General features: G+C 47.6%; 5 protein-coding genes, 1 long non-coding RNA gene and 1 pseudogene across 12 annotated transcripts; 2 read left to right on the forward strand and 5 right to left on the reverse strand.

Annotated features, from left to right (window-relative positions):
- Positions 1–840: 840 nt before the first annotated feature.
- Wnk2 (WNK lysine deficient protein kinase 2) lies at positions 841–116,919 on the reverse strand. Of its 2 annotated transcripts, XM_042686853.1 has the most exons (29): positions 116,206–116,919; positions 76,798–76,970; positions 75,495–75,715; positions 68,367–68,524; positions 65,739–65,827; positions 64,357–64,576; positions 58,031–58,322; positions 53,704–53,903; positions 50,264–50,419; positions 49,599–49,790; positions 47,546–48,133; positions 44,455–44,733; positions 43,943–43,992; positions 42,729–42,897; positions 42,532–42,648; positions 38,995–39,165; positions 38,813–38,858; positions 38,088–38,207; positions 28,007–28,836; positions 27,471–27,552; positions 25,221–25,309; positions 24,449–25,122; positions 21,545–21,759; positions 20,373–20,543; positions 19,441–19,539; positions 13,004–13,048; positions 11,211–11,449; positions 4,012–4,123; positions 841–960 (listed from the first exon to the last, which is right to left on the reverse strand). In XM_042686853.1, exons 1-29 carry the CDS (start codon positions 116,917–116,919, stop codon positions 935–937), a joined length of 6,537 nt encoding a protein of 2,178 aa, XP_042542787.1. In that variant the 3' UTR covers positions 841–934. The 2 variants fall into 2 exon arrangements, with proteins under 2 accessions (XP_042542787.1, XP_042542788.1); XM_042686854.1 differs by lacking the exons at positions 19,441–19,539; positions 20,373–20,543.
- LOC122113636 lies at positions 31,628–32,391 on the reverse strand (annotated as a pseudogene).
- Positions 116,920–156,432: 39,513 nt separating the features above from the next.
- Ninj1 (ninjurin 1) lies at positions 156,433–168,336 on the forward strand. Its single transcript, XM_042686959.1, has 4 exons — positions 156,433–156,599; positions 164,412–164,640; positions 165,410–165,573; positions 167,684–168,336. Exons 1-3 carry the CDS (start codon positions 156,504–156,506, stop codon positions 165,562–165,564), a joined length of 480 nt encoding a protein of 159 aa, XP_042542893.1. The 5' UTR covers positions 156,433–156,503; the 3' UTR covers positions 165,565–165,573; positions 167,684–168,336.
- A 1,619-nt stretch (positions 168,337–169,955) lies between these two features.
- LOC122113763 lies at positions 169,956–170,920 on the forward strand. The gene is made up of 2 exons (XR_006148466.1): positions 169,956–170,320; positions 170,805–170,920. It is a non-coding gene; the product is annotated as an uncharacterized LOC122113763 (long non-coding RNA).
- Positions 170,921–175,721: 4,801 nt separating this feature from the next.
- Card19 (caspase recruitment domain family member 19) lies at positions 175,722–188,013 on the reverse strand. 2 transcript variants are annotated; one of them, XM_042686833.1, is made up of 6 exons: positions 187,892–188,013; positions 180,769–180,911; positions 178,471–178,624; positions 176,963–177,022; positions 176,705–176,776; positions 175,722–176,013 (listed from the first exon to the last, which is right to left on the reverse strand). In XM_042686833.1, the coding sequence occupies exons 1-6, from the start codon at positions 187,896–187,898 to the stop codon at positions 175,898–175,900; spliced, it is 552 nt and encodes a 183-aa protein (XP_042542767.1). In that variant the 5' UTR covers positions 187,899–188,013; the 3' UTR covers positions 175,722–175,897. The 2 variants fall into 2 exon arrangements, with proteins under 2 accessions (XP_042542767.1, XP_042542768.1); XM_042686834.1 differs by lacking the exon at positions 176,963–177,022.
- A 2,815-nt stretch (positions 188,014–190,828) lies between these two features.
- Susd3 (sushi domain containing 3) lies at positions 190,829–210,152 on the reverse strand. Of its 2 annotated transcripts, none has more exons than XM_042686831.1 (5): positions 210,034–210,152; positions 199,508–199,696; positions 196,635–196,782; positions 195,307–195,471; positions 190,829–191,346 (listed from the first exon to the last, which is right to left on the reverse strand). In XM_042686831.1, the coding sequence occupies exons 1-5, from the start codon at positions 210,119–210,121 to the stop codon at positions 191,130–191,132; spliced, it is 807 nt and encodes a 268-aa protein (XP_042542765.1). In that variant the 5' UTR covers positions 210,122–210,152; the 3' UTR covers positions 190,829–191,129. The 2 variants fall into 2 exon arrangements, with proteins under 2 accessions (XP_042542765.1, XP_042542766.1); XM_042686832.1 differs by having other exon boundaries at positions 191,255–191,481.
- Positions 210,153–225,824: 15,672 nt separating this feature from the next.
- Positions 225,825–276,006, reverse strand: Fgd3 (FYVE, RhoGEF and PH domain containing 3). Of its 4 annotated transcripts, none has more exons than XM_042686678.1 (19): positions 275,914–276,006; positions 269,603–269,735; positions 267,001–267,135; positions 265,566–266,029; positions 261,814–261,888; positions 260,000–260,136; positions 257,209–257,365; positions 249,464–249,602; positions 248,400–248,458; positions 246,942–247,088; positions 245,903–245,995; positions 243,997–244,076; positions 243,314–243,344; positions 242,786–242,893; positions 241,478–241,540; positions 234,291–234,413; positions 230,831–230,971; positions 228,338–228,478; positions 225,825–227,745 (listed from the first exon to the last, which is right to left on the reverse strand). In XM_042686678.1, the coding sequence occupies exons 4-19, from the start codon at positions 265,989–265,991 to the stop codon at positions 227,527–227,529; spliced, it is 2,139 nt and encodes a 712-aa protein (XP_042542612.1). In that variant the 5' UTR covers positions 265,992–266,029; positions 267,001–267,135; positions 269,603–269,735; positions 275,914–276,006; the 3' UTR covers positions 225,825–227,526. The 4 variants fall into 4 exon arrangements, with proteins under 4 accessions (XP_042542612.1, XP_042542611.1, XP_042542613.1 ...); XM_042686677.1 differs by lacking the exon at positions 275,914–276,006 and adding an exon at positions 275,696–275,819; XM_042686679.1 differs by lacking the exon at positions 275,914–276,006 and adding an exon at positions 273,808–273,945.
- Between the last annotated feature and the right edge of the window lie 10,714 nt (positions 276,007–286,720).

Raw genomic sequence — 286,720 nt, forward strand, 5'->3', positions numbered from 1 at the left:
TTGCTGGATTTTCCCAGATCCTGGAGCATTGACTAACCCATCAATAAGATGCCCTTTAATTCCTGGAGGCTGGGCACTTTGTCAGAATGACTTTACATGACACTCTGAGGTGCTGGCAACCACCTTAAGTTCATAGTGGTATGTGTGATCTCTATTGGTGACCAAGTCCAAGAGCTGCTAAAACCCACTCCACCCGTCACCGGAGGAAGTGCTATATTGCAGTTAGAGATTAATGAACATGAACTTGTAGCTTTCTCCCATTTTATTATATTGAACCCCAAATTGTACCCCAGGTCCTTTGTTTCTATAGGCTGGGCCAGGCTGTGATGTTCCCATGTGTGGCACATTTTCTCACCAAGGCCATTGCTAGTTTTCCTGCATTTTCAGATGTGTCCTCCATCCCCAGGAGGGCGCAGACTCCAGACTGGATGGTCCCTGTCCTGCTGGTGCCTGTGAAATCTGGAAGGAAGGTTATTTCTGGCCTCCATGAATGCAGGCCCTGTGCTGGGAGGTGGGTGACTTTGGCCTCCAAAGACCAGAGGGCAAGCTGTATATCATGGAATCATGTCAGCAAAGGGAACCTTAAATCTGTGCCTGGGAGGGGGGTGCTTGGAGATGAGCTTCCAGCCTGACAGTCTTTCCTGTGTGTACAGGCTCCTGGGAATGCCCTTACCCCCCCTCCTTCACATTCACATCACCTGGAGGATCAGAGAGGAGAAAGTTTGAAAAAAAAAAACCCAAAAAACCACAGTCCTTTCTCCCCCAAAATATTTTTTTTATTCTTGCATTACATTTGTGTTTCCAATTGTGAATAAAAAATGCTTAGAAAGTGGTTACAAAACAGCGTGAACTGGACTAGAGCAGTGGGCCAGCCCTGAAGGTCTGTCACTTCTCCGCTGGGACGATGTGATGCGGGCCTGGCATCTGGGCCGGGTCAATCAGGTTTCTCACTCTCAGGATCTAGAAAACAAAACTGCCAGAGCTCATTATGGGCCTCTGGAGCACCGATTTCTCACTAGAAGCTGGCCCCTGATGCTCTTACACGTGGCCCTGTCTAAGCATCTGGTCTACTTTCCCAGAAGGTGGAGATCAAGGCTGGAACTTGGCCAGCCTGACCGTCATGACCATGCCCTGTTGCTGAGCCTTGTCCTGAGCAGAGTACATGACATCTATAACCATACAGGCACTCAGAATGGCACTCAGAGAGGGATGCCCAGCTCCTGCTCAGCTAGGATATCTGGGAGGAAGCTACCCTCTGGCTCTTTGAAGCACTGGAGAGAACTTCCCCTGCCTCTGCCCAGGGTCAGTGGTGAGACAAGGCATCAAAATTTAGCTGCAAGGTCAGTGCTGCCTCTGGAACAGGTGACCCTTGTCACCCTGTCACCCCTGAGCAGAGAGGTAGGAAGCCTGGAACTGCAATGAACCAAGACTGTTCTCAAACAAGAGGTGACCAGTCCTAGTTGGAAAGCCCAGAGATGCATCAGACCTCCTGCTGCCCAGGATCAGGGTCAGACCCATGATGCATGTGGATGAGACCATCAGTGTGTGTGTGTGGGGGGGGAGGTCTGACTGGGACCACACAGGCAGGTCCTCTTCCTTCTGACAATCAGAAAGACCAGCGCACTGCATGTGACCCATGGTGCCCCTAGCCACCAATCTTCCTTTCAATAAGCTTAAGAGCTTGAAAGGGGAGCCCCTTTCCTGGCCTGAGCTCAGCCCACCAGGAGGGAAAAGGGAGGCCCAGGAGTCACAGGGAATCCTCTAAGCTAGGCTCTCTCGGAGCCAGTGCCAATAGGGATGCATTGGAGATGCAGTTTACTTGAGCAGGAAACTCACCCCCTCCACCTGCACTTCTAAAAGGAACAAGTGCGGAGTCACTGTCCAAACAACAGCCTAGTCAGAGTTAGGGCCAGCCGCCGGGCTCGGTGTCCTAGGGCCGCAGGCCACAGCTGGTAGGTGGCGTGCTGTGGATCAAGTGGCATCATCAGAGGCCTGGGTCCTGGTCCCACAAGCCCCACAGCTCCAGGATGGAGGCAGCATGGCTTTAGGCTTAATATAGAGCCCAGGACAGGTCTACTGCATCTGCCTTCTACAAGACTCACCAGTGAACACAGGGTAAGAAAAAGATGTTGTTTTACAGTGTTTTGAAGCAAGAAAAATTTAATTTTTTTTCTCCCTCACAAATATAGTCTCTGCGGGATCCCCTGCCACTAGCTTCATCTTAGGCGTGGGGAAAAGGGAGAGAGTGAGCTACACTTCATAAAGACACAGGCCCACATGTTTCTCACAAACACAGAACCTACATCTCTGATTGCAGTATTGTATCCAGGCAATAGATTCTGCAGAGTCCTTCAGAAAATTCAATCTTAACTCAAATGATGGAATAGTATGTTGAAACCAAAATAATTTAGCTGCAGAACTGGGTAATTCCTGCTGGGGCAGCCTCAGGCAGTCTGCCTGCCAGAGGGGATACAGATTATCTGTCCATGGAGCTTTCATTTCTACCTAGGCCATTTTGTGTCCATCTGGGCTGTGTCCATGGACATTTCTGGAAAGATTGTCCCTTCAGGTTAGCCTTAGAGTGGTCTGGAGAGATTTATAAGTTGGGGTAGACAGATCATAGGGTTCTGTAAAAATTGTGGAAAAAGAAGCGAAGTGGGACCCCTGAGCTGAGAAGTGGTGCCCATCTCTGTTATGGCTCACAATCGCTTGCTAGCTACCCAGCATTTGTTTACTTGGCATTTGTGACAGGCTCCAAAAAAGCTGTGGATATTCCTTACTGGGAGACCAACTTCTGCAAATGTCTCCCTTTGGCCTGTCACCTGTCCTTCTTGGTCATAAACAAGCCCAGGGAGACCTTGTTCCATTGAGTATTAAAAGCTGGGCTCATCTAGCTCTTGCATCTCATTAATCAACCAAGGTCTTTGATTTAATCCCTGCTGCTCCTCCCCTCCCCCCACCATGTTTGAATGTAGAGCCTGAGCACTGCCCCTGAGCTCCTTTTACTCAAGGCTAGTACTTTACCACTTGAGCCACAGTGCCACTTCTGGCTCTTTCTGTGATTAGTTAAGAGTTGCATGAACTTTCCTGCCTGGACCAGCTTTGAACTATGATTCTCAGATCTCAGCCTCCTGAGTACCAGTACCCAGCTTTCAATTTTCACTTTTTTTTTTTGGTTGGCCATGGAGCCTGAACTCTGGGCCTGGTGCTGTCCTTCAGCTCTTCAGCTCAAGGCTAGTGCTCTATCACTTGAGCCACAGCGTCACTTCCGGCTTCTGCTTATGTGGTGCTGAGGAATGGAACCTAGGGCCTCATGCATGCAAGGCTAGCACTCTACCACTGAGCCACCTCTGAGCACATCAATTTTCACTTTTAAATAATGTTTACAATAGAAAACTAAAGATCAGGCTTCAGCTTAAGATCTATAAAACATTCAATCTCTTCAACTTCATATGGAGAGACATACATCTCCTCATGAATCCACTGCAAATGAATCAGATCTTTTGGGATAAATGATTTAAAAAAAAACAAAAAACAAAAACATGTCTTTTTTTCCACCAGGGAACAGAATATCTGGAATTCAAGATACTGCACTTCTGCAGAGTGATGTCATTATACTTCTGCACGCTTCTAACCTTCAACTCAAGAACAGGCAGTGGGTGTGAAGGCTGCATGTGTAAACAAATGGAGCAGACCTAAGAGAGAACTCAGGGTCTGAAGCAGCAGGGAAGTGTCTTGCTGCTCAATGCGCCCCCTGGTGGCTGGACCATGTGCCCACATAGGGGAGGGCAGAGGACTAGGCGATGTGCAGCACAGGCCCCACTGTGCTGATGACAGGTGGCCTCATAAACATTGGCAACCTAGGTACCTGTGTGAGGTTGGCTAATCCAACTCCCAGGATATTCCTCTGGGCTGCTCAGGGCCTCTAGGACACTGGAGCTGGAAGCAGACCTCTGAACTGACCTAGAGGCAGTGAAATGGAGGGAGCTGGGAGGCTGGAGTGGACAATACCTGGTGTGGGCACAGGCAGGGCAGGGGTGGCTCCAGGAATGGCTGAGGTGGACAGAGGGCCAGGCACTGGGGTCAGACATGGCATTCCCACTCCTGCTCGAGATGTAGTCATCTATGAGATACAGAGAAGAAGAAAAAGGTACAAGGGGCTGCAATATGCTGCCCTTCGAATCCCCAAAGTTTCTCCACCCTTAGGAAGAAGTGGTCTCTCAACCCACCAGGAGGATAAACATGGGGCTGGAAAGCATCACCTTCATGTAATCCTTCACTAAAGCTACTGTTGGGCCCTTTGAGCCAGAAAACTTGAGATAGCACAATTGAAATGATCAAGTTTGAGGAACAGAAAGAGAATGCAGACAGGTGAACAGTGCCTAAGGGGTCTGAAGTGTGCTCCACTGAGTGGATTGATGAATCTATTATGGAGGTCGTATAAGGAAAAGAGAGAAAGGAGGATTTAGGGAGAAAAATACCGAGCTGCGCACCCACTGGTTCACACCTGTTAATCCTAGCTACTCAGGAGGCCGACATCTAAGGATCAAGGTTTGAAACTAGCCCAGGCATGAAAGTTTGTGAGACTCTTATCTCCAATTAAACACCAAAACACTGCAAGTAGAGGTGTGACTTAAGTGGTAGAGCACTAGTGTGAAAAAGCTAAGGGACAGCACATAGACCTTGAGTTCAAGCCCTAGTACTGGCACCAACACACATATAAAAAATAATATTGGAAGATATAATGGCCAGAAAATTACCAAATTTCAAAAAGACATGATTACATATTCCAGGAATTCAGGTGGACTCCAGGCAGGGAAAAACTATCAAAGGGTTTCAAGATTTGCAAACTGAATTCAGGAGCAGATTAGAAAGATTATGTACAATGACCGGGTGAGATCTATTTCAGGAATGAAAGAGTTTGTATTTCTAGGAATTTTTCCATTTTATCTAAGATACTTAACTTGGTAGTTAAAACTTGGTCAGTTTTATCTTTTCTAAATGCCAACTTGTGTTTTCAATGGTTTTCCTTCACAGTTCAATATGTAAAAACCCATCAGTATAACATACATTAACAGAATGAAAGAAGAAAACAAGTGATCATCTCAATGATGCAGAAAAATAAACATTTAACAAAACCAATAAATTAGGAATGTAAGAAAACTTTACAAAATGATAAATAAAAGTCATGTGTGAAAAATCCATGCCAAGCATCATGGTTAATGGCAAAAGATTTAAATGTTTCCTCTAGGATTGAAAACAGGAGAAGGATACTTATTTTCATCAGTTCTATTCAACACAGTATTGGAGGTACAGCTAGAGTGATTAGGCAAGAAAAAGCAAGAGAAGGAAGGCATCCAAATTGGAAAGGAAAGAGGTACATATCTCTCTGATCAAAGATGATATAGTTAACCTTAAGGAGTGCACAAACCCACTGTGGAAGCTAATCAGGGGAAACTGCAGGATACAGAAATCAACATGAAAACTCAGCTGCCTTTCTGCACGTTAGCAATGTGTTCATTGCTGAAACAGGAAATTAAGGAATCAATTGCATTTAAAATAGCATAAAAAAGTCAAAATGTCTAGGAATAAGTTTAACTAAGGAACTATTTGTATACTGAAAACTATAAAATATTGACAAATCAGGGCTGGGGGCATAGCCCAAGTGATAGATCATTTGCCAAGCAAGTACAGGGTCCCAAATTCAAATCCTAGGATTGCCACAAGCAACAATAATGACATTGCCAAAAGAAATTCAAGACAAGGAAAAACAAGACAATCATCAATATTAACAGACTTGAAGACTTGTTAAAGATTTATTGTTAAAATGTCTATAGCACCCAAAATAATCTTAAGATTAATGTAATCCCTACCAAAATTTCAGTAGCAGTTTTTTCAAGAAATAAATGTAATTTTAAAAAAAAGGTCTGAAAAGTCATTTGGATTCTCAAGGGGCTCCAAATAGGGAAAAAATTTAGAAAAGGAAGAATAGGGTTAGAGGATTCACACTTCCTGATTTTAAAATGTACATGAAAACTACAGGAATCAATGCAGTAAGATACTGGCAAAAGGATATGCATGTAGACAAATGAAACAGTGAATTTCAAGCTTTTTTATTACATGGCCAATTGATTTTTTTTTTTTTTTTGGGTCCAGTCGTGGGGCCTGAACTCTGGGCCTGAGTGCTGTCCCTCAGCTCTTCAGCTCAAGGCTAGCACTCTACCACTTGAGCCACAGCGCCAATTCCGGCTTTTTTCTTTTTGCTTATATGGTGCTGAGGAATCGAACCCAGGGCCTCAGGCATGCAAGGCAAGCGCTCTACCACTGAGCCAACTTCCCAGCCCCTGGCCAATTGATTTTTAACAAAGATGTGAAGGCCTTTCAGTGGGGTAAAGAACAGTCTTTTCAACAAATTCTGCTGAGAAAACTAGAAAAAATTGCTTATGGTCAAGTATGAAGCTGGATCTTTACCTTAAATCATACATAAAGGATAACTCAAGCTAGACAGAAGATCTAAATGTAAGAGACACTACATTTGGAAATGAATTTATGGATGTAACACAAAAAGTATAGGCAAACATGGGAAACAGATAGGACAGATTATATACTTTTTTTGTTCCTGGTTGTGGGGCCTGAACTCTGGGCCTGGGCCCTGTCCCTTAGCTCTTCAGCTCAAGGCTAGCGCTCTACCACTTGAGCCACAGCGCCACTTCTGGCTTTTTCTGCTTATTTAATGCTGAGGAATCGAGCCCAGGACCTCATGCATGCAAGGCAAGCACTCTACCATTGAACCACCTTCCCAGCCCCTACATTTTTATTTTTAAAAACTTTGAGTATCAAAGGGTATAATCAAGAAGTACAAGGGGTGGGGGTTGGAGGCATGGCTCAGGAGGTAGAGCACTGGCCAATGAGTATAGAATGTCAGATACAGAGTTTGAGTCCCGGTTTCAGACAAAAAAAAAAGCAAGAGAGCCTACTAAATGACATCATTTCCAGATCATAGAGGAGTTACTGGCCACTATAAAGAATCCCTATAACTTTCTAATGCAAACTCAGCAAGCTAAATTTTAAAAATGAGCAAAAATCTTGAATGGACATTTCTCCAAAGAAGATAGGTATACGAACAGCCAATAAAATACAACCATTAAGATGAGTTTTTTTTTTTTTATTAAAGGGAGCATTGAGCATTGATGAGGAGGAAGAGAAATTGGCGTCCTTGTGGCAATTGTATTGATTTTTACGTTACTTTGGTTGGTACAATGTTTTGGCAATATTGCCTTCCAGTTCATGAATGTGGATGCCCTTCTGTTTATTTAGTTCTTTAAAAATTTTCTTTTGGGGGGGGGAGGATGGGAAGGGATGGGAAGGGGAAACAAAGGAGGAGGCTACAATGCTTGATAAGAAATGCACTCATTTTTATCTTGCCCATGTAATTGTAACCCCTCTGTACAGTATTTTCACAATAAAAAAATTTTCTTTTGGCAGTGCTGTAATCAGTACATAGGCCTTCAACTTCTACTTAAATTGATTCCTAGGAATTTTTATTCCTTTTGATTCTGTCTCTCTCTCTCTCTGTCTCTCTCTGTTTGTTGTGTTCTGGTCCGGGAGCTTGAACTCAGGCACTGGGCACAGTCCCTGAGCTTTAAGCATTTTTTTTTATATTGTTATTATAATGGTGATGTACTCTGAGCTTTTTTGCTCCAGGCTAGCATGTTAACATTTGAGTCACAGCTCCATTTCTGGCTTTTTGGTGGTTAATTGGAGATAAGAGTTTCACAGGCTTTCCTGCCTAGTCTGGCTTCCAAATGTGATCCTCAGATCCCAGCCTCCTGAGGTAGCTAGGATTACAGGCATAAGCCATAGGTACCTGGCTCTTTTGATGCTTTTGTACACGTTCACTGCCTTTGGTAATGCAAAATTATGTGCCTGCTATTGGAAAACAGAATGGCAATTTCTCAAAAAAGTTGAATGTAGCATTATATGGTCTTGCCTGAAGTTCCACTCCTGTATGTATACCCAAAAGAACTAAAAGCAGGACTACTCAGGAGACTGAGTGGAAAGATAAAGGTATAAGGCTAGCTCAGGCATAATAGTTCACACAACCCTATCTCAAAAATAACCAGCATAAAACAGGGCTGAAATAGTTGATCAAATGGTAGAGCACCACATTGGCAACTCAAGGCCTTGAGTTCAAACTTCAGAGTTGAAAGTAGTAGGGCTTCAAACAGATATTTGTTTACTGATGTTCATAGCAGCATATTTACAATAGCTGGAAGGTGGAACTAAATCAAGTGTCCATCATTTAATGAACAGATGGACATTATGTCCATACAATGAAATATTTTTGACAAAAAAGGAAGTTTAAGAAATTAAAGAGGGGCTGGGAAGGTGGCTCAGTGGTAGAGAGCTTGCCTTGCATGCTCAAGGCCCTGGGTTCGATTCCTCAGCACCACATAAGCAAAAAGAAAAAGCCGGAAGTGGCGCTGTGGCTCAAGTGGTAGAGCGCTAGCCTTGAGCTGAAGAGCTGAGGGACAGCGCCCAGGCCCAGAGTTCAGGCCCCACGACTGAAAAAAAAAAAAAGAAATTAAAGATATAAATAAGTTGAAAGAAGTCTCATGGTCAAGAACTGGAAGATAAGTCAGGTATGGTTAAATCAGTTATGTTGGCTTACACCTGTAATCCCAGTTAGTCAAAAGGTGGAGATCCAAGAGGATTACAGTTTTAGGCTAGCCTGAGCAAGAAGTTCCTTAGACTCCATCTGAACAAAAATAACAGGGCATAATATAGGATGTATCTATCATATTAGCTATGAGGGAGGAATAATTAGGAGGACTGTGATCTAGACTGGCCCAAAATGAGATCCGATGTGAAAAATAACTAAAACAAAAAGGGCTGGAGGCATGGCTGCCTAGCAAGCCTGACATCCTGAACTCAAACCCCAGGACTGCCCAAAACAAAAACATCTATTCTTTTTTTTTTTTTTTGGTCTGTCGTGGGGCTTGAACTCTGGGCTTGGGCGCTGTCCCTGTGCTCTTCAGCTCAAGGCGAGCGCTCCACTGCTTGAGCTACAGTGCCACTTCCAGTTTTTCTAGTGGTTTATTGGAGATAAGAGTCTCACAGACTTTCCTGCATGGGCTGGCTTTGAACTGTGATCCTCAGATCTCAGCCTCCTGAGTATCTAGGATTACAGGTGTGAGCCACTGGCGCCCGGCTAACTATTCTTAAAATATAAAAACACTACATGAAATAAGGTATAGGTTCAATGCAATTCTGTGTCAAAATCTCAATAACCTTTTGGTTCAGAAACAGGAAAAAAAATTATACAAATCAAACATACAAATATCTTCAAGGTGCTTCAAACTTTTAAAAAGGGAAAAAACCCATACTTTCTAACCTCAAAATTTACTACAAAGATACAATAATTGAAATAATGTAGAGCTGGTATAAAAGCAGATGGATGGACCAATGAGAGAGGAGGCAGCCCAGAAGTACCTTTATATGTATGGTCAAATGAATTTTTATTTTCTTCATGGTGTTGAGGATTGAGCCCAGGGCCTTATGCATTCTCTCTACCACTGAGCCACATTCCCCTGTCCCAATCATACTCAATGGAGGAAGGAATGGATTTTTTTTTTTTTAGGGGGGTTGTTGTTTATTTTTGTGCCAGTCCTGTGGCTTGAACTCAGGGTATGGGTGGTAACTTTTGTTTTTTTTGCTCAAGGCTAGCACTCTACTACCTGAGCCACAGCTCCACTTTTGGCTTTCTTTTTTTCCCTTTTGGTGGTTAACTGGAGATGAGATTCTCATGGACTTTCATGACTTGGCTGGATCAAACCTTGATCCTCAGGTATCAGCCTCTTGAATAGCTAGGATTACAGCTTGAGCCATCACTGCCCTGCAGGATCACCTTTTTAACAAGTGGGACTGGGGAACTGGATATCCACATGTGAAGGAATGAAGTTTGATCTTTGTCTAATAATATATATCCAAAAATTAACTCAAAGTCGACTGAAGATACTAATATAAAAGATAAAATGAGCAGGTGCAGGAGCTCATGTCTGTTCAAGAGTCTGAGATCTGAGATCTCAAGGTTCAAAGCCAGCCTGGACAGGAAAGTCCTTAAGACTTGACTCCAATTAACTACCAAAAAGCCAGAAGTGAAGTTGTGGTTCAAGTGGTAGAGTACTATCCATGAGCAAAAGAGTTCAGGGACAGCTCCCAGGTCCTGAGTTCAAGCTCCAGGACTGGTGTACACATATATGCACACATACACAAGTTGAAATTATGAAACTCCTAGAAGAAAACATTAAAGGGAAAAACTTCATAAAATTTGTCTTGGTAGTTATTTCTTGGGTATGCCACCAAAGGTGCAAGCAACAAAAGCTAAAAAGACAAAATTAATACCTTTATTCATTAAAGAGCACTATCAACAAAGTAAAAAGGCAACTGATACAATGTAAGAAATATTTTCAAATCATCTATTTCACAAAGGATTAATGTCCTGAATATACAGAGAATTTCTAAAACTCAGCAACAACAACAAAAACCTGTTGGGCACCAGTGGTTCACACCTGTAATCCTAGCCACTCAGGAAGCTAAAATCTGAGGATCACAGTTCAAAGCCAGGCTGTGCAAGAGTCTGTGAGACATTATCTCCAATTAATCACCAGAAAACAGGAAGTGGTGCTGTGGCTTAAAGTAGTAGAGCACTAGCCTTGAGTGAAAAAGCTCAGGCCCTGAGTTCAAGCTCTATGACTGACAAACAACAACAACAACAACAACAACAACAAATCATCCTGACTCAAAAATGGACAAAGGTCATAAACAGACATTTCTCTAAAGAAAATAGGCAAGTGGACAAATAAGCACCTGAAAAGATACTCCATATCACTAATTATTAAGGGAATGCAAATCAAAACCACAGGATACCACCTCACACTTCACAAGACAGGCCACTGTCCAAAACCCAGAGGATAACTAGTGTTGCTGAAGATTTAGGGAAACTGAGACCTCATGTGCTGCTGGTAGGAATATAAAATGGCACAGCTACTTGAAACAGGAAGGTGGGCTGTGGTAAAGATGAACTCAGACTATGGACACACAGGGCTTAGGACAATCTGCATGTGGCATGCAGGATTCCAACAAGGCTCCATTGCCACCACACCCGCCATCCTGTCCCGGGAGGAGGCTGGTGTCCGCCCTGTACTCACAGCCCGAGTCTCGCCAGGAACCTCCATGTCATGCAGCTTCTGCGTCTGCTTCAGCTGGTTGAGTGTTGGCTTCAGCTGGGCTGCCCCCACCGTCTTGGTTGTCCACTCATCCACCAGCTTATGCAGGTCATCGGTGAAGGTACCTTTCTTGTTGTTGCTGTTGTTCACCTGTGCCTGGACGTGCAGGGTGGACTGGGGACCAGGCTCGGGGCCTGGGGCCAGGCTGCTGGTGGAGGACCCTGGGGAGTCACATAGACCAGGATTGGTGATGCCACACATTCGCTCAGCACCACTGGTGGGCTGGCTGCAGTTATTCTTATGTGATGGCCGAGACAAGGGCCTCACTTTGGCCAGGCAACACCTTGCTTCAAGAGGCGGTCTGGATCGAGGGGCTTTACAGCCCAGTTTTAGACATGGTAGAACACTACATGGGCAGAGAAAGACTGAGCTATGTCAGGTGGCTGTCACCCATGTCATAAGCCAGGCTAGGGGCTATCCCTTGTTAAAAATCCACGTTCCCCACTGCTGCCCATCCCACCAGACTCACGTGTGAGTGTGGGAGACTCCTGACACAGCTGGACACACATGAGAGGAGGCGTCCCAGGGAATAGGGTCAGATTCCTCCATCTTTCTCTGACCTCTGCATCCTCAGCATGTTGCGAAGATGCTAGGATACCTTGCAGAGTATGCAATGTACAGAGGCCACTGACAGCCTGCACCCCCTTTCCTGGACAGGCTGTATTGATATTAACAGTTCTGTGAATTTACTTATCTTGGTTGTTTGGAACTCAAAACCAAGAAATGGCATGTTTTCTTATTGGAGTATTTGGGGAAGGTTATCAATAAAAGGTACCACAATCTAGGGCCCTGGCATGGGTGGGGAGGGAGGAAGGTTTGCTGGGAGCTGCTCTATAACTAGAGTGCTTGGTTCTTCAATCCAATCTCTTTCCTCTTTATTTTTCAATGGCCAACAGACGACTTGTAAATTTTATAACTGAATCCCCATCCCTCCACCCTGTAGACACATAAGTTCTGGCTGACAATTTTGAATAGGCCAATTAAAATTTTTCTTCACTGATAAAAAGAACAGTAATTAAAAATAATCCCAGCTAATGACCATCTCTTCAAACAAGCTGTTCCAAAATGTAGTGAACTTTAGTGGGTAGCAATGACAGAGCACAGACACAAACAATTAAAGATTAGTGATGAGATTTTTACAAACAAAGAGCTATTTCTACATGTAATTTTTAGCTCAGAAAAGAAATTTTAAAAAAAAAAAAAAGAGGAAAGAAAAAGATAGGAGAGAAAGAGGAGTGAAGAGAGAGGAGGGAAAGCGAGAAGAGAAAGAGAGAGAGAAAGAGAGCGAAAGAGAGAGAGAAAGAGAGAGAGGGAGAGAGAGAGGGAGGGAGGGTGAGTGGCCCAGGTAGACTAATACCCATTCGGTCCTGGTATCTCTCCTCGGGGAAAGCACTCATCTTTAGCACTTCAAGGAAATACTGACGCCTATGATTTTGGAAAAGGAGCCAATTAATGAATGGGAATTTGTGGACATTCCAGAGAAGGGCAATCCTGTTAGATGTGAACGGGTGAGACCGCACAAACTCTAGGAGCCATGGAGACACAAAGGGAAGCCAAGGGCAGCTGTCCCACCAGGCAGAAGCAAAGCAGAGCCCGGCAGGGTGGGCACAGAGCAGGCCACGCTGCCCGGCCACAGGAGGCCCTGATGCGCACTAGCCACAATAAAGCCCATGCAATGAGAGGGGGCAAAGGGGGTAAAAAACCCAGATAATTACTACTGCTGTGTTCTTTGCCTAGGCAGAGACGCTTCAGGGCTGACCCTGTAAGGGAAAAACAAACGACACAAGACCACAGGGTTAGGCAGAACAGCACACACCGTTCACACTACCACACTTAAGCAAAAGTCATCAGTGTGCAGGGAGGGACAGACACAGGCAGCAGTTCGGAGAGGAAGGCCGATTTGGCCCGGGGTAACTGGGCAGCGTCCCCAGAGTTAGTGTGCAGGCCCCACGGCTTTGCTGAGGAGGCAGAGGTGCCAGGGTAAGCCCCCCAAGCTTCAGGGAAAAGTGTTTTGTCTCTAGAAGCGTATTACAGAAAAAGAGAAAGAAAAAAGAAAAGCAGGGAAGAAGAAAAAAAAAAAAAAAAGCAAAGCACACTGTGGGGCTTTTGAAAGCCCAGCTTTTGGGAGTTCCACTGGTTGAGGCATGAAAACCCACTAAATGTTAGCCAAGCTTCCCCCTCCCCCTAAATAGAATTGGGTATAACCTGGGCTGGCAGGCCTCTGAGGCCAGGAAGTTCTCCTAGTGCAAAAAGATACATTGTTTTTGTAGGTTTGAGGCCAATTCTGGATCCTAGATGTCTGCCTTAAATGAGGTCAGACAGGCAGCAAATTGGGTAATAGGAGGGTTGATCTCAGGGCTGACTGATTTTGGGAGACCTTGCTGCCTCTCTTGTAATAGTTCCTTTTCCTAGGGGAAGGACAAGCCTTCATCATTGAACTACCATGTCAGTGGACCCATCTTCACTGTCCAGAGATATTTGGGAAAATCAGGCAGGTAACCCATTGAATCTGATATCTGCAGGGCCTAGATGGTAGGGACAGGGGCTGGACTAAGAGCTACGCTAGGATTTGCTACCATTCCAGTTTATCCTTTGTCCTCCCAGAGAACTGGAACTGGCAAGGAGGAGCTCAGATTTCCCCAAGGTCACTCGGCAAAGCCATATTAGTTGGGAGGGACCGAACTGTAGTCCATAGACCCGCATTGGCCCAACACACTACCTCTGCCCCAATACCTGTTCCCCAGGAAGAGGTACTTGTGCAGCACTGATCCATGAGACTCAGAAACCAGAGACCTGGAAAAACCTAACCATTTCTGCTTTCCAATTTGCTTCTTGCTTTGGGGGACAGAGGACAGACACTGGGCTGGCTTTCTGGTCTGAGCTCAGCTTCAGGCTGTGTATCTTGCAACCAGAAACTCTGCTTCAATGGTCTTATTATCAGTTTGCTCAGTGTGAGCTCTAAGCATACAGTGGGGAAAAGTGAGATCTTTGGTTGTAGACACAGAAAGGAGGTGAGCAGGAGAAATTTGACAGATCTCTGTGGAAGGCAGGGCCCTCTCTGATCCATTGTTAGAGTCAAAAGGGTTGTTTTCCATGTGAGGCTGCAGCCTGGGCTTGGAGAGAAGGGACATGGGGAAAGAAGCCATGATTATGCCATTTTGTGTGGGTCTGGAGCTCCATCTGGGCCACAATAACTACATAAAGATGGCACAAAGATGGAAGGACACTGTCAAGCTAGAGTACTCACCTGTAGCAGGTGCTTTATAAAAGGGCCATCATACCTGTCAGTAAACTCTCAGTGTGTCCAGTACTTGTGCTGCATAGCTCTTGCTTGGCTATTGTCATATTAGATAAAATACCAGATGAGCCAGGTGCCACTGCCCTTCCTGAACTCAGGAACCAAGTGTCCATAACACAGTCCTGACCCACATGGTCATGTTAGATGTAGACAGATAGTTCTACTCTCCATGGCCTTCCTGGACTCCAGCCTCAGTTGACCAGAGCCCATACAGTTCCTCTATACCACTCAGAACAGGTCCCTTGACACTAATTTCATGCTGCTTTTGGGTAGCACTGGTGCTACACTTAGAGAGCAGCTGCCTCTTGGCAGGGAGCATGCGCTGGATAGCCCTGTGCATCTTTGATCTCTCCCAATCCACGCCCTACTGCATCTCTGACCTGGCCTGGGTCCTGCTCTTCACATGTCCACCAGGGAGCATCTGTCAGACAAGCTGCCGCCACTTGACACTGTCACGATGGACATCCATGGGCTCCTCTCACCCAGGGAAACAATGGCAGTGGACAAGACCACCCAGAGGAGAAGCTCCTCCTTTGATTTTAAGGAGGCTCATCCTGGTCTCCTGGAGTGCTGGTCTGTCCCTGCAGTGGGGGTGAGGCCCCTACCCTACTCTACCTGGGGTTGACTCTGGCCCAAACCAGATGCTGCTCTTGCATTGGCAGCTTGCTCTATCCACAGCACCAGCACTCACCACCGTTCAAACCCTTCCCTAGTTGCAAGGTGGATGTCTAAAGCCTGATAGATTTGACGTCTCGGATGACTGACAAGGACAGATGGCCTAAAAAGTAGGTCAGGCCTGAAGCAATTCTTCACATTTGCCTTTTATATCTCAGTGTTCAAATATTGATAATGTTCACAAGAACATCAGGCACATCATCATTCACACAGATACGGACCTGCAGGGTCAGCCCCGATGTTAAGCAGCTCAGGCCTAGTCCCCTCTAGCTGGTCCAAGCAGCTCTTCCTCGTTCTCCCCCCCTCCCCCTCCCTCAGAATCTCTGATGGGTCAGCACTGCCCAACAGCAGCACTGGCTCCCTGTTCTGCCATCCAAGGCCAAACATCCTACGGGCTCTCTGTATATTGAGCAACCACCTCCTCAAGCTGAAAAGATAGCCAAGAACTGTCCACAAAGCATTAATGGAGAAATGAGGATGAACCTTGGTTCTGCCCAAGGTGGTATGGAGACATTCTTACTTGGCTCTAGAGCCCACATGTCTGTTCTGGCAGCCCTTGGTGGTGAGTCACACTGGCCCTTGGTGTGGGTAGCATCAAGAGGGTGGGGGCTAGATGGCATTGTGGGTGGAGGCTCCTTTCCTCATGTCCTCTGCTGGGAGCCTTGTTGGACTCCCAGTGTCTCCCAGGGAGAGAGAATATTCCAAGGTAGGAGAAGGCCAAGAGGGACACAAGTCCCTGTTCCAGATCTGATGTAGCTAAGGAACAGTGACAAAGGACAATATAACCTACTGCATCCTGTGTGCACAGCAAGGCCTGGAAGGTGTCCATGCCTTCCTGTTCAGTGGGGAAAACAGAGGCAGCAGCTCAGTGGACTATGGCCATAGCTTTTGGCCAACAGAACCACTAGATTCTGTCTCAGGTTCTGTACCTATACATCCCATCTCTGTGGGCACTGACTTTAGGGTGTCCTCTCTGCCTCCCATAAAGAGAGGCTTGTACATGAGAAGCCAGATGTGAATCTGAGCCAGGGGCCTCACTCAAACTGGAGGTAGGGTTCTAATATATAGAGTCCTCACTCCCTGGGGAGCTATCTATCCCTGGTCCTTCCTCTGGGGCTTAGTCCTACCTCTAGAGCCACTTGCTGCTCTAACTCCAGACAGGGCTACAACCTGCCATGCCTGGGGCCATTTTTCCTTCTCTAACTTCATGGAGGCCCAGATCTTTCTGTACATCAAAACAATGTAAAGTCAGTTGCCAGTTGCTCAAGTCAGTAATCCCAGCCACTCAGGATACTGACATCTGAGGATCGCCCAGTCTGAAGCCAGCCTGGGTAGTAAAGTCTGTGAGACTTATCTCTGGTTAACCACCAAAAAGCCTGAAGTAGAGCTGTGGCTCAAATGATAAAGTACCAGTTTGGAGCACAAATACTCAGGAACAGTGCCTAGGCCCTAAGTTTAAGCCTCAGGCCTGGCACCAAAAAATAAAAATAAAAAAATTAAGGCATCTTTTTTCTCGAGCTGTCTTCCATGAGATGGAGGTGCCGTATACCAAGTGGCTTTGTCCAGTCACTTCCAACCTCACACCCCACAGCTATGCATTAGTGAATATAAGCCAGCATCTTCCCAGGCATCTGGTCAACTGCCACTGAGCCAAGGGCTTTCTCTATTCCTGGTCCCAAGTTTGGCTTAATCTTATCACTTCATGTGCTCATGAAGTTTTGAATTTCCCTCCAGCCCTTGACTCAGTCCTCATAGACCTCTAAGTGCTGGGGGTCTCTCCTGCAGTTTACCCAGGAACCAGAAGATGAAGGGATAGCTCATTAAGAAGCCTAGACCCTAAAGCCCAGACACTAGTGGCATATAGGACAGGAGAGCCTTTCTGGATAAATTCCGTGTGTGTGTGTGTGTGTGTGTGTGTGTGTGTGTGTGTGTGTGTGTGTGTGTGTGTGTGTTGGGACTGGAGAAGTGGCCTGTGTGTGTGTGTGTGTGTGTGTGTGTGTGTGTGTTGGGACTGGAGAAGTGGCCTGGAGCTAACCTGGTAGCTGGGCCATCATTTTCCTATTTATGAACTATACAGCAAGAGGTACCCGGAGCAGATGCCTACCTGAACTTTACGGGAAGAGCCACTGAGAGAACTGGGAAGAGGTGTTACAGTATTACCTGAACACAGCCAACCCTGGCCCAAAAGGGATGGGGCTGTGAAATCACAAATCCACAGAGTTCGCAAGGTCCTGGTAGTGACACACACCACATTCAAAGCCACCCAGCCAAGTCTACATAGATATTCCTTTCTTCTGGATTTTAATTATTTATTTTTTTTGAAATCTTGGACTAATAATTCAGAGTAAAACAACCAAAAACTCTAAAAGCACAACATTGGGTAGAGGAACAGTGCCGATCTCAGAGACATAATTGAGCTATGGTTGGTTGGTGAACTACTTGATCCAGGTGCCTGGGAAAGTCACCATGTATTCTGCTCGGGTTCCCATGACCAGCCTTTCTGAGGATGGAAGACACACCTTGATACCCAGGTGCTCTTATCCCTGGTAACGAACTCCAGCAATGAGCTGCATGCACACCAGGGACAGCAAGAGAGTCATTTGGCAAGCAGAGGCCACAATGAGGCTGGAGGACAGGGATGGGGTTGGCCTGCTGCAAAGATGAGGGATGCACAGAGGCAGTCCTTCTAACCTTTTCCCATCTTCAACTCAGCAACTGGCCAGAAGCCACACAGATGCACCACCAATCAGACATCACTGTGGCCCCAATGAAACAGACTATTAAACAGATTAGAAATCACGGAGAAGTCCTCAGCATTTTCACGTGGCCTTGTGCCCTTGACTGGCCTTGCCTGGAGACTGATGACGCATGTGGGCCTCTGATGAGGAGAGCAGGGAATGGCAATGGTCACCTACTAAAGGCATGGCCTCTGGGTCCCCACAAGGACAATGTATCTTTATTGTACAAGCAAAAAGTCACATGCCCCAAACCAGCATCTCCAATCCAACTGTCAAAAAGCTCTAGTTTTCCTTTAAAAAGACAAAAAATAAAACAACCCCTAAAACTAAAAACCCTCTAAAAATCCACAGCTTTTGATTCATTTGCCAATTGTTGGGAGGGTTAAAAACAAAATGCACAATGGTGGGCGGCCTCAAGCAGGTGTGCACTCCTGGGTACTGGGGCACACAGCCCAGAGTATCTGAGGAAGGCAGGAAGTGGGTGGTTGGGTGGTTGTGATTTGGTAGAGGTTTGAGGAGTTGCTCATTGACTTCATTTCTGAGAGGTCACATGGGGTCAGAGGAAAACACACCAAGCAGGGTGCTCCAGCTGGGTGGGAGAGAACAAGGGACCAGGCAGGATGTAGGTTTCAAAGGAATTGCCGCGGGAGGCAAGTGTTAAGTGTCATCTTTTGGAGTTGGAGTAAGCAAAGGGTGTGAAGAGATCACAGAGGAAGCAGGACCTTCCTGCATGGTGCCAGAAGGGTCTGGGGAGCATGTTCTTGGGTCTGCAGTACTGGGGATATCAGGGCCTTTTGCATGCTTGGCAAGGGCTCTGCCACCAAGCTATATCTTCAGCCCCTGGAACACATTCTTAGCATCTCCGCATGCAGGGAATGGGCTGGGTGTTGGGCCTTGGCCTCCAGCATAGAGGTTACACCCTCTGGGGACCTTTACAGCTGTGTTGACCCACTATATGTGGGTCTTCAGAGTTAGGCATGTGTGCAACACACTGTGCACATAGAGAAGGTTGGGGTCGCCTTTTTGTTGTCACTGGAACTGGGGACGAGCAGACATGTAGAGTGGCCACAGTTGCAACAGAAAAGAAAACTACATTCAACATAAGAAAAACGAAATAAATGAGGTGATGGGAGGGATGCAGAATGCCCTGGCCTGCGGTGGGGGTAGAGGGGCCGTGGCAGAGGCAGGCATGCTGCTGCACATGCTTTTGGTGCCCAGACGCAGCCAAGAGCATACACACAGCTGTCTGGGGCTGGGGTGACTGTGGGCAGTGGTATTCAACAGGAAGGGCTCTGGGGTCCACCTTTCATATGGAGGAAGTGACTTCAAGGAATGGGGGGAGGCATCCTATGAAATGCATGAGAAGTAATGAAGACAGGGGATGGGGAGGGGAGAAACCAAGGGCTGGGAGGTGGGAAAATACAAAAGAACAAATACAGACAGATGGACACAGATACGGGTCCACTGAGGAATCGAGCACGAGGCTTGCTACTAGACTTATAGGCCCCTCTCTCAGACGTTGGGTGGTAAACCGTCCAGCCTGCAAATGAATATAAAGGGAAGAAAACAGAGAGACACTTATCAAGTATAGGTTGCTGCGATTCCTTCTCCACACCAACAGCCATAACAGCCTGTAACTTAACATCCACGGCTCCATCTAGCCCAGCCCGAGCACCAAAGCCACTGACCATGGAATGGGAGGAGGCAACAGTAGGAGCAGAAGAAAAGCGGCTCGGAGGGGAGGGGTGGGTGGGGTGGGGCGGGGCACCTGGATCAGTCACCATGATTTCTCTGGACAGAGATGGTGAGGACAGGAGAACGCCGTATGGAGCAGCTGCTGCCGTCCACAGCAGCGTTGATGAGACAGCATTTCCTCCTCAGGGCCAAACTCCCAGCTTGAGAGCTGAGCCCTTGTCCCCAGCCGTCCCCTGTGGACTTTGGAAGGACCTGGTGGGTGTTTAGCACCATCAGGCTCCACTGCAGGGATGTGGGTGGGGCAGGGCAGCCAGTGCCTAAGGAATGGGCACTATGGAACAGAGCAAGATGCCAGGTCCCATCCCCTTCCCAGTCATCGGGTTGACCCCTCCCAGTCTTGGCCACTTCCTGAGACCCACTCTAGCAAAAGCCACCACCTGCCTCTGAGCCGCTTACTCTAAGACCTGGTGATGGTAGGGCAATTACATTCTTTGTATCCAAAGATTATGTCTTTTTTTCCCTTATCTTCCTCTCTTTTTTTCTTTTTCTTTTAAACAAAGCTGCTTAGCAGCCTTGGCTGTGGCTCTAGCCCCCTCCACACAATCAGGTGAGCTCCTGGGACACCATTGAGCCCTACGTGGCTGGCACATGCTTGGAGACAGGCAAGCTGGAAATCACCTTGGCCACGAGCTCCGCCTCCGTCACTGGCTAAGCCGGAGCAGATGTCTGTGGAAAGGGAGGCTCGGACGGAGCAGGGCTGCTGGGTCTGAACTGCCTTGGCGCACGGGTGCGTGCTGGCGTGGGCAGGGTCCTTAGCGGGAGGGCCTCTGCTGGAGTCAGACAAGTGACCTGGGCGGGGGGGAGAAGAGGGGACAGGCACCATGAGGTGCCGCCAGGCAAGGGAGGGTGAGGGTTGGGGATGCTCCCTGCTCTTTGCTGGGTGACCTTGGGGGAAGCTGAGTCTCCTGCAGTCAACAAATGAATGGCCAATCTCCTGGATGGGAGTGTTGGGAAAGATGAAAGGAAGTGCCCCATCCCTACCAACCCCAATGCCATGCTGGACCTATGCTATCCAAATAAGTGACAAGGAGACACACACATGAGTTTAAAGTAGCCTATGCACTGTAATGAGTCTCCTTTTAGCTCTGTTAAACCTTTACAATTGTGGTCAGGGAGTGCTTAGCGTTAAACACCTTGCCGCCTAGCATGCCTAGGGGTTCATAGGATCTCCACACTGGAATACTAGGACTCAGCCCTGTACACCCTGAGGTGCTGCTTGAGAGGCCTCAAAGGAATCCTCGCCATACAAGGACACTCCCTAGAGCCAGGGTACTACAGCACTAGGGCCTAAGTTCTGGACATCATCATTGTCAGGCCTGAAGGGCATGCTTATCCTATCCTTGCTCCCAAAAGCAGCTGCCTGAAACCCAGTGAGCAGGCCAACTGGCGTATGCCTGAGAAATGAGATCAGAGGAAGCAGCCACCTTCTGTCCTAGTTAGTGTCCTACAGAGAGGAGCAGGAAAGGAGAGTGGCCTTGGGCTTCCTCGGCATACCTGCAGCCCAGAGGTGGCTAAAGGTATGTACCCTTTCATTCAGGGTTGAGGTCTGTCTCCATGCAGGCCCTGCCTACACACAGGCTCTGCATGGAGCATAAAGGCCGAGGGCCTCCTTGGGCCTTCAGTAACTTCTCAGCTCCAATGAAAGGGGATCCAGAAAGAAGAAAACCTCAAACATTCTTCCAGGTCTGGGAGCATTGCACCTACACAGATCCTGCTTCCCAGGCTCACTCAGGGGTTCCCCCAGCCACTCCTGATAAAGCCCCAGTGCAGCCCTCCACCCAGCAGCCGACCTGTGCTGGAAGCCACGACCTTGAGCTGCTGCACCAGGGGGTTCAATAGCTTGCCAGCCTTCAGCTTGCTCTTGCTGGTCTTCCTCCGGCGGCCTGTTGGGGGCGCCGTGTGGAAGAAGCCCACATTGGGTGGAAGTGGCTTGCCCAGGCGTCGGTATAGAGCCTCGATCTCCTCCTTCTGCTGGCTCTGCAGCTCTGAGATCTCCTTCAGGTGCCTGGAGGAGGGGAAGAGAGGGAGCAGGGCGGATGGGCTTCCCCTGCAGGAGGGGCCTGGCTGTGTGAGGAGAGGTAGAAGCCTGAGTCTCTACCTGAGCTATTCAGAAGGGCTTTCAAAGGCACACTTACATTTAAGACAGGGATAACACCCAATGGCAGGGGAGTCAAAGGGTTTTAAATTTTCAATGATGACTTCTGTGTTGTCTCACAGCCGGGGAGGCATGGAAAACCCATGCACAGGCTTATGTCTGCAATTAAAGCCATATGTACTAGCACAAGTAACAAGAAAATGAGCTGGTTCTTGAAGCTGAGAGGCTACCTCATTTTATCAGGATCATGAGTTGTAACTGCTCTGTGCAAATCAATGGAGTGAGTGGGAAAGGTAACTCTGGGGCAGGACATGTTGCTATTTGACCTAGCTGGATATCATCCCATTGGTCTACTGAAGAGGGCTCTGTTTGGGGTTATGACATGGGTGGAATGCAAGTGGATCACTAGTGGTGAGCAAGGGTGATCTCTAGGACAGCCAGAAGACAGTGGTCTCTCAAGGGCCTCCCTGGGGAGGGAGCTGTGCCCTGGGCTTCCTTTCTCACTACTCTCCTCCACCTCACACTGAGCTTCCAGACACTAACACCGGAACCCACAGGGCTCCAGCTGCTCCAACAAGAGGGTCATGGTCCTTTCTGTTCCCCATCCTCAGCCTATATTCACCTTTTAGACTGGGAAAATGGGTAGTTTTCATGGTTAAAAAAAAAAAAAAAGGAGAAAGCAAGTCCTATATTTACCTTCTGTGTCTTCAACAGCTGCGAACTTAAGTTTTATAAATACGACTTTCTTTAGCTAGTAAAGAAAATCAGTAAGTAAAAGGAAAAAAACACCACCAAGTGGTTTTTTTCCCCTACAAATTAAGAAGGGGAGACAGAAAACTTCCATTTGCATCAGATTCTCTTTGGAAAGGGAGTAGGTTTCCAAACCTACTGGGTCAGTCCTCTTCTGCAGGACTTCATGACAGGTTTATGCCAAGGCTTGAAGTTTGCGGCCCCAAACTGTTCTTCCTCATTGGCTTCACTTTGGGGCTGCCCCTGGGTTCAGGCTGTCCTGGCCTGCTCTCCACAGGGCTCAAGAGTCCTGGTGGTACAGAACTCCTAATGTATGTGTTCTAACAAGGTGCCCAGGGGGTTCTGATGCAAGAGCAGTTTGAGAACAGCTGGCTGAGTCCTGTCAGATATCATTAAGTCCCCTCCATTCTGAATTGAGGTTCAAATTCTTCCCTATTCTTTCTAAAAGATCACACCTTTCCATTCTGCTCCCTGCCCCTACCAGGCTCTGTTTCTCCCTTTCTTGGGTTCCCTTCTTTCCTGATGCTTCCTAGACTCCTCCTTCCTTTCCTCTTGGCGATTAGGCACCATACTGTCTCTAGGCTCCACCCGTCTCCAGCCTCACTATATCTAGCCTCCACCCCATCTGTAGGCTCTACTCCTTTTCTAGGTTTCACCCCACTTCTAGGCCCTGTCCCTTATTTCTACATCTTAGTCAGTTCTAGGACCTTCTCATGGAATCTGCCCCTCTCAGATTCTTAATGCCTCCTTCAGTTTCACGCACTGATGTTCTCCTATCCAAACTGACCCTCTCCAAGGATCCCTTGGAGAGGGACAGCCAGACTGTGGCCTAGCTATGCTCCCCAGGGGACAGTCCCACTGAAAGACTATGCCTAGGAGTCCTCATCCCTTTGTGCCCAAAGATTCTTAGTGGTGCCTACAATGGTCCTCTCCACCTTCTTACTGCAGTGCAGGCTTTGCTGATTCTTCCTAGTGGTATAACCACTGGGACTGCATTCTTGAACCCCTCTAGGAACAGCAGCCCTTCATCACCCTGCCCTTCTGCCTTTTTGCCTTTCTTGGCTACAGCTTGCCCCTCTTTGGCCCTGGCTTTGGCTCCTGTGGACACTTACGTGTCTTCCATGTCTTCTACCCTCTGTGCACTAGGACCTGCAAAAATGTCTCCGATACATCTGTGATTTCTGAATCCACTCAGAGAGCACTCAGCAAGCAATCTGCTCTTAGCCACTGGTGTGCTACTGGCTGGTGCATATGCTAGAAGCTGCCCTCTCAGGCTCCTATGCCAACAACCCCAAAGGAAAGGATATCTCAGATGGCAACTAGAGGGACAGAATGAATTGCTGAATGAGTTAGAGAGAAAGAGAAGCAGAGATAAAATGACAGAGACCAGATACAAATGGCAAAGAGACAGAAGTAGAGGGGGTGGCTAGGACGGTCCCTTTGTCATGTCTCATGAACACACTGAGATGTCTTCCCTGAAGGTGACAAAGGAAGAAGCAGACTATGAAGGGGAGGAGTAGCCCTGCCCAGTGACAGGAAAGATGCTGATTGGGAGATGCTCCCACAGGTATCCACAGTGACAGGTCTAAGCAGGCTTTATCACTGACCCGTCTCCCTCAACATTACATGCAAGTGTGTACTGCCTCTCTAGGGTATTAATTCCATCCAATAGTTTGTAGGGCCCAGAGTAGGCAAAGGAAAGCTCACCACCACTACCACCACCACCAGCAACCACCACCACCACGTCCACTAACCACAACCACCAAACCACCACCAAGTCCACTAACCATAACCACCACCTCCACCATCATAACCACCACCTCCACCACACCATGACACCATCACATACTTCTCCCGCAAACTGCGCAGCTCCTTCTTGATGTCTGCATCCTCAAACTCTGAGTCATTGTCGCTGCTGATGTAGGATGACTGGGAGTGGAAGGAGGTGACACTGATGGTGGGGACCTTCACGCCCACCCTACTGGGTGTCTCGGGGCCCAGTGAGCCAGCCCTCGAGGACCTGTGCAGGAAGGCAGTGGCCTTCTTGACGAAGTCACTGGCCACACCTCCACCACCAGGGAGGGAGGACTGCTTCTGCACGGGAGGCCTCCTCCTTGGGCATTCGTCCCCAGAGTCACTGGATGCGGGCTCGCCCACACCAACCTCAATGGAGGAGGCCGTCTGCACCCGTCGCACTGCCAGCTTCATGTCGGGGCTGGAGGGAACCTCATCCAAGTAGACGTCAGGTGGGGCAGAATACCTCAGGCTTTGGGGGGAGGCCAGGGTCCACTCGTCCTGTGTACTAACCACCGAGAAGCGGCCCACGGTTTTGGCTGGTGAGCTGTTGTCCTGCTGCCCTGGCCACTTCCGGGGGGACCCTGCGGCCCGAGCTCCATGAGCCTGGCTGCCCTCTGTGAATGTTCCCAGGCACCTCTTCATGGGCTCTACCAAGGCTTCCCTGGGGACCCTGCCATTCTTGTCTGTGGGATCCGTGTGTGCAGGGCTGGCAGAAATAGGGGCATCCTTGGGAAACAAGTGGAAATAAAGAGATGCCCTGAGAACACAACCTGAAGCAAACCTTCCCAGCCAGCTGAGATTCCTGTCAAAAAAGTCCCCCTTACCTGGGGGGCACTGGGTGCTGCAGGTGAATCTGAAGCCACTTGTCCTCCATCACTGTCACAGCCCAGTGTGTTGCTGGAAGATGACTCTGCTGTAGGGACAGGGACAAGATCACCAGAAGGGGAAGAGACAGATGGTTGCTAGCTGAGAGACCCGTGTTGAATGACCTGGGAACAACGCTGGTTGGCCAGGAAGCGAGAGCTGGTGCTCTAAGGGGCTGAAAATAGTGATGCCCTCATCTCATGGCATCTTGTACATGCCACTTCACAGAAGGCATCTACAAACCTGGCGAAGGGAAGAGGCATTATTAGCCTCTAGTGCTCCAGGCCTCTGCACATCTGATAGAATGGCTAACACCCCATTTCCCTAGCTGCCTCTGGCTTAGGAGGCTCTCCCTGAGCACACAGTAGGGCAAGTTCTACCCTCCTCCTATGGAGTTAGGGACTGTCCACTGTACTACAGCTGCCCCCGTGCTCTCCATGTAGAGGTAGAGAAACCTATGCTCTGCCAAGATCCATTTAGATATTCCTAGCACCATCCACAGGCCATACAAAGTTATCAACACAGGCAGCCAAGCCAAGAAGTATACATGTCTGTCCTGTAAGTAATTTCTTGACCTATGTAGCCTTCAGGCTGAATGTTCTCCACCCTAAAGTAGGGCCAGTATGGTTATACAAAGAGGTTATAATTCCATATATCAGGTTATGAGTACAGTACATCTCAATGTCATCTCTTCTATCATCCTCACCCATTTTCTCCCTTATAGTATGTTTTTGACCATCTTCCTGCTGTTGCCATGAAAAGCCAATGAGATAAGTTCAAATAGCTGATCACACCTTGGGTGGAGACCCTACCTAGGTCAAGACCTCCACATGCAAAAAAAAAAAATCATGAGCAGGCTGGGGCAGGAACTATGTCAACATGCTGTATGGGAAGGATCTAATGCAGAGGAATAGAGATTTCTCCTAGAAATACACACACACAGACACACACACACACACACGCACACATACATCTGCACTACATATTCCATGTAGACATATATTTCCAAGGAGATGAAATCTAGTCTCTATCATGTATCCCCAAACTATGGGCAACACAGGACTGTCCTCACCCCTGTGAGTGATGTCATACACCAATCTTTGAATATCTTGAGGACTGAGGTACTCAAATAACTGCATTTCTTCTATCTGTTTGCCAGAAAAGTTTACCTGTTCATCTGATGTTGAGTCAGCCTGGAGCTCTCTGCTCATGAGTTCTGTATTCTGAGAAGAGTGTGGGTTTTGGAGTGTAAGGTATATCATTTGCAGGCTACCCAAGCTCAGTTTTTTCATCTGTCAAAGGATCCCTGGGATGCCTCTTACACTGTGAAGCCAGCCCCAGATGGAGTGACAGGAGAGCTGATAGGTAGCAAGGCAAAGGCTGATCCTGCTTCTGCCCTGTCCTCCCCAATGCTTTTCTAAGTGTAGTGTCTAGAAACCAACACAGCTCCTGGGTGGGCAGGTAGAGTAGGATGGTTCCTTTCAATCTACAAAAGCAGCCTGGACTCTCAAGGGCTATAAGCTGCCAATACACACTGAGGTTTCCATTTCTAAACTCAGCTACAACCCTGTCCTTATCTTGCCAGGCCCTAAGAAATTCCAGGCTGAGAAAGAAACTTTGCACTTCTGAAGGTAGACAGCTCCCTTAGGATGGAGACTCAGGTGTTGAATCATAAAGCAAGAAATTAGAGCAGAAGAGTCCTTCCCACCTACTCGCCTGAAGTGCATAGCAGCTAGTGCCATGAAGGAACTCAGCAGACCTTGGACCATTTCAATAGCATAGCTCTGGGAGCTGAAGAAACAGCCCTACGCCATGCTTGAGCCAAAATAACTATGATGTAACTTTGCTGAAGCAGCTCAGGGGCCTGGGATATCCTCTGTGTTTAGCCATTTGTCATCTGAGAGCTTGGGAACCAGAGAAATGCTCTGTATAATATCCCAGCACCCTTCCCCTCCTCCTAGTTCTGATCGCAGCTTTCATCTGTTTCTACAGATAGGATTTCTGTCCTTGGAGTGTGAGAGAGGTTCCTTTAAGATTAGTTTTGGCAGACAATGAAGTGTCTAAGTCCCTCCCTCTCTAGAAGCTATATCTTTTTATCTGGAAAAGATCATTTTATCCTGTAATGCATGAAGGGTAAGGGTGTAAATGCAGGAGGTCTGGGCCCAGGAAGACTGGTAGCACAGGGTTAGGTGTGATCTTGAGCCTGTTACCTGTTATTGATGAAGATGCACCCTGTTCCCGCTCTCCATCTGCTGGGGTCCATCCTGCAGGAGCTGTTTCTGACTTTTCCAACTAGAAGAAGAATCAAACAAAAAAGGGAAGAATTGTGAGCTTGGCCAGTCAACATCTCAGTAGCATATTTCTTTCCTTTTTTTTTCCCCCTTAGGTCTAAGATCAGGGCTTGAACTCAGTACCTACATCCCCTTTCAATCACTGAATAGTGCTTTATCAACTGAGCTGCACTTCCAACACCCCCCCCCCCCCCCACTAGCTTAATTGCAAATCTGTTTCCTCCTGTATCTGGAGCCATCCTCAGTCTGCCCTTACCATGAGACAATTGGACTGTGTTGCCTGGAGCCACTCTGCCCCCCTCCCCCTCTTCCCATTTCCCTCCTTACATTGCTAGACAGAGGCCACTTATGCATGAGTGGGTCACCCAGAGGGCCACACGGGCCCTGGGGGAGGGCAGCTCTGCATAGCTAGGATTCCTGCCCACATTAAGTCTAGGGTGAGCCCTGCCACTCACCAAGGGTTGGGGCAGTTGGGTAAGCCCAGGATCTCCTCCAAAGACCTCTCCACGAGGTGGGTCTCCTCTCAGGGGCTCCAAGGTGAAGTCTCTATCACACACCTCCATGGGAGTCCCAGCAGAAGCTGAGGAGGTGGGCACATGCTCCTGGTAGAGCAAGGTCCTCAGTTTCTCATCCAGGCTCTTGATGGTGCTGTCCACAAAGCCCATCCTGGGGGGCGGCCCTTCTCCATCTGACTCCAGGGCTGAGGGTGGTGGTGGAGGAGCAGTGGGCCCCAAGGGGGGGCTGGGAAGCTGGGGGGCAGCCAGGGTGATGGCCCCCACTGTGGAAGGCAGCAGGGATGGTGGCTGACCCACAGCAGGCTGCAGTACCCCGCTTGGTGGGCTGGGCTCCAGTGCTGAAGCAGGAAGGGGATCCTTTGGGGCGCTGACCTCCCTAGATGAAGCAGGCTCCCCCAAAACTGTAGGACAGCAGGAGGTCTCTGTAGCTAGAGTATAAGGTCCTCTGTCTGTGCTGAGGGGCTGTGGAGCGAGTTGAGCATGGTGAGTCTCAGCCAGTGGCTTGGGTGTCTCACGCTCATTGGCTCTCCCCTGAGGGGTCCCTGGGCCCCCTGCCTGAACAGCAGTCCCTGGTGCTGGCTCTGGTGTGGCGCTGGCGGCTGGTGCTGCTGTGTCTTGGAGTGCAGTAGTCGTGGGAGGGGAGGATGGTGCCAAGGAGGCTGATGCCCCGCTGGAAGGGTCACTGGGGCCTGCCTGGCTCAGGAGCTGCTGAGCAGCTGGGAAGCCAGGTTTTTCCTTCAAGGACAGCTGGTCTGTGTAGGGCGCTGTGTCTAGAAGAAACGGGGAAAATGCTTTTGTATCCACCTACTCCAGTCCTACTCACATGAATCCTTCCCTGCCAGGAATGATGTCTTTCTTCTACCATAACCTGGCTGTGGCCCAGCACACTGGTTCCTGTTTCATTGATGTGCTAAGTCTTACTTCCTGTCCATATTTGACTTCTGTCTGGCCATTGCCTTTCTGAAACACCTTCCATGGGTCTCTCAATGGGCAATTCTCACCTCCAGTCTCTGTCAGCATTTGCCCTTTCCTACAGTCCTTCTGCAGCATGTGACTGTCAGGTGTGGCCCATTCTCTATCATCAGTCTGTATACATTCTGGCCTGCAAGATAAGCTCCATAAAGTATGGCTCTTAGCATGCACTGGCCCATTGGACAAAAATCTTCCAAAAGAATTTCTAAAGTTGAGGTGTATTAAGTAGGAAGCTGTGTATCTTTCCAAAACCAGGAATGGAGGAATGAGAACCTTGTAATCCATCAGATACCTAGTCTTTGGTAAGCTCACAGCAAAGGACATCATATGTTGCCAAGTCCAGCAAAGGGTCCTGGTAAAGAAGGAACTTGGGATCCTGACAATAACACTCTAGCATCTACCTGGAGTGCTCAGAGCTTTCTCGGCACTTGCAGCAGTCTGAGACGAATATACTGTGTATAGCCTTGAAGTCCTACTTTAAAAAACAACTCTTTTATCTTTTTAAAAACATAGACAAAATGTATGAAACAAAAATGTAAACCATAACAAAGACGGGAGTAGGGAGTTACATGGACCCTGAGATCTCCCTTAAGCTCCTAGACTCACACCACACCCTCCACTCTGAAAGGTGAGAAATTGAAATAAACATGTTCTCATGTATGTCTATGGTTTTGTCATGTCTCTCTAAATATCATCCTTCTGCTTTGCTGGGTTTAGCATAATCTGTCTGTGGAATGGTACTGTATTTATCTTTGATGTTTGGCTTCTCATTCACCATTGTTCATGTGACATACACCTGTGTGCTGTTCTGTTTGGATACATGCACCCATTCTATATTGGTACATGGAGTTCTGTCAATGCTGGACCTCCATTAACATGAAAGCACACTGTGCCGATGCCCAAGTCTTATCAGGTACACATGGTGGGAGCAAAGGGAATGCAAGTTGAGGACCTTTGGTCTCAGTAGAAGCTGCTAAAAGCCCTTTCAGAGTGTATGTGTGGGAAATGTCCTCTTCCACTGACAGCCTCCGAGTTCCCCTAGGGCTTCCTTCCCTCCTCAAGTCAGCCTGGGAGTATGTGGTAGGGTTTTGCTGGGGTTTGCTTGCACTTTTAACCGTGGTAACAACACTTAACAGGAGATCAGACTTCTTAAATGCTTAAGAACACAATACCATACTGGTAACCATAACCCTGTAGTATACTAGCCTCTAGAATTTACTCAGCTTGTATAACCAAAATTTTATGTCCACCAAATAACAACTCTGTCCCCTACTTTCTCCTCTTTCTGAGTGTGACTACTGATATACCTTCTCTAAGTGGAAAGCATTCAGTATTTATCCTTCTGTGACTGGCTTATTTTATTTAGCATTAGGCCCTCTGGCTCATTCATGTTGTAGCACATAGCAGGATTTCTTTTTTAAGTGGCTAGATGGTATTCCATTGAATAGCCATATAGACTGGGCAGAAAGGCCTGTAGATTGTATTGTGATCCTACAGGTCTTAGTAGCAAGGATTATAGGTGTGAGCCACCAGTACCGAATGGAGTTGAATTTGTTTTTAAAAATTGTTTTTATACTTGACATGTACAGACTTTTTTCCTTGTCATTATTCCCTAAAAAATACAGTACAACAATCATTTACAGAACATTTACATTGAATTAGTTCTTACAAATAATCTAGAGAAGGGCTGAGAATATGGCTTAGTGGTAGAGTGCTTGCCTGGCATTCAAGAAGCCCTGGGTTTGATTCCTCAGTACCATATATACAGAAAAAGCCAGAAGTGGCGCTGTGGCTCAAGTGGTAGAGTGCTAGCCTTGAGCAAAAGAAGCTCAGGGACAGGACCCAGGCCCTGAGTTCAAGCCTCAGGACTGACAAAAAAAATCTAGAGATGATTTTGAGACAATTTAACATATAAAGTGGTTACACATAGGTTATATGAAAATACTGTATCATTTTATGTAAGGGACTTGAGCAGTCTCAGGTATGGGAGGGGAAGAAGTGAGGGATGCTGGAACCAGTTCCCAACAGATTCAGAAAAATGACTGGACTTACATGTAGAATGACTAGACTGGATAACTGGATGACATAGTAATTGCACATTTACTTTTTAAAGTATGTATCACCATTTTCCAAAGTAGTTATACTATTTCATACAATGTATGAGTTCTGGTTCTTCTACATACCCATCAACACTTTTTTTTTTTTTGGTGCTGATACTGGGGCTTGAACTTAGGGCCTGGATGCTGCCCCTGAGCTTTTCCACTCAAGGTTAGTACTCTACCATTTGAACCACAGCTCCACTTCTGGCTTTGAATCATGATCCTCAGATCTAAGTTTCTTGAGTAGCTAGCAATACAGGCATGAGCCACTGGCACCTGGTTGAGGTTAGTTTTTACATTTTATTTTATTTTTGTGCCAGTCCTGGATCTTAAACTTAGAGCTTGGGCACTATCCCTGAGCTTTTTTCTTAATATTTATTGTCTGTCAATTTTCATTTTCCTGAAGTGTCTGCAGACCAACAGCTCAAGACCATTCGGTGGTTGTTCTCATACCCATTTGATGGCCTAGGCAGTAGCCACCTCAGACCCCTCACTGGTGGGGCTGGGTGCTCCAATATTCAGTAGGGAACCACTGGCACCTTACCCCTTCCAACCAGTCTGGGACCTCAGGCTGGGTGGCAGTGAGTGAACTCAGGAGTGGGGGCATTCCATTTGCCATGAAATTCCTCCTGGGTCACTGTCTTTTCAGCTGTACCCTGCTCTTCCTTTTCCATTTGTTCAGAACCTCCAACAGGTGCTTGCGGGAGATGGTGCCATGCATGGGCAAAGCTTCCCAGGCAGCATCTACCACATCGGACCCATGGAGTCAGGCCTCTTGTTGTGTGGGATGGCAATGCCCATGTAGCTCAGAGATCTGTGTTACATAGTACAGTAGTGGGCAGGTTGATGTAGGACACCTCCATGAGAGGCTGGGGATTGGGCCTGGGGATTGGTCACTACCTCAGAAGCCAGGGTTCCCAAAGGCTGCATGGATCTGGTTAGTAAAGGTTCTGGGTGTGAAGTGGCCAGCAGCTATGGGGTGGCCCTGGTGGTAGTGGCAAACTTCAGTACACATGCTGGCCAGTATTCCTGGAGGAAATGACACTGATGGCAGCAGGGTTTTCAATGGTAATAATGGCAGATACTGCCAGTAGAAATTTCTCACAGGTCCTCTTCAGATTGATGATGCAGCCAGGATCACTTCCTTTTGTAGAAGTGCTGTTACATCTGGAAGTCAAGGTTGGTGCCACCTAAGTGGATTGCTGCTGCAATATCCTCCTCCTTCATTTTTAGGATATCAAGGACTCTGGACATTGTGTTAGTTTCCTTTTAAGGAATCAAGAACAAGTCCCTGTATGAAGCCCTCCCTGGGTAGTGCAGAAAAGTACTGAGCATTTTATTGCTCAAGGCTAGCACTCCCCCACTTCAGCCGCAGCTCCACTTCTAACCTCTTGAGTAGCTAGGATTACAGGTATGAGCCACCAGTACCTGGCTGGGGGTTAGTTCTCTCTTTCTCATTTTTTTTTGTCAGTTGTGGGGCTTGAACTCTGGGCCTGGGTGCTGTCCCTCAGTTCTTCAGCTCCAGGCTAGCACTCTGCCACAGCACCACTTCCGGTTTTGTGAGTGGTTTATTGGAGATAAGAGTCTCATGGACTTTTCTGCCTGGGCTGGCTTTGAACTGTAATCCTCAGATCTCAGCCTCCTGAGTAGCTAGGATTACAGGTCTGAGCCACTGGTGCTGGCTTGGGGTTAGTTATTTTTAAGACAGGGTGTTGTGCTTTTTGCACAGGCCTGCTTGAAGATCCTGTGTCTCCCACTATTTTTTAAAAAATATAATCAGTTTGCTATTCTATTTTTTTTCTTTTTGGTTCAAGATCAGGACTTGAAGTCAGTACCTATTGCTTTTGCTTATTAGCTAGCGCTTTACCAACTAAGCTATGCCACCGACCCCTACTATTCCTCTGTGTGTGTGTGTGTGTGTGTGTGTGTGTGTGTGAGAGAGAGAGAGAGAGAGAGAGAGAGAGAGAGTGCTTGAATTCAGGGCTTGAGTACTGTCCTTGAGCATCTGTGTTCAAGGCTAGTACTCTACCATTTGAGCCACTTTCAGCTTTTGGTGGTTCACAGGAGATAAGAGTCTCATGGACTTTCTGCCTAGAAAGGCAGACTTGTTTCAAACAGCAACCTCAGCCTCCTGAGTTGCTAGGATTACAGGCATAAACCACCAAAGCCTGGCATTGTTTGTACATTTTAAAGGTCACTGGTTTCTTCCTTTTAAAAACATTTTTCTTCATTCCACTTTGGGTTTATTTTCACATCAGTTTTACTTGGTTCTTTAGAAGACTGCAATATTGATTTGAGACCTCTGTTCTTGTCTAAGTACTTAGTACAATGTATTTCCTTCTAAGTATTACTGTAGCCATACCTTACAGATGTTAATAGGTTGTATTTTTGTGTTAGTTCAAAAATGTTTTCTAACTTTCCATGGAACTATTTTTTTCAGCAATGATTTAGAAGTGCTATTTGCTTCTTAGTTATAGCAAAGAACACAATTGATATTATTCACTTTGCTTTCATTTGTTAGGTTTGTTTTCCAATTCAGGATGTGGTAATGTTCCATAAAGACTGGAAAAGAAAGTATGTTCTGTACATTTTAGTACTCTGTAAACATCAATGAGGACAAGCTGGTTGAGAGACTCAGATTTGCTGCATCCTTGCTGATTTTTTGTCTGGTTTATCTGCTACTAAGAGAGGAGTACTGAAGTCTCCAACTACAATTATAGAATTATCTCTGTTTTAGTTCTGTTAGGGGTTTTGGTTGTTCATTTCTTTTGTTTGTCTCTTCTCCTCTTTGGACTTCTGAGAAAGGATCTCAGTAGGACTTATGAGAAATAAGACCAGTATATAGACCAGGATGGCCTTGAACTCAAAGATCTTCCTGTCCTAGCCTCACTTCCTTTCACTTCCTCCCCTTCCCTGGGATAACAGGCAAAAATTCTGGGTTTGTTAGTTCAAGATTTTTTTTTTTAGGGCTGGGAAGGTGGCTTAGTGGTAGAGCGCTTGCCTTGCATGCCTGAGGCCCTGGGTTCAATTCCTCAGCACCACATAAGCAAAAAGAAAAAAGCCGGAATGGCGCTGTGGCTCAAGTGGTAGAGCGCTAGCCCTGAGCTGAAGAGGTGAGGAACAGCGCCCAGGCCCAGAGTTCAGGCCCCACGACCAGATCCCCCCCCCCAAAAAAAAGATTTTTTTTTTTTAGTGCCTGTCCTGGGGCTTGAACTCAGGGCCTGGGTACGGTTGCTGAGCTTTTGTGCTCAAGGCTAGCATTCTACCACTTGAGCTACAGCTCCACTTCTGGCTTTTTAGTGGTAATTGGAAATGAGTCTCATGGACTTTTCTGCCTTGTCTAGCATTTAACATTGATCTTCATATCACAGCTTCCAGAGTAGATAGGATTATAGCTATGAGCCACTGGCTCCTGGCTCTCTCCCAAGATTTCTAAAATTTTTACTTCTTTTTAGACATCATGGCTTCTGGAGAGAAACAGGCAGTCATCTGACTTATGGTTCCTTTTTAGGTAATAAATCATTTTTTTCTAATTGCTTTCATGGTTTTTTTCCTTTGTGTTTAGTTTTCAGCAGATTGATACTGTGTATAGGCATGGCAATTCTTAGATTTAACCTGTGGGAGGTGTTCTTAATTTCTTGAATCCCCAGGTTTATGCCATTTCCCAAATCTGAGTTTTCAGAATTACTTTTTACAAATATTTTCTCAGCATTGTACCTTCTCTCCTCTCCTGGAACTCTGACACAAGTATTAAATATTTGATTTTTGTTTCACAGGTCGTTAAAGCTCTTTATTCATCTTATATTTTAGTTAGGTTGCTTTTCTTTCTTTCTTTCTTTTTTTTGTAGTGTGGGGCTTGAAATCAGGGCTTTTCATTCTCTCTTGGCTTTCTTGCTTACATCTACCATTTGAGCCACTCCTCCAGCTTGGCTCCTTGCTAATTGCACATGGAGTACAGGCTTTTCTGCCCTGGCTGGCTTCAAACCTTGATCCTCCAGTTTTCAGCCTTTTGAGTAGCTAGCATTATAGGTGTGAGCCATCATTGTCAGACATAGATATTTTAATTCTCAATGTTAAATTCTCCATTTCTTCACTGTATCTTGTATTTCTTTGCTGATACTTTCTACTTTGCCATTTGTTTCAAAACTGTTTCTGAATTTTCAAACATATTTATAATAGCAGCTTTAGGTTGTCAGATCATTCCAACACCTGTATCACCTTTAAGTTGCATCTGTTGGCTTTTTCCATGGAAGGTGACATTTTGTGGTTTTTCACTTGCCAAGTGATTTTAGATTCTGTTCTCAACATCTTGAATGATACTATGCAATACGTGTTTAAATTCTATGGCAAAGGTTGGTAGTTGTGCTTTAGCAGGCAGTCACAATGGTTAAATACAGACTGGAGTTATGACCTGTCTTCCATGGACTATGGTTATAGTCAGTTCCATTTTCAGTGATTTTTGCAGGTCTAATCTGATCTGAAACTTGTGTCTGTCACGAAGAGGCCAATCTAGAACCTGGGTGCGGTTTTATCCATTAGCTCATTTCTCAGTGCTATTTTTTTTTCTTTCTTCATTATTGGGAACGAAGCCCAATGCCTCATGATTGCTAGGCAGGTGCTCTGAACTATACTTCCAACCCTTTGGCTTTCTTTTGTGTTTCTGAGTTAGGGTCTTATTAACTGCCCAGGCTGACCCCTAATTCAATCCTTTTGCTTCTGCCTCCTAAGTACTTGGGATTACAGATATGTGCCACTGTACCTGCTCTTAAAGTTTTTTGTATACTCATTAGCATCCAGTCCCTGAATACTTACACACAGTTGGGGGTACACCTTGCAGTTCAGCTTGATGCTGCTTTCTGAAGCTCCTCTCTGTGTCCTCCTGGTATTTTCTGGTTCTCTTGGACTTCCTGTTGAACCTCTGGCCCCAAACCGATGTGGTTTATGTTTTTGGTGCCAGTACTTGGCTTGAACTCATGGCCTTGAACTCTTGCTTGGCTTTTCACTCAAGGCTGATACTCTACTATTTGAGTCACACCTCCACTTCTAGCTTTTTGCTACTTAATTGGAGATAAGATTCTCACAGACTTTTCTGCTCAGCCTCTTCTGATATCAGTAACTAGGATTACAAGTGTGGGTCACTAGCACCTAGTTAAACCACCCATTTTTTATGACTGCACTAGGCAGTGGAAGACAGAAAAAAAAAATCAAAGCAACAGGTCTGGAGCCCTGGCTCCACTCCACAAAGAGGAAGGTTCTCCTCGTGATTCTGCCTGTTGTAGGCTACTATTATCTGCTGCTGCCCATAGATTTGTCCAGGAGTTGGAAGTACTCTGAAGGCTTGTTTTTTCCTGTGCCCCTGCCTGCTCTAGGCATACCTTCAGAAGAGCCACTGTGGGGCCAAGATTCCATGCCTCTCTTTAGTGGCCAGGTAGCTGAAGCCAAGTTCAACCTCTCTTACAGGAATAGGAGATAAACCCTGAGGAAAAGGGGCCAAGACCAGGCTTCAACCTCCACTGACCCTGGTCTGATAATTCTTCCTATCTTGAGATTTCCAATTCCTTCAAGAAATAATTTCCATAACTTGTCAAACTCTTTTCAGTCACCCACTGTGGTTGTTTAATGTAAATCAACACATCTGTCCCTCAGTTTCCATTTTTTTTAATGGACAACCTGGCTACGAAAGGTTCCCAGAGGTTATCCAATGTGTACATAAAGGACGAATATTTAACTCTGTTGTCATTATACTTGCCTTCCTTTTTCCTTTCCTTCCTTCCTTCTTTCCCAACCCCTCCCCCCTCACCCCCTTTTCCTTTCCATTCTCCTCCCTCCCTTCTTCCCCTTTTTCTTAGGGACTTGGGCTTACTAGGCAGGTGCTCTATCATTTGAAATATGCTCACCGCCCTTCTTGCTTTATTTTTCAGATAGATCTCATGTTTTGGTCTGGGTCTGGCCTCAGACAGTGATCTTCATGCTTATATCTCCTATGTCGCTAGGCTCATAGGTACATACCACCATAATTGACTTTTGACTGAAGTAGGGCTCTCTTAACATTGGATTATAAGAGCGAGCCACCACACTTGGTTGTAACACTTTGCTCTTACTCTACACCACAATGTCTCTTCAATCTCATGTCACACTAAAGTTTACCATCCCTTTTCAAAGGGATTTTGCTTGTAGCTGGGAAAGTGTACAGTACGAAGAAGAGATAATATGTGAAGACAGTCTCATTTTTAAAAGTTATTTTTCCCTGATTCCCCAGGCTAGGTTAGGCCCATCCCTTTGGCTAGAGTGCATCCTGTCTCTGTGGGTCACTGGGGATTTTATTATAGAGCTGACCTTTTCCTTTTCATAACGATTCTCTAAAAGTATATAGGACATCGAAATTAATTTACAAATATTTTTCATGAATATACATTTATGTTATCTTAGATTACTTAATTAGCAGCTCTTTTCTCCCAAGTGTTAGGGAATTATATTGAAATTTATTCAAATGACTATGTTCTGGTTTCCCAAAAGACCATAAAAGTCAAGATTTAACTAAGAGTACAAAGGGCAAGTTTACAGTTATCTGTACAGACAGGTGACGGCCCAGGTGTGGATCAACAGTACTCACTGATCACTATGCAGGTTGACAACTGAAAATCAGACAGTCTCAGGACTGAGTGCGACTCTCCCTTATCCCATGCAAAGCAGGACTCACAAGGGCAAGGGTCACTAGATAACACTGCACAGAAAGGGCAGAGCTCATTAGCACATGCCTGTGCAGTTATTGCTTCATTTGTGTGGTGGAGATGACAGGACTTAAGGGATGCTGCCTTTACTTAGCTGGTCCAGGGGAAAATGAGGAGAGAGTCCCATTGGCTGCTCCAAGCTTCGGGATGCTGGAAAAGCACTGCACATCAGAGAAGGGTGGCTAAGAGGAAGCCTGGGGGTTCCTTGGCTGCTCCTACCTTGGCTGGCTTCTGGCTGCAGGGAGCTTATCGGAAGTGGAGGGGAAGCTTCAGAAGCATCAGCTGCTGGGTGCTCAGCCACTGGACAGATGATAAACCACCTCTTCCCTGTGTGCAGAACTAAGGAGCAGAACATAAACAGTGCTGAGGGAGAAAGTATCTTTCTTGACCAGGTAACCCCTGGGTATGTATATGTACTGTATGTGCCATGGGGACTCCAGGGAACTTGCCTACACCTGTGGGAAGTGATCCCAATGGTAAGGGGCAAGGAACCCAAGTTCTCTCTCAGAATCCTAAATAGTTTCCTCCATGGTGGTCGATGAAGAGTGTCTAGAGAGTGCTTCCCTCTGCTTTTCCCTCACACAGAGGGACAAGCGGTAGACAGACAGCCCAAGGAACCCCATGGGCAATCTGAGACTCTCAGCAGTACCTGACTGGGGCTTAACTCCTAGACTGCCCAAAGCACCAGCCTTAAAAGCAGTAGTGTTAAATTAGTGTACAACAGCTCTTCGGGGAAGACAGCTGTTCCCAGATGGAGACACTTGTCACCACACACTCCCCCACCCTCCAAGTGCAATGGCCCAAAGCCTCTGCTTCCATGCATACCAGGCACCTTTATGGAACCTGTGATGCAAAGCAGAAGGATCTAGGAAAAAGGTGCTTTTCAGAGGCTTCACTGCTTTGGTAGGTGTGACCTACCAAAGGTGTGGTGGGGGCAGACTCACCGTTCTGTTGGTACACAGGGGCATTTGCTTGGGACTGTCCACTCTCCTGCATAAGAGAGAAGGACTTGACGTCAGTGTGTCCCCATGCTCACAGAGAACTTCCTGCAGAACTTCCCGCCTGGATGATGCATCTACCCTCCCCCACCAATCCGCCTCTGCTCCCTGGGGACCTAAGTTCTCACCTCCCCTGCAGCCAGGCCGCAGGTGCCCAGGTGTGGTGGGCTGGCTCCTGCATCAGAGCCATGGTCAGCATCTGTGTCCTCGCTGAGCATATCCTCTGCCTTGTCCATGACATCCTTCATCTGCTCAATGAATGTTTCACGCTCGGCCGGCAGGATGAAGTCATGCTCCACCTGCAAGGGGCCATGGGACTGCTAGTGACGACATGCCGCATGCCACAGCTGCATGGGGGCTTTATGGGGATGTATGGCTCTCTACCCTAGACTCCAAGGGAAGCATGGCGAAGAGACATGTCTCCATACAGACGCTGCACAGTGCAAGAAGCAGATGGCTCCAGTGACAGAGCAGAGCAGTTATTGAAGAATATACCGCACCCACCATAATGCCCCATGTGGCAACACCCTTCCTGGAGCCCTAAGGTAAGCACTGTCCCCCCTTAAGGGCTCTGTCCATGAGCTTGTGTGTATTTTCCACAACCTGTGGAGATTGGCTTCCTCATTAAAATCTCACCCTATAGCCAAGTGGCCTTTCTCAGTGCTAAGTCCAGAGAGCGTGTTTCTAAAATCAACCAGGCTGCCCTGATATTCGACATGGAAAGGCTGTTCATACAGACCTGTGGGTTCTGGCCTTGCTCCCGTGCCTCTAAACAGCATTGGCAGTGTTATAGACTTTCCACCTGCACCTTGGATCTGGATGTCCAAGCAAGAAGGCTGTCTCTCCACAGTGTGCATCTAGCCATGCTGGTGGATATCCTCCTGATGGCTGGGCCTGAGATCATGTACCCCTTGCTTCCCACTAGGTCCTAATGGCCACACTGCTCACGTGGAAGAATTTTCTATCAGTCACCAGCACCTGGAGTAGGGCTAGGGCTGAGCAGGACACAGTCACTGCCCTCAACTCTCATATAGGTTCATTGTACACCACTGAGTCCTGGGCTGCTCAGGCAAATGGGATATAGTGCATGTCAGAAAAATCATCTGATAGCTCCAGGGTGACTCTAGGGACAGAGGTTAGCTGTTCCCTGCACAGCAAGGTTCAATCTCTGCGTTTTTCAAGTCACAGCACCTATTTTCTACTTATATACTCCCTGATACCTAGTCCCTGCTTGAGATATCCATCCTTTTAGATCCCTTTATGGATGGATTCCAGCCCCGCGCCCCCTCTCCAAAAAAAGCTGCCTGCATAATAGAACTCTCCTGACACCCTGTCCCTCATAGATTCCTTCCCAGGAACAGCACAGTGCCCACATCCCTGAGATGTAGAGCTAACATTGTCTTACATGATGTACCTTTTAACTGAGTATAGTCAGGGAAAATGACATTTTTTGTTGTTATTGTTTGTTGGTCATGGAGCCTGGGCTCTTCTGCTCAAGGTTAGCATTCTACCACTTTAAGGCTCAGTGCCATTTCCGGTTTTCTGGTGGTTAACGGGAGCTAAGAGTCTCATAGACTTTGCTGCCCAGGCTGACTTTGAACCTTGATCCCCAGATGTCAGCTTCCTGAGTAGCTAGGATTACAGGTGTGAGCCACCAGAAACTGAGAGAAAGTGACACTGTTTGAAGGCAGTATGTCATGGTCATTATTGGACCTCCAGTTGTGACACAGTACACTGAGTGCAAGTATACACAGGATGTTCTACTCTGTGAACTAGGGCCTGTTATTGTGTCCTGCAACACATGCACTTAGTAAAAAAAAAATGTAAAGACCTCAAAACAATTAAAAGCAAAATAGTAAATAAAAACCTAAAAAAAACCCACAATCAATGCCAACTTAATCCAAACATCCACATTCCCCGACTTACTGCAGAGCTGGAAGTAGATCTTCATCAGAATAATGAACTCAAGACCTAACAAAATCTACCAGTGACAGAGCAGTTAGGGATATCTGGCACTCCCCAGGGAGAAGCTTGTCTGAATAGTGCACAGCTCCACCAGCCATAGCTCTCCTTCCCATTGGAGTCTCTGTCCCTGGGGCAAGAAGGGACTGTGAGGAAGAGAGTCGATGGAGCCCAACAGAGGCTTCACAGCTGGGGGGATGGGCAAAAATTGTGTATTCATATCGGGTCTCCTTCATAGAGATGTCTTAGATGACTTAGCTTTGAAGTGGCTAACTCATCATTATGCAGGGACTTGTGTGTGTGTGTGTGTGTGTGTGTGTGTGGGCACATAGGCACGTACATAAAACAGCTGCCAAAACCAAGAGGACATTAACATGCAGTTCCTACAATTGTTGTTTGAGTGAAGAACAGTTAGCGAGAAATAGGACTGATGGAATACTGCAGCAGTGAGAGATCAAAGGACTGCTTCACAGACGGTTTGTTATGGTTCAAGATATATGAGCAAGCCAGACACAATGGCTTAATCTTACAATCCTAGCTACTTAGGAGGTGGAGATTGGAGGATCTCAATTTGAGCTACTCTGATGCAAAGGAAGTTTGCAAGATTCCATTTACTCAATAGCTGGACACAGTGGTGCATGCCTGTTATCCAGCTATTGGGGAAGCACAATGGCTGGGTTCAGTGGTCCCTTTCTATCATACCCAGTGACAAGAAGGAATGTAAGTGGGAGGATTGTATTCTAGGCTAGCTCGGGCATAAAATGAGACTCTATTTTGAAAATAACCAAGATCAAAAGGGACTAGAGCGATAGTTCAAGATGGGTAGAGTACCTGCCTAGCAAGTACAACTTTCTGGTGACCTTAACAGTTGAATTGTTGAAGGCAGTAGCCAGTGGCCACATAAGACAATTAACATTGAATTAAATTTCATATGTGCTCACTAATCATGCTAGGCCTGGTCACTGCACTTGATGGCATCTGGAATGAAGGGCCACAGCACCTATCACCAATGTCAACTGTTTTTTTAAGACATGCTTCCTAAACTCCCCTCCTGTGCGAATGACAGTCTAGAAAAGATATTATCCTGTCATGTATTCATCAATGGGCCAGGAAATCTGCTCAACATAAGTGTATCCTTTTTGCCCTTGTCTTTGAGTGTTCTCGGCATGATAGTTTCTGAGGCCCAAGGTTCAACTCATGCCAGGGCTGGGTGCTGGGGACACAGCAGGATGCTCTGGGAGCAGGGGAAATAGGGTGGAGAGAAGCCTGTGAGTGACAAGGTGCTCACAGCAGGGACTGTTAGTGTTGACAGAAATGGGGAAACAGGGGTGGAGTGCAGGGCTAGGATCTGCACTTCCACTGGGGAGGCTGACGGATAGTTCTACACAGGAACATAGGATAACAGACCATGGGCTTGTTGTTTCCCTTTGCTTAATCTCAGGGAGAGGCTAAGGTGTGGTAAAAACACCATTCGTGTGCCATTATGAATACATTCTTCAAGCTGCTCTCTCACACTCAAGAACATGCAGGTACAGAGTGCCATTGTTCCAGCTGCAGACCAACAGCTCTGGGGGCAGCCCCCCAGGCACTGATATTGATGCACAGGGAGCCTAACACTTCTATGCAGGGCTGAGCTTGATATACTTGCTTCTACCTGTGCCCAAGGACTACAAGGAGATGACGTCACCCAGGGCCAGCCTTACCATGTATGTGGCAATCTCATCAGGGGCATCCCCATCCAAGTCAAACTTGAAGGTGACCATTTTGTGGTTATGAGTTTCTAGCTGGCACTCCACCATCTTGTCTCCTGTATTGCACACCTGCAGGAAGCAGACAGTCAGAACGCAGGGACTACGGTACAGAACACATATGTCAGTGTGTTCCATATCCTAACACTCACATTCAGGATAGTTAAACGAGGGCGACTGGCCCTCTCCTGGCGGGAGCGGGCACGTGTGGACCTGCGGTGGTGTTTCCTGGCAGATCTGCCCTCCAGCCTGCCCCCTCCAAAGGCGCCTTCACAGCTATCACTTTGCTCTCGTCCAGAAGTGATATCAGAGCCACCATAGCTGAGTGAAAACCAAGAATGTTAATGGCATCCACAGATGACCAGCATGTCTACTATAGCCAGGATAGTCCAGCCTGGGAACTTTTAAGAGGACATGGGGACTCCTCTTTTCCCTGTAATGCCTATCTTAGATGGCTCAAGGGCCAAGCAGAAACAGATTCCCAGTCACTGGCTGCATGACTATGGCTCTCTAAACCTCCTTAGTTGTGATTCCACCCCTGTGCCTTGCTTTCTCCATTTGAGCAGCCATGACACAGCACTTATTCAGGGCTGTTGTGAGGGCTATGGGGGAATCTAACAGCACCCAGATTTCTAGGACAGTGGAGCTCACAACCACTTCCTAAAACTAAGTAAGGTGACTACTTCACCCCCTCCCCAAAGAACACAAGAAGAAAGGGGCCTGGGAGACCCTAGAGCTGTACTGAACTCTGCCCAGTCCACAGCGTTCCTGCTTGGTTCCCAGCCCCTCCTGGTCTCTAGGTACTTCCAACAATATCCATGGCCTCTTCCTTCTGGAATGTTCTTAACACAGAGATCAGCAATAGGTAATAGGAGCTAGACAACCTCCCCCTCTTCCACCCCAACCACCAGGTTTCATTTGGGCTGATAAAGACCCTGAGAGAATGTTCCCGAGGCTCTACTAGGTCAGATTCGAAAAAGTGGATAGATTTGTGTTAAAATTCTTCTTTTTTTTTTTTGTTGGTTGTAGGGCTTGAACTCAGTGCCTGGGTGCTGTCCCTGAGCTCTTTTGCTCAAGGCTAGCACTCTACCACTTTGAGCCACAGTTCCACTTCCAGTTTTTGGTCTTAATTGGAGATAAGATATCTCACAGACTTTCCTGCCTGGGCTGGCTTTGCACCTGGATTCTCAGATCTCAGCATCCTGAGTTGCTAGGATTATGGGTGTAAGCCACCAGTATCCGGCTTGTATTAAACTTCTTGATGGCATTTAAGCAAAGGGGGCAAAATCCCAGAGACAGTGGTTGGGTTGTACTGAAATGTGGGTCTGTATCCCTTCCTGTCCCCAGGTCAAGGATGGATGGGTACCTCTCACAGCTCTGTGGGAGACCAGGCGGCTTGTCTCGGGAGGCTGGTTCCTGAAATAAAACCAGAGTGAAGAGAATGGGTCACGAGGTTCCTACCTCCTGCGTGTGGCCCTCCCTCCTTCCCATCCTCAGCCTGCAGCTAGAGGGCTATCACACTGGGGCCAGCAGGGAGCTTTTCATCTTATTGAAAAGCCTGGAGCCAAGTGGATTCCTAAAAGCTAAGGATTGCTTCCTTTCCAAAATTGTCATCCTGCTTTGATCATCCCTAAAAAGAGGACACATAGGCTTTGTAAAAAGCTTTCACAAAGTTTACAGTCTCTCCCAGGGAAAGCATCCCCGAGATCATTTATACAACTCATGCTCTTCACCTTCTTTTGGATTTAGGAAAAGTGCGAGGGGAAAGAACAGGATTGTATGGCTGTTCTGGAGCACATTTCACCTTAGAGTACCACTTAGTCTAAGGCTGAGTCTCAAGAAGCTTCAAATGTGTGTGGGGGGGGCACAGGCACACACCTCTTGGGCCGGTTCCACTGTCAACTGGACAGCTGGGCAGGGGCTGGAGATCACAGGCCCAGCCGGCAGCGGTGGGTTTGCTGGTGGCAGGAGTGTAGTGGTCATGGCAGGCACACTCTGAGCTGCTGCCACGACAGTGGGGGCCAGGGAGCTAGGAAACTTAGGCAGGAGCTCAGGGACAGCAGGCGGCAGCACGTCTGGTAGAGGTGGGGAGAGGACAGCAGATGGCAGGGACACGGCAGGGACTGGAGCAGCCACAGGCGGGTGGGCCAGCAGGACCTAGGGCACAGGGATGAAGGTTGGGTGCTGTGGAGGTCATGTCCAGGCACATACATGGGTCACGAGGAGGGCCTGCGAACATCCCTCTCGGATCTACATGCTCCCCAAAGGTGGCAAGTCCATGTCTCCCGGCACATTTGGCACACAAATTCAGCAGAAGCACACAGGTAGACACCATCATTTCTTTCTATGTAAAATCTTTCTATGTAACACCTAGGCTGTACTTCACGTTGGAATTTCTACCTAAGTCCAGGTAAAAAGTCAGTCACTTATGTTACGATTCGGGTATGAAGTATCATGTGCTGAAGTCATGATCCATAGCTGGTGGTACTACTGAGCAGTGATTGAATCCTCAGGGTCCTGATCTAGTAAATGGATTAATATTCACAATATGGCCTTATTGGGAAGTAAAGCCTAGCTCGTAGAAGTAGGTCATTGGGGATATGCCCTGGAAAGATAGACCTTGTAATGGGCTCCTTCCTTTCTCTATGCTTCCTGGCCACCAACTTTTCTTTGCCACATGTTCTCCGCCAGGTCTGCTTCATCAAGGGCTCAGAAACACTAGAGTCATATGACCAGGGTCTGAAACCATGAGCCAAAATAAATCTTTCCTCCTGCAAACTGCTTCTCTCAAGTACATTTACAATGATATAAAAGCAACAGAAAAGCAAAATACTGAAATGTCCAAGCTGGTCTCCTACTCTCTTCTTGGGACCTTCAATCCTGTTCCCATGTGACCTTTTGCTTGAGTGCAGAGCACAGGGTAGACTTTCCTAGTCACAAGTATATCCTAAGAGTGCTCACTAGAATCTTCAGCTTCCTGTAGAATGACTTCAAGTTCAAGCTGGCTTCCCCACTGTATTCTTCTTCTCTCTCTAAAAGCACTTCAGGGGCTGGGAAGGTGGCTCAGTGGTAGAGTACTTGCCTTGTGTACATGAGGGCCTAGGTTCGATTCCTCAGCACCACATAAGCAAAAAAGAAAAAAGCCAGAAGAGGCGCTGTGGCTCAAGTGGTAAAACGCTAGTCTTGAGCTGAAGAGTTGAGGGACAGTGCCCAGGCCCAGAGTTCAGGCCCCACGACTGGACCCCCCCCCCCCCAAAAAAAAAAAAAACTCTTCAGAAGGAAAAAGGTAAGATGACAAGCTATCTTCTGCCATGCTTGGAGTTGAGAAGGCTAAGATGTCTAACTCTTAAGAACAGGAACAGGTACATTCATTGGAGCCTGCTGTCTTAAGACACTCTGTCAACAACCTAAGCCAGGTCAGAGATACCACACTATGGTTGGCAGGTAGACACCTGTCCTGGTTAGATGCTCCAGTTGCTGAAAATAAGCATGACCAGCTCAGCTCCGCAGGATGGACACAAAGCTAATGTGACTTAGGAGGCTCCTGGGATTTAGTACCATACAGCAAGGCCCAAAACATGCAGATAGCATCAACCCCCTACTCACTTGCCCTTGTCTTTCCCCAGAAACAGACCATCTCTAAGAATCATCCATCCAACTGGCCACTAACACCTGCTTAGCCCAGCAGCTCACTAGTAGGAGCATGGCACTGATGTGCTTTTAGAAAATATTATAAAGGTGATGCACAGAGAGGCTATAGTCACATAAGTCATATAATGAGTACATTTTTTTACGACAATGTCACCCATTCTCTCACTCTCTCCTAATTCTGATGTGTTTTTCCCCTGCTGTTTTATAGACAGCTTTATGATGTTTTCCTGATAGCCTGTAAACACTGGCCCTCTTTCTCCAAGCATCAATCTCTCCAGAAATAAGATGGCCTTGCATGTGTGCTGGGGATCCAGCATTCCTGCTCAGCACCTGGCTCTACCTTCAGCCCCTTTATCTGGGATAAATCTTCACAACAAAGTCAAAGTTGGTCCTGAATTAGAGGACCCTGAGGCTCAAAAGGTAGGGGATGTGCCTGAACCACAGAACTGTCAGGGCTTGGGCCAGGGGAAGGATAGATGGGAAGGAAGATGCCCAGGTTGGACCTCTCATAGTAGGTGAGGAAAATGATGCTGCCAGACAGAGAGGAAATTTAGGTGAGGGGGGGTTCCCAAGTAGGGAGTGTCTATCTGGAAGGAACCCAAGTCAGTCTTCCTTTTGTCCACTTGAGTTTGAACAGAACAGCCTGGAAGCTGAGTTAATGCAGAAAGCCACACAACAGGGATCCCACCTGTAGCATGTGTCATTATGGGCCACAGCATTCCTTCATACCAATGTGGAACAATGTATAGGGTCCCTACCTGCTCTCAGGACAATGCCCTGGTCACACCATAATCACCTTCCAGTTGGAAGTCCCTCAGTGCCCAGACCCCTCAGCTCTTTCTGGCTTACTTCCTCTCTGTTATGATGGGGATGTCCACCCTGCCTCACTCTCACAAGGTGCTCTGGGAGAGGCTGACCTAAGACACACGGAAGCTCAGCACCCATAAAGGGGCCTACACAGGTGATGGGTCACTTGCCAGGACCAGCATGGGCTAGGGCAAGGGAACCCCTAGCCATACAAAGGGCAGCTGCTGGCCTCCAGGCATAGTAAGATAACAGAACTCATTAGTCATTTTGATGTTCACACAGCAGAACTGTCCCATCCTGGTTTTAGCCTTGCTCCTGACCAATCTCTTCAAAGAGAGGACAACCAGAGGGAAGAGCTATCTACTTACCAGCTCCAAACTGCCCCTCTGTCCATGTGGTTAGTAGGAGCCAAGGCCCAATGAAGGAAGGAAGCAGCCTAAATGTCCTTTGAACCTGGTCCAGAGGGTTTTTAGGTGCCAGGAGGCAGACCCAGGCCCTGCAGGTGGATTACCTGGCTCCCTGAGGTGACAGCCGGAGCAGCCTGCTCAGGCAGATGGGCGACACCAGGCTGGAGGGGCTGAGGAGGCACAGGCGGCACCGTCTGTGGAGGGGTGGCCCGTAAGCTCTGCACCGTGTGGTGGGGGGAAGGTGGGATGTCTCCAGGTGCCATCTGTGGGAAGGCTGCTGGATACACTGGCTGGGCTGGCAACTGGGTCGGAAGCTGGGTCGGGAGCTGGGCCGGGAGCTGGGCCGGGAGCTGGGCTGGGAGCTGGGCCACTGCAGGGTGGATGGACAGGGCAGCCACACCCTGTGGGGCCACAGCCAGTAGAGGGATGGTGGCTGGTGCATTTGGCACGATGGTCTGGCAGGGCACGGCCAGGGGCGCTCCAGGGGGATGGGGCAGTTTGACTGCCTGTAGAGGCAAGGCCGGGGATGCGGGCAGGGAAGTGGCGAGGCTTGGCAAGATCACAGCGGGAGAGAAATACTGAGGTGGTGGCACAGGAGCCACATTTGCAGGCGGCAGGTCAGTGAGGGCCTGAGGGAGGCCATCAATTCCCGCCAGAGGGGTAATGGGGGGAACCACAGGCATTGGAGGCATCTGAAATAGACACAGCAGCACGTTAGTTGTAACCCTCATAGAGCTCAGGGTACCTGAACAGTCAGGGAGAACAGTGAGATGAGGTGACCATGGCTCTGCCTTCCAGACCCTGATACAAAAAAGCAATCTGACAGTCTGGATATGAACTGCTGGACAGCCCCACTGACAGTAACACAGAGTGGACTCCCTGTGTTCACAGCCTAACAGACTGCATGGGTGACCCTGTGGAAGTCAGGCGTTGCTCAGACAGAAGTCAGAACAACCATTGGGCTCTATAGATAGTCTGGCATCTTCAGAGTAGGCATGTCAAAACTATGAAACTCAAGCACTGAAATCTGACCAGCCTGAAGCTTAAAACGTGTATAAATTCTACCTGAAACCTAAGTCCTTGGAGGGGTCTCAGTGGAGACCCTTTGCTGGCTGAGCTGACACTCCCATGGCATGCAGCCTCAACAGCAGGAGTACCTTTCATCTGCAGCTTTCCAGAGAGCAAGGCCTGGAAAATAGCTGTCTCTGACCTATGCATTTATCACTCACATTTAGGGATATCTCTAAACTACTGCTTTCCCATGCATGCTCATGAATAGCACATCATGTAAACCTTCGTGCAATTAAAAGGCAGCAAAATAAAAGCACAAACCTGCTGCCATCCACTTGAAAAGCAGCTAAACATCACAACCAGCAAACCAGATGATGACTTAATGAGATTACTGAGCTGACCCAAAGTGGCGTCACAAAGACATGGCATGCTCAGCAAGCAACTGATGACATGAAAGAATCTTCCAGGTGGACTTTAATACAGGAACACCCTCTTATCCCACAGGAAACTCCTGTAGAATGAGACCTGTTTCTATCACAATCCATCCTCATCAACCAAAGTCTATCATGGGTACCATGGGCTGAGCAATGATGCCCAACTTATAGACCACATCCCCACATAAAGATATCAGAAGACACTCAAGCGAGCCTTTCCTATAATAAACACTGATACTCAGCTGACTACTAGAACTCCATGGAGCCACCGTGGCCTGGTCTGACATAGCTTCATAGGATGAACAGTCATCTGAAACAAGCCCACCCGTTCTCTGTGCCCCACTCAGTTGCCACATGGTGACTTGCCCCATTCTTGTGTCTGGCCCCATTCTGGACATTAGAGTTGAGAGCTGCTCCCTCCCTCCCTCCTTTTCTAAGGAATTTCTCATATCTGCCATTCATGCCTAGAGGCCTTGCAGCCTGGGAGAAAGGCCTGTCAGGGTGAGAAGGTGAGGCTGGAGGGCAATCCAGATGAGGGAGGCTATCCTTGGCCTCCACATTCTTTGAGCTGCCATGGTTGTCACCAGGCAACACCTGGGTTTGTACCATGCTGCTAGGCCTATCTCCCCAGTCCAGTACTTCCAGGTCACAGGCAGACCTGCCTATGCCCTGGTACCTCCTCCAGGTTAGACAGGCTATAGGCCAGAGATACCTGAGGAGGGACTTGAGCCAGTGGTTGCAGTGGTGGCTGTGGCATCTGGAGGGGCTTCAGCTGAGCAGGGGCCACCACCTGGGAGGTTGAAGCCAGGTACGGAGGCAGATGGGGGGGTACCGGCTGGATGGTGCCCATGGGCTGTGGAGCCAGAACCTGTGGCAAGGTTGGAGGCTGGGCCATGGGAGGCAGCTGGAAAGAGAAGTGGGCCTTAGATCTCTGCCGAGGCAGGGTGTTGCGCTCAGACATGACAGAACCTACATTCACCCTCACACGTGCATGCTCCCAGGCTCACACACATACTTTCATGTCTACACATGCACATCTGCACAACTGTACACTTATAGACACAGCACTCACATCTGCACACAGAAACACAGACTGACACTACCTCATTCACACAAACTCACACAGATCACCAGGCTCCTGGCAGTCTGAAGCCAGGGATATGGCAGAGCTCGCATACATATCCCAGGTAAGCAGAGCTTTCTACACATAAGCTCCTGGTTACAGCTGTGGACTACCCCTACCCCTCACCCAGAGACCCCAGGAACTCCAGGGAGCACAAGCTAAGCCTGCAGAGGTGCTCACAGACCTTGGCCACAGGGATGGCTGAACTGAAGTGAGAGACAATGTAAAGGGCCTTAAGGAGCTGTCACACTTACCTGCTGGGCAGGAGGTGCTGTCTGGCATGGCCCTGTGGGCACAGAGGCGCCGGGTGGTGGCAGCACGGGGGCAAAGCTCAACGTAGGCTCTGGGAAATGCTGCTGGAGAAGTGGAGGGCGGACAGGGGGTGGGACGGAGCCCACAGACAGGCCAGGCTGTGGATACGGCAGGACCGCGTTCAGCAGCTGTCCTCAGCTCCTGTCATCCCTATACCCACTCCCCATTAGGAGCCCTGTTTCCAGGAAGGTGACTCAGCAGAAGCCAAGTGTGGTGGTCCTGTTGTGTCATTAACAATGCTCAAAAGCCAAGGACAGTCAGAGCTAGCCAAAGAATGTTCTAGAACATAAAACCCATGGAGTTATTACACAACGGTGAGAAACCATCACCACAAAGTTTCTACAGAACCATGGAGAAGAGCTCCTTAGGACACAGCCTGGGCTATCGACGATATGACTCATACTAATGACTAATGTAGATGAATTCATATGGGTACTTCACAGAATATGGAAAAATGGAAACGGTGCTCTGGAGAAGCAGCAGGACACACAGGAGTGGGGAGCAAAATTGGCACAGGGAAGCCTTCAGCAAGTCATGTCCTCTGAGACTCCACCACTGGGAAAGAAAAATGGGGCCACAGATAGGACATTTGCCTGCATCACCAGAGGCTGCCTAAATGGGGCAGCAAAAAAGGGAGTTTGAGTGCCTAGATGCTAAAGGAACTGTAGCTATTTTGTTGATTTTATTTTTATGTCAGTACTGGGTCTTGACCTTAGGCTTAAGTACTGTCCCTTAATTTTCTTGCTCAAGACTTGCATTCTAAGCAGGGTGAATTACAGGCTCATGCCTGTAATTCTAGCTACTCAGGAGGCTGAGATCTGAGCATCATGGTTCGAAGACAGCCCAGGCAGAAACGTTCCTGTGAGACTCTTATCTCTAGTTAACCATTCAAAAACTGGAAGTGATGCTGTGGCTCAAAGTGGTAGAGTGCTAGCTTTCAGCAGAAGGGCTCAGGGACAGCACCATGCCCTGAGTTCAAGCCCCACAACTGGAAAAAAAAAAAAAAAAAGATTGGCATTCTACTACTTGAGCCACAGCTCCACTTCTGGCTTTTTGGTGCTACTTGGAAAACTGCCCCAGTTGCCTTCAAACCCCACTCCTTGAATCTCAGCTTCCTGAGGAGCTAAAATTACAGGTGTGAGCCACCCACACTTAGCTCAAAGTCTGTTAATTCTGGGGTGCAATTATGTCCATGATTTTTTGTTTTGTAAGGGTCCCCTTACTGCGCAGTGACACAGACTGCAATTATTTCTGGAGGAAATACTTCTCTGGAATGTGAGAAGGGAGTGGGGCTAACAGGAAACACAACTGAAGACAAGTCCGCGGCTTTGGACCAGGGCGCACAATTCACAGGGAAGGTTCTCTCAGGTCGTCTGGATGGCACAAGAACAAAACCACTCTCCCTCCTTTCACCTTTCACAGCCAATCCTTTTTTGAGACAGAGGCAGTGAGGTAGAAAGATCAGGCATGAGTTGGGATCAAATCTAAAGCCTGGTTGTACTTGAAGCCACAAAGCAGATGAGCTGCCCCCAACCCGGCCAGAGTATTTGTCTGCTGGCCACTATGAGTTCAGGTGGCCTTAGATAAATGAATGGCCTTTCACTTCTGGTGGTTCTCCTTTTCTTCCTCCTTCTCCCCCAGCAAAGGCCAGGAGGGCAGAGAAAGCCCTCAACACACCTGGAGGTCCTTCTAGACCCCCACAAGGTATCCAAAATCTTTATATTAATATGCAGGGAGAAAGGAGAAAGAGCTCTAGCCCTTCTCACCTCTGACCTTCTTACCTTGAGTTATAGATAGGTGATAAATCAGGTGTATTAACAAAGGTTTATAAGCCAAATCCAGACCAGGGAAGACCCAGGAAGCTAGTGCCATGAGGAGCTCTAATCGGGATTGGAAGGTAAAAGATCTGGCAAAATATTCCAGCTTAGCCCTTGCTTGGATAATCCTTACAATAACGACCCTCTGTACCAGCATGTTGCCTTTCCTAAATGAGCTCTTTCAGACATTTAAAATTATATTTCACTTTACTAAGTAAAAGAAACAAAATTGTAAATGTCCTGGGGCTCTGGACAGCAAAGGTAGATACATCCAATAGCTTTAATTGCTTTTCCAGAGACTTCTTCAGGTCCTTTCAAATACCCAGCCCTATGTAGACCAAGGTGGAAGAAAGAGGCCATGTGAGGGCACAGAGACTACAGCATAAAACTCACCCAGTATCAAGAAGATGCTACCTCAGAAAGTATAAGTGACAACCAACACAACAGCTCCCAGGGGAGGAATTTTTTGAAGACAGAGCTGAGACAGGGGGTCTAAATCAGTCTCTGAGGACTCAGCTCCACCACCCAGGTCACAGGCAAATTCTCTGCAGCTAGGAACGTGGGACTGTAAAGTGAGCAATTGCTTCACTTCTTCAATATTTTTTAAGGGAAAAAAATCAACAATAGAGCAAAAATCAAACACCAGGTACCCAGAGTGACCCCTCTTCTACCTTCTTGGATCCTACACATCACTTCACAAGCATCCTCACAGTGTGGGGTTCACTTCTACCTTCTGCAAAACCCTCATTGGAGATGCCCTACTCCCCTCCCTCCCCCCCCCCCCCCCCCCCCCCCGCCCCATGCTTTGACCTAGTTTTTCAGCACAGTCTTTCAATGGCTATCGCTATGTTGGGAAGAAGAGCTAGGCATTCTTCTACATCCCCTCTTGAGGCTGAATGGTGAGGTTGAGTCTAGTGCTTCATTATTACAAAAATGCATTTCTATTATCTCTTAGATGGTATGAAACTATACCTCAAGCCCAGGCCTGGTTGGGCAGGCTCTATGCACATGTGTACTTGGACAGTCATCACCATCTCCTGTCCTGAGATGAGGCTGGGTTGGTTCTATCACAGCTCCCCAAACCCTGGGTGCTCCTGAGGTCCATCTCTTGATGGGTACCCCCCTCCCCCAATCCTGGTGCTTGAACTCTGGGTCTAGGCACGTCCCTGAGCATCTTTTGCTCAAGGCTAGCACTCTACCACTTGAGCCACAGCTCCACCTCTAGCTTTCTGTGATTAATTGGAGATAAGAGCCTCAAGGACTTTCCTGTCTGCATGATCCTCAGATCTCAGCCTCCTGAGTAGTTAGGATTCCAGGTATGAGCCACTGTAGTAACCTGACCCACTTGTACTTCTTGTCTGGTAGATGAGAAGTGTAGCACTTAGCTTCCAGCAAAGTCCTGGTTCTGTGGATCTCCACGGGGAAGTATGATGGAGAACTGACTACAGGTCTATTTTAAACCTGATTACACTCCACAGGCTGGATGGCCCTCATAGACTGAGTCCCCCAGGGCCCTCAGACAAGGAAGCTGAGAGGACAGGGCCAGGGGTAGCTCTCAAACTCACCGTGGCGGCGGGTTGCTGGAAGGCCCCCAGTGAGGGTAGGCTGTGTGTCAGGCCAGGTCCCTCACTCACAGGGGGGCTACACACGCAAGGGGCTGGGCCTGGAGCAGTATCCACGAGGGAGCCCAGGACCATGCTCTGCTGGCTGCTCTGCGAGTCTGAGTACACCGTGGAGCCCTGGCCGCTGTCAAAGGTACTGTCAGCTGGGAAGGACAAAGTCATGACTTAGTGAGTGTGGACATCTAATGCCACCCCTACACACAGCATTGCACATAGGTAAATGGCTTGTTCCTATATTCTCTTCTGCAGAACAAGAATGAGGTTGTTTCTCCAGGTTACATGAATAATACCTGCATGTTGTTTAAACTACTACCTGCTACAGAGCAGTATGAAAGAACCACATCTTTGCCCCTACTCTGTCACAGACTGATGTCAGAGCTGTACAGATGCCAGAGTGGGCATGTCTCACCAACCCTCCCATGAAGTAGACACCACCCTTCCCTGCCCACCCCGGTGCTCAGGGGCAGAACCTGTAATGCTGACACTAAGCAGGCATTCTAGTTCTTAAAGGTGCAAGAGAGCTTAGGAGGCTGTGGAAATATTATAGTAGTTTTTTGGTTGGCTTTTTTTTTTTAAGGCAGTCAGAGCTAATGGCTCACATCTGTAATCCTAGCTACTCGAGAAAGTGAAATCTGAAGTTCTCAATTAGAAGCCATTCTCCAATTACCAGCAAAAAGCCAGAAGTGGAGCTGTGGTTCAAGTGGTAGAAAGCAGCCTTGAGCAAAAAAGCCAAGTGAGAGCTTGAGGCACTGGGTTACAGCCCCAGTCCTGGCTCATATACAAAAGGAAAAAAAAGGGAAATAAAGCTAATGTTTCACCTGTGGAAGAAACAATTATCACCCTGTTTGATAAAGGGGTGAGTCTCTGGACTCAGAGCACCTTCACACATGTGGCAAAGGCCTGTACTGGGAGGACAGAATCACCACCCCCTGGCCTCCTTAAGAGAGAGGCTGTTTCCCCTGTGCATCTAGTCCCTACCCCAGACAGGCTTCCCAGAGGCTAGCCTCGCACAGATGAGGGTAGCATAGCCTCAGCAACCTAGAACTCAGTACAGACCTGTCTGTACATTTGCAGGCAGGAACTGCTTCCTACCACCCACAGGCTTGTCTCACCAAGAATGCCTGTGAAGTCAGCCTGCCTGTGTGATCTCGTCAGTAAGGAGTAAAACTTGGACACCTGTCAGAAATGGTACTTTTTGGTTTACTGCCTCCAGATTCCAAAAGCCACGGGCATTGGGATTTGCCACCTATGAAAACCAAGTTATTTTTATAAGGGGCTACATTTCAAAGTATTGTATTATGTCCATTGATAATTTAAACAAAGTAAAAGGGAAATCTTGTTGGCTTTGCATTAAAACAATTTTCCCAGGGACTGATTAATCAGAACTTATTTGAACCTAGGAAGGCATAAGGAATGCTGAGGTTTAATTGAGCAAAACTGATTAGACAAGCGGCTGTGATTTTTAATGCGCCAACTAGTCATTAACGTGGTCATTTCTACCTAGACAAATAGGAAGGGAGGAGGAGCAGGGGGAAGAATGCATACAGTCTGACAAGCTTCAAGTGGAACAACTCTTAGACATTGGGTGCAGATTTTATAGGTTGGAAGTAATTGTGCTTATTACTTGTACAATTAAAATTGATTTTAGAAGTCATTTTAGGACCCATTGGCAAGCTGTGTTGTTGTAGTCCTCAGTTGCTCAGGTACTGTGCCAGTGAAAGACATTCACTGAGTTTGGTCAGGACTGCTAACAGAAAGACACACAGGAGAAGCATGAAAAGTGAGCCAGTGTTGCATCTTTCAATATAAGAATGTCTGTCTGGGGCTGGGATGTAGTTTACTGGCAAAACACTTGCCTAGCAAGTGCAATGTCCTGAGTTTGATCCCCAGTACCAAAAAATAAATGACAAAAAAAGAGTATGAGCAGGTTCTACTCAGATAATGTGAGTATCTGGCAGCCTCCACAGCTCACCAGCAGGCACAGCATAGCCAGTCATTGCAAAATACCCAGGATGGGAGAACATAGGCAGTAGAAGCCAGCACCAAGTGTAGAAGGCCATGTGAGGGGTGCTATCCACTGCAGAATAGAGAATATGAAAGAATATATGTGTATATGTGTCTACCCAGACATGCATGCAAGAGTGTGCTGATAAATGCACAAACATGTGTGTGTTCCCATGCATGCACATTGGAGGCACATCCATGGCCACATAGATGTGCAGGGAGTGGTTTTGTCCATGTGTGTATGCACATATTGGTGTGTGTGTGTGTGTGTGTGTGTGTGTGTGTGTGTGTGTGTGTGTGTGTAGGGCACATATGTCCGTGTACATGCATATGGTTTGCATGTATATAGCTATGTATATGTTTATCTTACATGCATGTATGTATGTCCACATGTGAAAGATTACATGTCTATTATCTCCGAAAGGACAGTTAAAGGATCTCAACAATTGCCTTAATTGGCCTCTGAAAGAACAGTTAAGTGACACGCTATGCACGCTTGTACTTTTTGATTTTTTTTTCCTGGTGGTAGGACTTGAACTCAGTCTGGGCCCTGTCCCTGAGATTTTTTTGTCCAAGGCTAGTGTTCCAGCAGCTCCATTTCTGGGTTTCTGCTGGTTAATTGGAGATTAAGAGTCTCATGGACTTTCCGGCCCAGGCTGGCTTTGAATTACAATCCTCAGATCTCAGCCTCCTGAGTAGATAGGATTACAGGTATGGCTGGCTAGACTTAGATTTCTGTACTGAATGACTATATTATCTATTTTAAAGAAATTACAATAATTGAGTAAAAGCACTTGGAGAAGGCTGACCCCAGCCTCTATACATGACGCACGGGTATTGTGTCAGACGGGAAGTGTGTTTGTTTGAACTGATTGAACTTCATGGGATTTTTCTCATAGTGAATCATACCTGACCTACATCTGAGCACCAACAGAACATATTTCATGGTGCCAAACTCCCATCATTGAAATTGCTTAAACTATTGTTATTCTAAAGTGTGTAGTTGTCTGTCTGTTATGGAAAATGTTGTCTTACCAAAAAAATTGTGCTATTATTAATTTTTCAGATGTCAGAAAACAGAGCAATGATATAGCAACATTCTCCAAAGCAAGCCCAAGCTGCCTGGAGTGAAGCGGGCAGTGCATCAACACTCTTAGCTGAGGGTTGCTTGCCAATTTACCTAGCTTAAGTTATTTTAATGTAAATGAAAGTCATTCATATAGAATTAACAGTTTGAATCTTTCCACATGAAGAACCTGAAATAGTGACCTGCCCAGGTCACTGGACTCTAAAGTCTACTCCAATAGGAATGGATAAGACCCATGTGACATCCCCCATCCTCTGCTCATTGCTGAAGTGTTAGACATTGAGACCAGATGCAGGGCACTTTTCTGCCTACCAGGTGGAAGACACCAAATCCTCTTAGGTCTTAGATAAAGCCTGCTTCAAAACAACTCCCAGTGCATTGGTTACATGCCCTTGAAAATGTACAGTAGGTCTTCCAGGCTTTCCACTAGAAGGAAGCTATCAGGGATGGAAAATCCTGTGGCAAATACTCCAAGCCAAGTCCTCAGCATTCTTTGTCCATGGCACAGATGTCTCCTCCAAGGAGTGGGCCTCAAATTCCCCACTCCCTCCATCAGACCCAGGATTCTTCCCCTGAGATAGGAAAAAGAACCTGCCTTCACAATGGGGAGCCAGAATGGACCTGGCTGAGTCAACCTCACAAGCTCAGAGCATACTTAATCACATCCGATCTGAGAAGCCAGATACCAAGAGCCTTAAATCCTTTCTGGTCACAGGTTGTTGTGGGAGACACAAAAAAGTTATAATCCCTTCTCTGGAACAACACTCAGCCTACCATGCACACTATGAAAGATAGGCTGTGGGAACAGGCTCCAACCAGCCAAGGAATCAGGATCTATGTGTCCTAGTACTTAGGACCATCTACTGGTCCAAACACCCCAGGACATGATCTCTTCCAACGATCATGATGTGCCCTGGCACCAACGGTGCTACAGGAAGAAAGCCAGGCACAGGGAATGGGAACCCAGACAGAGTTCCTGGGGACCACTTACAGCTGAAAGCCATAATCCAGCTACAGGAGGACCGCTAAAAGCTCACACAGGCTTCACTGAGCTGACCTGCTTCCCCCGCAAAGCATTCTAAAGAAGGGTGAGGACATTTTTCTTTGCCCCATAGCTGATTGCATTGGGTGGCAGAGAGGGGACCCAACTAGTCCTAGTGCTACATTCTATGTACTCACAAGCCAGGGAAGTGGCGCTGGCTGGTAGCGTCGGGGGGAGGAGGTGCTGGTCAGCTTCAGGCTCCTCAGGCTCCGGCTGCCCAGGCTGTCCGGTCTGTGAATGGTATGTCACCTGGACCTGCAGGGGTGCTGGTGGGCCCCTGGCCTTGTCGGGGCTGCCAGAGTCCTTTGGCTCCTGGGATTGCAGTGCAGGCCAAATCCTCTCACGCCGCCACTGTATCAATGCTACTCGGTCACGGATGGACTTGGCCACGATCTTCACATCACTCTCATGGAAGAATCCAGACTCGATCTGCAAAGATGGTCTTATCAGTGTCTCAGGGTCTGAGGGGCCTGCCTATATACCACATTGCCTGGGATTAACTGTGCTATCCATACCATGGGTGCCTGCCTGTGAGTTCCTGCTTATGGGGCCCTTTCCTTGAGAGTCCATTCAGTGCCCCTAAAGTGTTGCCCTTGTTACCAAGGAGTAATCAACCACTTTCCTCCTACCTTTTACCCCCTAGCTTCTATTGAAATCCTCAGGTCGGCCTTCTAGAATATCAGCTGCTGTCCCTACAGGCCCTGATGCTCATTCTAAAGGGAGAAAGGTCTAAACTCTGTCAAGAGAGCAGTGCGGTACACACTGGTGCCCAGCAAAACCCTAAACCTCATTTGTGTTTTGTGTGTGTGTGTGTGTGTGTGTGTGTGTGTGTGTGTGTGTGTGTGTGTGTACATGTGTGGAATTAAGGTTTGATCTCAGGGCCTCATAATTTCTAGGCATGCAGTCTAACACTGAACCACACTTCCAGTCCCTCTGAAGCTCCAATCACCACAGGGAACATTGTCAACGAACACTGTCAAAGACCTCTGGGAAGCCCTGTGAGCTTGCTAAATATTTATGGCTGAACCCCACTTTTTAAAAACAAAGAGGCCTGTGGAAGAAGCTGCTCTGTCTGGACCACAACTGATGACCACAACACATGAAAACTCATCAGAACTAAGATGTCAAATCTACCTGGTTTTCCCTTCCCTTCCTGAGGACCTCAGTCCTGAAGATGTTGTATGGGCTTTCTGAGAGAGTGGGGCAGCACCATTCAGGGAGCCTCCTGTTACAGGAGTCAGGAGATGCACCCAGAACAGCTAAATAGCAGTGCCCATCAGGACTGATCAGACAATAACATACATGAGGAATGGAATGGAGTAGCCAAGCTTCACTCACAGGGAAGGGAAGAGTCTAGATCAGAGACCTGTGGTGATGGTGGGAACTTCATGACATAAAGTCACATGCTTACAGATAGCATTTATTTGTGTGTGTGTGTGTGTGTGTGTGTGTGAGTGTGTATGTATGTGCACACGTACACAGATAGGTGAGTCCTTGTGAACTTTACCCTGAGGGCCCAGGAGCGACAAGAATTCACAGCCCATGTGCTATAATAGGAAACCATAGCCATTGCAAAGATCAGTGACTCCAGGCCAGGAAAGAAAAGAAGGAGGATAAGCCAAACTCAGGAACTGATATGCTCAGGGAATGAGTAGGACGTGCTAAGTGACATGGAGCCAGTGCTAGGGCCATCAGCTGGCAAATCTAGGACATCTGGCATCAAAATAAGCAGCAATATGATGATGGTTTGGAAGGACATTTCCTAAATCTCTAACATGCATTTTGCGTATCAGGGTGCAAATTATCTGTGGAAGCAGAAGGATGTCCCTGTCAACATTAGGTATGGTCTCCTCCCTGCTCTGTTCTTCTTTCTCTCTCTCTTTCCCTCCTTTCTTTTCTCTCAGGCATTATTGCTCCAGGAGAATCCACATTATGAGCTTCTCTCTGTAGATTACTCATCAGGAAACTGGGGCCTTGTGTCAGTCAGGTCTGAGCCCAAAGCCCTGGCCCACACTTCACTTTACCTCATGAGGAACCTTAAGCCATCCCTGATCCCTGACCTGGGGACTATACTGGCCAGAGCATTCCAAACATACAGGTAGAGGTGATGGGTTACAAAGCAATAGACAGTTCATGCATAGAGGGCAACTACTGACTAAAGCAGAAATACTACACTATGCATAGAGAGATAAGAGAAATAAATGAATAGGAAGTTTGGTAAACAATGGATAATTACAGTTTCAAAGCACCTTCCCAGATACATCCATCAGGTACAAAGGTGAGAGTGACCCACATGGAGATGTCTCTCAGAACAAACATCTTGCAAAATGGGACAGACAATACCATGTGCCCCTAGGCAGAACATAGCCCTGCTGTGAGATTCCCACAGATGCATCGCCTGATTCATTATGATCTACTTCAGAGAAAAGCCTGAGTACTTCCCCAGGGCCAGACTACAGGGGTCAAGGACTGAAGGGTCAAGGGGCCGTGTGACCCTGGCCTGATGTTCTTGCCATGGAGGTGTTGCAGGGACACTGGGGACGTAAACAGCTTCAAGATGGGGTGGTGGCCATGTGTAACACTTTCTTTGTGTGTGTGCTGGTCCTAGAGCTTGAATTTAGAATTTGGGCACTATCTATTTGCTTTTTCCCTCAAGGCTAGTACTCTACCACTTAAGCCACATCTCCAATTCTGGCTTTTGGTGTCTAATTGCAGATAAGAGTTTCATGGACTTTCCTGCCAAGGCTGGTTTCAAACCAAGAACCTCAGATCTCAACCTCCTAAGTAATTAGGATTACAGGCATGAACCACTGGCGCTTGGCATGGTTATATTTTTGATGTTGACCATTGTGTGTGATTGTGCAGAAAAAATGTCTCTTTTTCCCCTCTAGTATGGGGGTTTGAACCACGGCTTTACTCTTGCTCAGCTTTCTTGTTTGGCTGGTGTTCTACTATGCCTCTAGCCCAGATTTTTTGTTACTGTTGGTTTTTTTTTTTTTTTTTTTTGTTTTGGGAGATGGAATCTTTCACAGACTTTTCTGCCTAAGCTAGCTTCAAACTGTGATCTTCAGATCTCAGCCTCCTGACTAGCCAGAATTATAGGTGTGAGCCACTGGCATTTACTTGGAAAGATACTTCTACTTGTTGGGATAAAACTCCACATGGAAATGTCCAGGTCAAAGAATTGCTGACTCAGGCAGACAAAGGAGCAGGGCAGGCATGTGGGTAAGAAATGAGGATCCAGAGGTGGACACAACATCCTTGGTGAGATCCACCCACCCTCAAAGCCCAGCCTTCATCCTGGCTAGGAAGAACCTCAGGAACTGGATGATCCGTTCTCCCAGAGAAGAGAATCAGGCCTAATGTTCTCTTCTGGATGTTTCCTTAGAGTTGGAGGTAGACTTGTTCCAGGGACGCCAGACTCCAACCACAGGGGCCTTTGTGCAAAGGCTGAGGCAGGACAGGTCTGACTGATACCAGTTGTGGGCTGGCAAGGGCAACCCCCTAGCCAGGTTTCACCCATTCCCTGCTACCTGTGGGCAGACATGCAAACGCAGCAAGAGCATGTAGCCAAGGCTCTAAAACCCCAGATCATAAGGCTGTAAAGCCCCAGGTAACCTCTGGTCACAGCAAGACTGGCATCCTCAGGCCTCTGCCCACGCATAGGTTGTCTGACTAGAAGTTGTCAGAGAAAGCAGTTTTTCTTTTTTATACCACCATCTCTTCCTATCTGTCTTCATAATCTCTGCCATCTTCCTCACTAAGACCTCTTATTTTTTCCAAATAGGGTAGAATGTAGCCATAATCTGTGCCCTAATTCCTTTATGTGGAGCCCTGAAAGCTGACGGAAGGACAGGCCAGAGAAAGCCTTTCCTGCCCCTCACTGCCCTGGACTCAAGATCTGACTGGCCTAGAGGTCACTTCAGATCAAGAGCAGCCTAGGACACCAAAGAACCTTCCCTTCCCTCAGCCCTGCTCTGGCCAAGTTGACTCATTATATACAACCCTTATCCTGATCTTCCTTATATCCCTCTAGGTGTTTCCAGGAGGCATCTCCAACAGACCTCATACTTGGACATCTCTGTTGTAAGAGACGCCTCAGTCTCCAGGATCTTCCAAGACTCAAAATGTGATACTCAACAGCTAGGGCCCTTGCAACTTAGGCTCACGGAAGGACTGGAGACAGCATTTCAAAGAGTGACAGCCTGGAGTCTCTCATGGGCACGAAGGATAAAAGCACGCATGGCTGGAACCTAGATAGGTTTCCTGGGGCCCAGGGCCCAGGACTCAGCCTGAGGTTCAGGAAGGGCAGAGGCAGGCCCATGTGAAGCTATTAACAAATGGAGCCTCCCTGGCTTTCAGCCAGTCACAGACAGCTGGGCCTGTTCTATTTCTTTAGCAGAGTAGGGGACACACATTGTTTTATTATTATTTTATAACCGGACACAAGTCATGTCCCTTCTGCATGGATGCTCTATTTCATGGATGACATGTCTTATGATGGCAAGAATGTAGTAAGAAATAATGGAGGGGAGGGTAAAGGGAGGGGAGAATGGAAGGAGAAGGAACTGACCCAGGGACAAAGCTGGTGAGTTCAGCCAAGTGTCAGGGACCAGCTGAGGTGATGGGCATGTCATAGGCCTTGTGGATGGCCATGCCACTCTCTACCTTGGTGAGAAGCAAGAATGAGGTGAAGTCTTGGGAGGCGGGAGGCATCCACTGTGGATGGAGCTAAGCCCAGAAAGAAGACCCAGAGCACATCTGAGAGACCAAAGTCCAGGCATTCAGAATCTGCTTATTTGGGATCCTAGGCACCTTTCTGGATGCATAGCCTACAATGGAATCACTCAAGATGAACCTTGACATGCTGTTGTTATGACTCAGCCACCCTGTGGCCTCCTGACCTTGGGGCTTAGTTCCCAAATCCCTCACACCCTGCCCTGCCCAGTACAGAGCAGACATGACTACATTTATAGAAAGAATGTGAGAGCTACATTTCAGCTGTTCTTCCTGAGGTGATTCTGCTACATTCAAACCAGGACTTTCTATCACAGACCCTACTCTTTGGTTAGTACCAAGCCTCAGCTCTCATAGTGTATATATGGTACTATTGAAGGCACAAGTGATTTGTGTCGATGACTATCTGAATGTAGCACAGTACCTCTTGGCTTTTGTAGCACAGTACCTCTTTGTAAACATCTCTGAGCACATCACCCGGTCACCATGGCAGCCACAGAAGGTCCTCCAGGAAGCAAAAAGCTTAAGGATCCCATAAAATCTACTCACAGGAGAAGAGTCTGTGTCAAACCAGAAATGTGACTAGAGGGCAGCCATGCTGTAGTGGGCCAGTCTGGGGATACAGGCGGCCACTTCACACCTCTGGGGTTCAGTCTGGGTTCTCAACCAATGTTGGTATATGCCCGCCCTTACCCTCTTTGTGCAATCACAACCAACACAAGTGCTAATGCCAGAGTTCTGGTTGTGGCATGAGCACCCTTGGAGACCCTGGGTGTTGAGGCTTTGTGTCATGTCTCTATCCTTTAGAAGTCTGGGTAGAGGGAGGCATCAAGAGCACCTTTATCCTGTAGCTGTGGAGAGGTAAGACCTGAACTCACCTGACCCCTCAGTCACATGGTATGGCAAGAGCAGTACCATGCCACTCCAGATCCCTGGGGTTGGTGGCTGCAGGAAGCCTAGCTGAAAGGCTACTTCTTCTTTCCTGACTCACTTCCATGTATAATCTAAACCCACTGCCCCATGCACCCCTCACATACCACATGTCCTGGCTCACAGACGTAGAGGAGGAGGAATCTCCAGAGTGTGGGCCAATGCAAAGTTCAGCGTCCCACAGTCCCAGCCCTAATGGCTCACATCCCTTCTGTGGCATCAGAGAGCCTGAGCAGGGTCTCACAAAGTCATGGTAGGCATAACATCTGGCCTATAGAGTGGTCTCTCCTCCCATCTTCTGTAACCCCATCCAGAAACATGTCCACTTCTCCCAACTAGAGGATTGAAGAACCCAACTAGCCTGTGCACCTGGGCATGGAGCTCATGCAGTTCCAACAGTAAGAAGCTTATTTTAAGATGCAGTTCCAATAGTAAAAAGCTCATCTTAAGACAAATTTAAAAGGACAAACGTCTTTACGGCAATGACATGGCAAAGACATGTAAAGCCACTGGCTTTCTTGCACTGAGCTGATAGTCCATTTCTGCTCAGGCTCCCTTCCAGATATCAGTGGCTCACTTACTTCTATGTCTAGCTCATCATCTTACCTGCAACGTGGAGCATCCCTGCTGACTGCTTCCCCTGGGCAACACCCACCCTGCTAGAGTAACAACCTTGGGACTGCTTTTTCCAATCTTCAGGAACTGTGATCCCTGCAACCTGTATCTCAGACCTCCCAGCAGCCCATGTGAGCCCCTTACTAGGCACATAGGGCTGTGTGGGGTATGTATAAATTACCATTTCCTGGGCTACATCATCAGGCGTCTCCTTCTCCAGGTCAAAGGTGAACTCTATGGCTCCATTATCCTTGGGCTTTCCCTTCAGCTTCTTGGGGTCTTCTACCCATAGCCGCAGGGCAATGGTAGACTTCCGGCCATGGTCCTCCTCTGCGAGTTCCACCCTGACGCCTGTGTCCTCAGCAAAGAAGGCATGGCTCAGCAGGTCCTTGATCTCATACCTGGGGGGAGAGTGGCTCACAGGCAGATGCTCTTAGATAAGGAACCTTCGTGCCTAGGCTCCTTGAAAAGTATGTGCATCCCTAAGGTGCCATGATGGCCCAGAACATGCATATAGCATTGCATCTGAGCATTAGGTCAATGCCCAGGACAGCTGGGCAAGCTGTTTAAGAAAGTCTCTGACTTCACTACTTGGTTGGCAGGCTCTGCTCCAAGAGCAACACCAGCAGTGACATTGCTTAATTCCCAGGAGATCAATAAAAATCATCTCAATATTATCTTCTTCCATCATTTTTTCCTCTCTCATTATAAAAAAGAAAACATGGTTCATTGCGTCAGGCTGCTCACTATGCAATTAGAGCTCCTGCCCATGTGCTGGTGAGCTCTCAATCCTTACCCTGGCTTTGGGTGGAACCAGAAGAGGCAGACTACTCCACCTCCCCAACAATGCCATGACAAGGGCCCCAGAACAGTGAGGTTTGTAAGCGGGGGAGGACCTGTAGGAGGAGGAGGCAGGTGGAAAGTCTACTTCCTTCTCCAGTACTGACAGAATCATGCAGCCCAGACTGCTACAGGTCTAGCTTCATCTGGGTATAGTATCTGAAGAGTTTCTACACGGCTGTATCAGCAGCTTATCTCTATTTGCTGCTAAGAGTGTCGTGGGGATGGTGGGCTTACCACAGTTTATTTTGAGAGAGGAAAGGCTGCCGAGGCACCTCCAGCTTTCTGGCTATCCAGCTGGGAAGTCCACCTCTGCTCTGAGAGGGGAGATGGCTTTGTGGAGCAGCTTCTGAGGTATGCATGCTGTCTTAGAGATGGGTGGGGCGGCTAGGCACATGCAATATGAAGTTTAGAAGAGAGAGCAGGACTGAGGAAGGCTGGGAGTCCCAGCCAACAGATCACGGAAATGGATAAAATTTGGGGAGATAAACTAGAAAGAAAGCCAAGAGGGGTAGAGGGAATGCCCAAGTGCATGGGGCATTGGGCAAGTTGTTCTCTGACTTCACTCTCTGGTGGGCAGCTCCCAAGCCTAGTGCTGCTGTGGCCCAAGCTGGTCTGCTTGGCCTCTGAGCTTCTTCCTCATTAGGAATGTGGCTCTATATACCAGCTGGAATAATTTCAGCTTGAGAAAAACCCAGATCCTAGCACCACACTGGAACTCACCTTTCCTCCTTGTTCTTACAGATGCATTCCCCAATGATCTCCTTGATTTCAGGATCATGCACTTTCTCGAAGCTGGCTGGCTTGATGCCCTGAGAAGAGAATAGTCACCTAATGGAAAATGAGGTGGCATCCTCTCCAACCCCAGTACAGGGAAACCTCTTCTAGCTGTGGCACAAGAACTAGCGCTGAGTTTACCCTGCAGAAACTGCTGGAAAATGGGACAAAATATGCCAAATGACTATGTTCAGACACTAGTAACAGGAAGTACAGGATGTGCACTCAGAGGAAGCACTGGTGGGGCATTCCCTCCCACAGCTATGCATGCTGCCCATAGCAGTTCCCAGTCTGACGCACAGAAGCCAACAGAGCCTGAGGTCCGACTGAGTTGAGAAGGGATCTCAGACCTTATGAAGGCTGAGGTGGCCATGAAGGAGACTTCTGGAAAGAGCCCAGATGTGTGCACACCATCCCCTTGAATATTCTTAGTATTAAGATCACAAGCACATTATCACCACCACCACAACTCTGAGCAAAAAACCATGAGGGAGCTGTAAGCAGAGTCATTCCCAGTAATAGGAAACAGACATGATGAAATGCATATAATGTGCAACATTCAAACAAAAATGACTAGATATGCCACAAGGCAGGAAGGTGTAGCCCATGACTTGGCAGAAAAGCCAAAAATGGAGAGCAGACAAAGAGGATAAAGTCCTTGTAGGTACAAATGAATCTTTAAAGGAAAATACACATAGCAGAAACAGGACGGTAGATATATAAAAAGAACCAAGTGGAACTAGAAATAAATTCCAGGTTGCACTAGAGCAGATTAACTGCAGACGAATCAGACACTGCAGAAGAAAAGATGTGGCAATCAGGTTTATCAGACAGAGAGCACAGAGAGAAATGTTTGCTGAGGTTCTGTTCCCTTCATTTTGGAATATGGGACAGAGCAAGGGCCAGTACACACACAGCATACATAAAACGAGTGGTCCAGAGGGACAGATGAGGAGGCAGGGACAGAATGAAATCCTCGAAGCTATGATGGTGGAAAGTTTTCCAATTGTGATGAAAACTCTGCCCATAGATGTGACACACTCAAGCTCCAGGCAAGAGAAAGCAGAGCTAGGAATAAATGGACACGTTACATGAAACCAGTTAGGATTCATTTTTTAAAAATCTTCCCTTCTGTATGAATCCAACAGACTAGTTTCCTATCATTTAAGTCTCTTTCTGGAGAACACCTCTGTGGGTGACCCTGTATCTGTCAAAGCCTGCAACAGCCACCATGGCACTCACTTCGCCTCATGCTCAGGTCAGTCACCTCAGTCCAGATCTCCTTGATAACCACCACCACCCCTGCCCCCACAACACTACCCCAGCAATAGCACACAGTGCAGCCTCCACTTGTGCTGCAGAATTTGATACTGGGGTTGACACTTCAAATATAGCAGTCAGTCTCTGCAAAGGTGTTGATCAGAGCTTGGCTGCAGAGCCTCCCCTAAGTAGAACCTCCAAGGGCTCCTGAGCCAGCTGCCCCATCACCTGGGAGGAAGAACCACAGCATCATGGTGGTGGACTCATAGCTTCCCACAGAGCCAACATTTCTAACCACACCTGGACTTCCTACCCACACCCCTCCCCAAGGAGGCAAAAGCATAGTCTGTGGTCACTGCTGCTGGCCAAGAGCCAGGCCAAGAGACTTTCGGGGCAGGAGGGGACAACTCAGGGTAATGGAGTAACTGATAATTTAGAACTAGGGATGAGCACAAGGTAAAGCTGCAGGGACACAAAGGATCACGACCTCATGCACATGTGTAGAAGTAGCATCTGGCCATACAGATAGTGAGAGAAGAATGCACAGACAAAGTCAAGTGTCAAGCAGCACTAACTACCCAGGCTGTGTACAATCCTAGCCTGAGATGGAGACAAGAAGGACTCCTGGGATCATAGCAGCCTGGGGCTGCTGTCAGGATTGCTCTGAGGGCCTCCAGGCCTGGCCATGAGGGCTAATATGATCCAGTGGGAATAGAAATAGAAAAGTCCTGGCCTGGCTGCTCTACCTCCACAGGCTATGTTTTTATTCCCCCAACCAGGGAGGCCACCACAGAGGGAGGACAAGGCCCATCTGTTTGTACAGCTGAAGCCATCGGATCAACTCAAAAATCACAGTGACAGCAAAACAGGGATTAAGGCTCTCAGGCTGCCCAAACCGCTTAAAGACACGCTTGGCTGGGGCAATGGTTTGGTGAAAAGGAAAACAAACTGTGGTTCCAAAATAAAGATGGGGACAGCAGCAACTGAGGGGCAGACTAGAACAAGCAAGGGGAGTAACTGGGACAGGCCGCCTGGGCCAAGCCTCCCGGCAGGGGACTGGTGGAGCCAGAGCCTCCTAAGCTTCAGCTTCCTGGACACACTGGGTTTTCTGTCAGCCTCAGAGGCTAAGCTCCATCCATAGCACCTAGCCATCCATCACTCCTGCTAGAAGATTTCACTTAGCCATTCTGGCCACACTCCCTTCTCTCCTCACACAGCTGCTGTCAAATTTTCTCAAGGTCCACCCAGACAGCTGAGGCTGTAGCCCATACCCATCACTGTGTCTTTATTTACAAGGGGATTGGGTAGACTTACACAGGTGACCTTGCGGTAGATCTGGGCAGCGTTCTGGCACTCTGAATAGGGGTACTCTGAGGTAGCCATCTCCAGCATGCACATCCCAAAGGCATAGACATCAACTGACTCATCGTAGTGTTCCTCATACATCTCAGGAGCCATGAATTCAGGCGTACCTGTAACAGAAGCAAGAGTCACAGGGGTCAGATGGTCACAGCCCGAAGACCCTAGGAGCCAGTGCCCAGCAGGAGCCCCTTCAGACCCTCAGAAACCCCAGCCTCCTCCGTGCCTGTCACAAGACATACTCAGGATGCTCAATGTCACTGTCCTGGAACCCAAGACTAGTATGCTTTATAGAATGAACTTTCCAAATGTCAGCTTATGATTTCAGGTTTGAGGTACCATCTTCTATTCACAGAACTGGGAGAATGACTTCCCAGGGGACATGTACATGCTCTGGGCTTGTGTGTGGATATTGTGGGATAGGTTCAGATATCCCAAAGGTAACAAAAATCTGGTATTTACCTCAGAGCCACTATAACTGCAAAACCCCAGGAAGGCCCTAAATGCCCTCCAAAATCATCCCCCCCACAACCTCAAATAAGGAATGGCTTGGTTTGCTACACATGGCCCATGGCATCCAAATGACAGGTCCTACAGAGATGTGAAAATAGAACTGCTCACAATGCAGTAAACAAAAAATGCAAAACATTTTCACTAATTTTTTTTTTTTTGCTGGTACTAGGGACTGAACTCAGGGCTTTGTGTTCATTAAACAGGTGCTCTACCACTTGAGCCATGCCCCTAGTCCTTTCTTTGTTTTTCAGGTAGGATCTTGTTGGTTTTGCCTAGGTATAGCCTGGGCTCAGGATCCTCTTACCTATTACCTGGAATCATAGCCAGGTGCTTTAAGGATATAGGAACTGATGATAGGCTATGTAAATAAATATAAGCCTGTGTGTACTCACCTACAGAACATGACATATACTAGATGACTCTACCCAGAGGATATACAATAATGGACTTTCTTCTTCCTTACCTTCCTTTGCTTCTAAGTATTTAATTTTCTATAACAAGCTTTTGATTTAATATCATAATAGGTCTCACTGAGTATTGAGTTGAATGCAATGAACAAGGACCAGAAACTTAAGTAAAGCTGTTTTATTTTATTATCTATCTATCTATCTATCTATCTATCTATCTATCTATCTATCTATCTATCTATCTATCTATCTGCCTACCTACCTACCTACCTACCTATCTATTTATTTTTGACAGTAGTGGGGTTTGAACTCAAGGCCTCATGCTTGCTTGGCTGGTACTCTACTACTTGAGCTATACCTACAGGAAAATGATGCCTATTTATTTATTTATTTATTTAGTGTGTGTGTGTGTGTGTGTGTGTGTGTGTGTGTGTGTGTGTACACACGTGCATGCCAGTCCTGGGGCTTGAACTCAGGGCTGAGGTGCTATCCTTGAGCTTTTTTGTTCAAGGTCAGTGCTCTACCATGTAAGCCACAGCTCTACTTCTTTTGGCCATTAACTGGAGGTAAGATTCCTGCCCAGGCTGAGTTTGAAAGATAACCCTCAGATCTCAGCCTCCTTACTTGCTAGAATTACAGGCATGAGCCAACAGGGCTGCAGTTTTTTTGTTTTTGTTTTGTTTTGCCAGTCCTGGGGCTTGAACTCTGGGCCTAGGTGCTGTCCCTAAGCTTGTTTTGCTCAAGTATAGCACTCTATCACTTGAGTCACAGCTCCATTTCCAGCTTTTTTGGAGTAGTTTACTGGAGATAAGAGTCTCACAGACTCTTCTGCCTGGGCTGGTTTAGAACCGCAATCCTCAGATCTCAGCCTCCTGAGTAGCTAGAATTACAGGTGTGAGCCACTGGCAATTGGCTCCGAGGCTGCTTTTAAATGTATGCATTTGCTGAATAAATGTTTTAAATTTTATTTTTTAAGAAGATAAAAAATAGCTCAAAAATTAGTTACAGTAAAAAGTCTATGTTGAGGTTTCTTTTACCTGTTTAGTTTTATGTATAGGAATACAAATGCTGAACAATCCATCTGAAATCAGTGAGAGGGGGGTTGAGTGGAGACAAAGGGATCTTATTTGTGCTGGGAATTTTTATCTTCCTAGGTTTTTGAACCACATGGTTGCACTGAAAACTCTGCATTGGTAGTTTCATTGATATATGTTAAATTACATACAGTAAGGAATTTCTTACATGTATACATGTATTCAGCCTCCTATGTCTTTCTCATTCCCTTCCTCTTTTCCCTTCTCCTTTTTATTCCCCAGTAATCCCTCTTTTGCTTTCAAAGCCCTGGTATTTTTGTTTTCCTTCACATTGTTTTGTTTTGTTTTAATTTTTGCACGAACCGTATTTTGAATTTAGGGCCTCAAGTTTGCTCAGCTTGCTTCCTCTCACAGCTGATGCTCTACCATTTGAGCCATGCCTCTAACCCAGCTTTTTAGTTGGTTATTTTGGAGATGGAGTCTCAAAGACTTCTACCAGCTGGCTGAATGTAATCTTCTGGATCTGGATCTCAGCCTCTTCAGTAGCTAGGATTAAAGGCATGAGCCATTGGCCCCTGGCTGATGGATCATTTTTAAGTTTTTTTCTATTCCCAGTTTGTCACAAAACAATAAATGCACCGCTAAGGCTAGGGCTGGAAGAAACATGTCATAAAAGCCACTGCAGTCAGGCCACAGGCAGGAATGGTGTTAACATAAACTTCTGTTCTCGGGTATGTCCCAACAGACCAGACCTTCTGAGAGGCTCACTACCTGATGCATGAGTCTAGACCACCATGATCAATAAGGAGGGCCTACCACAGTGGCAGGGGGCACTGACTCAGTGGCAAGCCCCAAGCTGCACGAAGAAAGGGCTCATTTGTGCCCCAGGGCCACTTCAATGGCTCACAATGCCACCTAAACTAACAGGGCCCCATAGTGTCAGAACAACCCGCCCCAGGATGGAGGAGAGAAATCACATGAAGCCCTTTCCTGCTTTGGAGCCTGCCAAGGCTGTAAGGGTCATAGTCTGGTCCTTTGCCTGGCCACATCTCAGGACCTCATCAGGAGACTGGTCTTAGGACTGCTGGGAAAAGAAGCCTTGTGCCAATCTGACCGTTCCTTGGCACTTGTGAGAACCCTTGTTAGCCTGGCAAGGATGCCACATTAGCTGCCCATGCAGCAGATAGCCCAGCTGGAAGCAGCAATGTCCTTGGGCTTCTTCTGACACTTGCAGGAACTTTGTGAACCTTGCTCTCAAGAAATACCCCAAGGCCTCAGGTGGTCTGGCTCTGAGGAATGGGATGTGGGGAGTAGAGCAGGTTCAGCCCTGACTCTCAGCAGAGAAATCCCCAAAATGCCTGATTTTCCACACACCTTGAATACTCTTTTCTTTTCCTTTCTCCTACATTGTAGTCATTTAAATCTGAATTTTAGAGATAAGACATGATGCGTGTGTTCAAACATATACATACCTATGTGTCCAGGGACAATCCCACTCACCATTCCACTTCACATTCAGTCATCATCTGCATGGCTGCTGTTCCTGGACCCACAGGCCCCTTACACAGCAACCCCCAGGTTCACGCAGATAAAATGCCTGTGTCAAGTAAAGACTGCACCTCATCTCCCCCCACACCCCCCTTCACTCCTGCCCTGCAGGAAGCAGGCAAGAGCTCTACAGAGACAAGCCTAACTTTCTTCTGCTTTTTTTTTTTAATCCTCTCAGTCCTGGGCTTGAATTTAGGACCTGGGTGCTGTCCCTTAGCTTTTGTATTCAAATATTCTACCATTACAGCCACAGCTCCACTTCCAGCTAATTTGGTGTTTAATTAAAGACTTATGGGCTTTCTTGCCCAGGCTGGCTCTGAACTGCAATCCTCAAATCTCAGCCTCCTGAGTAGCTAGGATTACAGGCACGAGCCACTGATATCCATTTTTTTTGTTTTGTTTTTTGCTTTTTGACAGAGAAGTAGCTGCAGGGTTGTAGTTGGGCAGCATCCTGGTCCCCTGTGAACAGGGGCTGTGTCTTAGGGCCTGAAAGAAATAAGGTAGGGAGGAACCCTCTCCAGTCTGACATTAAAATTACCCTACAGCCCATGAAAACCAACCACTGTCCAGTTTACCAGGTTCTGGATCTGTGCTGAATGATAAATGACTTCCTTCATAGAAATCTAAGCCTTAACTATTTCCTAGCTCTACCTATTCTGTTGAGTTTTGTTAAAACCAAACCAAATCAACACAGTTGGCCCTTGCCCTTCTTCTCAGTGAACAGGAGAAACCCATCTCTATGCTTCCCTATCTACCCTGTAGACTCCACATTGCCTTGGTCCCTAATTGTTTACTTGTAACAGCCACAAGGTCTCCAATAGCCCAGCCCCTCTCCTACCTCTACCTGGTTCACTCAGCCCACCCAGAGCTTTTTCTGAAAATAACTACCTCAGTTCATCTTGGCCTTTTTCTGTTTACTCCCTACTGGACCTGATTCTATCACCACAACCTCCAGGAAGCCCTTCTGGGTAGGCTAGACACCTCAGTAGCCCCCAGGGTCCTGCTTACTACATAGCCACCTGGGAAGTTGTAGTCAACCTACAGGCAGGGCTGGATCCATCTCATTGCCACCATTCTTAGTGAGGGGCCTGGGTAATGTTCCTAGCCCTGGTGCAATGTACACAAACAAGCAAGACCCATATCTAGGCCTGCTGGTGATACCTGGTTCATAACACTGACCCAATCCCAAGTAATGGCAATGGTCAGAGAGAGGATGACACCCACTCATGAAGAGACCACCTCCTAGAAACCATATACACCCTTCCCAGGGCAGCTGTGGATCCCTGACCCACCCTCACGAGGGCACCATGACTGAGGGCAAAGCAAAGGCCTGCAAAACTTACCACAGGGAAAGAGGTCCATAATGCCAACTGCTCCTGAGATGCCCCAGACAGGAGAGGGGGCCTGTTTCCCTCCCATGTGACTGCAGAGTCCAGGAAGCCTTGGACCCTTTGTCAGCAGGGCAGGCAACCCTGTAGGTGGCCTGAACCAACATTTCTCACAGGCAGGGGGCACTCGACTAACAAGCCTTGGAAAAAGTTTCATAGAGAGAATGCCTGGGTAGGATGCCTGAATATGGACTTGGAAAGCTCCCGTCCGCCTGTGGCTGCTCCCTCACCTGGAAGACCTTTGCTGAGGACAGGCCTCTGGGCTCAGTGCCCAGGAGAGCCCTGAGAACCAGGCTTTGGTTCCCAAGGGCAGGGGCAACTGAGGACACCCTTGGTCCCGGCCTCGTAACTGAGCCTCTTAGGCTTTGGCTGAGAAAAATCCAGAATGAAGGGAGACACCCCACAGGCCCAGGAAACACTCAGCCTTCAACTCAACTCGGTTCAACAATACAAAGCCTCATTTCCAGAAGCCTGGAAGTTCACAGGTATGTACTTTGGTCCTGGATGTTTACTTCTTAGGCAGGACCCTAAGCAGCTCTACTGCCATCCTTCCACCTGTCTGAGGCCAGGAATCATTTCCAAGGGCAAAGTTTGCAAAACTTTTCTGGAAACTGTATGAAGATCAGAGCCTGAGTATGTATTCCCCATAGCCCTGGAGTGTGCTTCCCCCAGGATGGAGCAGAGATGCTTGTTCACCACACCCATTTCACAGACAGGAAAACTGAGGCCTTGGCCCATCCTTGTTCCCTACCACTTGCTCTCCCAGGGCTGCCAATGATTACCAAAGTGGTCCGAAGGACTTCCCCAGGCAACTATCCTGATCCAGATTGCCACCTTCCAAACACAATTCAATGGAACAGTTCCCAAGGGATTACCAAGAGTTTAATTTTCCCGAACAGGCCAAGTGCTGTCCCTAAACATGCAGCAAAAACACAAATTCACAAAGCCCAGAGACCAGCTACCATCCATCCCCCCTCCACAGGAGAGTTACTCCATTAAGTTAACATGAGACCTCTCCCAATCTACTCCTTTTCGGGGGGGGGGGGGGGGGCGGGGGAGGTCGGCTAGGAGGGTGGGAAGGTTCTGGTATTGGGGCTTAGATTCAGGGCCTGGGTACTGTACCTGAGCTTTTGTGCTCAAGGCTAATGCGCTACCACTTTGAGCCATAGCTCCTTTTCCAGCCTTTTAGTAGTTAATTGAAAGTCCATGAGACTCCGATCTTCAATTTCCTGCCCAGGCTGGCTCTGAACCATGATCCTCAGATCTCAACCTCTAGAGTAGCTAAGATTACAGGTATGAGCTACTAGCATCTGGCCCAACCTCATTCTTGAGCCACACCTGTCACTAAGGCAGGAACCCTCATAAGCAGCCATCCTTGCAGCCCCTCCAAGGGCCTCAAAGCCCACCAGGTCTGCTCAGGGTATGTTGAACTCTTAGTGCCATTGTGTCAAGACCACCCTGGGGCTGGGTACATGGTACGATCCAGATCTTCATCTCACACAGCAGCTATGGATGGGGTGTCCCAAGACCCAGGCCACTGCTCTAAAACATCAATCAGGAAGGCTTCTCAGAGGAAGACAACAAAGCCAAGAACTGAGGGCAATAAGGAGGGTAGAGTGCCCAGAAGCCAAATCCCTCTGTGTCACCTCCCAACACTAAGCAGGCCCAGCTCTGGGCCTCCTCCAGCTCTGTCTCCAGATACCCCAAGTTGTTACTTCCAGGAGCCCCACAGCTGGGGCACACTTCTACTTTCTGGGACCATCTCCAGCATCATTTGCCACAAGCTTCCAGTTCCTCTGTCAGAGCCACTTCCTCACCGGCTGCAGCACCCACACATACCACAGAAGTTGGCACCTAGCTTACCACCTTTACCTGATCATCACAGCTGGCACCTAATAGCCAGGGAGATAATGCAGAAGCCAGTGACATCCTGAATCTGGACAGGGAAGGGGCAGCAAAAGGAGTAAAGTCAATGTGCCCAGCTCGGTGGCAGTGCATTCCTATCCAACAGGTCCCAGGGAAGGAAAGGCTGCTTGCACACCCAGCCTGAAGTCCGTGGGTTCAGACACTCAGCTTAAGCTTCCTGCACCAGATCTGCAGCTGCCAAGAAAATCTAGGCACTTGTGATCCCTCAAATGCTGCCCAGTTTTCACTGGGCTCCTGGAGTAAATCAGGGGAGGAGAATGGGTTTACCTATCACACTTTTGGCAAATGATGCTCTTTTGAGGGTAGCCAGGCCCAGGTCGCCAATCTTCACAGACCCAGTGGGCCCGGTGATGAAGATATTGTCACACTTGAGGTCTCGGTGGATGATGGGCGGCGTCCTTGTGTGCAGGAACAGCAGGCCCTTTAGGATCTGCCGGCACCAGCTGCGCAGCACCTTGGGCTTCATCACCTTGAACCGCTTCAGGTACCTGGGATGGGGGACAAAGCTCACCAAGCAGCTCAGGAGCAGCGGACCCTCTGCAAAGGCCCAGCCTAGCACCATCCAGTCTGTCATAAAGCCTGTCCAGCACCCTGTAACAGGCAGCTAGAAGGCCAGGCATCCTGCCCCTGACCAGAGCCACACGGGTAAAGCAGCCCTGAGCAGGCAGCAGGCCAGGGCCATGACTCTCCACTTGCTTCCTGTACTACAGACCTTGTAAGGCTCTTGCCAGGCACAGTTCTGATCTTCCCCCGACCAAGGGAAAAGCTGCTATGGCACAACAGTCTCAGCCAGTGGATATCTAGGTAAGAATGAGGGTTAGGGGAGCCCAGAGCCTGTGCAAAGACATAGAGCTAGGGATCAAGAAAGGGGTCCTTGACCTGGCTACCTGAGTAGTCTGCTCTGAGGTATCCCCAGGGTGGAGTAACAGGGGAGGTAGGGAAAGGGGGCCTTTCTTTGCTGTATCTGCACACTGTAGAGAGCTGATGTTCAGGTCAGAACAACTCAGACAAAACTAAGCTGTGGACACCCAGAGGAAAAGTCCTCTGTCCCCATGGTGCACCAAGGCCTCAGGGAGGGGCATCTGCCATGACAACCCATGGCCACCAGCTCCCAAGGCTTCATTGAATCCAGTCCTCTACACCTGTTCTAGACAGCTTCCCACAAGAGCTCGTGGTGGGCTGGCTCATGTATGGCCAGAAGCAAAGCCCCAGACAGAGTGGAAAAACAAACCATTGCACTGCAAAGCAAACCCCTGGTGTCCTACTCAGGAGGGGACAGTGAGGATAGTCTCAAAACTGCCTCTGGGGATGGGTCTCATTTGTCTAGGAAGCCAGAGCAAGCCAGATGCTAAAAAGAAATGCCAGATTTCTTTGTTTCTTCTCATTTAGGGAAGAGACTTCTCACTGTCCAGAGGACAAAGACTTATCACCCAAGAGGAGCACTTCTAAGATACACAACATTGGGTCATAGGAGGATGGTCCCTATAGCCTGGGACCTCTATCACCCCTACCTACTATGACCATGAACCCATGGCCAAAACCACATGGCCAGTGGGCAGGCAGCACTTACGTCTTCAGTGTCCCCGAGGTCATCAGCTCAGTCACCAGTACAATACACCGCTTGCCCTTGGCACTGGACTCCCAGAAGTCATAGAAACGCACGATGTTGGGGTGCTGTAGGCCTTTCAGCATCTCAGCCTCCTCTTTGAAACGCTGTCGCTCCAGCTTGGTGAGCTTCCGGTCCTGGAGTAAGAGAAACACACTGGGTTGGCAGTGCTTGAGAGCTTTGGCCCTGCAGCATTGTTCTTTATGGAAGCAAGGTAAATGTAATGGATACAAGAAGAGGTGGCAAGAGTAATAGGAAGCTTTGGAGACATGGCCTGTGCCAGCAGCATCACACAGCAGTCTGCCATTCTGCTCTACCCACAGAACATGCAAGGAGGCCACCACCACTGACCTGTGAGTCCCTTCTGTAGCCCCTACATGGGGCTTTCTGCAAAAAGAAGCTCCAGGAAGCCAGAACCAGCGCAAGATCCACCCTGCCAAGTTCATGCACTTTCTCATTAAAAACACCTCGGAGGCTTTGTTCCCTCAGCAATCATTTACTTTGTGAGTGTTTGTTAAAAGGAATGAAACAGCAGTTTGCTTCTAATGTATACACAATTGGGAGGAAGTGCTCAAGACCCAGGAGACTGGACCAGAGCAAAGGCTGACACATGCCAGACACCAGAGCTGAGCTAGAAAAGGACAGTCTTGGCACACTCCACACCAACCGCTAGAACCCCAGGTCCTCTGAGTCAGGAGGGTCTCAATTTCAGGCCACTGTGGCCAGCAGAACAAATCCACTGACCTGAAGTTTAGAACAGGGAAGAAAAAGCAGACATCCTTCGCCTCCTAGGACCCCCATGAGGTGTGTGAGCAAGGGCAAGAACTCCGAATGTTCCAAAGAGGCCCCACCAACCCTGCAGCACATACAGACTCCACTTAACAGCACCCTCCCACCCTGCCTGACCCAGCTCCCCCATTTCCTCCTCTATCCCCCACTCCCACCCACCCCACACTTCTCTCCTTTCTCAAATCCTTTACTGACACATCATCAAGTTCAAGATGAAACCCTAGTCCGTGGGCCCAACATGACCTCTCCCTGTGGGGCCAGCACAGTGTGACCTTCTCACCTCCACCTGAGAGGTGCCTCAGTCACCTCCTGGCATTGACCCAAGAGGGCTAAAGAGCAATGCCTGCCTCTTCCCACCCAAGAGCCACAGGAATGTGACAAAAGAGTCATGTGTTATTTTTCAGAAGGAAACTATAAACACAACTGAACAGAGAACAGAGAAATCCTGGAGAAGACAGAAAACAGGTGGGTTTGGATAGATGTGAGCAAGAGCAGAACTAAAAGGAAACACAAGACAAGATTCTTTGGAGGTCTCAAATCATCAAGTATGATTCCAATAAGAAGACAGGTGAACTATAGATTCATGACAAGGGCTACCTTGTTAAGAAATTATCTTCCATGTACCAGACTCAGTGGTGCACTCTTGTAATACTAGCTATTCATGATGACAAGATTGGGGGAATTATGGCTCAAGGCTAGCTCAGGCAAAAAGTTAACAAGATCCCATCTCAACAAACAAAGAGAGTGTGGTGATTCATATCTATAATCCCAGCTACACAGGAGGCACAGGTAGGAAGATCACAGTACAGGCAGACCCTGACCCTTCCCACAAATGTAAAATTAACTAACCTCCCCCCCCCCCCCCCCAAAAATAGGGCATGGTTTAAGTGGTAGAGGATCTGACTAACATGCGTTAGGCCTTTAGCATAAACTTCAGTATTGCTAATTTGAAGAAGAAGAAAAAAGAAAGAAAAATAAATGATCTCCCAGCAGGCCATTCTTCTACCAGCTCCACTAGATCTCTGACCCACAACACAAGCTTTCAATGGGCTCTTCCACGAATGAGCAGGACTGGACAGAAGCCATCAACAACAGAGCTAAAGACAGAAAAACCATCAGCGCAACTAAACATAGAAAGACAAATAATTCAGAGACCAAGGCAACTTTAAGATATCTAATTAATGTTCCTATGAAGATCCAAGAAGTTCACATGCTTACCTAAGAGCAAGCTTCTTTAAAAAGAACCTTCAAGAAAGAGTTCCTGCAAAGTAAAGCTAGGCTTACCTTAATAAACTGCCCAACATTTGAGCCAGGTGCTGATGGCTCATACTTGTAATCTTAGCTACTCAGAAACTTGAGAGCTGAGGCTCAATGTTCAAAGCCAGTCTGTGAGATTTTTATCTCTAATTAACCACCAAAAAGCCACAAGTAGCGCTGTGTCTCAAGTAGTAGAGTTGTCAGCCTTGAGTGAAGAAGCTAAGGGACAGAGCCTAGACATGGAATTCAAGCCCCAGTACCAGAACAAAACAAGACCCTCAAAAATTAGAAAAATAAGATATTCCACAATCTACTAAAACATTGAGTACAAAAAAATTCATCTTTAACCTAGATAATAACTGGGCAACATGGTCTGCTCATTAAAGTTATTAGTTATTGAAGATAAAACAAGCCAAGGCAGAAACTTTTCTCAATACAAGTTTCTGACAAAAGACTTAAACCTTGATCATAGAGAATGTCTATAATGTAATTTTTAAAAAGACATGGCCAGGCATTCTGGCTCATGCCTGTAATACTAGAGACTCAGGTGGCTAATATCTGAGGGTCTCGTTTTAAAGTCAGCCCAGGCAGAAAAGTCCATAAGACTCTTATCTCCAATTAGCCAGAAGTAGAATTGTGGTTCAAATGGTAGCATGTCAGCTTAAGTGAAACAGCCATGCAGGAGTTCAAGGCCCTGAGTAAAAGCTTCAGTACTGGCATGTACATAAGTACACACACACACACACACACACACCACACACACACACACACACACACACACACACACACACACACACACACACACACACACACGAAGACATGAGTGGACACTTTGTCCAAGATGACACAGAGATGGCCAACTAGACATGAAAAGTAATCGGTGTTACCAGCCACTGAAAAATTCAGGTTCAAACCACACTGGGACTGCACTGTACATCTCCCAGAAGGGCAACAATAAGATAGCTCATTCAGTTCCCAGGCAGCTAAAAACAATGGTCCTCCTAGCACAATGCTGCTGAGAGAGAGAAGCACCTTGGCAGACTTACACCAACTCTGTCTACATCCTACCATTCCATTCCGCTCCCAGAGACCCCAGAAAGAAAGGAATCAAAGTTTAAACAGATGGACACCTCTATCTATGTTCCTATACAGATGCAAGAAGTTGATATACATACCAAAGACCAAGCTTCTATTAAAAAGGAACCATGAAAGACAGGGCACCAGTGGCTCATGCCTGTATCCTAGCTGGTTGAGATCTAAGGATTGTGATTTGAAGCCAGCCTGGGACTAGGCATGAGACTGTTATTTCCAATTAATCACCAAAATAAGTACAAGTGAAGCTGTGGCTGAAGCAAAATGAAGAAGCTCAGGGATAGCACCCAAGCTGTGAGTTCAAGCCCAGGAATGGTGCCAAAAAAAAAAAAAGAAAAGAAAAGAAAGAAAGAACCAAGAAAGAATTCTTGCAAATTCAAGCTGGGCTTGCCTTATTAAAAAGTTCAATGCTTAGATAAGCTCAATCTGGACACAGCTGAAATATCTGGGGCCAGATGAATGGGAACCAACCTATGGTATAACCCATCCACACAGTAATACAACTCAGCAAGGAAAAGAAAAAAAATTCCTGGTCTTACATGGGTGAAACCCAAAAGGATCAAGCTGAACAAAGAAAACCAGATAGAAGAGTATACCTAGTTTGATACCATTGCAATGCAAAACTCAGTAGAGACAGGATGAGTAAAAGGGGGTCAACAATCACACACTTGTTACCTATGTGGTGGGTAGATGTGGGAACTGAGAAACCTTGGGGATAGACAGAATGCTCTGTCTCATTCCAGACCAGGTAGGTAGCACCTGTGTGTGCATTTGTCAAAGCCCATCAATTTTCCATTTTCAAGATGTTACATTGCATATACACCACATCACCATTTTTCAAATGCTGACCCAAACAAAAGCCCAAATGAGAAAGAGAAGTGTAGCAGAAGGAGAGAGAAACATTAAGTGATAGGAAAGAAACACCTAGAAATCTGACAAGTATGTAACAGGAGTTCCGTGAATAGTTATCACCAAGTATAACTAGACAGTGGAATAGCATTTCTCCAAACGGAAAGGAAAACAGTTTAGGATAAAAGTGCCCACCGGTGCCAGGTCAAAGTAAATAAAAACTGGCCCACTTTCAGACCTGTTCCAGAGAAATTTCAGAAGCCTGAAGCATGAGAGCAAGTCCTATCTGCAAAGGCATGGCTCAGGTGGCAGCAAGTTTCATCAGTGACATCAGGTGCAGGGGCAGGAGCAGCACCTTCAAAGTACCAACTCGGAATTCTATACCCAGCCCAATATATATCTAAGCTAAGATGTCCATAATCATTTCCAGACAATCAGGAATTCAAAGTTCACTTCCCATACACCTTGGGTAAATAAAAAAAAAAGATGCAGCTGATTTGACCCTTGAAGTCAAGAGGGTAAAGGCAGCTAGCTTGGAAGGAGATGGTACCTAGGCCAGACCACCTCACTTACAAAGCCTTTTGGGGGCAAAATGTTCTCACCTATCTTTTCCTTCCTGTGGGCATAGCCACCGATTCAATAATCTAAGTAACCTTTATAATCTAAGTATAACCTTTACCAGAATTTTATATTCGTCAACAGCCAGAGTATGAAGAGTTCCACGTAACTTCAGAGCAAAATGCCCACACTGCAATAGCTGTTAGTTCTCAATCCACATTTAAGAAAAGACAGTGGGATTCTTTGGGAATCTGTCACCCAGCCTGACTATCAGCATGGCAGACAGCAGAGCTGAATCCACAGATAAAAAAGCTTTCCCAATTGGGCCTGATCCGGAAAGTCCATGAGACTCTTACCTCAAATTGACCAGGAACTCAGGGCCTGGATGATATCCCTTAGCCTTTTTATTCAAGGCTGGCACTCTACCATTTGAATCACAGCCCCACTCCTGACATTTTGGTGGTTACTGGAAATAAGAATCTGGAGAATTTATCTTTCCAGGCTGGTTTTGAACCAATGGTTTTTGATTTTCCTTTCTTTTTTTGTTGAACAGTTTTTGTTGTATCTTTTGAACAAATTATTACTGTGTTCAATACTGGAATGAAATGATCACTTCTGTGTCAAGAGTGGCTATTTTGGTTCTCTGGTTTCCTCAGTAGTATAGCTTGACTTTTAATCAATTATATGTATGTCTTAGATTTAATATATGAGACATTAAAGATGCTCTATAAGTACTTTTTTTTTCAAAAGGTAAAAAAGAAAAGGTGTTGTTATCAAACCAAAAGTAATCCCTTCCATCATCTATGAGTCCCTGCAAGCTGCAGATGGAGATGTGATGTACAAAGCCATCTATCCATCCAGTGATCTGAAGTGTGCACAGTATGAGGAAGAGGGGCACAGTGGCAAGTCGCTGGCCAGGCACTTCCTCTACTCAGTCTTCTTTGCCAAGAGCGCCAAAAAGTTTATAATTATCTGAGACAGAAACTTGAACTTGAATGTCTGCCCCCCCACCCCCCACGGCTTTTGTAAATTATACTGTTTGCTTTACAGAAAAGGGAGGGACAGAAGGAGGAAGAGGTGTCAGGTGGTTTAGGCTTTGATCTCTAACCACACTCCTACCCTGCACAGTTCCCAGTGGACCACACACACACACAGCAAGAACTAGATGTCCTTGACCAGGGGAAGTGGGTGATAATATGATCATATGGAATAAATAATTTTTATATTAATATTGAATATTAACATCAAAAGCACTACCTCATGCTAGATTATTGTAAATGAAGTACTGACTTAAGTCAACCAGTAAATTCAGAAGACAACATCAAGAGTGGATTGCACAAGGTTCTTCTCCATTTCTAGCATTTTAAAACCAGTAACATTTTTTGTGTGTGTCTGTCCTAGGACTTTAACTTGGAGCCTGGGCGCTGTTCCTGAGCTTTTTTAGTTCAAGGCTAGTGCTCTACTACTTGAGCTACAGCTCACTTCTGGCTTTTTTTTGTAGTTAATTGGAGATAAGAGTTTCATAGACTTTGCTGCTTGGACTGGCTTTGAATCGTGATCCTCAGATCTCAGCCCCCTGAGTAGCGAGGATTACAGGCATGTGATCTGAGACTTCAGTCAACCATTTGACAAACACATGAGCAAACTTTAACTCCAGCTGGGGTCCACATTTCCACTCCTGAGAAATATATGATACAGCATTTTCTGAAAGTCATCTGTGATTCTACCATATTTTTACTCTACCACAAAACTATATTCTGGCTTTTGAGCCAGAACAGCCATCTTCCTTGCTAAAATGACAAGGGAAAGAGGAGAGGTGCCAGATACATATTCTCCAGGCCTTTTAGAAAACATGGAGATCTGACACTATTCAAAATGAAATGTACTTATTACCTGACCTATGTAACTGTAACCCTTCTACAATAAAATAAGCAAACCAAAAACATGGAGTTTTGGTCCTTTGTCCACATATCTGCAGAATCCATAAGAAGGGTGATATTGTACACGTCAAGGGAGTGCTCAAAAAAGAATGCCCTTCAAATATTACCATGGCAAAACTGGAAGAGTATACAGTGATACCCAGCATGCAGCTGGCATGGTTCTGAACAAGCCAGTTCACAGCAAAATCCTTGCCAAGAGAATTAATGTGCTGATCCAGCATATTCAGCACTTTGAGAGCCAAGTGAAGGAAAATGATCAGAAAAGGAAGAAAGATGAAGAGAAAGAAATGGGATTTCAATGAACGAAGTCCAGCCTGCTCTACCTAGGGAAATCCACCATATATACATATGTATGTATGTATGTATGTATATAATTTCCTGTGATCCCAAGGCTCTGAGAGCCAAAGGTGTTTCTTCTGAGTTGAGAGATCATCACAAATTAGCAGTATACAGTGACTAAAACAAAGAATAATATCACTGACAATGTAACTTTCACTGAAGCGCCTAGAGCTTTCTCTCAATTGTCTCAGGCATTGTGGGTGAGTCTGCATTATCTCTGGAGAGAGCATTGCCCACCAGCAGTCTGCTCATCTTTGAACTTAAGTATAGCATCTGTACATTGACTCTGAGGATACCTCTCACCCATTCCACAGACAGCAGAGGAAGCCTGCTAGCCAGAACAAAAGTGCACATGTGCGTGTACACGTACACACGCACGCACGCACGCACACATATACACACATCACCACCACCACCGCCGCCACCACCACCACCACCACCATCACCACCAGCACGTGTTAAGACCAGAGCCATCTTTCATCCTTCATAAGGAAGGAAGCCTGCTGCCATCCTGAAGTATACACAAAGGGGTCTGAGAACTAGTCAGTGGAGGCCCCACACCTGGACTTCTCTGGGGCCTACCATGTGTTCCTCACCCTGAAGGGCCAGCTATGAGGGCAGGGAGGTGCCTCCTACAGAGCATGGTCAGTTTGGGGCATACTCACTAGCTACAGAAGGAACCCATCTCCTCCCAGGCAAACCGATCATAGATAGGGCCATTTGGGGGAGCCAGCAACTTCTTACCATGTGGTAGGGATGAGAAGGAAGCATGAGGCCAAGAGAAGGAAGACATAGGGTGGGGTCACAGGCACAGTGGCTCCTCTGAGGCCTCAACCCTACCCATCATGGGGCATGGCTGATGGACTGTGGGCTGTCTGAGCCCAATAATGACAGTGATTTTCCTTAAGGAAAGTTCCATGGTTCCATTGTAGCTCTCCACTCCACTCTCTACAAAGCCCTCTTTTGGTCTCAGGTCCTTACACAGGGGGTGATGGCAGGGCTGATAAGCTCCATTCCCTTTGGGCTAGCTGCCCAGTGGCCTCTGGCAAGACCTCAGAGCCACTCAGCCCAGCTTTGGGGAGGCTCCATAATGTAGTTTTGGCTTAGGCAACTGGGACACCAGCTGTACCTTCATGGTGTCATGATGCCCCAACACCTCCACCCCCTCCAGATCAGAAATGGCCCCAAGTCTTCTCAGCAGGTGCAAGGCCACACTGCTAGAGTCACCAAGAATTGTGGCTGGCACATAGGCTGGCCTGGGTCCCACTCTACCCCATGTGGTCCTTAACTAGGCCTTGGGCCCAACAGGGAAAACAGGAACTGAGAGGTCCAGAGCAGAATCCAAGCTCTAAGTCCAGCTCTCTGAGGAAGAGATAATGATGGCAGCCCCCACCCCAGGCCTCACAGGGACAAAGGGGGCTATGAGTAAAGACTCTGGCAGAAAGCTGACCATGTGCAGCTCTTCTCTGACCTCAGTCACTGTCGAGAAGGGGAACAAGTCAGAGCTGGCTGGAGGGACAGGGTGGGACTGGGGTGATACATCTGCAGGACCACAGCCAGACACTGAGGAAAAGGTCTGTTTCATTGTGATTTACTACAATGGGGCACAGAGATGGTGACAGCCATGCCAGACAGAGCAGACAGAGAGGCTCACCACCCACTGTTCTCTGAGCATGACAGAGCCATGCACTCAAGTGCTACACAAAACCAGTGAGTGGTAGGCTGGGTGGCCGGCCCATGCAGCATTCAGTGGTCAGTGCAGCCCATATTCCAGTAGCCTCAATACTCTCTTTACAAATTAATGCCTGTGCATAGCCACAGGAAGCTCTCTTCCAGGAGATCAAGCCCGTGGCCACAGCATACATCCTCCATACAACCCACTTCCCCACCATGGACAGGTAGCCATGGCAGATCCTATGCAGCATGGGCCACAGTGAAGGAGATCTTTCCTTAAGGAAAATCACTGTCATTATTTCCTCATGGAGAAGTGGCTGCTTTAACTCTCAATCGCAGACTGGACCAATAGGTCGTGAAGATGGGAAGCTGGAATTTCCACAGTGGTATCCTGCCCTAAAAGCCCCTTCCAAAGGCTCATCATGCTCATATCTGAGTGGACACCTGAAGTTACCAGAGCCCAGTGGGCGGAGACTAAGTAGCCACCCTGACTACACCATGTATCTGGTTTCTAGAAAGGGTAGGTCCCACCCATGGCCCCTTCTCTGCAGGAACATCTAAAGATAGATTTGGACAGCACCATGGGCCTCAGGTCAGCAGAATTAACAGCTCAGTCACAAAGGGCAGCTCCTGCGGGGAGTGGCAGGCAGGGCTACTCCAGAGTGAGGCTGTGGAATTCTGCCCAGACAACTTAGCTGTTGAGGAGGGCCATCCTCTTGGGAGTTGGACTCCAGGCTCCACCTCTCTGTGTATCTACCCTGCTCCCACATTAGGCTCAAGGGAACTCAGGGTGAGTGGCCATAGAGTACAAGAGCCTTGACAGGCTACTGAATGCTGTATGTTGTGATTCATCACCCAGAAAGCAGATTTGCCCACACACCCTGCATCTCCAATACAGGCTGATATCCAGGGTCACAGCTCTGGGAATGTAAAAGGGGTTGGAGTTACAATGTCTATAAGGCTCTGGTTGTGACTCAGTTCTCAAAAACACCCCAGATGGAAGTTACCAAGACCTCACGCTCTCCTTTCTCGAGTTTCTGGGTAGCCCAAGTGATACCACTAAGATCTATGATGAAGACAGGCAGCAATGGCTCATGCCTGTAATCTAGCTATTCAGGGAGCTGAGATCTAGAAGATAATAGTTCAAGGCCAGCCAGGGCAGAAAAGTCTACCAGCCTCATCTCCAAAATAACCAGCAAAAAGCAAGACTCAAGCTAATAGTATGAGCAAGCTAAGTAATCATGAGACCTTGAGTTCAAACCCCAGTACCATCACCACCAAAAATAATTTTTTTCAATAAAGATCTAAGACGACCTTGGAAACCAGGCTGGGGCTCTAGGCCAGGGAATGCTATCAGGCCAGATGTCAGATGACAGGCATAAACATCTACGATGCCCCTCTAAGCTGGATACTATGCTAGATTGAGCATGAAGGAAAGTGGGGTACAGACAGATGGCTCCAGCAACATGCAATTGGGACCACAGGAAGACCACAGGAGCCTGAGGTGGCCTGGGGGTGGAGGAAGGCCCAGCTGCCCACATCTGCTACACACACACACACACACACACACACACACACACACAGAGTTACACACAGGCACACAATGTACAACCAGCTCCATTCATCCTGATGCCACAGCTTTGACTCTCCTGGGGAGAAGGAAGCTCCGCATTCATCATTGCTTTTCCCTTTCAAGTTGTATGGTCCAAAACAACAGCCACACATTGGTTAATGGGCACCGGAAATGAGGCTAGTCCAAACTCAGATATACTGTAAGTGCACACTAGGTTTCAAAGTCATGTTGTTTTAAAAAAATGTCTTTGCCTGGGGATTTAGCTCAGTGACAGAGAACTTACCATATATAAGCAAGACCCTAGAGTCCATCCCAAAATCTACAAAAAAAGAAAAGGCTGGGCAAAGTGGTGCATGCCTATAATCTCAGCACTAAGGAGGCAGTAAGAAAATGAGTCAAGACCAGCCTAAGCCTAGACCTAAGCAAGGTCTCAACAGTGAAACCTTGTCTTTAAAAAAAAAAAAAAAAAGGGCTGGGAAGGTAGCTCAGTGGTAGAGTGCTTGCCTTGCATACATGAGGCCCTAGGTTCAATTTCCTCAGCACCACATAAGCAGAAAAAGCTGGAAATGGTACTGTGGCTCAAGTGGTAGAGCGCTAGCCTTGAGTTGAAGAGCTCAGGGACAGTGCCCAGGCCCAGAGTTCAGGCCCTACAACTGGCAAAAAAATAAATAAATAAAATAAAAATAAAAAAAGAAAGAAGAAAGGAAAAAATAATTCTTCCATGGCATTAATAATTTTATATTGATTACATAGATGCTAAACTAATTTTAACTGTTTATACTTTTAATGTCACCATTAAGCTGAAAATTATACACATGGTTTCTATTTGTAATCCATACAATGAACATTTCTACAGGGTGGTGCTGCTTTTGACCATTAGCACTTTAAATCAGCAGGCTAGAAGGTGGCCAGATCTTCAATAATCAGTTCAGAGCCCAGAACTTCATAAAGAATGAAGATGCAGTCTTCCAAATCAGCCCTTCCAGAGGGGTTAGATGTCTGAAAAAATAGGACCAGAAAGCCCTTGCAAAGGCCGAAGCAAAGCAATGAAGCCATTTAAACCAGACTGCAGGGGCTCAAGGCCTTTGTTATTATGGTCTTATTCTAATTAACTCCTTGAAGCAAAGTAAATCTCTTAAGACAGATAAAATAATCCAGAGCCTTCAAACATCTCCACAATTTTCAAATACAACAAGAAAAAAAATGACCAGGCACACTAAGGGACAAAATCAAATGACCATAAACAAACAAATAAATGAAGATAAGATAACAACAACAAACCTCCAAAGAACCCATATATTGTAATTATATACACAGACTTTAACATTACTGAATTTAGTGTAATGAAGAAGATAGATAGGAAGATGATTCATTTTGCCAGAACTGAAATCTGAAATAAGACGCAAATGTAAATCTAGACCTAAAATTAGGAATTCAATATATAGGTTTTGCATAGACATTGGTGAAGATAGGATTAGCAAACCAGAAGACAGATCATAGAAAATGATAGAATGAAACATGAACAGATAAATGGATACAAGAAGTCACAAGGCATAGAAGACAGTGGAAAAGATCCAACCATATATGTAAATGGGTTCTGAAGGAAGAAAGTATAAAGAATCCAACCAAGGAAATATTTTTTAAAAAAAATAATGTCCCTAAATTTTCCAAAACTAAGTAGATCCATAAACTCCAAAGTACTGTAAACCCAAGCAGATTAAATACAAAGAAAACCATACCTGGGCATATTATAATTTAAAAACTCGGAAAAATCAAACTCAAATAGAAAACAGGGTGTGTGTATGTACACACGCGCACATGCCCATACTGGGGCTTGAACTCAGGGTCTTGTGCTCTTACTTGGCTTTTCTGATCAAGACTGGCACTCACTCTACTAAATCAAATTTGTCTGCCTGGGCTGGCTTTGTACTGGGATTCTTAGATCTCGGCCTTCCGAGTGGCTAGGATTACAGGTGTGAGCCACCAGTGCAGCTAGAAAGAAAATCTTAAAAGCATCAGGGAGAGGGGGCACCACCTTCAAAAGACCAACAAGTAGACTGACAGCTGATCTCAAATCTAAACCATGGAAAATGATTGAGAAATAATGATCTTTGAAGACCTGAAGCAAAAACAAATTGCCAATTTTCAATCCTAAATCCAGCAAAAATATTCTTCAAATAAGAATAAAGGCTTTTTCAGGCAAAGACATCATCACTAACACATGGGTACTAAATGAAATATGAAGAGAGAGATGGAATACTAAATGGAATATGAAGAGGAGGGGAAAGAGTCTCAGATGGAATTGCAGGGAAGAATAAGAAGCAAAGGACAGGATAGCACATTAGCCATGCTCAATTAATATTAACCATATAAAAGAACAACAATAATAATATTATGTGAGATACAAATCAGATAGGGATTAAAATAAACTACTTGACAATGTCACAAAAGATAGAGAAAAATGAATAAAGAGTTCAAGTGTCCTAAGAGGCTTGTATTGCCCAGAAGATGTTGAATGTGCTGGCCAAATTTTAGTGACTCAAGGATATATGTAGGGCCAGGCCCCGGTGGTTCATGGTTATAATCCTAGCTACTCAGAAGACAGACCTGAAAATCACAGTTCAAAACCAGCCCAGGCAGACAAATCCAAAAGACTCTTATCTCCAATAGCAAAAAGCTGTAAGTGGGGGTATGGCTCAAGTGGTAGAACTCCAGCTTGAGCAAAAGAGCTGAACAAGATTGTGAGACTCACAGTTCAACCCCTATTACTAGCACATGGGAGGAAAAAGACACGTGTGATCTCTAGCACAAATGCTATAAAATATTTGAAAAAGAAAGAAAAACACCTAACAAATTTGCTAAGTGCAAACATAAATAATCTTCCCAGAAACCAAAGATCTATGGATCTTTAAAGGGCTTGTTTAATTATAGGCCACATCTCATCTGAAGATACCCTGGCTGTAAAAACTGTTTCAGGGACGTGCAAGTATGTGATGAAATAATTACCCTACATTACGCAATAAGGTGAAATTAAAAGTGAGGACAGATGGGAGTCACAACCCCAACCACTTTGTTTAGCCTTAGAGCTCAGGCCTCCCCAGAGCAGGCCCAGGGCAGAAGCACAGCTTCCTTACTGGGAAGATGGAATGCAATTTCCTTGTTCCCAAGATCAGAAGAGAATCCTGTGTATGATACAGAGCTCAGTGTTCAGCTGGTGCCCTACTCCTGGAAGAAGGTAGGTTCCCAAAAGACAGCACAGCCATTTCTACACTGCAAGATAGAGACCCAGAAAGCTCAGCTTTGGGGCCCTACAAGACCCTTCCCCACTTCCATCTAAGATGCTTCACATTCAAAGGCCTACTAGCAAAACTGTCAGTCTAAACATCCCAAGACTCGGGGCAGGAAAACTAAGTTTGAGGACTCTCTCCCCTTCTCACTCATACCCTAGGGATGAGAAATGCCTCCCTCCTCCACCCCCTCCATCACTTCTGGCAGTAACCACGTACTGGACCCAGGAAGGTGACCTGGAGACAGGACTTCTGCCATTGGGCTGTGCAAGGCCAGTGAAATAAAGACTCAGACAGGCTCAATAACATAGCCAGTGACAGGCAGAACCTGAACCCTGGCAACATCCAACTCCAGCTGCCTCTACAGCACGCCCCAACCACAAGTCAGTCCAGAGGCCTGTGTGAAACAAGCTCTGGGGCCATGCAGAAGGCTGTCCCTGGCTGAAAAGGCATAGCCAGGAGCCACATGTGAAGGCTCCAAAGAGGGCTCTCCACAAGAGCCAAAGACAAGTGGCCAGCCTCCATAGGACCCAGACTTTCTGGGACTACTTTCATTCACTGGAACCTGCAAGACAGGAAAACCACATCAAGCCCCACAATGGAATGAGCTCTGACATCTAGAGCAGATCTCTCCTCATCCCAACTTCAAGTTTCTTTGAAATGCCCAGGAACCCTCCAGGAAGGGCAATGAAATCTCTCCATTCCCTAATTCTCTCCCACAAAGAGGCACAAGACACATGACAGAATAAATGAGTAAATGAAAGAAGAAAGCATGAATGAGCCAATAGATAGCCTACCCATGAGTATAAATCATGATGGGAGAACAAACTGAATATCAAAGGAGTGGAAGAGTAGTGAATGGATGAGAGAATGCAAGAGTGAATGAGTGAAGATTGAATAATAATAATACGTGGGGGCTGGGAAGGTGGCTCAGTGGTAGAGCGCTTGCCTTGCATGCCTGAGGCCCTGGGTTCGATTCCTCAGCACCACATAAGCAAAAAGAAAAAAGCCGGAAGTGGCGCTGTGGCTCAAGTGGTAGAGCGCTAGCCTTGAGCTGAAGAGCTGAGGGACAGCGCCCAGGCCCAGAGTTCAGGCCCCAGGACTGGACCCCCCCCCAAAAAAAACACAAATAATAATAATATGTGAAAGACAAATGAATGAGTGAATAAACAAATGTGTAATAAATGAGAGTAATAATAAAAGTGGATGAATGAATTAGGAGGGAATGAGTGAATGACAGAGTGATGGATTGAGCAACTGAGTTAGAGAGTAAAGGAGTGACTGGGAGGGAACAAGTGAGTGACCAGGTGAGTGAATGAGTTAAGTGACAAGTGAGGGGAAACCAGTGAGTGGGTGAATGAGGGAAGAGTGCAGCTGAGCCTTCCCAGCATGCAGGAGAGACTGACACATGGTTCTCAGGCAGCATCAGAATCCCAGCATCTTCTCTCCTTCTTAGGCCTCTCTAGGACACACTGATGAAGCATCTTACACCCCCAGATACCTAGGCCTTCGGGAGGCCTCCACAGCTCCCACCCTGTCACACTTTACAAGTGACATGCTTCACATATCACGGACACACATACCACCAGAACGCACATTGCATGTCCTATATTATGTCCCGTCCACCACACCCTTCGTCCACGGTTTCACATCACACTGCATCTTTACATCACACAGCATATGGCATGTGCATTACACATCATGCCACAGTCACCTGTCCGTGTCCTGTCACGTACTGTATGCCACACTTACACAGTACAGTGCATGTAAAGCTGATGCAATATAACATCAATATCACAACATAGGTTATGTCACATCACAACCTCCTCAGCCATGGTTAGTATCCCCCTGCTCTCACTTTTTTTTTTATAAGATCAGCACTCATTCTCACCTGAGGGGTCCAGCAAGGTAGGTGAATAGCCTGCCCAAGAGCACAGTCCAGGCCAGCTACAGGCATGGTCATGTACCATGGGCTCCTATCTGCCACAGTGCAGGTTTGCTCTTCCACCCAAAGGCAGTCCTGGGAGCAGCCCCATCCTCTACCAAGTGATTCTCAGCACCATACCATGTGTTGAACCTTGCAGACCCTCTAGGGAGTGGTGAAGACAAACTAAGACCAAGAAGGCCCTAAGGCTCCCAATCAAGGTTCTAGAGGCCTGGGGGGAGAGGCTGGGATGAAAGTATCTCTGCCTCTGGAAGGGAAGCCTAAGGTGGCCCTGGGGCCTCCTCCATCTCTCCAGGTTACTAAGAGCAGAGGGCTAGGAGACTGCATCCAAGTAGCCATTCTGTCTACACAGCTGGGGGACAAGAAGGTGGACACAGAGACAAGCATGTCCTGACCTGATCCACCCTTCTCCTCCACTATGAGGTGGCCACAACCATCCGTCCCCACCTGGAAGGGGCTGGCTGTGGGGTCAAAGGTCTACATCTTCCTGACAGGCTAAAAACTTCACCCCCAGAAATTGTTTGGAAGAAGAAAAGCAGTTGCTAAGGGTCATGCTTCATGGACAAGCCACAGTGTCCTTGATGGGATCACTCTGGGAAATCTCAAGGATGAAGCTTGTGTGGCCTAGCACCAAGCGCCACTGCAGCTGTGACTGCCACACATGCCAGTTAGAAGGAGGGCAGCTCACTGCATGTGTGTGAATACACGAGGGAGGACACACACTCAGGGCGTCGTACATCATACACAGGGAGAGGAGCCCGTCAGGTGGCAGGACACACAGAAGGGAGGCTCACTTTTGAGGAGAGTGACAGTGTCGATGGTTTCTTTCCCTAGAAAAACCTACTTCCTCTATCATTTTCTAAATATTTCCCAAAAGACTATAACGTCAGAGGACGTCAAATAATGGTAGCACAGTGAAAAGAAACAGCCCATTCTAGCAGGGCACCAAAACCAGGGACACATAACACCTCCAAAGTCTGTGCTCACCTCCAGGCTTCTCCATGGGGAAACCATCGAAAACCTTGTGGCTTCAGTGTCATATGTGGGAATAATCCCTGAAGTATTGTTGATAATCGAAAGAAAAACCAGACACCCCAGAGGGCCTGGTGAGATGATGAGAATCCTCAGGGCAGTCACGCAGTCCCCGGCCAGGGAGGAACGCAGCAAGCATCAAGTCACTGTCTGGGAAAGGTTCGGAGCCATCTCTGTATACTTCCCCACTGCTGAGCACAGCCATGACCACAGACACTGGAGGAGTTCTCCTTGAACACCCAGGGCTGTTCTTCTTCCTCTGTTGCCCAAATTCTCTGCTATCTGCTCAACTTCATAAAACCAAACAGCGCCTGGCAAATGAATGAGCAAGCAAGCACACATCCTCCTGCACTACATAAGCAGAGAGACCCAGCCCGTGGCTCAGGAAGCAGCAGAGTGTTTACAGCGAGGCTATTTTAATTTCCAGAGCGAGGTTACCATGGCGTTTAATTCCTCAAGAGCTCCCTTTGGCACCTGTTCTATAAATGGTTTCGGGTTTGTACCAATGCACTCACTGGAGACAGAATTACCAATCCTGTAGATTCTGACCACTTCTCCTGCAGCCTCTACTACATATCATGTTCCTCCTGGAGAGGCCTAATCACCCTCAAGCATGCATTGAGCACCAACTGCATGCTAAGAGGGGTAGCAGGATACATGTGCCCCTCAAGGGAGCTGGGGGTCCTTTCCTGATGGTGGGAAATGGTGAATGACAAGCGCTCCAGAGACCTGAAACAGGTTAAACCACCACTCTGCTTCTTGGGGGATGGAGGGAGAGGGGAGCGAGTGTTATCTGGGCCTAAGGGTCTTACTGCAAGGTAAAGGTCTAATTCTCCAAGGTTCTTGCCCTTAGTAACTCTTCCCATAGCTGGTCTTGCCTCTGATTTGGACAACCCAGGCATTGCTAGCCTCTCTGGTCTAGGGAAGTCACAGAAAGGGTTAAACACTGTGAGTACCTTCATGGTCTCTCTAAAAGCAGATGAAGAGATGGAGAACCACAGAGTCCCTTGGCTTCCAGGGTATAGAAGAGCCAGAATGCAACTCACTAACTCCTCCGGGGCATTAGGTAGGCTCTCATCACCTAGGCTCCTGTATCCTGTCACAGTACATTCTCTACAAACAAAGGGAAACCCCTGCCTGGACTCTGGATACTTCCCCAGTAAGCACAGCCCACTCCTCCCATTCTTCAAACCACAGGTATCCTGAGGGCTCAGATGCACAGAGGGCCATGGTCAGCATTTGCTCCTTGCTCCCAGGCCTCAACCCTCCTATTCCTAACCATACAGACCATACCCAGAGGGGCCTCAGGGGGACCAGGGACAGGAAATTATCAGACGAAACTGTGGACTCTCATACTCTGGTGGGTACCATTCTTTGCAGCAGTAAAACGAATCATGGGAAGAATCCTGCAAAATAGTGGCTTAGGGATCAACATGGGGCCATGGTCAGCCAGTCTGTGGTTCCGACTCACTCTGGCACTCCTTAGTATCCATTTTTACAGTCTCCTGGGGCTCTTGGCACAACTGAGGACCCAATCTGCTGCCCAAAAAGTGTCCATATCCCTCTTGGAGGACCTGTGATCTCAGGTACCCTGGGAAATGCCCAGAGTGAGGCTTCTCCAGCACTACCCCAGCTCTGTGCCACTCAAAGAGTAAAAGTCAACACCAAAGATAAAATAAAATCCCTCGGCGGTGCCAAAAATACCTCCCCACGGGATGAGGCTCTGCAGGCGCCAGCTTCCACAGCAGCAATTGTTGCTATGGAGACCAGGCTCCAGACAGGCCGCAGGGAGGGCCAGAGGGACAGAGAGGACTGGGGAAGGGCAGGAGAACAGAAAAGGGTTTGGGAAGAACAAGGAGACAGAGGAGGGTTAGAAAGGGACAGGGGAGGAAGTGGGGGGCAGGGAGGAACAGAGATGACAGAAACGGGGCCAGAGGGAGAGAGGGGCTAGGGATGAGAGAGGGGTCTGGGGAAGATAGAGGGCTAGGAAGGAACAAGGGGACAGAGAGGTTGGCTAAGGAGGGACAAAGGGACAGAGAGAGCTGGCCAGCAGAGTAGGGGTACCTGAGAGCAGACGGGTTCGAGGGAGAATGGAGAAGGCCTACCAGGAGGACTGGAGGAGCAGGAACTAGGCCAGCAGGGGCGTGGGTGGAGAGGGCGCTGGGCTAGTAGGGACAGGATGAGCTAGTCCTTGGCGGAAAACTCCTCGGGTGATAAGGCCTGAGGCAGAGCTTGCTGCCAGCTGTGGTCCATCATGGCTAACTGTCCTCCAGACACCGAGACTCAGAAGACCCCACCTTCACCACAGAGTCCTTCCCCCACTGCTGGTAACTCTGATGGGGCAAAAGAGGCACTAGAATGGGTGATCCCCACAGAGACCACTTGCCTCTGCCCAATACTGGTCAACCACATCTGCAGATACAGCCATGAAAACAGTACTCAGCAGTAAAATTGATCTCCAAGTGGCAGGAGGAAAGTAAGGTCTCTGGCATATGTCTGTGTAATATTTATTTGAGTCTAGGAGCACCAATTTCTCCTCACAGAAAGCCCTGGCTTCACGACTCTAACCTTGCCCCACAGTGCAGGGCTTGTGGGATCACAAACTTTCCAGAACACTGGTATGGCAGAGTTAGTCGGGCCCACCAACCACACAATCCAGTACCCTTGTCCAGCTCTGGGTCCAATGCACCCTCCCTTCACACCCACCCGGTGACCCTGGCTTTCCAGCTTCCTTGAGCCCAGTGCTACTAAGGACTTGCTACAGCATTTACACTGGGGACAGAGAGCCTCACCAACCCATGTCACTGAACTTCTTTGTCCTCCCTGCCACACTGGCCCTCAGGGCTCAAGGTCAGCACCTGCTCTAGAGAGAGAGAGCCACCAGCTTCTGCTGTCTCCCACAACAGGCCCCTTGGGCTTCCTATGTGTTTAAAATAGAGATCACAGGCACACCCAGGACACTCCAGCCACAACCCAGTTGGCTTCCATCTTAGTCCAAGGCAGTTCTGCCCTCAGGCATTGAGGTCACTGCCCCTCAGAAGCTGCCACCCCCTGGGGCTCACATTCATGAAAGCTGATGTTTTCTCTTCATCCCACCTCAGCTATGGAGGCTCACTTTTGCAGGCCAGCTGTCCACATCAGGAATGCAAGAGCCTAGTGTCAGGAAGTGGGGGGATAGGCCCTGACATCTGCCTCTCCTACTCCCAGCACCTTGCACACATCCCTAAACTCTGTTTTCATATATCCTACATGAGCTTTTGTCGGCTCCCTGACCAGGAAAGCGGTTCGTTTAAAACACTTCCCGAAGCTTTGCGCCGGTGGCTCACACCTATAATCCTAGCTACTCAGGAGACTGAGATCTGAGGATCGCGGTTCAAAGCCAGCCCAGGGAGGAAAGTCCGTGAGACTCTTATCTCCAAGAAACCACTCAGAAAACCAGAAGTGGCATATTGGCTCAAGTGGTAGAGCACTCACCTTGAGCTGAAGAACTGAGGGACAGCGTTCAGGCTCAGAGTTCAAGCCCCATGACACACACATACACACACACACACACAGAGTAATTTTTTTAAAAAGCACTTCCTGAGTGAGTCTTACCCTCCAGTACCACTCTAGAACATCCAGAGGGTACTCAACACCCCAGCCCAAGATGGCTATAAGCTATGCTCAAGAAGCCCTCCAGACTTCCTCCTCTACAGGACAGCTAGTCCTGGGCTGTCTTCAGTCCTGGAGGCCACATGGTTGACCAATCAGGACAGCTTCTAGGTGCATTGACTTTCTCCAAGCCACCACACTGGGTTCACAAACACGCAAGTTTATACAGTTCTGGAGGCCAGAGAGGGAAACAGAGCTGGTTGGTTCCCTTTAGCTTCTAAAGGCTCCTTCTCATGGCCTCTTACTTCATCTTCCGCACTTATACCTCATTTTCTGATCCTGACTCTCCTGCTATCCTTCTGGAGACGATATCAGGCCCACCCAATACTCAGGACAACCTCCCCAACCCTCCTTCCAATCCCCGTCCCTCTTCTTGCAGAGGTCTTCTACGGAAAGTGTCATGTGGACATGTGGGCTTGAGGACATGGATATTCTGAGTGACAGCACTTCCAGTTTTCTGGTGGTTATTTGGAGATGAGGCTCACACACATTTCTGCCCAGGCTGGCTTTGAACCATAATCCTCAGATCTCAGCTCCTGAATAGCTAGGATTCTAAGCATGAGGCACCAGTGCCTGGCCATGGATACCTTCTCGACCCTGCCCCAGTACCACAGCCAAGTTGATCCCACCCTCAGTAAGCTCCTTTCATTTCTATACTTCTTTATGGCCAGCACGGGCCAGGAGCTGCCTCAGCTTTAGTTTGCTTTGTCATTCTTTCAAAGAAAGAAGCAGATATCAACTCCTTTCACCCATCCCACTTTCCCAGCCTCCACATATTGCCACCCTTGCTGCTGCCCCATGGGGCCATCTGTCCATGCAACCCTGTCCACTCACAGCCCTGACAGCTATGCAATCCCATGGGACCAGCCCTGTCCATCAGGGCTCCTCAAAATCCTGAGCAAGATTATAGCTCCAGGAAGCTCTAAACCCGGCCCCTGCAGTCAGGGTATCACTGCTCCAAACAGACCTGGGGGAGCCCAACATGCCCTGGCCCTCATATTAGCACTGCCCACATTTGGACACTGGTCCCAGAAAGCCCATCCCCCTATAGCTGCCATTTGGACACTAGCCTAGATGCCTGGTAAATGTCATTAGTCCTGTCCTTAAGGGAAAAGGTAATGTCCCACCCTGCCACCCCCTACAAGAACAGACAGCATGCCATGAGCCCCACCAACCTCTGCTCTACTCTTTCCAACTACAGATGTCCAACAAGCATGACCTGCACATATCTAGATGTCCCCACAATCTGACAACCTCACAGGTGCATGGAAGGCTTGCAGCCACAGAAACCATGAAAAGTCATGGCTTTTGCCAGGCACTGGTGATTCACTCCTATAATACTAACTACTCAGGAGATTGAGATCTGATGATCATGGTTCAAAGCCAGAGTAGGCAGAAAAATCCATGTGAATCTTATCTCTAATTAACCAGCAAAAAGCCATGTGTAGGAGTAGCTCAGTTAGTAGAGGCCCAGCCTAAGCAAAAAGGCCAAGCAAGCTGGGCATCAGTGGCACATGCCTATAATCCTAGCTTGTCAGGAAGCTGAGATCTGAGGATCACATTTCAAAGCCAGCCCAGGCAGTAAAGTCCTTGTGAAACTCTTATCTCCAATTAACCAAAAATCAGAGTGGAGCTGTGGCTCAAAGTGGTAGAGTGCTAGCCTTGAGCAAAAGAGCTCAGGGACAGTACACACACACATAAACACACACACACATATAAAAGGTCACAGCTTTCACTTTTGTGATTTGGACTATACCAGGAGACCCATCCATCCCCACCCACATGTGCAGGCTTTTGTCCAAAGGCCCTCAACCATGCACATACTCACCCCTTCCCAGAGTGGAGCCCTAAGGCTCCTGGCAGCTCCTGATCCTTTCAAGAGACAGGTGGCCCCTCCATAAGTCCTTCTCAAAGGGCTTGTCCTTCCCACAGAAGCACCTGTAGGGCAGGCATCTTCCCTATCAAGCAATACAAATTGGGCATGCATTTCTCTCTCTCTCTCTCTCTCTCTCTCTCTCTCTCTCTCTCTCTCTCCCTCCCCCTCTCTGTCTCTGTCTCTGTCTCTCTCTGTCTCTCTGTCTCTCTCTCTCTCTCTCCTATTCTCTTGCAGAATCCACAGGAGCCATCACACCTGGCTGTGCAAGGAGACAAGCACCAGGCCATGGAAGAAAGGCACTAGCCTTTCTAGCTGTGACATGCCCACAGCAGCTGAGCCCATGAGCATGGGGCCTTCTTTGCATTGCCAAGGGCCTGTGTCACATGTAAGTCACCCCTTCTTCACCCAAGACTACTCAGCTGATAGGGACAGGTCAAGTCAGAAGATCAGGACCCCACAATGACCTCAAGCCTGGCTGGTCCTCTTATGGCCAGCCTAGTTTCCAGGTGGGAAGTTGGCAGCCACCTTTTGCTCATTCTGCCAAGCCAAGGGGTTTGGTTCTGGCCTGCAGTGAATAGACACAAAGAGCCTGCCTGGAAAGCCGTCCATAAACCACTTGGGGATCAGCCGGCAGGGCCAGAACGTTCCAATGTCACCATCTCTCTCCCTCCAGGGAACAGTGCACGTCTTTGTCTCTCTATCATTGCCGTCATCAAATATTTACAGAGGCTGACAGGCGATTTCAGAGGGGCCAGACCTAAGCCAAGCGGGCTCTTCCCAGGACAGGGGGAGGCACAGGTGAGTGATAGGTCCCAAACACTGGGGAAGCACAAAGGCCCAGGGCCTGCAGCCACCAGAAGGAGAGGAGAAAAGGCTCAGGCCATCAGGAAGTGGTCGCCAAGCCTCAGACCACACTTCACCTGAGACTTGTGCTATCTGTACAAGGTGCCCAGGGATAGCAGCCAGCCTGGCCACACAGAGAGTCTACTTCCATGAGCTCTGCCATTGGAAGGAAGCAACAAGAGCTACCAGCCAGCACCTCTCCACACTTCCCCTCCCAAGAGTATTGAGTGACCAGGGCCCAGAGCCCTGGAGGACCAGAAGAATGGTACCCTAGCCCTCTGGTCTGTGGGAATGCTCAAGCAGCTTTTGTACGGGCAGAAATTAGCAGCATCCAGCCAAACACAGGAAGACAGACACAGCCTGAGTCCCTGGGAGACCAGCGCAAGGCAGCAATCATCTATGAGGCTGTGTTCTCACTGGGGAGAAAAGGAGACCCTCCCCCCCCCCCCCCCCCCCACACACGGACTGACTGTCCCCAGGGATCAAAAAAGGCAGAAGCAACACCATTTTAGCATCTGAGTTTCCTTGTTCTTTGGATAATATCATCTGTATCTTCCTACTAAACTAGTTTTTTCATCAGCATTGTTGCATTTTATCTCCTAAGGCTGGCTAGATTTAGAATTCTGCCCTTTCCCTCAGTACTTCACTCTTCTCAAGAAGAGTTCCAGGTAGACTAAAAGAGGATATTCTTAGGGGAGAAACAAAGGCACAGTGTTTATGTGCCTCTGATCATACACAATATTTATCAAAATGAACTCCAGGAAATGGAAACAAGTAGTTTTCTTTGTTGCTGTTTTTCATTTTCTTTTCTTTTTGTCTTGTTTGTTTGTTTATATGTCTTTGGGAGGGTAAAGGAAGACATAGAAAACTAGACATTATGTTGAAAATGAACTATACAACTTGTGGATAGGGATAGGAGGGGAAAACTGGGAAAATGCAAGGGAAGGGGTGACATTGTCCAAAAAGAAATGTACTCTTTACCCAGCTTATGTAACTGTAAACCCTCTGTACATCACCTTTATAATAACAAAAAAAAAATTTAGCCAGGTATCAGTGGCTCATCCCTATCATCCTAGCTACTCAGAGTGGAGGCTGAGATCTGAGGATTGTGGTTCAAAGCCAGCCCAGGCAGGAAAGTCTATGAGACATTTATCTCCAATTAATCATAGAAAAAGCTCAAAGTGGCACTGTGGCTCAAGTGGTAGAAAAAAGGAGCTCAGGGACAGTGCCCAGACTTAAGCCCTAAGACCATCAAAAAGAAAAAAAATTAAAGAACTTCCAGGTGAGGTTTTCACTTTTGTATTTCCTTCTCACCGATCCACTGCCTCTACCCCCTGATGTACATGGGCACCCCCTCCTCTGCCAGTGAGTCCAGTATCACTAATCAGTTCACCTTGGACTGGAGGTCACTAATCCAGCTTGGACAGGGTGTGAGTAGCCATCACACAGACCTTCCCAGGCTTGAGAATTAGAGGGTAGCAAGCAAGGCCAAACAGTATGGACATCCCAAGATAAGCCATCCCAAGATAAGCCTGGTGTTTCCATGGTCAACAATTCCTCACAGTAACCCCTCCCACATGAGACCACCATCTCCTCTACTTCTGGGGGTCAGAAAGCCCCCAAACAGTACCCTTCCCACAGAGACAGCATGCTGGGCAGGGGCTACCCTGCACAAGACTGCCCAGCCAGTAGAAATGGGGCCAGAACCTTGCTCCCACTCCCAAACATACCATGCATAAATCTTGGTTTCCTCCAAACAAAGGTGGTCCCCTCCAGAGGCATAGAAAATCATCAGTGAAGTCTGGGCAGAGGCTACTTAGCCATTCCTAGCATCCTGCCTTTGGTACTAGTCACCTGGACTCCAGATCTTTCAGCAGTGACAGAAGACCTTCATCTAGCAACAACCTGATGACTAGAGTCACACTAGCTGCAAGAGGTTATGGGATTGAGGGAGCTGTGAAGCCCTGGTGTGCTGGGTGGAGGCCAGATACTCAAATTCTCCCCCACCCCTGCCTCTCGATATGGCAGCTACACCCTTATTGCTCCCCTCTAAAGCTTTGGTTTCTTTTTTGTTTGTTTTGGTGCAGGTCCTAGGTTTTGAACTCAGAGCCTTGCCACTAGCTTCTTTTGCTCAAGGCTAGCACTCTACCATTTGAGCTACAGCTCCACTTCCAGCTTTTTGGGGTAATTTATTGGAAATAAGAGTCTCAAGGACTTTCCTGCCGTGGCTGGCTTCAAACCACGATTCTCAGATCTCAGCCTCTTAGATAGGTAGGATTACAGGTATGAGCCATCAGTGCCTGGCTTACAGCTTTGTGGGTTTTTTTGTTTATTTTGTTTTTTGCTTTTTTGTTTTGTCAGTCATGGGGCTTGAACTCTGGGCCTAGGCACTGTCCCTCAGCTCTTCAGCTCAAGGCTAGTGCTCTACCACTTGAACTACAATGCCACTCCCTCCTTTTTCTGTTTATGTGGTGCTGAGGAATTGAACCCAGGGCCTCAGGCATGCAAGGCAAGCACTCTACCACTGAGCCAGCTTCCCAACCCACAGCTTTGTTTTTGAAGCTTCTTTCAAAAAAGCTGAATTCACTCCCATGCTCAAACTTCTTAATTAAAGAGAAGAAATTCCTGCACCTGTCCTGGCAGATGTCATGGCTTTGCTGCTGGCCAGCTTGGCATCCCTCTGCCCCTGATACCAGGCAGGGGTGAGGTGTCCTACAGTCATTGATTCTACCTAGGCCATGCAGGGATGTCTTAGGTCCCAACAAAGCAACAAGCAATAGTTCAACACCACTGCCATCAGAACAGATGGGAGAATCGCCACTTTCTCAAAACTATAGGCCTCAGCCTTTTTCTAGGAGATCCAGGTGACCGCAACCCAGCTAGGTTGAGAAAATGTACCCCACAAAGCATCAGGGGGCTTGCCTGACATCTCAGGCCTACAAAAGGAGGGCAGCCCAGATCCAGTCTGGAGGTATGAGGGAGTCTGTGCCCAGCTGAAGGGGACAAGGTAGGGGATGAGCCAGGCTTCTATCTACCTGGAGTCCACCAACAAGGGAGGACTGGTCCAGACCTGCACACCAAGGTGAGCTGGAGCCAAGTTGCCCAGTCAGCTCAGGGTTGGGGCAGCAGAAAGGCCTTGGATGGGCCAATAATACTTCATCACTGCATACATCAGCAAAGACGTCAAGGTCACAGCTTTGAACACAACTGTGCAAGAACATATAACCAAAGGCACAGAGCAGGGTAGAAACTGCAGGCCAAAGGAAAGAGCTCTTCTCACATCAAGTTCTAATACCCCCAAAAGCCCCTCCCTGGTAGCCTCTTTCACAAAGCCAAGTGAACAGATACAGGTACCACTTCAATCCCCCCACAGAGCAGAACCAGGATTGACAGATGGTTGGGAAGAGGTACCAAACTCAGCCCTCTCCTAGCCCTGTCACAGTGAGCCGGGCTCCATGTACATCCTTAGGAAGCCAGGGGCCAGGAACCGGAACAGGTGAGTCTCTTGGTCAGGTCTTCAAGCAGAAGCTCCCAGCTCCCAGACAAACAGTGGATCCTGGCAGCACCAACAAGTCAACAATATAGTCAAAGGCTAGAGTCCCGAACAGCTAGAGCCTGCAATACATCCAGTACAGCAGCCTCAGATTACAATGCGGCCCTGTGATCCAGGCAGGTCCCTGCTGTGACACTGACCACTACAGGACACAAAGCATCCTCATTTCTCTCTGCTTGCCACTGCCTCAGAAAGAGAGCAGGAGGATGCCCTGTCAGGATGCTGACCTGCTTGACCTGTCAACAGGGTTATTTCTAGTTCCCTGAAGGGACAGCTGACAACCCTACAACCTTTATGCACAGTACCTGCTCCAGAAACACACAATTTAACACCATGAAGCAGAAACTCCAGATAGACCCAGTGGACACATGTGTAGGACCACCGGCCCAAAGCCCGCAGAAAACAGTGCCAAAAGATGAGCGCAATAATCAAAAGGTGAAATGAACTCCAGGAAATGGAAACAAGAGGTGTTTTTTTTTCTTTGTGGCAGTTTTCATTTTCTTTGTGTCTTGTTTGTTCATTTTAGATGTCTTTGAGGGGCAAGCAGAGACACAGAAACGGAAGGACAAAACGTGAACAAATGCAGCAGTGGTACTCACTAGACACTATGTTGAAAATGAACGATACAACTTGTGGGTGGGGGATGGGAGGGAACTGGGAGAGAAGGAGGAATGGGTGACATCATCCAAAAAGAAATGTATTCTTTACCTGGCTGATGTGACTGTAGCCTCTATACATTACCTTTAGAGTAACAATAAAAAACATTTTTTAAGTGGAAGGGCTTGTTCCAGATTAAGATACAAATAACAGCCAGGCACCTCAAGGGATTCTGCATCCAAACAGGGAAAACCAGGAAGAGCATCCCTGGGAGGTGAGAGTAACAGACAGACACATCTAACAGGATCTAGGCAGTTAGGTTCTGGGTGTGACACTGCATCAGGCTCTGTGGGGATGTGTCCTTGTTCCTGTCAGGAGATACATGCTGAAGTATTCATGGAGGAATCAAAAATGGGTCAAAAGAGACTTGTGCAGAGAGGCGTGGCAAAACACTCACAAATGAACATTCCAACCTCGCAGTGGGTTCAAGTTTTTCAAGATAAAATGTCAGGGGAACTGGAAACTAGATTGTTACATGGGGGGAGGGGGGACAGTGGACAGCTGGGAGCTGGCCGTGCAGAAGGGAAGGCCGTACAGAAGGGAAGAGACAAGCAGGTGCCTGAAGGGTCCTGGTGTGGTAAGCAGGCACACCCTGGTACTCTATGCATATAAGCAGTTCTGTTTAAGAGACAAGCCCAGGCAGAGTACATACAAGCACACTCTCCCCGCCCCCCCTTAAGGAGTTAAATCAAGATAGACACAGCAGGTGTCTCCTACCCCACAGCCTGTCACCCCCTCCTGGCCAACAGGAACCAACAAGGACCCACAGTGCCCAGCCCCAGGCCAAAGATCAAAACCAGTTATGCAAATCACACCTTTCCAAATACCCCTGCAGCTAGGGAGGTCACAGGCTTCTGTTCTAGTCAGAGAGATCAAAGAGGATCACTGCTATTTTACTTTATGAATTAAAACATGGACAGAGCCATTTGAGAAATGAGCCTGTGGGTAACTAGTCCTTTACCCAACCAACTGCTTTCTTGCTTCCTGTCTTCAAATGTGGTTATGATGCCTGGAGCTGGGGCAGCCCTTTTATAGGTATGAGGCAACAAGACTGGGGACAAATTGCCAACACAGCTGAAGAGAAAGAAGAATAGACCCAGGTCCCCATCTATGTTGCTGAGTGGCTACTAAGATTTCTAACTGGCCATCTCCAGATTTCAGACTCTGGGCATGACCCCAGGTTGGCATTGTTCATCATAGTTGGCTTATAGCTGAGAATTTTTCTAGCCCATCTACCATTAACAAACTTCCACAGAGCCAGGTCAGAGAGGACACTAGAGAGATGCCATCCTTCCAGGGCAGTTTCTGGCCTGAGGTAGGTGAAGGCCTCATGGGTAAGACCCTTAGCTTTCTATGTCTAGCCTCAAGCACCGTCAACATCATCAGCAATGGATAGACTGGGAAGCCCCATTTCTTTCAATGGCATAAAAAACACAATGGTAACATCTCCACCATCAGCAACTCTCTTCAGAACCCGCTCTGACCCCACAAGACACTGGCACAGTGCAAGAAAAGGAGGAGTCAGACGTCTCCCATGAACTCCCAGAGGTTAACAATACATCGGGCATCTTCACATTGAGGCCAGCCAGCGCAGCAATTCCCAAATCTATCTAGTGACTGGCTCCTTTTTGCAGCCATCCTTTCAACTCATGTGGCACCTAACACACACTGGGGAGAGGCCATGGGCCATGCTATCTGCCACTACTTCTCTGAGCAGCCTTGGATGCAAGCCACCCCTCTGAGGCTCCTTTCTCCTCTCTGAAAGGAGAGGTCTAAGTCTGACGCACATGAAGGTCTCAGCACCCAAGAAAATGTCCTAATCAACTCCTTTCCTTCCTGCCCCAAGAGTCTAGATATCGTCCTGCAGGTATGGGGTCTGGGTTGGGATCTTTCTACTTAGGAGGCTCCTGAAGCTATGTACAGAAGTGGTCCTGAGCAAACCCACCAGGACTAGAGACAATGAGGCTGGTGTTCTCTCTCCCCACTGAATGCTAGGTGAGGGCCACAGCCCATTGGACAGGTATGAAGGAAGATGGGCCCATGCCCACAATTCCATGCAGGCACCAATACCTGGAGGCCCAGCAGCATATACTCAAGGAACCCCTAACCCTCGCTGTACCCAAGAGGCTCTGCCTAGCCCTGACTATCTCCCCTAGAGCAGGGCTGAGCTGGCATTTCTAAAAAAAATCCCTGAACCAGGACAACAATGCAAACACTAGGAATAAACTTAGAACCCCAGCCTTCCCTGTGGGCTAATAACTTTCAAAGACATAAAACAAAACAAACAAACAAAAAAGATTACTGTTGTTGTTGGTTTGTGCCAGTATTGGAGCCTGAACTTGGAGTCTAGGTGCTGTCCTTTAGTTTTTTGCTCATGGGTTGGCACTCTACCACTTGAGCCTTCCAACTCCACTTCCAGCAATTTGGTGGTTAATTGGAGATAAGAGTCTCCTGGACTTTCTGCTCAGGCTGGCTTTGAACAGTGATCCTCAGATCTCAGCCTCCTAAGTAGCTAAGATTCCAAATGGGAATCCCAGTACCTGACAAAAAGACCTTAGACAGCTGTGACACTCTGTGCTTATAGCTCTAGCTTAAAAAAATAGTATATGAAAAAAAATAGTATATGTAAGAACTAAAAGGTATAAATATAAAAGTGGTTGTATTATATTCACTCGGATTATAGGTTTTTTCCATTTTTGAAAACTTTTGTGTAGCTCTGATTTTTTTTTTAATCCACTGCTTTGTAGACAAGTTGTAAGCTTACTAAGCAGGCAGAACACACTTCCCTACATCCCCACACACAACTGTCTCTAGTGCTAAGGTGTTGCTTTACTGTGCTACATTTATTACAATCAATGAGCTAAATCATAGTATTAATCACTAAAGCTCATAGTTTAAGGTTTACTGTAGTGTTCTGTAGGTTTGGACAAAAGATCCATACAGCTACCACTGCAACTTCATAAGAACAGTTTCACAACCTGCAAACTCTGCTTGCCCTGCCCAGTCAGCCCCTGACACCCACTTGTATTTATTTGTTTGGTGGGTCAGTTTTATCTCCATGGGTTGAACTGATACAGCTTGACTGATACAGTCAGAACAATGGTGTTTTCCAGGTGAGCTTTTGTCACCTGGCCCCATGTATTTTCACGGTTCCTTGCTTTCCAGTTGTCAGCAATACTTCAAAGTCTGGATGGGCCAGTTTATCCACTTGGTAGCTTCCAAGTTGTGACAATTATAAACAAAGCTCTTCTAACCATCCATGCACAGGTTTCTGTGGGAGCATATTTGCAATGTCCCATATTCGGGTTAATACTAAAGAGTAAGAGTGCTGAGCTGTGCCATAAGAACATGGTTTGTTTGGTAAGAAACCTCCAAACTTTCCTTACAGGGATGTAACAACTTACATTCCCACCACTGGTCAGGAGGAAGCTGCTGTGGTCCTCTCCAGCATTTGGTGGTATTAGTGTCTGGCTTCTGACTAGGCATCTAGTGGTATGTACTGTGGTTTTAATTTGCAGTTCCCTGGCAACTCCAGGTTAAGTATCTTTCAGATGTTTATTGGCCATCTGGATATTGTCTTTGGTGAGGTATCTGTTTACATCACTGGCCTACTTTTTTTGTTTTTAAATCTTGTTGCTTTTCTTATTGTTGAGTTCCAAAAGTTCTTTGTATATTCTGGATAAGAATCAGACACGTTTTGCAAATACTTTCTTCCAGTCTGTGTACTTCGTCTTCTCATTCTTTTTATCAGTGTCTTTTACATACAAGCTTTTAATGCAGTTCAGCTTATTAAGTTTTTTTTTTTTCATGGGTTGTACCTTTGGTATTATCGTACCTAAAACCCAAGGACAAACTCAAAGTGTTCTCCTAGGTATTTTATAGTTTTGAATTTCACATTTAGGTCTAATCTGTAATCCATTTCAAATTAATGTTATGACTACTGTAAGGTCTGTCTCCAGACTTTATACTACTGTTGTTGTTGGTGGTGGTGGTGGTAGTGATATATGTGTTGTAGTGGGGAGAGGGTGGAGAGAGGGTGTGAAACCCTAAGTCTTGCACATACTAGGAAAGTGTTCTACCACTGAGCCACACCTAGATTTGTTTTGCTACATGAGGGTATTCAGCTGTGCTATCATCATTTGTTGAAAAGACTGCTCCATTGAAATACCTTTGATCCTTTATCAGCTGACTTTGTGTGCGGCTTTTTCTGGCCTCCCTATTCTGTTCCATTGATCTGTCTACCTTTACACCAATACCATACTGTCTAGATCACTTTTATTTTTTTCCAAAAAGTTCTAATGCATTTTTTTTTTTTGGGGTCCGGTTGTGAGGCCTGAACTCTGCACCTGGGCGCTGTCCCTCAGCTCCTCAGGTCAAGGCTAGTGCTCTACCACTTGAGCCACAGTGCTACTTTTTTCTTATGTGTTGCTGAGGAATCGAACCCAGGGCCTCAGGCTTGCAAGGCAAGCACTCTACCACTGAGCTACCTTCCCAGCCCCCTAATGCATTTTTAATGAAAGTTAACAAATTAGAGTTAGTAATCCAACACTCCAGGAAATCTTTGCAGTTCAGCCCTCCAGAAACAGAACTGGGTTTGAAAACTCAGAAACTTGGAAATTTACAATAACATTCAGATCACTACACTTTACAGTCTTTATCTCTTAGGCTTCTCTGCCCAGACTGGTTTCCCCTAAACACAGCTCAAGATTGTCAATGCTCAGGTCTAGATCCAACTTGCTTTTCAAAATCCCCAGCAGATGCCCTTCACACCTTTTCCTTATCTGAAACTCCATTAAGGTGATAAGGCCACAGCAGCCCAGGTGCTCTGGACTCTGCTTGCTGCCCAGGGGGTCAAGTGTCATACCAACCAGTGTCACCAAGCAGGGACGTGGTTCAGCAACCACCCGTGTAAGGCACAGCAGGCTCTTGCTGCTAACAGCTGTTTATGCTGCAGGTAAGCAGAGGTTGGGTTGCCAGTGGCTGTGTGTTCTGCTGGCAGGCCAGCCAGCACCCACAAAAGGGTAAACCAAGTTTCTCAGTCAGGTGCCTTCCTAATGCTACTTACTAGTGATGCAGCAAGCCTTCCTCCCAGTGTCAGGATTTGTGTGTCCAGGCCAAGGGTAGCCAGGATCCTTAGTGGGGGTGCCTACCTGTCTGAAAAAATCCTGAGCCTCAATTCCCACCATTTCTGATAAACACTGTCCCATCACAGCCTCTCAACAATGGCAGACCGCGAAGGAGATACCCAAGTGCAAACCTTGCTGGATTGGGTCAAGTTCTCCTCCATTAAAGCAGTAACCTGGAGCCCCATGCAGTCACCTTGGGCATCTTCCAGCCAGTGCCTGAAGCCAGGCCCAAGCCACAAGGCCCAAGAGACATCCACAGGTAAAGAAGAGCCAAGAGTAAGTCAGAGCCTTCTGGAAGGCAAGTAGCCAGCTCAGGACAAGCCCCAGACACCCCTGTACTGCAGGCCAGCCTGCCCAGACTATGGACATGCTATGATCACCTGGTCAGAGGGCTCAGAGGGCAAGGAGAAAGACAGGTTCCAAAGGATGATGTACCAATCTTCCCTCACCATAGAACACACTTCCTTTTTCTTACTTTGTATATAAAACTCGGAATCTGCCTCCCTACCTATGTAAACCATATTTTGAAATAGATTTTGCATCGTAAACTCCCTCCTGGTCTTAGGGCAGCCTCCCTGGTCTGACTAAGGTCCAGCCTACCCTGAGTCTTTTCCAGAGATGCCCCCGCCCCAGTCCCAGGAGACAAGACAGTCAGTGCCCCCTGCCAGACCAGTATCTATCATTGGGATCACTCCCACCTTTTCCACCTTCAAATACAACCTGCTGTAATCCTGGCACTATCTTCAAATGGAATTAGCCCGCACTGCTCAGGTAGAGCCCTTTCCTTTTTGCCTGGATGGTGGCAATGTCTACTGACTGCTTCCTTGGCAGTCTGTCTCCAAGGCAGCCAAGAAACTTTGTCAGAATCAGTCTGCCCTCGCCAGCCTCTGCTCAAAACCCACATGATGGCTCCATGGATCACTCCACACTGTAAAGGAGCTGTCACAATGGAAATGCCTTACTCCTGCTGCAGGCTTCCTCCCAAGGACCTGTCCTAGCTCCCTCCCCCCATGGCATCTCTTGGGCCCATTGACCTGTCCCTCCTTCCTTCTCCTGGGGTCAGTGTCCCCAGGCTTGAACTCAGCTACAGGTTCAACAAATGCTCATCGGGTCAAACAACATACCAGCTTGCACAACTGAGCCTGGGGCTCAGGCCCAGGCCTCTAGAACTTTCTAGAACATCAGCTTCTTCCCCTTCCCCTTCCCCTTCTGTTATCTTTTGGCTAGCAGTTTGTCTCTGCTCTACCTTTGCAGAAGCCCCTAAGGGTCCTAAAAGCCATGAAGTAGATTGAGAAACAAGAGTCTCAGGGTCTACCAAATTCTAGGTAATCAATTCTAGGTAGCCAAGTGCCCAGGAGCCAGACCTGGGCTGGGCTGTCTTGCTGCCAAAGCCTAATGCTGACAACTCTGCCATCTCTCAGTCCAGATCCTCACAGCCCAGACAGCCCCATCCTGTTCTCTGTGGATGGTTCCAGTACAAGGCATGTGCCAGTCACCTGGCACCCTGGCCTCATGTGGCCTGTCCCTTCATCCCCTGACCCCTCTCCCCCCAAGAACTAGAATGTAGCCCAACTCTACCTGGTCTGTCTAGCCTCCCTGTGACCACCTCTATGCCACTCTGGCCTCCATTTTATCACCTGGCTACTACGCCCATATTCAACGGGAAAATCAAGGGCACAGGTTCTCAGGATGCCTGGCAGGGAAGAACGCATAGAATAGAGATAGATACTACCATCATCACAAATCTTCTGGTGCTAGTGCTATAGGAGGCGCCTCCTGCTGCCTCTCCTCCCTGGTCACAAGGGCTGAGAAAATACCAGCTCAGGAGTGGCAACAAAGAAGCCCAGGAGCCAGTTTAATCCCACATGTGACACAGTCCCGGGGCCTGGCTTGGGTCTCAGATGGACAGATTAGCACTCTGAGTCCCACAGCAACTTGGTCTTGAATCAGGCTCAGCCAGGCACCTCAAAGGCCAGGGTTTCCAAGTTCTTCCTGATCCCCCCCCCCCCCCTTGTTCAGCTGCAAGAGTACTTAATTCCCACAGGGAACAAACCCCTGGGCCTGACTTCTCTGGAGGCCTCCCCTGCCTCCAAGATGGCAGCCGCAGCCTAGACTGCTCATAATCTTCATAATCATAATCATCACTTCTCTGACCACACTCAGGAGCAGGCACAGGGACTGAATGCCAGGTGCCTACATTTCTGCACCTGGAGAGACAGCCATTTCCACAGGCATTGGGCAGCCAGCACCTGCCAGCCTTTCTTTCCAACACAATTAAAACTTCAGTCAGTGACATCTCACTTAAGAACACAAACTCAGCACTGCCATCGTACTAACTTCAAACTGCTGCTCTTCCAATATTAGGCGCTTAGTAGATTTAAAAAAGAAGGAGGAGCCCGGCACCGGTGGCTCACACCTGTAATCCTAGCTACTCAGGAGGCTGAGATCTGAGAATCACGGTTCAAAGCCAGCCTAGGCAGGAAAGTCTGTGAGACTCTTATCTCCAATAAACCACTAGAAAACCGGAAGTGGCACTGTAGCAAGTGGTAGAGCACTCGCTTTGAGCTGAAGAGTGCAGGGACAGCGCCCAAGCCCAGAGTTCAAGCCCCATGACCGACAAAAAAAAAAAAAAAAAAAGGAGGAGGAGGTGACAAATCAGGTTGAACCTTCTCAGAGTGTCCTGTCCCTGCAAACAGGCACTGCTACCTCCTCTGTACTCAAGATGGTAGCTCATCACCTCCCATCCCCTCTTCTCTACATATCAGCAGTAGCAGAGATGGCACCAGAGCATTAAGCCCCCCAAGGCCACAAGCCCTGGGCCTCTGGCACATGCCCAACCTTCCTATAGAGATGGTATAAATCCCACCCACATGGTAATGCAGCTGAGTACAGCAAAAGCATGGCAGGGAGTGCCACAGTCAAGGGACAGACTGTGGGGCACTTGGGATGCCCACTGAAGACAGCGAAGGCACAGGCACACAGGACAAGTCACTCTGGGCATCACACACTCCAGGCACTGGCACACAGAGGATGGTTATGGAATGTCTAGCTTATACATAAATTGGGAACCACAGCACTTTGAGCCAGCTATCACCTCACCACAGTATACCAGCAGGACCCACCTTGGTGGCCAGGTAATTCTGAGGACCTGTATATCCCTGGTGGGCTGGGATCAGTGGGGCTGGGACCAGCAGACCCTGCTCCATCCTGTTTAGCACTCAAACCACTCTGCCAGGGCCCAGCAAGTACTCTGAGCTGAGGGTCAATGACTGAATGTTTCAAAAGGCAATAGACCATCCTCTTCATGCCCAGTACAGGGTCCTAGTAATCATCTTAGAAACATAGGGTCCTGCCTTGTAACAGTGGCCTGTGGAGCAGTGGCATGGAAGGCCTGTGACCCTGTGTCTCCTGAAAGTAGGACACTGATGAGGAGGGAGTTGGTACCAGTGTGGGGATGAGACACCTCCTTTCTAGGTTTCCAAGGAAAAACACAACAAGACAGGCAGGGAGAGGAAAGGTTATAGGCTATCTCCAACAGTGTCTTGGCTTCGGTGCATTTTCTTGGGGACATATGGCCAGCAAGTAAAAGAGAGGGCTGTGAGTTACATGAGACAGTGTTAGCCCCACCACCCAGTTAGCCAAGGACAGCAAAGAAGGCAAAAACACTCAATACCAAAAGAAGGGATATGACTTGCTGACTGACAGGTGGTAGATAAGAAAAGGCAGCCATACCACCAAACTAGGCAACCTACTCCATCATGTGCTGTATATGGCCACACGAGGCAAGTCTCAAAGTCTTCAACCCCAGTGGTGGGGCTTGCTGACTAAACATGTTTCCCAGAGCATGGAGATTCACTGTGTCAGACAGGCACTCACTGTAAATGCCAACAGGGAACCCCAAGCTACCTATACTCTCTGACAGGATAGGGTCTATGCGAGACCACAGTGGCCAAAGACAGCCATGAAAACCTGGGAAGGAGGAAAGAGAATGAAGACAGCTAGGATTCTGGTTGGTAGAATGAGGACAGGTAGGCATTTTCTTCATTGTTACTATAAGCTGCTCTGACACTGAGAATAAAGTTCATTCAGGCTGGGAGCCAATGGCTCACAACTATAATCCTAGCTACTGAGATCGGAGAATTGCAGTTCAAAAACCAACCCAAGCTGATGAGTCTGTGAGACTCTTATCACCAATTAAGTATTTAAAAAAAAAAAAAAAAGCCTGATATGGAACTGTGGCTCAAGTAGTAGAATGTTGGCCTTGAGGGAAAAAAAAAAAACAACTCAGAAACAGTGCCCAGGCCCTGAGTTCAAGCCCCAGGACTGGCACAAAAAAAAAAAAAGTTCATTCAAAAATAAATGACAAGAGCCAGTGGCTCATGCCTGTAATCCTAGCTACTCAGGAGGCTGAGATCTGAGGATCACGGTTCAAAACTAGCCGGGGCAGGAAAAGTCCATGAGATTCTGATCTCCAATTAACCACCAGTGGCACTGTGGCTCAAGTGATAGACCACTCACCTTGAGCTGAAGAGCTGAGGGACAGCAACCAGGCCCAGAGTTCTAACCCCACGACCGACAAAAATAAATAAATAAATAAACGACAAGAAAATAACAGTTTCAAATGGTCTCCTCCTCTCAAAAAAAGTTCAATTTTCAATTTTCTTTGGGCATCTGGAGAATTCAGATGGTGAGATATGTCAGGTAAGTACATACTGCTCTCTCTACAAAGATCTTTCAACACTAAGCCACAGAGGACAATCAGATGTCCAATGAGTTATTCACTACATGATTGGGGTGTCTCCATTCCTCAGCAGGGGTCCCTAAGAAGAGCAAGTGCAGCTCTTCAGGGAAGCCACGATGTTGCAGAAGCCCCCCAGCCTATGGAGGCAGGAAACACAATAGGCACCAGGTGAACAAGCTCCCTGGGTTTAAGGAAGAGGTAGGCAGAGGTCTGGAGTGATTCCACCAAGTTTCTTAGCAACACTATCACAGACCCTCTGTCTACATGTAAACTCTTAAGCTCCAGAAGCCCTTGCCAATGTTGGGAAATGCATGAAACAAGATGCAGGATGCACACCTCCACACTATAGACTAAGAAGGACCTTCCCTAGGCACAAAGCCAACATACATGATGAAGGAACACTATCACGCTCCACAGGATCCCTTGGTGGGTCCCTTCTGGGCTCTGCAGCCAGCCTGTGCCCCATTCTTCATGCCAGATTGGTGTTCTCCTTCCTGTTCCCTCAATGCCCACCCCCACCATCTCCTGGCTGGTGACTAGTACAGATGTCACTTGTCCTCATGGTTGGTGATGAGAAGGGTGTTAGCACAGGCCTTATTCTCAGCAGGTTCTCCATCAGGAGAGTTCTCTTGGTAATGTATAACCCTCCCAGAATGGCCTAAACAGAGGGAGGTGACCCTATAAGATACATATAGGCCTGAAGCAAACATGAGCAGTACCTCTTCCTGCTAGGGGTCTCAGTAACTCCCAAGCAAGGTTTGGCACTGTAGGCCACCCTCAGCTTTCCCACTCCTACATGAGCCAAGGAGCAAAAGACCCTGGACAGAGGCCAGGCCCCACTCCACCCCCTGCTTCCCTGCCCACAGCAGAGGGCAGACCCAGAGACAGAGCGGCTGGCCTTTCCTTAAAGGGAAGGGGAATTCACAAGCTTAGAGTCCTATGCGCCTGCATGCTTCAGCAGATCAGCAGGCTCACACCCAGTCTGCTGCAGCACCCTTCGTCCTCAGCCCTCAGTGACATTCCACAGCAGCAGTGCCAGCGGGTGCTCAGAAAGCCACACCAGTTATCTGGCAAGAGCAAGAAGGTGAAGAGCCAAGGCTCGTGCCATTCCCCAGAAACAAGAATCGTCTTCTCCCCTTCCATATCCTTTCTCTTCTCTGCCTTCTCATGTAGCAGGGACACTAGCAAGCCCTGGGGTTCTCAACCCCTCATCCGGCCCCATCCTCCCACCCCCATTCTGCATCATCAGGGCCACCTCTGTGCAAGGCCTAGGACTTGTGGGACAGAGGAAGGAGAGTTTCTCATGTGGGGATATAGGAAAAAGGAATACCTCTGCCCCCACTGAAGGACACTATTGTCTCTATCATGAAAAGCCACAATTCCAACCAAGGGGCTATAGAAAAGCAAGACCTCTGCAGTTCTTTGTCTTAGAAGAAGAGCTGATGACAGTTGACACGGATCAAATTAGCCCAGCTTGCACACACTTGCAGGTCACCCTTCAGGGGCTAGAGGACACATCACCTGAATCTCACTTCTAAGCCAAAACGCAGCCATCCTGCAGTGTGGCCGGTGGCCCTGGCACCCAGCTTGCCCCCACTCACTCCGCCTGCGTCAGCCTTGGAAGGCCAGATAACTTTACAGGCCAGAGGAGTAGGCTTACAGCCCTAGCCAGCACTCCCAGCACGCCTTGCCTGACAGCTGCCCCCCCCCCCCAAGTGAAGGAGGGCCTGTAAACGCCCCCTGTGACAGGAGCTGTCTCTTCTTCCAAAGCTGGCCCTGGACAGCTATGGTTGCTGTTTATATAATCCTCCAGGGCCAGGGCTAACATGAGGGCAAGGTTATGAAAAATGTATGCCAGAGCCTTTGCATCCAAAACACACACACACACACACACACACACACCAAGGGGGAAAAAAAAGGACAAGAAAAAAAAAAAAGATCTACTGCATAGCTTTAAGACTTCTCACACATCCAATTTGTGAACAAATGAGTCCGCAAGATCACTAAAATGCTACAGAGAGGGCTTCAAGGCCTTGTCCAGTAGGGTCCCTCCAGACACTGCCCCTGAGTCACAGACCCTTGAGACAGAGAAAGCCCTTTCAGGCATCCACAGCCAGAGCACTCATACCTCACAGGACGCAGGAAGGAGCTAACGTAAGGGTCCTTGGAGCTTCCAACCATCTTAAGAGGCCAGGACACAAACCTTGAAGTTCCCCACACCCAAGGTCTTGAGGCTCTACTGGCTCAGTAAAAGGGAGAGCCCAAAGAGCAGACTTGATAGGGCCTCAAAACGCCGCTGCCTCTCAAGAGCCCGAACACTATGGGGAAAAGCACTCTTACATCCTGCCTTGACCTCTGACACCAACAGGCTGAAAAAACCCCAACCTGTGCAGATACAGAAATGGTCCCCCACAGGCCATCCACACAGCTGGCCTGCATCCTGCAGGCCAACCACTCAAAGGGTGACACACTCACTCAGCAGCAGCAGCAGCCCCCCCCCCCCACTATCATCCTTAAAGCCCTGTGCAGAAACAAGGACAAAACCAAGGACGCACTCTTTGACAAGCCCACCTGTGGGCCTAACCCTCACCTGCAGTTCGCACCAGGCCACTTCCACCCAGGTCTCCGTGTCCAGCCCCTTGTAGACGGTCTTGAAGGAGCCCCGGCCCAGTTCGATGTCGAATTTAAGGAAGCGACCATCCAGAGAGGTGGCCACGGCCTTAAGATCGTCTTCATCATCTTCCTCCTCCTCGGGCTCATCCTTGCGTGCTCGCCCAGTCTCAGGCTTCGCCTCGGTGGCTCCAGCGTCCTCCTGGGTCGTGGCTACTACGGCTGCCGCTGTCGCCGCCGCTGCTGCCACCTCCTCCCGAGGGCCACCGTCGGGGGCCGGCGCGGCTGCGGCTGTGGCTACAGCGGGATCCGGTCGGGGCTCCTGCGCACTTGTGAGATCGGGGCCTGGGTCTGAGGGGGGCCCGGGGGCGCCCGGCGGCGCTGCGGGCGCGGCAGGTGCGGGAGTGGCGGCGGCGGGGCGTCCCCGGGCACGCTCGGCGATGAGGCGGCGTGTCTTGCAAAGCAGAAGCACCCGACGCTGCAGGGGCTGCGGGGGCTGCGCGCTCGGCGTCTCAGCTGCCTCCAGGCCCGGCGGCTCCTCCTGATCCGACTCCACCACACTGCGCCGCAGGAAGCGCTGGGGCCCGAGCCGCGCCGCCCTCGCCCTCGGCTCCGCCATGCCCGTGGGCCCCGCGCCGCGCCCGGCTTCCATCAGCGTGCCGGGGGCGTCTCGGCGGCCGCCATCGCCGTCCATCTCTGCGGGCCAAGGACACAGAGGCCCTCGTGAGCGCCAGCCCCGCCGCACCTGCCGGGGCCTCGGAATGAGACAGCGCCTCCCCGGGGCACGCGCCCTGCCCAGCCCAGGACGCGGAGGGGCCTGCCTGGCCGTCTCGGGGGGGAGGGGGGGTCGGGGGGCTGCAGATGGGGTTGGAAGATGCCCGTTCCCTACTCCGGGTCGTGGAGAGGGCCTGCCGGGGGCTGTCCCTAGGCTAGGAGGGAAGACTGGCGGGGTGTCCCCGAGGGCCAGGAGGGGTTCCCGGAGGGATCCGGAGGCTAGAGAAAGGGGACCCGCGCCCAGCCCAACCTGGCCCAGGAGGGGGATCGCTGGGCTGTCCCTGAAGAGGCTGCAGGGAGGACCGGGAAGCCTGGAGCTGAGGGCGGCTGCCGGCCAGGCTGCGGGTCCACAAAGGACACGGGCCCGGGGCTCGGGAGGGGCGCGCGGGGAAGGGGCTGCGGCGGCGGCGCAGCGCGCACACAAAGGCGGCGGGTGGGAGGGCTCGGCACTCACAGGTCCAGCGGGCGCCGTCCATGCCCGCGGCCGGGTGGCCGGGGCCGGCGAGGCGGGCGAGGCCGCGCTCCAGGGCTAGGGTCTGCGCTTGGGGGTCGCGCCTGCGCCGGGGCGGGGTCCACGCTAAGGCAGGGGTCGCAGCGCGGCTCGGCTCCTGCGTGCTGCTCCCTCGGCCCGGGCCGAGGCCGCGCTCCCGCGTGCTCCAGCCGGCTCCGCGCGCCTCCGCTCCCGCACCCGCTCCAACCCGGCGCGCGAGGAGGGCGGGGCCTTCGTTAATTCCGCCCCCCGAGGCCGGCGCGGGGGGCGGGGCCTGGCACGCCCACCTGGCTGCGGACGCGCTGGGCCACCTGCAGGAGGGTTCCCATTGCCCAGCTGGTGGCTACTGGCTCTAAGCAGGCACCTGGCTCTGAAGCTCTTTGGAACGCTCCGCAGGGCTGTCAGCCAGGGAGGACCCTCTTTTCCCTGAGAGATGGCAGTGGGCTCTGCGCCTCCTCGTGACTTTATCCAGAATGCCTGGTCATGGAACCTGTACCAGCACAGGATGGGCAAGGTTACAGAGCAGCCCAGGATACTCTACCCTCACAAACCCAAACCATGCTAACTACAATCACAGACAGGCTATGCTGGAATGCTTTGGATAGGGATATGGACAGAGGCCTCCAGAAGCCCCTTGATCCAAAGTGTTCTTCCTCCAGCCTTGCAGAATGCCACCTCTTCTGAAGAGACTTCAGTGCTTTCCCTGTCCCCTTTGCCTTTTGATTCCCTGAGCAAGCTCCTCTTCTTGGCACCTCTGAACCATATTGCAGGGGATACGGATTGTGACATGACTACTGATTTCTAAGGCACTGCCTTGAATGAATATCTTACCCTCACCCAATCCTCAATGTCCCTGTGACTGTGGCACACATCATTGGACCCAGAAGAGGAAAACAGAACACAAAGGAGATGCCAGTGTTCTCATTCCAGACTCCACCCCCTAGTGTGGCACCCTTTCAGACACACCGTTCAAACATGAAGGGATGCCCATAGGCTCTTGGCCCGGGAGGCTCTGGCACAAAACAGCTCATGTGACATAAAAGCCAAAGAAGATACCAAACCTTCACAATTAGAGGGAATCATGTGCCAGTCCAACTGCTACCCAGAGCAGAAAGACTTCCTGGGCTCCGCTGGGAGCTGGCAGTGGGTGCTGGCACCAGCAGCAAATGACTTATGAAGGTTGATATTCAAATCTCTTCCCAGTTCTGAGTTCAGTGTTGTCCCACTGTAGCCTGAAGTCAGCCACCCTGGGAACATTTACACTATGCAAATTGGCCAACATCTCAAATCTGGACTTCTCCAGAAATGTGGTAGCTAAATATAGTGCTTAGCACTGGGCTAGGCACTTGGCACATGCCTATTAATTTATATTATCTAATCCCACATCTACCTTGCAAGACAGGTGTGAGCACAGAGCCTACACAAGCAGGAAGCAGATCACAGATGCCAGCCCTATAAGTATGAGTGGCTCTGGAGATGGCAATCTGAGCTCTATCTCTTAGGGGTTTCCACACAGAGGTGAAGGAGGGATGAAGACCCCCTTGCCCATCACATATTGAGTGACAGCAGAATATCCAGGACCTATCCAATAGGAAACCATGTCAGAATGGAGCTAAATGTGTGCCAGGGCTATCTATCCCATAGCAATCTGTCTTCCTTCCAACAGGCCACTCTAGTGCACACATTATTGAGCTTGCCTGGTGACAGAAAAGATAGCCAGCCACTCTCATTGATACCCAAAATTGGCCCACACTCATAGTTATGAGTACAGTTTCACTCCCATATCAAGAGGAATAATCCAGGCTGTGAGCAGAGCCTGAGTATTGTATGCCTTCTGAGTGTTGTATGCCTTCTGAACTCTTATGAAGAGAGGAGTCTTTCCTTCCTTCCTTCCTTCCTTCCTTTTGGAATTTGAATTTAGGTCTTAGCAATCTTGCTTAGCTTATTGGCTCAAGGATGGCACACTACTACTGGAGCCACAGCTCCACTTCTGGCTTTTTGCAAACTAATTGGAGATTAGAGTCTTATGGACTTTTATCTGAGACCATGATCCTCAGATCTCAGCCTCCTGAGCAGTTAGGATTACAGTTGTGAGCCAATGGTCCTGGCTACCAGCTCCCTAGGGATGATTTCACACACACCTGCTTTACATAGCTTGTGCTAAACATGGCCATCAGTATGGGGGGGCACTGGACAAAGGGATTGCCCCCTTTCCAATGAGTTTCACGTTGTCCTAATGAGCAGGCCTGGAATTCCAAATAATGGACCCTGAAGGTCCCTCAAACAGAATTTGGAAGTCGATCACTGGTGGGACTCATGGTATGGCCTTATCCAGGTCCCTGGTTACCTCTGACCCTCTGCCTTTGTGATCCTAAGACCACAAAGGGAGAATAAGTTTTGCCTGTTGCTTTCCTGGCTGTCCTGGGTCTCCATGAACCACACTGTGGCAGATGCTCTGTAAAGCCAAGGCTAGGTGACTCACCCCTATAATCCTAGCTACTTAGGAGGCTGAGATCTGAGGATCAGCATTGGAAGGAAAATCCATAAGACTCATACCTCCAATTAACTACCAAAAATCCAGAAGTGGAGGTGTGGCTCAAGTGGTAGAGCACCATCCTTGGGTGAAAATGCTAAGGAACAGAGCTTAGCCTCTTGATTTCAAGCCCCAGTTCCAGAAAGAAAGAAAGGGAAAAAAAATAAAAAAGCACATGACTCAGGGCCATGAAACAGCATCTGCCTTTGATGCTCACAATAAACATCTCAAAGGCTAATAATGGGCCGGTGAGAACACCAAGGTGGAGCCCAAGAGACTTCTCAACTGCTCCAGGCCACACAGAGGAGACAGTAACTCCACCCCACAGCAAGCTTCACCCAGCCTGATGTCAGAGAGACTTTCTGTGAGACCAGTTTTCCCCAAACCAGGCTGGGTCTCTCTCTCCAGTAGGATAGGAGCTTTAGGGGAAGTGAGTGAGGTGATATAGGATGAACTAATACTTCCATTATGATTAGCTGGGCTTGAGAAGGATCTTCCTATGATCAAGGTCCCACTGTGGGGTTAAGGTAGACTGGGCCTCAGGGAGTTAGAAGCTTCAAAATGATTCTAACACATGTCTCAAGGCCTAGTCCCCTGGGAGGTTTCAGGTGCTAGAAAGTCTGGCACACCATAGGTGCTCAACAGGAGATGCTTACCTGCCAGATGAGTGCTTGCATGTGCAACAGAGCAAACCCTCTGCCTAGCTCCTCAGGTACAGCTTGCTTAGGTCCCCTGTGTTTCCTAGGAGTGGTGTCATGCCACGAACCTCTCATGATTGCTTGAAGGAAGGGAGTTCCTGGAGCCCCAGATTTTATGGTGGCTCTACTATGTAGGTGGATGCCCATCTACCCTGAAGACCAACCTCAAGTCTCACCATCAAGGTCTTAGTGGTGTTTCTTTTCCTGTTTGTTGGTTGGTTTATGGTAGTATTGAACTCAGGTCCTTGTACTTGCTAGGTAGTCACTCTATCGCTTGCTTTAGTTATTTTTTCAAATAAGGCCTTGTGTTTTTCCTAGGAAAGCCTGGACTGTGGCCTCACTATTTATGCTGTCCATGTAGCTGTGATGACAGTGGTGCGTTACCACATATGGCTATTAACTAGGTTGAGGTAAACTTTCCGCTCAGATTGGCTTTGAACCACGATCCTCCCAATCTCTGCTTCTCAAGTATCTGAGATTGTAAGCATGAGCCACTGTACCTGTTTTTCTTGGCTCTGACCCACCCAAGCTCATCCATGGGGGCTAGGCAGACTGGAGGGTTCACAGCCCTGGTACCAAATGAGGGCTGCAGAGCACCCACTATTTAGAGAACTCTTGCAGTGCTGTTCTCGGAAGTACAGGACCCAGGGTTGTCCCTGGAAAGGGCAGGCAATCCATGGAAAGACTCCATGCTCTCCCAGAGTAAGTAAGAAGACAACACCTGTCCTGTCCATGTGTACAGAACTGGGTGGTGACAATCCCTCAGAAACAGAGGACAGGACTTTGAGAACAGAGTGTTCCAAGGGCCACCATCACCAAAGACAAATTTAGCACAGTTGCTGAGTTTATTCCAGCTATTCATGGAAGAAATTGCACATCCTGGTCCCAGTGGCCACGACAAATCTCTAGGTATAGCCAGCAAGAATCGGGGATGCGTTCTGTGTTTGTCAGGGCTTAAGGCTGCCTGGAAATCCCCAAAGTTGTATTAACTGGAACAAGAATCAGTCCAAAGTAAAGCTCACTTTCAGCCTATTCTTTCTGAGAGCTCAGTGTGGTTTGTTAAGGGCACAGAGCATTGCAGACTGGGAAGTGTCAGATTTTTTCTACCAGCTGTGGCCTTGCTGGGGACAACCTGGCTATTTCCCTTTAGTTGATCCAGCCTGAGCTGTTACATGCTGCTCATGGGTGCAGAGGGGAGAGAGATGCCTGGACAAAAGGGGAAAAAGGCAGGATCCCCGAAGTAGAGGGGCTCCAGAGCAAGTTGGTTGTATGAAAGTATGTCTAGTCAGGATAGGTACACATCTTTGCCATGGCTAAGGGTCAGTGTTTGGGCAGAGCCAGAGAGTAAAGGGAGAGGGGTCAGGAGGAAGGAGGGAGCAATATAGCCTTTCTTTTTTCTCCTTTCTTTATTATTAAAAAGATAACATGTCATTTCCTTTACTCCTGAATTTTAAAACTGTTGACTTCTAAAGGTCAGCTTTAAGGAGACATACATAGTACAAACATTACTCTTTGTATGCGTGTCCTGGCCATGGGGCTTGAACTCGGGGCCTCTTACTCTTACTTGACTTTTTCACTCAAAGTTGGCAATCTACCACTTGATTTACACCTCTGCTCCTGGCTTTTTGCTGGTTGATCAGACATAAAAGCCTCAAGGATTTGTCTGCTTTGAACTGATGTCCTCAGAGCTCAACCTCCTGAGCAGCTTGGATTATAGGCATGAGCCACCAGCACCCAGATCAAACCTCATTCTCTTTTAAGTGTAATCCAGTGGATTTTCAATACATGCACAATGTTGTGCAACTATCACCTCTCATTCTAGAAAATTCACCACTCCCAACAACAACTCCAGCTCCAACAAGAAACCCCAGCCCCTTGGCCATCATTCCTTCCGCTCAGCCCTTGGCCACCACTAATCTACTTCCTGTCTCTATAGAGCGCTATTCTAAACATTTCAAATGAAGCCAATCACATGGTATATGGCCATTCTGTGTCTCCTTATTTTGAGTTTATATAACATTTTTAATATATATCCACGTGTTGGCATGTATCTGTCCATCACATCTTCTTCTAATGTGTGGGTGTACATACTGGTTTTTTAAGAGCATATGTTCATTATAGAAACTTTATACAAAAGAAAAAGTAGAAATTAAAAACATGTTTAGGAGCCAGGCGCTGGTGGATCATGCCTATAATCCTAGCTACTCAGCAGGCTGAGATCTGAGGCTATCGGTTCAAAACCAGCCGGGACAGAAAAGTCCATGCAGCTCTTATCTCCAATTAACCACCAGAAAACCAAAAGTGCTACTGTGGCTCAAGTGGTAAAATGCTAGCCCCGAGCTAGCTAGAGCTCAGGGACAGCACCCAGGCCCAGAGTTCAAGTCCCACAACTGACAAAAATGTATATATATATATATATATACCATATGCACACACCGGAGTGTTTAAATTAAATTGTTCCTGTATGACTAAATAGGATTCACATTGCCTTGGTGGTCTTGAGTTGCATAGGACTGTCCACACAGGAGATGCTTAGCAAGCACCCAGAAAATAAGCAAATGTGATTCCAGGTGCTGGGAGCTAACGTCTGTAATCCTAGCTACTCAGGAGGCTAAGGCCTGAGGAACAAGGATCAAAGCTAATCTGGGAAGGAAAGTTCTTGAGATTCTTATCTACAATTAAGCCCTAAAAGCCACAAATAGAGCTGAGACTCAAGTAGTAGAGTGCTAGCCTTGTGCACAAAAGCTCAGGGATGCCACCACCTAGGCCTGAATTCAAGCCCCAGGACCAGCACGCACACACCGTAAATGTGATTCAAAACTGTTTCTCCAAACATAGAGTTATCATTCCTGCTTAAGTACAGTCTATGTCTGAGATAATATATTATGTATATACACATACACACACACACACACACACACACACACACACACATATATATATATATATATATATATATATATATACACACATATATAGTGTGTGTGTGTTTGTGCATGTGCATGCACTTGCCAGAACTGGGACTTGAATTCAGAGCAACACCTCCAATTTCTATCTTTCTGGTGGCTAATCGGAGATAAAAGTCTCACAGATGTTCCTATCCAGGCTGGCTTCAAACCACGATTATCAGATTGCAGCCTCCTGGATAGCTGGGATTACAATCATGAGCTGTTGGCGTCCAGCTCTCTGTATCTAAGTGGTTTTAGCAGGAGCTTGATTTTCCCACCCAGGATGCTTGGCTGAAGGCATATAGGACATCATCATCCCAACCTCCACTGATGGGATGGCTCCCCAATTTCCCTGGGCAGCTTCTCACCCTGGAAATTAGAATTGAAATCTCAAGAGACTTGCAGCGGATTCTGAGCCCAGGGAATGGTGGAACACCATTAAGTTCTGATGTTGCTACTGATAATGACAATAATTACAGCTGGCACTTGGGGTGTGCCAGGTGTAGAGCTTTGCAGGAATGCCTTCATGGCACCCTGAGGGCCCCATGGAAGTGGCGCAGGTATCAGGTGGGAATATGGCACAGAGGAGATACCCTTAGTGCCTGACCTGAGTGCCAAACCCAGCAGGTGTGTGCCTGGAAGTGAGCCCAGGGTGGACTGCCAGGTTTCCACCCTGCAGCTGCCATCTGGCTCATCCTGGGTCCTGTGAGGCTTTTTCTCTTGGGGTTCTTTGTGGTCCTCCCTCAACTCCAGCTGGACCCCAGGCCCATCCCCATCTGTGCGCTGCTCTTCAGGCCAGCCACCACAAACAAGGCTTTGATTGTGGTGTAAGTTTTCCTGTTGGCTCTGGTGGTGCATACAGCCTGGCTTACCATGTGGTTGCTGTCCTGTCCCGCTGCCCTTAAATGGAGGCAGCCGGGCAGACTGGCACAGGCTTTTTGGAAAGCAGTTTACGACTAGAGCAAGACTCTGAACATTGTTCATACCATTTAAGTCTGTAATTCCTTAGGCAGAATTCACACAGATGAAATGACCAATGGCACAGATAGGGATGTGTAAAGACATTCGCTGTAGGATCGTCTATGACAAGCATGATAAATCACATTCGGCAATTGGAAAATAGTTAAGCAAATCATTGGAGTCCTACATAATCAAATATGATCAAGCCACCTAAATGCTTTTTGTAGGGTTTTTTCATGTCACAAAGATGTCATTACAGAAAATGGGAAGTGACAGTCCCAGGATGATGGAAATGCACCAACTTGCTACCTGTAAATGCTTCCCTCTCTTTTACATCTTTTTTGTCCTTTGAACTGAGACAGTGCTCCCTACTGGAAGGTCTGTGTCATCAGAAAAGGAGCTACTGACAGATCCTGCCTAGCACACAAGGCCATGAGATGAACAAAGATGGTAAACTGTTATGTATGCTAACTGCTGGGTGTGAAATTTTTGGTTTTGGTGGTCCTGGGATTTGAAATCAGGGCCTTGTGCTTGCTAGGCTGGTGCTCTACCACTTGAGCCATGCCTCCATCTCTGCTTTTTGCTGGTTATTTTCAAGATAGAGTATTTTTTCCAGCCCAGCTGTGTGCTTGAGCTAGAGTCTGCCTATTTTTAGGTTTTGTGTTGTGGCTGGGACCATGAGCATGGACCACTGCACCCAGCTTTCCTTCTGTGGAGATGGAGACTCTGAATTTTCTATCCAGGCTGACCCGGAACCTTGATCCTCCCATTCTCAGCTTCCCAAGTAACATGAGATGACAGACACACACCACTGTGCCTAGGTATGAGTTGAAAAGAGATTTTATGACTTTTTCTGTCTGGGCTGGCTTCAAACCATGATCCCTTTTTTTTCCCCCAGTTGTGGGGCCTGAACTCTGGGTCTGGGCGCTGTCCCTCAGCTATTCAGCTCAAAGCTAGCACTCTACCACTTGAGCCACAGCACCACTTCCAGTTTTTTCTGCTTATGTGGTGCTGAGGAATCGAACCCAGGACCTCATACATGCAAGGCAAGCACTCTACCACTGAACCATCTTCCCTGCCCCCACGATCCTTTTGATCTCAGCCTCCCAAATAGTTAAGATTACAGGTGTGAGGCACAGGTGCCTGTCTGGGTTTGTAGTTTTATGGATTTAATTCAAGTCCTATCACTGCCAGTGGGAAACGACTATCAATGTGCTTATCAATTGCTTTCTTTCAATACATTTTTGTTTCCTCCTTAGACAACAGGACAACAGAGGTACCAACATTCCAGTGATGGTAAGAGAACCGCTAAGTGAATCCCCTAGAAACTTTTAGCAGACTGAATGAACTGCTATATTGGCTGGGAAACCCCAGTTCCTTTGCCCTCACCTTGTCGGGAGGGCCTTCTCCCTTCATGGGGTGACAGTGATGGACATGCTCAGGACCATAACTATCTGGAATTTGTGGACAGGGCAGAAAGGAGACAAGTAGGAGCTCTTCTTGGCACCTGCAGGTATCAAAATCCCTGAGCAGAGACCACATTACTGTCCACGGGCAATTCTGGGTTTTCCTCCCAGCTGGAGGAGACTGACTCAGACTTGGGCTGCCCAGAATTTGCAACTTGTAACCAGCAAGGCCCTGGGTCACCTGGAAATTGGAGGAATCAGTGAGAATCTCTGAGGGGGCCACATCTTTCTCCAGGTTTTTTCCCCCCCACTTAGTAATGACTGTAGCCTGCCTTGGTCCAAGTTGCCTGCTCCTGTGCCTGGTGGTGCCTGGCTCTTTCATAGAGAAGATGTAACTCCTACAGACATAAGGCTTGAATCAGACAACTTCTGTGCCAGCTGTGCACCTGGCCCAGGGCTGATACCAGAAAATAGCCATGTCGTGGGACAGGCTGTGTGGTGGGTAGCATTTGCCTGGAGCAGCAAGTTGAAAGGGGGTTTCATGAGTGAGTCCTGCAGGGGCTGCTTGCAGGACTCAGTTGGGGCCCAAGATTAGGCAATGGGTCATTTTCTGGATGCTTTCATAAATAATGCTGGGAAAACTGGTAGCTACATGTAGAAGAGGAAAGCTAGATCCTTATCTCTCAGCACAGAAATTGTTTCAAAATGGAGCAAATGCTTTAACGTAGGACATGAAGCTTTAAAATGTCTACAAGAAAACCTAAGGAAAGCACATTAAGATATAGGTATAAGTTAGGACTTTGTGAATAGGACTCCAGTTACTCAGGAAATATTAGGAAATAATGACAAATGGGACTGCATCAAATCCAGAGCTTAGCCAGGTGCCGGTGGCCCACACCTGTAATCGTAGCTACTCAGGAGGCTGAGATCTGAGGATGGCAGTTCAAAACCAGCCCGGGAGGAAAGTCTATGAGACTTTTATATTCAATTAACCACGAGAAAACCAGAAGGGGCACTGTGGCTTACAGTGGTAGAGCATTAACCTTGAGCAAAAAGAGCTCAGGTACAGCACCCAGGCACTGAGTTCAAACCCCATCACACACACACACACACACACACACACACACACACACACACACAAAGCTAGCTTCTATACAGCAGAGGAAACAGTCAACAGAATGAAGAGAACAAATGAAGAGATTGGGAGAAAGATTTTTTTTGCCAGCTCTACAGCTGACAGGGGATTCATACCCAAAATATTTAGAGAGCTCAAAAGGTTAAACACCACAATAATAAATAATCCAGTCCATAAATGTCAAATGAATTGAAAGGAGGTTCCCAAAAGAAGTACAAATGGCTAATGAATCCATGAGAAAATGTTCCACGTATTCACCTATCAGAGAAATGCAAACTTAAACAGCACGGAGACTCTTACTTACTCCAGTCAGAATGTCAATCATCAAGAAAACAAACAACAGTAAATGCTGGCAAGGATGGAAGGATCCTTATACACTGTTGGTGGGATTGTAAATTAGTGCGCTCACTACAGCAATCAGTATGGAACTTCCTCAAAACCTAAAAATACAATTACCAAATGATTCTGCTATGCTACTCCTGGGTATATACTTGAAGAAATGAAAACCAGCAGAGACAATAGAGATACCTGCTCACCCTTGTTTACTGCAGCTCTGTTCACAATATTCAAAGTATGGAATCAGCCCACTCAAAAATGAGTGGATAAAGAAAAAGCAACACACACACACACACACACACAGTAATAGTCTAGAACTGGAGGTTGTAGACTTGCCTGAGAGTGCCCGTAAGCCAAAGGCCCTGGGTTCAAGCCCCAGTACCAGAAAAAAACGGAAAAGAAAAAAATCTTCTGGCACAAATAATAGTAGTTTATTTGGCTCCTAGTTCTGGAGGCCAGGAAATTTAAGAACTTGATGCCTACCTGTGCTCAGCATCTGGCCAGGGCTTCTTGAGAGCTAGCACCTTTTCCTAACAAAACTATTCCCTCCATACCCCCAAAATCCACTCATTCACTAACTCAGGGAAGATTAACTACTTGTAGGCAGGGCTTTCTTCACCTGGCATACCCCAAACCATTGCCACCACTGCTACCCTAGGGACTAAGTTTCAAGCACAAGATCTCTGAGGAGGACACAGCTAAATCATAGCATCTGGGGAATGAGGCCCCGTCACTGGATGAGTACAACCAACACAGCTCCCTGTAAGGAGTGTCCAGAGGGGTCTCCATCCTAGCACAGAGCAGCTGCTGGGGAGGCCCGGTCCCAGACAGAAGCTCTTGCCATGAACTCATTCCCATGAGGTCTGGGACAGTGGCAGGTGCAGGGTCAGGGGTGCCCCTCCCAGCATGCAGGATGAAGATACCAAATCCTTCCTCTGCAGCGTCTGCAGATAGATCAGGTACCGTCTCCAGCCATGGACCAGTGGCCTTTCCAGTGCCTGCCCCATACAAGGAGCTGCCAACCCTGATCATGTTTCCATATCAGGAAGTGGGTTTGGATCCTGTGTCTCTGAGGAATGGAGAGTTGGGAATTGAGGGCTGAGAAGTTTGGATGTGAAACAGAGTTGCTAGTAGCATACAGATAACTTCTGTATGAAGTCTGTTGGTCTACCTGGGACACCTGGGACACCCAGCATGTTCTGCTAGCATCCCACAGGTACTGATAAGGATAGGGCAAGCCTGATGCGCATGTGCCAATATAAGAGAGCCGCAAGTAGGAACCCTGACTGCTAGAGAAAGCTAGAGGAAGCAGGCAACAGTCTGCCTAAGTCTCATGCTGGCACTTAGGGTGCAGGTGCAAACGGAGGCAGTGGCTCCAAAGTAGGCCCAGAAGGTCACCCTGCTCTTCTTCTCTATGTGGGAAGCTAAATTCTGATAAGCCAGGACTGTTCCAGGTTGTCTTGTGGGTGGGTAGGAGCAGGACTTCCAAAATTACAGCTCTCCAATATGCTCCACCATTCACTGAAATGGGATGGGCTAGATAGCCCATTTTGTTGTCATTGTTTTCAACTTTTACGTTGGTGGTTGTGGTACCAGGATTGGAGTTTAAACTCAGGGCCTGGGCATTGTCCTTTAGCTTTTCTGCTCAAGGATGGTACTCTATCACTTGAGCCACAGCTCCACTTCCAGCTTTTTGTTGCTAATTAGAGATAAGAGTCTCATGGTCTTTCCTGCCTTGGCTGCCTTTGAACTTTGATCCTCATAATCACAACCTCCTGAGTAGCTAGGATTACAGGTGTGAGCCGCTGGTGACTGCTCTATTTTGAAGACTTTAAATCCAATAGAAAAATTTCAGGATGTTTTTGCTTTCTGTCCACATTACCCTCTGATTCTTGCAATACATGACTACCTTCAGGCGTCCCTGCCGCCATCTTGTGTTCCCAGCCGTCCTGAAAGGAGCCCTAAAGAGCAACCCTCACACAACTATAGGCCAGCCTCTCTCCACTCTGAGTCAGAAGTGGAAACACTGTCTACTCTATTTTTTATCCTGCTTCATGAGAAGTGCATATCGCATGAAACTCTTGCTTACAAGGGACAAAACTTTGGCTCAAACTGGCTGAAGCCAAAATGTACTGATCCCTATAGACGAAAACCTTAGGAAGCTGCAACCATTTCAGATACAGCTGGATCCAGGTACCCAAGTGCAGTGTTAAGCCTTTCCTTCTTCCAACTCCAGGTAAGGAAGGTGTTGTGCGTGCCCCACTGGCTCTTCCTGCAACTGGTTTTCACAGCCACCAGATGATGTCAGCTTCTTCTGCAGCCCTGGGATGGAATCTCATTGGCTGACTTAGGTCAGGTGACCACCTCTGAGCCAATCACAATAGACAGGGCTGGAGTGTTGTTTTCATGAGCTCTTGGGATCAAAGGCCTGAGTGTTGAAAAATAGTTCTGAAAGAAAGATCTTGAATTATGGAAATGCTGGCTTGGCTCACATGGGTGGTCAGCACTGACCAGTCTCAGGCACAGTCCTCAACCTCTTAACCCACAGTGGCACACCACTTCTTGGCAACAGAGAGATGAGGGAAGGCCTTCAACAACCTGGCCCACAGGAGGTGCCAGTTAATGCCAACTCTCACAGTCTGCAGTCAATGTGGCCCAATTGGGGGACGCACAGCCTCTTGAGGCTGTGGAAGTAAGAATCTCTGTTTTTCTAGACAATTTTGTGTGAGCTGCAAATCCAAGAGCAATGTCATTCATCAACAAATCGCAGCAGTGACCCTTCTAATGAACACACACATATTGATCTTACAGACAGCATTGTTGCTTTGCCAAGATAATTGGCTTCTGACAACCAGAAACATCCTTGAGTTTAAATAAAGCTTTGAGGACCAGGCACCAGGGACCCATGCCTATAATCCTAGCTATTCAGGAGGCTAAGATCTGAGAATTGTGGTTCAGAGCCAGCACAGGCAGTAAAGTCTATAAGACTTTTATTTCCAATTAACCAGCAAAAAGCCAGAATTGGAGAAAAGGGCTTGCCAAGAGCACGTGACCAACACGTCATTGCAGAACCAGTGTCCAAGTCCAAGCAGGCCACATCTCAACCCAGAGGAACTAGTTTACCTGTGAGCTCTGCTCAGATTTGTAGATGGGTCTCTGAATGTGAGATCCATAGGGGCAGGGGCTGGACAGGATGAGATTGAAAAATGGGAAAGAAAGAACTAACCTAATAAATTCAAGTGTCCCAGCTACTCAGGGACTAAGACCCGGAGGATTGAGGTAGGAAGTCAACCTGAGCAGAAAAGTCTACAAGACTCCATCTCCAATTAGCCATCAAATTACCAGACATGGAGCTGTGACTCAAGTGGTAAAGAACCAGCTGTTAAGAAGAAAACCAAGCAAATGTGACAGGTCCTGACTTTAATCCTCAATACTGACATAAAAAAAGAAAAAGAAAAGTATATATTTACATGTTCATATATATAACCGGACAAAGTTTTCATGTACTTGTAGTCCAGGCTACTTAGGAGGCTGAGGTAGGAGAATTGTTTGCATGCAGATGTTTGAGACCACTCTAGGAAATAGCAGGCCCCAGCTCAAAAAGAAAGAAAGGAAAAATATTAAAAGCCAGATTAAAAGACTGACATCCATGTAAGAAAAAAGGCCAGGAGCCTCAAGGGTATCATCATGGAAATCTACAGGGGAGGAAAACCAAACCACCATAAAGGAAAGACATGCAAAGACGAGTCACTGAAGGTCACAGCCTCCTAAGACAGCATCCTGACCTTGTGGGCACCTCTGGGAAACAATGAAATCAATCCACACTTCATGTGGGAGTTCAGCATTGTTCTCACAAGACCAGCAGTTGGCAAAGGTGTGTGAGATGATTGGGAAAGCAGTTTGGTAAAAGTCACACCTATCCCAACTTTATGTTCCATTTCTAGAAAAGCAAAGATTTAGCGAGGTACTGATGGTTCATGCCTGTTATCCTGGCTACTCAGGAGGCTGAGATCTGAGCATCATAGCTTGCAGCCAGCCCAGAAAGAAAAGCTCATGAGACTCTCATGTCCAATTAACCAGCAAAAAGCCAGAAGTGGAGGTGTGGCTCAAGTGGTAGAGCACTGGCCTTAAGCAAAAGAAGTTCAAGGACAGTGTCCAAACCTGTGTTTAAGTCCCTGGACTGGCACAAAAAGGGAGGAGGGGCGCCGGGAGTATAGCTCAAGTGGTAGAGCACTTGCCTACCATATACAAGGCCTTGGGTTCAATCCCCAGCATTGCATAATAAACCAATCAAACAAACAAAACCCTCAGATAAAAGAATTGCAAGTAAATACTGTGAAAACAAGCAGTGGTTATTTCTGTTTGAGGAAATTCTCCTTATTTTTCCTTTGTGCTATTATGGTATTTGTGGCTAGTTAGCCACAGCAGTACTGTACTATGTGGTTACAAATTACTTTGAACCCAGGAGAGAATGATTATTTTTTGGTCGGTCATGGGGCTTGAACTCTGGGCCTATGCACTGTCCCTGAGCTCTTCAGCTTAAGGCCAGCGCTTTACCACTTGAGCCACAGTGTCACTTCTGTTTTACTGGAGATCCTCAGCCACCTGAGTAGTTAGAATCACAGGCACGAGCCACCAGAGCCCAGTTAATATCTTTCTTCCTTTTTCTTTGTGCCAGCTTGGAGCTTGAACTCAGGGCCTCATGACCTTAGTTTTTTCTCTCAAGGCTGGTGGTACCGTATACCACTTGAGCCATAGCTTCACTTCTGGCTTTTTGATGGTTAATTAGACTGATAGTATCTCAGATTTGTCTGCCCAGGTTGCCTTCAAACCATGATCTCAGCCTTTTGGGTAGCTAGGATTACATGCATGAGCCATTGGTACCCAGAATTGTTAAATTTCTGATAAACATTTTAATCACATGGTTCAAAGGCAGAACCTACAGGATGTCTTTGCATCCTCCACCCAGTTCCCCACTCCAAGCCTTCTGACAAAACACTATTGTCTCTGGTTTCTTACAGCTCACATGAAAACAAGGTTTCCAGTGTTTCATTTCCTCCTTTTATTTCCACAAGAACTATCTGAATCCTCTACTCAGTCTGATACTAAGGTCTAAAGATCCCTCCATTCCACACCTTCTTCTTTTGATGGCTGTATAATATTCTGCTGTCCAGAAAGACCAGGGTTTATGTCACCAGATCATCCTGCAGTTGCAAATAAGGTTTTCATAAACCTATGACTTCATGGTGCTAACCTTATCTGTAGGATGCATTCCCAGAAGCAGCACAATTGAGCTGAGAACTTTATGTATTTGTAATTTTGATGGATTTTTGCCAAATTTCCCTTGGGAGAGGTTGTACCAATTCATGTTCCTGCCCGCAAGGCAGGGAGCATCTGATTCCCCATAGTCTTACCCACAGAGCATGCTAATTGAATTTGGGATTAAGGGGAGAGTAGTAATTTCCATATCATACTGGAAGTGAGGCTCAGCCTCTTCATGGAGGTCAGATCTTTCCTCTGCCTCTTCGGTGGTGTCTCCCTGCTCTGCCTTGAACCTTGGTCTCCAGCATAAAGGCCAACCCATAGGAAGGCTATAGGACATACTTGCTTCTCAGCTCATGGAGGATGCAGTGGCACCGCCCCAGAGAGCAGCCAGGCCAGATGTCATGGCTAGCCCACATTTGAGCACTCTCACTTCACAGGCTGAAGACAGAGTGGATATATGGTGGTACTGGCCAGGGGTGTGATCAGTGCTATCTTCTGGAGTACTGGGTCTTGAATTCAGGACCTGGAAGCTGTCTCATAGCTTTTTTGCTCAAGGCTGGTGCTCTGTCACTGGAACCATACCTCCATTTATGGCTTTTTTTCTAGTTAATTGGAGATCAGAGTCTCATAGGTTTTCTTGCCTGGGCTGCTTTTGAACCTCAGTTCTCAGATCTCAGACTCCTAAGTAGCTGGAGTTACAGGTGTGAGGCAATGGTGCCTGGCCCTGCTGTCCTGTCATTGCAGGTGTACAATGTCTGGACAGCTGGACACTGAGGATGCAAGGCCCGTCAGGTACCCTGATCCCATTGCTCCTGACACCCTGGCAGGTGGCTCAAAAGTTACTTCCATACACAACAGAGGTCACCGGGGCTCCCTATGACCTTCAGCCCTGCCCACACCGCCCTGCCAGGAACATCTCCCTTTCCTGTGGCCACACCCACCTGCCTCCTGTGTCCTCCTCCCATGGCCCTGCTTGAGTGCTTGGCAATGATTCCCACTGGGCAAACTTTCCTGGATTCCACTGAGCCCGGTGCTAGCTGGCCTGCAGGTGGCCTCTAAGCCCAAGACAAGGCCAGCTGGTGACCACTAGACCCGATGGCCTGGATTCAAGTCCTGCCCTAGGGCTCACCCAAGTCATATCTGCATGAGGAACAGCCAGCACAGTGCCCACCCCAGAGGCCTAAGTGTCATGTCTGTAAATGATATCTGAATATTACTGACCTCTTGAGGCCATTAGGTCACAGAATGGACATGTGCCGGGCTGGGAGCTAGTGGCTTAGGCCAGAAACAGTAGCTTTTTAACCACCATGGAGCCAGGACCCCAACCTCCTGCATTCCCCATTCCAGCAACCAGACACAGCACGAGGAACAAGGCTGAGCTGCCATCATTCTTCTGCCAAGTCCTATGTAACAGTGAGGGGAGGGCCTGGGATGGGCTGGCACTCATCCCTGACCTCTGTCAGCCACAGCCCCACCCCATCCCCAGACACCTCCAAGAGCAGTAACCCCATACAGGATCTGCAGGGGACCCAGAGGTCCTCCATGCCCAGCTTACTGAGCATATGAGAAGATCCAGGCCCAGCCCCGTGCCTCCCCTCTCATCAAACATTCGAGGAAGTGTCATCATGTCCCTCCCATACCTACACAGGGTGCTGTGGCTCACATTCCTCCACAAACTCCTGCACTTGCTGTTTTTGTTTTTTTGTTTTTTTTTGCTGCATTTTGCTGTTTTTGGTGTGAAGTGGTTTTGTGTTGTAGTGTGTGTGTGTGTGTGTGTGTGTGTGTGTTGGCATCTGGACTTGATTGCACTTTTATTTGGCTTTTTATTCAAGGCTGGCACTATACCACTTAAGCCATGCCTCCACTTCTACTTTTTTGCTGGTTAATTGGAGATAGGGCTCTCTCAGATTTGTCTACCTGAGCTGGCTTTGATCTGTGATCCTTACATCTCAGCTTTCTGAGTAGCTAGGATTCCAGGTGTGAGCTACCTGCATCCAGCTATCATTTGTTTTGTTGTTGTTGATGGTGGTGGTGGTGGTAGTGATTATGGGGCTTGAATTCAGGATCTGGGCTTTCTCCCAAGCTCTTTCACTCAAGACTAGCTCTACCACTTTGAGCCACAGCACTACTTTTGGTTTTCTGGTGGTTAATCGTCGATATCAGAGTCTCATGGACTTTCTTACCCGGGTAGGTTTTGAGCCATCACCCACAGCTCTCAGCCTTCTGCTTAGCTAGGATTATAAGAGTGAGCAAACAGCACCTGGCCATTGTGGTTTTAAATTGTTCTATGACAAACAATGTCAAACACCTTTCACTGGCTTGATATATTTATCTCCTTTGGAGAAATGTTTATTTGGATCCTTTGTCCATTTGTTTGAATTGAGTTGTCTTTTTACTGTTGGACTTTAAGAATTATACATTTACAAGTTATAAATTCCATTTATTGATGCCTTATCTAGCATTTGCAAATATTTTCTCTCACTCTGTAAATTGTTTTTCAGAAGCTTACAGTTTTGCTGAAGTTCAATCCATCTGGTTTCCTCCTCCCTCCCCCCCCCCCCCCCTGCCCCCGTCCCCCTCCCAACCTTGGTTGCTGTAACCAGTGAAGCCTTTGACTAAATGCACCTTAGTTTCTGGCCAAGCGCTATGCCCTGACTCCTTTCCTGGACTTGAAGCCGGTCTTCAGCCTGGCTCGCTGCGGCCTCTACTGGCAGCCACAGGTACTGCAGTGGTGCCTGCGTCCTCTCCTGCGGTCCCTGGGTACTGGAGCCACGTTTAGAAGCCTTACATTGCACTGAGTGAACGGCTGTGCTAGGAAGGGAAGAGTGAGGAAGGGGAAGAAAGAGTAGGGAGGGGAAAGGAAAGGGAGGAGGAGGGGCAATGGAAAGGATTCACTAGGGGTCCACGTCAAGGCCTGACCATCTGGGCCTGGTGGGTAGGTCAGGGTCTTGGGTGTGAGGCACAGTAGGGGAGAAAGAACATCACTCCCTCAGCTCACTGGAGGAAATGGGTGAGAGGAAGTTGGGAGGCTCCTAGTCCTGATCTTCTGTGAGGAACCCGCCCTGTGGCCCCATGACAGGGCAGAAGAGAGAAGGAAAGAGGAACAGCAGGATGTGGAAAAGTCCCCTATGTCCTGTGTCCTGCCTGGGAAGACAGATGATGCTTGCCTGTGATTTCCACAATTTGCAAAGAGATTCTACAAAGGAACAAACAGAAATACATAAATACCCAGCGCTGCCAGCCTCGGTGACTCACGCCTGTAACTCTAGCTACTAAGGAGGCTGAGATCTGAGGATTGAGGTTCAAAGCCAGCCTGGAGGGGAAAGTTTGTGAGACTCTTCTCTCAAACTAACTGCAAGAAAAACGGAAGTGGCGCTGTGGCTCAAGTGGTAGAGTGCTCACCTTGAGCTGAAGAGCTGAGGGACAGCACCGAGGCCCAGAGTTCAAGCCCCACGACCAACAAATAAATAAATAACCAAAGCTATAGGAGGAGTTGGGGGAGCCATTAGGTGGAACCATGTTTGCCTTCTAGAATGCCTTTTGAGAATTTGAAAGCCACTTCATACAACTATTTAAAGCTTAAAACAAAAAAGATTTCCTACAACAATCTAAAGTTGTAAGGTGTAACTATTCTGAAAACCATTCAGTCATTCCCTCTGCAAGGGTGAATGGGGTGTTGTGGGAGTTACACTGTAACCTAGCTGTTCAAAAAGGAAGAAAGGAAGGGCTGAGTCATGGCTTAATGGAAGTGTTTGCTGCATATGCACTAGGACCTGGGTTCTATCCCCAACACTGAAAGAAAGAGAGGGAAAAAAGGAGAAAACTCTTTGTGGAGGGCTGACTATATTTGATGGAAGGGTTGGGGGCAAATGGTATGAATAGTGGGGTTTCCATGGGGTAAAGGACAGAGATTTGCTAAGTGAGGGCCTGTGAGGTAGGGTCGAAAGGGGGTGAAGATATTGAAGGGATGACATGGATCAAGATGCATTGTATACATAAACTGCTTTGTTGGGGCTGGGAAGGTGGCTCAGTGGTAGAGTGCTTGCCTTGCATGCATGAGGCCCTGGGTTCGATTCCTCAGCACTGCATAATCAGAAAAAGCCAGACGTGGTGCTGTGGCTCACATGGTAGAGCACTAGCCTTAAGCTGAAGAGCTGAGGGACAGTGCCCAGGCCCAGAGTTCAGGCCCCAAGACTGACAAAAAAAAAATTGCTTTGTTAAATGGCAAAAAAAACCAAAACCTCAATACATAACCTAAAAAGCAAGGCAAGGGAAGGGGGGCTGGGAGGGGTGTGTGAGAATGTTAAAAGGGGTGATTGGTCAGGAGACGCTGTATTCATTAACTGCTCTTGTTGAACGGAAACTCCTTTGTACACTTAAAGAAAATTAAAATATATTCAAAAAATAAACATAGATAAAAAGAGGGACCGTGAGACTTTAGCCGGGGTCTGAGCCCCCCTGAGCGACCTCCAATTCCTGACCTTGCTCTCAGACTTTCTTAGTCTGAAGGCATGGGAAAGGAGCCTAGGAATCTGCAGCTTTCTTTTTCCTTCCCTTCCTTCCCTTTTCTTTTTTGTGCCAGTACCTGGATTCGAACTCATTATCTCATACTTGCTCAGTCCTGGTCCTCTTGTTCAGTGGGTGCTTTTCCTCTTGAGCCACACCTCCTGCCCTGGTGATTTTAGAGATGGAACCTTGTGAGCTTCTCAGCTTGGGCTGATCTTGAATAGTGATCCTCCAGATCTCAGCCTCTTAAGTAGCTAGGATTACGGGCATGAATCACCAGTGCCTGGCTAGAAATCTACATGATTTTTTTGGCATGCTCCTGATGATGCTTGTGCTGTCGCTCCTAGGACCTGCTTTAAGGACTATTAGCCCCGCCAGCCTCTGCTGGCATGGGATATATCCAGGATCTGAGCATGTAACTTTTTCACATGTGACTTTCCTTATATGCCACTAGGGTAGTAAAAAATACATAAGTAGGGGTTGGGAATGTGGCTTAATGGTAGAGTACTTGCCTCTCATGCATGAAGCCCTAGGTTCGACCCCTCAGTACCACACAAACAAAAAAAGCTGGAAGTAGCTCTAGCTCTGTGGCTCAAGTAGTAGAGTGCTAGCTTTGAGCAAAAGAAGTTCAGGGACAGTGCCCAGACCCTGATTTCAAGCTCCAGGACTGGCAAAAATAAGTAATATCTTAACACTAGAAATTATTAGAACATATTGAACATAGATGTGTATGTTATGTGTGCATGTAGGTGGCAGAAATAGCTAAGCATCATCACTAGTCATTCTCTTCTACACAGGCACAGAAACTGAATTTTAATTGAGCACATGATAGCTGCACAGAAACTACATCTCCCAGCTCTCTTACAGTTAGAAGGGGTTACATGACAAAGTTCTGGCCATGAGAGTGGGTGGAAGTGTCCAGAAAGCTCTGAGAAGTGTTCCAGAGTGATAGTGAACCCTTCTTTCCTTCCTTCTTCCTTCTTGGCAGCTAAGAATGCAAGCTCGATGGCTGGAGTGAAAGCAGGCATCTTGGGCCATGATGTAGAGACTGCATGTAAAAATGGCAGAGCAAGAGCCAGTCACCAGTGGTTCATACCTGTTATCTTAACTACAGGAGGCTGAGATCTGGAGGACTGAGGTTAGAAACCAGCCTGGGCAGAAAAGTCCAAGAGACTCCATCTCCAAAACAGCCAATGAAAAGCTGGGCTGGAGGCATGACCCAAGTGATAGAGTGCTAGCAAAGCGAGCAAACTAAGCAAGCATGAGACCCTGAGTTCAATTCTCAATACCATTGAAAAACAAAACAACCTAGTACTTTGTGTCACCCACAGTCCTACTTGGCCTTGAATGGCATAGCACATAAAGTCCCTGGCATGCTGTCTGGCTCATTACAGGACTCCAGCTGCTCTCCTGACCCAGCCACACAGTTAAACCTGGGGATAGGGAGAGAGCCACCCAACCCTGCAACCCACTGGTCAGGGAAACTGACAAGGGAACACAGAATCCCACTAGGCCTGGCCCTGACCCCAGGTTGAACACTGATCTTCACCCTTCAGAAGCCACACTGCTCTTGGCCTCTCGTACAAAATAGCCATCTGGAAAAGGGTGTTGTCCTCCCAAGATGACATGTGTTGGGCCACATGCATTTCTGACTGTATAGTCTGTCAATTGATTTTTCTGAGGTTGATGGGAATGAAAGCCTTCATTTCCTGGCCATCTGCTGTTTGGTGGCAGAAAGCCCCCTGGATGCCAACAGAAAGGAAGCCCAGGCTAGGCACTGGTGGCTCACATCTGAAATCCTGGCTACTTAGGAGGCTGAGATCTGAATATCACCGTTTGAATCCAGCCCAGGCAGAAAAACCCAGGAGACTTATCTCCAATTAACCAGCAAAATACCACAAGTACAATTATGGTCCATGTGGTAGAATACCAGCCTTGAACAAAATATGAGTGGGAAGCCCTGAGTTCATGCTCCAGTACTGACTACATTTACACACACACACACACACACACACACACACACACACTCCAGATAATATTAGCATTACCAAATTTGTGCACTTAAAAATTGGTTAAGATGGCTTAAAAAATACATTGACCTCACCAGTCTTTTGATCATAGACCTAAAGCTCCTTGGCTCGTTAGTGGATGACCTTGGGGCTGTGTGGGTCTTGGTGTAGTTAGGTATAGGAGCCATATAGTGAGCTAAGCTTAGGCAAGAATTACTTGAGAACACGCAGCAGGGATCCTGGGGCCAGGTTCCCAGGCTGGCCTGCTGCAGGAAGGAGCTAATCACCCAGTGATCCTGGGAGCTGCTATGCCATCCCCCATCTGAAGGTGGTGCAGCCAGGGAGAAATCTGAGGTAGGGATAGGAACCAGGCCTCCTCCCGCTGTGCAAGGGTGATCCACAGGTAACCACGGAGCCAGGCAACACATTCTTTTACTACATCACCAGCGCCCTCTGCCGGGAAAAGATAGAATTACGCCCCCCTGGGAAGGATCACCAAAGCAACAGGCTTGGCATTCAAAAGGCAACGAACTGAATTTTGAGATGAGTCAAAGACTTGAAGAGAGAGTTCATAGAAGAAAATATAAGAACAATGACTGAGTCAGGTCCTGCTGGCTCATGCCTATAATCCTAGCTACTCAGGAGGCTGATATATGAGGATCACAGTTTGAAACCAGCACAGACAGGGAAGTTCATGTGACTCTTTATCTCCAATTAACTAGCAAAAAGCAGGAAGTGAAGCTGTGGCTCACGTGGTGGAGTGCCAACCTTGAGCAATAAAGCTAAGGGACAGCACCCAGGCCCTTAGTTCAAGCCCCAGTACACATGTATACACACACACACACACACACACACACACACACACACCACATATCAGCCATTGGGGTTGTGCTTAATTCACATGTGGATGCCAAACCCTCTCTTGATGGCTAAGGTTTACAAAGATGGAAAGTATCAAATGTTAAGCAGGATGTGGAGCAATTGGAATACTCATTTCCTGCGGGTATAAAAGGACTCAGTCACTCTGGTTCTAATAAAGCTGAATACATGCTTATAGTACAACCCAGAAATTCCACTCTCTCTGCCCAGGACAGATGGAAATATGTCTATATAACTAGTTACACATAATATCTTAAAAAGTCTCTCTATTCACAGCAATCCAAGCGATCAGGTACATACCCCAGATAACCTCATTCTAGAGTGTAGCTCGGCAGAAAAGAGAAAATCAACATGGGTGAATCTCCAAACTATTTTTGTTTGAAAGCAGTTAGATTGTAATTCCACTGACTTGTGTTTCTAGATGTGGAAAATGAACAAGTAGCAGGAAAAATGTCAGAATGAGTGGCCCCAGCAGGGGAGGGCTGGTTGGAGTCTCTTGGAGACACCATGTGTTGAGTATAGCTATGCCTGAAAATCTCATATCTAATTGTTAGAATCTCCCATCCCCCGTCCCCGCCCCATCATCCCAGATTATCACCTTCTCATGTGTTATTTATAATGCAACGTTAATAGCCTCTGTCTAGGCAACTGAGAGCTACATTGGACCCATTTTCCCAGGGCCACTTGGTAGGTCTTGTCTGGAAAGGAGGAGCTGCTGCATGCTTGAACAAGAATCAAGCTAAGGAATTGTGTTTCACTCTGTTGACCAAACAGAGCTCCAGTGAAGTGGTCCTCCTGCATCAATGTCCCTTAACTGCCATTTCTTCCTTCTTCCTTCTTTTTTCTTTCTAAGTTTCCTCTGTGTGTGTGTGTGTGTGCGTGTGCATGCATGCATGTGCGTGTGTGTGTGTGTGTACTGGGGCTTGAACTCAGGCCTAGGTGTTATCCCTTAGATTTTTTTTTTTTTTTTGGGTCCGGTCGTAGGGCCTGAACTCTGGGCCTGGGCGCTGTCCCTTAGCTCTTCAGCTCAAGGCTAGCGCTCTACCACTTGAGCCACAGCACCACTTCCGGCTTTTTTCTTTTTGCTTATGTGGTACTGAGGAATCAAACCCAGGGCCCCAGGCTTGCAAGGCAAGCGCTGTACCACTGAGCCACCTTCCCAGCCCCTCCCTTAGATTTTTAAGCTCAAGATGTGCACTCACTTGAGTCCCAGCCCCACTTCTGATTTTTTTGGTGGTTAGAGATACATTTGGGCTGGCTTCAAACTATGGTCCTCAGAACTCAGCCTCTTGAGTTGCTAGGATTACAAGTATGAGCCACTAGTCTCTGGTTCCTCCCTTCTTTTTTTTAATTAAATATTTTATTATTATTATAAAGGTGATGTACAGAGGGTTTCCATCTTATAAGACAGACAATGGGTACCTGGACAATGTCACCCCTTCCTTTGTTCTCTCCCAGTTTTTCCTTCCAACTGTGCTCACACATTGCATAGTTCATTTTCAACATAGTGCCTATGGAATACCACCGCTGCATTTGTTCACCCTCTGTCCCTTCATTTCTGGGCCTCCCCTTCCCTCCTCACCCTCAAGACAGATAAATGAACAAATAAGACAAGAAGAAAAGAAAGAAACTCTTGTTTCCATTTTCTGGAGTTCCTTTCCTCCCTTCTTTCTTGAAAAGAAACAACACAAACCAAACACATTATGTTTGTGTTGAGACTGTGGATTTGAATATCATTTGAAGTTTCTGACAAACATACTGAAAAAAAAAACCCAAGTCTTTAGCAACAGAAAAGTCATTCACTGCCAGTATAAAGGGCTGAGCTGGTCTGGCAGCTGATCTCCAGGAAGTCATTGGAGCCCAGGTTCCTTCCACCTTGTTGCTCCTTAACAACTGCCTTCTCTCCCTTATCCAACATGGCTACTTCCATTCCTGCCATTGTGTCTTCTTTTCAGCTATCAGGAATAGAAAAGAGGAAGTAAAGGCTGAATCCTTTCCTTTTTAGTTGTACATATCATTTCTGCTGATATGTTACTGGATAGCACTTTCTCATATGGGCATATCTGACTGTAAAAGAGACAGAGATACAATCTGTGTTGGGGAAACCATGGGGCCCAGATAAAACTTAGGGGTACAGTTACTAAAATCAAGAAGCAAAGAATGAGTATTATGACTACCTCTGCCCTGGAAAACAATATAATCAGCCCAGATGATAGGTCCAGATTGGGCTAATTCTGTTCCGTATTTCGCAGCATCCTTTGTAACTATAGGCAGCCCTAAAACCTAAAGGTCAGGGTTTTTTTTGGGGGGGAGTTTACTTTGAGAAAAGAGAGGATAGTAATATGGCTTATAGATTCCTCCTTGTTTCTGTAATCAGACATGATGGCTGGTACTGGGGCATCCATAGTGTAACTATGAGGCAGCAACCCTGAGAAGACCAAGAGTATCCCATAGATATGATGCAGTCAAGCCTTAGAGCAATGCAGCTGCTGCCCAAGTGTGATCTAAGACTCAGGACTGAGAGGACTCCTATGAGTAGCTTATGAACCTACTCTGGCAGCTGTCCCCAAAGAGGAGCTCTGAGGTAACTTGTGAGAGTCCTGGCTGTTGGTCGAGCTAGACATTGGAGACAGTATGCTCTCTGGGTAGCAAAAGATCTGATGCGTTTTTCCTTGTGTCTTGAAGCCATAAAGAATGGTTTGGTGGCCAGCTCCATGTTTCCACAGCCAGAGGCTTCTTGTAGCCCTGGACCTCATCTCAAGAAGAGGGATGGGAGACAGTAAGTGTCTTCCATGCCCTTGGAATCAGTAGATGTTTGTAAAGCAAATGTATGGAAATGAAGATTGCCATGGACAGGAAATAATTGCTGCTGTTTTCTGATATAGCTGGATTGAGGGGGGGAGGGGAGAATAAGGGGGAAGTTCCAGTATTGGAGCTTGAACTCAGGACCTGGGTGTTGTCCCTTAGTTTTTTCTCTTAACTCTCACACTCTACCACTTGAGCCAGAGCTCCACTTCTGGCTTTTTGCTGGTGAATTAGAGATCTATCTGTCTATCTATAGATATAGATTTATTGTCATCTATATCTACATAGAGAGATGTATAGATACATCATATACATATGCAAATGTTGCCAGGTATGGTGATGTAGCCCTGAAATATCAGCACTTGGAAGACTGAGATAGGAGGATTACAAGTCCCAGGACAACAGCCTGGGCCACAGAAATACTGTCTCTAGAGACAGACAGATAGGCAGGCAGGCAGGCAAACAGACAGATGGATAGAAGCCTGCCCTGTCTGAATCCTCAGTGAAATGCAGACGTTTGCTCATCTAGGGGTAATCATAGGACATCCCTTCTTTCCTCTCCAGTGACATTGTAAACACTCATCTACATCTCACCTGTTCTTGATGACTAGCATTTACTGCGACAGAAAATCCCCTGTCACTTTGGTGCTTCCTTTGTTGGAAATGGAAGTCATCTCTCAGTTGTCATTGTGTGTGTGTGTGTGTGTGTGTGTGTGTATGTGAGAGAGAGAGAGAGAGTTTTAGAGCTTGAACTCAGGGCCTGAGTGATGTCCCTGAGCTGGTACTTTACCACTTGAGCTATAGCTCCACTTCTGGCTTTTTGGTAGTTAGAGAGAAGAGTCTCATGGACTTTTCTGACCAGGCTGGCTTTGAACTGCGATCCTTAGATCTCAGTCTCCTGAATAGTTGATATTACAGGTGTGAGCCACCAGCCCCCAGTCAGTTGTGCTTTAACCAACATGAGATGATGGACTTTCCCCTGTATACACCTTTTTTCCTCTCTGAATTATCTTCTAAACATTAAAGTCTCAGACTTGAGGCCTTATGAGAGGAAATAAGGATATTAATTCTCCTTGGTATGAATTTGAAATTTGCTTTCTAGAAGGAACCACTCAGGTACCTCTCCATATTCTGCTGTATTTATGGGTGCCAACTTGGGACAGATATTGCATGTCCCTCAGAAAATGAACCCTGATTTTACTCTGAGGGCAAAGTACCAGCTTATCTTATGGTTTGGGGTGGCAATGAGATGTAACCAGAATTTACTGAATGGCTCATCTAGAAATCTCCTTACCAGAGGATAGACAATGGGACATGAGCTGACTTTTGTTCCTATGCCTATCACTGACTGTGATGGTTGGATCTCCAGCAGTCTTTTTGAGTCATGAGATAATTTCAAAGGTAAACCTTTGTTGAAACTTAATCCTCATTGGGAGGAATCAAGAGGATGGCGACTTCATCAGGCCATGGTATTTAGGGTAGGGTCTTTGAGACATGGTTAAGGTTATATAGGGTCATTAGGGTAGAGTCTCCTGGTGTATAAAAACAGGGGGAAAAGTAGAAAAGACACAAATGCATGTGACTGCTCCCTGTCTGTCACCTCATTATGCCCTGTGCCATCTCTGCTGTGCAAGCAAAGAGTATCATCACCAGATGATGACCGTGGACCAGAACCTGAACCATAATAAACCTTCTTCCTTGGCCATTTCCCCAGCCTCTGATGGTATGGTAGCTAGCAGCAGAAAATAGACTCATTCAGGGTATCCAGCAGGACTTCATTCTTTTTCCATGTATGGATTTTAAGGAACATTCAAGGTAGAAGAAAGAACAGAAACAAGATTGTACAGGCTAGGGCAGAAAGGAGGTGGGGGTGTCTGTAGGAATCAGCAGTAAGAGACACCCTATTTCAGCTGATGGTGATAAGAGAGGCAATGCTGGGCTGAATCCTCTTCCTCCTCCTCCTCCTCCTCCTCCTCCTCCTCCTCCTCCTCCTCCTCCTCCTCCTCCTCCTCCTCCTCCTCCTCCTCCTCCTCCTCCTCCTCCTCCTCCTCCTTCTCCTTCTTTTTATCAGTTGTAGGGCTTGAACTCAGGGCCTGGGTGCTGTCCCTGAGCTTTTTCACTCTAGCGTTCTACCACTTTGAGCCACAGAGACTTTTGGGGTTTGGTGGTTAATTGGAAATAATAGACTCATGGACTTTCTTGCCCTGGTTGGCTTTGAATTGCAAACATTAGATCTCGGCCTCCTGAATATTTAGGATTACAAGAATGAGCCACTGGTGCCCAACGTCTTCCTCTCTTCTCTGCCTCTTTTTTTTCCATCCCCCCTGTTTCTCACTCTACCTGTCTGTTTTCCTCTGTCTTGGTCCCTCTGTTATTTTGTCTATGTGTGTCTCTCTGTCCTCTCTTTCATCAGAAAGACATACATGTTGCCTTTGACACAAGATGGGTGAATAGCTCACCAGTGAGCATGAACAGGTTGCCCAGCTTGGAAATTGGACACCCTTCATAGCAGACAAGCCCAGCCCTGCTGGCACTCTGTGAAAGGCTATTTCTGTCTTCCCTGTGTCGTGGAGATGGGCCATCCTGGTCCACAAGTGCCCCTTTGTACTGGAAGGTTCTCATTCACTTGTGAGATGCCCTCCACCCAAAGCAACTGCATACTCCCCTGGGCTCTGCCCAGCAACAGAGGCCTGCAGGCCCGGCCCCCTGCCAGTGCAGACGTCATCTGAGCCATGGACAGGAAACCTGGATTGGGGGGAGCCGCCAGGGAGGCTACAGCCTTTACAAATCACCAGCAATCTCCACAGACCAGACAAGCAATCAGTGGGTCACATCCAGAGCTCAGATCTTGGTTGGACCTGCCTCAAATAAGACAGTTACCCCATTAGAGGCCTCGGACACCTTGAGCCCTGAGCAGTAGCTAGACCCTGTTGCCCAGCCCAGAGGGTGCCACTGGCTTCTTACTTGTGGTTCTCCTCCTGACTCTCTAGATCTCCACAGCTGCTCCCTTAAGATAGGACATCCTTCCAATCAGGAAAGAAAGGAGCAGTCACTGACCCAACAGGACTTGAGAATGCTGGGAGGGGAACTGTTGAGACAACATGTTTAATAGTGTGTGTGTGTGTGTGTGTGTGTGTGTGTGTGGTGTTGGTATTGAGACTTGAACTCAGGCCCTCATGCTCTTGCTTGGCTTTTTGGTTCAAGGCTGGAGCCTTACCACTTGAGCCATACCTCTACTTCCGGCTTTTTGTTAGTTAATTGGAGATAAGATTCTCTCAGATTTGTCTGCCTAGGCTGGTTTTGAACCACAATCTTCAGATCTCAGCCTCCTGAGTAGCTAGGATTTCAGACATGAGTCATGGTGCCCAGCTTCTATTCCGTTTTTTAAAGCATACATCCTAGTCATCAGAGAAGGTGACAGTGCTGATGGGTGAGGGGACAGAGGGCAAAGGGTACAGTAAAAGTCTCCCCTTGTTTGAGGGTGGCATGCTGAACACACAAGGTGGCCTGGGATGGTACTTTCCAAGATTTCTAGTCCTGAAGATACACAAGCACTGCTTGCATATCTGATAGGCTAATGTTTCATCAGCTCAAGACTACCTGGTGTCAATACAAGCAGCCCATCCTAATTACTCCAACAGGTATACACACTCATCTGCCCACCCAGGTGGCTTGGAACAAGTCCTTCCCTAGGCTCTTCTCCTCCCAGATCTACTCAAGGAAGGTATTTAAAGATGGTGCTTTCACACTATTTATTTTAAATGTGGCACACCTATGAATCATAGCAGCGGGATACCAGCTTCCTATGGAGAGAAGCTGGCTAAAGGTAAGTGCGAGGGTGCTGGCACAAGCTTGTCCATTAGTTCTACTCCAGAGTGGCCTAAACCTGTCTCTCCCCACCCAGTCCATTAGCAATATGGCCCCACTTCTGGGCTCTGAAGGTGCCCTCACCCAGTGGGTTCCTGGCTGGCAGCACCATCATCTCTAGGCCTGGGTAGAAATGCAGGATAAGCCTGGCAAGTTGCCCCCTGTGGGCCCTTTTTGTTAAACTCAAGATATCGCACTTGCTAGGTAGAAATTCTACCACTTCAGCTGTTCCCTAGTCCTATTTTGCTTTAGCTATTTTCAGGTAGAATCTCCTCTCTCCCCCTCACCCCCCCTCTATCTGGGGCTATTTTGGACTGAGGTCCTCCTCCTACCTTTATTTCCCTGGTAGGTGTTATAGTTAGGATGACAGATGTATACCACAATGCCTAGCAATTGGTTGAGATAGGGTCTCTCAGACTTTCTCCTATCCCCCCACCCCCCACACCACCACCACTCCATAATCTCCAACATCAATCCTTCTGATCTCCTCCTTCCCCATAGCTAGGATGACAGACATGAGCCACTGAGCCAGGCCCTTCTTATCCATTGGTTCTAATGTACGTTTGAATGCATGGGCCCAACCACACAAAGATAAGAATACCCAGGCCCAGGTTGATGGTATTCTGTTGGCACAGGTATGAGGGGTAAGTTTAGAGGTTGACTACTGTCCAGTTTCTGCCACAGGGCAGGAAAAGACTGGAGAGAAGGGGATTCATTGGCCTTGGCCTAAAGCCCTGAACCAGGAACTCTGGGGTCAGTTGCACAGATGTCTCCAAAGAGCTGGAGGCTGGAGTGGTCTCAGGGCTGAGGAGGGGCCACAGTCCTCTGGGAAAGACAAGAAAAGGACTTGCCAGCCTGACCAAATTGTTAGAGTCATGAAATGGCTCAAAGCACCTGACTGCAGGGGTCAAAGGATGTACAGGATGGACTGACAGAACCCTGTTCAATCTCAGCCCTAGAGCCTTGGTGTCCCTTGTCCTCTGGACACAACTACCCCATAGTGAGACAGTACACCCCACACTAGAGCTCAGCATCCACTGCATACTGCCCATAGCCAGCTCAGTGGGAACTCCTCTTCTTCCCTTTCTTTGGGAGAACACCTACAACTTCAACTCTGGAGGTCCCAGCAGCCTGGGCCAGCAGGAAAGTCTCCCAGATGGAGGAGACTGTCTCTCTTCATTCTCCCGAACCTGAGTGGGGAGAAGCCTTGAAGAAAGAGAGGGCAGAGGAGAGAAGAGAAGGCTCTGGACCTTGGACAGCCTAGTGAGGGACTTCCTGGGACTTTCCTGGGACTTCCGGGGAGGTGTTTGGACCTGGAGAGGAAGGCGGTCTCTGGCCCTGGGCAGGGAGAGGGGATGGCTGGTAAGTGGTATGGCCCTACTGATATCACATGGGGTCCCTGCAACTGTGTGCTTAGCATTGAGTGTGGAGCCATTTTACTAAGGAGACATCATCTCATCATGGCACCCAGCCAGTTCCCCAGACATGTCAGGGCCAATAGCTCAGCCTGGAAGAGAGCAGGAGACACACAGATGAGAGCTCTGCCAGCAGATATGTCTTTTTACAAAACCACAGACCACCTGCCCCAACAGCCGGCTGCCCTCACTTCCACATTTGGGATAGGTAGCTTCATGGCCTGAGTGAGCGGTCAAGGTTGGGGCCAAGAATAAAGAGCCTTGGGCAGCCCCTGTCATTAGTGGTTTGCTGATTGCAGGCTAGGAAGAGGATGCCTGGGCACCGAGCCTGGAGGCTGGACAGAGGTCATGGTCAGGCTGTGCCCCAGACAGACATTGGGCAGGGAGGGAGGGTCAGTGTATCTCAGCTCTGAGGTTGACCAGCTTCCTGTCTGTACTGATTGTGGCTGAACTGCTAGGGGAGAGGACACTGGTTTTTAAGGCAGACCCCAGATTTGGGGGGAGGGGACCCCAGGGGACAGGTATGCCACCAGCAGGAGCTATTCCTAGAGACTCAGGGCAGATAAGGATCTAGGATGGCTAGTGGCATAAGGCAATACAACTCGCATATTTTGTGTGTGTGATAGTACTAGAGCTTGAACTCAGGACCTGGGTGTTGTCCCTTAGCTTTATTTGCTAGCACTCTACGACTTGAGCCACAGCTCTACTTGAAACTTTTTGCTGGTTGATTGGAGATAAGAATCTCAGGGATCTTCTTCTTTGGGCTGGCTTTGAACCCAGATCCTTCTGAGTAGCTAGGATTGATTACAGGCCTGAGCCACCAGCACCCAGCTTCCATTTTACTTTATTTATTTAAAATTAACCCTCAACCTGACAACATCTGAAAGTGAAGGCTTTATTACTTTTATTTATTTATTATTTTGTGCTCGTCCTTGCAAGTCCTTGAACTTTTGCTTGTTTTTTTTTTTTTTTGCTCAAGGCTGGTGGTACTCTTCCACTTCAATAACTTGCATTTTCAAACTAGAAGTGAAACCTAATATCAGAAGAAAATAAAATCAGGGCAGATTCAAAATAAGATAGATTGTTTTTGTTTTGTTTTGTTTTGTTTTGTTTTTATAGTCATGAGGCTTGAACTCTGGGCCTGGGTGCTGTCCCTCAGCTCTTCAGCTCAAGATTAGTGCTCTACCACTTGAGCCACGGTGCCACTTCCAGTTTTCTGAGTGGTTTCTTGGAGGTAAGAGTCTCACAGCTTTTCCTGCCCCGGCTGGCTTTGAACCGCAATCCTCAGATCTCAGCCTCCTGAGTAGCAAGGATTACAGGTGTGAGCCACTGGCACCCGACTTGTTTTGTTTTCTTATGGTTAGAAGTCTGAAGGTAGGAGGCTGCAGAGTTCCTGTGCTTCCGCCATGGAGGAATATAGCCTTCCTCTATTTGTGGTTCTGCTATGCAAGGCTTGCATGCTCAAAGTTTCTTCGTGATCTGATTTGGTCCATTTTTACTTTGTTTTGTTTGTGGCAGTCCTGGGGCTTAAACTCAGGGTGCTGTCCCTGAGCTTTTTCACTCAAGGTTAGCACTCTATACCAATTGAGCCATAGAACCACTTTCACTTTTTGGTGGTTGATTAGAGATAAAAAGAATCTCCCTGACTTTTCAATGCAGGCTGGCTTTGAACCAAGGTCCTCAGATCTCAGCCTCCTGAGTAGCTAGGATTACAGGCATGAGCCACTAGTGCCAGTCTAACCCATTTTCTAGATTCAAGAAGGAAGAAGTGATTAACACTCTCTCTTTAAAGTCCCTTCCCTTAATGCTCCTTTCGTGGCCACAGGGTACATCCTAGCTGCCAGGGAGACTGGAAAACATAGCTCTGAACCTGAGAATCCATTGCAGAATTCAAATCTGGAGTCCAGCTTGAGGGACTAGGTGAAACAGATCATGGGAATGAGTGCAATGCCTGCCTGTGCTCTGGCAGCTTGGGGATAGAGTGTTGCTTGAACATTACATCTATAAATCCAAAGAGGACATCAGTCCCAGCCTGGCCCTTGGGAATCCCCATAGAGAAACAGAGGTACAAATGGGCAGGAGCAAGCCATAGGTCCAGGGCTCAACAGAGGAAGCTAAGGCTTCTCTCTATTTTTCCCCTGTCTTCTGCCATAGGACCACTGATCCCTCTAAGCCAACAGTGCTCGTGCTCACTCTATGATGGCTGCATCATATTTCTTTTCTTTTTCTTTTTTTGCCGGCTCTAGGGCTAGAACTCAGGGCCTGGGTACTGTCCCTGAGCTATTTTGCATCAAGTTAGCTTTCTACCACTTGAGCCATAGCTCCACTTTCGACTTTTTTGGGTGCTTAATCAGGCATAAGAGTCTCAAATACTTGCTTGCCTGGGCTATGTTTGAGCCCCGATCCTCAGATCTCAGCATCCTGAATAGCTAGGATTATAGGTATGAGCCACCAGTGCCCAGCTGCATCATATTTCTGATGGCAGAAAGCCATAAGTCACATAGTCATCTCTGTATGGTAGATGTCTACCACTATGCTTCTGCTGTCCAGTGGCCTTCTAGGGCAACTTGCCTCACTGGGTGGCCTTGGGCATGCTGCTTCTCTATGGAGGACAGTATGAGACCACCACATAACTGCGCCTCACCTACTGTCCCTGCTATCACACTTGATCTAACTATGTCTTTTGCTCCCATCAGGCCGTACTTGGTGACTGTGGCAGATCCATTGGCTCTTGGAGCCTCTGTTGTCCTGTCTCTAGCATGGAGGTGGCGGGGGGGTGGGGGGCACAGCCTCCCCTTGAGGCCAGACTTCTTCCTCTGTCCCTTTGGAAATGGGGGTCCATTTCCCAGGCCACCCACCCGGCCTTCCCCTTCCTTTCTGTGAGTAACTTAAGTAGGAGCTATACTTTCTGGAACTACCTTCTAGAAATGTAAGTCTCAGCCTCCTGAGGGCACATACCAGGCTCCTTGGGTAGGCAGGGATGACAGGCCACAGCCTGTGTTGGCAGCACCTCGCTGCTCTGGCACCAGGCCTGTGCCAACGGGCAACTGGGGGGGCAGAGCCCAGGCAGGAGCTGAGCTGACTGGGACAAGCCATGCCATCTCTTCCTCCTGGTTTTTCTCCCTCTGAGAGATGGAAACATATCTCATTTCCAGATGTCTCAGAGATACAGGAGCCACATCCCTTCCAAAAGCTTCTGACTCATGAAGACTGTCCCAACTGTTAATTTCTAATGGCTTGAGCTGTCATCTTTGATCTGTAGGATCCACGAGGCAGCTCTGTGCTTCCCACTATAGTGTGCTCAATACTGGCTCCTGGGATGGGAGGAGAGAGGGAGCGCTTCAAACCCTGCAAAGGCACTCACAGCCTGGCATGCAGAGGTGGGAGAGACCATCTCCCTTGTGACTTGACCATCTCCCAAGTGTAGCTTGGTCTCTGGACACTCAGATGACAGCTACCCATTCCCATTCTGAGCAGCCACCTCTGGGCTACCCCAGACGAATCACTAGCTTCAGAGTGACACAGACTGCTCAAGAGCCAGGGACACAGCCTGAGCCGCTGAACTTGGGCAGCTCAGCAAAGGCCCAGTGTCCTTGTGGGAACAGACACAGATGTGTTTGTGTGTGCAGGCTGAGCATACGAACAGTGTCTCTCTGCTAGATCAGACAGGACTCAGCCTTCCCCCCACTGGGCTTCTCATTCCTATGTCTCTCCTAGGGACATTAGTGATCACTTCCCCATGGACTGTTGGCTTAGGCCAGTGGACTGTGGACAGTTCATCTGCTCATCATCTCTCCAAAACTCAGAAACAGGCGGGCAACAGGAAACAGATGGGCACTGTCCCTTTAAGGCTCGCTCCTGGGTGGGATCCAGCTTAGAAGAGTCTGGTAAACAGCCCAGAGCACAGCAGGAAGACGACCATCTTACAGGCAAAGGGGAATGACGCAGCAGAGGTGGGAGATCTGTATGACACTCCCTTGAAAGGGCAGTGGACAAAGGAGGCTCTGCCTGGCCTAGGAAAACTGCCACCTCCATCCCATAGACAGTTAAAGGAAACAGACAATGGGAAAAAGTTTTTCCCAGATTTCTAGCAGCAACAACGAGTACATTCACAAATGCAGAGTCTTGAGCTGGGCACTAGTAGCTCATGCCTGTAATCCTAGTTACTCAGGAGGCTGAGACCTGAGGACCGTGGTTCAAAGCCAGCCTGGACTGAAAAAGTCAGCGAGACTCTTATCTCCAATTAGCCACCAAAAAGGTGGAGCTATAGCTCAAGTGGTTGAGTACTAGCCTTGAGCAAAAAGGCTCAAGGGTACCACCAAAGCTCTGAGTTCAAGCCCCAGAGTCAGCACCAAAAACAAATGTAGAGTCTGATTCCTAGTTGCTATGTCAAAATCTTCCGGGAATAATGCCCCTTCTCATTTAGAACTGCCAACAGGCCCCCCCCCAGGGGGTGGGGGGCAGGATATGCATCAATGGGGCCTGGTAGGTCCACAGGCCTCTCAGCCATCACACTCAGCTTGTCCCAAATGTCTTCCCCCCATCCTTTGTTCCTTTCTAGGACTCATTTTCCTCTACTACAAAGAAAGTATGAAGGTTTGACTATGAAGTGTCCCCCTAAAAATCCCTCATGTGTTGAATACTTGGTAAACAGATCATGAAAGCTCTACCCTAATTATGGACTCATCTATCAGTTGATCATAATTGCATGGCACTATTGGGAAGTGATGGGAAAAAAAAAGTAGAGCCTTCTTGGAAGAAGTAAATCACTTGCAGACATGCCTTTGACAGTTCTATCTTGTCCTGGTCCTTGGTGTCTGTCTCTCTGAGGTGAGCTGCTTTCCCCTGTCACACCCTTCTGCCTTGCTGTTTCTGACTTGCCTCAGGGCTGGACACTCTGAAACCAAGAGCCAAAACAAATCTTTCATCATTTATGCTGCTTTTCTTGGGTATTTTGTCATAGCAGCAAAAAACTGATTCATACAGTGGGCCAAAATGGCTCCTTTCTAGCTTGGCTTAGGTGGAAGTGCTAGGCCCTCTGCCAAACTATCATGGGTGAACACAGGCCTGCTGCCCTGCCCTGCCCTCATAGCCCTGCCTCCTGTCTGGGTGAGGGTCAAGCTCCATAGAAGCTTGATAGTCTAGCCTGTGGGTTATGGGACTTAGGGGACTATGGTCAAAGTGAGTTTCCCAGGCTTCAGGGTAGTCCTCACATACCCTTAGTCCCTTAGGCTGCTTAAATTAGCAAAGTACTAAAGATAAAACTCATGGGGTAACAGAGGCCAATCCTCTACCTCACACCCCCTCCCCCCACATGGCACCGATGTGACCCAAGGCATGAGCCTGGTCTGGAATAGGGGTGAGCAGAAGATTCTTTTTTTCTGAAAAAAAAAATTCCCCGGGCTGGGAAGGTGGCTTGCCTTGCATGCCTGGGTTCAATTCCTTAGCACCACATAAGCAAAAAGAAAAAAGCTGGAAGTGGCGCTGTGGCTCAAGTGGTAGAGCGCTAGCCTTGAGCTGAAGAGCTGAGGGACAGTGCCCAGGCCGAGTTCAGGCCCCATGACCGGACCCAAAAAAAAAAAAAAAATTCCCCAGAATGACTTGCATTCTTTGGGCTTTTGCCTTTGGTTTCTCTTACTAAATTTATCATCCTCACCCAGAAGTGAGGTCAGGAAGATGAACTTGAGGGGACCACCAGGCAGGGTAGGCCCCAGGTTCCAATGCCCTCTGAGAATGTCCAGTGAGGGGAGGCAGGGGACAGGGAAATAAGCTGCTGAACTCCTGAGGGCAGTAAAAGCCTCTAGGATTTCTGAACATGGCCTCCTGCACAAAGCGCCTCTCACTGAATCTCTTCCCATCTCTGCCTGAATTTCTTCAGTTACATATCAGGAAAGGAAAGAGCCTACCCAAATCCCAGATCAGTTCTTTATTATTATTATTACTATAATTATCCCCTTTTTTTTGTCAGTCATGGGGCTTGAACTCTGGGCCTAGGTGCTATCCCTAAGCTCCTCAAAACTAGTGCCCTACCACTTCCGGTTTTTTGGTGGTTAATTGGAGGTAAGAATCTCACGGACTGGGTTGGCTTTGAACCATTATTCTCAGATCTCGGCCTCCTGAATAGCTAGGATTACAGACAGGCTTGAGCCATCAGCACCAGGCTATTATTATTATCTCCAAGCAGTTGTACAAGGGATTTCAAGCCAACAAATCAGTTTATGAGTATAATACATTTTGATCGGTGTTACCCCTTTCATCATTCTCCTCCAAGGTTTCCAATCCTACCCATTCCCTCAAGTTACATGGTTTCATATTCAGATATGTACTTTGAGTATAATGACTGCATTCATCCACCCCCTTTTCCCTTGATGAACTGCCAGAAAATATGTTTCAGCTTCAGTATCCCAGAAATGTTCTTAAAAGCACAGCACTGAGCCCCATACAGGTCTGTCCTGTGAGTTCCATTGGGCAGGTTCCTGATGCCTTGAGCCTCTGTTACCGCCAATGGGATCTGCACACAGCTAACCTTCTTTCCTCTTTTCTTTTTCTTTTTTTCTTTCTTTTTGTGTGTACTACTATTAGGCCTTAAACTCAGGGCCTGGGCATTGTCTCTTAGCTTTTTTGTTCAAGGCTAGCACTCTACTACTTGAGCCACAGCTCCACTTCCAGTTTTTGTTTTTTTTTTTTCTGGTGAAATGGAGATTAGAGTCTCACAGATTCCAACCACTGCCCTGTAATCCTAGCTATTGAGGAAGCTGAGTTCTGAGGATCACAATTCAGCTGGGGCAGAAAAGTCCTAGTGAGGTTAATTAACCACCAGAAAACAGGAAGTGGTGCTGAGGCTCAAAGTGATTGAGTGAGAGCCTTGAGCAAAAGAGCTCAGGAACCAGGACCAGGCCCTGAGTTCAAGCACCATAACTGAAAAAAAAAAAAAAAGTTGTATGGACTTTTCAAACCATGATCCTCAGATCTTAGCCTCCTGAGTAGCCAGGATCACATGCACGAGCCATGACATCCTGGATCATCACTATTTCTTAACCCCTCTGCTCTTCAGTTTCCTTATAGGAGGGACAATGAGATCAGCCTCACTTGACTTTAACCAAATCCCAGCTTGGCTAAGGCACAAGCAAGAAAAGTAAAACATAGAGCGGGCGAGCAACTAACATCAGCCCACTGGGCTACTGTGTGGTAGCTTTGGGTCCCAGCTAGACTTCTCAGAAAGTATCAGCAGATACTGGGAGAGAATGTCTGGGAGAGAAATAGGCGACGAAGGGGTGTAAAAATGCAGCTAGATAGGGAGTAAGGGAAGGGAAGGAAGGGAGGAGACACGACACTGGCCTTTATTCCCCAACTCCTCAACTGTTGTTACTCTGGAAGGTGATGTTCCTTTCCTCCCAGTGCATCTTATCTGGCTTCCCACACGAGGGAGACGTCTCAGAATGTCCTGGGAAACAAAGGTTCATTGAGCCAAGGGGTCGACGAACTTGGCTTGTCCAGGGCTGGCTTGAGCGCAGGGCTGCCATCCTCCGGTGCATGGCCGCTTGTACGGCCACAGTCAGGATACGGAGGCTGCTTCTCCACGGACCACAGCGCTGCCTCCCTCTGGCCCCGGCTCAGTGCAGAAAGCCCTCCTATCCCCATTTCCTAGGCCGGACAGGCAAAGTCCCTGGACTGGGTAGCCTTGAGCCGAGGTGGCTCGGAGACAACAGGGCTGGAAGGACCGTTGACATCGTGCACCATGTGTGTGCACGGCCCGCACTGTGGGGAGCGACCTGTCGTGTCAGGGCTCGCCCTGTTTCAGGGAGGGGGACTCTGACACGGGAGGCAGGTCAGTTGACAAAGTGGCCAGAAAATGGCTGGGGTTTGGGTCTCACTTTATAAAGTGTTCACGACCGAAGCTCAGATGTCTTACCCACCACCCTGCAGCCAGACGGTTGGCGTCCCCATGCCCAAGCGGTCCTGGGGGACCCCAAGAGTGCGGCACTTTAATTACCGAGGCGCTGATCGCGGAACTCTTCCGCCAGGGAGCTAATCCTCCAGCTCCGGGCCCCGCCCCAGAGGGGGCGGAGTCTGAGGGCGGCTGCACGCGGATACGCGAGACCGACAGGAGGCGTGGCGTCGTGGGGGCGTGGCCTCCTAGGCGTGGTGCCGTGGGGGGCCTGGCGTCGTGGGGGCGGGCACACAGCCGGGACCCGGCGGCAGGGGCGCGAGCACACCGAGGCCCGCCGAGAGGTGCCCCGGGTGGCCACATCATGGAATCGGGCGGCCACATTATGGACTCGGGCGCCGAAGAGTACGAGCTCAATGGCGAGCTGCACCCAGGCTCGCCCCGCTCCCCTGAGGCCTCGGTAAGACCCCCCCTCCCCCCCTCCCGCTTCTCCCCCAGCCACTGCCTGACCTTGGTCGGTACCGCCCTCGCCGGGCCCTGCACCCGCGGCCTCGCCGGCACCTGTGGGCGCTGGGCCGGGTGCGTGCGAGGTCTGCACTGCCGGGTGGCGTCCATCACCTTGCAGCGCCCGGGCTATGTCCCGTTTGTTGTCTGGCTGGGGCACGACTGGCGGCCCCAGGAGCCATCCCAGCAGGTGAGCAGGGGCCTGGGGGGGAGCTGCCACCCAAGGCCAGGCCAAGCAGTTGTGGGGGCCCCAGACGACGAGGTAGGGAACTGCTGGTGTCCCCTTTCTGAGACTCCTGCCGCCTTCCACACCTCTTTTCTAACTTTAAACCTCGGGGTGCTGTCTCCTCCTGCGTGCTCCGGGGAAAGTGGAGAGGAGTTACCTTCCTCTGGGCTACATGCCAGGGGCAGGCAGACAGCTACGTCACTGACCACACAGTCAATGCTGCCCTGATGGGGGAAACCCAGGCTCTGTGCCTCAGCCCCATTCCCTGCCTGTGAGAAGCAGAACACCCCTCTCCCCCGCATTCACAGCCCTGGGGGCTTCCAACCTAGGAGAGCCTGGGGGCCTAGGAAGGCTGTGGTCATGGGCAGACTCTAAAGGTGGTTCCTGTCCCCCTGTTGGCGGCTCCCCCTTGTCCCCATCCAGACCTTCCCTACTTGATGTTTCTCGGAAGGGTCCAGAGCAGGCCAGAGTCCTATGGCCTGGTGCTGTATCCTAGGACCCAATCCTTAGCACTATCCTGGCATAGCCAGCCAGCGACTTGTTGACTTTGGACATTCCTTTTTCGACACCCCCCCCCCCCCCCCCCCCCCCCCGCGTGATGGGGGGGGGGGGTGGAGACAGTGCCCTGCTGGGATTTTCCCTGCTCCCTTGTGATATGAATCAGACTGGGACAGGCATTCTGTGTAAGTGTTGGTGGGCAGTGCTCTGACAGTACCAAAGGGACAGCCATGTTCAGGCAGATTTGTGGGAAAATAGTCCTGGAGTCTCAGGATGAAACATGATGAAACTGAGGACTGAGAGAAACCTCGGGACTTGTCCATGTGTCAAGACTCTGGGCCCTGACTCTATCAATGTGTAAGCACTTTGGAGCAGGGGGCAGGGGGCACCCCTAGCTGTGTGCTCTTAAGGTGGTCAACTCAGCTCTCTGGACCTTCTATATATTGTCTTAAAAAGGGATAACAATGATCCTTTTGCACCTTCAAAGATGAATGGGAAGTAAATGCAGCAATACAGGTGGCTGAGAAGCTGGTTTGAAAGCTGGAGAGTTCTGCTCTCACCTGAGCTTGGCTTGCCTGGCTGTCTCCTCCCCTCAGCTCTATCTCTGCTTGTCTTATAGGCTGCAGGGTGGGTTGCACTTCTGGAGGGGTCTGGGTGCATTTTGGGCTCTGGAGAGACTGGGTTGAATGATCAGGGGTCACTATCTTAGATTTAGAAGGGAAATGTAACCTTATCACTGTGCCCCTGATCTACCTTCAGAGAATGGTGAGAGGCACAGCTCAGGCAAATTCCCAAAGGACTGGAGGGCCACTGAGGGGGAGCACAAGGGTCAGGAAGCCTTCTATGGAGGTGGGCTGTTAGCACTGGCCCTAGAGGGCAAGGAGGGGAGTGGACAGGTCTGGTCCTCTGCTATTAGTGGAAGGGCTCTTGCACAAAAGAAATAGCAGGAGCAATGGCCTCAAGGCTAGGTCATTGTGAACATGCAGAACTGGGTAACAGGTGCTGGGGTGGGAGGCCAGAATGCAGAGGAGAGGCCTGAGGGCCCATTCCAGGTCTTGGAGCCCTGGAGCTTCCTAAGGAGTGGCTGGTCTTACAATCTCTGTTCAATGCTTCATCCCTTTTTCTTCCCTCAGAACCCCACCTTGCTATTTGAGGCACCTCATGGCAGCACTTCATGCTTTATTTTTTCATCTGTGAAATGGGGGTGATAATAATGCTTCCCCCAGCAACAGCCCTGGTGAGAACCACATGACTGATGTAGAAAATGCTCGGAGCAGGACCTAGCATACTGTGGCAGCAGCTCTCTTCCTGGCTGGCATGGAGACCCTCTCCTGGTAGTGACATCAGGAAGTGGATTGAAAAGGACAGCACTTTCCCCTGTGTGGGTTCCCCCCCTCCCAGGGGAGCCTCAGATTTTTGTCTATGAAATGGGGCAGCATTGCTCACTTCCCAGGTGGTTATAGCTCAGAATAGTTGCCACTCTGCCTTCCAGACAGAGGTGCCCTCTAAGGTGGTCCGCTGAGCCCAGGCAGCAAGGAAGCTCCTCTACCTATACTCTACTACCTGCGAGACACCTAGATACCCTCAGATAAGCCCCTGCTAGTGTCTAGAGAATGGGCCATTTTCTTCTTTGAGTCAACTCACTTTGGGCTGGCTGCAGAGGAATAGTAAACAGCAGTTCTAATGTGGAAATACCTCACCATGTATGCCTAGGGCACACACTGGGCACATTTTGTGCTGGATACTGGAGGGTGGTGGTTGGGACACAGCTGGGACACAGCCCTCTAGTGCCAGCTCTACCTTCCTGCCCTTCACAGCCTTCAGGGTAAGGTTCCAGGACCACATCTTGGGCCTCCAGGCCATGGAACTGTGTCTGACATGCCTGCTGATCTGTCAGTCTCGGCATGGCCTCAGTGGCTAGGGGAAATTCCTCCTCTCTTTTCTGCTTGCCTGGTACATCTTGAGATGGGCAGGATTTGCATGGTTCTTAGCCAAGTTTAAAGGCAACCCTGGCAGGCCTTGTGGGTCATTCCTGGTCAGTTCCACACCCACAGGAAGTGAGTCTGGCCCAGTCCACTGTCAGCTCAGCTGCTATGGTACCTCACTTCCCACACTTCTTACTGTTTGTTAGGGGCTAGGTTTCCTGTGGGGAATTCAGAAATGGAGCTGCAGACCCCGTAGGTTCCACTTTCTGGGTCTGATGGGCAAGTACAGCCTCAGAAGACTTGGCTCCAGATCCAGTTCTGGACCCAAACATTTGTCTTTGTGCCAGTCCTGGTCTGAGTGGGGTGTAACAACTCCTTCTCCAAGGCAGATGGGTCAGACAAGGGATACCCAAGGATCAGGCAGGTCTACACTGCCTCCACACTCTTCTGGTGATTGACTGAGCCCAAAGGGCAGTGCCTCTGAACAGGCAAAGCTGGGGTCAGCCAGGATTTATCCAGAAAGATGGTCATCCATGGCAACACCTTTACCCCTTGGACTTGCTCAGCCCAGGAGGACCAGGGTCCAGACTATCCTTTAATGCTGTTTTTGTTTGTTACTTCTGAGCTGGTGGGATTACTGCTGGAGTCTGTCACAGTGGACAGAGCTAGCATTCTGGATGGAGGAATATCCCAGCCCTGCTGCCTACCAGTGTGCCCAGACTTAAGACCTCTGAGCCTGCCTCGCTATGTCTCTTCCATGTCCCTGTCTGCTCATTTTACAGATGAAGAAACTGAGTCACAGAGCAGTCACCCTACTGTGTGTGGTGGGATTGCAAATGGTAAAGGAGGTATGGAGTGGCACCCACTCTGGGAACACCCTTCCAAAGGTTAGGTAGCTGGCATATATTTCATTTGTAAGCCTGGCCATGGTCCCCTATCCAAGCCTCAGAGGACTAACAGAACCAGACCCGGCTGGACCATGACTTCAGCAGGCCTGGTTCAAATGTCCCAGCTTACCTGCCTCCCTTTCAGCTGTGGAGTTGGGCGGCCTTGGGAGCACATGGCCAGGCCCCACTTGAGGCTGCAGTCTGACCCAGGCAGCACCTTGCATGATACTCATTCCTCTCTCCAGTGTCCTTCTTCCTGTTTAGAAGAAACAGTCTGGCTTTACTCCCATCTCCCTAGGCTGCTGGGATTTTAGGGAATTCCTGTTAGCCTTGGAGACACATTAACCAGGGTGTTTGTTCCCTTTACTGCCCATGTCACTAGCATAGGCCTGGCAGGGTTTTCCTAGCACGCTCTAGGTACCTGGTCAAGTCCACAGGGCTGACCTGTGGTTGGACTGCCCCAGGCTTCAATCAGGGCCCAGTCCATTTGTGTGCACAACCTGGGACACATGTGCATGAGTCACCTTCAAGGTTTAGGACCAGAGTCTCCTGTAGGCCTGATGTGCAGTCCACTTCCCCATCTAGCCACATAGCTTTGGAGCCCATGGTGTGTATTTTAGGGCAGTCATAGACTTGGGGCATATATCCTAAGGTTTGAATTCTGACCCACTCCTCCCTGGGAAGTTCCCTGGACTTCTGAACCTGCATTTCCTGGTGGATAGAGGTGAAAAGAATGTGGCCTCTCACTTGGTGGGCAGGCAGGGCTCCAGAATATGACCCCAGATGTGCTGATAGGGAAATGGAGGCAGCAGAAGGAGCTGGCTGTCTGGGTCAGACCCAGTTGGTGAAGAGCCAGGGTCTGACCCTATGCGTGACTTCCTTAGCCTCTGCGTCTGGAGCCCTTATCTCATACAGTCTGAATAGGAAGCAGAGGGCTGGATGGGCAGGAAGTGCCCTTCAGCAAGAGAGTAGTGGATTGAGGCCTCTGCTGGGTCCCAGGCTCTAAGTCATCCCCAGGTATTTGCTTCACAGTCTGTGGCTTGTGAGAGGCTGTTCCATGGAACTAGTAGGACTAGTTATCCTGAGCCTGGAGCAGGGAGAGCTAAATCCCTCAGGTGTCAGTACTCTAGCCCACCTTTATGGGGCCCAAGGGGATGGTGGTGTCAGCCAAAAAGGTTCTGAGCCCCACAGCCTGAGTTTCAATTCCAGCCCAGTCCTTATTTGTGTGGCCACCTTAAATGAGTACAAGGGTAGCAGGGACACAGGCTCTTGTGTTGGGATGCTGAGAGTTGAGGTGGGAAGTGGGGTCACGGGGTTCTACTGCTGATGGTGCTCATTCATAGATCTGACTGTTCCTTGTGACCCTGTGGCCATGAAATTCTTAATCGGTTCAGAAGAGCTAAGAATAAAAAGGAACTTCTCCAGCCAAAGGTGAACATACTTAGCCTGAGGGTATATGCATGTTTACGTGTGGGTGCATGTAGTTTGTATATGTTGTAATGTGTGCATGCGCCTCTGTGGGTGTATATGAGTTTATGTGAGTCTGTTTGTGTATATGTGTTGTGTTGTGTACATACACACGCACGAGTTGTACAAAATGTGTGTGCATCTTTTGTGTACAAAGAATTGTGCATATGTGTTATATGTGTGTGTATATACATATGTGTACATATATTATGTGCATATAGCACATCCACATTTCATATGTATAAAAATGGGTATGTGACTATGGATGTGTGTGGATATGTGTGCATGCATGCATGTGTGTGTTGGGTATAGATGTGGGTATGTGAGGAGTGGATATACATGTGCACGTGTGTGAGTTTTATAGGTGTATGCTCATACAGTCTGAATAGTGTATGTGTTGTGTGTACCTATATGGATATGGGACCTCTCCCCAAAATGTAGGAACTCACAGGGTCTGCACCTTTGCCTCCAGGAGGCTGGCTATGACCTTGCCTCCAATTGGATTCAATACCTGGGGGCTACAAAAAAGGGCTGGGCAGTGGGTGGCTAAGGACATATTCTGGGTTGGGGACGCAGCTGAGCATTAGGGTAGCCTTGAGGGAAGGTACTTGGGCTCTTGTTTAAGAAACTAGGAAGGAAGCTGGGTGCTGGAGTCTCATGCCTGTAATCCTAGCTACTCAGGAGGCTGAGAACTGAGGATCTCAATTGGAAGCAGCTGGAGCTGGTTGTAGTTAATCTCCAGTTAACTACAGAAAGCCAGAAGTGGGGCTGTGGCTATAGTGATAGAGTGCTAGCCTTGAGCAAAAGGAGCTCAGACACAGTGTGCAGGCCCAGAGTTGGAGTTCCAGGACTCCAAGAAAGAAGGGAAGGATGGAAGAGAGGGAGGGAGGGAGGAAGGAAGGAAGGAAGGAAGGAAGGAAGGAAGCAAGGAAGGAAGGAAGGGAAAGAGAGAGAGGGAGGAGGAAGGGAAGGAAAGAAAGAAAGAAAAAAGAGAGAGAAAGGAAGGAAGGGAGGGAGGGAGGGAAGGAAGGAAGGAGAGAAGAGAAGAAGAAAGAGAAAGAGAAAAAAATAGGAAGGAGCTCCTGTCCACTGCAGACCAGTGACCTCTGGATGCACTACACACAGGAGGACATGTGCTGGGTGTGGCCAGGCGATGACCTTTGGAGGACAGAGTTGAGGATAACTTCAGGGCTATGCAGAGAAAAATAAACATCCTGGGAGGGGCTGTTTTCCCTGGGAGTGAGCTAGGTTGGGTGCATGGTTGCAGTGACACCAGAGCAGTGCTGGGGATGGGAACTGAGGGGGGTGGCTGGCTCTCTCTGTTTCCATTTTGAGTTCTTACTCAGCAAGCAAGCTCCTCAGAGAACAACTGATACCAAAGATAGATGCTTGGAATGTTTTAGTCCAAGTGTAGATACAGAATTCACCTGTATCTCTCCCCCTTCTCCCCCCCCCAGCCCTGCCTTAACACACCTGTATCTACCTCCACCTAGCCTGCCTTCTAGGTACTCTAAATTCTAGCACTCAAGATGAGGCAGAAGCTTGGATAGTTAAAGCCAATCCAAGCTACACAGTGAGACCCTGTCTCAAACAGTCAAACAAATACAAGACTTAAAATTTACAGTATCATAAAGCAGAATCCTACCTTCTGTTAGTTTGTTGCTGCTGCCTCTCATGCATCTTTCATGAGATTGGAAACAAGATCTCCTGGACAGCCCCAGGAGACTGGCTCCCCAGCCACTGCCTCAAACCCAATGCCTGATCTCTAGAAGCTACAGTGCAGTGTGGGTAGGCTCTGCAGTGCAAGGGGCCAGGGGGCCAGAGCTGAGAGTGGGTGGGATTTTCCTGGGTGCCTAAGAAGGGGCCTAAATGGGGTAGTTTGAGAGGGTTGACTGGCTCATGGAAAGGAAGATGGCTGTGCAGAGGTATCTTGAAATGAAAGCAGTGACCTGGGCAGGAAGGGTTCCTGTCCCACAGCATCCTAGACAGGGCACCTCAGAACATGAGCATACCTGGAAACAGAAGGGCATTTGGGGTAGAGGGGCTCTGAAGGCCTCTCTTGACTGGCTGTGTAGAGAGGTGAGAGAGTGACCCAGGAAATTGGCCTCCAGGCCTTGGAAGGGGCTGGGATCACCCCCCAAACAGAGTAGAAGATTCTTACCAAGTGATACTCACCCTACAAGAAGAGATCAGAACTTCTGTCTCTCTGCAATTACTATGGAAACTCAGGGAGCAATTAAGCACTATTGTATGCAGGATATTCAGGTCTCTGTGTGCTAGGAGAATTCTTGGTGCGTACACCGGTGAGCAGCTTGTGGCTGGGCAGGGGTGGCCAAGTCATCCTGGAGGGCATTGCTGAAGGACTCCACTAGGTCACCAAGGCAGAATTGACCTTTAGCCTCCACCAGCCAAGGGTATATTTTAGGCTTGGACCAGTAGACTCTCTGTGGGGGCAGAACAAACTGTTACCCACCTGTCACTTCCATTTGCAGCACTAGGAAGAAGCCAGACCCTAAGGGGAAGGAAGGCCCAGGTCTCAGGACAAGGATGCGCACCTGCCTCCCCACCAGCAGTAGGACAAAGGCTTATGCATTTTCCACCTGTGTGCTCCAGCTGCAATTTTGTTTCCTTGTCACCTAGAAAGGTTTTGTAGAGGCTGTATAATAAGCACTGTCCTGGGCTGTATTTATGTGGGTCTGTATCCGTCTGCATTCTCCCCAAGCCCCATTCTACCCCCTGCCCTACTGACTTTCCCCTTCCCACAGCCTTCCCGCTGGGGCTTGAGGAACCGGCTCCTCAATGTGAACCATTACGCCAACAAGAAGAGTGCAGCCGAGAGCATGCTGGATGTTGCGCTGCTGATGGCCAATGCGTCCCAGCTGAAGGCCGTGGTGGAGCAGGGCCCTGCCTTTGACTTCTTTGTGCCCCTAGTGGTCCTCATCTCCGTCTCCCTGGTGCTGCAGATCTGCGTGGGTGTGCTGCTCATCTTCCTCGGTAGGAACCTGATATCTCCTTACGTGGCTCCCCACCCCCCACGTGTCCACCACCTGCCTCACTCTGCTCCCACAGAACTGTGGGGCCCACCTCTTCTCAGCCTGGCCTGTAGTTCAGGATGTGGCTTCTTCCTCCCCATGTACAAAGTAGGGGCAGAGACGTGCCTGGTTCTTTGGGGCCTCAGGGCTCGCTACATGAGATGCCAGCCCTCACAGCCCTAGCTTGGGGCCAGCCTCTGGGAACAACTGTCCAGTGGTAAAGTCCAGTTATGCAGGAGGCTAGGGGATGATGGGCCAGGAAGTGAGGATGAGCCCTTAGGCCAGGAGATGAGGATGTCCATGGTATCCTTGACCTCTGTCCAGGGGGGACATCCTCAACAAAGCAGCAGGATGCCACATCCCTGTTGCTTTGCTTCTTGGTTGTGTGTGCTGGGGAAAGTGAGTGGCCCTTTTGGGACCTCAGTTTCTCAATCTGTGCAATGAGGATAATGGTTGCACGTTGGGGAGAGAGGATTAAGTGCTCTCATCTGACTTGATATCCTTGAGCAACATGACTTAGGCTCATCACCTAGGCTTCAGTTCTTCATGGAGGGTGGGGGAAAGGGTTGCTATAGAAGGTAAGAACACCCAAGTTAGGGTTTTGGCAACAAGTGAATGTTCTCTGGGGAAAAATTCTCTTACCCTAAATCTGGCTGGGGTCCATAATGTCCACTCAACACAGTCCCCAGTCTAAGCAGCCCTGAGCACTATCCCCTTTCTCTCTCCCACAGTCAAGTATGATCTTAACAACCCAGACAAGCATGCCAAGCTGGACTTCCTGAACAACCTAGCCACGGGCCTGGTATTCATCATTGTGGTGGTCAACATCTTCATCACAGCCTTTGGGGTCCAAAAGCCCATGATAGATATGGCACCCCAGCAATAGAGAATCCAGGTAAGCTGGGAAGGGAATATGGGACCCACTATTTGCCACCACCTGGGAGGCTTCTAGGGTGTTTAAGCCTCCAGCTAGCTCTTCCTGAGCCCCTTCTTGGGACAGAGCACCCTTGTTCATATCCACATGATCCCTGCTTGGCACTGCCAGGCTCTCCACATGGATTGCCCGGGGTTCAGTGGGATGTTGAGGAAACGCATGCTTTTTATTTATTTATTTTTTTAATGGTGTTGAGGGAATCCAGGGCCTCCCACATGCTAGGCAAATGGTATATTACTAAGCTATACCCTCAGCTCTGGAATCTCCATTTAAACATCTGGAAAGCTTGTATGAGAATGAAATTTCTGAGCTGGGAAGATGGCTGAGTGGTAGAGCGCTTGCCTTGCATGCCTAAGGCCCTGAGTTTGATTCCTCAGCACCACATAAGCAAAGAAAAAAGCTGGAAGTGGCGCTGTGGCTCAAGTGGTAGAGCACTAGCCTTGAGCTGAAGAGCTGAGGGACAGCGCCCAGGCCCAGAGTTCAGGCCCCACAACTGGACCCAAAAAAAAAAAGAAAAGAAAAGAAAATGAAATTTCTTTTTTTTAATTTTTTTATTGTGATTAAGTGATTACATAAATTTCACAGATTTCATAGTATTGTGAGATAGTGATACTTAATTAAAGCCACAAACACATTCTAACCTTCATAGGGCAAATTGTCATTATCATGGTCTCTAAAGTTTGTGACTTCTATGAGCTTTGACAATATAGCTGCTTCTTCCACATTTCTTGAAAATGAAATTTCTTAATTAGAGGTGGTGGTACACACCTATAGTTTCACCATGCAGGAAGTTTAGGTAAAAGGATTCTAAGTGAGAGGTCACCCTAGGCTGCATAGAAAGTTCTAGGCCAGCTTGGGATATAATAAGATGCTATCTCAAAGGAAGGAAGGGAAGGCCAAAAGGAAAGCAGGAGGAAGGAAGGGTGAGAAGGAAAGGAATGAAAGAAAAGAGGGAGGAGGGAAGAAGAAGAAGGGAGGAGAAGGAAGGAAGAAAGGAAGGAAGGAAAGAAGGAAGGAAGGCAGCCAGCCACCCAGCCAGCCACCCAGCCAGCCAGCCCACCATGAATTTCTGATATCTCTTGAGAACAGAGACAGAGGCTCTGCTTGTTTTATATGACCTCTCACCTGAGCAAGTGGTCTCCACCACTCTGAAAAGGATAGAATTTGACGTCTAATACTCCATCTGTTCATCCTTTGCCCCAAGGGTCTATATCACTCCTGCTTCTCCTTGAGGAGCCCCATAAACATGCTCAGCCCTACCCACTGTTCCTGCTCAGAGTGATTGCTCACTTGAAGATGCTCAGCCTGGGAACAGGCTGAATAGAGAGGTCTGGGTGACTCAGGCTAAGGCCACCCATACTACAGGCCATGTGGCTGTGGTCTGGGGCCATGCATGCTGTAATCCATGTAAGTGAGGCTGGGGCTGCCCTGACACACTACCCCAGTGCTCTGGTCCAGAGCCTGAGGCTCTCCTGCTAGCCAAGGATCTGGATGGCTCACATGGTGTCTGATTCCCAGCTCAGCCAGTACTCAGGTTTGTAGTCAGCTATCCTCCCACAGAGTCTCTGGATGTCAGCCTGTGTCTCATGCCTGTCAGGGTGAGGCTACCTAATGTGTGGCCTGACACAATTCTTGGCTCTTCCTTAAGCATTGGTCCTGTGCTAGCCAGACCCCAACTTTTCTGCTGGGGCCTACTGGCTCACAGACATTATCCTACTGGCCTTTTTCCTCTATTGGTGCCCTCAGGGCTGTCCCCAGAGACCCCAAGTCCAGAGTCACTGTATATACTGCTACTTGAAGCTACCAGAATAGAGGTCACTGCTGCCTGGCCCTGGTGTCCATACTGGGCCATGCCTTTAAATCTTGACAGAGATGCAGGGATGGTGTATTTCAGAGAATGAGCTAAGGGCCTTGCAGACTCATTCAGGTCAGACAGGTCTTTTGTACTTCTCAGTCTTAGGGTCCAAGTATCTGAGTGGCTGGTCACCTGGATGGACTCAGGGCCTCCACCAGCTTGGGACATTGTTGGCTGGGCCAGCCAGCCCTCACACCTCTTCTCTCTTCTTTCCAGAACCTTGAATGCCATCTGTCCCGCAGCCCAGCCCCCAGAAACTGCGAGTCCTGAAGTTACTCCAACTCCATGTGTAGTACTCCCATTGGGCCAAAGCCCAAGCTGGCCTTTGCTGGGCCATGTCCTGAGACACGCTGATTGTGACTGACCATGGAAGGCCCTACCCTGTGTGTGTGTGGCTGAATGTGAGCCCAGAAGGTCAGAACTGGACAGACCCAGAGACTAGTACCCAGAAAAGGTCACATTCCACCAAAGGACACACGTCTGATCTGCATGGGCCAGATAAGGGGTCTGCTTTGGCCTCTGTCTCAGGATATTCCAGAAAGACTAGAACTTGGCCCTCCCTTTGCCAAAGCACCAGCATCCCCATGTCCTGTGAGGCCTGCCCAGGCCACCCTGGTGACTGCTGCACTGCTTCTGCCACTTTGTAATCCAGGGACACTGGACAGCCAGCATTGACCATCAGCCTCTGGCTCCCTCTTCAGTACCTGGGCTTGGTGGCCACCAAGAAGCAGCCATGCTCGTGTGGGCCTCAGACCCTACCCACACCCTCCTCCAGCAGTGATCAGGCAGAGCCCCAGTCCCCATCCTAGGGGTCCAGGCCTCTACTTTTCTAATCAGGAATGACAATAAAGCTCATATGCCTCCCTGCATCACTGTCCCCTCCCTGCAGGACCATCAGCATGTAGTTCCAGCTAGGGCTGCCTTCCCTGGCACTGTTGAGCTGAACATGTTCCAGCATCTCTCAGGGTGAGAATTGGAGGCAGAGAGGCTGGGATCTCAGAGACTTGAGAAGGGGTGGCTTGCACCAGATAGCTACCTAAAACATTTGTTAAGTCACTTTAGTGCCTTTGGAATTCTGGTGCTGGACTCTGACTGTTCTCCCCCCAGGGAGCTGGAGAAGAGGAGTATGCATCATGAGCCTGGGAACAGACGCGCCCTTACCTTAGTTGCCGCCCATGTCCTCAGTCACATGTGCAATGGCCTGCTGTCTGCTCCTTGCCAAGTTCTAGCACTCACTGTTCCCCATGGGTCTGCATTATTCTAGGTCCTGGAAGCCTCTATGCTTCAAGTCTATCCTTTGGCCTGCATTGGTGTTCAGCACTGCTCCGTTCTTGGGAGTAGGAGGAAACCCAGGAGCATGTCTTAGACACAGAGCCACCTTCAGGGGCCCTACACCCAGCAGAAATCAACTTCCAGGCCACCATTGTCCCTGGATCCCAGACCTTGCTGCCCACCTTGGTCTCCCAATAGCATCTTCTAGCCAAATCTCTCCACACGTTCCCTCTTGCAGAGGCAATCTTCTGCATTCTGCTGTGTGGTGTCCACACCTAGTTCCTTCCAAATGAGGTTTCTGGACATCTGCCACCGGTCTCTGCCCTCTCCTCAAGCAGCCTTCTCAAGCCATAGGATGAGAAATGAGGGCTTCCCTTGATACTACTGCCCATCTCTCCCTCACCCATCTGAGCAGTGAGCCTGGAGTGACTCTTAAAACCTGAGGCCTTAAAATGGTCACAAATGCTGGGCACCGGTGGCTCACACCTTTAATCCTAGTTATTCATGGGAGATCTGAGGATCACAATTCAAAGCCAGCCCAAGCAGGAAAGTCCATGAGACTCTTATCTCCATGTAACCACCAGAAAACTGGAAGTGGCACTGTGGCTCAAGAGGTAGAGCACTTGTCTTGAGCTGAAGAGCTGAGGGGCAGCACCCAGGCCCAGAGTTCAAGCACCATGTCTGGCAAAAAAAAAAAAAAAAAAAAAAAAGATGGTCACAAATGTGGCTGACCTATCAGGTTCCTAAAGTGGTGGATGAATAGATGTTATTATGGGTGAAACTGAATGCTTTAAAGATGTTCCAGGGGAAAACCTGGACATAGTGTTGTATGCCTGTTGTTCTACCAAAAAGCAAGAGGATTACTTGAGTGTGAGTGTTCTAGGCCAGCCTGGACAGCATAGAATACTCTCAGAACAGAAAACAACAAAACCTTCAAGAAAAACAAAGGGTGAGGAAATAAGTGAAAAGAGATGCTGATAACCATAGAAAATAGGGTCTCACTTGCTGTTCCTCCTTTTGGGAGGAAGTGAGCCATGAAAAGTAGTCTGTGCAGTGTGTTCCAAGATAAGCCAAACTGAAAAGAAACAAACAAAAAACAACCTTCCCCTCCCCCCCCCCCCCACAAAATCTGGGCCAGGTGGGTACAGGTGGCTCACACCTGTAATTCTAACTATTTAACTATTTAGAAGGCTGAGATCTGGTTTGAAGCCAGCCCAGGGAAAGAAAGTGTGAGACTCTTCTCTCCAATTAACCACTAAAAAGCCAGAATTAGAGCTGTGGCTCAATGGCCAAAGAGACAGGCAGAGTTGGCTGCACACTGTGGAAGGAGCCAGCACCACTCAGTGCCCAGGCCTAGCTCAGGGCCACCCTACCACCAGGGTCCCTGGTTTAGACTGACCATTGACCACCTGTGTGTCAACAGCCGGATGTTGGCCAACCTATGGCTTAGTTCCTCCTTTAACAAGGGAGGAACTCATTCTGCTGGGCTGAAGTGGGCACCAAAGTGCTCTCTTCAGTGAGCCCCATCTGGCTGTCAACAAACCTGAAGCCTGGTGATTGAGGCAAGATGAGCCTGCTAAGGTGAGGGGAGCCCCCAGAGAGACAGGAGGGGTAGTCACCACATAGTAGGTGGGGAAGAATGTTCTAGGCAGAGAGTCAGCCTGGGCATGAGCCCTGATGTTGGTAGTCAGTGAGGTGGGGAGGCTGTGGTGGGGGGGGATGGTTCTGGCTAAGAGTGGCCATGAAGGCCTGAGTGAGACAGGTTTGTTTTCCTTACCTTTTTACTGTACTAGGGATTTGATTATGTGGACAGATAGACAGGTTGGTGGATGGTTAAATGGGTGGGTAGAAGAGTGATAGATCATGAGAGCCATGGTATAGTTAAGTGTCCTCCCAAAGTCCATGTCTTAAAGACTTCATACGTAGGGTGGCACTATTGGGACATGGTAGAACCTGTAAGTGTAGCCTATGGAGAGTTTTTAGGTCATTAGGAGTGTAGTTTTGAAGAGGATTATAGGACCCCAACCTATTCTTTGTTCTCTCTTTTTGTTCCCTGGCTCCTCAGATGAGCACCCATTCTATGATGTGCTGCCTTTCCAGAGGCCCAAAGTAACAGAACCAATAAATCATGGACTAGAACCTCCAACATTGAAAGCTAAAATAAACCTTTTCTCTTTTTAAGTCAATTGTCTTGGGTATTTTGTTACAGTGTCATAAAGTTGATTAACATATTAGATGTGAATGATAGATGATGGACTGATAGATGGATAATAGGTAATAGATAAATCATCAGTTTATTAATAATGATAGATAGATATGGCTGGATAAACAGATATCAGGCTCAATGAGTTATCCCAAAGCCATCCCTGGGAAGTATCTTTGGTGGGGAAGTGGCTCTGGGCCATCTTAGAGCCACCTTAGGCCCTCATTTATTTTCCATGGCTTAGGTGCCCTGGGCTTGCCCTCAAACACTGAGTTTTTCCTGTCAGACTGCATACTTCAGATTGTCTTCTAAGCCTTGGATCTGCAGGCTGTCCCCAGGTCCTCAAAGGATCTGGTGTGTTGAGAAGTTATCCTTTTGAGGTTGGATTCAAGGTCCAACACCCACCATGCCCAGCCTCCCAGACTGTATTTCCAAAGGCCTTTTCTCTCCCCAACTTTAATAGGGTGAAATTCCTATTTTTTCTCATTGTATTGATCTTGACATTTAGGGGACCCAATGCTTTCATGTTTTATTTTTTTCTCCTTATTCACAGAGGCATATTTAGGAGGAATGTGCAAACTAGTTGATGTTGGTTGTGGCTGAGGAAGCAACTCCAGCAGCTGCTTCCTGTGCCTGCAGCCTGGCACATTGTCCTTCCTCTAGCCAATGGGTGCTGGGAAGCTGCTTTCAGTCCAAGGCAGCCCTACACCCCACACCCAAGGCCCTAGTCCTGGTTGTTCCCCTTAGGGCCTTGGCTCCACTGCAGGTTTGGACTAGGGTCCTGCCTTAGGGTTAGATTAAGACTGGGTCTTACAACCCTTTGACTAGAGTCCTCTCCCAGCCAGACACCCCTCTCCCAACCACAGAAGGGGTGTCATATACACTTTCTCCTGCTCTACTAAGACCCTAGTGATCCAACCATGTTCCCCAAATGTCTACCTCCTGAGCATTCTTAGGTGCTCCCACTGAGGGAGCAGAACATGCAGCCTTCTTCCATTCTATGAGAGGATGGATATCCAGGACCCACCCAAGTGAGCCAGGGCCTGTGGCTAGTTAGGCCTGCAATTAGGGCTCATGAGCAGGGCCCCTGTAAGCCATCTGCAAAGGAGAGAGAACTCAGCGTGCAGGTGCTGACACAGCAGGAAATAGAAATAGTGATACCACACAAAAACAGTGTCAGCATACCCCTAAATCCAAGCCCTGCACATTTATGTGTTCATTAACCCTGGGGTTGTGCAAGAGGCAGAGACATTTCTAAGCTTCAGCCTCATATACCCTGTGTGCCCACTTGTCTGAGCCCTGCTTACTCCCTGCTCCATCCCCTCCATCCAAGCCTGTGCCCCATCCTTTCCAAACATCTGGTGTTGGAAGCATCTCCATCCCAGCATCCCTTGCAGTTTCTGCAGTTCTGGGAATGAGGTCCTTGAAGTGCCCACTGTTTTTATTCGGCTGTGAAAACAGGCACCCGGAGTAGGTGATAACTTATCTGGAACTTGAACTGTGAGGCCAGTGGATAGAAGGCAAGGAGACCCCATGCAGGGGAAATAGCTTATTCCTTACAGAATCTCCTAGTGCTGTGGTTTTGTGGCATTCAGTGTCAGGATGGAGACTCGGGACCAAGCACCAGAGGTGGCATCAGGGAACTAAGGCCCTGTGGTGCCTTTTACTCTTCTGTAGACTTACCTCATCCCAATGGATGCTGTGGACATCTGTTGATTAGGAGTTTGCAAACTCTCCACTGTGACTGCAGAGCTCTAGTCAGGGAGCCACAGCCTAGAAGGACTTTCCAGGCAGTACTGGGGTAGGAAGTACCAACAGGAGAGGGGCCAATGAGTGGTTAGGGATGTCTAAGATCTCAGCCACAGGCTTTGAGTCCAGCCAGATTGGGGGGTGGGACCCAGAGATATCTGCCAGCCTGTGCGCAGAGGCTGGGCTAAGTCCCACAGCCTAGTGTGTCACAAGTAACAAGAAAGCCATCCTGGAAGGCCAGATGGATTCAAGACCAGGACTCCAGCACATCCTATGTGTCCCCACTTGTGGGGACACCCTTTCCAGAGGGCCTAGGAGTCAGGGCCTCACAGGTCATTTTGGTAGCTCTGAGAGGATGTGTCTTCCTTGGTCTCAGGTAGGGATCAGCCCCATGACCTTCCCAGACCCAACACCTGGGACCTCACACAGGTCTGGACATTTCCATCCTTCAGCTGAAAGAAACTAGAATTTCAGTGGCCTTCAAGATCTCTCCTTTATCCTCTGTGGGCAAATCCAACCTGTGCACGCCTTCAACTCAAGTGTTACCGGGCCCTCTGTCACCTTCACTGTGTGTCACTTCTTACCCAGGTGTTAATGCCACCTCCTGTAAAGTGGAAAGTTCATGAGCTTTGTCTGTCTGTGGGCACACTGCTTTACCAGAGCCTTGCCCTGCTGAGCCACACTCAGGATGAGTGCCCAGAGTAGGAGTCTCATGCTACAGGTTGGCAGACTGAGGCTCAGGGACAGGAAGGAAGCAGGGGAATGAAGGGAGCTCCCCCTCAGAAATGGGGGCGTGGTGGGCTGGGAGTGTGGCTTAGTGGTAGAGTGCTTGCCTAGCATGCATGAAGCCCTGGGTTCCATTCCTCAGTACCACATACACAGAGAAGGCTGGAAGTGGTGCTATGGCTCAAGTAGTAGAGTTCTAGCCTTGAGTAAGAGAAGCTCAGGCACAGTGCTGAGGCCCTGAGTTCAAGCCCCAGGACTGGCAAAAAACAAGACAAAGCCACCTTTTCTCTCTGGGCATATGGTATCATCGCAGGTAGGAGGCCCAAAGGGCATGGTTGTCCTTTGCCTTCACCCCAGTTCTCTGAAGGAACAGTTACAGTGTTGGCTGTGGGGTGAGCAGGAGCCCCCACATTATTGCATTTCTCGCTCTCGTGGGCTCCATTAACCTGAGACCTGAGTGGAGCCCCATCTGGGGAGGCTGGCCCTGGACAACCTCACCCCACATACAGTACCCCCTGTGTGGTTCCCCCCTACGTTAGAGACCCTTCTACAGCCCAGTGCAATGCTCCTGGAAGCCTCCATGGAAAATACAAACTCATGATGATTCTTCTGGTTGACAAATGTTGTTGTCTCCTCAAAACAAGCTGGTGGGGACAGCAGGAAGGGAGGCAATGAAGAGACAAACCTATTGGGCACCAAGGCTCAGAGGGTGGATTGGAGCATGTGCAGCTGGTGCCTTACACATGTCTGCATACATGTGTATGGACATGTACACATACGGTATATGTGCATGTGTATGAGCATGTACATGTGCAAACTGTGTTACTCAAGTGCATTCGTGTGAGTGCTTTGGTATGTATACTGGGAAGCAGGGGTGGGGTGGGAAGAGGCACACAGAACTCCCTCTTGCTGGCCCCTTTGCTGCCACTGGTCTTGGCCCTGACCTCAGCTTCCTTATCTCTAAGGTGAGGGTAGTGACTCAGTCCCTGAGGACTAGGTGACAGCACAGAAGAGGGTGTTGGCTGCCTCCAGCCTTGAGTCCATAGAAGGTGTTGCCTGAGGCCGGAGGGCCCTGGGGGGCTCTGACAATGGGAGCCAAAGGTGACCATTCCCAAGGGATATTTCTAGAACAAAGCCTGAGACTGAGGCGGGTAGCATGGACTTGAGAGGCATAGTCATGCTCAGTGAAAGGAGCAGGACTCTGCCCCACACGGACCGGTCCCAGCCCTGGGGCACATGAAAAACTGGCTGTGGCTATGGGGAAGGGGTGATGAATCTCTAAAGTATCAAGAAGGTTCAGCAGACTGCTTCATTCTACCTCCCACTTGAGCAGGGTAGCCCTTGTAGGTGAGCAACAAGACTGATGTGCTTTCATCCCACATGACTGCGCCAGTCCACCTTCAGTGGCTATGACACCTCATCTATCCTGCATAGTGGCTGGGAAGTGGGTTCAAGTGCCCAGCTCCATTGAGAGCTCTCTTCTTTGGACACACTGGCTAGCCAGGAGTGTGGCGAAGCTGGGGCTGTAGTGACTGGCCAAGGGAAGAGATCCAGGAAGGATGGAGACATGGGGGCTTCTTGGATGACCATGAGAAAGCAACAAGGACAAAGCAGATTGGACTCCAACCTGGTTGAATGTCCCTTCGCTCCCTTTAGCTAAGTGACCCAGGCAAGTGGTTCCCTCTCTAGGCCATGTTTCCTAACCACAGTGGAGTCAGCAGGCAGGGAGGCTGTCAGACCAGGATTCAGAGCTGCCAGGCCAGCCAACCCCTGTCCATCCTTCCCCACAGGGCCTGAAGGCTGAACAGTGAGACCAGGTGACTGAGCCACCAGGGGCCACCAGATGGCCAGGAGGTTGAGATGCAACAGGGGAAGGACAATATGGGGACATGTGAGGTAGGAGGGAATGGAGGATAGTAGAGGAGGTCTGAGAGGTTGGGAGCAAGGGGAAGATGTCTGAGAGAGAGGGCATAGTAAGGAGACACAGAGGGAAGGGGAGGGGAAGGCCTGGCCCAAAGGCTGGACTTGAAGCTCTGAGGGCCAGGCATTCATTGGTTGCTCAGGTAAATCCAAGCTACTCAGGAGGCTGAGATCTGAAAATCATGGTTCAGAGTCAGCTAGAGTAGATAAAATCAAGACTCTATCTCAACTGTTAGAACATCAGCTACGAGCATAAAAGTCAAGTAAGAACACAAGGCCCTGAGTTCAGCCCCAGTACTGACAGCGGCCAGTCAGAATCCTGTAGAGACTCTCCTGAGACAAAATAAAAGAAAAAAAAGAAAAAAGAAAAAAAGAAACAGTGGCTGAGATGATATAAACATTTAATACATTAGGCACCTTGCAGGGTGAAGGTGATAAGCTTCTTATAGAAATTATAAATAGTGAAAAATAAGCATTTAGAAAAAGAAGTGCTGGCTTTGCAGTGGGCAGCCGGGCGATTCTTTGGTTGAGCAGCAGACGAGGCTCAGGGTCTGAGTCCATCAGAATCCCCCGAGGTCATCTGCTAAGAAGGCCAGAAGGTAGCGGCTGACATGTCTGTCGATGATCACTGGCGAGAAGCCGAGGATACGCCGGGTTCCTGGCAACACCTTGGGGTCTGGAAGACAAAGGGAAAGCTCGGATCCAAGAGCCAGCCATTATGGTGAGCTGTCCTGGCCTTGCTGAGTTCTATAGGGGCCAGAACAGGCTGGGCACTGGTGCTGTCTCATTCCCCCATGGTCATGATATTTGAGTTAACAGACCTGAATTGGGGCACATGTGAAGCCTATAGCTCTTGCCTGAGTGACCCGCAGGCCTTGGGCACTGTGTGGGCATGCACCTGGCCCCACCCCCTGAGGCCTTCCACAGGTGGGACAAACTCGGGCATCATGGGAAGGGGGAGGGAGAGTGGGCTGGACTTGACTTGGCACTGTGATGCCTTGTGGCCTCCAGTCATGGAACTCTACAGAGATTACAAGACCCAGGCTTTAGGGGAAGTGACTTACTCAAAGACCCCAGGTGACTCAAGGTCACCAGTGTGGCAGAACTCTTTAATCCCCAGGCCCCAGGTGTTCCCTCCTCCCTGAGTGTTGTCCTCTGATTCCCACCCAGGATGGGGGGCTCCCATGCGATTTCTTGGTATCCCTTTAGGATGATGCCTGACTCCCTCCCACTGTGTAGGTGAGGAAATTGAGGCAGCAGAGAGGCCAAGGGGCCATAACGTGCACAGGATTCAGGGTCTTCTCCTTTAGCCCTGGCCAGTGGCTGGCCTGGAGCCTGTGTGACCTGTGTGACCTGTTTGAACCCACCTGGAGGGCAGCAGTAGAGGAGGAGGGCTAAGCCTGCAGCCAGGCCCAGGCCTGCCAGGAAGCTCATAGGTCCTGGGGGAAAAGGAATGGGAGTCATTTGCCAGGTTAGTGAAAACCTCAGGGGCTGTCTACCAACACGAAGGTAAGAATGGAGCCCAGCCTTGGGATGGAGAAGCCCGGGGACCAAGACGGAGCCTAGAGGTGGGGAGGGGGAGGGAGGGAGATAGAAAAAGAGAGGGAGGCAGCCGAGCGTGTTACCCCGGTCACTCAGCTCGCGGCTCTCGCTGCCCCAGTCGAGCTCTGTGTACTCTGAGTTCTCTGGAAACAAAATCACAGAGCACTGTTAGTCAAGGCCTGGACCTGAGAGCACCCCCATGGGATACCCAAGGCTGCATCTACCTCCTGAGGCTGCTGAGCACTCGCATGGTCCCATGTGGCCCTGAGATGCCAGGACATAGTGCAGTTAGACCCTCAGGGAAGCCCATGGTTTCCTGGCCACAAGATACCTAATACAGCAGAGTATCCATGATGGAATCTGACTGCTATCTTCATGAGCTGTCTGGCCAGGCACAGGCGGCAGGGCAGGACAGGAAGCTTTAGCCCTAGATCTTCCTGTTGGACCTCTGCAGGCAGCCCACCTGCCAGACAGACCATGGGGATACCTAGGAGCCATGGAAGCTGCTTTATCTCCTGAAGAGGTGTGGCTCTACCTAGCTATCTTCTGAAAGACCCTTGGAACAGTCAGCTGGTGAGAGGGCCCATCTGCCCCATCCTTGAGCAACTATACTGTGTCCTGAGAGATCTGGGGATGCGTTATTGGGATGAGACTCCTGGCAGAGGGGCTTGAGCTAGGCCGCCTCATTCCTCTGGCTGAGAACAGTATCCCTTACTCCTACTCCAAAAGGGTACTAGCATCCTAGCCTGGCTATGCCCTGCTCGATCCAACAAGCTTAGAGGGAGAGCTGGGGGAGCACAAGCCTCTGCCCAGCCCTCTGTACTCGAGGACACCTCACAGAAACACCACATATTTAAATTGGCACACAACCCCAATGCCTACTGTGGACAGGGTTAAGTCAAGGCTGGAATGGCCTAGGAGCACCTTACACTGTGAGGACAAGGCTGACTTCATGAATATGAAGTCATCCGCATTCACATGAGGGTATAAAAGGAAGAAGACCAGATGTATGGGATGCAGGCTACAGTGTAAAAACCAACACAAGAGCCAGGTGCTGTTGCTCATGCCTGTAATTCTAGCTATTTAGGAAGCTGAGGTCACAGTTCAAAGTCAGCTGGGGCAGAAAAGTACTAATGAGACTCTTATCTCCAGTAAACTACTCAAAAACCAGAAGTGGAGCTGTGGCTCAAAGTGACAGAGCATTAGCCTGGAGCAAAAGAGCTCAGGGACAGCTCCCAGGCCCTGAGTTCAAGCTTCAGGACTAACAAAAAGAAAAAAAGAAAAAAACCTGCACAAGAAGAGAGGTAGGGAGAGGGATGAAGAGTCAGAGAATGGAGAGAGGGAGAGGGAGAGAAGGAAAGAGGGAAGGAAAAGGAGAAAGAGAGAGGCAGACAGACAGCAGCGCCTATGAGATTCTTGCCGGGAGGCCACAGGGTAGTCTCTGGGGAGGATTGGGGAATGCAGGGATGCCAGAGCTGAGCTGCTGCAGCTTCAGATGGGCACCCAGGATGTCCAAGACATAGCCATCTGACAGAATGGCCTTCCTAGACCATCACTGGGCCAGTGGTGATGGTGGGGAGGTGGCACTTACGCAGGGTATAGCGGCTGGGCAGGCAGCTGTGCAGAGGCTGGGCGTGGATGTACAGGGCTCGGTAGAACTCCTGGCAGTGCTGCTCGCCTCTCTGCTGCAGGTGGCTCAGGAGGTCACAGAGCCGCACACGCAAGGAGGCCTTGGGGTTCCGGAACTGAGGGCAGAGGGAAGAGCATGCTGGAGGGGGCAGCTGTGGCTAGGGTGGAACCCCTGGCTCAGGATCCCAGCCTCAGTGTCTTCTCCAGGTATGGGAACCCCTAGTGCCCCTCACCACTCCTGCATGGAGCCCAGCACTGCCACAGTTAGGGGCACTTCTGCCAATCCTCACTTCCCATAGAGTAGAGAATGGCCAACTGAGGCTAAGAGACACCACAAAACAAGCATGGGGCAGGGGATGTCACCCTAAGTGCTAAGACTCGGTATGACTTCCTGTGTGGCCTCAGTAAGTCACTGCAAACCACTGAGACTTGTTTTTCTTTATTTGTAAAACGTGAATAATAAATAATAAATTGTAGGGTCATTGAAGAGATGACATAAGTGATAACTGCTATTATTTTACAGTTATAGGAACCTGAATCAGATCTTTGAAATATTAGCTGAGAAAAAAAATGGGTTTTTCTGATGTATTTGATGAGCCAGCATGTAGTTTTAAGGGTCAGTGGACAGGGCATTCTGCATTGACCCCAGGGACTAGGAAGCTATGGCCTCGTGCTGCCCCCTGGTGGCTGTACTCATTGCTATAGGGGAGTAAAGTTGAGCCATACATCAATAAGGCTTGAGGTACCTGTGAGAAACTTCTTGAAACTGAGCATGTATAAGATTTCTAGTTATAGTAATGAGATTATTTGAGCTGTTAGGTTTTAAATCATTGTCTGACTCTCATAATGTAGCCAACATCTGAGCTGGTAGCAGTCTGGTTCTGTCCTGACCAACCTTACCTGTTCTAGGGGTCTCAAACTTGTGACCTCTCAACAAGTGGGGAAACTTTAGTTCCAAGACAGGAAGATACTCAACAGAACAGCAGGGACTAGACATGGACCCCAAAAGCCTAGTAGGACTCTGGTACCAACAGCCAGGTCCTCCATTGTCAGAGACCACTGCTAAGGAGGAGGTAGCTCAGGGCCGGAGTTGGAGTTTGGGGCCTGGCAGGCTCAACTCCCACCTGTACCCCTGAAGCCCAGAGCCTCTCAGGTCCCTCAGGTCCCCCAGGCCCGGGGAGGTAGTCAGGATTAGACCTCTTGGGACAGAGCCCAGGAACTGCCTCTCACATGCCATCCCCAGCAGAGTTCACATGGCACATCACATCTCTGCGGGGCCAAGCCTGATAAGGGTGACCCTGGGCACATGACTGCCTCTTAGGCCTCAGCAGGCTTCTTTGTACAAGGAGTAGTAACTGTGGCCCTTACAGGCTGTGAAGGAGCATGCGTGGCACCATTTACCAGGTGGGCAAGTCTGTGCCACAGCTTGCAAGCACAGGACTCTTATGCCTACTGCACAGACAGGGAAGCTAAAGCTCCCAACACTAGTCTCCCTGAGCTCTGCTGAGTAGCGTAGGGCAAATCCAGCTCCTGCCCTGCCATATGGTCTAGAGGCTCCAACCTCTACCTCAGAGGGGCTGGGCCTTCCAGCTCACATACTCAAGGAAGAAATGAAGAGAGAAAAAGTACCCACTTTGAACCTCTGTGTGGCATCAGAGTGATGCCAGGCCCAGACTTTAGACCCACCCTCTGTTTCCTGCTTCTGGTCTTACACTGCTATGTATGATTGTATGTTGTCACGTGTTGTGGGATGTGGTCACAGCAGGCAAGAGGACATGAATAGCGCTGATGTTCTGGGGTTACTTGGGGTCACTCGGCAGTTGTTTGGGGTTTTTTTTGCGGGGGGGGGGGTCAGTTGTGGGGATTGAACTCTGGGCCTGAATGTTGTCCCTGAGCTCTTCAGCTCAAGTCAAGTGCTCTAACACTTGGGCCACAGCATCACTTCCAGTTTTCTGGTGGTTAATTGGAGATAAGAGTCTCACAGAATTTCCTGCCCAGGCTGGCTTTGAACCACGATCCGCAGATGTCAGCCTCTTGAGTAGCTAGGATTACAGGCATGAGCCATATGCACCCAGCTACTCAGGCACTTTTGAGCTCTGGTAGCCTTGGTATCCAAGCCCAGGTATGCCACCTGAGACTATCCTGGTGGGCCATCCCTTGAGAAAATGACTCAAAGCTAACTCCAACAGCTTCCCCCAGCCCAGAAAGAAAGGGAAATGGAGAGGCGGCTTGGGCTCCCCCACCCTCATCTCCTCAGCACCTTTTCGGCTTCCTTGTTGGTGAGGATCTGTGGGTAGTAACGGTTCAGCTGGAGAATGATCCTGTCCACCTGCTGCTCACTCAGGCGCCCCTGGCCTGTCAGGAAAGGTGTGTCCTGCACCAGACGATCACAGTAGGTCTGATCTGAAACGTGGGGAGCGCAGGACGTGAGCCAGTGCAGCCCTAAGGGGGCCAAAGATGGCTCCCTTGGTGTTGACCTCTGGAGTCTCCACACATTGCTGGAAGGGTGATGAATTCCCTCAAGGGTATACCTGCCAGATTGCTGACAGCTCATGTAGTGGCCATCATATACAGGGAAAGCTACTAACCAACCAACTCACCTTGCCAAAAGATGGAAGTGGACAGGCTTGGCAGAAACCCAGAAAAGGACATATTCTCCAGCTCCTCTTCTATGCCCAAGAGCTTACCACAGAAAATAAACTCAGAAGGGTGAATATGCCATCCCACAGGCACCCACAATGCCATCTGAAAATAGGTAGCACCTAGGGAAGTCATACGAACTCAAAGAAGGCCTAGTTCCGAGCAGTACAGCAACCCTCGGCCATGTAGCTGCAAGAACATGAGGCTCAGGATGGCCTGTGCTGGGATCACCATGGGACAAGGCAGTCAGGAAGGCCTTAAAGCTACTACCACCAGCAAACCAACAAACCATCCAAGGAAGGGCCTTATCCTTTGGTTTTTCTATCAGAAATCATCATTAAAGGGGGTTGGGAATGTGGCTTAGTGGTAGAGTGCTTGCCTAGCATGCATGAAGCCCTAGGTTCGATTCCTCTTTATTACATAAACAGAAAAAGCCAGAAGTGGTGCTGTGGCTCAAGTGGTAGAGTGCTACCCTTCAGCAAAAGAAGCTCAGGGACAGCACCCAGGCCCTGAGTTCAAGTCTCAGGACTGGCAAAACACATACACACACACACACACACACACACACACACAAACACAATCAAATCACCATTAAAGCACTTACACTGTGGATCACATGCAAGGTTTGATCCCAACAAACACACACACACACACACTCACTCCACAGAAGACAGATCTTTAAAGCTGAGGGGTAGAGAGGATATAAACAGGCATGGGGGGTCACAGGATCCTTCTGGAAACCTTATAGACATATGGCCACTTGTCTAAAAACTAAATCATGAATAAATAAGAACATCTGACAGGACCTCTAATTCCTTAGAAGGTTAATCAAAACTGCCCCAAGAAGGAAAAGCTAGGACCAGATGGTTTCTCTGATGAATTCTACCAAGCATTTTAAAATGAGTCAACACAAATCCTACCTCTTACAAGACACTGAAGAGGAAAGAGCACTTCCTAACTATTACATGACGTCAGAATTATGATACTCAAATCAGACAAACACACAATAAGAAAATAAATTATACAGAATACCCTTTATGAATATTAATGTAAAAGTCCTCAACAAAATATTCATAATCCAAATTCAGCACCATAGTAAAAGAATTATATGGATTTATTCTTGATATGATGGTACAAAATACAAAAACAGATGTAACAGATCATACTAATAGAATGAAAAAAATACATAACTTCAATTGATGCAGAAAAAGAATCTTACAAAATTCACTTTTTCTTGATACCAATACTCAATTAATTAGAAATAGAAGATGCTAGATTTTGAATGTGCATGTGTTGGAAAACTCATGCCCAATATAAGTGTTAGGAGGTGGAGCCTAATAAGAGACATTTAGCTCATGAAGCCCTACCCTTGTAAATTACTAGTTATTGATACTGGTTATAGGAAGTTTACCATCATATCCTTTCCTTCCCTTATACATAAAAAGAAGGCTTTTTACTTCCAGAACTATTTAGCCATCAAAACTATAAGCCAGAAATTGTCTGTTCATTGTAAGTTATCCAGTGTCAAGAGTTCTCTCATGTTGCACAAAGCAAATTAAGGCAGAGGGAAAGTTCCTCAACATGGTTCAAGCCATAAATTATATATATATATATATATATATATATATATATATATATATATTATATATATATATATTTATAATATATATATATATATCACACAATCATGCTGAATGATGAAAGCTTTTCCTCTAGAGACAGAAACAAGACAAGGATGCCTCCTCCTGCCACTTCCATTCACTGTAATTGTAAATGCTCTGGCCAGAGCAATTAGACAAGAAAAGTAAAGGCATCCAAATTGGAAAGGAAGAAGAAAATTTATCTTTACAGATGGTATGGTTTATATAGAAGAAAAAATCATAGTTGGGTACCTGTGGCTCATGCCTGTAATCAATCCTAGCTACTCAGGAGGCTGGGATTTGAGAATCGCAGATCAAAGCCAGCCTGGGCAGGAAAGTCAGTGAAACTCTCTTATCTCCAATTAACCACTAGAACCCTGATAGTGGCACTATGGCTCAAAGTGACAGAGCACTTTGAAAAAGCTCAGGGACAATGCCCAGACCATGAGTTCAAGCCCCATGACCACCGCCAACAACAACAACAAAAAACTTAGTCTTCTTAAAAAACTGCTAAGCTAATCAACATATGCAGTAAGACTGCAAGACATGAAGTCAAAACTGTTATATACTAACAATGAACAATTCAAAAATAAAAAAATTCCATCTATAATGGCATTAAAGTGAACAAAATAAAAATAAATTTAATCAAGGAGGCAAAAAATGTACACTGTTAAAAAAATGAACATCTAACAAAAAGGAAAGATGTCTCACATTCTTGGATTAGAGGATAATACTATAACAATGAGGACACAACTCAAAGCAATCCACAGACAATGCTATCTCTATCAAAACCCCAAAAGTGTTTTGTTGTTGTTTTGCAGAAACAGAAAAATCCATCCTGAAATTTATGTAGAATTTCAAAGCATTTAATAGCCAAAACAATATTTAAAAAGAATAACTTTGGAAGACTCCGAGTATCTGACTTTAAAACTCACCAAAGTAAAATACGCAAAACAATGTAGTACTGAATGAGACTGAGCCCAGAATGAAACCTATATATGAGAATCTTTATGGCTTACAGTTCCATTCCAAGTGATAAGAAAAAATTCAAGCAACATGCAAATTCCTACTCTCCGGTGTTACTTCCCTATTTTTTTAGGAATCTGACTGCAAAGCTGAAACTGATTAGAAAATAATAAGTTATATATTTGATATAATTATATTTTACATAATTATATAATAATAATAATAAGTAGTAGTACTAGAGCTTGAATTCAGGGCCTTATTTTCTTGCTTAGCTTTTTTTGTTCAAGGCTGACGTTCTAACACTGGAGCCACAGCTCCAGTTATGAATTTTTGCTGGTTAATTGAAGACAAGGTTTCATGAACTTTTCTGCTCAGGCTTGTTTCAAACCATGATTCTCAGATCTCAGCCTCCTGAGTAGCTAGAGCACACAGGACCAACCAATGCCCAACCTAGAAAATTCTTTATAGTTTAAAATATTTTTCCCCTCTTAGGAGAATTCAAATAGCCAGCCATCAAAACTAAAAATAAATGGAATTATTAAAGTCAACTCAGTTATTGCTATTAGATCCACTTTGTTTGTATGTGTCCAAAGTATAAAATGAATAATTATTTATATTCAAATTAATCTGTTTTTAAAATACTACTTAAAACTTTGATTGTCTTCTGGTTTTTGAAACACAATGAAAGTCTGGGGTTTTTTTGTGCAGATGAAAATACTTGAGAGCTTCAACTGTTCTTAATTCTCTTTCTGATGTGGCTGTTGTTCATTAAGACTTTAAGGAAAGGCGTGCATTCCATTGTCTTACATCTTCTAAGTCTACTTACAAAATAGAGTTAGTAGATGGATGATGAAATGGGATGCAAAGGACCTTTTGGAGTGACAGAAACATTGTTTTGATCTGCCTTGTCAAAACTTTTCAAACTTTATTAAAAATGAGTGCATTGCTTGTAAGTAGATAAACTTTTATAAGGTATTTACAAAATAATTGATATTTGGAAAAGATGGGCCATTTTCTCTGGTTTCACCCATGGGGCACAGTATTCAAATGCGATCTTTCTCACATCTCCATCCTTTTGGCTGGTCTTTCCTCTGCTTTTTGAATTCTCATACCATTGAAGCAAGCCATGCTCTATAGGGTCCTGTGTGGTCAGGTGGAAGGGGACGATCACCCTGCACTAGTAAGTCAAATGTGTCCTCCAGGGGATTATGATGTAAGGGTGGGGTCTGCATTCACAAGGCTGCCTACCCAAAGGTTTTATCCACTATGCCTGTCCTCCAGAGGACAAATGGAGGGAGTTGTCCTGGTCCTCCAGGCCTACTCTTTGGGCCATCAGCCGCCATCTCCGATCACAAAGGCGGTAGCTAGGGACTCCGAATGTGGCTAAACCCTCACAGCCTATGTGGAAGATAAGACTCTTTAGCTGCCCCAGGGATCTGCCAAAGCTACATGGCCAGCTACATCTGGCAGCCTGGCTCCAGCACCTGCAGCCTCTCTTACTGGAAAGTTAAAATGAATCCTAGTCATTATTTGGATTCATTTCTCATGGAGAAATCCCATGAGCCAGGCATTCTATAGACTCTACACCTACCTATCTCTGCCCTTCCTCCTGTTTGCAAGATAAGCATAACCACCACCCTCAATTTCAGACAAAGAAACAGAAGACAAGAAGACAAGGTATGTATTTAAGACTGCAGTCAGCTAGGCAGATCTGAGGTATAGACCCAGACACAGGCATATTGGGGCTACCTCTTCATACCCAAATATCCTAGCTCTCCTGTTAACACATGAATCAGCCATGTAATAGGCTACATGAATCTGTCCTCTGACAGACAGGAGCAGGCCCAAGACTGCTTATAGGGATGAGTACACAGTAGGCATGCACTAAAGAGTTCCACAATAAATGGGCATCAGTCCAATGCCTAGGGCAAGATCTGTTGGTGGACAGCGCCCTGTAGCAGCCTCCTCCCACCTTGTGAGCCCAGCAGGGCCTCTGCTGCCCACAGAGCATGAGTCACTGGAGTCCTGAGTCACCCGGCACAAGTAGCATAGCCCGGGGGCTGAGGCTGCCTGTGCAGCTCTGAGGCTCTCGGTTTCCTACATTTCCTGTGGTTCTTGTGAGCTATGCATGCAAAACCCATACAGGCAACCACTGGGAAGCCCTTGTCCGAGTGCCAGGCCCTGGTAAACACAGCCAGGACTGTCTTCACAGGACAAAAGAAGACTCTCAAATTCCACATTCCCACTTCCTGTCTCACTGGCACCAGGATCATAGACCCCACCCACTCTAGCCTGAACTTCCTTCTCAGCTTAGACCAAAGCCTTCAGCCTGTTATTTGAGCCCCGGAGCATCCAGCCCCACATCCTTATTCAACCCCTTCCTGCTTGGCAGCTCCTAACTACACCATAGCTGGGGACAGTGAAGCCTCCTTGAGGTTCCCCCTCCCCCACCCTTATCCTACTGAGGTTACAACACTTGGCCATCAACCTCCCTCCAAATTGCTCTCAGAGGACCCTCTTACACCAGCACCCAGTATGGCTAAGATCACTCCATCACTAGGCAGCTAACTTATTAAGCACCTGTCCTGTGCAGACACCATCAGTGTTTGGCAGTCAGTGTTTGGCAGTCACTGGTTCACACATATGCTTGCTGGCAGCAAAGACTAGGGAAAGGCAGGCCCCCAGGCAGTACAGGAGGATAGTAAGCCCAGGACTAATTGCCTGTGGCCTCAGCAAGCTGTCCAGCTGATCTTCACAGGCCTCTGCTCTCTAGGTCTCCAATTCTTTTTTTTTTTTTAATTTAATTTTATTTTTTTTGTGAACATACTGTACAGAGGGGTTATCTAGGTCTCCAATTCTTAACCCAAAAGGAAGGATTGTGAGTACTATCTAGAGGCCCAGTAGATACCAGAAAGTGTATGCTGTTTTCATAGCCAAAACCTTGAGGACCTGCTGTCTGGCTGTGCCCTTCCAGATGCTAAGTCCCTTCAAGTAAGAAACCTTCTCAGATTACCTACTCCCTCCCCAGCGTGCTGCCTCAGTCTCCACCAACACTCAGTTCATGACAGGGCTCCGTGGAGGCAACACAGCTCTAAGTTATGCATCTCATGCACCCTGATGAACTTGCTTTCAAGTTGCTAGGAAACCGGGAGTCTGGACATGCATCGCATAGACCTGAGTGCTGGGGCCAGGGCTTAGGTCCTCTTCTCCACTGACCAGCAGAGTAGCCAGGGTACCTATTCAACCCGATGTTGTTTTTCTATTCATACACAGACATCCTCATACAGTTATAGGTAGTGCCTCAGGAGGAACCTCAGGTGTGGTATACGCTTAGAAATAGCAACCAGAAACAAGACGAGTTGGAGGGATGACAAAGGGGAGCAGGTGACAACAGAAGTCTCTTCTAGCCTGGTTGTCTTGAAAGTCATCAGGTTTCAGCCCACGAAAACCTATTTTGGTGCAAGCTATGACCAGAGAGGGCCGGGGACTCGTGGCTCCACTCTGACACCCTGGGCCACCTTCCACTACATGAAGCCGAAAAGTGAACAGAGGTGTGGTGCCTGGCCGCCCCCACAGGACTCAAACAGTTTGCCATGGGGTCCTTCACTGGCGCCTGAGCCTCCTGAGCTCCTCTTACAGAGCAAAGACAGAAAAGAAAGTGGGCGGAACCCAGATCAGGAGTGGGCAGGCCGGGCTGGGCCCATCCCAAGCGGATGCGGGGAGTCCAGTTGCTGGCTCTGATTCGCCCCCGTCCTCTCTGGGGTAAGGGAATGCAGAGCCCCAGGCGCCCCGGAGGCAGCAGAAGGAGAGTCCCACGGGTACCACGCCGTGCCCAGGAAGGCAACCCCGATCTCAGCCCCAGCCCACCGCACCCCGCGCGCGGCCCGACGCCGCTCCGATCCACGAACGCAGCCGCAGGGCCGCGATCTCGCCCCGCCCCGGCCTCCGAGCTTACCTGCTGCTCTGCCTCTTCAAGCCTGCACCTGGGCGCCCCACTTTCCGTGCCTCCCAGCCCCCCGGCGCCCCCGGCCCCGCCGCGCAGAGCCCGGGAGCCCCCCCCTCCCGCCCCGCGGGTGCACCCGCGCCGCCGCCCACAGCTGACAGCCAAGGTCAACGCCAGGCTGGCCCTGTGCCCACCTGTCATGGCGGCAGACACCGCGCCACCCCGCCGTCCCCGGCTGTCCGCCGCCCGGCCCACCGGCTCCGGTGACCGCCGCCCCGCAGGCTGGGCTCTAAGCCCAGCCTCTTCCCGCTAAGTCCCTCCCAGCTGCGACCACGACGGGGCCGCCACCCTAAATACCGCCCCTCAACTAGCCACGCCCCCTCCCCGTCCCGGCTGGGAAGCTGCGCCGAGCCCCGAGCGCCGTCCTATCACCGCCCTTTCCCGGCCCAGTGTCAACAGTGTGTAAACCCGTTCCCTCACAGAACCACGCCCCCGACAGTGTCAGTTACCTCGCCACGTGGAACTCTGGGCCCCGCCCACGTCCGGAGGGCTGTAAGCCCCGCCTCTCGCTCTGAGCCACGCCTTTCACACAAGTCCCGCCCCCATCTCCAATTAGCCAATGCGCGCCTCACTTGAGTCCTCCGGTTCTTGGTCCCGCCCTCCCAGGCTCCACCGTTGCTAGCCGGGCTTGGACTCCTGGTGTCTCGGACTTGCCGGCTCTGCCAGCCCGTGGAGCTCCACCCTGGGCTATCGCACCCCACCTCCAAGATGAAGAAAATGAGACTCAGAGGAGATATGAGTCATTCAAGGTCATGTAAGTCAGGTATGGGGCAAAAGGCTTGTCTGCATCCAGTCCAGTATAGCCTTTCGTATATCAGCCAAAGTAGCTTTGATTTTGCATCCGAGCAAGCGGGGCTTGGACAGTGGTGCCCAGGGGAAAGTTGCGACTGAAGAGTGCGACCCATTACCTGTTGAGTTCCCACTTGCAGAAGGGAACACCAGCCTGGCACTGTGGCTCTCACTAGGGAAGTCATTTAACTTTAGCATCAGTTTCCCGAAATGAGCGACCTCAGACAAATCTCTCCACCTGTTTCCCTTCCTTTCCAGCTCTGGTGCCCACCAAAAGAATCCCCCAGCACTATATGATGCTGTCAAATGTGCCAAGTTGTGGTTAGGAAATGGAGCTGGGGGAGGCTGGGAGAGCAAGGCAGGGTTCTCAGCTAGCTATGACTCCAAGCATTTTGTTTTGTTTCCTTTGAGACATTGTACCCTTACCTGGGAGCCTTACCACAAAAGTCCCTGTGGTCTTTGTGCCCTTCATCTTTCTGCCTCAGTTTTCTCCCCTGTGCTGCAGTTTATCTTCTCATATGAAGTACCTTGACATTAGGTTGTAATGGCCTCTTGGAAACCACAAACTCTCAGGCCCGGTGGTCAATACACACACACACACACACACACACACACACACACACACGAACCCTATTCAGGTTCCTCACAGGCACACACACACACACACACACACACACACACACACACACATGAACCCTATTCAGGTTCCTCACAGGCCCAAGAGATTCAAAGCAAGTAAGCAGCAACTCTCAGTCTGCACAGAGGACAATATGCTTAGCCTGCCCTAGGTGAGGTGATATGCACTCAGCCTCTGAGTGTGTGTGTGGGGGGGGACGGGGGGGTGAATCCAGGCTAGATTTCACTAGATCTAGGACTTACCTCCTGTGGGAATGCTACAGAGCCTACTGGGGACACAGCCTAACCCTAGTCATTCATCCATCATCATACTGTATTATGGTGTCTTCTTGCATTGACCACCTCTACACTCATTTCACTCCTGAGGAGAATGTCAGAATCACAAGTGCTGGGACTGGGTGAGACAGTGAGGACTCCAAGTGCTGCCTACCTTTGGCGTTGGCAACCCTTTCCTCTCTCAGGAAGACCAGCATTCTACCTTCATGTCTGTGGAAATTAGTCAGTGATGTGCCATTTTCTTTCTTTTTTTTTTTTTGTCGGTCGTGGGGCTTGAACTCTGGGCCTGGGTGCTGTCCCTCAGCTCTTCAGCTCAAGGCGAGCGCTCTACCACTTGAGCTACAGCGCCACTTCCAGTTTTCTGGTGGTTTATTGGAGATAGGAGTCTCACAGTCTCTCCTGCCCGGGCTGGCTTTGAACCTTGATCCTCAGATCTCAGCTTCCTGAGTAGCTAGGATTACAGGCGTGAGCCACCAGCGCCCGGCTTAGTTTATGTTCTTAAGGTTAGGTATTTGATCCATTTTGAGTTAGTTGTTAGTTTTCATATTAGCTTAAGATATGACTTCTTTTCCTCTTTCCTCTTTCCTTTTTTTTGCAATGCCAGGATTTAACCCAGGCCTCAAGCTTTCTGGACAAACATTCTATCACTTTAGTTATGCAGCCCCCACCCCCCTCTCTTTCTCTCTAAGAAAGAAAAAGATTCTAAGAGAGAACCTTACTACTTTATCTGGTATCTCCTTGGACCATTATTCTCTTTCCTCTGCTTCCCAAGTAGCTAGATTACAGGCATGCATCACTACACTCTGGACGTGTATTTGTAACTCATATTTGAGAGCCAGAACCTTTTATCCTAATCTTCCCTTCCCCCACCTCTGCTCCAGTAAGACAAACTTACTTAACTATGTGGGAACAAACACACACTCATCACCCCCTGCTAATCTCCAAACCTTCATGTAGATCTCTAGAGCCCTAGTCTACCCTGTCTCAACTTCTGCCATCTTGACTGCCACCTAACCCTGTCAGGGGTTAAGGGCCGGGACCTAGCACAAAAAAAAAAAAAAAAAACCTGAATGTTTTTGTCATCCATGCCAAACCCTATAATCCTATAATCCTATATAATCCTATAATCCTAGCTACTCAGGAGGCTAAGATCTGAGGATCACAGTTCAAAGCCAGCCTGTGCAGGAAAGTCAGTGAGACTCTTATCTCCAATTAACCACCAGAAAACCAGAAGTGGCGCTGTTGCTCAAGTGGTAGAGCACTTGCCTTAAGCTGAAGAATTCAGGGACAGCGCCCAGGCCCAGAGTTCAAGCCCCACAACCGACTAATAATAATAATAATAAATAATAATAATTTGAAGTAATCATCTATACTTGCTGAAAAGTATTTTATTGCTGTTCTTTTATTCTACTACGCAAAACTAGATTTACTTAAAGTGTCTCACAGTTTCTTTAAAAGAACCCTGGTTGGAGGGAAGCTGCCCCGGGACATTGGTCCAGCAGCTGCTTCAGTGTCATTACTACAAGATCTCCACGGGACTCCCCTGGAACAGAACACTTCCCACTGGGGCCTCAGCCTTCAGTGGCAGCTTGACTCCTTATACCTGGAAGCAGATTTCTCTGGCCATCCTCCAGCTGGACATGTTGCATTACAGGTACCTGACTGGTGGGGTCACCCTGGAAGGTACATGGCAGGCCGTGTGGTTATCCTTGTGGTGGGCCGGGAGCCTCTTAGGCTCTTCCCTGGGCTCACTGTGTGGATCACCACAGGGTTGCATGGTGAGTTGGAGAGGCCACCAGTGCTCGAAGAACCAGGCCCAAAAGTCCAGGGGTCCTTGTCCACATCATGGGTCACACTGGCCAGCTCTCTGATGCCATCACTGAGGTCTCTGTGAGAAGAGGAGACATAGGCTGAGGAAAGTGCTCTCTCAGAGTGACCTCCAACCCAGCCTCTTCCAGCCTGTTATAGGTCCTTCCAGGTATCCCTCCCAGCCAAGGATCCTCCCATAGTTCCTTCCATAGTTCTGTGGCCACAATGCCCCTAAGGTGAGTGTCTGACCATCTTTAACACAGATCCCCACAGTCTAACAGCTGGTATCTATGAGGAAGATCCAGGGCAGACCCATGGCCCCAGACAGCATTCGCAGGAGCCCCTGGGCCTCACACATCAGCCAGTGGAACCACAGCTGCCTTCATCCAGAATACCAGATGCCTTAGCGGCAGCCATCCCTTCTCCTATGTCATAGTCTTTTTCTTTATTGGGATACAAGATGGGTAGAGGGTATCACAGGTGGGAGGTATAACCTAGGAAATGTGACTGTATAAAAAGGAAACTGCTAGCCAGAACTGTCCTAGCCAAACTAAAATAAAAATGAACAGTTGAGTTGACAGGTCAAGCAGTCTCTCATGATACCAAGGTCATGAGAAAAACATTAGCAGGTAATGTGAGCAACCAGAGAATGACTAACACAATGTTATGGGAGGCAAAAGTTTAGGGAAAATATTCTTCCTCAACATTTATCAAAGGAATGTGAAAATGGCCTGCAAAACTTATACTTGTAAAGAAGGGATGAGCAAACCATTAGCATGTGGTCCTTATGCTATGGCTGAATTAACCTGTAGGAAGCTCTGGGAGAAAGAATTGGTAGTGAAAATATTCAAGCTATTTGGCCCAAACAATCCATTTCTGGAATCATCATCAATTTCTAGCAATCATCTCAATGAAGAAAACAAAGCTGGGCACAGTGATACATGCATGTAACTCAGGAGACTGAGGAAGAAGAATCACTTAAGCCCAGGAGTTGGATACCAGTCTGGGAAACATGGTGAACTCCCATCTCAAGAGAAAAGGAAAAAGGGGCTGGGAAGGTGGCTCAGTGGTAGAGCGCTTGCCTTGCATGCCTGAGGCCCTGGGTTCGATTCCTCAGCACCACATAAGAAAAAAGCCGGAAGTGGCACTGTGGCTCAAGTGGTAGAGCACTAGCCTTGAGCAGAAGAGCTGAGGGACAGCGCCCAGGCCCAGAGTTCAGGCCCCACGACTGGACCAAAAAAAAAAAAAAAAGAGCAAAGGAAAAATAGGACTGGGGATGTAGCTCAGTGGGAGAGTACTTACCTAGAATGTCTGAGGCCCTGGGTTCAAGTACAAAAACAAATCAACAACAAAAGAAACTAGATCTAAGCAAAGACACTTACTTGACCAGTCAGTAGGGGAGGATCTAAAGGATATAGTGTACTTACTAGTAAATGCATTGGGTGGTATGAAAGTGTATACAAATGTATTGACTGAAATATGGTAGGTTCCAATGAGAACTCAAATAATGTAATTTCTTAGAAAGGAAAAGTCAACATTCAATAAAATAAGCACCGGGAAACAGGTACTTGAAAGAGGTGGGGTGGAGTCAAGAGAAAAGTCAAGGTGAATGAAGAGAAGATGGGAAGAATGCAGTCAAGAGTCCAATGTATATCCTACAAAATTGAGGAGAGTGAGGGAAGGGTTGGTAGGGGAGGGATAGATGAAAATGTTGAAAGGGGTGCTATTGATTAAGATACATTGTATTTATAAACTGGTTTGTTAAATGGTGACACCTTTGTACAGCTATTTAAAATTAATATAAATTATTAAGAAATAAATGATATAGTACATTTGTAATAATAGCTATTAAGTATGATTCCTAGCTGAGTGTGGTGTGGTGCAGTACATGCCTACAATCCCAGCTAACTATCCAGGAGACAGAGGTAGGAGGATTGTGGTGTGAGGCTGCTTTGGGTGACAGCATGAGACCTTATCTGAAAAACTAAAAAGCAAGCCGGGCACTGATGGCTCACACCTGTAATCCTAGCTACTCAGGAGGCTGGGATCTGAGGATTATAGTTCAAAGTCAGCTTGGGCAGGAAAGTCTATGAGATTCTTATCTCCAAGTGGAGCTGTGGCTCAAGTGGAGAGCACTAGCTTTGAGCAAAAAAAAGCTCAGAGACAGCACCCAGGCTCTAAGTTCAAGCTCCAGGACTAGCTCTCCCCAACAACAACAACAACAAAAACCAAAAGACCTGAAAAGCAAAGGACTAGAGGTGTGGCTCAAGTTTTCCTAACAAATGAGTCCATAAATCTAATACCTAGTACTACTCCAAAAAAGAAAGAATGAGATTCCTGTTGGGCATGTTGTCCCTCTGTTGTCTCCTCTACTCAGGAGGCTACAAGAGGGAGCCTCAAAGTCTGAGGCCAACCTAGGCAACATTTCAAGGTTCCATAGCAAGTTCTCAAAAGGAAAAAAAAAAAAGATATCCTGGAGGCCTCAGAGAGCGGGTAAGACCAGACAGGCCACCCCCATTCCCTGTGCCTCAATTTCCTCTTCCACACATGAAGTATGAGAATACTGAGGGCAATAATGGCCAGGAGTTCCTGACCTCTGACCCCTGAGCCACTGCTTCTGACTTTGTAGGCAAGGTAGTTGAGGTGTGCACTGCCCTAGTGCTGGGAATGCACTCTGTCCTTGTTTCAGGAGGGGAGGAAGGAGGAAAAGAGCAGTACCAAGCTGGTCACAGAAGGTACAAGATGAACCCTGAACACCTTGAGTAAGTAAGAAGACACATCTGAAGGCAGGGCTCCTACAGCAAGAAAGAAAACAGAGCCAGGCACTAGTGGTTCATGTCTCTAATCCTACCTATTCAGAAGGCTGAGATTTGTGGATTGCAGTTTAAAGCCAGGTGGGTCAGGAAAGTCTGTGAGACTCTTATCTCCAATAAACCAGAACAAAACCAAAAGTGAAGCTGTGGCTCAAGTGGTAAAGCACCAGCCATGAGCAAAAAAGCCAAGAGACAGAGTCAGGTCTTGAGTTCAAGCCTAAGTATTGGCATAAAAAGAAGAAGAAGAAAGAATCAAAGAGCCCATCTTTGTTTCTCATGGATGATTTGGTTGAATTACAACACAATGGACAAAGTCACCCCTGAGGCACAGCAAATCAGGCAGTCACCCTGGATCCTGAGCCTAGGGACAGAGTACCTTCTTTATTCCCTGACTGGAGGAATTGGGGACTTTTCCTTGGCAGAGATCCCATGCTTTCCTACAGCTCATTTCTGGGCCCATCTCTAAGACCTGCAAGTAGCCAGGCTAGGAACACACATCTCTGCATGATGGGAGACACCATCCAGACCCAAGTGGGACAGGGGTCTCTGGTAAGACCATAAACCCAGGGTCCTTGGTAAGCCATACCACAAAGGAGAACAAATCTGAGTTTAAGGGCTCCAGAGACCTGGTAGCCTAGTGTTAGGCATGATCTTGGAGCACAGAGTGGGTGCTGATACTGATGGCAATTCTGGCTGACAGCAAGTCTGGCCGACATTCTCTATGGGCCCTGAGCCACTAGGGTCAGATTTCTGGAGCCAGAAAAAGAACATCCTTATACCAATTCTGAGGAGAGAGAGACAGAGACAGACAGACAGACAGAGACAGACAGAGAGAGACAGAGAGCACAGCTGTGTACTTGTGTGTGTGTGCATTCAATTCATGCTTCTGAGAGGGAAAGGGAAAGGGAAGGGAGGATGTGAGAGATGGAGGAAGGAAAAATGGGAGGGGGAGCAATGGCTTAGCCTTGCACTGAGTCCTGCTGGGGCTGGGAGGGAACCCAGTCTTGGAGTCATCACAAGCCTTGGCACTCCTGTGGGGTTGAATTCTCATAGTGGGCTGGGTGGGTGGGGGTAGCTCTGAGAACTGAGAAGTCTCTTTCAGGATGCTCAGGTGTTAAGGTTGGGAGTTGAGGCACAGGGCTCTGGCTGCCCCAGGCTCTGGTCAAACTGGGAAAAGGTTTTCTGGCCCCCCACATCCCCAACCTGCCCCGAGCCTGGTGACCCACATAGCAAAGCTGTGGTTGTCATGGGCCTGACTGGACCGGCTCCCTGGCTTGCCACCTCGATCACCACTGCTGCTGTTGTTGAGATTGTGGCTCTTGAGGCCTAGGTATGCTGCTTGTACTGTCTCCAGGTCTTCACCTCTCAGTTGGTACCACAGCTGGGCCGTCCTGGGGGAAGGGGGAGAGCTCAGGATGAAGGACACTGAGCAGGCACAGGAACGAAAGAGGTGGCTCCATACAGCCCAGCATGCCCTCAGGCAGAGGCGGTTGGCAAGCCTCTGTAGGAGCCAGACAGGGGACACTTTTAGGGTCATTTCACCCACCCCAGTTTCTCCTGTAACTTAACTCTGCCTCCACCACTGGAGAGCAGCCAAGAACAGTCACCCAGAAGCATGGCTGTGATCCCATAAAAGGTGACTTAGGAAAACAGACAGTAGATGCTCTAGCCGTGGGCAGTGCTGCTAGCTGAACAGATTTACGAGTGAGTTTGTGCCACTGAACAGCACACTTAGAGATGGCTCAAATGATGCATTTGTGTTATGTATATTTTACCGCAGTCAGACAATACAACCAGAAAAGAATCCATTACTGCCAGGCACCAGTGGCTCACACTTAGTTACTCAGGAAGCTGAGATATAAAGTTGGTAGCTCAGTGGTAGAGCGCTTGCCTTGCATGCCAAAGGCCCTGGGTTCGATTCCTCAGCACCACATAAGAAAAAAGCCGGAAGTGGCGTTGTGGCTCAAGCAGTAGAGCGCTAGCCTTGAGCTGAAGAGCTGAGGGACAGCGCCCAGGCCCAGAGTTCAGGCCCCACGACCGGACCCCCCCCCCAAAAAAAAATAAAGTTGGTAGCTCAAGACAGTCTGAGCAGGAAAGTCCATGTGATTCTTATTTCCAGTTAACCCGCAAAAAAGCCATAAGTGGAGTTGTTGCTCAAGTGGTAGAGAGCCAATCCTGAGCAAAAAAACTAAGGGACAGCACCCAGGCCTTGAGTTCAAGCTCCCAGCACTGGTACACACACACACACACACACACACACACACATTAGTAACTGTATTAAGAAGCCCTTCAGTGGTCATATTTTGCTTATGGGCTGTAATTCTTAAATCTGTGGCACTCACCTCAGCTGAAGGCATTCTTCAGTTGTCCCAAATGCCACTAATGGAGCATAGTGTTTGTCCTGTGTGTGCATACACAGCTTTAAGAATAGAAGTCTCAGAGCCACCATGTACCACTTTCCACACCATCCACAGACACAGATCCAGGGTGTCTGTAGCAGCTATGGCAGCATCCCTTGAGCAGGGTGCATCCGAGGACCACCAGGCCACCATACCTGTTGGAGCGCTGCTGTTCACTCCTCTTCACACACTTGAGGAAGCAGCAGGTGAGGAAGGCCACAGACATGAGCAAGATGATGGCACAGCTCACGATGGAAGCGATGACTGCCACCTTGAAGCCAAAGGTCTCATGTGGCGGCACAGCTGTTAAGGAGACAACCACCAGCTCCTGGGACAGCTGGCCCAGATCCACCAAGCACAGGGGTCGGGGTCAGGGGTGGGGGGATAGGGGATAGGGATCAGGCCTTTCTCATTCTCAGTGAACTCTGTTTTGAGAAGAGTCACTTGTGGCTGAGGCAAGAATTTATACAGATTTCACTTGAGGGAGGCTATCAAGGAAGACTTCCTCCAGGGAGGAAGAACTTGAGTAGGATTCTGCAGGGTATTTAGAAGTTTTCAGGGAGTACAATGGAGTTGCTCTTGCAAGATCAGATAATGGCCTCACTGGCTTGCACTCTTGCATCCCTGATTTAGAGCACAAGGCTGGGCTGTGGACCAGATGCTGAAAGGTGCACACCAAAGTGAACTGTTGAATCAGCCCACTGTTCTGCCCAAGTAGGCAAAACTCTTCAGGGGCCTTCTCTGGTCACTCTACAGGATGAAGCAAAGGCAAAGAAAATATTCATGATTAGGGTCAAAGGACATTTGTATAATCTAAGAACCAGTTCCATAGATTCTTTTTGTGTGTGTGTGCCATAACTGGAGCTTGAATTCAGGGCATAGGCACTATGCCTTAGCTTTTTCACTCAAGAATAGCATTCTACCACTTGAGTTGCAGCTCCACTTCTGGCTTTCCGGTGGTTAAATGGAGAGAAGACTCTCGTAGATTTTCCTGCTCAGGTTGGCTTTGGACTTTAAAACTTAGATCTCAGATTCCTAAGAAGCTAGGATTATAGGCATGAGCCACAGCATCTGGCTCATACCTATAGAGTCTAAGGGATGTTCTGGAAGAAAAAAAAGATACCAGGGTCTTAATTTGAACAACATTATATGCTTTTGCCCCAAAGTGGACATAGTTCCTGTCTCTAGTCACATTTCCCCTGCTAGATGACAGCACCCCCAACCCCAACTCCAACCCAACCCCAACCAAGGGGATGGAAGAGATAAGGGAGAAAGGTAGAAGGGATGACATGATCAAGATGCATTATACTCAGAAAGAATGACACCGCCCTATTTGTTAGGAAATGGAAACACTTGGAAAAAATTATATTAAGTGAAGTAAGCCAGGCCTATAGAAACATAGGTCCCACGGTTTCCCTTATCTGCAATAACTAGTATATGTCTAGGATGAGCATAAGAGGTCAAAAGCTATGTACATATGACCATATAAGATGATGCTAAGCGAAATGAACCCCAAGATAGGAACACAAGAGATTTTTATCTTTTTTGTTGTTTTTTTCAATGTACTTATAATGTACTATGTGATTTTTTTTGTTTCTTTGTATATTCTTCCCCCATGGTATAACCCCTGTTGTCACTGTATTTGATTGTGTCCTGCATCTTGTATATACATTTTTCTAATTTGGGGAAGGCAAGGGAAATTAAAAAATGGTGAAATAAGGATGCAGGCTGACCCATTGTAACAACGAGATGTACAAGACACTATGTAGAAAACAAACTTTACAACTTTGGTTGGGGGGAGAGGGAAGAGTTGGGGAGGAAAGGGATGGTAGGGAAAAACAAAGGAAGGGGTAACAATGCTCAATAGGAAACAGATTCATTACCTTGCTCATGTAACTGTAACCCCTCTTACAGTATCTTTACAATTAAAAAATATATAAAAGATGCATTATACTCATAAACTGTTATGTTAAGTCCATTTATGAGTACAATGCACCTTTGTACAACTACTTAAAGATGATGATGATAATATTAATTACAAAAACAACAGAACGGAGACCTCCATTGCCCAGCAGTGACACAACTGCATTCCAGCCAATAGTGGATAAAGAATAGTGGTCAGGGACTACTTCTAAGAATCTTCCTTGAAATGTTGATGTGTGACCTTTGCCCTTAGGGGCCACCATCCTATAAGCCCTACTTGAAACAATTGTCACCAACTCAGGTTAACAGTAGGAGCCTGGGTCCCGCTGTAGTGGAGCATGCTCCAAGCCTGGCTATTCATTCTGTAGGGGGAAATGCTACCTTGATTCTACTTGTCATTTGGGGTTTTTTGCCTCTTGGAAACTAGTCCTAACAAATACTGTCATTCTTAAAGATTCACTCAGCATGTGAATAAGTTAAAGGCTCTGAGAAGTTCTGTAGGATATACATGCAGCATCAGCCAAGCTATTTTAACTCTGAAGTCATTTTTATGTACAAAACACATTAAGATAATAAACAGGGAAATATATTTTGCTTTGGACAATGATGTGTGAGAGTTCCATCTTACTGACTGTTCAACACCCTTTGCCACAGAAAACAACCCCTTCCCTAAGACCAAAAGCCCCATGATCAGACATATTCTGGTCCAGTATGTTCCCAGTACCTAGAATCCTTTTACGTAGAGTAGTCTATTAGGATTTGCCACATGAAGGTAGAGACAGATAGAGGGAGGGAGGAGGAAGGAAGAAGAAGGGAGGATGGGTTTCCTGTTTAATCAGTAGCAAAGCACCAGCTCAGACAACACAGATGGTCTCTTGGGGCTTAGGGGCCAGTGTAAAAGCAAGATTTGAACCAGCAGCTAGGACTAGAGTCCATGCTCAGTCTTGAGGAGTTACTGGCCACTGTCAAGCCACAAGGGATGGAAACTTAAGCACCTAAGAAGCCGATGCCTACACACCTAGGACTATGCACATAACTGGATTTAGTCCTCTCCCCCGACTCAGCAGCCATTGAACCAATGTGGCTCAGGAGAGAAGGGTCTTACATTTGCACACAGGGGTCCCTGAAGACCAGTCAGCGATGTTCTCCTTCCAGGCACAGGTGAGGAGGCCAGACCCTACCATCTGGTGGCCGGAGGGGCAGTGGAACACGAGCACAGTCCCCACGGAGGTGCCGTTGCCACGGAGGACTTGCAAAGTGCCCCTTGGGGGTGGCTGCAGCTGGGCACATGTGCCTGGGGAGAGAGAAAGGCTGTGAGGCTACCAGCAGCTTGGCGTGGGCGAAAGGGAGGTGTTGGCAATAAGGAGGGATCCCCCCAAGGCTGAAGGACCCTCTGGAAAAGGTCCTTGGGGACCACCCAAATGTTGGGACCCTGCTGAGGACTCCAGTTACAAAATTAATAAACATTAGAAGACATGGTCAGGTGCCAATGGCTCATGCCTGTAATCCTAGCTACTCACGACTGAGAGCTAAGAATTGTGGTTTGAAGACAGCCCAAGCAGGAAAGTCCATGAGACTCTCATATCTAATTACCCACTGAAAAAGCCAGAAGTGGGCTGTGGCTCAAGTGGTAGAGCCTTGAGCAAAAAAAGTTCAGGGGCAGCACCCAGGCCCTGAGTTCAAGCCCAGAACTGACACCAGAAAAAAAAAAAGACAATAAATGCAAATATGCCACTATTATCTAAGCAGAGCTCCAAAGGCAGAAATTAAAGGTGGAAGAAAAGAGATAAAGAAGGCATGAAAAGTAAAAGGCATTTGTGACTTCCTAATAATTGAAAAACAACTCAAGATAAAAAAAAATTAGAGGGGCTGGGAAGGTGGCTCAGTGGTAGAGCACTTGCCTTGCATGTATGAGGCCCTGGGTTCGATTCCTCAGCACCATATAAGCAAAAAGAAAAAAGCCGGAAGTGGTGCTGTGGCTCAAGTGGTAGAGCGCTAGCCTTGAGCTGAAGAGCTGAGGGACAGCGCCCAGGCCCAGAGTTCAGGCCCCACAAACGGACCCCCCCCAAAAAAAAATTTGAAGAAGGTATTTGGAAAAAGAACAAGCTGGGTATTATTGGCTGACGTCTACAATTCTAGCTGCTCAGAAGACTGAGCTATGGGGATTGCAGTTCAAAGCCAGACCAGGCAGGAAAGCCTGTGAGTATCTTATCTCCAATTAACCAGCAAAAAGCCCAAAGTGGAAGTGTAGTTCAAAAAGTATAGCCCCAGCGTTAAAAAAAAATAAAAGGGGCTGGGAAGGTGGCTCAGTGGTAGAGCGCTTGCCTTGCATGCATGAGGCCCTGGGTTCGATTCCTCAGCACCACATAAGCAAAAAGAAAAAAGCCAGAAGTGGTGCTGTGGCTCAAGTGGTAGAGTGCTAGCCTTGAGCTGAAGAGCTGAGGGACAGCGTCCAGGCCCAGAGTTCAGGCCCCATGACCGGACCCAAAAAATAAAAAATAAACAAAAATCGAGCAAGAGAGCAAGGCCTTAAGTTCAATCTCTGGGTACACACACACACACACACACACACACACACACACACACACACACACACACACACTCAGTGACAGAGACACAAAGGGCTATGTATTGCATGACTTCATTTATATGAAATGTCCAAAATAGGGAAATCCAGAGAGACAGCAGATTGGTAGCTGTGAGAGGATAAAGGGAGCAAGTGAATTGAACTGCCTAGGGGACAGGGTCTTCTTTGGAAGTGGTAAAACAGTCTAAAGTCTCGGGGTGGTCCCCTGCCTCTTCCTCCTCCTCCTCCTCCTCCTCCTTCTCCTCCTTCTCCTCCTCCTCCTTCTCCTCCTGCTCCTGTACCCATCCTGGGACTTGAACTCAGTGGTGCTCTACTATTTGAGCCATAGCTCCCCTCCCAAATATTTGATGGCTAACTGCAGAGAAGAGTCTCAAGCCCAAGCTGTCTCTGAACCTCAATCCTCAGATATTAGCCTCTGGGTTGCTAAGATTACAAGTGTGAACCACCAGTGCCTGAGTTGTATACTTTAAATGAGTGAATTTTATATGAATTAGAGCCCAATAGGGCTGTTAAAATCAAGAGGAAAATATTTCAACTAAGAAATACTTACACAGGCTGGGTGCTGGTGGCTCATGTCTATAATGCTAGGTACTCAGGAGGCTGAGATTTGAGGATTGTGGTTCAAAGCCAGGCCAGGCACAAAAGTCCCTGAGACTCTTATCTCCAATTAACCACAAGAAAACAGAAAGTGGAGCTGTGGCTCAAAGTGGTAGAGTGCTAGCCTTGAGCAAAAGAGCTCAGGGACAACACTCAGGCCCTGAGTTCAAGCTCACAACTAGAAAAAAAAAAGTATTTCTACATATTTAAGACCTGAGATGCTGGCTTTGTGTGTGTGTGTGTGTGTGTGTGTGTGTGTGTGCCTGCCATTCCTGGGTCTTGAAGTCAGGGCCTGGGCACTGTCCCTGAGATTCTGTTTGCTCAAGACTAGAAAGTACTCTACCACTGAGCCACAGCTCCACTGGCTTTTTCTGAGTAGTTTGTTAGTTGTAAGAGTCTCATGGACTTAACTGCTTTGCCTGGCTTTGAATTTCAATCTTCAAATCTCAACCTCCAAGGTAGCTAGGATCACAGGTGTGAGCCACCAGAGCCTGGCTTTTTTTGTTATTGTGGATTTAATTTTTTTTAATTTGGTTGAGATTAAAACCAGGTTAAGGGGCTGGGAAGGTGGCTCAGTGGTAGAATGCTTGCCTTGCATGCATGAGACTCTAGGTTCAATTCCTCATTACCACATAAGCAGAAAAAGCCAGAAGTGGAGCTGTGGCTCAAGTGGTAGAACACTAGCCTTGAGCTGAAGAGCTGAGGGACAGCGCCCCATGACCAGCAAAACAACAACAACAACAACAAAAGCAGGTTAAACTGTTTTTAACAGATTTTCTGATGAGGGTGTGGGAGGAATGGACAAGTTCTAGGATGGTATATATGATGGTGTATGCAGGATGTTGGGAGTGTTGGCTCAGAGTGCGGGGCATACTGACCCAGAGCATAACTCTGTGTTCGGTGTGGTTTAAAACCTCTGGTCTGGACCATTTCCTGAAGCCCTCAGATGACCCTTCCTGGCCTTGGGTCACTCAGCTCCCAGGGGTTCAGCTGGAACTTGAACTGCGCTCTACCAACTGAACCACACCTCCAGCCTTTTTTGTTTTAGTTTTTTTTTTTAAAGGTAGGGTCTCATGCTTTTTGCCCAAACTGCTTTTGGTCTATGAACTTCTTATTTATACCTTCCATGTAGCTGAGATTACAAGGCAGGACCACAATACTCAGCCTTGAAACTTAAACTCTTGACTCTAGAATTTTCTTCCTCATAGCTACCAGCTCTGTATCCACAGGCATCAAAGCAAGAATGAAAAAAGGAAGTACGACTCTGTACTCTCTCAAGGAAAGGAAACCTTTTGCTTTTTCAGGTCCTGGGATCTCTCTGGATATATACTGACTTACTGACCAGAGAAGTAGACAGGGGGGTTTCAGAACTATGGCAGACAATAAGGCAGCCATGGGCCAGCTATCAGACCCTTCCACAGGACACCAGGCAGCCAGCACTTCCCAGTGCTCAATTTAGAGCAGTAACTTCTGCATTCTTGTAAGGCTGGGCCAGCAGAAGAGGCCCACCCTACCACCCACCAGAGATTTGTAACAACTATGGTAAAGGGTGCATTGGGGAGGGAAGTCAGTGAGGGGGAGTGCACTGGTCTATCTGATAAAGCACACATGGGCATCGATCCATCATTTAACGTTTTTGAAGTGGGGGGGGGGGTGGTACTGAGCGTTGAACTCAGAACTTCATGCTTTCTAGGCAGGTGTTTTACCATTTAAGTTATGCCTCATCATTTCAAACTAAGACCTCATCCCAAAATAAATGACAGGTAGCGTAGGCACAGGGTCAGACAAGTATGTGAGGAAGCAGGCAAGGGGTGATATGAGGGCAGAATGGTGCTTGGGTATAGTTCTAAAATCCTTTGCAGGGGGCGGGGGAGCTAGAGGCGTGGCTCAAGTAGTAGAGCAAGTTTGAGTTCCAGTCTTAGACAAAAATGTCCTTTTTCTTCTGCTGTGTGCCAGGAAGGAATAAAAATGCCAGAGGAGCCTCTCACAGTCTGGCTGCCACAGAATTGACCTCTTCTGCCTCTTCCTGAGCAGGAGGTCCCTGCCTAGGGTGGGCTCAGACCTGTTGATACTAAACTGGCACAGGTCTGGGAACGGAGGTCTCTGCTATGCATAAGGGGTATGACAGGCCAAGGCCTCCTATGAATCGGCGGCCACTAGTGAACCTGGGTTGAGGGGCTGGCAGGGCCTTTTGATGGGAGATATTGGGGGCCCTTGTCACTCCCTGCCTGGGACCTGTGTTCCCCACTTGCAGTTCTACACTAGCTTCCTGGCAGGGGAGACTAGAAGAGATATCTACAGAAGGAAACTACCACCACAAACTACCCCTACGTGTGTCTTAGGGACAGCAGTGTGGATAGCCTAGCAGGAGAAGAGTGGGGTAATGAGATGTCCCAACTCAGTTCACACTAAGTCTGTCAACAGCCACATCCTGTGCTCTGCAGCTGGGTTCCGCTGTGGTGGGTGTTTGTGTCTTCAGACAGCAACTACAGGCTTTGGCACACTTCGCAGTGTGCACCAGCCACAACCCAGGCAGCCCCAAATCTTCAAGGACAGACTTCCGGCTTCTGTCACTGAGCCTCCACTGCATGGGGTGGGGGCAAGAATGATGTCATTTACCCACAGTCAAAGAAAGGGAAACAGCCCCCAGTCACACTGCGCTGTAAGAAACCAGGATGCAGGGGCAAATGAAATACTTAAATAAAAACAATTCAGGTCCAGCAAAATGGGCAGCAGCCCCAAAGCTGTGCCTGGGCAAAGTGGGCAGAGAAGGCTGGGTTTTAGTAGAGGTGGGGGGAGGCGGTCTCTAGGAGACCCACAATAGAGGACTTCAAATGTAGTCCTGACTCCAAACACAGCATCAGACTATACATTTCCTAGCCAGCTAACAAGGGGCCCTCACGAGGCAGAGCCCCTGCTCCTCGCTATGTGGTAGGAATAGTTCTTCCTTTAAAATTGAAATGAAAACTGGAAGAGAGCAAGGGAAAGGGTGACATTGTCCAAAAAGAGACATATTCTTTACCTGACTTATATAACTGTAACCCTTCTGGACATCACTTTTATAATAACAATGATTTTAAAAAAAGAACTTAAAGAAAGAAATTAAAACTAGGTACTGGTGGCTCACATGCCTATACTTATAACTATTTAGGAGGCTGAGATCTGAGGGTTATGGTTCAATGCCAGCCCTGGCAAGAAAAAGGGTGAAACCCTTATCTCCAATTAACCACCAAACAGTGAGAACTGGAGCTGTGGCTCAAGTGGTAGAGTGCCAGCCTTGAGCAAAAAAACTAAGGAAGAGCACTCAGGTCCTGAGTTCAAGCGTCCATAATGGCACAAAAGAAAGTGATATAAAAAAGGAAAGAGAGAGAGAAAGGAAAGAAAGAGAGTGAAAGACAGAGAAAGAAAGAAAGGAAAGAAGGAAGAAGAAAGGAAGGAAGAAAGAAAGGAAGGAAAAAAGGAAGAAAGAAAGAAGCAGAACTGGGGGCATGTCTCAAGTACTCCTAGCAAGCACAGAGACCTGAGTTCAAATCCCACTACTGCCAAAATCAAATAAAATAGATGTGTATGGGGAAGGTGACAATGCCGGGAAGGGGGCAAGCCCCACTGGGGCTGGCCCTGCCTTGTTTACTTGTGTAGTTCAGGGAGCCTTCCACCCAGCAAAGCCCAGCTTTCTTTAATCTACATACAATCAATGCAGGTACAGGCAGGCACCCCAAGTTACTAGTGGGACCCAGCCCTCTCTAGGAGCAACCTTGAGGAGCCCTTAGCCTTCTTCCAGCCCCAGATAGGTTTCTGAGGGAGTTAACTCCTGGCCTCTGGGTTCTGATCCTTACCTGACCCAGTCACAGGAATAGGGTTAAATTGTAGAGACACGGAAGCAGGAACTAACACATAGGACCAACCTGAGTGGGACTTGAACTCAGGACCACTGTCCCTCAGCATTTTTGCTCAAGGCTGGTACTCTACCAACGGGCCACAGCTCCGCTTCCAGCTTTTGGCTGGCTAACTGGAGAGAGGAGTCTTTCAGATTTGTCTTCCCAGGTTGGCTTCAAACTTGGATGCTCAAATCTCAGCCTCCTGATTGGGACTTTAAGTCATATCCCAAGTATCCCAGGGCATAATGGTACCCAGAGCACCAAACATGATAGCCCAGAAGGCCTTCATCCCCAAGGTCCCCATCCTTCCAGTCCACGGCCCATAGAAAACTCTGACCCCTAGATTCCATCAGGGTCCTGCCCCCATCCCTGCCTTGGAAAGCTAGCAAACTCTTTTAAACTCTGGGCTGAGCCCATTTTTCCAGATGAGGAAACTGAGGCCTACAAACCTAGCTGAGTTTCCTGAGAAAACATTAGCAGAGCTGAGGATGGCTGTTCCCACAGGACTCAAGCCCATATAAAAAGGATAGGATGTGCTGGTCGAGAGTGGCTCATGCTGGTAATCATAGCTACTCAAGAGGCTGAATTCTGAGGATCACCATTCAAAGCCAGCCTGGGCAGGAAAGTATGTGAGACTCTTATCTCCAACTAATTAGCAAAAAACTGGAAGTAGAGGTGTGGCTAAAGTGGTAGATCACCAGCCTTGAATGAAAAAATCTAAGGAACAGTCACCAGGTCCTGAGTTCAAGCCCCATGACTAGCAAAAAACAAAAGTATAGGGATGATAGAGGTGCAGAATCAGGACTACAGCCCATGAAGTCTGTAACCATACCTCTCCAGGGATGTTTGAAAATTTACCATGACTGGTGGTCTCTGACCATCATATTCCTAATCCCTAATAAGAGAGATCCCCCCAAAACTCAACTGCAAACCCCAGCCACCCTTACATGAGCCCCTACGCCCTGCAGACCCATGGCCATTCCTCACTGAGCCCCACTCCCTAGGACCTTTCACATGTAGTACCTAAGAGTTGAATCCCAGCTACTTTGTCCCCTGCTTAAAGCACAGCATCTCTCTCTGATGCCCCTCCAGACCAACTCTGCAGGCATGGTCTGAGGCAGAATTGTCTTTCTGTCTTACTTAAGGGTCCCCAGGGACACTGGACACTGTATGACTTCCCATCCTCAATGTGTCCCCCTCTGATCCTCAACCTTTTGGCCTCAGCTCTGATGCATGTGTATGTGTGTGTGTGTGTGTGTGTGTGTGTGTGTGTGTGTGTGTGTGTGTGTGTGCGCGCGCGCACGCGCACGCGCTCATGTGCGCACATATGGTGTTGTCCTGAGGCCTGCTTGAACTCAGGGCCTGAGTACTATTCCTGAGTTTTTTCACTCAGGGCTATCACTCTCTCACTTGAACCACAGCTCCACTTCTAGTTTTATGGTAGTTAAATGGTGATAAGAGTCTCATAGACTTTCCTGGCAGAGCTGGCTTTGAACTGGGATCCTCAGATCTCAGCCTCTTGAATAGCTAAGAAGAGCTCTGTCCCTGGCGCATTATGATGCAGGCACCTGTGAAACCTCTTTTTATGCATTATGTAGAACTAAATCTTCAAGAAAAGGAAAACACAAACAGAACAAAGTGAATGGTTTAGTGCAAATGAAAAACACACACACACACAAGGTTGAGCCTGGCCATATCTCATAGGATAGTGTTGAAGACAGAAGCACATAAGGCCACCCCCCCCAGCTAGGGACTCCTAGCCTGTGTCCCCCACCTGACATCTGCCTAGCACATACGCCTCAGCAGTGTTCCCAGGCCCTTACATCATGGGGGCACGTGGCCTGCCCTGGGCAGGGCCTCTATTCTCCCAGCCCCACCCCCCCTAGTCCTTGAGGCCAGTGAGTGTAACGAAGATTCTTGCTTGTTAATCTTTTATCTGGAACTTTGGACTACAGGCCAGTCCCTTCTTCCCTCCCCCCTGGAGCCCGCACCATCTCCTCACCCTGACCTTTTTAGTCAGTGCCCTTTTATGCTGTCAGAGGGTCCTAGGAGAAGGGATGGCAGGCCACTGGACTCAGTCTCAACAGGAGTTGCAAGTTGGGCCTGGATCTCTACTTGCTAATGAGTCCCTGTATGATTTTGCTCCAGGACTCAGTTTCTTTAAATACAAAATGGGAATCCTTAGAGGAGATTTTCTCAAGAGTTCTCAGAGGTGACTTATGCATATACAGAAACTCTAGAGAATAGAACCTTCCAAGACTTTAGTAGATGATATGTAGCACCAACGCTAAATATGGAAGGCCCATAACTCTGGCTAAGTGTTCTTAGAGTCACTTCCCTCTCTGAGCTTATCTCTCAAGGGAAGAATAGCACCAACTTCAGAGCTCCTAAAGAGCTGTATCTCCTAAGCAGAGCCCCATATTGTGAACTGTATACTCTCTTCTTCCCAGAACTGAACTGGGAAAATTTTAACTAAGAAAAATTGTGTTGCCCAAATGCCTAAAGGGTCAAGAAACGGAGGCTTCTTGTGCTCTGCCTCTCATCAGCAGCTCTGCCTAGCAGGAGACCACAGCCACATCTCAAGGCATCAGTAGGCCCCGTTTTAATCACACTGGCTCCCAGTGGGCCTCAGTTCTCCTCTGTAAAATGGGTACAGCCCAGCCCTTTGGCTGAAGAAATAAAACCACAGAGCCTGCTTTACCTACCCATTAGGCATTTCTTTCTGGAACTCTTCAAGGTCCCTTCCAAGAGTGCTAAGGGGGTGGCCTCCAGTCTCTGGAACCCTGTGTCCCTGGAAGGCCTCCCAGATTAGGGAGTACAGAGCTACCTTGGGAGCAGGGCCAGGGCCTGCCATTCCACAAATATTCTAAACCCTACTCTGAGCCATCCTCTACCTCCCCTGGAAGACAACAGACCCATAGGATACTGGCTCTCTGTCCTTTCTATCTACCCTAGGAAGGCTAGTGATAACACCCATTCTATGATGGGGGGCTGGGCATCCACACCCCCAACCACTGTTTAGACAATAACAAATCTCAAAAAGACCTTAGCTCCATCCCTTCACTTCATGACCCATATCACAGCATACAAGACTGAGACTATCAGGGATGGAGCCATGGGAGTCCATATTACAGCATTACTCAGGGCAGGGCAAGGATGATCCCAGGACTCCACGTGGCCTGTCCACAGCCACGCAGGTATACAATATTGATCACTTAGTACATAGGGAAACTGAGGCTCAGGAAACTCATCACAGGTCAGAGGGAGGATTGTAACCACATCTCTAACCAGGAGGAGGGGAGGGGCTTGCCTCACAAGTGGGAAGTGCCCAGAGACTGGACCTCACAGGTGCATCACTGAGAAGAAGCTGTTTCAGAGCTTACTGGAAGCTCCCAGGAGCCAGACTGGGATAAGTAAGACCCCCCAACCCATCCCCAACTAAACAGCCTTTTGTGTGCTAATGTATCAGAGCCTCCAGCCTTTCCAGGCTGACCTTGGGCAAGTCCCACCAGCTCTCCTAATCTTGAAATCGCCTCCTCCAGGCTGATAGGCCAAAAGGACTCTTTTGAGTCCCAGGCCATACCAGGTTCAGAGCTGGCCCCAAACTTATAGAAGCAAATTGTCCCTAATTTGGCCCCCCAAGGCCAAATTAATGACCCTGAGCATTTGGCTGATGGGGTAGGATAGTGTCAACCAAAATAAACCAAATCCACCAGGACTGGGGCAAGCCTTTCAGCTTCTGCAATGCTAAGCAGTAACCAGACTCCTCATGTCAGCCTTCAAGCCCCAGCTTCCTCTTGGGGCAAGAGACTAAATCAATCGGGCTTCAGCCGAGTTCCCCAAGACCCTCAAATCCAACCCAGGTGGGCAGTGGCCAGGAGACTGAACTTTAGGAATATAGAAGTTGCAGGGTTCGGGTTTGGTTGTGTTGGTAAATGGATTCCACTTTAGAAGCATTCATGGTGCAAAGCTGGCGTTCAAACCGGAACGGGAGCCTTGGGCACTGAAGGTGAAACCTCTTACGCGTATTTTTGAAACTATACGCTTAAAAGTAAAATAAAAGCTTCCTTCCTTCTGGAGACCTTTGAACCTTTTAAGAGCCTAAGCCAACTCTAGGCCCCACTGCATGGTGACCTCGGCCAGTCCCTTCTCGCTCACAGGATCAGTTTCTCCTTTTGTAAGGCGAGGCTGGCTGGGGTGGTCACCAAGGAACCTCGAAGAGGACACCTGCCTGCAGCACGAAGAGGGCGCCCCGGGGGGCTGCGTGCCCCGCGGGGTGGGACCGGTTCGGACTTCCCGGGACCTTCGGGAACCCGAGTGCGGGAACCCGCAGAGCGGGCTGCTGCGTCCCGTCCGCCCCACTGCCGGGTCTCGGCTCGTGCGCGGGAAGTCGGGGAGGTTCTTCTTTTGGGCACCCTCAGCTGTGTAACCCAGGCGTCCCGGGCCGTGCACACCCCCTAGCAATGCAATGCTGCCCCCTCGTTCCTCGCCTCCCCCCTCCCCGCTCCGCCCCGTCTGTGATAAGGGTAGAGGGAGCTCCCCTCGGAGACCTTACACCCCAGTGCTCACCTGTACGGTTCACCGCGGCGGGCGTGGTGTTCCCGGCCCGGCCCCGGGGCTTCGCCCTGCCGCGGAGGGTCTCGGCCACCCGGGGCATCTTGCGCGCGCTCCGCCGCGGCTTCCCTGGTCGGAGGAGACAGGGGGCGGGGCCCCGAGGGGTGTGCGCAGGGGGCGTGTCCGCCACGCCCCCAGCCACGCCCCCGAGGCGTGGTGCCTAGCCTTGGACAGGCCCACGTTGTGCCTGGAGGGGAGGCCCTCGCTAGGGACAGGTAGGGGCAGGGTTCTGGCTGGGGCGACCACGAGGAGCCCCGCTCTGTGACTGCATTCCTGAAGCCAGTCCTGGACAGGTGTTCCTTGGAAGCTTCCCATGCCTTTTCCTCTCCTGGACCCTCCTGTCCTGTTCCCCCATCTTGGCTCCTAGAGTGATTTTTCACGTGTTTCCATATGTTTGTTTGTGTTTCGATTAGGGTTGTTCCGTCTCGGGGTGCATAGTTGAACAGGTGCCAAAGAGTTGAAAACAAAATCCCTTTTCCCCTGCTCCTTAGACTACTACCAGCGTGTCTTATGTGGTCTGTTTCTCTTGGATCTCACTTATAGGCCAGGCCCTCTCAGATTCTCCTGAGGAGGCTGGTCATACTGTAATCCTCTGATGTGAGTAGGATTAGCAGCAAGCGTGTGCACACACCACACACACACACACACACACACTTTTCTAGCTGACCCCCTCATATCCAGCTCCCTGGGTGGGCCTCTCTGGGCCCAGAACTGTGTGGTTCACCCATTCTTCTCCCTCTGCAGCCCTCCTACCCCCAGGGTCTTAGAGACAATCCCTTACCTACACAATAGCCAGGGAGAGATTTGGATTTTCTCAGGAAAGTTACTCTAGCAGAGGTAGGAAATGCAAGGGTTCTGAGGTAGGAATACGATTGGCTTCTCCAAGGACAACCAGAATCTCAGAGTGGCTGGCCTATGGCATGCCTTGAGAAGGCTAGGAAGATAATCCAGATACTGGCAAAGCTGGGACAGGTATGGCTCTAGCCAGGCAAGTGACCATGAGGAATGTAGTTAATCTGGGAGACTATAGAGTGGGGATCCAGTAGGACAGGCTCTCTCCTGACCTCTGCTTTGTGAGTCCGCAGAAGCTGAGGAACACACAAGGGACTTTTCTCACTCTCTATCAGAGTTGGTTTCACTCCCTAATATCTCATTCTGGACTGTGGGCCACTGATGATGCTTTCTTCAATTTCCTCCGTGCAAAACTGAGCATGTGTGTCCTCTCTGCCCAATGGGGAAGGGCAGGACCATGTACCATACCACTGTGACCCTACCCCCTCCAGAACATACTTCTAGAACCCCAGAATTCCCAGGTTACTTGCCTGAGAACTGTGTGGACCCTTTCTGGGTATTTCCCCCCCTCACCCCCTCCCCCAGCCTCCCTGAAGGGCAGCTGCCTGTTTGCATATGTGTGGGGCTGGGAAGGGAGGTCTGGAACAACCTTGGATTGCAATTGGAGCTGTGTAGGATGTACAAGCTCTAGACTCTCTGGGGCTCTCCACATACCTCTATGCTATGGCTCAGGCCTCTAAGAATCCAACAATGCTGACCACCTGACCATTGAGGGAGTGTGTGCTTCCTAGGCCTGTGTAACAAAGAACCACAGATACAGTGCCTTAGAACAAAAGAGATTCATTATCTCACCATTCAGGAGGCCAGAGTCTGAGCTCAGTGTGTGGGAAGAGCTTGTTTCCCTAAAGGCTCCAAGGGAAGCCCTTCTCTTCTCTTTCTTTTTACCTCTTCTAGCCTTCCAGCTTCAGGCAGTCCCTTGGCCTGTGGCAGCAGGCTATATATGTATGTCTCTCTGGGAATGTCCTTAGGAGATGAGGGCTGTCCAGACTGAGGACTGTGTAAAACCCAGCAAGTCCTTTGTCACATAACAGTATAGAACTATATGTTTCTTATATGCTTTGCTTCTACTGACCATGACTAAATGCATGTGTTTAATAACCTTGTATGGCTTGCAAGTGATGTTATACCTATCCAAATTATCCTTGGCAGAAAAAAAGGTTCCCAGCCCTTTAAGACACCACTCATAATAGATTTAGGCCCACTCCAGTGTACTGATGACAGATGTATTGGTTATATCTACAATGACCTTAGCGTCAAAGCAGATCAAGTTCACAGGTCCTGAGCATTTTACTTGGGAGGGACAACTCAGTCCTTAATGGGACAGAGCATATTCATCTGAGAAGTTGTAACTTCATCTACGCATCCTCAAGGGTAATGGCACTAAGCCTCCATGCGCTCCATTAGAGGACCTATGCCACATTCTGCAAGAAACTGTATACCTGGTTGTGCTTCTTGCCACCATAGCTACCTTCAGAGCAGCAAGAAGGTTAAGGCTGAGATCCAAGTATTGTGGTTTGAAGCCAGTCTAGGCAGAAAAGTATATGAGATTCTTGTCTCCAATTACTCACCAAAAAAACTGGCAATGGAGTTGTGGCTCAAAATAGTAGATTGTCAATCTTAAGCAAAACAAAAAACAAAAACAAAACTCAAAACTAAAGGAAAGCCAGGCCCCAGTGAGTCCATGAGACTTTTATCTTCAATTAACCACCCAAAAGCCAGAAGTGAAATTGTTGTTCAAATGGTAGAGAACCAGCTTGGAGTAAAAGTGCTAAGGGACTGTAATAAGGCCTTGAGTTCAAGCCCCAGGACCAGTACACACACACACACACACACACACACACACACACACACACACACACACACACCACACACACACACACCACACACATACACACACACACCAAAAAGAACTGACACCCTGTGGACTGACTACATGCTGGGCCAGTTTAGGAGTGGGGACACAGTGTAGCCCAAGATGGGATCAAATCCACTTGGGGGCTGCTCCTGCAAATCTAAACCTAGGCAATCTTCTTCCTGCTTTCTGAATCTTTTCTGTACTTCCTGAATTTGCTACAATGAAAACAGGAAACAAAGATTTCCATCACTTCCTACATGTAAATGATTAAAAATTGTTCCCAACACTGTTACATTTGCACTTGTCACAGAAGACATAACCTGAACTCTTACGTTACAGGTGGACATAACCTGGGGAAACTGAGGTTCTAAGAAAGAAACTATCTTCTCTGAGGTCACTGGCATGTTAGGATTACACCTTATTATTATGATCTAAGGCATTCCATTCTAAGGATAGAGTTTCAGGAGCATGTCGAGTTTCAGGGGCACTTCGTCTGTGTTTTCTTTGACTGAAGCTGCTCCAGCTAAGCTGGGAGGTAAGAAGGTACCTAGGTGGGTCAAGGGCAACCAGAAGCTTAATGCTCAGAGCCTGTTAAGCTTCTTTGAGGCCTAACACCTGCCCAGTGAGCAGGGCTGGCCCCCTACTGCCTGGTCATCAGAGAGGTTGCTTCCCCCCCCCCCCTCTACTCCCAGCCCAGTCAGTGGCCACTCAGATCTTACCAGGTGTGTGGGCACCCATGCTCCAATCCTGCCTCTTTACCATCCTAGCCCAGTCCCACTCAGTAACTCTGCTCAGCCCTGAGTGAGCTCCCACCCTTCTCTGAGCTTGACTCTCTTTCTCCTACCTCCTCATGAGAAAAGTTCTGACTGCCAGAGCAAGTCTGGACCTAGCTCAAACTCTGGAGGCAGATTTCTTTAGGCCCTCCTAGAGATGAGTGTTCTCAGTGGACTGTAAGGCTGGCCAAGGCCCATCCAATTGCAGAAATCAGAGAGACCTGGATTTCTGAAGCTGCTGGGTGTCTTGTAAGACAGAGGAGGAGTCTGAGGCCTAAAAAATGAATGTCTGTCTGAGCAATACAGCTCATCCCAGAATTTTTCTATACAACTAGAATCTGTCTGAACTCACCTTATAGGACTTGAGCTCTTTCTACCTCAGCTTCCCCACCTGCAAAACTGACATGCCAGCCAAGCATTGGTGGTTCATGCCTATAATCCGAGCTACTCAGGAAGCTGAGATCTGAGGATCAAGGTTTGAAACCAGCCTAGGCAGGAAAGTCCATGAGACTCTTACCTTCAATTAACCACCAAAAAGCCAGAAGTGGAGCTGTGGCTAAAGTGGTAGAGCACTAGCCTTAAGCGAAAAACACTAAAAAAAACTAAGGAACAACACCCAGATTCTGTGTTCAAGCCCCAGTAATGGCATAAAAACAACAATAACAACAACATCTTACATGAAAGAACCCAAGGCAAAGAAAGGCCTAAATATAATGCCTCAATGGTAATGCCAGGGATATGTGATAGGGGATCTTTGCCACTATTTCTGGAGGTGCTGCCCATAGGTTTTGTGTCTACACTCTGTCTACAATGCCAGTACCCAGCTTTCATTGGCAGGTGCTTCACTGCTCCAATTTTTATAGATGGGAAACTGAGGCTTGGGCCTATGCATCACACATTTCCTATATGGCTGTTTCAGTCATTTGCAAAGGATAGTAACCCAACATTAAAACTCTCTGCAGGTTTCTGTCCCCCTCTCTGTGTCCAGCATGTGTCCCTCTTTTGGCCTCATTTCACCCATTGTAGTAGGGGGGATAGCTATCCATGGCTTCAAGGTTCTAGGTAAGAGCATTGTAGGGCATGATACCTGAAGCCAGATAAGCACCTCATCCCAGCATGGACCACCCTGGACCCATCACCATGGCCAGACAGAGAATCTTGGATAGGCCAGGGCTTCAGGATCAGATACTATATAACAGAAACTTTGAAGGTCTTATTCATTTTTGCAGGGCTGGGGGGATAGAACCCAGGGTCTCACACATGCTCAGCAAGCACTCTATCACTGAATAACATCCCCAGCCCAACATTTTTTGAAATAGCAATCATCTTGTCATATGCTTACAAACCTGTAGTTCAGGCAGGGCTTGGCATCTTCCCTCTGCTTATGCAGATGCTCAACTGAAGCAGGAGGGTCCATTCCCAAGACACCTCATCACAGGCTGACAAGTTGATGATGGCTGACTCCATGGCTGACTCCTCTCCACAGGGCCCCTAGGGCTTCCTTGTAAGGAAACATGAGGTTTGGAAGCTAGCATGAGGCTGGCTTCCAAGAGCCAGCATTCCCGGAAATCAGAACTGGAAGCTACTAGCTTCTCAAGGTCTCAGTTCACTGTTTTTTTCTGTTGTACTCAAGCAATGAGCACAGATACAAGGGGTGGAAGAGTCTTCACCTTCTACTGAGATAAAAGTGTTCTCACAAAGGCCAAAGCCTGGCGTTGGGCCAAAATACTAGGCCAGGTTGTCCCTAAGTCTTCTTGGATATTTGCTGAACCTCTGGGAAGATCTTGCTTCTAATTAAGGCCAAGATCAGGGAGAGACCCTAATAAAAGTGTAATCCCACTGTTCTTCAAAGTGTACACACACACACACACACACACACACACACACACACCTAAACACTGATATTATTTGGCGTGGCCTTGAGACAGTGGGTAAATTCATGGTGCCTAACTTTTTTTCCAAATTGTGTGGAGGCATTGAACATTTGCCTGTCCTCTGGTCCGTAACACCACCACTTGAAAGGGCATAGAAAGTCAAGATTATTCCTGGAACAGCTGATCCCAAACACATCTGGAATCCTGATGTTGATATGCACAGTCTTTTTTCTCCCTTTGAGGCCTAGCTCAACCCAGGTGGGCCCAACCTCCTGTGAGGTCTCTGTATAATTTCTGCACTATGTTCAGGGTCCTGAGCCTTCCTAAACAACCCATTCCTTGATCCACTCAGAGTCTCACAGAGGACAAAGATGGGCCAAGGCTAACTCATTTGGTAGCTCTGTGCCAGTTGGAGAAAGCCACAGCCCTGAGTATCGTGCATTGGATGTATCTCAGTGAATATAACTATTCTCCAAAGCCTCTGTGCAGCTAAGCTCAATGGTAGCCTTCAAGGGGCTGAGGGCTCACACATACTGCAGGGGGCAGCCACAAACTACTTTCCCCTTGCTGATAGCTGTGGCTTCTGGAAACCAGATGTATACTATCCATCCAGTGCTCAGATCTTCCAGTAGCTTCTTCCTGACTTCCCAATCTTATTATGTCCATTCTTCAAGTACTGACCAGGACTACTCTGTGCCTGGCTGTGAAACCCATGTGTCAATCCCAGTGACCTCTCAGATGCCCAGGGCCCAAGAGTAAAGTCTTTAGTCCTCTGTCCTCAGTGAAGCTATTTTACCAGTTCCCTATAGCCCCAACTCTGAGTCCTTAGAATTCTTGCCATACTGACTCTCCTGACTGCCCTTCCCAGCTCTGATTTGCTGTGGTGCTTCAATGCTGGGCTCTTCCTGGAAGAAGAGCTAGTTGGAGTTTGTCTTCCCTCTTCTCTCCAGCAGATTGTACTAAATAACACATTTGGTTTGTCCTCTGTGGGTCTCACTGTGCTGAACAGCTATAAAATCTGAATTATAAGAATCAATGCATTAGCAATATACACAAGACATTATATTGGAAATGATCTGTACAACTTGGGGGTGGGAGGGTCGGGGGAGAAAAATTAGGGAAGGGGTAACAAGTTTGACAAGAAATGTATTTATTACCTTACTTATGTAACTGTAACTCTTCTGTACATCACTTGACAATAAAAAACATAGAAAACTATACTGATTTTGTGTAAAAGTGAAAATAAAACATATAGGAAAAGAGGGGGAAATGTGAACAATTTAAAAACAAATTCAAGGCTGAGGATGTCACTTAGTGGAAGAGCAGTTGTCAAGCATGGGCAAGGCCCTAGATATAACCCCAACAATGACATATATCCAAATATACATATTACATATATATTACATGCTGGTACACACCTGTGGCCCCCACTACACAGGAGGCAGAGGTAGGATGGTCTGTGGCTGGTGGCAAAAAGCAGGACATTTTATCAGGCAAAATAACTAAAGCAAAAGAAAAAAGGTCTGGGGGCATGGCCCAATTACTACAGCACTTGCTAGCAAGCCCAAGACCTTGATTTTAAATCTAAAGCCCCTCAGCCATGCAGGGCAGGCTAGAAATGCCAGAGAAGGAATGTTCCAGGAGCTGGTGGGTAAATACCCACCTCACTCTCATGCTTGAAAGTGGGATGATACCAAGGTGATTTATCTACAAAGTGAGAAGACAGACCTAGCTTGGTGCTCACAGCTCTGATGGAATGTAAACAATTTCACAGAATATCCATATCAGATAAAGCCTCTTTGTAATCTTGTCTTTGCACAGAAAAGACAAAGTCGCCAGGCAAATTAAAAAAATGCTGGGTAATATGAGTGGCTGTTACTTCCTTACCAATTACAGGGTTGGTCTTGCTTTTTTCCTTCATGTCCTAATAACATTCAGTAAGAGATCAAAGCATAGAATTATTCTAGATTCCTTGTAACAACCAATCCAACTCTACTTCCTTGAAACCACTTCAGAATCTCCTAACAGGCCCAAATTCTGCTCTAAATCCTCCTTGATCCCCAAAAGAGTCACTTTGGTTCTATATTTAAAATACATTCATCAAATTGCTCCAGGGGCCCATACCTATAATCCTAGCTACTTAGAAGGCTGAAATCTGATTCAGTTCAAAGCCAGCCTGGACAGACAAATACACACACACACACACACACACACACACACACACACACACACACACACAATGCATTCATACAATATCTTCCAAAGCTTTTACTTATGCCTGAAGCTATGGTTTTGATAGGTGTGACCCAAAGGCCCCTGAGTTGAAAACTTTGCCCCAAGTTTGAAATGAATGGCTTGGCACTATTGATTGGTAGTAGAACTTTTAGCAATTCAGAAGGTGGGATCTGTTGGGAGGTCCTTAGGTCATTGGAGTTGGGCCCCCAAAAGGGATTGTGAGCCACAGTCTATTCTTCCTGCTATGAGGTAAGCAGATTGTTCTACACACAATCGCATACCACTAGGAGCCAAAAAAATGGGTCCACGTTATCTTGGACTGGAACCTCCAAAACAATGAGTCAAAAATAACCTTTTTCTCTCTCTAAGTTAATTATCTTTGGTAATTTGTTAAAGTGGTAGAAAACTGGTCAACACAGGGTCACTTGGTCCAAAGTAAATCTGAAACCCAGCAGGCAAATTTTATGGCTCAATGCTCTGTCCTCTGGACCTGAAGAAGAGGCCCTGTTCTATGGGGCTTGGTAGCAGCTGCAGCTCTGACTTCTCTGGACTGCCTCCAAGTCACTCTTCCATCAGCTCACCCATCTACTATGGTCATCTCCATTAGCTCCAGCTTACCCATCTCCTCCCAGGTTCCCTGAGTCCTGTGTAGTTCACAGGACTCCTGCCATCAGACAAGAGGCTTCTTCTCAGATCATTCCTCCATGAGCCTTCTCTCTCCCTAGACCCTGAAATGGTCCATTGGTTCCACAAGTCACATTCACAATCTCATCAGCAAAAATACACAGCAACTTTGGTGTTATCTTCAGACCACACTTTCTTACCAACCAATTTTCTAATTTTAGCTTCATACTTACTCAAGTTATCTCTTTCCTCTCAGTCATTTCTATGAGCAGCAAGAAGAACCAGGCCACGTATTCCATACTTTGCTTGGAAATCTTCTTGGCTTCGTATTCAAGTTCATTGTCTTTGAGTGCTATGTTCCATCCAACAGTGGGAAACAATTCTGCCAAGTTTTCTGCCACACTGCAACAAAGATCATTTGTTCTCCAGTGCTTAATAATATGTTGTTTTAAAGCTCCAGTAGAAGCACCTTGTGTTCTTGTTTCTGCTAATGTTCTGTTCCTGATTATTAATGTACTCTCTAGGGTGATAACAGATTTTACTGTTCTTTCTGTCTAAGCCCTCACAAGGAGACCCTTAAGTAACTGTCCATATTTCTACCAACAATCATCTGAAGGAAATCTGAATATCTTAGCCCATTTGGGTCTGTTATCAGAAAACACCACAGACTGGGACATTTATACACAAAAATTTCTCAAAGTGCTGGTATCTGACAAAGAGCTCTTCTTGCACTGTGATCTATATCATGTGGCAGAAGGGGGAAAAGAGAGAGACAGACAGAGAGAAGTTTAACTCATCTTTCATAAGGAACTCACTCCATGATAACTTTAATCCATACTCCTTAAAGGTCCTACCTCTTAACACTGTTACTACTTTGTTGAATAGTTTCCAATACACATTCAAACCATAGCACTTTAAGTGCTGGTGGCTCACACCTGTAATCATAGTTACTTAGGAGGCTGAGATCTGAGGATTGCATTTTGAAGCCAACCCAAACAGAAAAATCCATGAGAATTGTATCTCCAATTAACTACCCAAAAAGAAAAAAAAAAGCCAGAAATGGAACTATAGCTCAAGTGGTAGAGCACTAGCCTTGAGAAAAAAACTAAGGGATAATGCCAAGTCCCTGAGTTCAAGCCAAGTACCAGTACAAACAAAAGAAACAACACGGATTTTTCTATTAAGACCCTTGTCTGTCCATTTTTGTCCACTTGGCTTGAATACTACACTACCACATAGGAAAATGAAATTATATTATTTGCAGGAAAATGATGGAATTGGAGACTATCATGCTGAGAGAGGAAAACCAGGCTCAAAACAGCCAAATATCATGTTTCACTCATCTGTGGAAACTAAACCTAAAAGGCATACATGTTCATGGACAGCTATTATGTATTTACACACACACACACACACACAAACACACACACACACATGCACGCACACGCACACACACAGGGAACATGATTCTGACCATGGGACTATATAGGATAAGGAGAGAAGGAAAAAGATTGAGGGTGAATAATTTCATACAGTGAATATATATATATATATATATATATATGTATACACACACAGACACACATACACACACACACACCATTAAAAACCTCAATGAAAGCTGTTGATCAACAGACGATTGAAATGATGGGGGAAGAGAACACAATAGAGAAGGATATCCTGAGCAAAATGTAATCTATGCATATCTGAAATACCATAGTGAAAACTGTTGGTATAATTAATACACACTAAAACAAATCAATGTCAGTAAAGTAAAATAGGTCCTGTTGGGGGGATGGGTACCAGTGGAAAGGAGGAAGGATAACAAAGAGAATGAATAAGGATGAATATGGTCCATTAGTTTCATATATGAGCAAAGTCTCCATCCTGTAATCTGTACCTGATTCCAAATTTTCAAGCATTGTAACAGCAACACTCCACTGTCTGGCACGAAATCTATATTAGCCTACTAGGGCATCTGTGCAAATGACCATAGATAGCTTGATAGGACAAGACATTCTTTGATGGCCTAAAACAACAGAAATGTATTGTCTGTTTTGGAAGCCAGAAGTCTGAAATGGAGATGTATAAAAGGACATGCTCCCTCGGAACAGTTAATGAAGGAGCCTTCCTTGGTCTTTCAAGTTTTGGATGATTCTAAGATGTCTTTGCGCTGTGGCCATATCACTTCTGTCTTCACCTCTTCCATCCTATGGACCACTTTCCTGTCTGTATCTCTGTGTTTCCTCTCCATTTCTTCTTTTTTCCTTTTCTTTTCTTTTTTCATTCTTTTTTTCTGGTGCTAGTACCTGGACTTGAAATAAGGCCTTGGACTATGTCCCTTAACTTTTTCACTCAAGTAGTAGTACTCTACTACTTGATCCATAGCTTCATTTCTGGCTTTTTTCTGGTCAATTAGAGATAAGCATCACACAGACTTTTCCTGCCTGGGCTGGCTTTGAGTCACTTTTCTTAGATCTCAGCTTTCTGAGTAACTAGGATTACAGGTGTGAGCCACCAGCGTTTGGCCTTACTTCTTCTTATAAAAACATCAATCATCCAATGTGATTGTTGTTACTCTCATTCATATGAAAGATTTTGGTACTCATGGTTTTGTTCAGTCTCCAGCTTATCACACAGGACCTCCAGCTCTTGAGGCCCTATCCTGTTTCTATCTAGTTTCTCTTTTACATAGATAAGGCCCTATACCTTGAACCACTTGACCACTTCTGCTTTAATTCTGGTGAACTTGACAATGCCACTTGCATTCCTGTGCTAAGCCTATGCACCCTTCAACCCAATCCCCAGTAGAAACCAACTTGGCAACCTCGTGGACCCCACTAAAAGCTTGGGTCTACAGGAGCCCTCTATTGAACGATGTCTGCTTGTTGTGCACACATGTTCCTAAGGGCCCTGCATCATCCGACTTGACTTGTGAAGTGGGCTGCTCCATGCTCTCTGGGTGCTGTGAGTAATACACTTCGTCTTTTGACCAATGTCCCTGACTGCCACGGCTGATGATACCAAACCTAATTTAAATCCCTTATTTCGAAAACCTCACCTTGGTTAAACTGATTACATCTGCAAACATAGTTCCAACTAAAAGTCAAATTCCAAGATTCCAGGAAGTTTCATTCCAGAAAGACATGAATTGAGAAGAGACACAGCACAACATATGACATCTTGTATTGGCTTCTGTCCCTTCCCTGCCTTGTTCTCTACTCCCTTGATGGCTCCTCCAGTGCCTCCCAAAGGAACTCCTTGCATCCAAATCAATACACCAGAGTCAGCCACTGAGATGACCCATGTAGACCTGGCCTCCTTGTGGTGAACAACAGGGGCCTCTTCTGTAAGTAGGATGAGCAAGTTGTCTCTTTCTATTCGGACAGGACAGAATCCTTCAATTCCCCAGATTTGGGACCCTGAACAGCACAATGATTAGTCCTGACTCTGTGAAGTGGGATGATTTATGATGAGAAATTATCTTCTTCAGAAATGCATGGGCTGTTTGGGGTGTCAACAGTTTTGTGCTCTTACTTGGCTTTTCCACTCGAAGTTGGCATTCTATGACTTGAACCAACACCTCCACTTTAAGCTTTTTTCTGGTTAATTGGAGATAAGAGTCTTGTGAGCTTTTCTGCCTGGACTGGGCTACAACCTCAATAGCCAGGTCTTAGCAACCTGAGTAGCTAAGATTACAGGGGTGAGCACACAGTCACCAATGTGTTTTTGAGGATCTGAGTTGGATTGGAGGAGGGACAATTTATTGCTTTGAGTCTTGATAAAGGAAAGCCACACTCTCTTTCTGGAGTAGAGGTTCATGAGGAGAAGCATGTAGTATTTATAGTGAGCAGAACAGGGGCCCTGAGACCTCTGAGCTTCCTGAAGGACAAGGCCCAGTAACAAGAGGAAAAGCTTGGTCCTCTTAGAATTGCTGTGAGCTTAGAATCTGAGGGGGAGAAACCTCAACAAGGCAAGAGGATTGGGGGAGCAAAAGGTGAAAAATGGAATCCAGTAGGTGGGGTGTGGTAATGGTCAGCAGATTGGACTTCACAGGTAAATTGATCTGTTCAGGTAACTGCTGTAGATGAAATCAGAACTACTTCCTCTGTTTGTATCTCCTCTGTTGCCTCTTCTTTCTGGCCCCAAAATGGTTGAGCTCAGGAGTCACTGGCTCCTTTCATGATCACATGACGCTGCATCTCAGGTCATATACCAATCCTGATGACCAAGGGCTAGGGTGTCTGCTAGTCCTGCTCATGTCACTGTATACCGAAGGTAAGTCCTTTCTTTCTGTTTTTCTTTCTTTCTTTCTTGCTTGCTTGCTTTTTTCTTTCTTTCTTTCTTTCTTGCTTGCTTGCTTTCCTTCCTTCCTTTCTCCCTGTTTTCTTTCTTTCCTTCTTTCTTTCTCTCTTCTTTCCTCCCTTCCTCTCTCCTTCCCTTCCTTTCTTCCTTCTTTCTTCCTTTTTGGTGCCAGCCAAACTCAGGGCTTGGGAGCTCTGATCTTTTGTGCTCAAGATTAGCACTCTACCACTTGAGCCACAGTTCCACTGGCTTTTTAGTAGTTAATTGGAGATAAGAGCCTCATAGACTTTCCTGCCCAGGCTGGCTTTGAACTACAATCCTCAGATCTCAGCTTCCATAGGTATGAGCCACTGGCTCCTGGACTGGAGCACATTTCTTCTCTGAATTGATTCCCACTGCTGTCCTACAGCCCTGTGGCACAGCCTCATATTGTACTACCCTGGCTGGTCAGAAAAGGCTGAACCCAGTTTAAGTCATAGGCCAAATCTTGGGGCTGAACTGCTGGACTAGACACCATTGGGTAAGGGGAAGATATAACCCAGAGAAAGCAAAGATAGCAGAGAGGGTGGGTGCCATCTTCTAAGACCCCTAGGAATACTTGTGTTCAGGCAGCACCAGAGCATGGGCCTTCTGTGATCTGGAAGGAAGGGGCCCAAGCACCCTGAGTCCCAGGGAAACCTGACAGGCTGGGAGGTGGCCAATGCCTGCCATTGGTCACATGCTATTGCTACTGTGCCTAAGATGTAGCCTTCTAATGACTGCCTGGGCCTCTGTCTAAGCTCTCACCTGGGAGCTGGTGACAAGTCCAGAGGTCAACCAGGCAGGGAAGTCCTGGGGCCAGGCCAGGCCTGTAAGCCAAGCAGCTATAGTGAGGAATGTGCAGAATGTTGGGTGGGTTGGCTCTTCCCTCATGGCCTCCCCTAATTCCACTGTCTCCCTCTTTGACTTACTCGGACTTCCAGTCCCAGCTTCATCTGACATTGTTAAAATTGAGTGAGGAGCCCCCGAATAAAGGAGGAGTCAGTGGGTGTAGGTCCCCTCCCTTCTCACTTTTTGCCCTAGGATTGCAGGTGGGACCCTCTAAACCAGTGATCAAGGATTGTGGTGGAGGGGTTATGGACAAGGGACAGCTAACTGCTACAGAGCCCACCTGGCTGCATCATTCCAGGGAGAGAGGGGGATCCTGGACTGGGCCCCACCCACCCAGGGCCAGGTGCTGCCTGCCCAGACAACTGATGCTGTATTCTAGAAGCCCTGGAGAATCTGGATCTCAGGATAGCACTTGAAAGAATCAGGCTGGGCACCAGAGCCTGTAATGCCAGCTACTTAGGAGGCTGAGATCTGAGCGTCATAATTCAAAGCTGGCCTGGGTTGGAAAGTCTGTGAGACTCTGATCTCCAATTAACCATCAAAAAACTGATCATGGAGGCATGGCTCAAGTGGTAGAGTGTCATCCTTGAGTGAAGAAGCTGAGGGACAGCATCTGGGTCTTGAGTTCAAGTCCCAGTACTGACCCAAGAAGGAGAAGAGGGAAAGGAGAGGGGAAGAAGAGGAGAAAGGACAAGGAGGAGGATGAAGAAAAGGAAGAGGAAGAAGAGGAGGAAGAAGAGGAAAAGGAGGAGGAGGAGGAGGAGGAAGAAAGGAAGAATGAAAGGAAGGAAGGAAGGAAATCAGGCTATTGGATTACTGTGCTACCATTGGGTCTGCCAGCTGGGCTGAGGGTTCTTCCTGATATCTCCTTGAAGAACATCTGGAGAGAATTCATCTACAGAGACAGAGGCAAGCCTGCTCTCCTCCCTCAACTCCCAGCAACAGGACTGGCTGCTCAAAGAACCTTGCATTACAGGCAGTAGAAAGGCCCCTGGAGAAACCCACGCTTGCTTTAGCCTTCAGGTCAAAGCTGTGTGGACTGCACAAGTGGCAGAGAGGTAGAGAGGTAGGGCCAGTTCTACCTGAAGGCCTGGGTTTGGTGGCATCCTGTTATTTCCATAGGAAGGTGGGAGGTGGGTACAGCTGCCTGAGTCCAAGTTGTTCTGTGCTTTGTCTTCCAGTCATGGCGGCTGTCTAGGTCTCAATGTGACAGTCTCTAGGATGAAAGTAGGAATCTAGAAGGAGCTGTCTGTAATGTCCCCAGAACCTGAGAACCGTGGATGAGACAGGAGAGTGCCAGGCCTCCTGATCACAGGTACCCTCCATTTCTGCCTTGTACAATTAGACTTCCAGACCTCAGGACCATAGGGCACAATGTGAGAACCCAGGACCTTTCTGCAGTACTTTGTTGGCACCTGTTGTGTGCCAGGCACTGCTGGAGGGGTGACTTACTACCTTCTTTATTTTGTCTTCTTTTGGTGGTACTGAGAATTGAGAGCTGGTTTGGAGGTTCTAGCAGGGGAGCGCAGCTACTCGTATACCCTTGACTGAAGACTGGTCCTCCTCTATGGGGGATAGTCATCCCCTTCGACCGAGCGCGCAGCTTCGGGAGGGATGCACATGGAGCCATGAGGGAGGAAGGGGACACCTGCCTAGCCAGCCAGATCAGCCGAATCAATCCTGGCCATCAATGGGTGACAGATGTCACAGCCAGATCACCCTCACATCCTGGTACTGAGAATTGAACTCAGGTCCAGGGCCTTATGCATTATAGGCATGTGCACTACCACTGGAGCCACACTTCCAGCCCCCCTTTTTGTATTAGTTATTTACTTATTTTTGTGTCAGTACTGAGGGTTGAGTTCAGGCCTGGGCATTGTCACTGAGTTTTTTAGCTCAAGGCTAGAACTCTACCACTCAAGCCATTGCCCCACTTCCAGTATTTTGGTGTTTAATTGGAGATAAGACTCTCATTAACTTTCCTACTGAGGCTGGCTTTGAACTGTGTTCTTTAGATCTCAGCCTCCTGAATAACTAGGATGACAGGCATGAGCTACCAATACCTGATTTGTGCTGTTTATTTTAAGATCTTGCCTGATGTCCAGGCTAGACTGGGCTGTGGTTCATCAACTTGTATTTCCCCAAGTCACTGGAGATGATAGACTTGTGCCATTGAGCCCAGCCATTGTACTTCCCCTGTAGCTGGAATAACAGAGGTGTACCACTACACCTAGCCTTTGGTTGAAATGGAGTCTTTTGAAATTTTTAAGCCTTGGTTGTCCTAGGATCTTAATCCCCCATTACTACTTCCCAAGTAGTTAGGATTACAGGTTTGAGCCACCATACTCAGTTTCATCCTGAATACAAGCATTCATGCTTGTATTCTACCTGGGGAAATATGTTACACAAGAGATTATAGAGTTAAACAAGACAGTAGACAAAGGCTCAGGAGGCCCCAGAAGAATCTGCAGAAAAAGTCTCAGACACAGGGAACAGCAGGTACAAAGGCCTGAGATAGTTGGGGGAAAATCTAAGGAGGAACATTGGTTGAGGCTCCCCACCTTTTCTAGCTCTGGTTTTGCTCACTTACCTGTTGTATGGGTCACAGAGCCCCATCTCCTTGCCCATCCCTCACTGGACCCATGCAGCTGGTGAGATCTGTGAAACTCCCCCCACTCCCATCCCGTCTCTGCTCACACCCCATTTGTGCACTGAGCCAAGGAAAGAACCTTCTGAGGCCCCTGTGGACACCTGTTCTCCTCTACCACTGCCACTGCCCCAACTTGAGCTATAGTAGCCAAAAGGAAGTGGTCCATCTCTTCCAGGCAAGCACCATGCAATGTGCAAGTTCTCCAGCTGCTTTGCTCCTGATTCCTGCCTCAGTTTCTTCATAGTGAGTGCCACACAGAGGCTCAAGTGTGTATAGTCATTTTGGGGCAACCCACAACCATGCCAGCTGGCTTATATATACAGCTATCTGTGTTCTAACTGTGCTCTCTCACTTAGCCTTACCTGTGACAACCACCCACTTCTGGTTCTAGCCACTCCCTCTCAGCCAGGGAGGTGCCTCCCATGTCTGCTCAGGTATTCCACACAAAGCAGTGTGGATTGGATGTTAGAGGGGAGTGTCCTGAAGGACCAGATCCCACCATCGGTTTCTAGATCCTTTCAGAGTACTTTCTCAACCCTATGACCTTTATGACATCCCCCAGATGTCTGCCCAGTTCTGGCAGCACCAGAGCTGCAGAGCTGCTTTCCAGGCCTGGCATGCAGTCTATGCAATTCTGCCACCCTTGTCCTCCATGCTTCATTTGCCTGGTGGAGGGGTAGAGGATGCTGAAGCCAAACCTGCTGCTGACAGCCAGCATTTATTTACATAGACAAGCACTGCATCTGCCCGCTACGGGGTCAGCAGTGAACCTCACATGCCTGCCACACAGGGCCTGGACCAGCTTCCCTGAAGAACTCCCAATGTGGTGTTCAGGAACCACGTGTCAAGATGAGATGGGGCAGGTCGATCTCTTGATCAACAGGGGAGGTAGACTATGAGGCAGAGTCTTGGGAGAGGGCAGAAAGGGGAGATGCTACCCATTGGAGGTGAGTCACAGCCTAGCTCACACAGTGGACAGGGTGTACAGAGGCCAAGGTGGGCTGTACGTAGCTCTGCCTAACCCAGGGCCAGCTGCAAACCATCCCTGGCCCTCCTTTCTGCCTTTTGCTAGTTGATGTCACCACAACCAGCTTGGTGACATTTTATCTTGCAGTGGTCCATGCTCACTGTTCTGGCCATACTTCTGGGCTAAGAATCAGAGGCTGAGGTCTTGCCCAAGATCTGCTGGATGGTCCCTGGACAAGAGGCTGTTCATTTTTGAATTTCTGTTTCCTCCTTTCTAAAGCAAAAGGAGACTTCCAAAGCCAAATGCCTCATGCTCTGGGCAACTGACAGTCTTCATTCCTTCATGTGGCCTGCAATATCACCTCCCAGAACACAAGTCTGACATGGCAGTGCAAAGGGCTGTGGGGGGCAGGGGGTAGGCTCATGGAATGGCCATGCCTGGGACTACAGGGTTCCTGGGCTGTTCTGGACTGTGTCCCCATGCGCAGTGGTGGTCAGGACCTCCAGCCAGCGCTGTTGTAGTTCTGTTGAGGAGGCACTCAGGTACCAGGTCTGCTGGCCCTGCTGCAGCTTCCACACATGCTCTGCCTGTAGGTGCTCCTTGGGGTCTGGTACACTCACTGTGCAGCCAGGGAGGCGGATGGTGCATGGCAGTTGAGCAGCCTGCAGGATGGAGAGAGGATCAGCAGAGTCATGGGTATACCCTAGTTCCCCATCTTCCTAAGCAACCATGCCCAACCCTATATGGTACAAAGCAGACACAGGCAAGCCTGGTGGATATGTGTGTGCTGACTTCTGTCTACATGAGAACCGGTAGCCCACAGCTCTCACTAGGGAGTTGCTGGGAGGAGGCCCTCCTATTTCCCTAAACTTCCCTCAAACTGTCTGGCCTCTGCCATTGGGACAGCTACTGAGGCTGAGAGGTGAGGCAAAGATTTCTGAGTCCACCTGCCAATGGAATCTACCCAGGATATGAGTGAACGAAGAGCTAATGGATGAATATGTGTAACAAGGAAGGGCCAGCATCTGTGCCATCTACTTACCCTCTATTATAGCTTTCTCTATCCCATCCACACCCTGGCTCTCTCTGGGGTCCTGGCATAGTTAGGAGGCCTGCCTTCTGTGAGTAAGGAACAGGGGGGGTTTCTAGGAAGCCAAAGAGGGCCAGGTCACTGACGGTTGGTGAATCAAACCTGCTGCAGGTGTGGCAGGCCCGAGGCTCTGGGCTGTAGTAGTAGAGAGCAGGGACACACACCTGGTTGTTTCCTTGCAGGTCCAGCACCTGGGAGTCTGACTCAGGGATGGCGGCCCACACCTCACTCCAGTCCATCCCATTGTCTGACAATCTTAGGGGGCCACAGAGTAGGCTGGGCCGGGAATCTGCAGCAGGTGCATTCTGGGGACACAAAGACACAGGTTAGGGGTGGTCTCACCTGTAATGGTCACTGTCTCCACTGAGGAGGCTAGGGCAGGACCAGACCACTGCTCAGAAGAAGCTGATCAAGGAGATTCAACTGAGGAGTTAGTACAGGCTGAGCCCAGATTCTCTTGGATCACTTGAGGCCAGTCTGAGGGGCACAGATGCCATGTGGTCTCAGGCTGGGTCGGCCCTCTGAGGGAGTAAGACCATGAGTCCCATCAAGATGGCATCAGGGTACCAGGGGGAAATGCAATGGTAAGGGTTTGATCTGTGAATCATAGTACAAAAGGACTACATAACCCCCATGTCACACACTCACACCATACACTCACATACCTGGGCCCTCTAGCACATATATCACATACAGACAAACAACACCTGAGTATACACACATACTTCCCCTAACACATATACACACACCTCACACAAATACTTTCCTTCTCTTCTGATGTGTTTAGAGTCATTCTACAGACAAGTCTCCTGAGCCATCTGGACAAGGTTCTGACACCACTTACTGGACCTGATCACCCCTAAAATCATGTGCTTCCTCAAGGCCTGAAGCTACCCCATAGTGTTCAAGGCTGGTACCCCCTGGATACCATAGTCCTGGAATTCTTTTTTTTTTATTTTTTATTTTTTTTCTTTTTTCCAGTCGTGGGGCCTGAACTCTGGGCTTGGGTGCTGTCCCTCAGCTCTTCAGCTCAAGGCTAGCACTTTACCACTTGAGCCACAGCGCCACTTCCGGCTTTTTTCTTTTTGCTTATGTGGGGCTGAGGAATTGAACCCAGGGCCTCGAGCATGCAAGGCAAGTGCTCTACCACTGAGCCACCTTCCCAGCCCCAGTCCTGGAATTCTTATAATACATCTTGGCATTGAAAAAGCAGGCAGCCAAATGGACAGAGTCAGGGACTTTACCATCAAGGCTGTTCTACCCCTGGTCCTAAGATCCTTATATCCTCACAGAAATGGAGGGACAATGGTGATACTTACTATGTTGAAAATGAACTATACAACTTGTATATGGGGATGGAGGGGAAAACTGGGAGAGAGTGAGAGCAGGGGTAACATTGTCCAAAAAGATATGTACTCTTACTTGACTTGTGAACTGTAACCCCTCTGTATATCACCTTTATAATAACAATTTTTAAAGGGGAATAAAAGATCCTTACACCCTTAACATCTTAAACAAACCAAAGTCAGAGCTTCTGGATGGCCACAAACCAGGACAGCAAGGAGCTTTGGCAGCTTACTCATTCCAACCCACCTGGACCAAGTTTGGGAGGGAAAATCACACAAAAAGTTCCAAAAACAAAAAAACAATGGTTGGGTACTGGTGGCTCACACCTGTAATCATAGCTATTCAGGAGGCTGTGATTTGAAGCCAGCTCAGGCAGGAAAGCCCATAAGACTCTTATCTCTAATAAATTACAAAAAAAGTTAGAAGTGGAGCTGTGGCTCAAGTGGTGGAGTGCTAGCCTTGAGCAAACAACTCAGAGACAGTGCCCAGGCCCGAAGTTCAAACCCAAGAACCAAGGGGGAAAAAAGTTCCCAGCTAGGCACCAGTAGCTCCTAGCTACTCTGGAGGCTGAGATCTGAGGATCACAGTTCATAGCCAGCCCAAGCAAGAAAGGCCATAAGACTTTTATTGCCAATAAACTACTCATAAATAGCTGGAAGTGGCGCTGTGGCTCAAGTGGTAGAGCACTAGCCTTGAGCAAAAGAAGCTCAGGGATGGTGTCCAGGCCTGAGTTCAAGCCCAGGACAGGCAAAAAACAAAAGTTCCCAGAAGATCCCACTTGCAGCTTGCTCTGAAACCTCATAGTGTGTCAAGTTAGAGAGAAAGGAAAATGCATGATTCTGGAAAACTGTGTTTTTCTTTTTTTCAGATTTCCTGTCATGCCATAAAGTAGGAACTGAGTCCTATAGAAAGCAGGGCTAGGAAAGTAGTGGCCACATCATGAAGAACCAGGGAAAGAGGAAAGGGATAGGGAAACAAAGGACGCCATCCCTCATCCCCTAATCTCCCATCCCCAACTGCCTTCCTAGGGGGCTAGAGGTGAGACTGACCACCAATTGGAGCTCAGTGCCTGAATTAGATGGCAGCTCTATTGCCATATCCATCATTTGGTAGGGCAGAAGTAAAGCTGCCACATCTAATTTATAGGTACAAGTGGTTCCCCATCTGACCCTGACTGGTTCTTAAAAGCCATATGTACACCCATGCATGATGTTTCACATTCCATTGCTCCCAGTGGTTCTCTAGGACCTGAGGAGCCCACTGAGGCACCTTGACTATCCTTCCTGGTCCCAGGGACCAGGGCCACTCACCTCTGTGCATTGCTTGGACTCTGTGAGAGCCTCGGAGCTGGGGTTCATAGGAGTTACTGGTTCGCTCAGGAAGCATGCTCTGCAGACACGGCTCTGTCTGCTGTTCTCCGCCTTGAACTCAGAGCACTTCCCACAGATGACCTGCAAGACAGAGGGTATCTGTGACCCCCACAACCTGGGTGGAGGAACAGGAGACACCTAACAGTGTGTTTATCCTGGCCTGAGGCAGGGAGCTGGGAACCCTGTCTGAGGACAGAGATTAAGGGTGTCAAAGATGGCCTTGAATATAAGGACCAACATGGCAGTAAGAAAAGTGAAGACCCATGCAAATCAAAACCCTAAGGAGAAGCCACTCATGTCCCTCAGATGTTGTTATCCCTCCCTAACAGGAAATAACAACTCTGCTGTTGTAGAATATGGAATAGTACAACTGCCATGGGAAATCATATGGAGGTTCCTCAAAGAGGAACAGAGCTGACTATCAATGACTCAGACTGAAACTCTAGCTACTCAGTAGGCTGAGACCTGGAGGATCATGGTTTAAAACCAGCCTGTTTAGAAAAGTCTGCAAGATTCTGTCTCCAATTAACCAGCAAAACACTATACTGGATGCATGGTTCAGCTATGAACAACAACAACAACAAAAGCCAAATAAGAATATGGGGGCCTATGTTTAACCCCCTGAACTGGCATTTAAAAAAAAAGAAGTAAGAGGAAGGGAAGTGGGGGGGAGAAAGAATAAAGAAACAATGACCATATATCCATCAACATCAATGTCATTTCTGGACATTTATTCAAAAGAAGCAAAGGCATGTGTCAGTGGCTCACATCTATAATCCTAGCTACTCAGGAGGCTGAAATCTGAAAATGCATGAGACTCCAATTCACCAGCAAGAAAACAGAAATGGTGCTGTGGTTCAAGTATTAGAGTGCTAGCCTTGAGTGAAAAAGGTAAAGGACAGTGCCCAGGCCTTTAATTCAAGACCTAGTACTGGTGCTCATCTCTCTCTCTGTCTCTCTCTCTCTCAATCTCTCTCTCTCTCAATCTCTCTCTCTCTCTCTCTCTCTCTCTCTCTCTCTCTCTCTCTCACACACACACACACACACACACACACACACACACACACACACACAGAGGAAATGGAAATGGAAAGGGAAGGGAAGGAAAATACAGGAATGGAAAGGAGAGGAGAGGAAAGGAAAAGAAAAGGACCATGTACAGCCATGACCACTGCAGCACTATTCACAATAGAAGAGGTGGAGGCACCCAAATGCCTGTCGATGGAGGAATAAGAAAATCATGGATTATCCCCACAGTATGATATTATCCAGATGGGCAGGCACTGAATGTACTTCCCACTGGATTTAAACCAAGGGATGTACCTCAGTGAGTCCTCCAGAGATCTCCCTAGCCTGGATCTCACCCTCCCATCCTACCCAGAGTCCTCTGCTCCAGGGTCTTCTCCTATCAGCTATCCTATCTCTCTTGCCTCAGTATTTCTTCCTCGGCTGCATCTTACTCCTAGCATCTAAATCTCTCCTGTCTCAGCACCTTCCATGCCTCCCTTCTTTCTTCTCTCCTGGGCATTTGCATGCCCTTGGCAGACACTCCCTGAGTTATACCTTGGCCTCCTTGTGACCAACTACAGGACAGCTTTGGCCTTACCACCTGCAAGTCCTTGCAACATGAACTTCCTCTCCTGGGATGCTCACCCCTCTTGGACTCTCTCACATATCCTGTAGACTCTTTGTATATTAGGCCCATTCCTGGGCCTGGCCAACTGAGCCTTCCTTCCCCTATCCCTCCTCCCCCCAGCCAATATACTGGCACATGCTGGCCCGCTCTCCATATCGGTTAGCTGCCTGGGCTCCTCCCCAACTTCCACCACAGCACAGGCTGTGGTAAGTCAGCTCCCACACTACTTCCTCTTCCATTCCTTCCTTATTAGAGATGACAGACATCAATGTCTCCTACCTGCTCTCTGCTTGGTGTGATCAATAGAACCCACTGTGCAAATCTAGAAGCACCCTTTTCCACCTGGCCTTGATGGCTTCCCTAAGCCTATGTTCACGTTGGGCTTGGGCCATGGCCTGTGGGTATCTTAGGCTCTCAACATTTCAATGCCCAATCTACCCAGCATGTCACTCATCCATCCATTCATCCATCCATCCATTTATTTGTCCATCCATCCAACCATCTACTCATACATCCATTCATGGTCCATTAATCATCCATCTAACGAATCAATCATCTCTCCATCTACCCATCTCTCCATTTATTCCTCCCTGTCCTATCTTATGGCCAGCATGACAAGGTTTTTATGGAAAGGTGCAACAAGGAACACCAAGTCAGGCTGCTAGCACCCTTTGGAACAAGTTACAAATCATCTTCATGGTGAGATCTCTCCCATCCTCAGAGGGAAAGGTAATTTTGATTGAGTGAATGAGAGAGAGAGAGAGAGAGAGAGAGAGAGAGAGAGAGAGAGCTTGTACTGAGGCTTGAACTCAGGGCCAGTACCTTAGCATTTTCACTCAAGGCTAATTCTTTCTCTACCACATAAGCCACATCTCTACTTCTGGCTCTTTGCTGGTGAATTAAAGTCTCATGCATTTTCCTGCCTGGACTGGCTACAAACCATGATCCTCAGATCTCAGCCTCCTCAGTAGCTAGGATTATAGGTGTGATCCACTGGAGCTAGCAATTTTGATATCTTAACCTAAACGTATTTGAATAATCAGCAACTTGCTCAGGGAAATTTCTATGTTCAGGATTAAGAAATGACTCAGGATAGTACTTCTGCCCTGATCACAGCTTTACCCGTCTCTCACCTCCTTCACACTATACATAAGAACGCTATCACTCCTTTGTTCTCAAGGGTACTATTCTCAAGGCTAGGGTGTGCTGTGGCTCCAAATCTAACACTTTTTCAACTTCAAAGAATATCAGGCACCAGCACCAGAGGTGATCAAAGAAATGTGGTCAGCTTCTGCTTAAAAGGGACAATATCATGTTCAAGGGCATCTGCATCCAAGAGATGAGATCTGCATGCAACGGTTTGTTTTGTTTTGGTGCCTGTACTGGGGCTTGAACTCAGGGCCTAGGCATTATCCCTTTGCTTTTTCACTCAAGCCACGAGAGCCTCAGGTCCACTTCAAGCTTTTATATTAGCTAACTAGAGAAAAGAATTTCCTACCTGACTTGGCTTTGAACTGCAATCCTCAGATCTCAGCCTCCTGAGTACCTAGGATTACAGCATGAGCCACTGGCACCCAGCTGAATGCACATTTGCCTGTCCACTGCGCAGTTTACAGAGAGGCAAACAGCTGTGTACATGGAAGGCAAACAATGCCTGTTACCCAATGGTAGTGGTTGCTGCCCATCACAAGGACCTGTGAGAACCCAGCAGGTGACTATCTGCCCCTTGTCTGAACAGGTGCTTCCTTCTCATGGCCCACTCACCGCCCCACAGAGTTTGCAGTGATGTCTCCTCTTGGTGATGGAGTTGAAAGTCTCCCCACAACTCTTGCAGTTCTGCTTTTCCTTGTCACGTCTGGTCTTAGAGGATAATTTTCTGGACTCAAACTACAAGGAGGGAAAAAGCTGCTATTAGTTATAAAGCATGTGGTCCACTAGATGTAGAGGAGCGGCTCAAAATTACACAAGTGAGCTGGGCGCTGGTGGCTCATGCCTGTAATCCTAGCTACTCAGGAGGCTGAGATCTAAGGATGGTGGTTCAAAGCCAGCCTGGGCAGAAAAGTCCCATGATACTCTTATCTCCAATTAATCACCAGAAAACCAGAAGTAGTGCAGTAGCTCAAGAGGTAGAGCACTTGTCTTGAGCTGAAGAGCTGATAGACAGAACCCAGGCCCAGAGTTCAAGCCTGACCAAAAAAATAATAATAATTACACAAGTGACACACACGCAAGGCCCAAGTATACTAATGCATAAGGAAAGAAAGAAAAGGGCCAAGCTATCCTGGAAGACTTAGTCTTCCCCAGAGAGATTGTGGGCAAGAGGATCTGGGTGAAGCTGGATGGCAGCTGGCTCATCAAGGTCCATCTGGACTGAGCACAGCAGAATAATGTGGAGCACAAGGCTGAAACTTTTCTGGTGTGTATAAGAAGCTCACGGGCAAGGATGTTAATTTTAAATTCTCAGAGTTTCAGTTGTAAAGAAAGATGACTAAATAAAATATAATTCATAGTTTAAAAAAAAGAAAGAAAAGAAAAGAAAAAAGAACCAAGCTGGCTACACCTTCCCTCCCAGCCCCCTCCCTACAGGCCACCCAGAACATCACACATTATATGGAGAAATGTTCCAGGCAGATCAGGTTCTTTATGTTTAGAACAACTTGACCAATGACTATCTGGCATGTCTGAAAAAATATGAATGAGAGCCAAAGCTGGAGAAAAACCAAGTGTACTACACAGATGGCACATGACACCTGAGGCTTGGATGTCACCATCTGCAGCTCCAGAGTCATAGGGGTTCCAAGATCCTTCACACACACACACACACACACACACACACACACACACGTTCTGTGTTGGGTACTCAGGGATAGCCTCACTGTGCCCTTGCATACCCCCATGAACAAACATAATATGTGTACCCATATGCCTACAGGTGCCAACTGAACAGAAGCATCTAGTAGGGTGATGTGCTCATATGCTGTCTCCTGTGATGCTGCCTAAACACAGGACATTGCTCACCTGGCACTGACCAATTGAGCCTCAGTTTCCCTTACAAGCAGTGCAAGGCCAAACATATCTATCATCCACTGCTCTGTCATCCACTAGCCAGGATACCCTGTGTGGTTTCTCTGATGCTCAGGGCCACAGTTAAGATTCCAAGCCCACCACATAGCAAGTATGCATCCCAGACTCCATATGCAAACCCCATGCTCCCCTGGCCTCAATTCCCCAAGTACCAGCCTTGTCTAGTCCATGCAGGGCTTCTTCTTCATGAGTCTCTCAGGATTGCAAGAGTGGGGGCAACATGCAGGAGGACACAGGAGCCCAGAGCATGGAAAGGAAAGCAAGAAGAAAGATGACAAGAGAGGGGAAGGAGGCATTTGCTCTGGTCCTGTAGCCTCCATCCTATGTTCACCTTCAGGGTGTCCACCTCCCTTTGTTTCAAGTAAGCAATCTGAGGGTCAAGTTGGTGGGTATGGTTGAGAGTCAGATGGCCCTAACATATAACTCGGGGAGGGTGGAGGACCTTGGCATGATACTCAATGGGCAGCTTTTCATGGTGCCAGAGAATGTAAGAAGTTATGGCAGCCACCAGAACATCTATGAGGGGCCAGCACTAGAAGATATAGGAAAAGCCTTGATGGGCTGATGTATGTGGCCAAGAACTTGATCTTTGGAACCAATGAGGACCCTGTCTCAGACAAAGCTCAAATGGAAGTTCCTGAGGCAGGTAGAACTTCAAGACTGAGGCCAGTACTATGGGTTCCTCTAGTTCCCTTCATCTGGCAAGTGTTTCCTGTTCAGTACAACAGAGCAAAGCCAAGCACCCAAAGAAAGTACCCCTCCTGCACCTGATCCTACCTGATCCTATAATGTTGAAGCTTACAGCACATTGGGGTTCACCTTGATATGGCTTTATCTCCCATCACCCCAGGTTCCAAGTACAGAGGTCTGGTTGGATCTGTAAATTGCAGTTGACCAGCTGGCCAAAGGAGATCTCATTTGTAGTCCAAGAACAGGTCTCCCAGTCAAATATACTATAGTTCCTTCTTAGATGAGGTTGTCAGGCAGAGTTGAGCAAAGGAAGGGGACTCAGATTTTCCGTATGCATGTCAGACAGGCTGTGCTCAAGTCTGCTTCATGAAGGTGGAAATTAAGGCTTCCATAGTAACTGCCAAGCACCTCCAACGTTAACCTGTAAATTAGTTTCTATAGAAGGCCAACAGGGCAATTCTGCTTCTCTTTGACAAGGTTAGCTGTGCAGAATGGGATTGGGAAGACAGCTCAAAAACATGGATTTGGACTCCCATAAATGGCCATGATGAAACTGCATCAGTTAAAGCAGGTAGTAAAGAGACCTAGCCATAGGGATCTACATAGACAAAAGCAATGGGCTTCAGGCATGACCTAGAATCATTTCCACAGGAAGTGGCCAACAGAAGCCTCTCTACTGCTCGCAGGGCCCAAGAATGGGCACAGGGTAAGGTCTTATCCAGAAGGACAGCTGCAGCATTGTGAGAAAGCCATTGACCCAAAGTTGGCCAGGGCCAGTACCTCGCTGGCATCTTAGATGAATCTGTATGTCACCCACTGTAGATCTAGAGCCCTGGAGGATGAGGCAGGAGGGGGAAGCTTTTAGATTCTGGTTTTTGTGTTTCTTTTAAGAGAAACTGGACTTTGGCAAAAAGAGAAAGGCTTTGAATCCTGTCAGGTTCCTTGCAAACAGTTCTGGGCTGGACCTTCCCCCTCTCTTAGGTTTTTTCCCCCTTCTTTTCTTTCCTTCTCAACACCCCCCTGCCCACCCCCAAACCCCCGCCCACAGGCAGTCCTGAGGTTTGAATTCAGAGTCTTGGGCTTGGTAGGCAAGCACTCTACCATTCAAACCACCCTCAGCAAGTCCCTCTCTTAGGGAAGAGGGGCTTCTGGGACTGTACAGCTGAAGAGATTGCAGCTTTGGAAATTAAACCATTGTATCATGAGTGCATTTGTTTTCCTCTCTGATTATTCTAAGAAAAGGCTTAAATTTGGATTCCTATAGCAAAGACCATTCTTTGATGGCAGCATTATGATTTGCTTTCGGGGGTGTGAGGGGGATGTGTGGTCTTAGGGATTGAACTCAAGGCCTCATGCTTGTTACACAGGTTTCCTACGACTTATGTCACTCCACCAATCCTTTTTGCATTGGTTATTTATGAATAGGGTCTCATTTGAGTCCAAGCTGGCCCAGGATCCTCCTATTTGTGCTTCTCCAAGTAGCTGGGAATAACAGGTACGTGCCACTGTGCACAGTTACTGGTTAAGACAGAACTTTTTTTTTGGTGTGTGTGTGTGGGGTGGGGGAGGTTGGGAATGGGAGTTGGGCTGGCCTTGAACTGGGATTCTCTGATCTCTACCTCCCAAGTAGCCAAGATTACAGGCTTGAGCCACTGTGCCTGATCTAAAATTGCTTTTGAGCATGCATTTGATGTCCTGAGCACATGAACACCTTCACTTGGTTGTTCAGTACCAACTAGCAGATATTCCATGAACCATCAAAATCTCAGATCAGCTCAGGGAAGGAGCCAATGGGAAGTATGTGCCTTTTTCTACTGCCGGAACAGAGAGACCTCAGGCTATTTGTTGGAGGAAGGACCCACCCCCGCTTGGTGCAGGTGAAGGGACATAGACAAGGAAGCCAGAACTGGATCTGTGACCCCTGATCTCCTGGTGGCTGTGGGATAAATGCTGGAGATCCTGTAGAAGGCTAGACCCCAGGATAGAAGGCAAAGAAAGTGAGGTACATGTAGCATCTAAGTGTGGTTATATTCCCAGGAAGGAATTCTGGTGACCAAAGGACATAGTCTGAGGCCTCAACTTGAGGCTTCCATCAAAGAAGTAGGTGTCCAGTAGGCACAGCCCCTGTGTCAAGCATCCAGAAGCTTCCGCCCAGAGGAAACTGAGGCTTGAGTGGGCAACACTTGCCTGAGCCCTCAATCCAGGGCCAGCTCTGAGCCTGTCTTTCTATAGTATAAAACATTTTAAAACATGGCCTGTCAGGTTCCTTCCAACTAGAATACTCTAAGCACTGACCCAATACCCTCCACAATAGGACTCCATCTCCCAAGGAGATATCTTATGCTAAAGGCTCTGAAGCCCACCCTGGTATCACTGTTCCTACAAACTGCTTGACACTTTTTAACCAAAGATCCACCATGGATTCTTGGGACACTGAGGGCCCTTCTCTAGAGCCCACTGGCCCAACCTCAGGAAGAATCACACAGATGAGAATCTGGTAGCTTTCTTATCTTGATCTTCTAGTGGCCAGCTAGTGACCAGTGACATTTTCACAAGGCTGAGGACTGCAGGAACTTGCAGTCCAGGGTATCATCAGAGATGAGGACCTTCTTTGACCATTCTGGCCAAGGGATATGGGGCTGACTGGGGAGTACTTCATACATATGTGTGTGGGTTACAGAGTACTCAGTACAGAATACTGACCAGGTGATGGTTAATATACCCCTCTGGCAGCTCAATCAGTAGGTGCAGCCATGCACACAATGGGTGCACACTGCTTTCCATACATTCCTAAATGCTCAAGAAAAGGGATTAAAAAGCCTTCCTGAGGGTTAGTACAGCCAGCATAATTACACATATGGTTTAGCAATTTGGAAAGTTGTCGATGGGAGGATTTGTAATGGGCTGATTCACGTAAGGAGCTCCCTAGAACAGGCCATAGGCAAAGGCCAACAAAGGCCTCAGTCAAGTAGCATCAGGGAGGCCAAGGCTTTGAGGATGGAGGGAGCAGGAAGTAGGCATGGCCAGATGAAAGCAAGAAGCTATTGGGAGAGTTGAGATATTCTTTTCCTCTGCCCTGTTGCCTTGACCCTGGTCACACTTCCTGATTTTTTTCTTTCTTGCATATTGATTTATTCTCCTTTATATATATGCCCAAGATATATATCAAGATAACAAGGTAGGTCTATTTTTAATGTTTAGCGGAACCGACATACTGATTTGCATTTACTAGTTTATGTTCCCACCACTAGTGTATGAGGGTTCCTTTTTCTTTTTTTTTAAATTTAATTTTGTTGTAAAGGTGCTGTAGAGAGGGGTAACCATTATATAAGTAAGGTAATGAGTACATTTCTTGTTGAACATTGTTACCCATTCCCTTGGGGTTTTTTCCACTATCCCTCCCCCTATCCCAATTTTTAATATCAGCCATATTTCTCCTCTGAGTGCTTGTCTGCTCTTCAGAAGCCCGACAGCAGCATCACCTAAAGAGTCCCTCCTCTTGCTTTTTATCTTGGGGTTCTCTCCTTCCCTTCCTCCTACTCCTGTTCCTGAAAAGCTTTATCTTTCCCCAAAACTTCACAAGCTTTCTCCAGATTGTTCAATGTCGGGGATCCTGAGCTCCACAGACCTGAGAAAGCTCAGGTCATAGGGGAAGAAGCAGAGTGCTATCCAGGCCCACCCATGGCTTTTGGCGCTTTGGCCCCATGGCTCCATTCTATCCCTAAAGGGGGTAGTTGTCACACACTGACAATCTAGGTCACCACAGGAATGAATGATGATTCCATAGGAATCTCCTGCTTTCTACTCCAGGCTGGCTCTGTAACAGCAGCCAGTCCTTTTCCCTACCTCTAGGCCAACTCACCTGACCACCCTGAGCTTGCCCTCTCCTCTTAAATGGGGCTACGTGACAGAACTCAAAGGCAGCAACATAACTTAACAGGGCTTGTGTTCACAGAGAGCTGGAGGGCTGGAATTTATGATCAGGCAGAGTCATCAGCTGCTCTAGGACAGGTAGTCCACACCTGTCCCAAATGCAGAGTAAACTGGGCTATGTGTGAGAGACAGAGAGACAGAGACAGAGGGAAAGAGAGGGACAGAGACAGAGACAGAGAGACAGGGAAATCTAGAAACAGGCAGAGGAGGGATAGAAACAAAGACAGACAGACTGGCAGACAGAGAACATACAACAGACAGAAGCAGAGAAGAGAGAAGACAGAGAGAAAGAAAGGAAAGAGAAATCATGGAACTGACAATGTAAGAGAGATATAGGCACAGCAATACAAAGATAAAGTCAGAATGAGAGACAGAGACAAGGAGAAAAGAGAGGGAGATAGAGAACACGCATGAGGGAAAGGAGGCAGATGTGGGGAAGAGGATGTCTTGCTGAGCCCTGAGGTGTTATATGGAGAAGACTCCAGAGGGAGAAAGAGCCCGTGTCAGGGAGGGACCAAGAGAGCCTTGAGCCAGCTGCTGCTCAGGATGGTTCTGGGCTCCCGGTCACCACCAGTGCTGGTAAGTGTGGGGCCCCATAGCTAACAATGTGGCTCAAGTACTGGAGTTCACTGTGTCCTCAGCCTAGTTTACCTCCCCAGATAAAGTAAGGGAGAAGGGCTTCCTCAAAGGTCCCGCACTGAGCCCCTGGAGAACGGGTGTGTGAACACAGGCAGCTGTGATGGGAAGGGTGGGAGATGGCATGGCCTCAAGACAGACAAGCACTCAGAGAGGTGAGGAGACCGTGTTCTTCTTATCAGCTCCTGGTGAGCTTCTGGGGTGAGGAATAAACCTATTTTCTTTGCATTTCTGGGGTGCTTATAAGAACCTAGCACCTCATTATGACATGTTTTATCAAGACATGATTCATACAGAGCAAGAGCATAATGTTCACAGGGAGAGCTCAGAGAATTCCTCCATGGGCACACAGCTAAAAGAGGACCACCAACAGCTCCCCCATGACCTCCATCAAGAGGCTCCAGTCATGACCAGGCTGGCCCCCAAGTCACCAACACCTGACCTCAGGCATAGCCTCACATTTGAACACCATGCCCTGAGCAACTGGGGTGGGGAGAGGGGGAAGGGACAGGTTGACTCTTCAGCCGTCAACCTCCAGGTCACCCTGGTCAGATCCCTCCCTGGTACCTCCTATCCCTGCTGACCATTGACGGAGAGGGGTCACTCACCCCTGTGGCATTCCCACTGCCGTCAGTCACCCCCACAGGCTCCACAGAACTTGTACTCACCACCTAGAAAGGAACCCAGACGCTGAATGTAAGATGGCTTCCTGGCCATATATGCTGGGCAGTGGTGAGGGAGGGTTTCTCAAGGTAGCACCCCAGTGCAATGAGGGCACAGTTCAGTGACTCTGAGGAGATGCTGTGCTTCCTGAGCCTGCTCCTGAGCTGAACACATCTGGCAGAATTAGCATTTCCCAGCTAATGGTGGGCACTCCCAGGTGAGATCTTTTGTGACCCACCTTGATCAGAGGCTCTAGATCACACCTATGGCACAGGGAGGAAGTCTCTGTGGGTTCCCTCCTCATCCTTCAGGGGGTCTTTGTGGAGAGTCTGAAGACCCTCATGCCTGCAGGGCTCAGCCTACTAACAACAGCATGACATCCAGTTTAACACCTTCTGTCTCTAGGTCACCTCCACTTAGGGAGCACAACGGAACCTTCCTTCCCAGGAGCAGTGCTGTTTTCCTCTAAAATACGTCCAGGAAGCAGGGGATGGGGGAAACAAATAGATGTGATGCAAATGTCAGGTGATCAGTAGACCTTGTGAGGGCCAGGAAGACAGGGCTAACTGGAGGGAGGTATAGAGCTGCTGGGTTTGGCTGAACAAGGTAGTTCTTCCACATGTACCCAATAAGAGTGGGGGGCCACCACTGAACACTGAAAACAGCATGGGCCCAGGTGACATCTTCCAAGATGTCTTTGCTATGGTTTCAGACTCTCTTGACACTGTCCCAGAAATAGCCATTCAGGACCCTTCCTTGCACTGAGCAGAGATCAACATCCACATCCAATTCTCTCTCCCTGACTTCACAGAAGGAGGGAGAAGAGGAAGGGCCAGGGTTGGTCTGGGGCCTCAGCCTCATCTGTCCTGCATGGATACTCAATGGAGACCCTGCTGCCTACCTCCCCACAAGGCCCCAGGACAGCTCCATAAAAGACAAGGGATAAGATGCCCTGGGCTCTGATTTGACATCCCTCAGAATAGAGAGATTGGGAGAGATAATACAACTGCAGAGAGAGAGAGAGAGAGAGAGAGAGTTGTCTGCCATTACTGGATATCCTAGGCTGGCCAAAGTAACATGCAGGAAGGGTACTGTGGCACCCATGTCCCTGAGCCAGAGTTGGTGGCCCTGATGCCCAGTAGGCTGCAGTGGCTACTCAGTAAAAGTAGTCAAGGTGCCCACCCACAAACCTGCTCCTCTCTCTCTAGCAGCCGGCCATCGCCCTTCCTCCCTGACCCAGGCTGCTGACTCACAGGTGAGTCTGGAGACAAGGTGGACTCCTCATCCTGGCTGCAGGCACCACTGAAAGCTCTGAAGGTCTCACTGTTCTGCTTGTGCTTCTCGATGGTGGCCTGAATGACCTGGACACAGAGCAAAGCCACAGGGCTGTCAGAGAGTAAGGTGGGGGGCGGGGGGAGGGAAGAGGGGCACTGAGCCTGCCTCTGTCCTGAGCATGAGGTCCTGGCACCGATGGAGCCTCCGGCCATCTTAGTTCTTCTTCTGAATGAGTGATGTGGATAAGAGGATCTGCTTCAGAGAGATACTTAGCTCATGGCCCTCTCAGCTCATTCACATCTATTCTTTTGTTTTTCATGGGGAAGGGCTCTTAGAGGTGATGTGGCATTTGAAGGTGCAAATGCAAGCATGTACTGCCTCCCTTCAGGGTAGGATCCAGGGACAGGTATTAGCAGCCCTGGAGGAGAAGAGCTTGGGGTCACCCCTCTACTCTAACATGAAATGGACTTGGGGATTTGGTTACTTCAAAACTTTAGAAGTTTCACCTGAATCCATTCTTTCTTCTCTTCTTCTGTCCTATAAAAACAAAAATTGTATTTTATCAATCCCATCATGGCTACTACTCACAATAAACCCCTGAGGCCTGGAGCACATACTTAGCCATTCACAGGTCAATGCTAGAAGGTTGGCTTGTGGGGGGACTTGCATGCTATGTAGTGGATTGTAGGCCAGTGCTTGCCTGAACCCTAGTGGGCAACTCTAGAGCTTTCACACTACTGATGGCCAAATTTCCCACATACCACCAGTGAGAGCACAGGCCTGCCTTTAGAAGGTAATGTGACAAAAGGCACTGAAATATGGTGGCTATTGAAATTATGTACTATAATGTATAAAATAGGCATTACACATTATCATATCATGTATGTTACATGTTATATATCATATATTTTATATTTCTATGCATACGTAATATATTTCCATACACAGAGAAATTTCTGGAGTATATATGGAATGGTTAAAAGTGTCTACCAGATCTGAGAACAAGAAGTAGGCAAAGGCTTAATTTTTCATTGATCTCCCCTTGTTACTGTGAAATGTTGAACAATGAATAAATAAATACATAAAAACATATTGATAGGTTACTCCATTTAAGAAAAGAAGCCATCTGCTGAAACCTCAGATCAAAGACATTCACTGAGCATCAGACTAGAGAAGGCCTGTGCCATACCGAGTCTGAAGTTCCAAGGACCTTCTTCTTCCCTTTATAGTGAACGTAGGTGCTGCATTTGGCTTGACAATATCCTGTACCTGCAGAGCAAAACGGGGAACAAAACATAAGCAAACACAAACCAGTCACCTTAGTTGCTCCTCAATGACAACCCTACATTGTTGAGTTGGAGATTTTTCTCTGAGGAGGTATCAGAGGCAACTTTGGGCCTTCTGGTCTGGAAGAAAGAGAAACTGAGGTTTGGAGTCATGGTAGCTAATGCTGGTTGCTGCTTAAGCTGGTCCAGAGCTGGAACTTCTTATCCCCTGTATTTGGAATGCTACTGAGAAAACCCATTCCTCAAGTCTCTTCTAGAAGTTTAAAAGTTGCTTCCAGCTACCCATTGCCAGTCTTTCCCCACTGGCACAATGGGCACTGCTTCCCAGCAGTACCACCTCCCTCCGTAGGCCGGATGAGGATCTTATGAAAGAGCCAGGAGATCCTTAGCCACTCTGCGGACATCTGAGCCTATGTGGACAGCCACAGCCTAAGTTTAAAGACTTAAATGGTAAAATGTGTACCCAGACTGAGCTGACAAAAAGGATCACTTATTTGTAAGTTCTCAGATTGTCTCTGCTACCTCAGCATAAGACCACAGAGCATAGTATCAAAACTTGGGAACCCTGTGACCTTCACAGTGATCCTTATTAGAATCCTTATCCCTGATCAGCCAACTGGTGGCTTTAGGGAAATAAAGACTCTGGACACAGCCCAGAATCACAGGTTGAGAACTGCATTAACACATCAGATTCATTAAAACAGGACTAACTCCTTAGGGAGAAACACTGAAAAAGATGTCTTCTGACTATAGAAAAAAATAATATATATTTTCTGTAGTCATTGCTTGCAATTGATGTGTGTGTGTGTGTGTGCGTGTGTGTGTGTGTGTGTGTGTGTGTGTGTGTGTGTGTGTGTGTGTGTGTGTGTGTGTGTGGTGCAGCTTAAGCTCATGGCCTGTGCTGTCTCTTCACTTTTTCACTCAAGGCTGGAACCCTATCACTTGAGTCACAGCTCTTCTATCTTTTTGGTGGTTAATTGGTGTCTTTCCTGCCCAGACTGTCTTAGAATGGAAATCTTCAGATATCTGCCTCCTGAGTAGCTAAGATTACAGATGTGAGCCACTAGTGCCTGGCTGTAATTGTCTTTTATAACCAGTACTAGGACTTTTTTCATTGTCATTTAAGCAAATTTTTAATATTTTGTATTAGCCAATATTTCTTTTTTTTCCCCAGAGCTAAGGACTGAACTCAGAGTCTTGCACTTGCCAGGCAAGTTCTCTTGCACTGAGCTAAATCCCCAACCTCTTATCCAATATTTCTGAAGCACTCATCAATTCAAAGCCCTTCCCACAATGGACAAAATCCATTCCAGTTCCTACTGCTACCATGAGACACAGAACAGGCTCCTAGAAGGGGGGGGGGGGGGGGGAAGGGGAGGATATCAAAGATGTAAAGGTCATTTTGCAAACCATCCTCTGGCTTTGAGAATGCAGCAGAGGAGAAAGCTTGGAGTCTAGGGTCTAGGCTGGGCAAACAGGACCACACTCCATACTTAATTTATCCCTGCAACTCAAGCATCACTTTAGGATATTGCGATGGATCCTGAGTCCCGGCCTCATTAAGTGACAACACACACACACACAAACACACACACACACATCCCTTGAAGCTATTCACTTCCTAACAACCTCATCTCATGAGGCTGGCATGGACCTAGAAGATGGGTCAAGCCAGAGAGAAAGGAATTCTGACTCTCCAGGCCAGGGCACCAGGGCTGAGATGGTATTTTCATAAGTCCTCAGAGTTGGTAGCCAGAAACACTGCTTGGGGTCCCCTTCTGAGAGGGGTGGGGTATGAGGTTCACCTACCTGGAGATCAGAGATGTCCATTTTCTCCCGGACACTGAACTTCTGGCCCATGAGCCGCAGTTTAGGCACACAGTAGAGGACCATGCTGTTGAACTGCAAGGACAGCTTAGTGAGGTCACAGTGAGTTCCTCACAGGGGACCCTTGCAAGCTTTCCTCTAAGGTTGTAGAATAAAATACAGGGTTTTTAAAATCTGTTTGTTTTATGCAAGTAGTGGGGCTTGAACTCAGGACCTCTCACTCTCCTTCAACTTTTATGCTCAAGGCTGGTACTCTGTGACTTGAGTCATGCTCCATCTCCATCTTGCTAGTGGTTAATTGGAGATGAGTCCCATGCCTTTCCTGCCCAGGTTGGTTTGGAACCATGATCCTCAGATCTTAGCTTCCTGGGTAGCTAGAAGAAAAGGTGTTAGTCACCAGCTCCTGGCATAAAATGTACTTTTAAACAGATGTATGCAATCATTTTAGCTATGGATATCTTTTAGAGAGCTGACTAGACAATAGCTTAATTTTCATCTAGTTCTTAGTTTTCAGTTTGTTTACTGTGCATGTGCACTAAGTGTGTGCTAAGAAAACACAACTTTTGAATGAACCACTGACATATGTACAACTATAGATGAATCTCTCAAATGCATGTATCTAGCAAAAGAAGCCAGAGCTGTTTCATAGTGTTTATGCAGTGCTATGAAAAAAAGTAGAACTATAAACATATTAAAATGAACAGGGGCTAGGAGGGTGTTTTCTAAGCAAAGGAGGACCTGGGTTTGATCCCTAACAGCACAAAAAGAAGGAGAGAGACAAGAAAGAGGAAAAGAAAGAGGAAGAAGAGGAGAAAGAGGAAGAGGAGAAGGAAGAAGAGTAGGAGGAAGAAAAAGAAGAAAGAAGAGAAAGAGAAGGAAGGGGAAAAGAAAAAGGGAGAAAATGAAGAGGAGGAGGAAGAAGAAAAAAGAGAAAGAAGAGAAAGAAAAGGAAAGGAGGAAGAGGAGGAGGGGGAGGAAGCTGGGGAGAGGCAGGGGAAGGAGAAGAGAGAGCCCAACTCACCAAGAAGAGGTGACGGTCCTGAGCTGTGCCGTTCTTGGCTGACAGCTTCTGAATTTGGCCCTCCTTTATCAGCTCATTGGCTGGGTTGACAATGTCCTCTTCTCCACCCAGTTGCTCATACACCTCCAGGAGCTTGTGCATTTTTTCCTTTAAGAGACATAGAACTTTGGCAGGTGTATGGTCACAGGGTGACCAAAGGCCTTCAGGGTCTGCTGGGGACCTAGGAGCAAGCTAAATCTTGCCCTGTGACTGCAACCCAGAACCCCAACAGGACAAGGATCCTGCTGACATTGAAAATGAAGGGAAAATGTGGTGACATGTGAGTTGGTTATGAAATGACTAGAGGTTCATCATGTAGTGAATAACAACAACAGTAATAGTGACAACAAATAACAACTACCTCCATTGCTATGTGTCAGGTGCTTTTCTACACAATATGTATTTAATTCTGATAAGATGGCTTCTATTGTTAGTCTAATTTGTAGAAAAAGCAAAGAAAGGTCCATGGACTGGCCATGACTCAGACTGGGCCAATACATATGTCACAGTCCTAGGCCACGATGACTAGATAGATGGTCATGTGGCCAGCCTGCATCCTAAGATTTGATGGGACAGGGGCAGCAACTCCCAGTCCCAGCTCTGAGCTAGAAGCAACACAAAAAAAGGCAGACTGGAGCCTGGAGGGACCTCAACATTAGCAATGTAGTCTGGATCTGTATGCACTGTGCATCCAGACCTCCCATCATTGGACTTGAGTGATCTCAGCCTGTACAAGCAAGCAGCTTAGGCTGGCCCTCTCTGTCTCAAGAATGGATACAGGTGGATACAAGTAGACCAAACAAACAGTATAGGATGTGAGAGTCATGAATGAGAACTGACATGGTGACAGGTCCTGCTCTTGGCACATGATATGCAAGCGATTCTTCCTCCTCCCGCCTCCTCCTCCTCCTCTTCCTCTACTGTACTGTTCTTGGGGCTTGACTTCAGGGCCTGGGCACCGTCCTTGGGCCTGGGCACTATGTTTGAGCTTTTTTTCTCAAGTCTGGTGCTCTACCACTTGAGCCACAGCTCTACTTCTGGCTTTTTTGGTGGTTTAACTGCCCAAGCTGACTTCAAACCATAATCTTCAGATCTCAGCTTCCTATGTGGCTAGGATTACAGGTATGAGCTCCCAGCACCCAGCCTGCAAGTGACTCTTTTAATCCCCAATGAAGCCTTACAGGGCAGCTTCCTCATATGTCTCAATTTCAAAGAGGTACAGAATGCTAAGTAACTGACCAAAGGTCACAGGTGTAGTGAGGAACAGGCCTGTTCAGTTGCAGACAGATCTCTGACCATCCTTGGGACAGCTCCCTTGGAGAGGATGTTCACTGATGTGGTAAGGTGCTTGCTGATGCAGCTCACCTGCTCCCACTCTCCCTGCACGACTTAGAAAATGCTCACAGCAGTTGCACTCACCATTTTCCTAATGGCCGCATTGGAGTGGTTGGCAGCTGTGGAGATGAGCTCCAGAGACCCTGCAGGAGGAGAGCCCAGTCAGCCTGGGCATGTGGTGACTTCATATGGTCTCACCCAAGAGGCTGACTCTGGAGCTTCAGGCAGCTACCCACACTGAGAAGGTGTTGTCCCTGCACTTGACCTTTCTTGAAGGTCCCCAGACACACTACAGGCCCAGCCTAGAGAAGGGGTAGGATTCAATGCCCTGTGGACATAGTCCCTTTGCTGGGCTGCTGGGGCCACTACCAAATGGGATCCTCCACCAGCCCCCTCCTGCATAGACCCCTGTCCTGTGCTGCCAGCCACATTTATCTATGCCCTTGGGCTATGAATGTGTGTTCTCTGCTGACCTCGCAGGGCCCATTGCTGGGGCTTAAGCTTTGGATGGGGCCAGGCAGCAGCACCTTCCTCAGAACCAATGTCCCCTTCACACTTCAGACACACAATGTATTTCTCTACTTTCAAAAACTCTAAGTTATTTCCTGACAATTAGACAATTAGTATTTTCTCTCTCTCCTTTCTCTCTCCCCCTCCATCTCCCCTTCTGCCACCCCCTCCCCCCTGCAGCCTTCCTTCCTTCTGCCTGGCCCCCCACTTTTCTTTTCTGTGCTGGTCCTGGGGCTTGAACTCAGGGCCTGGATGTTGTCCCTGAGCTATTTTGCTCAAGGTTAGTGCTCTACCATTTGAGCCACAGCTCTACTTCTGGCTTTTTGGTGGTTAATTGGAGACAAGATTCTCATGACTTTCCTACCTAGGCTGGCTTCAAATGGAGATCTTCGGATCTCTGCCTCCTGAGTAACTAGGTTATATGTATAAGCCACTGGAGCCTTGCTCATTTCTCTCTTTTTAGCTCTGTCCCTCTTCCCTGTCTCGGTCTTTATGTATCTCTTTTTCTCAACTCTCTATTTGTCTTTCCTTTCCCTTTCTCTACATCTTCTCTCCCTCCCTCCCCCCCTTCATTCTCTCCCCTCTTCCCCCCGCTTATGTCAGCCTTCTGGGGATCTTTCAGGCTTGGGGCCACTCACTCTCTGCATCCTTTCGATCTGGGGCATCTCTGGGGAGCCTCTTCAGATAGTCCTTGAGCAGCAGCTCATAGCGGGGGACCCTCTGCACAGGCTCCAGCATGTGGTGCTGCAGTGTCAAATTTCCACACACCTCTTGTTTCTGGAGGGGGAGAGAGAAAGAGAGAGAGAGAGAGAGAAAGTTTTGGTACCTGAGGACACACACATGGACCCTGTCCCTGAGCCTGCTTCTGGCCATCACAGCCCCAGGAGGCCAGTAAAGCTGCCTACTATTTCATTTTTTTTTTTTTTGCTGGTCATGGGGCCTGAACTCTGGGCCTGGGCACTGTCCCTCAGCTCTTCAGCTCAAGGCTAGTGCTCTACCACTTGAGCCACGGTGCCACTTCTGCTTTTTCTGCTTATGTGGTGCTGAGGAATCGAACCCAGGGCCTCATGCATGCAAGGCACCTTCCCAGCCCCAAAGCTGCCTACTTTTAAAGACATCTTCTACAGCTGGAGAAACTGAGGCTTGGAGAGGCTGAAGGATGAAGCCCTGACTCAGACAGGTTGGCTCTGGACCCAGATCTCTCTCTTCACACACATCCTCATTGAGAACACACGTGCCAGGATGATGTCCTTCCTCTAGAGTTATTTCTCCCTATCCTGATCAACCAGGGCCTGAGCTCAGCTTCACTGTCCTTCCTCAAATGGAATCAAGCTTTGCTCACTCTCCCTTTAGGAAATCAGGACTAGAAGCTGTCCTAAGATGTCTTTCTGCAAATAAACTCAAGTGGGATGATCTTTCTGTGCTGAGACCCTGGTGATCCTGGCCTTACCCAGCACAGCTCATGGCTCCCACACCTCTCCTCTTTCTGGATCACAGATCCTCTTTTCTAATGCTTCACCTCCTCCTCACTGCTGCTGAGAAGTCCAAACCTTGATCCATCTGGCAAGCCCCAAACACACATGTGCTGCTGCCATCACTTCACTGCCTCTGTCTCCCCTTGCATTTTCCTGCCTACACCACCTTATTTCCTCCTCTCTCATGTGATCACTGGCAGTTCATCTTGGCTGAATGGAGCTGATGCTTCTGTTGCCCTGTCCACCTACTGCCAGCCTCTGGCAGCAGCAACAGGTCCTCTGCCACTTATACTTGCCTCAGGGACCAGAACAAAACAACTTTCAGCTCAGATGAGCTCAAAAATGCCTAGGAGCCAGGCACTTGGTGGCTAATGCCTGTAATTTTAGCTATTCAAGAGGATGAGATCTGAGGACTGTAGTTTGAAGTCAGCTCAGGTAAGAAAGTCCGTGGGTCTCCTGTCTCCAATTTATCAGCAAAAAGCTTAAAGGAGGTGTGGTTCAAGTGGTGGAATACCAGCTTTGAGTATAAGAGCTAAAGGATAGTGACCAGGCCCTAATTTCAAGCCCCAGGACCAGCACACACACACACACAGACACACAGATACAGACACAGACACAGACACACACACACACACACACACACACACACACACACCTTGGATACAACAGGACTAGAAATGCCAATCAAAACAATTACTTCATGGGAGAATCATCAAGGGATGAGGAGGCACAGGATATTTAATGATCTCAAAGCATCTCCTTTGCAAGAAACTTATGAATAAGGGAAAAACACCTTACTCCAGGGAAATGCACAAAGGGCCTAAACCAAATTATGGCCAAATCCAAATTGAAGGAAAGTTAACCAATAACTGAGCAGGACAGAGGCCTGTTCTAGATGGAGAGACAACTGATATTGGTCTTAGGTTGAGTTATAGACCAAAAAAATAAAAAAGAACATTATTGAGACAACTGTTGACATCTGAATGTGGGCTGTGGAGCAGATAGTTCTATGACATCAATTCAAAATTCCTCATTTGGATCATTGTGCATGTGGGATAATTGCCTCCTTCTTATTTATTGATAAACAGCTATAGTATCTGTACTTTAGTTTCAAAAAAACTAAAAACTGATCCTTATGTGTGCAGGGAGGATGGTAAACAGGATAGATGTTATCTGCTTATAACACTATGTTATTATTGCCACTCCTCTGTAAATGCTTGAAGTTTTGTTTTCAGTTTAAACAATTTTTAAATCTGTTTTGGAGTAAACAAAGGAAATACTCAGGTGGGTGGCTCATGCCTGTAATCCTAGCTGCTCAGGAGGCTGAGATCTGAGGATTATAGTTTGAAGCCAATCCAGGCAGCAAAGTCTGTGACTTTATGTCCAATTAACCCCTAAAGGCCAGAAGTGGATGTATGGCTCAAGTGGTAGATCACTTACCCAGAGTGAAAAAGCTAAGGGACAATGTCTAGGTCCCAAGTTCAAGCTCTAGTACTAGCACAAAGAAAATTTTAAAAAATGAAAGAAAGAAGCCTTCATCAGTCATAGGATATGCAAACATCATTCAATCCTATTTTGTCTGTGGCAGGGCTTCACAGCCTCAACCTGTGGATCACTAATGTGGATGGTAAAATATTCCCAGCTCATGCCAGGAGCAACATCAAAGTCAACAGATATGGCCTAAGTCTCTAGGAGCAAAGTCTGTATAAAATGACTGAGCTGGGCTGAGACTAAGGTGTAGAATTTTCCCAATGCCTCCCAGCTCAGTGCTCAAAGTCAGCTAGCAACTGGCTATAGACCATGTCTGCCAACAAGTGTCCCCAGCACCACCCATAGCTTAGGACAATTTAGTGCTAGTACGGATATTGCAGACAATTGTCAGACCAATCTTGACAGTGTTTTGTCACCTATGGGCCTGCTGGACCCAAGAGTCTAGTCTGCCCCATCTGAACAGGGGACAGCTACCTAGGCCAGACCAAGCACTTGTCACTTCAGAAGAGAGATGCTCATTGAGCACACATATATCACCATGCTGTGAAGCTGTGTGACGTAGTTTACTGTCACAGCATCTCCTGGGAAACAGACAAAAATCCCAAAGTACAGCCTCCCTCATCCTCATCCTGCTTGATAGGCAACCTGGGAAGAAAACTCAAATACACAACTCAAGTTTGTATTTGTTTTCTGTTCTTTCTCAAAATAACCAAATAAATTTAAATTGGCCATTGCAAATTGAATTTTATTTATTTATTTGTTTATTTATTTATTTATCTATCTATGTTGATCATGGGGCTTGAACTTGGGGCCTGGGCTCTGTCCCTGAGCTCTTTCACTCAAGGCTAACACTCTACCACTTTGAACCACAGCGCAACTTTCAGGTTTTGAGTGATTAATTGGAGATAAGAGTCTCACAGGGACTTTGCTGCCTGGGCTGGCTCGAACCACAATTCTCAAATATCAGTCTCCTGAGTAGCTAGGATTACAGGCATGAGCCACTGGCACCCTATTTTATTTTTGTGCTGATACTGGGGCTTGAACTCAGGACCAAGGCATGCACCCTTAGCTTTTTCACTCAAGACTACCACCGTTGAGCCATACCTCCAGTTCCTGACCATTGCAAATTTAGCAAAAGTTCAACTTCCTCAATCATAGCATTATAATGACAATGATAAAGATGAAAATGAAGGAAGAAGAGAAGGAGGGGGAGGGGAAAAGAGAAGGAAAAGAAAAGCAGCAGACTTAAACATGAGGACTAGAAAGAACACTCAGGCTGCATGGGGCGTGGATGAGGGAGGTGCTAGGGGAGCCCCTGACAATAATTTCCCTTCATAATTTATGGTGCCTTGGCTGTTGATAAGATTGCAATGGGAACACATTCCTGGGAAAGAAACCATGTTGCAGCTTGTATTTTGGAAAACCAGGCTTTGTTCTTGTTTCCTCCATAGGGCACACAACCACAGCACGTGAGCTGTCATAGGATGCTCTATCCTCAAAGAGATTCTATTCTGCTGGTCCCTATCTATTCCCCAGATCTGGGTGTCACTGCAGATAGAGAAGACTGAAACTGCTCTCTCAGATACAGCCTGAACAGACTCCCAGGTGGGTGAGGAGAAGGTGAAGCTTACTGAGGTTGATCACAACTATTTCATGGGAGCAGCTGGGATAAGAGTCAGCAGAGAGGGAGGGGGGCAAAGGGAGACAAGAGGGCTCAAGTAAGGTTATATTTATCTCTCCTCTCTGTGACCTCACACTGCTCCTGAGTTGGAGGTGCTTGGAAGCCATGGGTGATCTAATGATAGGTCCCATGTGGAAAAATATGAGGGAAGCTGGGCATCGGTGGCTCATGCCTGTAATCCTAGCTACTCAGGAGGCTGAGATCTGAGTATTGCAGTACAAAGCCAGCCCGGGCAGGAAAGTCTGTGAGACTCTTATCTCCAATAAACCACTAGAAAACCAGAAGTGACACTGTGGCTCAAGCGGTAGAGTACTCACCTTGAGCTGAAGAGCACAAGGACAGCACCCAAGCCCAGAGTTCAAGCCCCACGACTAACCAAAAAAACAAGAAAAAAGATATGAGGGGTCACCTCATATCTAGGCCCTATCTCCACATCGTCTACAGAGGGCACTCATAGCCCAAGTCCATTAAAATACAGATAGAGTGCAGGAAGAATATATATATATATATATATATATATATATATATATATATATATATATGTAAGGGTGTGCATGTATGTATGGCACAGCCACTCTGTTGTGAATCTGGACTCTTTTGTTTCTGTTTTTGTTTTTGGTTGTGGGGATTGAACTTTGGGCCTGGGCTCTTCAGTGCAAGGTGAATGCTCTATCACTTGAGCCACCATCATTTCTGGGTTGTTGTTTTGTTCTGGTGGTTAACTGGAGATAAGAGTTTCATGGACTTTCCTGCCCTGTCTGGCTTTGAACCATGATCCTCAGATCTGAACCTTCTGAGTAGCTAGGATTATGTGAACCACCAGGCCCCAGAAGATCTGAGCTCTTTCTACATTCTACAATCCAGCTGAAAATTACATGGGAAAGCCAGGAACTGGTAGCTCAGACCTGTAATCCTAGCAACTCAGAAAGCTGAGACTTAAGCATCATGATTTGAAGCCAACTTGAGCAGAAAAATCTAAGACTTATCTCCAATTAAGCAGCAAAAGGCTGGAAATGGAGTTGTGGCACAAGTGGTACAGTACCAGCTATACCAAAGAAGAGTACAGGCCCTGAGTTTAAGCCCCAGTACTGGACACACACACACACATTAGAATAGCTTTTACCATTTTTAAATAAAGACATAAAATTAGAGGAAAAATATAATTTATATCATCTTTGCCAGTACAAAATGCATTTATAGGCTTTTTCAAAAGCATTCTTCTTTCTTTTGTGTATGTGTGTGTGTGTGTGTGTGTGTGAGCACACGTGCGCACGCACACACCTGCATACACCTGTTCTAGTATTTGAACTAGGGGCTTCAAGTTCTCACTCAGCTTGCTTACTCACTTGAGCCATACCTTTACTTTCAGCTTTTTTTGGTGCTTAATTGGAGATAAATATGCCACAAACTTTCCTGCCTGAGCTGGCTTCAAACTGTAGTCTTCAGATCTCATGGCTAAGATTACAGGCATGATCACCAGCACAGCACCTCACTGCATTCATGTTTTTTTTTTTTTCTGTCAGTCGTGGGGCTTGAACTCTGGGCTTGGGCACTGTCCTTGAGCTCTTCGGCTTAAGGCGAGCGCTCTACCGCTGGAGCCACAGTGCCACTTCCAGTTTTCTAGTGGTTTATTGGAGATAAGAGTCTCATGGACTTACCTGCCCAGGCTGGCTCTGCACCGTGATCTTCAGATCTCAGCCTACTGAGTTGCTAGGATTACAGGCGTGAACCATTTTTTTTAATTGTGATTAAGTGATTACATAAATTTCACAAATTTCACAGTATTGTGAGATAGTGATACTTAGTTAAAGTCACAAACACATTTTAACTTTCATGGGATAAATTGTCTTTATTGTGGTCTATAAAGTTTGTGAATTCTATGAGCTTTGACAATACAGTTATTTCTTCCACACTGGGTGATATGTACATTTCTTTCCTCTTGCATAGTGTCAGCTGTTCCCTCTTTCCCCCTCATTCCCTTCTTCCCATTGCTGCCATTGAGTTGTTTAGTTAGTTTTGATCAATGTCTAGTGCAGCTAATGGTTCCTGCTGTTGTATGTTTTCCCCTCTTTCCCTCTGTTTCTGTGTCTTCCTCCTAGTTTCCCTCCGATGTGCACATATGTGATCAGTAGCATGGGATCATTTAATAATGATATGACCAGATGAGTGGAGGTCCTTTGTTTCTCAGGTCTTGTTTACTTTGTTGTATCTCCTTACATGAACCAATTTTTTTTTTTTGGGGTCCGGTCGTGGGGCCTGAACTCTGGGCCTGGGCGCTGTCCCTCAGCTCTTCAGCTCAAGGCTAGCGCTCTACCACTTGAGCCACAGCGCCACTTCTGGCTTTTTTCTTATGTGGTGCTGAGGAATCGAACCCAGGGCCTCGAGCATGCAAGGCAAATGCTCTACCACTGAGCCACCTTCCCAGCCCCATGAACCAATTTTTTTAAGATGTACTTTTGCTGGAAACCAGTGGCTTGTGCCTATAATCATAGCTACTCAAGAGATCTGAGAATTGTGGTTTGAGGGTAGTTCAGGCAGAAAAGTCTATAAGAGTCCTATCTCCAATTAACCAGCAAAAAAGTCAGAGATGTGGTTCAAGTGGTAGAGAGCCAGCCTTGACTAAAAGAGCCAAGTGAGAGAATGAGTTCAAACCCCAGTACTAGCAGTAACAACAACAAAAAAGTAATGCAAATAATTTAAAATAAAAATTTTATATGTCTACTATCAAGATAAGGTTTTTTAAAGATCATTAGGGGAAATACAACTTGTAACAAGAATGATAGATAATACTTTACATTAATATAAAAATCTTGTATATCAATTTTTAAAAGACCAACAGGCAGTAGATAAGAGCAACAAGAATGAGAACAGGCTGTTTGCAAACAAATAAAAGATCAGGGAGACAAATAGAAAGAAAGGATCAGTCTGGGTTCTGGTGGCTCACACCTGTACTCCTAACTACTCAGGAGGCCGAGATCTGAGAATTGCAGTTTGAAGCAAGCCAGGCAGGAAAGTCTGTGAGACTCTTACCTCTAATTAAGCACCAAAAATAAAACCTGGAAGTAGAGCTGTGGCGCAAGTGGTAAAACACTAGTCTTGAGCACCCATGCCCTGAATTCAAGCCCAGGCACCAAAAAAATAAAAGGACATGAAAGATCAATATGACATTCTACCATAAAATCACAGACTGTCCTTGAATCTAGGTTCTATGAAATAATCATTTGTCTTGCTGGATCTTGGTTTTCTCTCTGCCATAGCTGCATGGAATTGATAACTCATCTCGTAGTTAATTTGTGAGGATCAAAGCATCAATCAAGCACCATGACCTATCTAATAATTGTCCCAATTTCTCTATGTTCCCAAATTTCAATAGTTACTTATTACTTTTGGGGGAAGGGGTAGTATTAGGACTTAATCCCGAGGACTTGAGTAGAATTTTGCTTGTGGCTGGCACTCTACAACTTGAGCCATGCCACTACTTCTGCTTTTTCATTTGTTTGTTTTTCTGGCTAATTGGAAATAAAAGGATTCATCTGCCCAGTCTAGTTGTGAACTGAGATTCTTAGATCTCAGTCTCCTAAGTAGTTAGAATTACGGGCATGAGCCACTGGCAGCTGGCTCTCATATGTTTCTTTTTAGAATAAAATACATGGTTTTAAAACACACACACACACACACACACACACACTAGTGTGCTGCCCATGAGGATATCTGCCATGCTTCTGCATACACCCACCTGGATGCTGTGAATTACATCCTTAAATGGCAGTGAGCGCTGGGTCCATGTGCTCACCAGCCCCATTGCTCGGTCGAAGTTCTTGACATACTCGCCATACATCTTCAGGAATGGAGCCAGCTTCTGCAAGATGTCCCCAAGCCGGGGATTCGTGTCCCTTTTGAAGGAGTGAGGTTATCAGAAAAACATCCAGAAGAAATGGGGTTCCCATTTACCAAGGGGCTGTTGGTTGCTGAGGGCAATGCCTGACTCAGTACTATATACTGATGGGCTCATTGGTCACCCTCTCTAAGCCTTTTATCTTCTTAAGTCTTCTGGGGTAGAAAACACTGTTACTGGAAATTAAAAGATAAATGTCTATTAAGCAACTGAAGAACAGGCTGGAGATCAGTGCTCAAAACAAGAGACATTAGTAATGGATCCCCTAGAGTGATGGGCCACAGTCATCAAAAAGGATGAAATACCACTTCACACCTTGTAAGTGTGCAAAGATCAGAAATGACCACTCTAAGCCAATGGCCCATGCCTATAATCCTAGCTACTCAGAAGGCTGAAGATCTGAAGAGTGCAGTTCCAAGACAGTCCATGCAGACAAATCAAAGAGACTTCTATCTTCAGTTAACCATCAAAAAGCTAGAGTGGAGGCATGGATCAAGTAATAGAACACTAGCCTTGAGCAGAAAAAGCCAAATGAGAAGGTGAGGTCCTAAGTTCAAGCTCATTACTGGCACAAAAGAAGGAAAAAAAGAAAGAGAAGAAGGAAAAGAAATGAAAAGAGAAGAGAAAAAAGAAAAGGAAGGAAAGGAAAGGAGAAGAGCAGAGAAAAGAAAGGAAAAAGCAAGACTGCTGGGCATTGATGGCTCACATTTGTAATCCTAGCTACTCAGGAAGCTGAGATCTGAGGATCCTGGTTCAAAGCCAGCCTGGGCAGGAAAGTCTGGAGGCTCTTATCTCCAATTAACCACCAGAAAACCAGAAGTGGAGCTATGGCTCAAAATGCTAGAGTATTAACCTTGAACAGAAGAGCTCAGGACACCACACAGGCCCTGAGTTCAAGCCCCACAACCAACAAAAAAAGAAAAAAGATAGGAAGGAAGGAAGGAAGGAAGGAAGGAAGGAAGGAAGGAAGGAAGGAAGGAGGGAAGGAGGGAAGGAGGGAAGGAGGGAAGAAGGGAAGGAGAAAAAGCAATGACTGTTCTATTCAATCTGCCAAAGTTACGAGGAGAGTAATACAAATAGTAAAAGAACATTACTGGTTTGAACAAGGCTGTGCATTCAAGTTCCAAGAGTGAAAAAACATAGTATCGTATCAGTCTTTGAACTTAATCTCTTTGTTGGAGATCTATCCTAAGTTAATAGTCAAAATCAAAGATAAAAGACACAGTCATAAAGCCATCACTGTGGGGACATGCTTTTTCACATGTGCAACAACAGGACAGCAGATAAGTGGCCACATTCTTGTATCCTTGTCATTAAAGAGGCTGAGAGGGCCACATGTGCACTTACAGTTGAATCCCTGGGGCCTGGAAGGGAAAAGCTTGCCTCTACTAGGATCAGACTTCTTCATCAAGAGGGCTACATCCAGCCTTGGGGACAGAGTGTAACCTGTTCTGCAGCTGACTCTGTCATTCTGAAGAGTCACATGTGGGCAAGCCCTGAGTCACAGGTGAAAAGAAAAAAAAAAAAAAAAAAGCAAAACAAAACAAAAACCCTAGCCAAGCCCTTACGGGACACCAAGGAAAAGCCAGGCCCAGGAAGGAAGCGAAAAGCAGAAGTGCTAGGTTTCTCACAGTAAGGGGAGGCACATAATGAGAATTAGCAGATTAGTGGCTTCTCTTGTGTCATTTCATTAATTGTGGTTTGCAGCCAAGACATCCCTTTGCTAAGAATGGGCCATTGGATTTCATTTTCAAAACATGACTTTTACCAGGTGCCAGTGGCTCATAAATATAATCCTAACTACTAAGGAGGCTAAAGATCAAAGTTCAAAGCTAGACTGGGCAGGAAAGTTTGTTAGACTCTTATCTCCAAATAACCTGTATCAAAAAGCCAAAAGTAGAGCTGTGGCTCAGATGGTAGGATACCAGCCTTGAGCAGAAAAAGCTAAGATAGTGCCCAGGTCCTGAGCTCAAGCCTCAGTACCAGTACAAAAATAAAAGAAAAAGAAAAAGAATGGAGCTGGGTGCTTGTGGCTCATGCCTTTAGTCCTAGCTACTCAGGAGGCTGAGATCTGAGGATCATGGTTCAAAGCCAGCCCAGGCAAAAACCACTAGAAAATCAGAAGTGGCACTGTGGCTCAAAAGGTAGAGCACTCATCTTGAGCTGAAGAGCACTGGGACGGCGCCCAGGCCCAGAGTTCAAGCCCCACAATCGAGAAAAGGAAAAAAAAAAAAAAACGGGCAGAGAAGCAGGAGAAAGGTAGAAAGAGGAGGAGCTGGGTTCTGTTCTTGGGGAGAAAATATCTATCTTGTTTAAAGCAAAGGTACAATATAAAGTAGGAGAGAAAAATCCATCCAACCAGCACTATCAATGTCTTGTCTTGGGTTTCTCAACCCTCATTTAAATTTCAGGAAGTCCTGAGTGGGTGTTAAAATCTTCAAGTTCTATATCAACTTCCTCCAAAGCTATGGCGTAGAAACACGAAATGGCTGGTCAAAGTTCCCCATTAGGAAGGGTAGGGCTGGGACTGGATCCAGGCCACCATAAGACAGTACCCACAGGCTCCTGCCTGGCTTTCAAGCTCCTGAACTCCAGGATTTGGGGCCCTTGGGTGGTTATGGACAGTACTCACCACTCCTCTGTGATTCGTGTCTGCAGCTCGGGTAGCAGGAACTGCCCGTGGAAGCGGTAGATGGAGGAGATGTTTGAGAAGATGCCCGTGGTAACCTCCTGAGGGATGCCTGCTTCTGTCAGCTGGGTGCAGAAAACCTAGGTATATAGAAGTCCCTGAGGGCTGGGAATGTGGCTTAGTGGTAGAGTGCTTGTCTAGCATGCATGAAGCCCTGGATTTGATTCCTCAGCACCATAAACAGAAAATGCTGCAAGTGGAGCTGTGGCTTAAGTACCAGAATGCTCACCTTAAGCAAAAGAAGCTCAGGAACAATGCCCAGGCCCTGAGTTCAAGCTCCAAGACTGGCAAAAAAAAATCCCTGAGTGTGATCCACCATAGACATCTGCTACAGATGGCACTTAGACACAGGGTACAAGAATACCTTATGTGGGGCTGGAAAGGTGGCTCAGTGGTAGAGTGCTTGCCTTGCATGCATGAGGCCCTGGGTTCGATTCCTCAGCACCACATAAGCAAAAAAAGCTGGAAGTGGTGCTGTGGCTCAAGTGGTAGAGCACTAGCCTTGAGCTGAAGAGCTGAGGGACAGTGCCCAGGCCCAGAGTTCAGGCACCATGACTGGCAAAAAAAAAAAAAAAAAAAAGAATACCTTATGTTTTCTTAACGAATCTCAGAGTCATTGTCCTCCCTTGTCATCAAACTGGTTCAAACCACTTCGTGGTCTTATCACAAGTTTATTATGGCTAAGGACTATAGGGAAGGCAGAGGCAGAACCTGGGGAAGGACACATCATTTTCCCTTATCCCTCTCTGGACCTTGGTCAAGACTTCTTTCTCTGGCTTGTAAGATTCAAGCAGAAATAACCCACTCTAAGCCTAGTTTCATTCATTTATTTATTTATTTTTCTACAGTACTGGTTTTGAACTCAGGGCCTCCGGCTTGTTAGGTAAGCACTCTACCACTTGGTCCATATTCCTATTACCTTTTTTGTGTGTGTGTACAGAGGGGTTACAATTAGATGGGCAAGATAATGAGTACATTTCTTATCAAGCATTGCAGCCTCCTCCTTTGTTTACCCTTCACATCCCTTCCCAGCCTCCCCCCCACCCCCCACCCAATCCTCCCCCCACCCCCCACCCAATCCTCCCCCCCCCCCCACACCAAAGTTGTAAAGTTCGCTTTCAACATAACAACTTGTACTTCTCATTGTTGCAATGGGTCCACCAGTATCCTTAAATGACTTTCCCATTACCTTTTGATTTTATTTTTCAGACAAAGGTCTTATGCTTTTTGTCCAGGCTGGCCTCAGATCATGATCATCCTACCTATGCTCCTTGTATAGGTGGGATTATACATACTACCTCCATCTTCTTTGTTGAGAGAGGTTCTTCCTAACTTTTTTCCCAGGCTATCCTTGAACCACAAGCCAACTCATGAGCCTTCTGAATAGATGGGGTTACAGGCTTGAGCTACTGTACTTGGCTACCAAGCCTGGTTTCCATTGGTAAATTTTTTCTCTTGTTGTTTCATGGACAGGAATAAACAGCACCCATGGTCTCAACCATTTATACAGAGAAATACCTAGCAACCATTTATGTACTCAGATAGTCACCAAGACAAAACGTCCCAAAGATTGTAAGATAAGACCTTTGCCCCAGAACCACAAGCACTTTAAAAAAAATACACATTTCTTAATCAGACTTACATTACTCCAACTATAATACCTAATTAATGCTAAGGATGAGGACAGACTTTGCCCTGAAACTTCCCATTGGAATTCTGAGAGTGGACAGAGGTGGGCCCTGAGCTGTATGGATTACCTGGTCCAATAAGTGCAGCCGCTTCACATAGGTCTCTTCAGTGTGCAGGAGTTCCTGGGCAATCTGGAGCAGCTTCTGACAGTGGAAGCATTGTAGAGAGAAAGGAAACAGCTCAATAGGGGGAAATGAGCACCCAGCCAGGGCTACCCGCAGTGTGCCAAGGTGACCAGGGAATGTGGGAGGCCAGAGGAGGCTGCTGATGCTCAGTTCTCATAGATGCTATTTCCATGGAACATTCTGGAAAAAAAAATTCAAGTTTTTTTCCCCAGTGCTCCAAAGCAACTACAGCCAGATGACGCTTTCTTAAGCTTTGACTGCAGAGCATCAAAATCTATTAGAGGACTTAAAATGTAGCTCAGTGGCACAGCATCTGCTTAGTATGTTCAAGGTCCTAGACTACATCCCCAGCAACACAAACATACACACACACACACACACACACACACACACACACACACTCACGCATCTTCATGAAATCCCAACAAACTTCTACGAGGCAGTAAAAGCATTTCTAAGGAGGAAATTTTAAAAAGAAGAGCTGGGAATATAACACATTGGTAGACTATGTGCCTAGAATTCACAAAAACCAGTGTTCAGAAAAAAAAGAAAAAAGTCTGAGCCAACACATAACTTTACTCCTGATACTCGAAAAAGAAGAGCAAGCAAAGGCCAAAGCTAGAAGAAAGAATGAAGGAAGATCAGAACAGAAATAAATGAAATAGAGTATGGAAAAAGATTTTAAAAATTAACCATCCCATAATTGATATTGTTAAAGATCAACAAATTGACAAATTTTTAGCCAGGTTAATTCAGAAAAAAAGAGAGTAGACTCAAATAAGTGAAATCAGAAATGAAAGAGGGATCATTACAATCAATGCTACAGAAATGAAGAAGTTGTAAGAGTATTGTTAATATGTCAACAGAATGTATAACCTAGAAGAAGAATAAATAAATGCTCAGAAACTCATAGTCTCTAAGATTGAATCATGGCAATTTAGAATCTGAGAAAATCATTAATGAACAAGGACATTTAATTAGTAATAAAAAAAAACTTCACAATGAAGGAAAGTCCACAGCCAAATGGTTTCACTAGTGGATTCTATAAAGCACTTAACGACAAATTAGGGCTGAGAAGATGACTCAGTGGTAGAGTGCTTGCCTCGTATGTATGAGGCCTTGGGTTCCATTCCTCAGCACCAACCACATAAACAGAAAAAGCCAGAAGTGGTGCTATGGCTCAAGTGGTAGAGAGCTAGCCTGAGCTGAAGAGCTGAGGGACAGTGCCCAGGCCCACAGTTCAAGCCCCACGACCCGCAAAAAAAAGACAAATTAATGTTCCTAAAACTCTTCCCAGAAAAACTGAAGAGGAAAAATACTTCCAAGCTCATTCAATGAGGCCAGCATTATCCTGATACCAAAGACATTAAACCACTAGGAAAGCGTACACCATGATCACCAAGTTCAGATTCTTTCTGGAATACAATTAAAGCTTAAAATATAAAAAACAGTCAATATAATATACCATATTAGCAGAATGATCAAAATCCAATTAAAATATACCATGTTAACAGAATGATCAAAAACCATATTAGCTGAATAATCAAAATGTTATGGTCATCTCAATGGATAGAGAAGATACATTTAAAAAGACTGAACACCCTTTTGTGATTAAAAATAAAACCAACAATTCAACAAACTAGGCATAAAAGGAAACAACCTCAATATAATAAAGGCTGTATATGGAAGCTCATAGCAAATACACTTAATGATGAAAGACCAAAAGCTTTTCCTAAGGACAAGACAAGGATGTCTGCGATTGTCAACTGTATTCATGTAGTACTAGAAGTCCTAGACAGAGCAATAAAGCAAAAATATCTAAACAAAGCAGAACATCCCAAATGGAAAGAAGAAGTAATATTAACACTCTTTCTCTCTTTCACTTCCTGGCCTTGAGGAAAGTGGTTTTGTTCTTCATATGCTACTGGCTAGATGTGTCTCCATAAACCCAAAGTCAATGGGTCCAACTAATTGTGGACTGAAACCTCTAAAACTGTGAGGAAAAAAAGAAGAACTTTCTCTATGGAATTGTAACTCATTTGTGCAACTTTTTTTTTTTTTGCCAGTCCTGGGACTTGAACTCGGGACCTGAGCACTGTCCTTGAGCTTCTTTTGCTCAAGGCTAAACGCTCTACCACTTGAGCCACTTCCACCACAGTGCTACTTTTGGCCTTTTCTGTTTATGGTACTGAGAAATCGAACCCAGGGCTTCATGCATGCTAGGCAAGCACTAACCCACCTTCCCAGCCCACAACTTTTTAATAATAACAAAGAATTTTAAAAAATAAATACAATGAACTTTCTCCCTTCACATGTTGACTAGCTCAGGTATTTGTAGTGACAGAAGGCTGACTGAAACAAGGGAAGGAAATATGGGGTGCCAGGCTCCTGGACCAATGCTTGCTTGTGGTAGACAGTGTTCTAATCAGAAGCCCCAATGTGGAGAAGACAACCCATTCCCACTGGGAAGAGAGCACTGCCACCTTCCTACCACAGATGCAGGGACGTGGGACTTCCACAGACCCGGAATAGGGGAGCTATAGTTTTCTCATCCTATAGGAAGCTGAGAGCTATGACTCAGTCCTAGTGGAGCTCACCTCCAAGAGCCTGGGGAGATGGGTGCCTGGTGTTATCTCTACAGGGCATCTTGACATTTGGGCCTTGCTGATCCCTCTCCCCCAGGGCTGGCCTATTCCTAGAGATAATGAAAGATTTGCCTTTGATGGTACCATACAAATGCAAACCAATCAACTCCAACTGCAGATCCCTCCCATCACCTTCTTGGTGCTGTCCTACTCTAGATATGTACCTGCCTTCTATCTATGTGCCCTCCTCACCCCAAGGCCAGGTAGCATTCAACCAAGGAAAGCCCTCTGCCTTACAGCTGGCTGAAATTACTCAAGCTAGCAGTGTTGAGCCTGTTCACCCTGACTCACCAGTTCCTTCCTGTTTAAACCACAACAAGACTCCGCCCACAAGTTGACCCTCCCTCCTTCCTTCCCCTTGCTTGCCCACTGGCCCAGCTACTTCCTTATGTGGCTTCTTGTGGCAGGATGGCCTTTCCTGGGAACTGTGAGCATCAAGTTATGCTTTCCCTGCCAATTGTTGACAGGGACATTGGTTGGCTGGCTGGCTATGCCTAAATAATATTACTTGTATTAAACCAGAGCTCAGCCTTCCCTCTGTGAAGCTCACTGTGGACTGGCCACTGGCTGTCCCTTACCTGACAGGCCTGTCCCCTGAGCCTACTGTGTTAATATCTCTATAACCATGAAGATCCAGTAGGCCCAGCACATCAGGACATGTCCCCACATTCAAAGGAACACAGAGCACCCAGCCTGGGCCATGCCCTACGGATGATCTGACAACCGTAAGTCTCTAGGGTCTCTAGGGCTCAATCTCTCCATTTAAAAACCAGGAAGTTCTCAAGCTACCTTCATCCAAAAGCCTTACAGAAAACAATGGGTAGCTTCAGGCAGCCATCATCACCTCTTGAGGTAGAGGTGTGCCTACCAAAAACATAGGGAAACTAAGGCTCAGGATTGAGGTTTCCTCGCAGTCTCCATCCTAGAAGTCTTCCCCTTGTGTGGAACAAGTCTGTGTGCTCCATTTCTATGGGGGTCAACCACCCCAAACCTCAAACTCCTTCAGGGAGAGCTCTGAACTTAGGCCCTGGAATAGAAGGAGAAGCCTACCTGGGCCTGGCCAATGTCGTCCATCTTCAGGGGGGTGTTCTCAGCATCAGGGTCCTCCTCCACATCATTGTTGTCCTCCTCTTGGAGTGAATTCTGTGGTGTCTCACTGTCCACAGCTGTTTCAGGGTGCAGCCCCAGCATGGTGGGGTCTGGGGGGACCTCACTGCCCTCCTCACAGGGGAAGTGCTCACCAGCAACGCTGGAGGATGGGCTGTCAATTCCACTGTCCCGGTTGGGAATCTTCAGGCCAAGATCTAGAAGGCAGCTCCCTGCTGCGCCCTGGCTGCCAAGTTCCCCTTGGTAGGTGCTGGGCCTAATGGGGAGGACTTGGGGCTTCCCCAGGGAGGAGTTGCCAGGCCCAGCATTGGATACTTCTACAGTGGTGATGGCTTCTGGTGGGGATGAGGATCCCCCATCTAATTCCATCCTCAGAGCTGAACTCTAGGAGACTGGCAAGGAGCTTCCTGTCAGGAAAAAAATGAGTTTACCTCAGTATAGCGCCCCAAACCAGCCCCCTAAAGAAAGTCAACCTGTTAGAGTTAGGCTTTGAAATATCAACACCCTGATGGACTTCAGTTGGGGTCCTATTCAGACAGGCTTTGAGGGAATGGAAAATGGAAAAATATGTTACTTTAAAAGTATTTTTCCTACCAAAAGTAATCCTCATCTGGGTTTGGCAGCTCTTGCCTATAATCCCACCTACTTAGGAGGCAGAGATCTGAAGGATTATGGTTGGAGGCCAACCTAGGGGAAAGTTCATAAGATCCTATCTCAGTCAATAGCTAGGCCTGCTGGTATGTGCCTGTAATCCCAGCTATGAAGGAAGAATGAATAGAAGGATCAAAGTCCAGACTGGCCCTTGTTAAAATAATGAGACCCTGTCCCTCAAATAAATACAAAAAGGGCCGAGGGTGTGGCTCAAATGGTAGTACAGCTACCTAGCTAGTGGGAATACCTGAGTTTAACTTCAGTACACTACTTAATAAGTAATAAGTAAATAACCCACTACCACTAAAAATGTAGCAATCTCATGGTGTCATATGAGGCTATTTGTTGCTCAATACATTCAAAATATATGCACAAAGTAATGAAAGTAGTTAAGAACACAGTAGCTTCTATTTATAACATCCTTCTGGGGCCCATGGTCTTTCTTGTGAGTATAATAATCCCAGGAAATGAGGTCCTTCAGTGTCCCAAGTTTGAGATGTAAGATACCACCTTACATTTGCATATCAGTCTCTCTTGGCCCACTGGGGATTTGCCCACTGAACAAGTGGCAAGTCCAAGTCTCAATGCCTAGTACATAGAATTCATCAGGCAGTTCTGTGGTGAGATCAGACCAGAAGAGAGAATGACAGTCCCTGTAATCTTGCTTTTGACCCCAAGATTCAACCACAGAGAAAACAAGGGGCGGCTGCAGGTGATGACAACTTACCTGATGCTGTCCCTCTCTCCAATGAAGATATTGACAGTGACTGGCCTGCTTCTTTTGGGCCTCCAGCAGAGGTTGGAAAGATTTCTTGGAAATCTCTTGCTCAAGCTAGTTTGAAGTGGAGCTGTTTAGAAGGTCCTAGAAAAACAAGAAAGGAGAATGGTGATCAGAGTAGCTCAAGGCCCCCAGTTGTAAAAGGAGGGCAGCCCCTCACCACAGAGTGGCAGATCCTAGCTAAAGAACAGACAACCTCAGCCTCCCTAACAACACACCCAGCCCAAGAAGGGCAAGGTAACACCAGCGTCCAATACAGGGGCTCACATACATTTGGCTCACGCACACACTCACCCTCAGATATTCTTCTACCCAACTTCTTTATGTGTTCCCTTTCTCGCCGCTAAGCAGCACAAACAACAGTTAATGCTGACTGATGGCTTCTTACACTCACAGGAGATAGAGCTTTCTGTCCCTGGGCTGCACCTGGCTGCCTCCAGGGCCTCTAGGAAATGCATTACAGGGCTGGGTGCTGGGTCAGCTCGGTGGTGTCATCCCCTACTCCCCACTGCCACCACCCTCAGGGCTGCGGAAGTCCACTGGCCCCTGAACAAGGCTCCTCCCACTCTCACAGAATTCTGGGAGCTTACCTTCCAGTGGTAAAACTACCTCTGAGTGGACCTTTTTTTTTTTTTTTTTCAAAATGACTCCAAATGGACATTTACCATTCGCTACTGCCACATGCTTAACAAGCTTAATGGGCAGAAACATTCAGATTTCCAAACAGAAAATACATGTTTTTCTGCATTCTTCTCATAGTATTGGAGATAAACTCAAGTTTCCAGAAGTTAGACATGGCACAGCCAATAAGAGTACATGGGTGGAATGTGAGCTGGACTCAGCTTTGGTGTAGTCAGGAGCAGCAGGACAGAGATGGGTCCAACCACACCTAGACGCAGGGTGGGTGTAGGGAAATTATACTTCTCCAAGAAAGAAAAGCAGAAATGTGATTTTCTTTTTTACTACCTGAAGAGGTCGCGCGCTAACAAACAACAGTTTACAAGACATTTTAGACCAGATTGAAAAGCCCTGTGATTCTTCAGAGATAAGAACCATTTCTGGGCCAAGAAGCAGGGAAGGGAAACCCTTGGGACTTTTCAAAATGAGAAGACAGAGCTAGGAGTCTGGAGGACAAAGGAAACTGAAGTGCACAGGACAGAGCTCTAGAAAGAAGAGATCTACAGAGAAAGAACCTGGAGATCCTCAAAGGGGTGTTAGGAAACCACATGAGGATGGAGGGGGAAAAAAACCCTGACAGGACGAAAGGGAGCACTCCCTGATGTTCAGCGAGGACAAAGTTGTGCCTATTCCACCGTCCAGCCTGAAAAGCCTGCCGGTTTACAGGGCATTGAGTCCAGAACTCAAGAAGGTCTTGACTTAGTAGTAAGGTATAATTAATCCTCCAGTGGCCCACCATTCCACCTAAAAAGTCTTAACAGAAAGGCCAAACTGTTCACAACTTAATTACACCCCTGAGGACAACTAAAATACACTTAAAGGAATACAGAAATACCCAGCACTGGCAAGGTGCAGTGCTCATGTCTGTAATCTGGGCTACTTGGGAGGCAGCAACCAAGAGGATGAATGTTTGAGGCCAGCCTGGGCAAAAAGTTAGCAAGATCTTCATTTCAACTGAGAGGCTGGGTATAACAATGCACATCTGTGATTGAAGCTAAATGAGAGATGATGGGAAGTGGCCCTGTGGCTCAAGTGGTAGAGCGCTAGCCTTGAGCTGAAGAGCGCAGGGACAGCACCCAGGCCCAGAGTTCAAGCCCCATGACCCACAAAAAAAAAGGATGATGGTCACAGGCCAGCCTGGCAAGACCTTATCTAAAAGTAACCTAAAAAGCAAAAAAGGCTAGGGGTGTGGCCTAAGTAGTACTGTTCTTGTCTAGCAAATTAAGGTCCTGAGTTCAAATGCCAGGATCAATAATAATAATAATAATAATTCAATATCCAGCAAGGTAAAAGTCACAATGTCTGACATACAATCAAAAATTACCAGGTACAAAGGAACATTTAAATATCTCTTAATAAAAAAAAAACCTCCGTCAATTGAATTTGTCCCATAACTGACACAGATATTGGATATAGCAGACAGGGCATATGAAAACATTATAGCTAGGTGTCAGTGGCTCACACCTCTATAATCCTAGCTACTCAGGAGACCGAGATCTGAAGATCACAGTTTGAAGCCGGCCTGGGCAGAAAAGTCTGTGAGAAGCTTATCTCCAATTAATCACCAAAAAGCTAAAAGGGAAGCTGTAGCTTAAGTGTGGTAGATCCACCAGCCTTGAATTTAAAAAATGCTAAGAACTGGCACCCAGGCCCTGACTTCAAGCCCCAATGCTGGCAAAAAGCATGACAGAATGGTTGCAGACCATAGTTGCTGCTGGTCCCTGCTTGGGTTCTTTTTTGGCTTTGCTTCTAAAATCTACCAAAGCCATGCTAGCAGTGAGCAAGGCCCAGTGTATTTTGGCCATGTCCTGGTGGGCTGACCAAAGGCCAGTCAATGAACACCCACAATTGTCCAGAAGCACTGAATACTCACCATGGAGCCTCAGCCTGAGGAGGACAGCAGCAGATGTGGTCAAGGGTTTCCATCTTCTCTGCTAAGAAGGGCTTCTCAGACCATGACATTGAGTCAGTAGGACCTCAGAGCAGGACAGGATCACCAGGGCAAGCTGAGGGGAAGAAAAGGAGACATAATGTTGTGCCTGTGTACTGAGACATCTTGATCAGATACTGGCCAATTCAGCTCACACTACCACCTCTAAAACTTAGCTGCATATGTTAACACGAAGAATTAAACAAACTGCTTAACCAGTGTAAAACATACTGTTAAAAATTGTATGAGTCTGAAACAGCATGTTCATATATGGAAGCTAGACCTAAAATACCTGGGGACATGATAAAATTATACAGGACTCCAGGAATTCACACACAGTGAGACCAAAGGAGGACACTTTTAGGGGAGGAACACAAAAGTGAAATGCCTATGTACCTCTGATCACATAAAATAATGTTCATCAAAATGAACTTCAGGAAATGGAAACAAGAGGTTTTTTCCTTTGTTTTTTTGTCTTCTGTTCTTTTTGTCTTGTTTGTTCATTTATCTATCTTTGGGAGGGCACAGAAATGGAGGGACGACTTTGGAAAAACCACAACAAAATTTGTATTAGCTGTATATTTTTCATAAAGCTTTGAAATAAATGACTATATATCTTTAAAGAAAAGAAATGGAGGGACAAAGGATGAACAAATGCAGCAGTGGTACTCTCTAGACACTATGTGGAAAAAGAACTATTCAACTTGTGGGTGGGGACAGGAGGGAAAATCTTGGAGAGAGCAAGGGAAGGGGTATCCAAAAAGAACTATAGCTCCTCTGAATACCACCTTTGTAATAACAATATTAAAAAAATGTATGAGTCTGTTACAACTTGGATCTTACATGTTTCCTGAAGGCATAGGTATGAAGAGCTGGGTACCCAGGCACTTTGTGGAGGTGTTAGAATCTCAGGAGGTGAGGTCTAGTGGGAAGTTTTTAGGTCATTGGGGCATGCCCTTGAAAGGGATAGTAAGACACTACCCCTTCCTCGTCTCTCTCGTTTTGCTTCCTGGCCACCATGAGGTCACCATGCCTTCTCTTCCACGTGCTTCTGATCCAGTATTGTGCCTCCACAGCCCAAAGCAATAGGGCTAAATGCCCACAAATGGAAACCTCTGAAAGCACTAACCTTTCTTCTTATAAGATGATATATTTCATGTATTTGTTATGGCAACAACAACTAACACACATAGATCAGCAAAACAAGGTCTACTCATACAATGGAATATTGTTCATCCTTTAAAAAGGAAGGAAAGTTTGGACAACTGCTATATGGGTGTCCTCTGAAGATACTATTTTGAATGAAATAAGCCAGGCACAAAAAGACAAAGTCTGCGTCATTATACTCATTGAGGTCTCTGATCAAATTCATAGAGAAAAAAAATAGTAGAGTAATGGCAGCCAGAGGCTGGAAGAGGGGGAAGCAGAGAGTTAGTATTTAATAAGGAACTGAATTTATTTATTTACTTATTTATTTAGTGGCACTGGAGATTGAACTCAGAGCTCCATGTTTTTCAAAGCACTTGGGCCATGCCTGTAGCTAATCTCTGCTCCTTTTTCTCTTTTTATTTCATGGAGAAGTAGTATAAACACAAACATTACAGCCATGAATAAAAAATCACCATCTGCTGTCATTCTTAAAAGGCAAACAAAAATTCAACCTTCAAAATAAAATAGATGTGGGATATGGCAGGTAGAATCTCGGAGGGCAGGCACACCGTACTCGCTCTAAAATTATTTGAGCCTGGACATATATTTGAAAATCTTCAGAACAAAATATTAGGGGCCTGGGAAGGTGGCTCAGTGGTAGAGTGCTTGCCTTGCATGCATGAGGTCCTGGGTTCGATTCCTCAGCACCACATAAGCAAAAAGAAAAAAGCCAGAAGTGGCACTGTGGCTCAAGTGGTAGAGTGCTAGCCTTGAGCTGAAGAGCTGAGGGACAGCGCCCAGGCCCAGAGTTCAGGCCCCACCACCGGACCCAAAAAAAAAATTATATATATATATATATATATATATATATATATATATATATATATATATTAGGAAAGGGCTGGGTATTGGTAGCACATGCCTGTAATCCTAGCTATTCAGGAGATAGAGATATGATTATCTTAGTTTGAAGCCAGCCCAGGCAGACAAATCCAAGAGACTCTTCTTTCCAAATTAACCATCAAAATGCTGGAAGTGAAGGTGTAGTTCAAGTGGTAGATGCTAGTTTTCAGCAAAAAAGCTAAGGGCATGAGGCCCTGAGTTTGAGCCTGGTTCAGGTACTCATGCAACTGTACATGTGCATGCACACGCGCACACATGCACACGTGAGTACACACACATACACACACTTCTAATATGTATTAGAAGAAAACAATTTAACTCAAAGCTCCCAAGAGCCTCAGGCTCTTTCTTAGCAAAGGAAGGGTTATGAATTCCATTGTTCCCATGAGTACAAGCCGCCTTCCCTATTAGCACTTTGAATTCATTACATAATTCTTTGTAGCTACATTTGCTTATCTTTGACAGTTTCCATTGTAAAAAGTAGTGAATAAGACAAACAAGAACCTCCAATCTGCACTGCTGAAATTCCTCGCATCACTGTCCACTCTTGCCTCTCCCTCTAGTCCCCTCCCCTGCTCTAACTTCCCCCAGGAAAAACCCTTCAGGGTCTTTGCATGGAGACTTTTATCCCCAATTAACGAGCAGAGTCAAAAGTGGAAGAAGCAGGGCTCAAGTGATAGAGTGAGAGGCCTGGAGTTCAACCCCCAGTATCTAGTATCAGCACCAGCACCAGCACACACACACACACACACACACACACACACACACACACACACACACTATGCTGAGTGTTGTGGTACATGATAGCAATCATAGCTATGCATAAGTAAAAGAATAATGGTCCAGTATATTCCCTGGCAAAAGTGTGAGACCCTATCCAAAAAAACAAAAATAAATAAATAAATGTCCCTTTAAGTATAAAGGTCTTGAAGTATGGCTCAAGTCATAGAGTGCCTGCTAAGCAAGTATGAGGCCTCGAGTTCAAACCCCAAAGCCAACAACAATAAAAGTGCTTTGTATCTATTTTTTTTTTTTAGAAATATAAGACCCAAATTGAGATCCTGCCTCAACGCAGAATCTTACTCAGATGAGCCCACCCCATCACCTCATCCAAATGCACAAGGACCAGTCAATGAACAACTGAGACAGTTGTCCATGGTTTGAAGGTGCTAAATGCAGGGATCCCCAAAGACCCAGGACAGATCTGGAAAATACAGCATTAGACCAAATGCAGTAACCAAGTGACCAGGCCACCCCCACCTCATGGGATCTGTGTGTCCAGATCTCCCCACCTCTTAGAACCAATGTGTAAAGGGATCCCTCATTTCTGGGTAGGAATCAGCATTAGAGACAGCAGGAAGTGAAGGAAGACGTAGAGGCTCAGTGAATGAACCAGGCCATTTGGGGTGCAGTTGTCTGGATGGGGAGCACCGAGCGGGAGAAGGTGTGAGAATGGGAAGAACAAGAGTCATCCCCATACAGCTGGCATCCATGGAGCTCAGCCAACAAAGTGAGTCTGAACAAGTTATGAAAGAGTTGTAGGCAATAAGGAGGGTCAACTTGTGGGGCTCAGAAGTCACATGACCTATTGCTGATCATGAAAGAGGCTATTAGCACCTAAGTTAAAACACCAAGAATGCTGGGTGCTAGTAGCTCATGCCTATAATCCTAGCTTCTAAGGGGGCTGAGATCAGAGATCTGAGGATCATAGTTTGAAGCCAGCCTAAGTCGGAAAGTCCATGAGAGTCTTACCTCCAATTAACCATCAAAAAGTAGAGCTGTGGTTCAAGTGGCAAAAAAAAAAAACCAACTCAGGGACAGAGCCCAGGCCCTAAGTTCAAGCCCCAAGACCACCATAGGAAAAGAAAAAAGAAAAACACAAAGTAGGACCAGGATTTAAGCCAAGTGTCCATTTCACCCCCAGGGCTGTAAGTGGCACAGGCACAGGACCTCTTACCAGCCAATTAGATCTAGATTTTCGTTTCTCAGTGTCTGCTCCACCCTGTTCCTCATTGTTAGTACAGACTGTCCATGGCCAGCACTCTGCCCATCACCATCCTTCCCCTACACCCTGAGATTGTCTCTTCATCACTTACCAGGACTCATAAATACCTGTAGCTGGAGGATCCAGTGCCCAGAAGGAAATGTTGGTGGTGAAGGCGGGGCCCTCTTGTCTCTTGTTTCCTTCCTGCACTGGCTCAGTCCCTCCCTACTGTCAGTCATGCTGCCTAGAGATAGGCCGGACCAGGCAGTCACTGCAGTAACCAGCTCTGTGCTTTCTTCAGGCCCTGTTCATTGTTTTCAGTGCACACTTGCCTCCAGAACATTCCATAACCTCACTGTCACCTGGGTTTTACATCTCTACATTTGCCTCTCTTGATTATTCCTTGTATCACGGAACCTCAGTTTCCCCATCTGTAAATGGAGATCACAAAAAGCCCATCTGGAACAGGTAGGGAAAAGGGTGCCATAGGAACTTTGAAACTGCCAAAGCCATGGTTCTAGCCCAGGTTCTAGCCTGGGAGGGCAGGGAGTAGGGGACAGGTATTAGAGGCATGTCAGCTCTAATACCATAGAACAACATGCTCCAGGCCTGAGATATACAGGGCTTGCAGTCCAGTGAGGCTGTGAGTGAGGGTCCCTATACATATGGAGGTTCTAGCCTCTGCAGAACAAGGGCCAGCCCCACACCCCAAGAGCAGAACTTGGGCCTCTAAAAGTCTATAGAAGCCCAGCTGAGGAAAACCACTTCCTCTCCTCCTTACCATCTTTCAGCTACTGTGTAAATTTCCGGCTCAGAAAAGATGTGTGGGGGCCCAGCCAGTCAATTCACAGGCTCAAGCGAGTGGGGGAGCTAAGACAAGCAGGCAGAATATAATGCTGGGTGCTTCAATTTCTTGTGCAAATGGCTGACAAAGGCCACCCTTGGATATTGGGGAGGACCAATCCGAATGTCAGATGAGCTACCCACCCTGACAGGGAAGTGGAGTCCGCTTAAAGTCACAATGCTGGGTCCAACTCCAGCAGCAGCTCCACATCCCCCACTGCCCTGTGCCTGTCTTCCTTCCTCCAGCAGCATCTCAGAAGCCCCAGACCTCCTTTCTGCCTCCCCAAACAATAGCTCACACCCCACAGCACTCATCCACCCCAGGAAAAATGAAAATGGGCTAACCATCCACAAGACAAAGGCTCTCTACAAATCCTACAGGCCCCAGACCCCAACTTCCAGCACATACTTGGTCCCTAGGTCCTTATCGCCCCCCCTCACACTGCACAACATGAACTATCATCGTGGCATTAGACTGTACCATCATAGCTGCTATGACCCTGCCCTCAGGCTGCCAGCCTCCCAAGGTACCTCACCACTGCTCTGAGCAGACCAGGCCCAATCACTGGTGCCTAGTAGGTCAGTGGGCTCAACTCTCTTTCCTAGTAGTAACCCATTAGATGGGCCCACCTGTCATTTAAATTCTATAGTACAAAGCCAGGCTCCAGTGATTCATGCCAGTAATCCTAGCTACTCAGGAGGGTGAAAACTAAAGATCACAGTTCAAAGCAAGGCTGAGCAGGAAAGTCTGTGAAACTCTTATCTCCAACTAACCAGCGCAAAACCAGAAATATAGCTCAAGTGGTAGAGTGCCAGCCTTGAGTGAAAAAGCCAAATAAAAGAACAAGGCCCTGAGTTCAAATCCCAAAACCAACACACATAAAATAAAATTATTTAATTAATTTTTTCAGTTTATGCAAAAGACCACCGACGTCTGGATGGACATGAGTGGGGTCTGGGCCATAGCCCTATTTTATAAGGCCAACCTGCATGGGTTCAACCCTGAATGGCCAGCTTTGGACTTGTTCCCATCTTGGACTCCTCTGGAGCACAGAAGTCACTGACTACCCCATCAATCCTGTGAGCCTGTGCAGCACCCAAGCATGGCAGTCACACTGCCTAGCACTGTGAAATTTATGAAGCCTTCTCACACTTACCTCTTGATATCTCACAATAATGCTAGAGAAATCCATAGCCAGACAACAGTGCGGAACAAGACACCACTCACATCACAGGACAGCTTCCTGCCTTGTAAACATCCGTCTCCCACAAGTGACTCTTGTTTTGTTCTGTGTACCTTCTGTAACCTCGAAGTTTCCCCTTCCAGCACCAAACAGATACTTAGTGAGGATCTTGGGAATCCATCCCTACTCACCGTCCCTCCAAGAAGTATGAGGTTCTCTTTCAGGGGCTGAAACTTCATGCAGTAACAATACAACTTCCTTTTTTTTTTTCTTTTTTGCAATATGGGTCAGAAAACGATGGCATATTTACATTTCCGGATTGTTCTGCAGTAGCCTGAGATGGAGCTTGGTTCATTGGTTCTCAGAGCCCTCATTTGCAGGGTGGTGGGGGTGACCTCGAAAATGCAGTTCTCACTCCCATGGCCACAGCAACCCAGGCTTGGTTAAAGTTTAACAGGCTACTGGGCAGGAACCCTGGGTTTACAGGGGGACCTACCATGACCACTATCCCACATCTGCCTCAGTGGGCTTCCCTAAGTAGACCTGTGGCTTCAAAGGTCTTCAGAAAGGAAGCATCTGACATGGGTTGGCCAGTCCAGGCAGGTCCAGAAGCCCCTTGGAATCTTCCTCAACTTTCTTGGGTTTCATGCATGTTAACAGTAAAATGGCCATGGATGGTTGAATAATGGAGAGACCCCATAACAAATGCATTTTTTCTGGTATCAGGGTTTGAACTCAGAACCTCACACTCTCATTTAACTTGCTTGTTCACAGCTGGCATTTAAGTCATGCCTACAGCCTGGCTTTGTGCTAGTTAATTACAAATGGAGTTATAGATTTTCTGCCTAAGATAGCTGTGTGTGTGTGTGTGTGTGTGTGTGTGTGTGTGTGTGTGTGTGTGTGTGTGAAAGAGAGAGAGAGAGGCAGAGAGAGAGAGAGAGAAAGAAGAGAATGCACTGGTACTGGGACTTGAACTCAAAGCCTAGGAACTGTCCCTGAGCTTTTTAGCTCAAGGATAGCACTCTACAACTTGAACCACAACTGGTTAATTAGAGACTAGAGACTAGAGTCTGACAGACATTCCTGACCAGGCTAGTTTTGAACCTTAAGCCTCAGTTTTCAGCCTCCTGAGTAGCTAGGATGACAGGTGTGAACCACCAGCACCCAGTTATTTATTTTATAATTATCTTTAAATAGAATACAAAGGGATTTCAATTCAACATGTCAGTTTATGAGTGCAATGCATCTTGACCAATGTCATCCCTTTCATCATTCTCCCCTATGTCTCCCAACCCCATCCATCTCCTTGATTTACCAGGTGCCACTGATGCCTTCTTAATCCATCCTAAACATTATTTTTTGCCTGTCCTGGGACTTGAACTCAGGGCTTGGGTACTATCCCTGAGCTTCTTTTTGCTCAAAACTAGAACTCTAGTGCTTGAGTCACAGCACCACTTCTAGCCTTTTCTGTTTATATGGTACTGAGGAATCAAACCCAGGGTTTCATGCATGCTAGGAAAGCACTCTATCACTAAGCCACATTCTCAGCCCCATAAACACTTATTTTTAAAGCAAGCAGTATCTGTGTGCCTCAGTCTCCTTGTTGTTGAGTGGGAGCAACATGAGGGGGCATTGTCCCCAAGAGCAACCATCCTGAAGCACCTGTACCACTCCCTGACACCTTGCAAGTATAAGACAAACTCAAGTTACCACTGTAGAAAGCAATAAAAGGACTCATTAACAAGGAGGGTTTCTATAATCCAGGGTAACTTCCTTGAACACTTCTACAAAGTAGTTGCTCTGTGCATACCCAAAGATTGTGTACTCAGCAAGAAATGGGACCTCACCCCCACATTCAGCAACTCCAAACATATACCAGCTTTTTGTAGGGTAGGGTTGGTGGCAGAATAAAGAGGCACCAGGCTATGAGATGAATCTGCAGCTGAGATGAAGGGAAATCAAAAGCCTTCACTCAATTAATCACTGACCATTTATTGAGCAGTTAAACGACTAGATACAGAAGTTCATCCAGCAGGCCCTGAAGGCAGTTACTATAGGAGGCTTATAGAGACCTTTGTCTTTGCCACTCGTTCTGATACGGCGCTGGTTCTTTAGCTCCTTTGTTAAGCTGATAGCAAGGGACAGAGGGTATAGTGCTCAGAGTCCAGTTGCTTCTCCAATCACTCTATCCTACTTTTAGGAATCAGAGCCATGGGTCCCACATCCTTCTTAGAACCCTCAGATTCTAACTATCAGATCAAGTGTCCAGGTTTTTCTCATCTGTGTGTGTGTGTGTGTGTGTGTGTGTGTGTGTGTGTGTGTGTGTGTGTTGTTGTTGTTGTTGTTGTTTGTTTTTGTCAAGACAAGAGCAGTATCATCCTAGCAGGGCAAGAACAGCATTGAGACCACAGTGTTTTTTTCCAACTAGCCAGGACTGGGGACTCCTTTGTCAGCTTTGTGCCCCTAAAACAATTCCTACCAAATATTCCACCAGTAATAGTCCAGACCCCAAGAAACTAATGCTCCCCAGAGATGGTGTGGACCACTGTCTTTGAGTGGTGAGTTTCTTGGAATTTTCACTTTCTTCTTGATGCTTCTCAATAACATATAATATACAAAGAACATTTACAATATTTGTCATCGGGACAAAGCCAATCTATTTAAAAATAAGAAAACGAAAGCTTCTCATTGCGATTCCCAGGCAAGAGCTCTTGCACAATGAAAGCCAGCTGTCTCCATGTCTGTTTACGTACAGAAATGTTAATTTCTACTTAGCTGTCCTAAATGTCTCTGAGGAAAAATAAATGTGGTCATGAAACCAAGATGGAAAAGATACTGAGTGTAATTTTGCTTTCTGGAAACAGTTTTTGCAAAAAAAAAAAAAATACTTTTTTTTAGTTTGAATTCAACTGAAATTGCATTTGATTCAGATAGAGAATATTTTCTTCACTTAACTTCCCTTCTGGTCTGGCATTTGGAGAGTGCCCAAGCCCAAATCTGGAATCTGTGATGCCCACTTAGGACTTTAACCACACTAAGTGACATTAAGTGAACTCTTTCACCCCAAAATAAAACACCAGGCCATTGGAAGACTCCCTGGAGAAAGGCATATGAAATTCAGGAATAGTTGATTAATCATCCTTACATTTTTTTAAAACAAAAGAGAGATGCTTTAAAACTATTTGATAGTTTAGTCATCTTAGCATAAAGAGCCTTTAACCTTGAACTGGAAGAGCAATCTCAGCTTCCACACATAGCTAAAGTGACATTTTGAAAGCTTCCCAGACAGGGGGTGTAATTACAGGGTCGTACTGGCAGCCTGCTAGGATAACATTTGAGCTTGAAGTGGAAGCAATTGTTTCTTATCTTCAACTAAAAGCTCTACCCTTACACATGAGCTGTGCCTGCTGCTTTAATTTTTTTTCTTTATGCTGTAAGAAAAAATTATCGATGTGTAAATAGCGAGTGATGCATAAAAACGGAAGCATTAGAGAGATAGCCACACCCCCACCCCATCAAGCACTGAATAGAGGATAATTCCAACATTGTTACAGGGCAGCTGCACCGCCTCCACCAGCAACACTCCACAACCCAAAGAGACATACATGGGCTCTGCCTATGCTCTTCATGTCCAGTTGACACCCAGCTGGAAACAGCTGGAAACTCATAATCCTCATAGTGAGCATGCTGTACTCTGACCTTTAAACCATGCATGACCCAGGATCTTAGACACCTAGAGTACATCCAGACCCCTAGGAGACTTGAAGAAGCCTGGGATCATCCAGGAGCTTCTCCAATAATCCAAGAGATGATCTCTCACTTTGTAGATGAGAAACAACTGAAGCCTCTGACCCCAGCCTAAGCTCCACCCAATAGTGTCTGTGAGACCCAATTTATGAAAATCAGGAGGTGCCCTCAGGATACAGTCTCACCTTAAAGCAGAAGGACTGGAAAGCAGCCATCAGTCCTGGGTAAGTGATGCCATGACCCTCAGGTGATCCATCTGCCCTGCCTAGCACTAGGAAACAAGGAGACAAAATCTGTGCCAGAGAGCAACCAGGATTCCTTGCTGCTGAGAAATTGTTAACTTTTCTGTACCAGGTAAAACCTATGACAACCTCAGTAGGGCTAGTGTTTTCTCTCTTCTGTGCAATGTACAAAATGAGTCCTGTTCACATATGCACACATGTATACAGATATATATGCACAACTGTCTTTTCACTTCAGATAGATTTCAGACAATGATGTCTGCTTTCTCAGGTTATCCTGAAAAAGCAAAAACCTTCTTGCTATCCTAATTCATGGATGGATATAAAACATAAGAAAATACAAAGAGCATATCCAGGGAGCCAAGATTCAAATTATAGAAAAAACCATAGTATGTAGCCTTTCCAGAATGTTCTCAACCACATTCATCCAAAAAAGCAGGTTTCTTTAATGATTCACAAGCTTCCCCACAGCAGTATCAAAGACCTCTTTTCACTTTGGTTTACTTTCTTCCAAGAGCTGATACAAGACCATGCATGGGAGTTCAAGCCTATAATCCTAACTACTTGGAAGACAAATTGGGAGGCCAGTCAGGGCCTTATCTCAACAAACAAACATATATCGTGCTAGGCACCTGTCATCCCAGATATGAGGGAAATATAATTAGGAATAATGAAGTCTGGGATAGCCAAAGACCCAATTAGAAAAATAACAAAAACAAAAAGGGCCAAGGATATGGCTCAAGTGGTAGAGAGCCTGCCTAGTAAGTGTAAAACCTAAGTTCAAACCCCAGTACCACTTTTTAAAAAAAAGAGGGAGAAAGAAAAGAAAAGAAAGAAAAAGTAACAGAAGGCCGGGAAGGAGGCTTAGTGGTAAAGTACTTGCCTTGCATGTATGAGGCCCTGGGTTCAATTTCTCAGCACCACATAAGTAGAAAAAAGCCAGAAGTGGGGCTGTGGCTCAAGTGGTAGAGCGCTAGCCTTGAGCTGAAGAGCTCATGGATAGCACCCAGGCCCAGAGTTCAGGCCCTATGACTGGTCAAAAAAGAAAAGAAAAAGACAGAAGGCTTATGTTGAACAGCAGCATTAACAAAAGAAAAATAACAATAACAAAAGAAAAAGAAAAGAAGACAATGTCAACATCTGAGATGAGACCTCATTATCATAAGAACCTCACAGGCACTGAGATTTTTGAAAGATTCTACTTGCCCCTTCTGTCCATTTTAAAAACAATCAGGAAGAGTGGGGCGAGGGTGGTGAAATGTGGAGATCAAACCAGGGCTCATCACAACACCCATATCCACCCTAGCTCATGTTGTTCCATAAAAGTCCAAATCATTCTGTTCAGAAGCTCAGGACCCCAGACCCATGGCAAGGGCAGCCATGGTGGTCTCCTAACAGCCCAGCCTCACCCAAGCAAGCTCCAGAGGGGGGCACAGGGCTGGTGAAAGCCCCTCACCTACTCTTCCTGAGCCAGCTGTACCCCCTGGGAAATCAGCCAGGGAGGGAGGGGGAGGGGGGATGGATAACCCCCTAGAGGATCTCAAAGCCACTTGAAATCCAACTTACTCACCAGCGTCCTTTAGAGATGACGATCAGTTAAAAACAAACAAAACAAACTCCATGTCTCCTCTCAGGCTAGAGCAGGCAAACTTGGAAATGGATGAGAGCTCTCAGTGAGGGAACGGCTGTGAGAAGAACCCTGGGTGTGGTGCAAGGGAAGAGGATTTCAGGGGGTGGGGTCTCTCTTCAGGGATCTCAAGGGCTGAGTTGTGCTTCTAGGTGCCAATCAGCCTAGAACTGAAGCTGGCTGGGGTCCTGCAGGGTGGTCCTGCCTCCCTGGCAGCTCCCTTGTCTTCTGCTGGTCACAGCTGCAGAGACACACTGAGCCCTGACAAAGCCTGCACGTGGAGAGCCAGTGAGGAGGGGCAGGAGCTCAGCCTGGGATGCCACAAACTGGTCTCCATGGCAACGCGGCAGGCTCTGGGCTGGTGGTGAGCCTGAGCCTATGGTCTCAGGGATCAGATGAGTCCCTGAGGCTTTGGACTGGAAAGGGGATCTGGAGGGAAGGCTAAGTATTTTTCTTGACACCACTGCTCAGTCACCACCTGTGGCAGACTGATAGAGCATCCTGAAGCAGTAGAGATAATTCAACAGGCCAGCACCAAAGTAGGTAGACACTTTACTTCATGCACAGGGGAGCTATAGAGGGCAATGAGCATTTGCTTGAGGAGACCTTTGTGTGGAGGCTGTGTATGTGAGTGTGTATGTGTGTGTGTGTGTGTGTGTGTGAGAGAGAGAGAGAGAGAGAGAGAGAGGTGTCAGTGTGATGTGGTATGGTGTGGTGTGGGTGTGTGGTTAGGTGTGGTGATTGATGGGGAGAGGGGCCGGGTGAGGAGCTCACATAGTTCATAGCCATGGTGTACCCTTTTTATAAGTGGAAAAGGCAAGTTAACCTTGTCCCAGAACCCAGAATGTTCACTGGCTTACCAGAAGTCATAAAGTGGCAGCTCTGAGCAGAGTATGGGTGGTTCATACCTGCAATCTTAGTTACTCAGGAGGCTGAGATCTGAGAATCCAGGTTCAAAGCCAGCACCAGCAGAAAAGTCCATGAGACTCTTATCTCTGATTAAGCCCAAAATGCCAGAAGTGAAGCTGTAGCTCAAGTGGGAGAGTATGCTAGCCTTGAGCACAAGAACTCAAAGACAGCACTCAGGCCCTGAGTTCAAGCCCTTGGACTGGCACACATACGAAAGTGTCAGTTCTGAGTAGCCAGTGCTGTCCAGCTGTCTACCTCCAAGCCAAGAGTTTGTCAAGTGTTGTCCATTGGTCCACACATCCATCATCTCCCCACATATATGGAATCTATCAGGGGAAAGTCTAAAGTCCTTACCACCACCATCCCCCCTCCTCCCCTCCCCACCTTCCATGAGGTGCTTAGAGGACCTTAGAGTACAAAGAACTACGAAGTCTGCACTTCCTGCTCAGATATTTTTAGTATATGTATGTAGACATAGACAAACACTTGCAAAGGGAATGTACCTATATTACTTAGGAAATTACAAATATATACACGAAAAATATTTGAAAGAAAAAGATGTCCTTAAAAGCTGCAGGACTCAGTTCCCACCTTGAGCAACCCATCGTGTTCTCTGTGAAGTGGAGACTTTCTAGCAGGTCCTCTCTCCTCTTGGCTGGAAGATGCAAAGGAAAACCAATGCTCATGGTTCTGAGACCAAGACTAGCTCAAGGCCATTGCCCAGTGAATGCCAGCCAGTATCAGCACTATTTTCATGTACTTTCCATTAAAAAAAAAAAAAGAAAAGAAACCAGAATTAACCATATGTGTTGTTATAAGCATATTTTTCTTACTCAGCAACTGACTACTCTTTTCCTCTATTAATAACTATTCTCCTAAGACCAGAAAATCCTTCCCACTTGGTCCTTCCTGAATCCTGGTCAACTTTTTCCCAGGACTTTTTTTTGGGGGGTCCAGTCATGGGGCCTGAACTCTGGGCCTGGGCACTGTCCCTCAGTTCTTCAGCTCAAGGCTAGCGCTCTACCACTTGAGCCACAGTGCCACTTCCGGCTTTTTTCTTTTTGTTTATGTGGTGCTGAGGAATCGAACCCAGGGCCTCAGGCATGCAAGGAAAGTGCTCTACCACTGAGCCACCTTCCCAGCCCCCTTCCCAGGACTTTTCTACCCTTTACTCCTTGAGTTTCCAATAAGGAGGTGGGAAGGGGTAGAAACTACTGATTAAGCACTTTCTTTCTCAAAGGGTATGACTCTGCACCTCAGCACTGACTATAACCCACCCACCACCCAACCTTAGCTGCTGTCCTCTGTCCTGCATGAACAGTGACTCATTTTTTACATGCTCACATGGTCATTTTAAAGATGAGCAGAAAAATGACTGTAAGCTCAGCATACCCTACACTGCCCAGAGTAAGTTGATCATCTCGAGCTCAGGTCCTTACACTCTCTTGCTTGGCTTTTTCACTCAAGGTTGATGCTCTACCACTGGAACCATGCCTCTATTTCTAGATTTTTGCTACTTAATTGGAATTTCCTTTGTTTTTAGAGCGTTCATTATGTTCTAGCACTTTAAATTAGTGGCTTCATTTAATCTGTCCCAATTCAGATCTTTTTGCCGCAATACTCAATTGTCTTTCAAGAAAACGGACTGCATCACAGAGTAAGTAGGAATCAGGGTGGAATGGGGCCGGTACTGTCACATTTCCAGGATCCACCCCAAGTCTTGTCCCCCCAAGACAGCCTCCCTAAAAGGTACCAGTCACAAACCAGCCTGACCATGTCACATAGAACTCAGCTCCAAAGGGCCCTAATTGATGTTGGACTTTTGAAATTCAAGACCTATGCAAAGAAAAAGTGTCTGTACTTGAACTTCAAGCAGTGTAGGTTTCTCTATGGCACACAGAAAATTGTCAGACATGCTTGTCCTCTGAGCCTTATCCATTAGATGTAAAGATACCCTAACCAGACAACCTGTGCCCATACAACATTTCTTCTTGGCTGCAAAGGGGAACAAAGGCCTATGTTTCTTGTCTTCAGCAAACCACACATGCTCTCCTCTGCATTTGCCCACATGCTTTCCTTGTATGTGCCGGTTCTGGGGCTTCAACCCAGGGTATTGCACTCTTGCTTGGCTTTTTCACTCATGGATGGCTCCATACCACTTGAATCACAGCTCCACTTCTAGCTTTTTTCTGGTTAATTGGAGATAAGACGTTCCTACCTGCTCTGGTTTCCAACTACAATCCTCAAATCTCAGCCTCCTTAGTAGCTAGGATTGTAATCTTAGCCACAAGCACCTGCCTTGCCCACATGCTGTTAACAGTTTATAAACCTTCCTGCCACCCTACCTATTCAGTCACCTGTCCTCTCCCATTGGCCTCCACTCTGACGCTAATTCAGAAGAGAAAGAGCAGGTGGTGGTGTCAACTTGTTCCAAATTCCCAAGCTAGTGTGCTAAGCTGGGAACCTCCATCACTACCCAGTCATGGCCATGAACCCATACTGTGTCAAATCTACCACAGGTATGACAGGAGGATGGAGAATTCTAATATAGACTGGCCTACATAGCCAGACATTGATGGATGGAAAAAGGGAGGGAGGGAGAGAGGGCAGGAGGAAGGGAGAGAAGAAGGGAAGAATGGAAGATGAGAGGGAAAACATGTTACAAAACTCTGTTTCAAGCACTTCCTACTCAGAAGAGAGAATCAGGTCCCAGAAGCCAAGCAATGCTCAGCTAGTAAGCACAGAGTACAGTCTTAGCTTACAGCCAGGAAATGAACATCTCAACTGCAAAGAACTGAATTCTGCCAACAACCTGAATTCTCAAGGAACCAGTTTCTCCCTCAGAGTCTCCAAAAGGAATGACTACTGCCAACATCTCGTTCTTAGTTCTGAGAGATGCGGATTGGACTACTAAACCAAAGAACTGTTAAAAAAAAAAAAAAAAAGTATGTTTCTGTTAAGTCACAAGCCTGTAGTCATTTAATAGCAGCAATAGAAAACAGCAATTTTTCCGGCAACTAGAAACTGAATTTTTAAAATTCATCCTAAATACTAAAAGCCCAAGAACTAAGACAAGTTTTGAAAAAGAATATGAGTGGGTATTATGTTGTGCCTCCCCCAAAAAAGATATTGTTAAGTCCTAACCTCCCCATCCCACCCCCCTATACCTATGAATGTTAATTTATTTGGAAATAAGTCCTTTCTAGGTGTATTTAAGGATCTCAGTATGAGAGAATCCTGAATTAGGACCAGTGTCTTTTAAGAGAGAGACACAGAATATGAAGACAGAGTTAAAGAGTAACAAGCCAAAGCCAACTGGAGCCACCAGGAGCTGGATAGAGGTCTAAAACAGGTCCCTCGTAGCACTCTGGGAGGGATCACAGTCCAGCAAATGCCTTGATTTTGCATGTTTGAGGCTTTTCATGTGACAAAATACATTATTATCTTAGGCCAGCAAATTTGAGATCATCATTAAGCCAGCCCAGGAAACACAGAGAGGGAACATACAGTAGAAGCTTCCAAGGTATGCTGTTCTTGATAGTGATATACTGACACAGACATAGACAAAAGACAAATACAGCCAGAATTGACAAGAATTCCTTGAATAAATTCTTATGGAACAAAATCAGGCATAGGATAGATATGGTGCTGTGAACTTTCGTGGATTAACTCAACTGATTGCCTTGTACATGGCTGGATTGGGGGTTTAATGCTCTCTTTAGGGATATTGTAACATCACTCATGTCATTCATGAGAAGATTGATTTGCCATTTGCTTTTCCTGTATAATCCCTGTCAGGTTTTGGTATTAGGTTTATATTAGTGTCATAAATGAATTAGAAGCATTTCTTCCTTTTGCATCCTCTAGAAAGTTTACAGAGTATTGGAATTATGTGGTTTTTTTCCCAGTCTAGTTAAACTTTATAGTAAAACTTATGCTCAGATTATTTTTTTCAGGTACAAAAGTCTTCAATTACCACTTTTATTTATTTATTTAGAGGTTTGAGGAATATTCAAAAAATTTTTTTCTGAATCAGGTTAACAAATTACTTTATTCTGGGTATTTACATATCTCATAGATTTACAAATTTGTTTGCATCAAGATAATTTTAATATCTTGCTCTTCCCTTCTCTTCCTTTATTTGCCCTTTCCCTGCTTTTCCCTGCCTTTTTCCTTCCTTTCTCTTGTTTTTTCCAATGCTGAGATTTGAACTCAGAGCTTCACAAATGCTATACAGGTTCTCTAGTATTGAGAAACATTCTTAACCCTATTGTTTTTAATGTTTAAAAAATTGTAGCTGGGCGCCAGTGGCTCACGACTATAATCCTAGCTATTCAGGAGGCTGAGATCTAAGGATCACGGTTCAAAGCCAGCCGGGGCAGGAAAGTCCGTGAGACTCTAACCTCCAATAAATCACTAGAAAACCGGAAGTGCGCTGTGGCTCAAGCGGTAGAGCACTCGCCTTGAGTGAAG

Source organism: Dipodomys spectabilis, unplaced genomic scaffold (assembly GCF_019054845.1).
Source record: "Dipodomys spectabilis isolate Male_0828 unplaced genomic scaffold, ASM1905484v1 ptg000098l, whole genome shotgun sequence".
NCBI lineage: Eukaryota > Metazoa > Chordata > Mammalia > Rodentia > Heteromyidae > Dipodomys > Dipodomys spectabilis.

Excerpts from the sequence above, each read along its gene's own strand:
- Wnk2 (XM_042686853.1), bottom strand. The coding sequence starts at position 116,919 with ATGGACGGCGATGGCGGCCGCCGAGACGCCCCCGGCACGCTGATGGAA. Across the intron at positions 75,716-76,797 it reads ACCTCGGGGACACTGAAGAC|GTACCTGAAGCGGTTCAAGG; the intron begins GTAAGTGCTGCC and ends CCCCCATCCCAG. Across the intron at positions 27,553-28,006 it reads CCCAACTGCCCCAACCCTTG|TTGGAAAAGTCAGAAACAGC; the intron begins GTGAGTGGCAGG and ends TTCTTCTTCTAG.
- Card19 (XM_042686833.1), bottom strand. Across the intron at positions 178,625-180,768 it reads CCAACAAGGAAGCCGAAAAG|TTCCGGAACCCCAAGGCCTC; the intron begins GTGCTGAGGAGA and ends CTCTGCCCTCAG. Across the intron at positions 176,777-176,962 it reads CCGCGAGCTGAGTGACCGGG|GACCTATGAGCTTCCTGGCA; the intron begins GTAACACGCTCG and ends CTTTTCCCCCAG.
- Ninj1 (XM_042686959.1), top strand. The coding sequence starts at position 156,504 with ATGGAATCGGGCGGCCACATTATGGACTCGGGCGCCGAAGAGTACGAG. Across the intron at positions 156,600-164,411 it reads CCCGCTCCCCTGAGGCCTCG|CCTTCCCGCTGGGGCTTGAG; the intron begins GTAAGACCCCCC and ends CCCTTCCCACAG. Across the intron at positions 164,641-165,409 it reads TGTGCTGCTCATCTTCCTCG|TCAAGTATGATCTTAACAAC; the intron begins GTAGGAACCTGA and ends TCTCTCCCACAG.
- Fgd3 (XM_042686678.1), bottom strand. The coding sequence starts at position 265,991 with ATGGAATTAGATGGGGGATCCTCATCCCCACCAGAAGCCATCACCACT. Across the intron at positions 244,077-245,902 it reads TGGACATCTCTGATCTCCAG|GTACAGGATATTGTCAAGCC; the intron begins GTAGGTGAACCT and ends TTTGCTCTGCAG. Across the intron at positions 230,972-234,290 it reads ACTGCAAACTCTGTGGGGCG|GTCATCTGTGGGAAGTGCTC; the intron begins GTGAGTGGGCCA and ends TCTGTCTTGCAG.
- Susd3 (XM_042686831.1), bottom strand. The coding sequence starts at position 210,121 with ATGCCCCGGGTGGCCGAGACCCTCCGCGGCAGGGCGAAGCCCCGGGGC. Across the intron at positions 199,697-210,033 it reads CGCCGCGGTGAACCGTACAG|GCACATGTGCCCAGCTGCAG; the intron begins GTGAGCACTGGG and ends CTCTCTCCCCAG. Across the intron at positions 191,347-195,306 it reads GACAACCACAGCTTTGCTAT|AGACCTCAGTGATGGCATCA; the intron begins GTGGGTCACCAG and ends CTCTTCTCACAG.